Consider the following 286,427-nt stretch of genomic DNA (forward strand, 5'->3'; position numbering starts at 1 on the left):
ACCACCCCTGCCTGGGGGAGGTGGGGAGAGATAAGCTAATGGGACTCCATTCCAGGCAGAAGTGTAGCAAGCATGCTGGTCAGGAGCAGGTGAACTCTCCATACTAGCACTGGGATGGAAGGGAATCTCCTCACCCAGCCATTAAGGGGATACACAGGAGAGGGCGCCTATGCATTCCTGGGGGCAGAAAGACAGGATCTTAGTGGGTCTGACAGGAGAGAGGCAGTGTGGCTTGGTGGAAGTGCAAGAGCATGGCCTTAGTTTGACTTTTTGCCCTACCGCAGCTGGCTCGGGAGATTTTTATCTAAAATGAAAAAACAGCAGAATCCAGACTAAAGAACGGGGCCAAACACAGCGGCACTAATATAGAGATTTTATTTCAAATGTATTGAGTCTTACAGCACATTGTTCGTCACAACGCTACTGAACTGACTTGGAGGTTTTGGCCAGCATATTGTGACACTGACACCCGCAAGAGCTGAAAGCAGTTTAGATTAACCATGTCTGAATCCAAATGTCCAGGAATATGGGCCCTGACTCTCTGCTGCCTTATTGCTTGCAGTCACTTCCACTTGTGGAAAGTGAGGCCAAATTGGAATTGTGCCCTCACCAGAGGATCAGTGCCTTACACCCACTCTCCTCCACAAGGGGAAATAATGCAAGGTACAAGGCAGGGGAGAATCAGAAGTATGACATCTCTCTCTCTCCCCCTTGTTGTTTGCTCCCAGTATGGAACAGCAAAACAGTCTGAGCAGATACAGTCTCTTAAGATGATGCTAGCTTTGTTTTCACTATTGGAAACCAGGGAGGCTGAAATGTAAAAGTGCAGAAAATGAATTTGTTTTTTTTACTTCTTCCACTGAAATTTCAAAACCACTGGGTTTTGCAAATAGAACTGGGAGGTCAGAATATGGTTTGAATAGCCTAGTGTTTGTCCGGTTATTTACTAGATAGGGAGGACTCATATCCCCCCACCCTCCCAATGTGGAGTCTTAAGTAGGGTATCTGTGGTCTATTTATTTGGAGAAAAAAAAATTTACCCAGCTATAAAAAATGCCCATGGTTCCACACTCTTTCCTTTGCACCCACCAGCTCTCCAGATTTCTCAGGAACCAAGTATCAAATACGGCTCACAAGGATCCAAGAAAAGAGCAGAAGCTTAATCTTGTAACTCACGTCTTCCTAAGCTTGTACCCTAGTGAGCGCTCCTTAAAATGAGCTGGGATGCTTGGTATGTAGCATATGGAAGCAACAGAGAGGCAATAACTACAGATTTCAAAATGGGTGACTCTAGAAGTTATGGCTTCTGTACGGCAGACAGAAAAGGAAGTCAAGTCCAAGAGGAACTTTTAAGTGGTGTTGGAATGAACCAGAGACTGTTTCTGTTGTGTAGTAGGGGCAGATGCTGCACGTCATGCCCATCACTGTATCTTTTGGTTAAGTGCCACATTAGAGTGAAAAAAACAGACTGTAGAGTCTCTGTTGGCCAGCTTTCTCCCCACCCCCAATTTGGTATCTCTGCTTCATTCTCCCTTCTTCGGGTTACATTAAGTGCACAGAAATATATATAGCAGCATTTGGACTGAAACCTTCACGCACAGCAGACAGCATGTTCCAGGAGGTCAAACGACACCCTGCGGCCGACCCTCAAGGTGCCCAGTTCTCAGGATAAAGAGCAACAGGAAAAGGAGGAGATGGAAGCAGCGAGGGGGAGAAGGAGCAGCACAGGAACACGAGTTACGTTTCCATCCCGGGGCAGAATCAGGGCCATTCCTGTGCTAGCACCAGGCTGTGACACTGCGAGAAACTAGAAGTAGACAGGCAGAGCAAGAAGAGAACAAACCATTCTCCCCTCTCCCCACACAGTACTGCAGGCGATAGTCTAGTCTAGTGCATTCACCACTCTCTGCAGGACCTGGACATTGGCAGAGATCTGCTTGGCCTCGCAGAGAAGCCCCATCTTGTCTTCAGAGAGAAGGAATTCCTTTTCCGCATCCAAGAGAAGGTTAACCCAGGGATTGCTAATAAGGTCAGACCCCTCATCCACAAAGCCAGCCTGCATATCAAACTCCATGGAGAGAGAAGCAGCGGCACCTCTAGGCTGAGCCTTTCTGAAGGGACACAGAGGACAGAGGTACCATTCAGAATCCACCCTCTTCATTCTTGTACAATGCAAACTGCCTTTCGAAGGGTGGAAAGAAGAGCTTGATTCTAAACATACCTTTCTATTGCTTTGGGGGTACTTGTACAGGCAGTCTCTGTGAAAGCGTCACTTTCCAATCCACAGGAGAAAGAGATTGTAGTCTCCTATTTAGCCCTAGGTTGTCAGACCAGCATATAAGTACACTGGTACCAAGATGGGCCCACTGTATTGTCTTATCTCAATTCCTCTGCTTCAGACGGATATGGGATCAAGGAGGATTGCTGAAGACACTGCATTTGAGTTTGGTGTTCAAATGCTGCACCAAAGACCTTCACGATTCCAGTGGAGGCAGAGCTGTCCTTCAAATCTGTGAGCAAAAAGGCTTGGCATGGACAGCGTCCCTGTCTGGCATTCAACTGGAAGCTGTGGCGATGGGTTTCTTCAGGTGTTGGCTCATGAGCTCCCTAGCACGAGACACCTGGATGTGATCGTAACACGAGTTGCAGACAAGGACTGGGTCGTAGAGCTGCTGATCAGGAATGGGCAGCTTCAGATGGCAGCAGCCAGCACAGAACACATTCCCACAATTCCTGTTAAGGGGTAATAAAAACAGAGAGCAGTGACACAGTGACAACTCCATAAAGAAGGCGGCCTTGTCTAGACTGGGGGAGTCTAGGGCCAAACACAACCAGCGTGTTCTTGAAGACGTTCAGTCCTGTCTGCACTGATGTTCGACTACGTGGGAGTTGAGATGTTAGCTGACATGTTTTTAAACGTCATCTGCATTTCTAATGTTGACACGGCCAGAGGGAGGGTCAGAGACCCCAGGACAACAGCAATAACAAAGACAGAGGGTCAGGGACTCCAGAGGGAGCGTGTGCAAGGGTGGCTGGATGGAGAAAGGGAGGCTCAGTGATCCTGCACTGGGGGCCTACGGAGACAGAGCAGGAAGAGCAGAGACTCGGCTGGTGGGAGAGGAGATGGGAAAGAACAGGGGAGATGTGCAGGAGGCGGCTGAGTTTTACCTGCAGTGATGCCTCCGCTTGGCTATCCAGAATTCACAGTCACAGTGAAAGCAGTGGGAGGCCATGTGGTCTGGAACCCAGCGTGTGACCTGCGGAAAATAAGAGTCTTCATCAGCACCTCACCCCAGGAGCCTGTAACAGCTTGCGAAGCAATACCATTGAGACTGGACCGTGGGTCACAGTGCGAGACTGGGCCGTAAAACACTGACCCATGCGGTTGGTCTGCAGAGCAGCTGGCCGCTTTGCTTCCCGGCCACCAGGTCAACCGGCTGCCTGTATGGGGTTGACAAGGCATGGAGCCATAGCCTAGCGAGCCCGCATCTCACCTAGCACCAACGGACACGGAACTGCTCCCAGGAAAGCCTGCAGTCCATCCTGAGACAGCCTCCCTCGCCAAGAAAGCACAGAGCCAATCCTGCCATGTGTCACCACCTTGCACAACCGGAACGGCTGCTCTGAGCCTAGATCCCACCCTGCCTGGTAGCATCTATCACCTTCAGACAGACAAAGCCCACCTTGCTACATATGTAGCTGTACACGGATGTACCTCAGTCTCCTTCTTATCAACAGGCTCCCAGCTTGCTTCAGACAGGCAGTCCTCACTGTGATCAGAGTAGAAGTCCTCAGTGTCACTGCTGTCCGATTCCTTTAGACAGGTCTGCAGAGAGAAAGCCAAAGTCACAAAAGTCATCAGCTCCTTCCAGCACGGACTCAACGTGTAGTGTCCCCTCCCACCCCACCCAGAATGGCTCCTGAAGGAGCAAGTGTCACTGGTGCTCCCAGCTCAGGAAGCAAAGGGCAGGGAAATAAAGGGAGATTGGATGAAGGAATCTTTGGGTACTAGGAGAGTGAAGGCCAGGAGGAGGCGGTGTCTAGATGAGAGAAGGAACTCTGTTGCCTCCTGGGAAGCACAGGCTAGGAGAACCTAGAACCCCTGGGTGGGGGAGAGGAGCAGGGGAGGGGAGGAATGAATCATTATCCTAATGAGCATCAAACTTGCACCAACAGGAAGTGAGGGGTAAGAGAACATGTGAGCCTGGCATCACATGCTCACCCTGGAGTCAGGGGAGAGCAGGAACACGAAGGGCAGGATGTCACGGTTCATGGCTGGGTCAGACTCTGTGGGAGATGGCACTTTATAGGCCATTACTTACAAAGTCATCTTCATAGTCCACCTGTGGCTCAGCCGGGGGGGTGCAGCAGTGACGTGTATCCAGCCTTAGCTGGAGCTCTCGCACCTGCCTGCGCAGCTGCTCCACTTCCTGCTTGTAGCTGGCTTCGATCTGCCGCAGCCTGTGCTGAATCACATCCGTGGGGAAGGGGAGCCCGTCATCATCCAGGTAAAGAGGAGGCAGAGGGGAAGAGCAGCTTGGTGGCACATGCTTGCAGCCAGACACCTGCCTCAGGTGGCAGGGTAGCCATGGCCGGCTAGGCTTCCCTTCAGGGCCTGCACAATGTGCATTGGGATGGCCAGCGCATACTGGTGGTTTCACACCTTCTCTTGGAGGCCACTGGCTACTGAGGTAGAGCCCTGGCACCCACAACTGTTTGCTGCTCAATCTCTTCTTACAGCACCCATAGGAAAGTAGCCGCCTGGTTATTGCCTCCCCACCGGGAAGCGACGTCACCATCCCCTGGAAACTGTCCCAGTTGGAACCCAGGAGGGAGAACTCGCTGGTCTGGCTCTGGAAAACGGGCCTTTGCCACAGCTCCGGTGGCACCATCCCCACCTGGACCATTTCCTCACAGTGCCCGCTCCTGCTGCTCCCACTTTTGCCAGTGTCTTTATGTTGATGAGGGACGCCTGGTATGGGGCCTGGGTTGTTCTGAGGAGAGACACTTGGTGCAGGGGTGTCCTGGCTGGGAATGCCCACTGCAGGATTTAGGCTGTCTTGCTTGGGGGGTTTCACAAGATTCCAGTTTCCATCAGATTCCAGGCCAGTTGCTTTTGGAGGATTATAGGGACATGTTTCAAGCTGCTCCACAGCTCTGACACAAGTCCTGCAGACGTTCTCCTGTCCAGGATGGTTTGGAGCGGGGCCAATGCCATCTACACCCTCCAGATTCACCCTGTGACCCATTTCTGTCTCTGGAAAGATGATGCTTGCTGGTGAAGGCACCCAGCCACTAACCAGCTTGTCGTGCGCTTGGTGATCAGTGTGGCTGCTTTGCAGGGGGTGAGTTTTCTCCTGCTCCACTGGCACCACGCTGCCTTCCTCAGGGTGCAGCTCGGTGCCCTCTGTGCTGGCATGTCTGGGCTCCAAGCCCATCCTGACCTCCTGACAGTGGCTGTTCAGATTGGGATCACTAGAAGTACGGGTCAGTGGGCTGCTGGAGTCACCGGCTGAAAGCAAGTCATCCATAGATCTTGTCTTTGGTAACCTGGAACCAAGAAACACAGCCTGAATCTCTGGAGAAGGAACTTTTACTACAAAAATCCCAGTACCTGCTGCTCTGTGCCACAGGGGCCCTTGCGGGAGGGGAAGGGAACTGCCCAGCACACAGGACTAGGTCTCTGAATAGCGGTAGGATGCTTCGAAGTGCGACGAGAGAGCATAGTTAATAGGGTTGCATCATTACATCACCTTGGGATTTAGACTTACAGCCAACAAGTTAAAAGTGGGTACTGATTCTGGGTTCCTCGCCAGCCATTTCTTGGTTTACTCACTTCACAGCTGGGACATCACCTCGGAGGCCTAACCAGCCACAAGAACCTCCGCTAATCTCTAGATTCCTCATCAGGCTGGGGTGGGGGTGGAGGTAGGGGTGGGGTCTACGTAGCACCAGGCAGCCGGAGGAGCTTCCCTTTGGATCCCCCAAGGTGTTACTCTCCACTGACCAGGAGGAGATGGAAGTGCCCAGGGCACTGTGGTGAACTGCCTACGTGTGAAGGTGAAGGCAGTATCAGCGTTAGGCTGAGAATGCACAAGGCAGCTAGTTGGGAGAGGCATGGACAAGTGTCACACAAACTTCCTCTTTCACACACTGCTTCCTAGGGCGAGAAATAGACACTCCCAGTGCAGCCAGCACCACATCTGGGCACCAGTCTCCCTCCCCCTAGGCCTCACTTCTATTGCTCCCTAGGACATGTTGCTGCTCGCACCACTAGAAGGTGGCCTCAGGGCAGCTCCATGAAATCTCCCCATATGGTGCTCCTAGTATGGCGGGGAGCTGTGTACTCTCTCTTCCAGGTGTCCCGAGGCTACCCTCTAGAGAGGGTGACAGGCATGTTCAGGACACTCCTGTCTTTTCAGGACAATGGTGCTGGTGCATCTCATGGCAGATGTGCATGTGTAATGTCAGCCAGAGGGGAGAGAGCAAGTGAGCAGGAAAGAAACCCAGGGAAAGGGAACCCAAATTGGTACTCCTTTCTCCCTACCTATCCAGAGATCTGCCACTGAACTCCTGGCTTTGGGATCCTGGGGGCAGGTAGCGGTCCATACCCTCCTCCCCTAGAGGACAGGGGGATGATGCTGGAAGGTACACGGCTGTCCAAAGATGTAGCGCTCGCACGTGGCACACTGGGTGCAGCACCTGCAGGAGGAATTATACTGAGGGACTGGACAAAAGGGAAACCCCTCCCCATCCAAGGCAAACCAGCCTCCCTTCCCGCCAACCCAATTACCCTTCCCAGAGAGTTTTGGCTGCTAGCCACAAGCCCATACAGCTGGGTTGTGGGCTGCCACTCACCTGCTCGGTGCCAGGCATGTAGAGGAGATTGTGGAAGTTCTTGTTGCCAGCTCTTAGGAGGGACCACACTGAGCAGGTGCGTTTGTAAATGTTGTGCATCTCTCGCTCATATGGATTGTTGCCCAGGAAGGTCCCATACAGGCAGGAGTATGTGTGCTGCACCAGCTTCACCTGCACCGCCAACAGAAAAGAGCAATTGCCAGGGCCCTTGGAAAGCAACTCTCCCTCACACCCACATAACACAAATCCCACCCCACCTAAAACAGCTCACCCCAAAGCACACACTCCAGCCCCCTGCCACAGCTCTCCTTCCATTCTGTAGGAGAGTGTTACCCAAGGATCCCTTGATGTCAACTGGCAGAGGCTACAGGGGATGCATAGGGTTTTACAGGAATCCTCTGGGTTGGATATTTGCATAATAGTTCATCGAAGAGGGGCGTATGAGATCTCTACTGAGAGCCAGCAACCTACTGGTTGTTCTAACCATTGCAAAATGTATGTGTGGATAATATTTAAAGGAGTTATGTACTATATTAAAAATCATGTTTTTAAGGTCTTGGAGTTAAGGCAGGTCATCAGGAGGTGCCATATCTTGGAAATGTTCCTTCAGGCAGGAGATAACTGACACTTATCTCCCTGTCTGGCCATTTGTGCATTGCATGCCTCGCAACATATGCCTATTTGCATACTGAGCCAAGTGCACGCTGAGAGATTAAAAAATCTACAAGAGAGGAAATCTTCAAGAATAAACAAACAGCCGGAGGTGTCCAGTTTATTAATACAAACACAGAATTGGTGTGGGATATCTTGGAGAGCTAAGAAACACACTGAAGTCTTCACCAAAGAGGCAAACTGACAGCGTACATGTCTCATGAAAGGAGGGTCATAACCAGCCTGGCTGTTAAGCTGCAAGGATTTTGGTTGAGCAACATTCTGCAAGACATGAAGGTATCTTCTTAATTAAGTCTAGGTTCTAGAATGTAAGTTATGATTTTATTTTATATGAAACCATTTGTTTCCAATACTTCTACTTGCTACTACTTGAATCTCTGGGCTTTGTTAAATAAACTTATACTTGATTTCACTATAAACATATCTAAGTGCTGTATGTTAAGCAGAGTGGTGATCAGAGGTGAAACTGGTAAACTGGGGTACACTGTTTCTTTCAAAGCAGCAAATCTGTAAATACTGCGAGTGTCCAGTGGATCAGGGCCTGGACACTCCCAGGAGACATTTGGAGGGCTTGAGAGTTGGAAAGCAGCAATCGCTGACCTGTAGAAGGACAGTGGGGGCTATGTAGGCGTAGAGAGCAGCGCTTGTGTTGTCCGCGGCGGTAGAGTTGGAAGCTAACCCACAGCAGCACAGACAAGGCTTCCTCACAGAAAAGGCAGGTAGTAGTGAGGTGCCTCGCAGCTCTGGGTACCCCCGGAAGCGTCAAAGAGAGCGTTGAGATGGGGGTTGGAGATGGCTACTGATCCTGCCATATAACAGGGGGTCAACCTTTTAAAACCCTGACCTATGTCATGTGACCGGCCAGAAAACAACAACATTTAGTTTTTTCCTAGTATTCCCTGTGCCTCAGACCCTTATTATCTGGTGTCAGAAATAAATTAAGTCTTTGGCATACATGGAACAAATGAAGCCACCTGAATCCCTCAGTCTGGAAGGGAATCTGGCAGAGAATTGGAGGAGGCAGCTGCAGTGCTTCCAAGTTCTCTTGGAAACAAGTGGGATTACAGAGAAACTGGGGAGGAGGAGATCCTTCTCTCTGCTCCACGTGGCAGGCACAGAGGCCCTGGAGATCTACAGTACATCCCAGTGGGACCATGAGGAAAGCTGCAAACTGCTAGACAAAATCATTCAGCAGTGTTAAGTACACTGTGATTCAGGTCAGAATGTCACTGGGAAAAGACACATTCTTCACAAGAAACTAGCACTTTCAGACCTATGTAATTCAGTCTCGTCAATTTGAGCAATTAACAGATGGACTAACTAGAGACCACTTTATGAAGTAACTGATGAAAAGGTTAAAGTAAGGATATTGCAAGAAGCAGACTTGACTTTGCATGGGACAGCAGACATTTGCAGGGCTAGTTAAAGCTGTGCTGCCCAAAGGAAAGTGTTAACAAGCTGTGAAGAACTGAAACGAATCTACTCAAAAAGAAGCATCAGTACAAGTGTCAATCAAGTACAGAGACCAGATTTGTTTTTAACATGGTGGAAACTGAACACAACCGAAGGGTGTCCAAGCACAAGGGGGACAATGTCGTGCAAGCAAATCAACCATTTTTCAAAAGTATGTCACTTTCAGCACAAAATACAAACAAAAAAGCAAACTACATTAATTAATTCATAGTTAGAGGACAAAATGTCAAGAGAGCACTTTGTTGGGTCTTTTATTAAGTTTGCCGCTATTCTTCACCACGATGTGGGACATTGGAAATCAATGAACAAAACATTACTTTTAAAACTGATGTTGGGAATTGTGTGAAACTTATTCACAGAAAATATATACAGAGTAACCATCCATTACAATAAAAAAAATGAAGCTCTTTTCATATAGAAGGCAGAAAATGAGCCCACGCAAAACTGAACTATTCTATTCTATTCTGTCTATAGCACAGATACCAACCAAAGTTTGAAATAGGAAGGTGTGTGTGTATTTGGGTCGAAGAGAAGTCTGCAAACACAGATGATCAAATGTGTAACAGGATGGAAAACATTTAAAAATATGATGAGGTGTTTAACAGTCTGGAATGCATTAGAGGGTTAAAATTCCCAGTGACAGAGTGTGTGTGAACAAGAGCACGGGCACCATGTAAAGTTCCTTTAGCACTGGGAAATAAGTAAAAACTGAACTAGATTGGACAGTGCATGTAAGCAAATAGCGACATCAACTGACAGCATTAACAGTGCAGTCACCATAATCAAACTAAATAGGAAAGGATTTGTACTGATACAAAAGCTTTGAATGAGGCCAAATATGAGTGCTCTCCACTCCAGCCTCACTGGCTGAATTATATGCATTTTCACTCGCCTTCTCCCTCAGCCACATCATTAGAAAACCCAATCCATAATAAAACATCTTTCACTTTTACCCAAGTCCACTTTGCTTTTCCTCAAATACAACTGCTCTGAAACGCTCAGCTGTCCTTCTGCCCTAGCTCATATTTAGCAAGAAATAAAGACGCATTTGCTTGCACAGCTCTTACCAGGAAAGCTTCGTTAAATTCAAACAGGCAGGGGAACTGCTTGAGCAGCTGGTGAACAGAATCTAACCACTGAAGAAACACAGGACACTGCTCATTCTGGTCTTCCACATTCTCATGGTGCCCACAGCGATCACCAAATTTGTGACCAAAATCCAGCCAGTCTGATTCAATTAGCACCTGAAACCCCTGTTAAAAAAAGAAGAATGTTAACTGCAGCGCCAGGTACCCAAGCAGGGCAAGGCAGCTCCAGTGAGCTTCTTGGAGGGCTAGAGAGAAGCTTGCACTTGTGCTAGGGTTAGAAGCAAAGCATAATGAAAGCTGGTGTTACTCTGGCTTCATGCAAGGACAAGGCCTTTTCTATAGCACTGAACTGAGACTTTCAGAACCTATAATCCAAATATGAAGCAGTGGCTACTAAATCCACATAACAAATCCCTTTGGGTGCCATGCAGAGACAACAGTGGGAAAGCTGTAAGCCCTGAACGCAAGTGGTCATTCCTGAAGCAGAGGCTCATGAGAGCCTGATGCATCACAATTCAGTGGCATACAGATCCCTGAAGAATATGCGGGAAAACCCCTCCCCAGCACAGCAGCGCTTGAAAATGTTGTGAGACAGATATGGCAATTTCCTACAATATCACTGGGAGACCTTCCGGAATTAAGTTAAAATATCTTTGGGATGAATGGTCCATGTATTATTATGGACCAGCAACTTCTCAGGAGGAGAAGGAAGGTGGGGAGATGTGACAGATGTGAGACCTGGAGGTTCAAAGGACTTTGTTTAACAATGTGCCAAACAAGAATGGGCTTTTGGAACAAAAAGTGGTGAGTGGTTTTCCTGGGAAATATCTAGTGGGGACTGAATGCAAATTCCCCACCTCTGATTATGCAAAAACCCAGCCTTTTGAAGCTATGCCCCGAAGAGTGAGCCATTGTCTGCTGATCAATTGTTATAAGAGGCCAAGATCAAAGGTCCAAGCTATATAAAGGAAAGACTGAACTATTCATGGTGGGTCTGAATCTGAGACAGATAAGAACTGGTAACCACGATGAAAATCCAGTTGTGGGTTTTGAAGGACTGCAACCTGCCAGAGCTCAGGTTGGAGTTGGGGTGACCTCTGGTAAGTTTTTTGGCATGCATGTAGTTTCTTATTGTTTTTAATATATTTTTTCCTGTAATGCTTTCACTTTAAGAATAAATATGCTTGCTTATAAAGAGCTGCATAGTAACTTATAACTGCAACCCATTACATTGGTCATAGACTCTAGAAAAAAAGCGAAGTGCAGAAGCTGTCCTTTTAGAAGGCATGGCTTTCTAGAGATATCACAGTTTAGGCAGGGAACTGAGCAGCCTGGACAATCCCAGTCAGGAGGGAGACAGACCAACGTCTCTGCCCAAGAGAGGTGACTGCTGAGGAGCCGGGTCCCTAGCGTGGGTCTCCTTGAAGGATCACAGAGGGGGAATATATACAGGGTACAGTTACCCTGCATTGTGACATTTTGCAAAGCAGCTTTACTGTGTAATACAATTCCACTCCACGCTCTTTTTTCTACTTCTGTCTGATGCTCATCCAGGCACAAGCAACTTCTTAACAGAAGCTGAACTAACAGAACAGCACTACTGTATGGTACCTCCATGGTCCTGTAATAGGGGTCCAGAAGAATCTTTGCCAGTGCTACAATCTGCGGGGTTCTGTCCCAGCCATCCGAGCAGTGAACCAGCACTGGGCGCCCCTCTCGGTCAACTGCATTTGAGACCAGAACTGCTGTCTTCAACATGACTGAGAGGTGCTGCAGCCACTTGGTGCTCTCCAGGGCTGAAAGCCAGCTAGAGTGCACGTAAAAGGAAAGAAAATGGCTTGTTAGATCTCTGTTAGAGGACATGTCTATCCCAAGACTCTTTGGAGCCCTCAGTAAATGCTGCTGCCTTTCCCCCACCAGCTCCCACAGAGGGGAACCAGCCAACTCAGGAAGAAGAACAGAATCCAGCCCCCAAATCCTACTTTTTCTGGACACAAAAGCCACAAGGTCTCTTCTGAAGCCCACAGGAGAGTGGTGTGTTCACGGTATCCCCAAGTACAGGGAAACAATGTCCCAATAGTAAATACGGATCACAGGAAACACAATGCTCAAGCTCTGTAAACACGCCCAGGAGAAAACCTCTCTGATTCCTGAGCTGGCAACCTGGCTCAGGGGATTGGATGGGAATGAGGAGATAAGAATTTCCAGAGGGTGAGGAAGACAAAAAGGCAGGGAGAGTGGTATTAGAGCAAGCTGGCACTTACTTGCTGGGATCTGGCATCTGGCTGCAGACAGCACGCAGGTACTGGAAGCTGTTCCTGATGGAGTGGATATTGGCCATGCCCATGAACACTACCTCGCAGTTGGGGTAATACTCTAAACACAACAGACAGAAAAGGTTGGATGGGATCTGCTGCAATCAGAGCATCTCACTGCAGGTGCTCTGATCCAGCCCACAGAACAGAAGCTGCTGCCCCTCACTCCCACACTGCATTCCTGATCCCTGGGAGCTATATGTGCAGCAGGTGGGCAGCCTGTCCTAACAAAGTGAAGCAGGCAGCCTTGCAGTAATCAAGGAGCTGGCCCTCAACATTAGCAAGAAGAAGAAGGGGCAGTACGAATCTTGCCACTGCTCCCCAGAGAGACCTGTGTACTGGAAACACTACACAAAGACAGCCCCAGTCCAAACTGTGTGTTCAAGGGGTCCAACAAGAAAGAGTCCAAGCAGGGAGATGCCATGAGACCAGCTATTAAGCAGCCTGTGTGCAGTTTTATACCTTCACATTCACAGCCCCCTCCCTTTGCCCTGTTGGCTACAGCCGCAGTGTAGGATCTGGCATCCAAGATCAGCAGCTTCTGAGGAGCTCCTGCATTCTCCACACTCGAACATGCCGTCAGCGAGGAATCTGCAGACACAGGACAGACTGAACTTCCCCACATCCAGACAACTCCTCCCATCTGGGCCTTGGCCTTTCACAGGTGGTGCTAGGCCAGTGCAGCCAGACACTGACAAAACACATGTTTAAAGCCCTGCCCAGCACAGTGCAGTCAGGGCCTGAAAGGGCCTAAACAGTTAATCTGGGTGTCATTTAAATCTCACCCCACAACACCAACTTCCCCAGCCACCAGGAAACAGCTGCCAAGCATTTGAGTGCATCCCTGGGGTGGGACCCAGCTCTGGAGAGCCTTACCCAGACCAATTTGGGAAGCAAGCAAAAGGGAGAGACCCATCTTACCGAAGTCTGTGTCGCAGGCCTCAGTGCCTTCGCTGGTGCTGTTGTGGGGAGTTCCACTGGCTGTCTTTGCTCCAGGGTTCAAGGCACAGGCCTTGGCGATGGAGGTGACAAGATACTCGTCATCAGCGTTGCGCCAGCCCCACCAGCTGATTTCCGGCTGGCTGCAGCGTGCGATTGCAGCTCCGTTGGGCTGGTGCCTGAGGAAGAGGAGAGTTTCACTTGCTATCCCATTGCAGACACACCACACAGCATGCCAGCAAAAGACGAGGTTCCCCTCCTCAGAGGCAAGCGTCCTGCTTTGAGGACCCAGCGTTGTTCAAAGCAGATTCATTGTGAGGGGCCAATGTCTCAACTCATGCATTATGTGCGCCGAGATCATGCCTACAAAAGAAAGTATGATGGCCTGACTTCCTCAGCTCCGACCTCTGACAGCAAAGAGCAGCACAGCTTCCATGAAGCACACAGCAAATAGCTAATAGGTATAATGGGGTGTGAACTTGGCAGCCAGATGGCCTAAGGCCCTGGAGTTCACTCAAAGGCCTTGTCTACACTACCAAGTTTTGTCGCCAAAACTGCCATTTTTCAACCCAAACAGTGAGTGCGTACACACTGCGAGGCGACTTCTGTTGGGCAGAATGCCTGGTTTTGGCGACAAAATACACTCACCCGCACGAGAGATTGACGTCTTTTTTCCCCTCTACATTTGTTAACAAACTGCAAGTGTAGACACCATGCTTAATGTCATCGCTTTAATTGGCCTCCAGTTGTCCCACAATGCCCATCCTGACTGCTCTGGTCAGCGGTTTGAACTCCACTGCCCTGCAGTCAGGTAAACAACCATCCGCCCCTCCCCCTTAGAAGCCCTGGGAATTTTTGAAATTCCATTTCCTGTTTGCTCAGTGTGGAGAGGTCTCATCGCATCTTCCCAGGTGACCATGGTTGGGTTATTGCAGCAAACGCTCTCCTGCTTTGACCTCTGCAAAGCTGTTGGATCTGCTCAGTATATGGGAGGAGGAGGCTGTGCAGTCCCAGATGTGCTTGAGCATAGGAACTGGGATACCTACAGGACACATTTCTCGAGGCTTGTGTGAAAAGGGCTGTGATTGGCACACGGTGCAGTGCAGAACGAATATAAAGGAGCTGAGGCAGGGTACCATAAGGCGACGGAGGCAAACAGTCGCTCTAGTGCTTCATCTAAGACCTGCTGGTTCTGTAAGGAGCTGGACGCTATCTTTGGTGCGACCCATCGCCAAGAGCTCCATGGATACTTTGGAGGGAATGGAGGCAGCGGAAAGAGGACTTAACTCAGAGGTGGAGTTAGATGAGGATGTGCAGCTCCCAGCGGGGTCGCTCGATGGGGAAGGCAGCCAGGAACTGTTCTCCGCTCCTGAGGTGTCTAGCCAGTCTCAGCAGTCGCTCTCCGGGGAGCAAGCAGCAGGAGGTGAGACTCCTGGTAAGTGGCTAGGGCTTGTGTGGCGCGGAGGTGGGTTCAGGGCATAGAAACGTGGGAGGCTGGCTGTGTCTCGTCTGTGAGCTGGACGTTTCCCTGTGTAGCTAATCAGTACAGTGGAACAGGGTGTCGATGCACATCGAAATATGCAAAACTGCAGCTGCCTCCCACTCTAAGGCCTTGTCTACACTACCAAGTTTCGTCGCCAAAAACTGCCTTTGTCGACCAAACAGTGAGTGCGTACACACTGCGACGTGACTTTTGTCAGGAAAAATGCCCAGTTTTGGTGACTAAATACATCCACCCCAATGAGAGACTGACAACTTTTTCCTCGACAAACTGCCAGGGTAGACACTACACTTCATTTCATTGCTTTAATTGGCCTCAAGGGAGATGTCCCACAATGCCCATCCTGACCGCTCTGGTCAGCAGTTTGAACTCCACTGCCCTGCAGCCAGGGGAAAAAGCCATCTTCCCCTCCCCCTTAGAAGCCCCGGGAATTTTTGAAATTCCATTTCCTGCTGGTTCCACATGGAGAGGTCTCTTTGCATCTTCCAGGTGACCATGGTGGGTCATCACAGCAAACACTCTCCCACTTGGACCACTGCCGAGCTGTTGCATCTGATCAGTATATGGGGAGAGGAGGCTGTGCAGTCTCAGCCGCGCTTGAGCCACAGAAATTGGGATACCTACGGACACATTTCTCGAGGCTTGTGCGAAAAGGGCTATGATTGGGACACACTGCAGTGCAGAGAGAAGATAAAGGAGCCAAGACAGGGGTACCATAAGGCAAGGGAGGCAAAGAGTCGCTCAAGTGCTTCACCTAACTCCTGCCGGTTCTATAAGAAGCTGGACGCTATCCGCGGTGGCGACCCCACCTCCTCTGCCAAGAGCCCCGTGGACACTTTGGAGGGAACGACGGCGGCAGAAAGAGGACCTAACCCAGAGGATGACCTTATTGATGAAGAGGTGGAGTTAGATGAGGATGTGCAGCTCCCAGCGGGGTCACTCGATGGGGCAGGCAGCCAGGAACTGTTCTCCACTCCAGAGGTGTCTAGCCAATCTCAGCAGTCGCTCTCTGGGGAGCAAGCAGCAGGAGGTGAGACTCCTGGTAAGTGGCTGTGGCTTGTGTGGTGCGGAGGTGGGTTCAGGGCATAGAAACGTGGGAGGCTGGCTGTGTCTCGTCTGTGAGCTGGACATTTCCCTGTGTAGCTAATCAGTACAGTGGAACAGGGTGTTGATGCACATCGAGATCTCACGGGAATCCTCCAAATTCGGGAATTTCCCGGAGGTACTCGACAATCCTCTGCCGAGGGTTCCATGGCAGAGCAGCTCTGTTCCTTCCCCCATTGTAGGAAACTTTCCCGCGCCATTAGGCAATCACTTGTGCAGGGACCAAAGTGGCACATCAGCGAGAAGCACAGGGAGCAGGGTGGAAGCCACAAGCATGGGGTAGATGTACCCTCATTTCCCTGCTTACCCCTAGCAGTGAGATGTCTGCTAGAATTACCCACGCCTATGGAAAAGTGTGAGAGAATTTTAGAATTTGTTCCCTAGAATGCTGCACCACGACCCTTGCAAAGAGCGTATGCTCTTTTCCCCATGTGGAGCTCCCCCCCTCCACCAGCCAACACTCACCATGCTTTGGGTGTTTGCAGAGATGTGTGCCTAGCTAGGGTCAGTGAGAAAGTGATGGCAATGTTGCAAAAGGTGTGTTTAATAGAAATGTTTCAATGCTGTGCGTGAATTTAACAATCCCGCTTCTGTGCATTGTCCCCTGTGCTTCACCAGATGTGACCTTCATGAACACTCCAGGCACCCCGTCCGAGTGTCTCCACCAGATAAGAAAGCGCCCACGATGCAGCAAAGACGCCATGTTTCGGAAGGTCCTGCAGTGCTCCAATGCAGAAAAAAGGGAACGAAAGGAGTGCCCGAACAGCAGGACAGAAAAGAGAACTAGGAGTTTGTTAAGGACACTACTGAATAGATGCTTAAAGTAATGGAGGAGCAAACGCAGACACTGAAGTCCTTAATAATGCTGCAGACTGAGCAGATCAGTGCTCGACCTCCCCTGCAGCTTATTCAGAACTCTTTTCCATGGCCCCCCCAACTCCACCCGCACATTTCTTTCCACCTTCTGGGACTTCTCGGTTTCCCCTTTACTCCACCCCCTTGGACAACTTTCACAATGATAGCTGGACCTAACACAGCTGTGAGAGTCTGCCCTTCCCTGCCAAGCATCTGTGTGTTTGCATGTGCTGTTTCTTGTGCAATAAAAGCAAAACTTTTATACTGATAAATCATCTTTTTTTCCTACAAGGTGAGATTGTAGGCACTGCCAATACATGCACAGGCATTTTAATCACTTTATTACAGGAATTTAAGGCCGCAAATGTCACCATTGCCCCTTAGGAAAACTACATGTCATGCAACATTGAAGCAACTCAGACAGAGATATATGTTACTGGTGGTCATTGTCAATGTGCTGCCTCAAAGCCTCCCTGATTCGAATAGACCCCCTGTGGGCTCTGACAGCCCTGGTATCTAGGTGCTCAAAATCAGTGGCCAAGTAGTCTGCCTCAGCACTCTGCCCGAGAAAACCTTTCACCCTTAGCTTCACCGAGATTATGCAACATATAGCATGCAGCTATGACCATAGGAATATTATCCTCAGTGAGGTCCAACCTGCCATAAAGGCATCACCAGTGTGCCTTTAATCTGCCAAAGGCATATTCAACTGTCATCCGGCACCTACCTAGCCTGTTGTTGAATCGATCCTTATTGCTGTCCAGGTGTCCCGTGTAAGGTTTCATGAGCCACGGCTACAAAGAGGTACGCAGTGTCCCCCAGGATCACTATGGGCATTTCAACACCCCCCACTATAATCTTCTGGTTAGGAAAGGAAGTCCCCGCTTGCAGCTTTATGTACAGGCTGGTGTTCCAGAAGATGCCTGCATCATGCACCCTCCTAGAGCACCATGCAATGATGTCAGTGAAATGCCCATGATGATCCACAAGCACCTACAGCACCATGGAGAAGTTCCCCTTCCTATTGATGTACTCCATTGCAAGGTGGTCTGGTCCCAAAATTGGCATGTGTGTGCCATCTATTGCCCCTCCACAGTTAGGGAAACCCATTTCTGCAAAGCCGTCAACTATTTCACGCACATTTCCCAGAGTCACGGTCCTTTGTAGCAGGATGTGATATATTGTCCTGCACACTTGCATTAACGCAGTTGACTTCCCCACTCCAAATTGATTTGCCACCGACCCATAGCAGTCTGGAGTTGCCAGCTTCCACTCAGCGATTGCCATGCGCTTCTCTACCAAGAGGGCAGCTTTCATTCTGGTGTCTTTGTACTGCAGGTCTGGGGAGAGCTCTGCACACAGTTCCAGGAAGGGGCTTTCTGCATCCGAAAGTTCTGTAGCCACTGCTACATCTCACACCTGCATGACGATATGATCCCACCATTCAGTGTTTGTTTCCTGAACCCAAAAGCGACGGTCTACCCTATGCACCTGTTCTGTGAATGCTAAAAACAATCTGAAGTTGATCCTATCCATATCATGCAGAATGTTGGGCGACTGCAAGTCTTCTTCCGTTGGGAACTTCATGATTAACTGCACTGCCATCTGTGATGTCCTCATGAAGGTTAACAGAGCATAGGAGAGCAGTGTGGGATCCATCCCTTCTCACAAAGATGCCGGGGTGCACAGCAAACAAGGGCCGTTGAAAAAATGACACGAAAGAAAGCCCATGGATTGCCGGGACAGAAAGCAATGCATCATGGGACATTTAGCACTGTCCCAAGATGAGCCGCGATCCGCTCCATCGTCCCACAACACCTAGTGACAGAAGGACTGTGGGATAGGTACCCACAGTGCATTGCTCACACTGTCAATGATGGTGCCCCCACTGTGGATGTGACCTGGCAACAGAGGGAGCAAGTGTGAACACGAAACTGCGATTTTTATTATGTTGACTTTTGGGTGTTGACATCACTTTTGTTGACACACATTGGTAGTGCAGACATGGCCAAATGTTTGGCCAGTAAGATCACCACAGGGAATGCAACTTTCGTGAATGTCACCACAGACTTCTGTGCAAGAAGCTGTAGGAAAAAGGCATAGGGGCCAAATACTCTGACTTCATGCCTACCAGGGATTCCCCCCCACTGCCTCCAGGGGAATTCCAGCAGGGGACTTGCGGGTTGTTTCACTCCCTTTGGTGTGAAGGGAGCAGAACAGAGCAGAGAAGCTGCCCTGAACTACTGATTGGGATCCTTTGATCTTTCTGAAATAGTAGGCTTGGCCTTCAGGAGACAGAAGTCAGACAATAGTGCCCTAGAAAATGAAGCCAGCACCTACAGATATTACACGTTGGCTACTGTCCAAGGCAACAGTGGTAAAGAATGTTCACAAAGAGAACCTGATCACATGGCAATGAACAGTGAAAAAATCTGTGTGCACACAAATGGGGTAAGTGGAGGGAGAAACACCTGCTCTCAGCACCAACTGAAGATATGCCCAAATCTCAGTAAGCTTCAGCTACACTGGGTACTGCTCCAGACAGGAAAGCTTGGTAGTCACCAGGGCCCTACTAGTGAGGAATGGGACAGATCTCGTCTCAGTGCTGAGAACATGGGATTTGGGGGTACTCTCCAGTATATGTAGGGTCTTGGTGCCAAGTCCAATAGGCTGCTGGAGCTGCAGCTATCAGCACTGATGTGATTGAGGCCAGAGCTGGTTCAATTGGTGCCAAAGCAGACTGCCACAGAATGATTCTGAGACATCTCTGTCCCAAGGGAGATGAGCATGAATAAGATCCATAAGCCTGCATCAAATGGCTCTGTACCAAACACAGGAGGCACAGCGGAGGTTAAGCTATGACGGCCATTTGTATCAACAATGTAAACCCTGGTCAGGAGATCCTCAGTTAGACACATTAAAGAAACGTTAAGGGCTAGGAAAATGCATAACGAGCATCTCATTTTCAAACCTTGATACAAACCTGCAAAGAGTCACAACTATGGGCTGTAAATTACTAGCAACTAAGGGGAGGCATAGAATTCTACACAAAAACTGTTATAACAATGGCAAGGTTGCACAGCTGAACACTCAGTCAAAAAAGGCAAAAGTTCAGGTCATATCCCCGCCTTAGCTCTGTTCTCTGGTGCGGGTGTATGGTTAGAACAGTCTTCGGGTCACATACCATTTTTCAAATAAAACATGCACCAAGGTAGCATAGGTGTGCTCAGCTGCATGTTGCTGCTTTTCTTCAATGCAGGAAGCTCTGCAGGGTGCCGGGGCTCTGGGCTTTGGCTGCTGGGCGAGAGGACCCTCAGGCACAGGCGTAGTTTGACTTCTATTTGGGGGGGAGGGGGGGGGAGGATGCAGGGCCCAGGCTAGCGTCACACTTTCAGGCAGGGAGCACCACACTGACCCTCTATATAGTATCCGTAAGTATAGCGTGTAGCTGCACACCCCAGAACGGCACTATTTCTGCATAACAGACTTATAACAGCTATATGAGCCAGTAGCACTGGGGCTTCGCCTATGTAGGCTTCTACAGGGATCTCAAATCGCCTTCAAGCTCTAACAGCACCAATGAGGAGCAAGGTGGTACACACAACCTGATTTATAAGTGCTTCAGTAATACCGAGTTAAACCAGGCACGTGCAGAGTTCAGCTTGCTGCCCTCCCCAGGGAGTTGCCATGATTGCTCACTGGAACATGGACATCACACTCATCCTCTCTAATTCCTCAGCTAGCACCACGGGTTGGGTTCATGATATTGTGTACAATGGACTATGAGCAACAGGGCAGCTATTGTAGATTTTTTTTTACCTGTACACAACTACAGGAATCCTTTTCCAAGACCTGAAGGAAGCCACATTCTCCAGCTCCTTGTCAGTGATCCAGACAGGAACTAGCAGCTTCTGAGGGTAACTGGTACAGAGTCTAGAAATAAAGTGACAAGGTGTCAATCAGAGCCCAGCCATGGAATATGCACCTCACTATATTTATGAGGCGAGAACAGAGGAGACCTTCAGGTTTGTCTGAACTTGACTAACAAGAACACAGGCTATGGGTGGTTCTTCCCATCCAGAATTAGGGGTGCCTGGGAGAAAGAGACAAAGGTGGCCCTTAAAACTGGGCTGTGTACAGGGTCTAAACCGTGGAACATGGAACCCCCATACAAGGGATTGTAAGCTAATTTACTATCCAAAAGAGGTACATTTGAACAGGCAAAAGCATATTTTACTCTACATAACATTATAATATCTGAATGTTGCAAATTCAGGGAGAATGCAGAAGGCTAATCAATCCAATGACTCATGTAAACATGCTAAGGATATTAACCAAGTCTTGCGATTTTGGTACATCTGAATCAGACATGACTAGAAATCAACTCACGCAGAAGGGTGTATGCGATGGCCATCATCTTGGCCAAACCACCAGGGACTGAAGCTCCGTAGCTAAAAGCATGAGCTGCTACAGTTTGAGCTAGAGCTCCCTCACTGGGGCTGTTACAGGCTCTCACTCTCTGTAGCCAAGACACACAGCAGGACCTGTAATTAACTAGTGGGTTACATGTGCACAAAACAGTGCATGAAAGATTCTTTCAACAAGCGGGTTTAATCCTAAAAAAGGCAGTTCCAATAGCACAACTATCAACAGAGGCAAAACTCAGAACTCTTTGCTAGGCCTGCAGCTGTGACACTTACAGAGCACTCTCACTTTACACGTCAGTCAGAAAGATGATGCTTCAGCAGATGCACAAAATATGGATTTTGCCACTGTAAACGGTAAGTCTCTGCAATCGTTGGGGACTGTCCGCACACACACAAGGCAAATGCTAAAGTCAGCATTGTAAGGGAGTGAGGCCCTGAGCTAGAGTTTGCTGAAAGCCACGAATGCAAAAACCGGACACCGAAATTCTAAACTAAAGCAGCCTCAGAAGGGAGCAGGAGCGTGCAAGCTGTCTGAGATAGTGTGCTTGACTCAGGAGGCAGAAGAGATTATTCTGTGCACTCAGAAGTAAGGGAAAGTGAGACTGTAAATAGACTCAAGGTGGTAATGGACACAGAGAGTGAAAGAAAACAATTACTGGTTTCAGAGTAGCAGCCATGTTAGTCTGTATTCGCAAAAAGAAAAGGAGGACTTGTGGCACCTTAGAGACTAACCAATTTATTTGAGCATAAGCTTTCGAGAGCTACAGCTCACTTCATCGGATGCATACTGTGGAAAGTACAGAAGATCTTTTTATACACACAAACCATGAAAATCTTTTTATACACACAAACCATGAAAAAATGGGTGTTACCCATTTTTTCATGGTTTGTGTGTATAAAAAGATCTTCTGTACTTTCCACAGTATGCATCCGATGAAGTGAGCTGTAGCTCACAAAAGCTTATGCTCAAATAAATTGGTTAGTCTCTAAGGTGCCACAAGTCAAACAATTACTGTAACTGGTTCTTTGAGATGCAATGCAGACATGTATTCCACTTTGGCGTGTGCATGCCCAGCGCATCGGAGCTGAAGAATTTTGCCTAGCAGTACCCATGGAGGGGCAGCACTCACGCCTTGTAACCATAGCCCCTCCCCTGCGCCCTGACCCCCCTCAGTTCCTTTGCACCTACCTCCAGACTATTCTCTGATGCAGAGTGGATGGAGGGTGGTTGTGGAATACACATTTGCATGATGTCTCAGAACCACAGTTTCAGCAAATAACTGTTGTTTCTTCTTCTGCTTCAAGCGGATGCAGTCATGTATTCCACTTAAGTGACTGACTAGTACCACCCCTCAACCAGGAGGCAGGGTTCGGAGTCCAACTAACCAAGGACTGCAGAACCACCCTACCGACATGTGCATCTGCCCTGGAAGATGCAGTTATGACGTAATGGTTCGTAAATGGACGGACAGATGACAATGTACCAGCCTTGCAAATGCCCACCATTGAGATATCACTGAGGAATGCTATTGACACTGCTTTCGCTCTTGTAGGATGAGCTCGCAATGACGGACGGGGTGTAGCCAAAGCTATTTCATATGTGGTCTTGATACAGGATATTATCAAAGAATCGTAGAGAATATCAGGGTTGGAAGGGAAGAAAGTTCTTTTCAATCTTCCTAGGTCACTCTGGACCCTATCCCTACCCTCCAGCGTATCTACCTCTCCCCCAAGCTTAGTGTCATCTGCGAGCTTTTTGAAGCTGCAATCCATCCAATCATCCAGATCATTAATGAAGATGTTGAATAAAACCCCTGAGGCACTCCACTTGATACCAGCTGCCAACTAGACATCGAGCCGTTGATTGCTACCCATCAATCCCGACAATCTAGCCAGCTTTCTGTCCACCTTACAATCCATTCATCCTATCCATACTTTTTCAACTTGCTGGCAAGAATACTGTGGGAGACCGTATCAAAAGTTTTGCTAAAGTCAAGAGATATCACATCCACCACTTTCCCCATATCCACAGAGCCAGTTATCTCATCATAGAAGGCAATCAGATTGGTCAAGCATGACTTGCCCTTGGTGAATCCATGTTGACTGTTCCTGATCATCTTCCTCTCCTCCAAGTGCTTCATGGAGCAGGTCCTCAGGAGTCCATTTTGATTTTTCCAGGGACTGAGATGAGGCTGACCAGTCTAGTTCCCAGATTCCCCTTCTTCCCTTTTTTAAAGATGGGCACTATATTTGCCTTTTTCCAATCATCCGAGACCTCCCCGATCGCCGGGAGTTTTCAAAGATAATGACCAATGGCTCTGCAATCACATCAGCCAACTCCCTCAGCACCCTCAGATGCATTGCATCTGGCCTCATGGACTTGTGCATGTCCAGCTTTTTCTAAATAGTCCTTAACCTGTTCTTTCACCACTGAGGGCTGCTCACCTTCTCCCCATGCTGTGCTGCCCAGTCAAGCAATCTGGGAGCTGACCCTGTCTGTGAAGACAGAGGCAAAAAAAGCATTGAGTACATTAGCTTTTTCCACATCCTCTGTCACCAGGTTGCCTCCCTCATTCAATAAGGGGCCCACACTTTCCTTGACTTTCTTCTTGTTGCTAACAAACCTGAAGAAACCCTTCTTGTTACTCTTAACATCCCCCGCTAGCTGCAACTCCAGGTGTGATTTGCACTTCCTGATTTCACTCCTGCATGCCCGAGCAATATTTTTATACTCTTCCTTCGTCATCTGTCCAGTCTTCCACTTCTTGTAAGCTTCTTTTTTGTGTTTAAGATAATGAAGGATTTCACTGTGAAGCCAAGCTGGTTGCCTGCCATATTTACTATTCTTTCTACACATCGGGATGGTTTGTCCCTATAACCTCAATAAGGATTCTTTAAAATACAGCCAGCTCTCCTGGACTCCTTTCCCCCTCTTGTTATTCTCCCAGGGTATCCTGCCCATCAGTTCCCTGAGGGAGTCAAAGTTTGCTTTTCTGAAGTCCAGGGTCCGTATTCTGCTGCTCTCCTTCCTTCCTTTTGTCAGGATCCTGAACTCAACCATCTCATGGTCACTGCTGTCCAGGTTCCTACCCATTTCTACTTCTACCAATTCTTTCCTGTTTGTGAGCAGCAGGTCAAGAGGACCACGGCACCTAGTTGGTTCCTCCAGCACTTGCACCAGGAAGTTGTCCCTCAACTCTTTCCAAAAACTTCCTGGACTGTCTGTGTACTGCTGTATTGCTCTCCCAGAAGATATCAGGATGATTGAAGTCCCCCATGAGAACCAGGGACTGTGATCTGGAAACTTATCTGAAGAAAGCCTCGTCTACCTCATCCTCCAGGTCTGGTGGTCTATAGCAGACGCCCACCATGACATCACCCTTGTTGCTCTTGCCTCTAAACTTAATCCAAAGACTCTCAACAGGCTTTTCTCCAGTTTCATACTGGAGCTCTGAGCAATCATACTGCTCTCTTACATACAGTGCAACTCGTCCACCTTTCTCCCCCCGCCTGTCCTTCCTGAACAGTTTATACCCATCCATGACAGTGCTGCAGTCATGTGAGTTACCCCACCAAGTCTCTGTTATTCCAATCATATCATAGTTCCTTGACTGTGCCAGAACTTCCAATTCTTCCTGCTTGTTTCCCAGGCTTCTTGTGTTCATGTACAGGCACCTAAAATAATTAGCTGATTGCCCTGCTTTCTCAGAGTGAATCAGGAGGCCTCCCCTGTTGCACCCTTCTCCTTGTGTTTCCTCCCGGTTTCTCACTTCCCCACTTACCTCAGGGCTTAGGTCTCCATCACCCGGCAAACCTAGTTTAAAGCCCTCCTCACTAGGTTAGCAAGCCTTCCTGCGAAGATGCTCTTCCCTCTTTTAGTCAAGTGGATCCCATCTCTTTCTGGCAATCTTTCTTCCTGGAACAACATCCCATGGTTGAAGAATCCAAAGCCTTCTCTCTGATATCACCTGTGCAACCACGCATTTACCTCCACAATTCGATGGCCCCTACCTTGGCCTTTTCCTTCAACAGGGAGTATGGACGAGATCATGACTTGTGCCTCGAACTCCTTTATCCTTCTTCCCAGAGCCACATAGTCTGCAGGGACCCACTCAAGGTGATTCTTGGCAGTATCATGGGTGCCCACATGGAGAAATAGGAAGGGGTAGCAGTCTGAGGGCTTGATCAGTCTTGGCAGACTCTCTGTCACATCCTGAATTTTAGCTCCTGGCAAGCAACACACTTCTCAAGTCTCACGGTCTGGTCCGCAGATGGATGACTCTGTCCCCCTTCGGAGGGAGTCCCCAACCACCACCACCCGTCTCCTTCTCTTGGGAGTTTTGGTCATGGAGCCTCTACCCCTAGGGCAATGCATCCCATGCCTCCCTTGATGGGGTCTTCTGATCCCTTCCCTCAGATAGCTCTTCCAAACCATTCTCCGCCGTAGTATCTGTGCAGAGAGCTTGAAAATGGTTTCTTACCTCTATCTGCATTGGGGGTACATGCGTTCTCGTCTTTCTTCTTCTGGAGGTCACATGCTGCCAATTTTCTTCCCTGTTCTGCACCGCCCTCTCTGATTCTTCAGCACACTGTGCCTGCAATACCAAATGCTGACTTCTATCCAGATAGATTTTCAGAGAAAATGAAGACTAACATCCACCATATGGAGACGCTGCTCCTACGGAGATGAATGCAGCTTCGGAAAGAACACAGTTAAGTAGTCAGCCTAGTTCAAATGAACAGACACAACAACACTTTAGATAAAAATTTGGGGTGTGGTCGTAAAGTTACTTTGGTCCTTGGAGAACTGCACATAAGGAGGCTCTGCCATCAGAGCCTGCAACCCACAGACTCCTTGTGGATGTTATTGCTACCAGGGACTCAAAAGCGGAAAGGGACAAGATGCCAGGAGTTCGAACGGAAGTCCCATTAAAGCTACTAGAACTGTGTTAACGTCCCATATAGGAATTGGCTCTCGGACCAGAGATGGAGATGAAGAAGCCCTTTTAAGAATCTTGCCACCATGAGATTGGAGAAGACGGGATATTCCTGGAATAGGGGGACGAAACGCTGATATCACCACCAGATGCACTCTCAATAGGCTACGTGAAAGGCCTGATGACTGAAGGTGCTGCAGGTATTCCAAGATGTCCTGGATAGAAGCCAGTGTTGGCTGAATTCTGCAGGCCAATGGCCACACCGAAAACCGCTTCCATTTAGTTGAACAGGCCATTCCAGTAGAGAGCTTTCTACTGCTGAGTAGGACTTATTGAACAACTGCTGCACACCACTTTTCCTCCTCATTTACGCATGAAGCAGCCACACTGTGAGATGTAGGGAGCTGAGCCTGGTCCATAAAGTGTGACTGTGGTTCTGTGTGAGTAGGTTGGGATGGAGAGGAAGCAGTACGTGAGGCGGAACTGACAGTGCGAGAAGGTTGGAAAACCAGCACTGCCTTAGCCACACCAGGGCAATGAGAATGAGCTTGGCCCAATCCATCTTCAGCTGGATGATAACCTGTGGGATGATTGGGCAAAAGCATACAGGAGAGTGAACTGCCAGCTGAGATGTAAAGCATTGGACAGGGAGCCTGGAGAGAGCAGAACATATGACATTTCTTGTTGTCCCTTGTAGCAAACAGGTTGATTGTTGGAATGCCCCAAGCTGCGGAGATTACCCAGACATTTGTTTTCAGAGACCACTCATGGTTTGGGGGAAAAATTCCTGCTGAGACAGTCTATGAGCTGATTCTGGACCCCGTGCAAGTGGTCGGCTATCCGAATGCTCCTCTTCTTGATGCAAAACTGCCGCAACCTGATTGCCTCTTGGCAGAGCATCCTGGAGCATGTTCCCCCTTGCCAGTTCACATAATGCATTGCAGTGGTATTGTCGGTATGTATGTGAACCACTGAGCCCCGATAAGGTGCAGAGAAGTGTGAGGGGAAAGCCGTGGAGGTGTTATTTCTTGACTTTAGCAAAGCTTTTGATATGGTCTCCCACAGTATTCTTGCCAGCAAGTTAACTAAGTATAGGCTGGATGAATGGACTGTAAGGTGGGTAGAAAGCTGCCTAGATTGTCAGGCTCAACAGGTAGCGATCAATGGCTCCATGTCTAGTTGGCAGCCGGTATCAAACGGAGTGCCCCAAAGGTCGGTCCTGGGGCCGGTTTTGTTCAATATCTTCATAAATGCTCTGGAGGATGGTGTGGACTGCACCCTCAGCAAGTTTGCAGATGACACTAAACTGGGAGGAATGGCAGATACACTGGAGCGATAGGATACAGAGGGCCCTAGACAAATTAGAGGATTGGCCAAAAGAAGGCTGATGAGGTTCAACAAGGACAAGTGCAGAGTCCTGCACTTAGGACGGAAGAATCCCATACACTGCTACAGACTAGGGACCAAATGGCTAGGCAGCAGTTCTGCAGAAAAGGACCTAGGGGTTACAGTGGACGAGAAGCTGGATATGAGTCAACAGTGTGCCCTTGATGCCAAGAAGGCCAATGGCATTTTGGGATGTATAAGTAGGGGCATTGCCAGCAGATGGAGGGACGTGATCGTTCCCCTCTATTAGACATTGGTGAGGCCTCATCTGGAGTACAATGTCCAGTTTTGGGCCCCACACTACAAGAAGGATGTGGAAAAACTGGAAAGCATCCAGCAGAGGGCAACAAAAATGATTAGGGGACTGGAACACATGACTTATGAGGAGAGGCTGAGGGAACTGGGATTGTTTAGTCTGTAGAAAAGAAGAATGAGGGGGGATTTGATAGTTGCTTTCAACTACCTGAAAGGGGGTTCCAAAGAGGATGGATCTAGACTGTTCTCAGTGGTGGCAGATGACAGAACAAGGAGTAATGGTCTCAAGTTGCAGTGGGGTAGGTTTACGTTGGATATTAGGAAAAACTTTTTCACTAGGAGGGTGGTGAAGCACTGGAATGCGTTACCTAGGGAGGTGGTGGAATCTCCTTCCTTTGAGGTTTTTAAGGTCAGGCTTGACAAAGCCCTGGCTGGGATGATTTCGTTGGGGATTGGTCCTGCTTTGAGGAGGGGGTTGGACTAGATGACCTCCTGAGGTCCCTTCCAACCCTGATATTCTATGATTCTATGACACATATTGTAAATGGCCTGAAGATCCAACACTTCAATATGTAGTGAGGACTGCTACTCCAACCACTGACCTTGAACTTTCAGCGATCCCAGTCCATTAGGGATGTGTTGGTGACAACAGACCTGGTTGGTAAGGACCAGAAGAAGGGAACACCCTGACAAACATTCTCCAGAAGTTTCCACCACTGCAAGGATTCCAAAACCAGTGGAGGGAGATGGACCAATCTGTCCAAGGAGTAAAGAGTTGGACACTAAAGCGTGCTGAGCCACATTTGAAGGGAGCAAAGATGCAACCTTGCAAACTGGACCACCTGTGTGCAAGCGGATGTGTGGCCAAAAAGCCTAAGGCACATCAGAACTGTCATGGAGGGCTGAGATTGCAGACTGAAACAGAGGTGGTGAATTGCCTGAAAATGGTTTGTTGGCACAAACGCTCTTAAACTCAGAGTCTGTTAGGGCCCCAATGAACTTGATTTTCTGATTAGGAACAAAAACGTCTAGTGTTTAGGATGAGACCCGGATGGTTGAGCAAGCATAGTATAGTGTCAACATGGGAAAGGACTTCATCTCTGGACCTGGCCCTCAGTAATCAGTCGTCTAGGTATGGGAAGATGTGGATCCCTTTCTTCTTGAGGTATGCCATCACCACAAGCATGCATTTGTTAAAAACCCGAGGAGCAGAAGAGAGGCCATACGGAAGCACTGTATACTGGAAATGGCGCTCCGCTACGACAATTCTAAGGGATTTTCTGTGGCTCAGCAAAACTGCCACGTGAAAGTAGTAGGCATCCTGATGGTCCAGGGCAGCAAATCAGTTGTTCTGAGAGAACGCAGGGAGGATTGTTGATCAAGTGACCATTCAGAACCCCATGTACCCGATATAGGTGTTGAGGCTGCGAAGGTTGAGAATGGGTTTTAGTCTTCCACCCCTCCCCCTGATTTGGGCAGCAGAAAGTAGCAGGAATTGAAACCCTGACCCTGGTGTTCTGGTGGATCCACCTCCACCGCCCCCAGCACCATCAGAGAGCACACCTGCTTGAGGAGCAGTATCTTGCGAGAGGGGTCCCTGAAGGAGGATGGGGAGGGATGGAGAAGAACTGGATGGCACTGCTCGATCAGATGGTGCTTAGGACCCAGCTGTTGGTGGTGATTGAGCCCCAAGCCTTGTAAAAGCAAGCCAACCTGTCCCTAAACAGGGACAGGGAAAAAAGAGAGACAAATGGAACACTCCTCCAGGTCAAGGAGTCAAAATGAGTGCTGGGACATGTGGGAGAGGTTTCAAAGTAGCAGACGTGTTAGTCTGTATCCGCAAAAAGAACAGGAGTACTTGTGGCACCATAGAGACTAACATTTATTACAGCCCACTTCATCGGATGCATAGAATGGAACATATAGTAAGAAGATATATATATACACATACAGAGAAGGTGAAAGTTGCCATACAAACTGTAAGAGGCTAATTAATTAAGATGAGCTATTATCAGCAGGAGAAAAAAAACTTTTGTAGTGATAATCAAGATGGCCCAAACCGGACAGTCTCTATGCAAAAGAATAAATGGACACAAATCTGACATCGGGAATCGTAACATTCAAAAACCAGTCGGAGAACTTCAACCAACACTTTGGTCAATGTACATTGACCAAACAGTTTTCCTATCCCTTGAAACTTTGAGATTTCAAGATTTCTCCCTTTCGAAGGAGAAAGAGCCCAGAATAGCCAGTAGCCTAGTAGTCAGGGCACTCACCTGGAATGCGGGAGACTACAACCTAGGGGAGCGTCCTGACCACCAGACTGCTTGTTATTCTGGGCACTTGCTCTCCCTCCCTCCCCATTCCCATAAAAAAAACCTTTGTTCTGATTAACTGACATTTTCCCTTTTTAACATTGTATTTATTAACAGATCCATTCTTTTATAACAAATCATATTTAATTTGCTTTACAGATTAAACAGCGATAAGCTTAGTATAAACACAAAGATATCAACTGGCCCATGGGAAGTCCCTGAAGCCGTACTGATGAGACCTGCTACTAGTCACTTTCTTCTACTTTACGGTATTGATCACATATTGTGACTGATGCTTTTCTATTCTGTCTTTCTCTTCTGCCATGTCAGTTGACTGTGTTGGTTCAAGTCTTTCATTATCTCATGTTTAGGTCCAAATTTCTGATTTTCTTACATTTAGATGCATAACCTGTTTGTTAGTTGTCCTATCATAACTTTTACACAATATTTAGCTTTGTTCCTATTTCCTTATCTATTTTCCTTATTTTAATATCTTAATTCTAAGTTTAATTGTGACTGTTGTTGAAGGGGTTTCTCCCTTTCTCAGTATTCAAACAGAAGTTCTCAAACTCCTGGTTTGGTGGCCAGTGATGACCCTCTTCCAGCAAACTCCAAAAACTTCCACCATCCTTCTTAGTCCTTATCTTTTTGTTTTCTCCCCGGAAGAACTTTGACTTAATCAGTTAGCTTTTCTAGTATCAGAATTTCCCCCACCTTTTGATACCAGCCAATAGTTTTAAGAGAATCACTCCTCTTCTATCACCTTGCTATGGTAATTCCAGCAGCAACTACAAAAATAATGATCAATTCTTTATGGCTTTCATAAGACAGAGTTTTCAGGACAATTGAATACAAATACTAAGGGGGTTATATGACAGCTGACACCCTGTTATTTCCCTTATGGAGCCTCCAATGGCTTTCCAAAAGGTCTTAATTTTGGAGCACATCCACCATATATGGAGAAATCCTCCCGTTTCATATGTTCTCCCATTCCTCAATTTTTGTGCCTATGCCTACTTTAACTTTCCAATTTCTCATGAAATATAGTTATTTCCTCCAAGTAAGTTAGAAATTACTTTGTAGTGGAAAGTAAGCATTTATGTTTCATGGATGTAGTGAGTAGTTTTTCAAATTCTGTCAATTTTCTGCATAGGTTTTCTTTTTTGTGGGGACTGAAAAATCTCAGTTGTAGTTACTGATGTACTGCAATTTTGGGGTCTTTTGAGAGTTGTTTTATTTCACCAAGTGATCTAAATGTATGGTCTCTGAACAGTTGGCTGAATTCTGATATACCTGTAAGTTCTCAAATGTCAAAACTTTCCAGGCTGTTATTGGGGTTAAATTCTATATTATCTACTATGGACATTGGATGTGATGGGTATGGGTTCTGCTTTCTAAATAAATTATCCCAAATTTCTACTGTTGCTGTCATAAAAAAAAAGAGTGGTTATATATTGATTTTGACCTACAGGTTTTCTTTATCCAGGGGATCACGTGGCGTTTGACTGCACAACAAGAAACTTGTTCTATCTCTACCCAGTGCTTATTAGGGTTTGGTGTTATCCAGTTCATCAGGTTTCTGATCTGACTAGCTTGGTAATACCGCTTGATGTTTGGTAAAGCCAAGCCTCCATTTTGCAATGGCCTTTGTAAAGTAGGTTGCTTAACGCTGGATTTATCATCTTCTCAAATGAACTTATTTATCATAAATTGCCATTGACCTATGAGGCTTTCTGGAACTGAAATGGGAAGTGTTTGGAAGTTAATTCAGTGCAAGACATTAATTTACCTATTACAATTTTGACTAACATGAAATTTCATATTTTGACCAATTTCCAGATGTTTTGATTTTCTTAACGAAAGGACTATAATTAATATTACATAACTTACAATCTTTTAGAAATGTGTATTCCCAGGCATCTAACTGAAGTCATTACCCATTTATATTTAGTTTTTATTTCTTTCTGTAGATCTGAGCTCACACATACATCCAGAAGTGCTGACGTGTGGTCGTTTATTTTAAATTCTGACTCTTCACCAAATTTTAAGATTTCTATTTGCAATTTTAGTAGTGTGTGAGCTGGATTCGTAACAAACGCCATGACGTTGTCCACATATAAGGCTAATTTGTGGTCCTTGTTTCCTACTGTAACTCCATTTATATTAAGATTATTTCTGACCGACTGAACAAATGACCCCATTACTATGTCCAAAAGGAAGCATCTTTCTAATAGATACCCATTTGCATTTATAGTACCATATAGGTTGGAAGAGAAAACAAAAATCCAACTTTGAAATTTAGGGCCTAAAGAATTGACATTTTCCAACAAAAACATTTTGTAGTAAAATTCCCAATCAGGTTTAGTGTTGGGGTGTCTATAAGAAGCTTAGACTTACCAGGATCCCATGGGGAAGATGGATAGACACCTGGTAAGCTCGACATGCACACAGTCTGCTTATTGTTTTAAGACCTCTTTTCTCTTAAATGCTTTGGATTTAAATAAATGATACTTGGCTTTAAGGAGGCCATCTGGTCAATGTGCACCCTGTCATCTCCCGGAGGGAACGGAACAGGCAGGTACTGAAACCAAGTCAGGCCTGTGAGGTGATCAAAGTTAGCGACAGGGCACTGCAGCCCCACAGCCTGGTCTTAGAGCAGGAGACGTGCGATTCCACCCTAGAGAGGTGATAGCCTCAGACCTGGGGGGTGTGCTCACACAGACTGGGGCGGGGCCAGATAGTCTTTTAGAACAGTTATTGTGACAGAAGGGAGCACCAAAGCCCTGCAAAGCAATTCTGATTTACACATGCACCAGTGAGGAGATGGGTGAAACAAACAGTAAATTCCAGAGAACGATGCCATACAAATTGTATTCCTGTACTAATCTAATTCAAAGGTCTTGGGCAAAGTCATGGATATTGTCACAAGGTGACAGCAGACGACAAAGTCACACCAGTAGTCCACAAGCTATGGCACTGTCCATACCCAGGACACAAGTTGTGAACCAGGGACTGGCTAAGATGCTGGCTGACAAAATTACTGAGAAGCAAATAAAGGTGTGAGTAGAGTGCCTCACCCTGTACCTAGAGTGGATTAATAGTCTCAAAAGTTTTTGCCAAACTCGATGCTAAGAAAGACTTCTGGCATTATCCCCTGAATTCACAAAGCTGCACTGTGGTGGTTACACATACTGTAGACAGGTTTCAGAGTAACAGCTGTGTTAGCCTGTATTCGCAAAAAGAAAAGGAGTACTTGTGGCACCTTAGAGACTAACCAATTTATTTGAGCATAAGCTTTCGTGAGCTACAGCTCGCTTCATTGGATGCATACTGTATGCATCTGATGAAGTGAGCTGTAGCTCACGAAAGCTTATGCTCAAATAAAATGGTTAGTCTCTAAGGTGCCAAAAGTACTCCTTTTCTTTTTGCATATACCGTAGAGTTCCTCTGGGACTTCCCAAGGCTCTGGGCTTACCAAAAGGCCATGGATTCAGTATTGGGTCATTTACCTGGAGCTGTTTGGTCCATGGATGAGGAGGATATCTTTACTGACCATGAGAAACAGCTGGAGGAAAGATGGAGGGAAGTGTGTGTTTGGTTTCAAGAAAGGGGACTTCGGCTCACTAGAAATACATGTTGGTTTGAGTTTAAGGAAATACAGCTGTTAGTTGCAGCAGATGGCATGAAGCCTGGCACAAAGAAAGCAGAAGTTCTTCTTAAAGCTCCAAGACTATTATTATTGTTATTTATTATTTGTATTATGGGAGCGCTCCAGAGCCCTAGCCATGGACTGGACCCTATTCTGCTAGGCACTGTACAAATACAGAACAAAGACAATCTGTGACCCCTGACCAGGGGGGCTGGAACAATTTGTACAGTGGGGGTGCTGAGAGCCGTTGAACCAAACTGTAAACCCTGCATATAATGGAAACCACTCCAAGCCAGGGGGTGTGGCAGCAACCCCAGCACACCGAGTTGCAGCACCTATGACCCTGATACCCAAATATTTACCACTGTCATATAATTAGGATATGTCTTATACAAAGTAAGCCTTGTGAGGTGTCATTCTGAAAGTCTTGATCTGCTAAACAGTAATATCTTGTTGGATTGTATGTGCTATTGTCATATGTGAAGTTTTGAAGTTTGGCTACGTATGTGTTACTGAAACATGTCCTGAGGTAGAAAACACCCACAAATAGCCTTTCAGGTACAACAGTAAAAAGGACAAACAATGTTAATGGTTTATTGAGGAAATGCACACAATCACAAGGATTACCCGAGGAACTGTGTACAATAGAAACCTCTCAGAGATAGCACTACACAATGGGAACTGTTTGACCCACGTCACAGCAAGAGAGCTTTCCAGAAAGTAGGGAGAAGATATAAAAGGGGGGAAATGACATTATGGGGAACCTCACTCTCCCTACAACATAATGCCTGGAAACACCAGAGGGGCAAGGACTGAACTATGGGACGTGACGGTCCTAGGCTAGAAAGATCTTTAGCCTGTGTATGAAAACCTGGGGAAGCCAAGGCAACTTGTGCCTTAAGAGTCTGCCAGCCTGTTTATCACTCAGGGTGAGAATCTGCTAATTTATATCCTATGTATCTAGTGTGTTAAGCTCAGTTTGCATTTTTTGTTTACTAAGGTAATCTGCTTTGATCTGTTTGCTATCACTTACAGTCACTTAAAATAATACTTAATAAACTTGTTTTTGTTTTAAACCCAGTTTGTGGAATTCATAACTGGCGGGGGGGAGGGAGGGGAAGAGAAAAAAGCTGTGCGTATCACTCTCCATATTGAGGGAGAGGGAGAATTTCAATTAGCTTACGCTGTAAGTTCTCTGTGCAGCGCAAGACAATACAATTTTGGGTTTACTCTCCAGAGGGGGAGTGCACTTGAATGCTGGGCAATTCCTTAGCTGAAAGTCTTCCCATGTAGAGCTGATTTCAGTGTCAGTGTCTTTCTGCAGCTGCGTGTGTCCCTACCGGTGTGTGTGCTAGAGGAGGCTTGAGGGCCTGGCTCAGCAGGACAGGGTGAGGGAGCCCAGGCTGGTGGAACAGGCGGGCGCAGTGGTACCCCAGTACAACAGGTGGCGCCTCGGAAGGGGGAGCAACCCACCACACAATCGCTGCCCCAAAAGGGGGCCAATCTAAGCATAAGACATGAGACACCAGATGGATGATTTAGTTGGGGACTGGTCCTGTTTTGAGGAGGGGGTTGGACTAGATGACCTCCTGAGGTCCCTTCCAACCCTGATATTCTACGATACAGACAGACTGATGGGGGAGTACAAAGAAACTGTGAGACATAGAAAATGAGACTAAAGAATGCAGGAGAGTTGTGCATTCTTTTATGGGAATCTGGGACTTTTTTATTCCAAATGATCTGAACACTTCAGAGCCAATGACTGATCAAAAAAGGAGCAGTATGGATGGGGAATTCTCAAACAGAAACAGCTTTGCAAGACTCCAAAATGCTTTAATGGAAGAACCATGCCTACCACCTTTTAAACTGAATACATCAGCATTTGCTGCAACTTACGCTACCCCTGTTAGCTTAGGTGCAGTGCCGCTCCAATTCCATAACCCAGGGTGAAGAGTGACATATGGCTGATACGCTGTGGGTTATTAACCAGGGTGAGGAAAGGGGTGGGGAGATGTCTGGCTGTTACACTGCCCTGCCAGGGAGTTATATGGGGTGAGGTCTGACTGGTATGTTACTCACTTGTAATTGCTGTTGATGTCAGAAACTCGCCAGACATTCTGCAAGTCAAAGTCCATCCTCACAACTTCCATCTCAAACCGGTACTTCACGTGGTCTCCTGGAACAGCACAGGCAGAGCAGTTACTGGCAGCTGGACACAGCCAAGGGAAACCTAAACCTGGCAGCTGCAACATTACAGGACTGGATGAGCAAGAGGCCAGATGGTGTCTGAACACTGTGGGATGGGTGCTTTTCCAAATGTCATACTCACTTGCTTAGGATATAAATCTCCTCACTGTATTTTCCACTGAATGCATCCAATGAAGTGAGCTGTAGCTCACGAAAGCTTATGCTCAAATAAATTGGTTAGTCTCCAAGATGCCACTAGTACTCCTTTTCTTTTTAGGATAAGGGGTGACTTGATTACAGTCTATAAATACCTACACATGGGGAACAAATATCTGATAATGAGCTCCTCAATCGAGCAGACAGAGCTATAACATGATCAAATGGCTGGAAGTTGAAAGTAGACAAATTCAGACTGGAAATAAGGCGCACATTTTTAGCGATGAGATAATAATTAACCATTGGAACAATTTACCAAGGGTCACGGTGGATTGGATGTTTTTCTAGAAGATGTGCTCAGGGAATTATTATGGGGAAGTTCTCCGTCCTGCATTATACAGGAGGTGAGACTAGATCACAGTGGTCCCTTCCGGTTTGGAATCTATGAATACCTGGTAAACAAAAAAGCAAGGGACTGGATGTTAATGAATCAAACTTGACAAATCGGAAGTTAGGCCTAAATAGCGAACACAGTAATGAGAGGATGGACTATTCCAACCAACAGCCACTTTGGGGGCTAGGACGTGTGGCCTCATGGAGGAATTTCTGGAGGAGGGGGAATGCCAGTCAGGACTCCACTCCACTTGAGGGACTCTGTACTTCGCCCATGGACCCCAAAGGTCTAATCATCATCATCATGCAGTTCAGACCTCAGAACATCAGCAGGGACACCCTGTCAACAGTGCCGCACCAGCAAAGACACCAGCTGGAGACATGTGAGATCCTGCTGTCTCCCCTTCCCTTGTGTGTTCCTTTCTGCACTGCTATTTTTTCTCCTGTTCTACCTCCCTGTCTCTCTTGGTTTTCATCTGATCCTGAGGTCAATTGTACCACACAAGATCAGCACAATGAGACAAGACAGCCCATCCAGCTTTGCCCAGCCTGAGAGAGATTGTTAAAGGAGAGGGTCCAGCCAGACGATCTCAGATCCCAGATGGGAAAATAAGCCAGAGCTCAGTGCAACTACTGTAGTGGCTAATCTGCCAACCCATAGCATCTGTCTGAGACTGACCTGACACCCAAAGTCCTGAAAACATTAACCATATTAAAAAGCCATATTTCCCCCACCGGTAGTATACTCTCTCTTCTCCCCCTTGGGTCTGCCTGTTAAAAGCAGGAAAGCGACTATCCTTCATATCTTAGAGCTGAGCAACAAAACTCTTTCCTTGCTACCAAGAAAAGTTATCCCACAAAATGAGAGAGCACCTGATCCATCAATTTTAAAGACAGGTTTCAGAGTAGCAGCCGTGTTAGTCTGTATTCGCAAAAAGAACAGGAGGACTTGTGGCACCTTAGAGACTAACAAATTTATTTGAGCATAAGTTTTCGTGAGCTACAGCATCATCAGTTGCATCCGATGAAGTGAGCTGTAGCTCACGAAAGCTTATGCTCAAATAAATTTGTTAGTCTCTAAGGTGCCACAAGTACTCTTTTTCTTTTTATCAATTTTAAAGGGGTTCTGATTACTTTTTTATCATATAATACAACTGCTGTTTTAAAGTGCTATATAAATTGTTTGACTTATTTTTCTCTTGTGTATTCTAATTAATAAATCTCTAAACTACAGCGTGAATTTCCTAGCATGTTTGCCATGGTACGAAGTAGGCTGAAGTCTCTGTATGGCAAACCCCAAATCTTATTTCATAGAATTATAGAATCATAGAATATCAGTGTTGGAAGGGACCTCAGGAGGTCATCTAGTCCAACCCCCTGCTCAAAAGCAGGACCAATCCCCAATTAAATCATCCCAGCCAGGGCTTTGTCAAGCCTGACCTTAAAAACTTCTAAGGAAGGAGATTCTACCACCTCCCTAGGTAACGCATTCCAGTGTTTCACCACCCTCCTAGTGAAAAAGTTTTTCCTAATATCCAACCTAAACCTCCCCCACTGCAACTTGAGACCATTACTCCTTGTCCTGCCCTCTTCTACCACTGAGAATAGTCTAGAACCATCCTCTCTGGAACCACCTCTCAGGTAGTTGAAAGCAGCTATCAAATCCCCCCTCATTCTTCTCTTCTGCAGACTAAACAATCCCAGTTCCCTCAGCCTCTCCTCATAAGTCATGTGTTCCAGTCCCCTAATCATTTTTGTTGCCCTTCGCTGGATTCTTTCCAATTTATCCACATCCTTCTTGTAGTGTGGGGCCCAAAACTGGACATAGTACTCCAGATGAGGCCTCACCAATGTCGAATAGAGGGGGACGATCACGTTCCTCGATCTGCTCGCTATGCCCCTACTTATACATCCCAAAATGCCATTGGCCTTCTTGGCAACAAGGGCACACTGCTGACTCATATCCAGCTTCTCGTCCACTGTCACCCCTAGGTCCTTTTCCGCAGAACTGCTCCCTAGCCATTCGGTCCCTAGTCTGTAGCTGTGCATTGGGTTCTTCCGTCATAAGTGCAGGACCCTGCACTTGTCCTTATTGAACCTCATCAGATTTCTTTTGGCCCAATCCTCCAATTTGTCTAGGTCCCTCTGGATCCTATCCCTGCCCTCTAGCGTATCTACCACTCCTCTCAGTTTAGTATGATCCGCAAATTTGCTGAGAGTGCAATCCACACCATCCTCCAGATCATTTATGAAAATTTTGAACAAAACTGGCCCCAGGACCGACCCCTGGGGCACTCCACTTGACACCGGCTGCCAACTAGACATGGAACCATTGATCACTACCCGTTGAGCCCGACCATCTAGCCAACTTTCTACCCACCTTATAGTGCATTCATCCAGCCCATACTTCTTTAACTTGCTGACAAGAATATTGTGGGAGACCGTGTCAAAAGCTTTGCTAAAGTCAAGAAACAATACATCTACTGTTTTCCCTTCATCCACAGAACCAGTAATCTCATCATAGAAGGAGATTAGATTAGTCAGGCATGACTTGCCCTTGGTGAATCCATGCTGACTGTTCCTGATCACTTTCCTCTCATGTAAGTGCTTCAGGATTCATTCTTTGAGGATCTGCTCCATGATTTTTCCAGGGACTGAGGTGAGGCTGACTGGCCTGTAGTTCCCAGGATCCTCCTTCTTCCCTTTTTTAAAGATTGGCACTACATTAGCCTTTTTCCAGTCATCCAGGACTTCCCCCGTTCGCCACGAGTTTTCAAAGATAATGGCCAATGGCTCTGCAATCACAGCCGCCAATTCCTTTAGCACTCTCGGATGCAACTTGTCCGGCCCCATGGACTTGTGCACGTCCAGCTTTTCTAAATAGTCCCTAACCACCTCTTTCTCCACAGACGGCTGGCCATCTATTCCCCATGTTGTGATGCCCAGTGCAGTAGTCTGGGAGCTGACCTTGTTCGTGAAGACAGAGGCAAAAAAAGCATTGAGTACATTAGCTTTTTCCACATCCTCTGTCACTAGGTTGCCTCCCTCATTCAGTAAGGGGCCCACACTTTCCTTGGCTTTCTTCTTGTTGCCAACATACCTGAAGAAACCCTTCTTGTTATTCTTAACATCTCTTGCTAGCTGCAGCTCCAGGTGCGATTTGGCCCTCCTGATTTCATTCCTACATGCCCGAGCAATATTTTTATACTCTTCCCTGGTCATATGTCCAACCTTCCACTTCTTGTAAGCTTCTTTTTTATGTTTAAGATCCGCTAGGATTTCACCGTTAAGCCAAGCTGGTCGCCTGCCATATTTACTATTCTTTCGACACATCGGGATGGTTTGTCCCTGTAACCTCAACAGGGATTCCTTGAAATTTAAAACTGTTTAATGTTGGAAGTAATAAGGTCACGGTAAAACCTTTCACTCTTTGGGCCCATTTATTTTATCTAAATTAATACAGCAATTCCTCCAGGCCCCAAACTCCTCTAATCAGCCCCTGAGGCCGAATCAATTGGGTAGACATATTCTAGAATCGAGGGCCTGGCACTGGGAACATCCTATCCTCAGCCTAGATTTGGGATTGTCAGCTCAAGTGCCTCCAGCCCTGGAATAGAAGGAGGCACAATCCAGAAAGAGGGTTTTATCCCCACTGTTGGGTGCTGCATGTGTCTGTCTGTGAGAGGTTAAGAATTTAGGTTTAATCACCCTGCCATATTTGTTGCTCAGTGGCCTGAACACTTTTGGGAGAGGAGATGTAAACAGAATTATTAATGACATACAACCTTTCAAGAAAGCCATGAACATTTACCAGTCCAGAGACAAGATCTACTCATCCTCTGTCAGAACCCAAGGCTGAAGTTTGGGTGACCTCTGGTGAGCTTTTTAGCATGTATGTAGGTTTTTCTATTGCTTAAATGTTTTCTCTGCAATGCTTTTACCTTAAGAATAAATTTGCTTGCTTAGAAAGAGCTGGGTGGTAACTTATAACTGTGGGCAATATGAAGGTCACAGCCCTAGGAGAGAAAGCAAAGCATAGAGGCTGGCCTGTTAGACAGTCTGGTTCACTGGGGAGGGAGGGAAGGGAACTGTGCAGCCTTAAAAATCCCCCGGTCAGTAAGGAATGAGACAGGAGCCTCAGCCCAAGAGAGGTGATGGCTAGGAGCCGGGAACCTGAAGTGTGTGTCCTTGGTGGACCACGGAGGGGGAATACAAGTGCAGTTGCCCTGAAACTGTGAAGCCAGGTAGGAGATATTTCCTGAGTGACATGCTGCTAGCCAAGCAGTGAGCCCGCTCTGCACCAGCTAAAGCTTCCAGGGGATGGCCAGGTGCAGCACCTGGATCTCCAGGTTAGGTCTGGTTGTGGCCCTGGACACAGCAATCGACCAGGAGACAATGCCACTCCCTAGCCAGAGGAAGATGGACAAAGCACACCTGGCTATAGCTACTCTTTGTGCAGCAAAGGACTTAACAGGACCATCCAGAGGGATTTAGGAGATGGTTGCAGCAGAACACAGAAACACAGCATGATATGGGTGTGTGGTTTCCCTCCTCCTGGACATACCATGAGGGCTGCACTAAGAAAGGGGCTGGTTGGGAGCTCACCTGGGTGACACAGATGTGCATGCTGATCCTCCTCATCGGCACAGACCCCCAAGCACCAAGCATGGTAGGCGAATGCAAACAGGTCTTCAGGCTTTGCAGGGCGGGTAATGGCTCGGCTCAGCCTCTTCAGCCACTCCTGGCACTGCTTAAAGGTGGAGAAATGGCACCTGCAGGATACACAGACTCAGTAGGGCCAGTCAGGATTGACTGACAGGGAATTCCACAGCCTTGCAGTTCAACCAGGGGAGGAGAGGGAGATCCAACCTCCCTGGGAGGAACGAGGGGCTCTGAACTTCCCAGAGGAAGGCTGGGCCACACCCACCCACATATGTGAGAGCACCCTCCAGGATAGCAGGGCTTGACTCAGCAGCACAGACTAGGGCAGGGATTCCACAAGGCTGCTGGCCACACCTGTGGCTGGAGAAACCTTAAACTGAGGCAATAGGAGGGAACTACGCAGCTACCTGACCACTTTGGAGTCCTTGCAGATGATGTGAAGCTGGAACATGTCCCGACTCTCCACACTTTCCATCATCCTCAAAGGCACCTGAAACAGAAAGACGCAGAGCATCACTTGACAGCCTGCGATGTCCCACACTAGCAGGGACCCCAGCCTGACACTCTCTCATTGTGCATCCCAGCTGAGGCTCTCTGAGCAGCAAAGAGGATCCCACATTTACATAGCTTCATGATCCACAATTTAGAGTTTCCCCTTCAACTCCCACCCTGTCCTCCTCTCTCATTGTCAGGGAGGAACTGACTAGGGAGGGCAGAACAACAGGGGTACCTGGAACCACTGGATACAGCCTAGCGAGCAACAGGGGATCACAGATGCAGAAGAGACAAGGGCACCAGGAAAACAGGGGACTGAAGAAACTTGAGAGTAAGGCACTGTGGGAGGAGGCCTCACACTTCAGCAGCATGGGCCATAGGTCCTGGCACCAGTGACAGAGCTGCACTTACATTGACCACGGAGTCTTTCAATTTGATATGAAGTCGGTAGTTGGAAATGGCGATCACGGCATCATTAGCATGGCCCAAATACTCCACACCCTCACCCTGCAGCACAGTGAATGGGACCTGCAAGGGGGGAGAGACAGTCAGAGCAGCTGTCAGACAAACACACCCAGAACTCCTTGTGCAACGGGGAGTGAGAAGAGCCAGCTCTGCTAGTGCCTTCTCCATGCAATTTCCACATGAAATCAGTAGGACACAGCAATCCCAGTGGGACCTGAGTGCAGGCAGCAGGGCCCAGTGCACCCCTCCTACCCCCCATGAATTCACCTCCGAAAGCTCTTCAGTGTGAAACGTGGGGCTGACTCAGCAATGCTTGGGCCCTCAAATTCACCTTTCCAGGAACATTTGGTTGTGTTCATACAACTGCAGGGGGAGCTATTTGTACCACAAGCCCTGGTGCTCCTGCCCTGTGCACACTGTGAGTGGCAAGGAGAGGGATTTAAAGTCACTGGCTTTCTCACAGTGATACAACACTAGCATAAGCAGCAGGTGGAAGGGGAGGGATCTCAAAGAAGGATCACTTGTTTGGAGGCACTTTGCATGTGTCCTAGAACAGGGAGCAAGGTACCTGTGTTTCCCAAATTGAACCACCTGCCCAGAGAGCACCGAGCCATGCATATGGTCCTGCAGTGTCGTGTATATGTAACTGCAACAATTAGCTGCAGCGTGAGACCCACTGGCCACAGCCCAAGCAACTAGAAGAACAAGACAAGGAATCTGGCCACAATCTCTGCAGACGGGACTGTACACGAACCACACAATCACTTCTGTGGCCGACGATAGAAATGAAAGTGCAAAATTGATGGACAGGCCATATACTAGGCTTCTCTCTCTCTCTTCCTCAGTCAGGAAGTGACCTAGCTATTTTAAAACCTGGAGGCCATGTACACAGACAGGTATAATGTTCATCTTGTGCAAAAGAGGGGAGGGAAAGATCCAGAATAACCTAAAATTGGCCAAGGTTGTGCTCTCTCTGCGATTCAAAGCCCATAGGTTTGTTAAGGGAGGCTCTCTCTTTATAAAGCTAGGACATCCAATCATAGAACAGATACCACAACATGAGATTTAGACGAGCAAATCTCACAAAAATATCAAGTAGCCATAATGGCCAAATCACAGGCTGTAATGTGTCCACACAAGGATTTGATTACATTATTCCTTACAAAAAGAAAAGGAGTATTGTGGCACCTTAGAGACTAACAAGTACTCCTTTTCTTTTTGCAAAGACAGACTAACACGGCTGTTACTCTGAAACCTGTCATTATTCCTTACAAATATTTTAATCAGCTCCAATTCCCATGTTTTAAAACGAACAGTCTATACTGTTTAATTTCATATACTTTTATGGCCTAAACACTGAATTTCCTGGCTCTCCAAATTTTTTTAAGTTATCAAGGATTTCTCCCCTCAAGTTATTTATAGGGCAGTCAATTAATTGCAGTTAACTCACACAATTAACTCAAAAAAATTAATCACGATTAATCACATTGTTAAACAACAGAATACCAATTGAAATTTATTCAATATTTTGGATGTTTTTCTACATTTTCAAATATATTGATTTCAATTACAACACAAAATACAAAGTGTAGAGTGCTCACTTGATATTTTTTATTACAAATATTTGCACTGTAAAAATTAAAACAAAAGAAACAGTATTTTTCAATTCACCTCATACAAGTACTGTAGTGCAATTTCTTTATGGTAAAAGTGCAACTTACAAATGTAGATTTTTTTTTTTTGTTACATAACTGCACTCAAAAACAAAACAATGCAAAACTTTAGAGCCTACAAGTGCACTCAGTCCTACTTCTCATTCAGCCAATCGCTAAGACAAACAAGTTCGTTTACATTTACGGGAGATAATGCTGACCACTTCTTATTTATGTTACCAGAAAGTGAGAACAGGCATTCAACATGGGACTTTTGTAGCCAGCATTGCAAGGTATTTACTTGCCAGATATGCTAAACATGCCCCTTCATTCTTTGGACACCATTCCAGAGGACATGCTTCCACACTTATGACACTCGTTAAAAAAATAATCCGTTAATTAAATTTGTGACTGAACTCCTTGGGGGATAATTGTATGTCCCCTGCTCCATTTTACCTGCATTCTGCCATATATTTCATGTTATAGTAGTCTTGGATGATGGTCACTGCAGATTTGACAAAACGCAAAGCAAGTACCAATGTGAGATTTCTAAAGTTAGCTACAGCACTCAACCCATGGTTTAAGAATCTGAAGTGCCTTCCACAATCTGAGAGGGACGAGCTGTGGAGCATGCTTTCAGACGTCTTAAAAGAGCAACACTCCAATGTGGAAACTACACAACCCGAACAATCAAAAAAGAAAATCAACCTTCTGCTGGTGGCATCTGACTTAGATGATGAAAATGAACATGCATCGATCAGTCCACACTGCTTTGGACAGTTATCAAGCAGAATCCATCATCAGCATGGACGCATGTCCTCTAGAATGGTGGTTGAAGCATGAAGGGACATATGAATCTTTAGTGCATCTAGCATGTAAATATCTTGTAACGCTGGCTACAACATTGCCATGAGAACACCTGTTCTCACTTTCAGGTGACATTGTGAACAAGAAGCAGGCAGCATTATCTCCTGCAAATGTAAACAAACTTGTTTGTCTGAGTGATTGGCTGAACAAGAAGTAGGACTGAATGGACTTGTAGGCTCTGAAGTTTTACATTGTTTTACTTTTGAATGCAGTTATTTTTTGTACATAATTCAACATTTGTAAGTTCAACTTTCATGATAAAGAGATTGCATGACAGTACTTGTATTGAATTGAAAAATACTATTTCTTTTGTTTTTTACAGTGCAAATATTTGTAACAAAAAATATAAAGTGAGCACTGTACACTTTGTATTCTGTTATAATTGAAATCAATATACTTGAAAATGTAGAAAACATCCAAAAATATTTAAATAAATGGTATTCTATTATTGTATAACAGAGCAATTAATTTTTTAATCACACAATTAATTTTTTTAAATCACTTGACAGCCCTAGTTATTTATAAATGTTAACAACCTTAAAGGGCACCATCAACTTAAAAACCACTTCTGCCTGAAATTTGTGTTCTTAAGAGTTTTATGCAATACCGAAGCTTTTACCTGACAGAGATTGGGGAAAACTATTCTTTTTTTGCAGTTTATGTCTGCTTTTGGCAGCACTTTCTGTCTAGTCAGTCGCTGCTTCCCAGGTTAGTGTGGCTCTTTCACATGGCAAATAAGCAGCAAGAACCTTTTTAACAATAGGTTTGTAAAGTTATAACAATTGGAAGGGGGTAATCATGGAACAAACTGACAGGTGGAGCAAGTGTCACAATTTCTAACTCATTGTTCAAAGTCAACTTGATCTCAAATTGATGGTGCCCTTTGAATCATACTTTAACTTAAGAGAACAGTACGAATTTGTGTATGTGAATTACTCCTTTGATGCTGAACTGTAAGGTCTGTCAGCAGAAAGCTACTGTTGCAGTGCGCCCGGCTATATACAGTTCTGTTCAGGATTTGGTTTAGAGGATGTCTCTCACAGAATGGTGACATGACAGATCAGTCATCCTACGCCAATTCTTCGGTGAACTTCCTTGTAATCTGACCCCATGCCGTCCCTCTCACAACCTAGGGTCTTCCGCTTCCCATGACCCTCAATTTTCAACCCCTTATTCATTCCTCAGCCTAGGGCCTATGAATGTAGCTCAGCACAGCCCTGCCATCTGGACCAATGACCTTGGGAACAGTAGAGCACCAAGTGCAAGTCTGGTACAGGAGGAGATGTAAGGGAGACATGTAAGGGAGTGGTCTGCGCTGAGGCAGCAGGAGAATCAAGCAGCTTTGGTCAAAGCATCAATCTGTGACACTCTCCTTGCTCGCATAGGTGCTTCCATAGCATCTATCTATCTATCTATATATGTCATCCCAAAGCCCCTTCAGGGATCTCTCTCCTTCCAGCCGCTCTGGTCTGTGCCTCCACAGTACGACAAAGCCACATCACCACACAATGGACCAGATTTGTTGCCGGATGCTTAGTGCCACACTATGAGACAGTCTGGCCCTACAACCAGCCTAAGTGGCCCAGGAAGGTCTTCCATCAGCAGAGAGTCAGCGTAGAGCCTGTTGCAACACTCACCCCCCTCTTGCTGACAGCACAGCAGGAGAAGGGAGCACACCCAGGACAACTCTGCACTATGTCATTCCTCAGTTACGTTCCCATCCCCTTGTGGCTATGGCAGCACAGTGTAAATCAGAACATCTTGGTGTGGAGGAAGAGGAGGGTCAGGAGGAGCACACAGCAGCTGCAAGTCAGCAGCCTGCAAGCTCAGGGAAGAAGCCTGTTCTCTGAAGGTAACCTCTACCACTCATGAGCATGTGGCCTGCGATTTACACAGTGTTCTTCAGTGGATGGTTTCCTGGGTTCTTACATCCTTACCTGTAGAGACTCTTCCTCCTTAACCAGCTCTTTTGGGGGGAACAAGTCCTTGGCCTGGATGTACTCCAAACTGGGAGGGCCTTCTTCACCCTGCATTCCAAACAAAACACACACTCAGGCAAGAAAAGTCTGGGAGCAGTTTGAGGTTAATTGGACAAGCTACTCCCAGGTTACGGATCTGGAAAAACAGTTTGTTTTTTCACTTTTGAAAAGTAACTTTTTTAACCTAAATTATCTCACAGACATCATGGATTAATTCCCACTTTGCTACAGGCATTACCGCTCAATCAGAATACAGCACTAGATCATTTTTATTAAGTCAAGTGGAAACCTAGGGAATTAGATGATAAAAGATGGACACTTTGAAGCTCCATGAAAGTCTCTGAACATTTAAACTCCATCAGTGGTCTTGTGGCGCTTATAAACATGAAGTCCCATAAAACAAATATCGAGGATAAGACCGTGAGAATTTCCATTATGAGTCTAAAACAAGATTTCCAGAAGTGACTAGAGATTTTGGGGACCTCCATTTTTGGTGCCCACTTGAGACTCTGTAAAGAGATCTGATTCTCAGAGGCCCTGTTAGGATACCTCAAACCGGGAACCCAAAATCACTAGCACGTATGGAAATCTAACCTTAATTTTCACCCACTTCTAAATTGTGCAAAAAGGCAATTTTTTCCTCTCATTTAAGGACTTGTTTCCTTTCTTAGAAGAAGATTTTTTAAAAGTGGATATTAACTGGACAGGGTAAGACTTTGGGAGAAAAGCAGTTTAGAAGTCTAACTTTCATTGAAAGATCTCTTAAACTAATTTTCTTCTAGAGTTTCTCAAACTGGTTTTATTCACTGGTCACGAGTGAGGTCTAGGCTTGGAGAAAACACACACACTTTCACAATCATCAAAAAAACAAAAGCTTGTGATTTTAAAATAAAAAAACCTTTGTGCCCGAGCCTTTTGGGGAAGAAACTTGAAATCTGACACAAGGCTAGTCTCCATAACAGACCATGGTGGCCTAGTTATTTGGCTAAGTTATAAGGGTTTAAATATACACATCACACCAGCACAGTAATTTCATACCAGACTTTTAAAATGAAGATGTCAGCATTCTCTAGCATTGAATATAAAACTCAGAGGCAAAGTGCACACGGACTCATCCTCATTACTCCTGGGGGAATTCTGTGCTACTGCGCAATGCAAAATGTTGCAGAAACTGCTGGTTTTTGCACAGAATTTCCTTTCTCCCACAGAAATGGGCTGCAATGCTGCTAGCCACCATTAGGGGCCACAGGACCTGGCAAAGCCCAGCTCACTCATAGAACACACTGCCAGGGGGAGTGGGAGAGAGTTAGAGGGTTCCCAGCAGCTGCCGTTCCCGGCATGCCCTGAGGGAAGCTCCACACACGGGTGCACGGGAAACTCCACACAAGCTTGGGACCGAGCATCAGATGGCTTCTCCCACTGGATCCCTGGGCTCTGAGTGGGAGGTGGAGCACGGTTGGGCTCTGGGAGGTAAGGCAGCAGGTGTCTGGGCTGGGGGGGCCCCGCAGCTGGACTTTGAGGGGAGAGGGTGCGGGTGTCTGGCTGGGGGGTGGGGGGGGGCACAGCTGGGCTCTGGGTGTCTGGTCCCCCAGCTGGGCTCAGGGGCGGGGGCAGGGGGAGATGGAGAAACAGGATCAGAGAAACAGGCACTGGACTGACATAGGGGTTTCTTTAACACTCTGCTCCTGGGGGAATTTGTGTATGTGTCTATATTGTTACAGACATACTTGCTGATAGGTATTTTGAAATAAATTATCAAAATAATTGAAACTGGTGTGATTATGTAGTGTTATTTTGACAAATAAAATGTGCAGATTTTTAATTTTTTGGCGTAGAATTCCCCCAAGAGTATCCCATGGAACACAGAGTGCAGGCCCAGCCCCCTCCACACAAATATCGTGGGTCTAATACTTCTCTCATTCCCCCCCACCACCGTGTGCCTCTCCACAGTACACAAAACATAGGGCTAACACTTCACACACCTCCCCCCGCAGGGCACAATGTATCAGCTAGCACCTCACACATACACGTGTGCTAGGGTGACCAGATGTCCTGATTTTATAGGGACAGTCCCAATATTTGGGGCTGTCTCACATATAGGTTCCTATTATCCCCCACCAGATTTTTCACACTTGCTGTCTGGTCACCCTCATATACACACAATGCACACACGCCCATGCCCTATCCCTCTGCCCGGTGCTAGAACAGTGTACAATCAACTCACACACACAGGCCTTGCGGTTCTCCCGAGGGCAGCCTAAAGACACACCCACCTGGCATGGAGTGAATAGTACTTCTATCACTATGTGTTCTAGCTTATGTCTAAATAATCTATGGCCATAGGGTCATCAGACCTCCATCCTGGCTTTCACTAAGTGCCAGAACTGCTAGCCACAAAGGGAGCAAAGGAGCTCAACTAGTATTTGGGTAGCACAATAGGGATGTGAAGCAAGCTACAGCCTACCGCACAAGGGGCTCTCCTAAGGAGCCGGCTCAGTATAGGTATGACGCCAGTTCTGAGAACCATCTTCTTTCCATCACTTACAGGAGATGCTTTAATCCAACTTCAAGAAGTTCTGCAGCCTGTGTGCATAGGGGTTGGGCTGAGCAGTTATTGTGGCCCCTGCTGGGCCTTGCAATGTGTGGATCTGCGGGTCCCCCTGCTCATCCCCTTTCTTCCTGGGCCTTGGGGCGAATGGGATTGCCTGCTTTGTCCTCAATATGCTCGTAACACTACAGCTCCGCATTAAGATAATGACTAATCCAGTGTCATGCTTCAAGGTTTCAGCCAGCCACTTGCCTGCAGGGATCAGGAAGGCATTGTTTTTCCAATGCATAACTGGCTACATATAATCTGGGATTTTTTTTGCCTTCCTCTGAAGCATCAGTGATTCTCCATAGCTGGAGACAGGACACCGAGCAGGCTAGACCAGTGCTCTGAGGTGATACAGGAAATCCTTTCTAGCTGCCTGGCTAGTGTGTCTTGGTCACGTGCCGAGAGTCCAACTGATCGCCAGACTTGGGTTGGAAAGTCCCTTACGTCCCACATCAGATTAGCAGGGATCTTGAGGGGTTTTTCACCTTCTTCTGCAGCATGGGGTCGGCTCACCTTCTGGGATCAGCTAGGCACATCTCACCTAATCAGCTCTCTGTCATTGCAGGGGTTGTGGCCATCAGTGGCAACTCAGTCTCTCCTATTCTCCACCTGTGTGCACAGTTTAATCTCCTGGGGACTGAAATGCTTTGGTCTATTTTAAGACTTTGGGCTCCATACAGAGGTCACTAGATGAAACTTCATGGCCTACTAGATGATACAATTGCCCCCTCTGGTCTTAAAGTTTATGAAACTTCCCTTTCAGTCACTATAAAAACACGGCACCACTCCCAGCTGGAAGCCAACTCACTGTAATTCCCTAGTGACCAGCCACGTTGCAGGTGCGTGTGTGTAGACATCAGGGAGACATCCACATGCTTCTGCCCCTACTGGTCACCAGTAATGAAGAGGGGCAGGCTCCCTGGAGAGTCTCCAGGGGAACAGCAATGGCTTGGAGCAAGAGCCCTGCAAGCCAGCAGTCAGCTCCCACCCAGCTTCACTCACTGCTAGCCAAGTAGTGATGAAGCAGGAAAGCACGAAGGCAAGGAAGTAGCAGTGTCTCTCCAGGGGAGACAGTGAGCAAGGCCTGTGGCCAGGTGGCTGCAGCGTACCAACCCCCAGAAGTGTACCTGCCACACCAGACATCACTATGCAGCCCACTCAGTAACGCGGCGGGGGGGGGGGGTGCGTGTGAGAGAAGCAGCCCCTGGAACAGAACTAAACAGGACTTCAGCCAGCCGTGTCTCCTCATTTCCTTCCTAGCCAGCATCATGCAACGGGGCCAGGGCTCCTCTGGCCCCATGTCCTCTTTGCAGGGCATGTCAATGGGGTGGGAGCTCTGGGATCCCCTCCCTATTTGTCCCCTTCCCAAGCAGCATCAGGCAGGGTGGGTACTCAGGGATTCCCCCTAGGTGCCTGCTGCTGTCATACTGTAATTTTGCAGCTGCAGACAGGGGCTGGGTAGGATTCTGCGCAGCACACCACACTCACTCTGGCCTCTCTGGCCAATTCACAGCCATGGGCTAGTTAGAACTGTGGCCCCGGGAAACTGTAGGCAATCGCTGCAGGACGAGTAGGGTACAGGGCTTCTCCCAGGACCACGTGGAATCAGTGGGATGGAAGTCGGGGGAGGGAAGATTCCTTTCCACAAGAAAAAGCAGCTGGGGCAGAGCAAGAGCAGCTGTCAAGCCCAGGCAGGTCCAGAGCAGGGAGGGGAGCGAGGATCTGCAGGATGCCCAACTCAAGGACAGGCTGAATCTGGGATGGCTGCCCCTTCCCTGCCTCAGGACAGGAGACGGAGAGGGAACCTGGCCTGCAGCCCTGCATGCAGACACTTAGACAACAGGGAGGAGAAGAGAAGGCACTTACAAAGCAGTTGAGCATGGAGCAGGAACTACGGCCCGGCAGACTCATGTTCATTTCCAGGGGTGGCGGCGGGGTTGGGCACACACAAGCAGCATCGCCCTTCTCTGGTCCTTTGCTGCTGCCGGCAGCGACTCTCTCACAATCACACCCGATTAATGCAGCCTTCCCATCCCTCAAAGGCGGGCAGGAGCATTCCTGCTGCAAGCAACTACAGCAGGTGTGTCTGCTGGTGCCGCCGCTGACAATGGAGGCGAGGGAGGGAGGATGGAGAGACTCCACCTATCTCCTAAGGAAGCCATCTGAGTGCCTCCTTGACAGACTGCATGGAAAATGGAGACACCAGCAAACCGGCCATAAGGATTCACCCCCTCCCCACCCCCACACGCAGAGCCGGGATTCTGCTGACACATCCCCCCTTCAAACTAAGCTGCAAGCTGAGTGAGAAGAGCCTGCTGGGAAATGCAGTCCTGGCCTGCAGCACGCCCCCAGAGGCACCTGCCACACAGCCTTCACTACCCAGATAGCATGTGCAGGAATGTGCAGGAACAATAGCAAGCAGCTCGCTTTGTGCGCTCACCCTGAGCCCCTCCTCCTGCTCCCACAGGGGCTCCCGCTCCAAGCTTGCTGCTTTGGGATACTCAGTTCCACAGAACCACAGCAATGAGGTCCCAAACCTCCCTGGACTGCAACTCACCCGTGCTCACAGCCTTCACCACCCAGCAGATAAACATTGCCTGATCAGGTGGAGGGGACAAGGGGGCTGTCCTCTCCCACCCTACAGCTTCCTCTTGCTAGGGAGCTCACAAGTACACACCTCTATGTCCACTGCCCTGCCCAGGCAGAGCACTGATCACTTAGGGGGCACTGCCCCATGGGCATTATCGAAACATTTCCAAATGTAGCTAACCCAGGGGCAACTGCCCTGGTGTTAGCACAGCTGGAAGCCCTAGTGCAGACAAGGCTCCCGTGGCTGCCAGCACTTTTCACGCTGTATCCATCAGTCTGAACAGTTTTAAACTGACTGTTTAAAATGGCTATAGGAGCCCTGTGTATGCCAGGGCTCTTAGTGCTGCCAACTCCAATGCAACTGCACTGGGTAAGTAATAGCAACAGTGGGAACTGTTCAGAAAATATCGCCAGTGCAGACATGCCTGCAGAACAGAAGCCTCTTTACCCTCTCAGGCCCGAGCATCACCTCTACCATCACCTCAAGAGCTAAAGAAAGGCAGGAATCTTCCCGAAGTCCAAATTAAAAATCCAGAGTTAGTGCCTGCCAAAAGCCACACTGAGAACATTTACAAGATAAAAGGAAAGGAGTACTTGTGGCACCTTAGAGACTAACCAATTTATTTGAGCATAAACTTTTTTATTTGAGCATAAGCTTTCGTGAGCTACAGCTCACTTCATCGGATGCATACTGTTTTCCACAGTATGCATCCGATGAAGTGAGCTGTAGCTCACGAAAGCTTATGCTCAAATAAATTGGTTAGTCTCTAAGGTGCCACAAGTACTCCTTTTCTTTTTGCGAATACAGACTAACACGGCTGTTACTCTGAAACCATTTACAAGATAAACTCTCAACTGGATTTCCATCACCAGCTGCTCTCCACTGCCCAGACAACAGCCTGACCTTTTCAACACCTTGTTCTGTTCAGGTATCAACAGCTCCCTAACAAGCTAGAGAACATCCAGGGCTTTGGACCAGCAGGAATGAAGTAGCAGGCTAAGGCCCTCAGACCTTCTCTGTTCAAAGCAAACATGCTTATGGCTGCACCCTGAGCTAATGGTCAGGGACCATTCCTCCGAGGTAACTGGCATATGGCGAGATGAATGATGGGGTATAGAAACCCAGACACAACTGAAGAAGGAATCCTCTGTTCAGAGAGAAAAAGTGGAAACCTAGTCAACCAAGAGGTGGTGTTTGAATGACACTCCACGAGCCCAGGCCAATCACAATATACTACCTCAGGCAAACTTCCAGCACAGAAGAGCCCTTTCACTGTCAGGATTAGACACTTGGGTCTATCTGTACTACAAACATGTCCACAGCAGTGCATCTGCTTACACTTCACAGCTGTTCATTCCCAAGGCTATTACAAAACACTTCCAACTGGTAACAGAGAGAGACTCAATGGTTTTCTGTAGCCAGACTAAAGTCTTGGGCGTGTTTCCATGGAGGTTTAAGGGCCACGCTACACTAGACTGTAACCGGATCAAGGGGCAGCTGTGTTGGGACCAGATTTGCGAACTCTGTTGTAACTGTGCTACAGGCCCTACCCTAACGTTACTAAATGAGCCACCTGTCAAGAGTTTTTAAAAAAGACTATGTCCAAAAGTGTGTACATCATTCAGGAGGTTTACATGCAGATGTCAGAGGGATAAAACTTTTAGAAAGTAACGACAGGTTTCAGAGTAACAGCCGTGTTAGTCTGTATTCGCAAAAAGAAAAGGAGTACTTGTGGCACCTTAGAGACTAACCAATTGATTTGAGCATAAGCTTTCGTGAGCTACAGCTCACTTCATCGGATGCATACTGTGGAAAGTGTAGAAGATCTTTTTATACACACAAAGCATGAAAAAATACCTCCCCCCACTCCACTCTCCTGCTGGTAATAGCTTATCTAAAGTGATCACTCTCCTTACAATGTGTATGATAATCAAGCTGGCTCATTTCCAGCACAAATCCAGGGTTTAACAAGAACATCGGGGGGGGGGGGGGGGGGGGTAGGTGGGTAGGAAAAAATAAGGGGAAATAGGTTACCTTGCATAATGACTTAGCCACTCCCAGTCTCTATTCAAGCCTAAGTTAATTGTATCCAATTTGCAAATGAATTCCAATTCAGCACTCTCTCACTGGAGTCTGGATTTGAAGTTTTTTTGTTGTAATATCACAACTTTCATGTCTGTAATCGTGTGACAAGAGAGAGTGAAGTGTTCTCCGACTGGTTTATGAATGTTATAATTCTTGACATCTGATTTGTGTCCATTTATTCTGTTACGTAGAGACTGTACAGTTTGACCAATGTACATGGCAGAGGGGCATTGTTGGCACATATCACATTGGTGGATGTGCAGGTGAACGAGTCTCTGATAGTGTGGCTGATGTTATTAGGCCCTGTGATGGTGTCCCCTGAATAGATATGTGGGCACAGTTGGCAACGGGCTTTGTTGCAAGGATAGGTTCCTGGGTTAGTGGTTCTGTTGTGTGGTATGTGGTTGCTGGTGAGTATTTGCTTCAGGTTGGGGGGCTGTCTGTAGGCAAGGACAGGCCTGTCTCCCAAGATTTGTGAGAGTGTTGGGTCATCCTTCAGGATAGATTGTAGATCCTTAATAATGCGTTGGAGGGGTTTTCGTTGGGGGCTGAAGGTGACGGCTAGTGGTGTTCTGTTATTTTCTTTGTTAGGCCTGTCCTGTAGTAGGTGACTTCTGGGTACTCTTCTGGCTCTATCAATCTGTTTCTTCACTTCCGCAGGTGGGTACTGTAGTTGTAAGAATGCTTGATAGAGATCTTGTAGGTGTTTGTCTGTGTCTGAGGGGTTGGAGCAAATGCGGTTGTATCACAGAGCTTGGCTGTAGACAATGGATCGTGTAGCGTGGTCAGGGTGAAAGCTGGAGGCATGTAGGTAGGAATAGCAGTCAGTAGGTTTCCGGTATAGGGTGGTGTTTGTGTGACCATCGTTTATTAGCACTCTAGTGTCCTTACCCATAACTATTTTACATTCGGGGACAATGTATGCCTTCAAATCAGCGGCGCTGCTATGGGTACCCGCATGGCCCCACAGTATGGCAACACTTTTATGGCTGACTTAGAACAACACTTCCTCAGCTCTCATCCCCTAACGCCCCTACTCTACTTGTGCTATATTGATGAAGATGAAGAAGGCTAATGTAGTGCCAATCTTTAAAAAAGGGAAGAAGGAGGATCCTGGGAACTACAGGCCAGTCAGCCTCACCTCAGTCCCTGGAAAAATCATGGAGCAGGTCCTCAAAGAATCAATCTTGAAGTACTTGCATGAGAGGAAAGTGATCAGGAACAGCCAGCATGGATTCACCAAGGGAAGGTCATGCCTGACTAATCTAATCGCCTTTTATCATGAGATTACTGGTTCTGTGGATGAAGGGAAAGCAGTGGATGTATTGTTTCTTGACTTTAGCAAAGCTTTTGACACGGTCTCCCACAGTATTCTTGTCAGCAAGTTAAAGAAGTATGGGCTGGATGAATGCACTATAGGGTGGGTAGAAAGCTGGCTAGATTGTCGGGCTCAACGGGTAGTGATCAATGGCTCCATGTCTAGTTGGCAGCCGGTGTCAAGTGGAGTGCCCCAGGGGTCGGTCCTGGGGCCGGTTTTGTTCAATATCTTCATAAATGATCTGGAGGATGGTGTGGATTGCACTCTCAGCAAATTTGCGGACGATACTAAACTGGGAGGAGTGGTAGATACGCTGGAGGGGAGGGATAGGATACAGAAGGACCTAGACAAATTGGAGGATTGGGCCAAAAGAAATCTGATGAGGTTCAATAAGGATAAGTGCAGGGTCCTGCACTTAGGACGGAAGAATCCAATGCACCGCTACAGACTAGGGACCGAATGGCTAGGCAGCAGTTCTGCGGAAAAGGACCTAGGGGTGACAGTGGACGAGAAGCTGGATATGAGTCAGCAGTGTGCCCTTGTTGCCAAGAAGGCCAATGGCATTTTGGGATGTATACGTAGGGGCATAGCGAGCAGATCGAGGGACGTGATCGTCCCCCTCTATTCGACATTGGTGAGGCCTCATCTGGAGTACTGTGTCCAGTTTTGGGCCCCACACTACAAGAAGGATGTGGATAAATTGGAGAGAGTCCAGCGAAGGGCAACAAAAATGATTAGGGGTCTAGAACACATGACTTATGAGGAGAGGCTGAGGGAGCTCGGATTGTTTAGCCTGCAGAAGAGAAGAATGAGGGGGGATTTGATAGCTGCTTTCAACTACCTGAGAGGGGGTTCCAAAGAGGATGGCTCTAGACTGTTCTCAATGGTAGCAGATGACAGAACGAGGAGTAATGGCCTCAAGTTGCAGTGGGGGAGGTTTAGATTGGATATTAGGAAAAACTTTTTCACTAAGAGGGTGGTGAAACACTGGAATGCGTTGCCTAGGGAGGTGGTGGAATCTCCTTCCTTGGAAGTTTTTAAGGTCAGGCTTGACAAAGCCCTGGCTGGGATGATTTAACTGGGAATTGGTCCTGCTTCGAGCAGGGGGTTGGACTAGATGACCTTCAGGGGTCCCTTCCAACCCTGATATTCTATGATTCTATGATACATGCCTCCAGCTTTCACCCTGACCACACCACACGATCCATTGTCTACAGCCAAGCTCTGCGATACAACCGCATTTGCTCCAACCCCTCAGACACAGACAAACACCTACAAGATCTCTATCAAGCATTCTTACAACTACAGTACCCACCTGCGGAAGTGAAGAAACAGATTGATAGAGCCAGAAGAGTACCCAGAAGTCACCTACTACAGGACAGGCCTAACAAAGAAAATAACAGAACGCCACTAGCCGTTACCTTCAGCCCCCAACTAAAACCCCTCCAACGCATTATTAAGGATCTACAACCTATACACACTGTAAGGAGAGTGATCACTTAAGATAAGCTATTACCAGTAGGAGAGTGGGGGGTGGGGGGTGGGGAGAAAACCTTTTGTAGTGATAATCAAGGTGGGCCGTTTCCAGCAGTTAGCAGGACCGTCCGAGGAGCAGTGGGGGGTGGGGGTGGGGAAATAAATATGGGGAAACGTTTATTTCCCCTCCCCACCGCTCCTCGGACATTCCTGTTAACTGCTGGAAATGGCCCACCTTGATTATCACCACAAAAAGGTCCCCCTCACCCCGCTCTCCTGCTGGTAATAGCTCATCTTAAGTGATCACTCTCCTTACAATGTGTATAACACCCATTTTTTCATGTTGTGCGTGTATATAAATCTCCTCACTGTATTTTCCACTTAATGCATCCGATGAAGTGAGCTATAGCTCACGAAAGCTTATGCTCAAATAAATTGGTTAGTCTCTAAGGTGCCACTAGTACTCCTTTTCTTTTTACTCACTTAACTCACTCTCACAGATCTTGGGAGACACACCAGTCCTTGCCTACAGACAGCCCCCGAACCTGAAGCAAATACTGACATCAGAAATCATAACATTCAAAAACCGGTAGGAGAACACTTCAACCTCTCTGGCCACTCAGTAAAAGATTTAAGGGTGGCAATTTTGCAACAGAAAAGCTTCAAAAACAGACTCCAACTAGAAACTGCTGAGCTTGAATTAATATGCAAACTAGATACCATTAACTTGGGTTTGAATGGAGACTGGGAGTGGCTGGGTCATTACACATATTGAATCTATTTCCCAATGTTACCTACCATCCTCACACCTTCTTGTCAACTGTCTAAATGGCCCATCTTGATCATCACTACAAAAGTTTTTTTTCTCCTGCTGATAATAGCTCATCTTAATTAGCCTCTTATTGTTTGCATGGCAACTTCCACCTTCTCTGTATGTATATATATCTTCTTACTATATGTTCCATTCTATGCATCCGATGAAGTGGGCTGTAGCCCATGAAAGCTTATGCTCTAATAAATTTGTTAGTCTCTAAGGTGCCACAAATACTCCCGTTCTTTTTGTGGATACAGACTGTCACGGAGTCCCTGGGTGATGCTCTGGAACTGCTCCCTACGAAGCCAGGAAGGACTCTGGTGAAGTCACCTCTCTGTGAGCAACCTGTCTGCAGGGCAAAAAGCTCACACGGCTTCCACCTTCCTGGGTCTGACCTCGGAGCATTCAGCATCCTCTGCCCCTCCGTGCGCTTCCCACAGCGAGTCTGCCCAGGCGGGGTCCTGGGGAAGCCAGAGGGCCCTGCACCCCAACTTCACAGTCAGACGTGACTCTTAGCCAGCCAGTAAAACAGAGGTTTATTAGATGACAGGAACATGGTCTAAAACAGAGCTTGTACGTACAGAGAACAGGACCCCTCAGCCGGGTCCATTTTGGGGAGCAGTGAGCCAGACAACCACGTCTGCACTTCACTCCTCGTTCCCAGCCAGCCCCAAAATGACCCCCCCTCAAGCCCCTCCTCCTCTGGGCTTTGTCCCTTTCCCAGGCCAGGAGGACACCTGATTCTGTTGTTCTCCAACCCTTTAGCTCTCACCGTGCAGGGGGGAAGGGCCCAGGCCATCAGACCCCTGAACATGAGTCTCCAGGAGCCTTGCCTACCTAGCTAACTGGAGATGTTTTCTAAATGCTCTCAAGTCAGGACAGTTCTTGGCTGGCAGTGTCAAGGAGCATTCTCCCCACCATCACTGCCTGGAGAGAGTAAAGAGTGGTGGAACATTACAATGCCGTTATCCACATGCCTCCCACAACTTCAGACAATGCTGCTTATTACTGTCCTTTGTTTAGTGCCCGAGTGTTAACCGTACACTTTGCATGTCAGATCCAGCTTCCAGCTCCCCCCACTGCAACTTCCCAAGGCACTGTGCCAGCCACAGCTCAGAGGGCCAAGGAGGGAGACGCAGCCAGAGACAGGGAGAAAAGACTCTCCCCTGGGGGTTAGGGGAAGGAAAGTACTGGAGGGGAAAGGATGCAGAAGAGAAAGAGAGTTATGGGGAAAGGATTCCACTATGGGTGTGGGGGAAGAGAACAGGGGAAATTCACAGAAATGTGGCAATGTAGGTACATGACTGGCCATGGCTGGGGGGCACACAAAGGAGCGTTTCAGGGATGGAGGGGGATGGCTGGTCATGGGCAAGAGGCATGAAGTTAGCAGAGGATGGGAGGCTTCACAAAGATATTTACTTTAATTCTGTCAATGGGACATTTAACTTGAGTAGCTGAACAGTCACGACTGCAAAATGAGCCTCACGTCAGTGACCGTTTACACCTGACCCACAGACCAGAACTGACCACTGAACTGCATGCGGTGCAGCTGCTCTGTGCCGACAGGAGAGAGCTCTTCCATCGGCATAATAAAACCGCCTCTGCCAGAGGCAGGGGCTGTGCTGGCTGGAGAAGCTCTCTTGACAACAAAGCGCTGTGCACACCAGAACTTAGGTCGATGTAACTTATGTCGCTCGGGGCGGGGCGCTTATTCACACCCCGAGCGATGTCAGTTACACCAAAGTAAGTGGCAGCGTAGCCCTATTAGTCAAATTTCAGACTCAGCAATTTCTGGAAGTGCCTCCTTTCCTCTGCTCAACCCCACCAGTCGAGGTTGGAATAAGTTAACCATATCTTAAAATTTACAAAAAAACAAAAAACAACCACCCACAAATAATTATTTGGTCACTTCATTTAGGGATCTGAAATGTCCCCAGGGATGACAAATGACCACTGACGTTTCTGGCTGCAGTGTGCACCCGATGTCACTCCTCCCAGCTTCTGGCTCAAGAGTGAGGCAGGCATACGTCTGTATCTGAGAAAGGGTGTTTTCAGTACTTATCTGAATGAGTTTACCACGAAAGACTCAACACGTGTCCCTAACATTTACTCCGAGCAGCAGCACCGCTCTGGTAGTGACTGTGCTCATTCACTGCAGATACTGGTCAGCACCATGAACGCTGGGTTCCACTCGACTTTTTCCTGTAATTTACATTGCTCTAATTCTACCACTTTCTGTAGTTAGAAAAAACACAAACATTTTGACTGATGAAAGGAAAGAACAGGCCATGTCAGGTGTCCCACTAAAAGTTCTCAAGGCACCAGGACATCATATGAAACCAAGACTATCCTATTAAAAGTGGGACATATGGTCTCCAGGCCTAGGGGCACTGCATCTATCTGGATGTTCCCCACAACTGGCCAAAAAGGCCCACACTTGGCAGGCTCTGGGCCACACTACCAGCCTTTAGGTTCAGTCAGGCTTTTCAATGAATATATGACATTTGCTTACTGGATGCTTTGGGTCAGGGAAGCTTTGTGAAAAGCAGGTTCTTTTACAGGAGTTACCGAAGACAAATGAAACACAAGGCGCCCAGACAACGTCCCAAGCCTTTTCATGCTCCCTGCGGCATCTCCAAGCCATGTGGGATGCTATCCAGAGTGATGCCCCTCCTAATGATAATGCTGTATGAGCATCGGAGAAAGGAACCAAGATTCACTCCAACCCCCTCCCCAATATACTGAGCATTGCCCCAGGACATTGAGAACATTCATTCATGCCATGCACTCCAGCAGGAAAAGCTTCTCTTCATGCAGAATCAATTAGTAACTTTGAGAAAATGGCGCATATTTATTCAAGCTTCAATTATTTTTGCCTCAATCTCATCTCTGCCCTAGTTTACAAAGCATGTTGGGTCTTTAGAGTTTGCAGCCTTGAAATCAGGCTGTTTCCCAGAAACGGGTACAAAAAAGTGTAAAATATTTATGAGTTTCTAACAAAGGTGTATTTTTACTTCTCTAGCTCCAAAATGCCTGGGTTCGTTTTCTTCAACCTTGGTAAGAAATTCTCCTCTGGCCTCACAAAGTGCACCGGTTTTCAGACCAGGGGAGGGTGCTTGGTAATGTTACAGCAGAGCACAATATAGGGTTTCTAATAGGACAATGGTTGCATGCATGACTATCAGAGCCACTAGCTAATTCAGCTCCATAATCAGAGAGATTACAGGCAGCAGACTTCTTAGATCCTTCTGTCTCTCAGGGCCAATGAAGGAGCATGCTCTATGTATGCTCTCCAAGCACCTGAGCCTGCAAGGCACTGAAATCATTGCCAATTTTGCGAGAGTACAGGCTACAGGATTGAGCCACTACTATCACTTCAATTTCAGGGTTTAATAGACCAACCGGGGGGGCTTCCTCCAATTTCCTTGGGAGAGTCTGCCATTTCTTTGATCTCATGGGTAGGAAAAAAGAAAAGGAGTACTTGTGGCACCTTAGAGACTAACCAATTGATTTGAGCATAAGCTTTCGAGAGCTACAGCTCACTTCATCGGATGCATACTGTGGAAAATACAGAAGATGTTTTTATACACACAAACCATGAAAAAATGGGTGTTTATCACTACAAAAGGTTTTCTCTCCCCACACCCCATTCTCCTGCTGGTAATAGCTTATCTAAAGTGATCTCTCTCCTTACAATGTGTATGATAATCAAGGTGGGCCATTTCCAGCACAAATCCAGGTTTTCTTCCTCCCCCCCCAACCCACAACCCCTCAGACAGAGACAAACACCTACAAGATCTCTATCAAGCATTCTTACAACTACAATACCCACCTGCGGAAGTGAAGAAACAGATTGATAGAGCCAGAAGAGTACATAGAAGTCACCTACTACAGGACAGGCCCGGCAAAGAAAATAACAGAACACCACTAGCCGTCACCTTCAGCCCCCAACTAAAACCCCTCCAACGCATTATCAAGGATCTACAACCTATCCTGAAGGATGACCCAACACTCTCACAAATCTTGGGAGACAGGCCTGTCCTTGCCTACAGACAGCCCCCCAACCTGAAGCAAATACTCACCAGCAACCCCATACCACACAACAGAATCACTAACCCAGGAACCTATCCTTGCAACAAAGCCCGTTGCTAACTGTGCCCACATATCTATTCAGGGGACACCATCACAGGGCCTAATAACATCAGCCACACTATCAAAGGCTCGTTCACCTGCACATCTACCAATGTGATATTCCCATCATGTGCCAGCAATGCCTCTCTGCCATGTACATTGGTCAAACTGGACAGTCTCTACGTAAAAGAATAAACGGACACAAATCAGATGTCAAGAATTATAACATTCATAAACCAGTCGGAGAACACTTCAATCTCTCCGGTCACGTGATTTCTGATCTCAAAGTGACTATCCTTCAACAAAAAAACTTCGAAAACAGACTCCAACGAGAGACTGCTGAATTGGAATTAATTTGCAAATTGGATACAATTAACTTAGGCTTGAATAGAGACTGGGAATGGTTCAGTCATTATAAAAAGTAACCTATTTCCCCTTGTTTATTCCCCCCCACCACTGTTCCTCAGACGTTCTTGTTAAACCCTGGATTTGTGCTGGAAATGGCCCACCTTGATTATCATACACATTGTAAGGAGAGTGATCACTTTAGATAAGCTATTACCAGCAGGAGAGTGGGGGGGGGAGAGAAAACCTTTTGTAGTGATAAACACCCATTTTTTCATGGTTTGTGTGTATAAAAACATCTTCTGTATTTTCCACAGTATGCATCCGATGAAGTGAGCTGTAGCTCACGAAAGCTTATGCTCAAATAAATTGGTTAGTGTCTAAGGTGCCACAAGTACTCCTTTTCTTTTTGCGAATACAGACTAACATGGCTGTTACTCTGAAACATGGGTAGGAAAGTTTTCCTGGTGTTCAACCAAAACTGTCCCTTTCTTAATTTCATCCCATTACTCCCATTGGACTAAATAATAATTCTCTCTCCCGTTTCACAGACTTTAGATATTTGTAAACTTGTGTCCTACTTCCTAATGGCTGCTTGGTTAAAACAGATAAAGTTAGCACTTTGAATTTGAAAGAGATTAAAACTCTCCAGCCCCTTGATCATTTTTGCTGCTCCTCTCTGAGCTCTCCTCATCATGTTAATACCCTTCTAGTAAAAATGAGCACAAAACTAAATACAATTGAATATAATGCTCCTGGTCCAGTGTCATTAGAACCATGCAAAGAGGGATTTGCCATCTACCTGCTCTGAGACATAATCACTCTGCAGGTACTCATAGAATATCAGGGTTGGAAAGGACCTCAGGAGGTCATCTAGTCCAACCCCTTCTCAAAGCAGACCAATCCCCAACTAAAATCATCCCAGCCAGGGCTTTGTCAAGCCTGACTTTGAAAACCTCAAAGGAAGGAGATTCTACCACCTCCCTAAGTAACCCATTCCAGTGCTTCACCACCCTCCTAGTGAAAAAAATCCAACCTAAACCTCCCCCACTGCAACTTAAGACCATTACTCCTTGTTCTGTCATCTGCTACCACTGAGAACAGTCTAGAGCCATCTTCTTTGGAACCCCCTTTCAGGTAGTTGAGAGCATCTATCAAATCCCCCCTCATTCTTCTCTTCTGCAGACTAAACAATCCCAGTTCCCTCAGCCTCTCCTCATAAGTCATGTGTTCCAGTCCCTTAATCATTTTTGTTGCCCTCCACTGGACGCTTTTCAATTTTTCCACATCCTTCTTGTAGTGTGGGGCCCAAAACTGGACACAGTACTCCAGATGAGGCCTCACCAATGTTGAATAGGGGAATGATCACGTCCCTCGATATGCTGGCAATGCCCCCTACTTATACAGCCCAAAATGCCGTTAGCCTTCTTGGCAACAAGGGCACACTGTTAACTCATATCCAGCTTCTCGTCAACTGTAACCCCTAGGTCCTTTTCTGAAGAACTGCTGCCGAGCCATTAGATCCCTAGTCTGTAGCAGTGCATGGGATTCTTCCGTCCTAAGTGCAGGACTCTGCACTTGTCCTTGTTGAACCTCATCAGCCTTCTTTTGGCCAATCCTCTAATTTGTCTAGGGCCCTCAGTAACCTATCCCTACCCTCCAGTGTATCTATCATTAGTCCCACTTTAGCGTCATCTGCAAACTTGCTGAGGGTGCAATCTACACCATCCTTCAGATAATTTATGAAGATATTGAATAAAACTGGCCCCAGGACCGACCCTTGGGGCACTCCGCTTGATACTGGCTGCAACTAGATATAGAGCCATTGATCTCCATGAACCCGTTGAGCCTGACGATCTAGCCAGCTTTCTATCCACCTTATAGTCCATTCATCCAGACCATACTTCTTTAACTTGCTGGTAAGAATACTGTAGGAGACCATATCAAAAGCTTTGCTAATGTCAAAGAATAACACGTCCACTGCTCTCCCCTCATCTACAGAGCCAGTTTTCTAGTCATAGAAGGCAATTAGGTTAGTCAGGCATGACTTGCCCCTGCTGACTGTTCCCGATCACTTTCCTCTCCTCTAAGTGCTTCAGTATTGATTCCTTCAGGACCTGCTCCATGATTTTTCCAGGGACTGAGGTGAGGCTGACTGTCCTGTAGTTCCCCAGATCCTCCTCCTTCCCTTTTTTTAAAGATGGGCACTACATTAGCCTTTTTCCAGTCTTCCGGGACCTCCCCTGATCGTTTTGAGTTTTCAAAGATAATAGCCAATGGTTCTGCAATCACATCTGCTAACTTCTTTAGCACCCTCGGATGCAATGCATCCAGTCCCAAGGACTTGTGCTCGTCCAGCTTTTCTAAATAGTCCTGACCCACTTCTATCTACACAGAGGGCTGGTCACCTCCTCCCCATGCTGTGCTGCCCTGTGCAGCAGTCTTGGAGCTGACCTTGTTTGTGAAGACAGAAGCAAAAAAAGCATTGAGTACATTAGCTTTTTCCACATCCTCTGTCACTAGGTTGCCTCCCTCATTCAGTAAGGGGCCCACACTTTCCTTGACTTTCTTCTTGTTGCTAACAAACCTGAAGAAACCCTTCTTGTTACTCTTAACATCTCTTGCTGGCTGCAACTCCAGGTGTGATTTGGCCTTCCTGATTTCACTCCTGCATGCCTGAGCAATATTTTTAAACTCTTCCCTGGTCATTTGTCCAATCTTCCACTTCTTGTAAGCTTCTTTTTTGTGTTTAAGATCAGCAAGGATTTCACTGTGAAGCCAAGCTGGTCGCCTGCCATATTTACTATTCTTTCTACACATCAGGATGGCTTGTTCCTACAGCCTCAGTAAGGATTCTTTAAAATACAGCCAGCTCTCCTGGACTCCTTTCCCCCTCATGTTATTCTCCCAGGGGATCCTGCCCATCAGTTCCCTGAGGGAGTCAAAGTCTGCTTTTCTGAAGTCCCGGGTCCATATTCTGCTGCTTTCCTTTCTTCCTTGTGTCAGGATCCTGAACTCTACCATCTCAAGGTCGCTGCCTCCCAGATTCCCATCCATTTTTGCTTCCCCTACTAATTCTTCTTGGTTTGTGAGCAGCGGGTCAAGAAGAGCTCCGCCCCTAGTTGGTTCCTCCAGCACTTGCACCTGGAAATTGTCCCCTATACTTTCCAAAATCTTCCTGGATTCTCTGTGCACTGCTGTATTGCTCTCCCAGCAGATATTAGGGTGATTGAAGTCTCCCATGAGAACCAGGGCCTGCGATCTAGTAACTTCCATGAGTTGCCGGAAGAAAGCTTCGTCCACCTCATCCCCCTGGTCTGGTGGTCTATAGCAGACTCCCACCACGACATCACCCTTTTTGCTCACGCTTCTAAGCTTAATCCAGAGACTCAGGTTTTTCTGCGGTTTCATACCGGAGCTCTGAGCAGTCATTCTGCTCCCTTACATACAATGCAACTCCCCCACCTTTTCTGCCCTGCCTGTCCTTCCTGAACAGGTTTATATCCATCCATGACAGTTCTCCAGTCATGTGAGTTATCCCACCAAGTCTCTCTTATTTCAATCACATCATAATTCCTTGACTGTGCCAGGACTTCCAGTTCTCCCTGCTTGTTTCCCAGGCTTCGTGCATTTGTGTATAGGCACCTAAGATAACTCGCTGATCGTCCTGCTTTCTCAGTATGAGGCAGGAGTCCTCCACTCTTCCGCTCTCCTATTCGTGCTTCCTCCTGGTATCCCACTTCCACACTGACCCCAGGGCTTTGGTCTCCTTCCCCCAGTTAACCTAGTTTAAAGCTCTCCTCACTAGGTTAGCCAGTCTGCTTACATTCAAACTCCTATCTGATTTACTATCCCTAATACCTCTACAGCTGGTTTCTTTCAGCATTACTGCTTTCTATCTTATTTCCCTCCCATTGATTTTGTATGGTTTGGATTATTTTTCCCTTAAAATTTTTTTTCCAATCTCATTTTGTTACTTTGTGGCCACATTCCTACTCCCTCCACATCCATTTGTATTTTTCTGTCCTCACTGCTGTTTGTAATTCCTCCCAATTTAGTCTCATCTGAGGATTCAAGAACATGCTGTTTACACGAGCCTAGATTGTTAAAGGAAGACTCTTTCATTCTTGCTATTCTAATGCTGACTTCAATATCCAATCTGCCAGCTACTCTAATGAGGCTTACCTTTACTATTATAATTTGTGTTGCTGCTAGCACTGTATGGGTCCAGGCATTTTCATTATAACCCACTTTCACCTGCTCATAATCTCCTTTTTTACTGAAACTCACCATGTGCAGGCACAGGACAAATGCCGAGTTTTAAAGTTAGAGATAAACCTATTCAGCTATTTTTCCAGTTATGAGAGTATACACAAAAATTTAGAGCAGGAAAAGCATGAGGGCCAGTGTTTGCACTTTAACAGGTCACAGTTCTTTGTTGGGGCCAGAACCTTCAACAGGAAAAGTCACCAGGCAGATTCAAAAATAGATTTAATCTTCCAAAGTTATAAGGGATGAAAATTCGATGCCCAGCTCTTGCAGATACGTAGCTGGCTGTCTGAAGTGCATAACCCTCTGGGCCCACACCAATATGTCTGCCACAGCCTTGCGGGGCTGTGACAGTATCATGTTAGGCTGCGTGGGTTGGCCATTGACCTGTGGAGTTCAGCACAGCCTCCTTGTGCAACAGGATTTATTTTCTGTGAAAAAGAAGAAAATTCACTGCAGAAACCTGAACTGATGCTACATTAACGCTGCAAATTAAAATATGTATAAATCAAAACATGATAAAGTTATCACAATTAAAATGCTCCTTAAATCTTAAGTGTTTTACTACACTGCAATGTAAAACTCCTAGCCAGGCTTCAGTCTCATGAGACAATGTCAGACCCTTTGGGTCTTGAACCCAGGTCTGTGAGGTTTCTGGGAGCCACCTCACTCCAATTCTCCAGCTGGCAGCTCACAATCAGCAGCTGGGACCAGAGTCCATGAAATCCAACTGGGACACAAGCCCTGGCCCATACACTCTGATTGGGAGAGCTCCATGGCTAATTGGGCCACAGCTCCTATTTAAGCCAGTGGAGGAAACAGGAAGTTGACCATACAACTGGGCCTCACCCTGCCTCGGACTACTGGTGTGGTGTTTACCTATTCTTGACTTTTGATCCTGACCTCCTGTTATCTTGACTCAGCCTGACTCTTGATCCCTGCCCTCCAATTTGTGTCTCTGTTCTGATCTCATGAAGTTCCAACCCAGCCTGATTTCCAGTCATTTGTTCCTGGCTCCAGTCCACACCAAATGCTAATCCCTTGGCCAGGTTGCCCACACTCTGGACCTGACAGCTAGTTACGGAGGGCCTGTGTGGCAAAGAGGACAGTGGGACTGGCACCAGGATTTTGGCAAAGACTCCATGCCCCCATTCCCATGCTGCTGGTCAAGGTTCCATAGGTCTGGTGGAACAAGCAGCGGAGAGCAAGGGACAGAGGAACAGGGATTGAGCCTGCTGCACAAATGAGGTGTGGAAATGTAGTCCACAGTTCAGGGAACTGGGCAGAGGTACAGAGCCTCTTTCAGTAGTCAAGTGGAAAGACTAAGCCCTGGGAAGTTCTTCAGCTGTCCCACACTCCCACCCACCAGACCAGCTTTCCCCAGGTGACCAGGCGAACAGGAAGCCCATGTTCCTGCATTTGTGCAAGCCAGGGGGCCAATGGCAAGTCATTTTTTACCTTTCTCTGAAAGCTTTTGGGGGCCCTGCTGGTTGCACTAATGGAGGAGGAAGTTTCTTTATCAGCAAGTTGCATGGGTGTTGGAGACCCTTCTGGTAAGCGGCAATATTCACAAAGATTTACCATTGATGCCTGAGTTGAGACTGGGGAAGAGATTATAAAAAATTTTTCTAAGTTAGCTGAGGTTCAAGGAAAAACTGAATTCTCTTCAGTCCTGCATGAAGGTCAAGGATGACATGAGGATTCAGCAGAAAACTTGGATATGATGAGCCAAAAAAAAAAAAAAACCCACAAAACCCCACACCCGATATAGAAAGTGAAAAACCTTTTAAGAAGCCTCCCCTCTCATATTGTTTAGAGCAGGGGTCGGCAACCTATGGCACGCATGCCAAACACGGCAGGTGAGCCAATTTTTAATGGCATGCTGCTGTCTTTACCGACCAGGGCAGATAGCAGCATGCCACTAAATCACAGAATATCAGGGTTGGAAGGGACCTCAGGAGGTCATCTAGTCCAACCTCCTGCTCAAAGCAGGACCAATCCCCAACTAAATCCTGCCCGGCCCGGCCTGATCTTTTCTACCCCCCCCGCTCTCTCCTTGCACGGCAGGCAAGCTTCCCCCTCCCGCCGCCTCTTCCCCCAGCTTGCTGGGTTCCTGCCCCTCCTTCTCTCCCTCCCTGCGGCCGATCAGCTGACGGCTCTTGCTACAAGTGGGAGAGGTAAAAGTGGAGCCGCAGCGCGCTCTCCGCTCCGGGGACCTTGGGGAAGGGGGTGGAATCAGGGCATATCCCCTCCAGCCCCCTGCCGTGAGCCACTCAGGGCAGAGGACTGGGAGCACCCCCACGTCCATAGCCCACACCCCCAACCCTCTGCCCTGACCCCTGCACCCCCCACACATACTCAGCCCCCCCACACCTCATGCCCTCAATCTTGCACCCCCCACATCACAATTCCCACCCTCAGCACCAAACAGGAGCTCCTGCACACACACCCCACATTAGCACCTGCACCTCTCACACCAAATGGGAGCTGCCCAGGTAAGTGCTCCACACCCAAACCTCCTGCCCCAACCCTGAGCCCCCTCCCTCATTCTAGCTCCTGGCCAGACCCTGCACCCCAACCTGCTCCCTCACCCCCAGCCCTGTGCTCAGCACACTCCCACCCTCATCTCAGTGCAGAGAGAGGAAGAGAATGGGCTAAAACCAGGCACCCTACTCTATGTGGACAGGGCGGAGACTCCAGACCGGCAGCGGGCTGAGCGGGGCCAGCAGCCGGGACCTTAGCTGGCAGGAGCCGGCAGACAGAACCCCAGACCGGCAGCGGGCTGAGTGGCAGCGGGCTGAGCCGCTCAGCCCACTGCCAGTCTGGGGTCCCGGCCACCAGCCCGGCTCAACCTGTTGCCAGCCTAGGTGAACGGAACCCCAGGCTGGCAACAGGCTGAGCGGACCGGCGGCGTAAGATCAGCATTTTAATTTAAATTTTAAATGAAGCTTCTTAAACATTCTGAAAACCTTGTTTACATACAACAATAGTTTAGTTATATAATATATAGACTTAGAGAGAGACCTTCTAAAAAACGTTAAAATGTATTATTGGCACGCAAAACCTTAAAGGGAATAAATGAAGACTCCGCACGCCACTTCTAAAAGGTTGCTGACTCCTGGTTTAGAGTCAAATTTTCCAGAAAAAATCCACCCTAACTTAAGATGACTTGTGAAAATTGAAGTGGCTTGGTTTAGTTTTGCTGATATTCGGAACAATATAGGTGCAAGTGTAAAAATCATACTTCTAATAGAAAGCTAGTGTCAATATTATCGATGGAGAACCTAGGTTCCCTGCAAGACTGTGGAATACACTTAACAGCCACATTAGGAACCCAAACTATTGCATAAGTGTAAAGCAGCAGTTACCATTGCTCCAAGAGAGCTTTACATTTTTCATTTCCTGACTTTAGTGACTTCAAATTTACAGCTCCTTTGTTGGCATCCTTTCGTCTGCAAGAGATGGTGGGCACTGCAGCCTATGATGTACCTGACTAGTCCAATCAGAGATTTGCATGATCTTTGGCAGTTATTGCAAATGTCTGTATTTTGGTTAGGAGCTGCTTGCTTCCTACGGGCTCCTCTTCAAGCTGTAGGAGCCAGCTTCTGCCATGGACTTTGATACCCTGATGGAGAGGATTGCGCCACTTGCCACGATCACTTGCCAAGTTTCCCCGTCAGTCAGGATCAATTCCAAATTCCTTCATATCTCGCTTGTATCTGTCTTTTTAGGGAAGCTTGGGACGACCCGTTGTTCTTGTTCCCTCTGATAGCTCCCCTTATAGCATGCCCTTAGGTATGCATCCGTCTTCCAACCTACTCAGATGGCCCAGCCAGCGCAGTTGTCTTCGCTTGAGCAGGGCTGTCACACTTGGTAAATCTGCCCTTCAAAGAACCTCTGCATTGGTGACTTTATCCTGCCATTTGGTGTTGAGTATGTGGCATAAACAAAGTAGGTGGAAACTGTTTAACCTTTTCTCCTGAAGAGCATAAGTTGTCCATGTGTCCCAACCATACATGAGAGTGCTGGGGACTCAAGCTTGGTATACTAACATTTTGGTCTTGATGGTAAGCTTTGAATTGTTTGAGTTAGTTAATGTGATAAACGTGGTGGCAGCCTTTCCAATGCAAACATTTAGTTCTTCATCCAGTGAGAGGTTGGTGGTCACTGTAGAACCTAAATAACAATGTTTGGACTACGTCTAACTGGTTTGCATTTAAGGTAATTGAAGGATCTTGTGGAATCCCCTGTCCTAATACAACTGTTTTCTTGATACTATGGTGAGAGCAAATGCCTGACAGGCACTGAAAGGCAGTACATGAGTTCTTGTAGTAGATCTTCATTGTGAGCTATGTGGGCAGCATCGTCAGCTAACAGAAGTTCCCTGATTAGCACCTGTTTTACTTTGGTCTTTGACTTAAGTCGGACAGGTTGAAGAATTTCCCCATCGGATATTGTGTGGAGATGGGCTCCATCTTTCGTGTCCTTAAATGCACAGCTCAAGAGTACTGAGAAGAAGATTCCAAAAGTGTAGGGGCAAGAACACATCCATGCTTCACTCCACTTTTCATCTCAAATCTGTCCGAAGTGGACCCATCAAACTGGACAGTTGCTCTCATGTTGTGGAATGAATGTATAAGACTTAACAGGGTTGGTGGGCATCCTATCTTTTCTAGTATTGCAAATAGACCTGCTCTGCTGACTGTGTCGAATGCTTTGGCTAGGTCCACAAAGGTGATGTACAATAGTTGGTTTTGCTCTCTGCACTTTTCTTGGAGTTGACGCAGAGAAATATCATGTTTATAGTTGCTCTTCTAGCCCTGAATCAGCACTGTGATTCAGGGTAGACACAATCTGCCAGCTGTTGTAGGTGCATTAAGATGACTTTTCTGAAACCTTTTCCTGCTACGCTGAGTAAAAAGATACCCTGTAGTTGTTGCAGTGGCAGTTTTCGCCTTTATTTTTATACAAAGTGATGATGTTTGCATCGTGCATCTCTCGTGGTACCTCTCTCTTTCCAGCATTTAAGTAGCGGCTGATGAACATATGGTAATAGGCTGTCTTTCCCGCTGTTGCGGGGTTTGTACCTCATTCACCCCTTTGATCTGGGGGGGGGGGAAGTGCGAGGGGTAACCCCGCCTTTCTGCGCCTACGTCTGTTCTACTACCCCTCCAGTAGTCTGTACGGTGTGTCTCAATGGCCAGAGTCCCCCTAAACTGTCTGACTGAGCAGCTCAGTGATCGCGTGGGGTGATATTCCCTTTCTACCTCTTGTGACAATACAGCTCCTATACCACTCCTGATGCGTCCGTCTGGAGAATGAAGAGCTTCGTAAAGTTGGGTTGGGTTAACACGGGCTCCTGGGTCAGCTGGTGTCAGAGTGCATGAAAAGTGTTCTCACATTCTTCCGTCCACTGGACCTTCTGGGGCTGTGTTTTCTTCGTTAGGTCTGTCAAGGGGGCGGCCAGTGTCGAGAAATTAGGGACAAACCGCCTATTATATCCTGCCAGCCATAAGAACTGCCGTACTTGTTTTTTGGACTTAGGGGTGGGGTAGTCCCTCAAAGCCTGTACCTTATCTACCATGGGGTGTAATTTTCCTCGCCCGACCATACAGCCTAAATAAGTCACTTCCCGTTGTCCTAGATGGTACTTGGCCGGATTTGCTGTGAGGCGCCGAATATGGTCTCTCCAGCTTGTGCTATAAATGACAATGTCATCAAGGTATGCTGCAGCATACGAACTATGGGGGCTCAGTAGAATCATAGAATCATAGAATCATAGAATATCAGGGTTGGAAGGGACCCCTGAAGGTCATCTAGTCCAACCCCCTGCTCGAAGCAGGACCAATTCCCAGTTAAATCATCCCAGCCAGGGCTTTGTCAAGCCTGACCTTAAAAACTTCCAAGGAAGGAGATTCCACCACCTCCCTAGGCAACGCATTCCAGTGTTTCACCACCCTCTTAGTGAAAAAGTTTTTCCTAATATCCAATCTAAACCTCCCCCACTGCAACTTGAAGCCATTACTCCTCGTTCTGTCATCTGCTACCATTGAGAACAGTCTAGAGCCATCCTCTTTGGAACCCCCTTTCAGGTAGTTGAAAGCAGCTATCAAATCCCCCCTCATTCTTCTCTTCTGCAGGCTAAACAATCCCAGCTCCCTCAGCCTCTCCTCATACCTGGCTTATGAGTCGCTGGAACGTAGCCGCAGCACCATGTGACCCGAAAGGCATCACTATAAATTGGAAAAGGCCGAACAGTGTGGGAAAGGCTGTCTTCACTCGTGAGGCAGGTGTCAGGGGAATCTGCCAACACCCTTGGTTAAATCCAGGGGGAGATAAATTCTGCGTGGCCTAGTCCCTCCAGCAACTCATCCGCCTGTAGCATGGGGGAGGTATCAAAGCGAGAGATAGCGTTCACTTTGCAAAAGTCGATGCAAAACCTCATCGAGCCGTCTGGCTTGGGGACCAGCACTATGGGACTCCTCCACTCACTCTTCGACTCTTCCACCACCCCCAGGATTAGCATTGATTCCAACTCCTTCCGCACGGTCGCCCACATTTCCTTGGGAAGCAGGTGGTGGTTCTCTCTCACCTTTTGGCCAAGGATAGTGGCGATGTGGTGACTGGTCACCGTCGTTCTTCCTGGACGAGCAGACAATACCGTGGAGAAAGCTGCTACCACTTGCCGCACCTGTTCTTGCTGGGTAAGGTTGAGTTCTCAGTCATTGGTTACTGTGCTTGACTCTTCGTACCCGCCGGCTAATGGCCCAAGTTCGGGTTCTGGGAAGTATGGGGCAATCATAAAACCCGCTCGGTCTTTCCATGCCTTCAGCAGGTTTACGTGGTATACCCGGGTGTCCCTTTGTCATCCGGACACCTGTATCTTGTAACCAAGGGGCCCCACCAGCCGGACCACCTCGAACGGCCCCTGCCACTTGGCTAATAGTTTAGACTCAGCGGAGGGCAGTAACAGCAGGACTCGGTCCCCTGGCTTGAAGTTCCTCATCTTCACCCTCCGATTGTACTGGATCTGCTGGTTGCGCTGTGCCTGTAACAGTTCTCCCTGGCCAGGGTGCCCAGTTCCCGAAGCCGCTCCCTCAAACGGAAGATATACTGGACTGAACTTCTGACGCGGGTCTCTTGCTCCTTCCAGGAGGTCTAAGATCCCCCAGGGTTGTCTCCCGTAGAGGAGCTCGAACGGGGAGAACCCGGTGGAAGCTTGTGGCACCTCAGGTATGGTGAAGACGAGCACTGGCAGGAACTTGTCCCACTGGCGGGGGTCATCCCCCACGAATTTCTGTAGCATCTCTTCAGGGTCCCATTAAAGTGTTCCACCAACCCGTCCATTTGGGGATGGTAGATGGAGGTCTTAAGGGCACGGATGTTCAATAATCGGTAGAGTTCTGCCATCAACTTGGAGGTTACATTGGTGCCCTGGTCTGTCAACATCTCTCATGGCAACCCCAAGTGGGAAAATATCTGCAATAGCTCGTTGATGATGATGGGGACCATGGCTGTTTGTGTAATGGTACTGCCTCAGGATACCGAGTTGCATAGTCTACTACAGCCAAGATGTATCTATGGCCTGAGCTACTTTTCTCCAGGGGCCCCACCAGGTTGAGGCCAATCCGCTCAAAAGGAGTGCCAATCACTGGTAAAGGTACAAGGGGGGCCCTTGGTACCCCTTCGGGCTGGCCTTCTGGCATTCCAGGAAAGAGGGACAGTAATCCCAGACCTCTTGGTGTATGCCTGGCCATAAAAATCATTGGGCTACTATTAGTAAGGTCTTTTCTCGCCCCAAATGTCTTGCCCAGGGGACTGAGTGAGCCAGACTGAGTAGTCCTCTTTGGAACCTCCGTGGGACCAACAATTGGCGCACCTTGACTTGTGTTTCTGGCTCCTGGGCCACCCGATAAAGTAAGTCTTTGTGGATTTCAAAATGGGGGCCTTGGGGCCGACACTGCCAAGGATGGGCCTCTCCAGCCCGGCTGGCTGCCTGCTCCCAGGTTTGGCTAAGGCTCGGGTCCCCTCTCTGTTCCTCCAGGAAATCTCCATCAATATCCAGCCAACTCATCCCTTCCCCTGTCGGACCGTCGGTCGGGGCCTGACTCCCTTCGTCTACTTTGGGACCTCTCGACGTCCCCTCTAAGGGGTCCTATGGCCCGGGTTGGCCTAATAAACCCTGCCTCCCACAGCGGGCTCTCTTCCTCTTCTCAGGCTTTCCGCTCCACCCCCATATAAGGTCAGCAAAACCCAACCAGTCGTGCCCCAACACCACGGGATACGCTAATCTAGCGGCCACCCCCACTAAGCAACGTGCCTCCTGTTGGGCGGCCTCCGGTTGCACCCAAATGGTGGGGTAAGACGTCACGTCCCCATGTATACATTGTAACTGTATCGGTGCCCCGAGGGGATGGGAGTACTCTACCAGTCCCATGCGGATGACGGTCTGGCTGTACTCCGAGTTCACCAGTGCTAAGGTTGGGGTTCCCTCCACTCGCACCGAGATCACAATCTTTGGTGGCCCATCCTTCCGGGCTCGTTGGTCCGCTGTCAGGACCTGTCCATAATTACAGTCCATGTAGGGGCACTCTCTCCTGAAGTGCCCCATTTGTCCGCACTGGTAGCATCTATTCTGATTCCCCTCCGTGGGTAGGGTGCCTTGCGGGAGACTTGATGCACCTGATGGTTCCTCTTGGCCCTGGGACAGGCGCGCCCCCAAGGGACCTTGGGCCTTGAGGGTTGTCGGAGAGCCCATCTGTTGGGAGGACAAAGAGGGACTTCCCCTGCTAGTCTTATGCACCGCCCCTTCTGGGGGTCAGTATCCCCCTCCTGAAGTCCTTGTCTTACGACCTGCTCACTCCTCTGGCTCTGCCGCCATGTAGTCTTCGGCAAGGGATGTAGCCTCCGCGAGGGCCCTCGGCCGGTGTCGCTGCACCCACTCCTTCCTCCCCAATGGGAAGGATCCGGAGGAACTGCTCCAACGCTACAGCCTCGGCCATCTGGCAACTAGTACGGCGCTCAGGCCCTAGCCACCTCCAACAGAGGTCGCGGACCTTCTGGCCTACTGCCCGCAGCCTGGCTCCTGGTGGATATTTCTCCCGATGTAGCCTCTGCCGGTACATCTCTGGATTGATGCCTGCCTGGTCTAGAATGGCGGCCTTAACCGTCTCATATTGCAGCGTCTCTGTGGGTCGAGATTGCGGTAAGCGGCCTGCACTGGTTCTGTTCAATACGGGCTATAATAGTGGCCCAATGCTCGGGGGGCCATTGAGTGGCAGTAGCTACCCATTCAAAAGTCACTAAGGCAGCCTCGGGTCGTCCCCTGGCCCCATCTTTGTCAGCCGCACTGACAGTCCCCCAAAGCCATCCCCAGGTGCTCCTCCGTCTGGGCTGTGGGGGGACTAGATGCCGTATTCAACAAGGTCGCCACCTGTTGACAGAGTCGATCTTGACTCACTTGCTGTTGGGCAGCCAACTTCTGCACCAGCTGTTGCTGTGATTCTTGTTGCTTTGTTGCCTACAGTTGTGGTTGGGTACCCAGTTGCTGTAACAACTGCGTCTGCTGTTGCTGTTGTTGTACAGCCTGTTGCTGCAGGTTTTCCAGCAGCCATTTCAGGAGCTTGTCAGTCTCCATTCTGTATATGTGGGTCCTTCTATCAGGCCCTGGTCGATGCCCACATTCTCCACCACATGTGGCGAGTTTTGTACATCATCCACCCCTTTGATCTGGGAGGGGGTGAGGGGTAACCCCACCTTTCTGCGCCTACGTCTGTTCTACTACCCCTCCGGTAGTCCGTACAGTGTCTCTCAATGGCCAGAGTCCCCCTAAACTCTCTCCCCCTAGTGGGATAGCGCGGCCCAGCAGCTGGAGTCCATATAGTACACTCCTAGAGCAGTATGGCCCAATGGCCTGGGTCCCTCTAAATCCTCTAAGGCAAGCAAGGGGTCAGGGAATTATGTCGTCTCAAGAAAAAAAAAGGGGGGGGGGCAGTGACTTCTGGTAGGGGAGCCCAGGCCCACCTGCCTTCACTGGGCTCCAACCCAGGGCCCTGTTGGGGCAGAGTGATCCACCACAGGGTCAGCGGGGAATCTGACCGAAACACGCTGACCTCATAGTAGTGGGAGGTACCACTCTTCTACCTTTCCTGGGTCTCTTCCTACCAGTCCTCCGGTCGCCGTAGTCCCTGTGGCATCAGGGTCTCCAGGGCTCTCAGCACCAGACGCTTCCTGGGGTTCCGATAGCTGCGAGCCTCCGGTCCAGGTTCTTGGCTCTTCAGCTCTCCCCGGTAAGGGCTGTAACGCTCCTGGGCTGGAGCCTCCGCTGAGCGTCCTTCCTCCTCGGCCGCCAGCCCTGACTGAGCAGCTCTGCAGGCTTTTATACCTGACCTCCAGTTGGAGCACGCCCAGCAGAGCCTCAGGGGGCGTGGCTTCCTCTGCTAGGAGGGAAGGGTTAACCCTCTTAGTCCCAGTGCGGGGACAGTCCGTCCCGTCGCACCTGCACTTGAGAATTTCCACTGGGATGCCATCTTTTCCAGGGGCCTTGCCACTTGATAGCAAATCAATCGTCTTGCTTAGCTCTTTTACAGTGGGCACCACATCTAGCTCTGGTATGACCTGTAGAATTGGTATTTGGTCCATTGATTTGCTGGCGATGTTTCTTGAGAGTATAGCTCTGAATAGTGTTCAGCCCAACAAGACAGCTCACTCTTGCATTAATGTAACATTTTATATTTATGTTTTGCAGTTCATACTTAAGGAGAGAGGATAATAGATTAAGACACATGTATAATAAGAAAAATAGGGGAAAAAAACACTACATATGTCAATTGCAATTTGCTGGAAATGTAATTTTGCATTTCCCGATTTCTTGCAATTGTGGAATCTTAGCACTGCAGTTTTTGCAGATTTTTCTAAAAAGGTTTTTAAAGGAGTAGAAATATCTGGTGTTATTCAGAACTCACTGCCACAGGTTTTGCCAACAAAGCTCATAAGCTAGTAGGTCTGCAGTTACTTGGGTTTTATTAACAACAAGGTCTACCTGCAAAGTTCAATCACCTTGATAGAAAGGTGATTCAGCTTTTGATTAACAAACTCTGCTGGATTCATCACCAGGAGTCAAACAATCAGTGGTAGTGCTCTGGAGCCTTACGGCTTGTGGAGTTTACCAGCACAACTTGTCAACTGCATTAAAAAGCAATTCGCTACTGCATTAAATAGCTATAAGTGCACACATATCCACGGCCTCTATAGTTCCATGAACACCTTACATGTTACTGACAACATTCCCTATGGTGTGGGCATAGAGCCACATGTTCAAATGTTAACCTTGATTTTAAAAAAGTTTTTTGAAATTTCAAAAGTTCAGTCCTTTTGTAACTAACTCCTCAAAATAATGGAATCCACTTTTCTTATGTAGGAAAAGTATCTGATACCTTGAAAATGACTGAGGGGATTTGGTGCAAACCTTCTTAAAATAAACCAAAGCAAAATAAATTAGACAATCTGGCTTTTGACAGAGACCAATCATTTTAGCACAAAAGCTACAAGTCTTGGAAAACATAAGGTCCATCTAGCCCAGTATCCTGTCTTCCAACAGTGCCCGATGCCAGTTGCTTCAGAGGGAATGAACAGAACAGGCAATCGAGTGATCCATTCCCTGTCGTCCATTCCCAGCTTCTGGCGAACAGAGACTACATATGCTCAGAGCACAGAGATGCATCCCTGATCATCTTAGCTAATAGTCATTGATGGACTTATCCTCCAGGAACTTATCTAATTCTACAGTATTTTGAATCCAGTATTACTTTTGGCCTTCACAACATGCCCAGCAATGAGTTCCACAGGTTGACTGTGTGTTGTGTGAAGAAGTGCTTCCTTTTGTTCGTTTTAAACTTGTTGCCTGTTAGTTTCATTGGGTGACCCCTGGTTCTTCTGTGAAGCGGTAAACAACACTTCCTGATTCACTTTCTCCACACCAGTCATGATTGTATAGACCTCTGTCGTATCCCCATTCAGTGATGTTTTTTCCAAGCTTCAGTGTCCCAGTCTTTTTAATCTCACCTTGTTTGGAAACTGTTCCATACCCAAAATCATTTTTGTTGCCCTTTTGTGTATCTTTTCCAATATCTTTTTTCAGATAGGGTGACCAGAACTGTACACAGTATTCAAGGTGTGAGCATATTATGGATTTAGATCAGTGTTTCCCAAACTTTTGCATTGGTGACCCCTTTCACACGGCAAACCTATGAGTGTGACACCCCCCCCCCCCCCCCCCATAAATTATAAACTTTTTTTTTTATTTAACACTATTATAAATTTTGGAGGCAAAGCAGGGTTTCGGGGTGGAAGTTGATAGCTTGTGACCCCCATGTAATAACCTTTTGACCCCCAGTTTAAGAACCCCTGATTTATATAGAGGCATTATGATTTTTTCTGTCTTATTTATCTCTTTCCTAACTTTGCTAGCTTTTTTGACTGCCACTCCACATTGAGCGGATGTTTTCAGAGAACTATCCGCAGTGACTCCAAGATCTCTTTCTTGAATGGTAACAGCTCATTTAGACCCCATCATTTTGTAAATATAGTTGGGATTATGTTTTCCAATGTGCATTACTTTGCATTTATCAACAATGATTTTCATGTGCCATTTTGTTGCCCAGTCACCCAGTTGAATGAGGTCCCGTTGTAAGGCTTGGCAGTCTGCTTTGGACTTAATTACCTTGAGTAGTTCCGTATCATCTGCAAATTTTGACATCTCACTGTTTACCCCTTTTTCCAGATCATGTATGAATATGTTGAACATCACTGGTCCTAGGACAGACCCGTGGGGGACACCACTATTTTGTAGAATCATAGAATCTCAGGGTTGGAAGGGACCTCAGGAGGTCATCTAGTCCACCCCCCTGCTCAAAGCAGGACCAATCCCCAATTTTTGCCCCAGATCCCTAAATGGACCCCTCAAGGAGTGAACTCACAACCCTGGGTTTAGCAGGCCAATGCTCAAACCACTGAGCTATCCCTCCCCCCTACTTACCACTCTCCATTCTGAAAACTGACTATGATTCTATGATCATTTATTTCTACCCTTTGTTTCCTATCTTTTAACCAGTTAGCAATCCAGGAGAGGACCTTCCCTCTAATGCCATGACAACTTACTTTGCTTAAGAGCCTTTGTTGAGGGACCTTGTCAAAGACTTTCTGAAAGTCTAAAGTACACTATATCCACTGGATCACACTTGTCCACATGTATGTTGACCCCCCCCTCAAAGAATTCTAATAGACTGGTGAGGCACAATTTCCCTTTACAAAAGCCATGTTGACTCTTCCCTAACAAATTGTGTTCATCTATGTGTCTGGTAATTCTATTCTTTACTCTAGTTTCAAACTGTTTGCCTGGTACTGAAGTTAGGCTTACTGGCCTGTAATTGCTGGGATCGCCTCTGGAGCCCGTTTTAAAAATTGGTGACATATTAGCTATCCTCCAATCATCTGGTACAGAAGCTGATTTAAATAATAGGTTACACACCACACTTCCTTATGATCACGTGAAAACTGGGAGCTCCAAAAGAAATCTTTTTTCTGTTTTAACTACAGCAGAAAATTCAGGTTCCACTGTTAGAATCCCTACCTAGAGCAGTGGTTCTCAAACTTTTGTACTGGTGATCCCTTTCACACAGCAAGCCTCTGAGTGCGACCCACCCCCCTTATAAATGAACAACACTTTTTAATATATTTAACACCATTATAAATGCTGGAGGCAAAAGCAGGGTTTGGGGTAGAATTGGTAGGGGAAGTAGAAGTGGGTGGCAACCTAGGCAGCAGTGAACATAAAATGGTTGAGTTCAGGATCCTCACAAAAGGAAGAAAGGAGAGTTGGAAAATACAGGCCCTGGACTTCAGAAAAGCAGACTTAGACTCCCTTAGGGAACTGATGGGCAGGATCCCTTGGGAAGCTAATATGAGGGGGCAAGGAGTCCAGGAGAGCTGGCTGTATTTTAAAGAAGCCTTACTGAGGGCACAGGAACAAACCATTCCGAAGTGCAGAAAGATAGCAAATATGGCAGGCGACAGCCTGGCTTAACAGTGAAATCTTCGGTGAGCTTAAACTCAAGAAGGAAGCTTACAAGAAGTAGAAATTTGGACAGGTGCCTAGGGAGGAGTATAAAAATATTGTTAGAGCATGCAGGGGTGTAATCAGGAAGGCCAAGGCACAATTGGAGTTGCAGCTAGAAAGGGATGTGAAGGGTAACAAGAAGGGTTTCTACAAGTATGTTAGCAACAAGGTGGTGGTCAGAGAAAGCGTGTGACCCTTACTGAATGGGGGAGGCAACATAGTGACAGATAATGTGGAAAAAGCTGAAGGACTCAATGCTTTTTTTGCCTCGCTCTTCACAGACAAGGTCAGCTCCTAGATTGCTTGACTTGGCAGCACAGTATGGGGAGGAGGTGAGCAGCCCTTAGTGGTGTAAGAACAGGTTAAGGACTGTTTAGAAAAGCTGGGCATGCACAAGACCATGGGTCCAGATCTAACGCATCCAAGCGTCCGGAGGGAGTTGGCTGATGTGATTGCAGAGCCACTGGCCATTATCTTTGAAAATTTGTGGTGATCGGGGGAGGTGCCAGACGATTGGAAAAAGGCAAATATAGTTCCCATATTTAAAAAAGGGAAGAAAGAGAACCCGGGGAACCACAGACAGGTCAGCCTCACTTCAGTCCCCGGCAAAATCAGGGAGCAGGTCCCCAAGGAATCCATTTTGAAGCACTTGGAGGAGAGGAAGGTGATCAGGAACAATCAACATGGATTCAACAAGAGCAAATCATGCCTGGCCAACCTGATTGCCATCTATGATGAGATAACTGGCTCTGTGGCTATGGGGAAAGCGGAGGATGTGATATCTCTTGACTTTAGCAAAACTTTTAATACGGTCTCCCACAGTACTCTTGCCAGCAAGTTATAAAGTATGGATTGGATGAATGGACTATAAGGTGGATAGAAAGCTGGCTAGATTGTCGGGCTCAATGGGCAGTGATCAACAGCTTGATGTCTAGTTGGCAGCTGGTATCAAGTAGCGTGCCCCAGGCATTGATGTTGAAAAAAACCAGCTCCAAGACCTTTATCAATGATCTGGATGATGGGATTAACTGCACCCTCAGCAAGTTCGCAGATGACACTAAGCTGTGGGGAGAGGTAGATACGCTGGAGAGTAGGGATAGGGTCCAGAGTAACCTAGAGAAATTGAGGATTGGGCCAAAAGAAATCTGATGAGGTTCAACAAGGACAAGTGCAGAGCCCTGCACTTTGGAAGGAAGAATCCCATGCACTGCTACAGGCTGGGGACCAACTGGCTAAGCAGCAGTTCTGCAGGAAAGGACCTGGGGTTTACAGTGAACGAGAAGCTGAATATGAGTCAGCAGTGTTCCCTCGTTGCCAAGAAGGCCAACAGCATATTGGGCTGTATTAATAGAGGCATTGCTAGCAGATCGAGGGAAATGATTATTCCCCTCTATTCAGCACTGGTGAGGCCACATCTGGAGTATTGCGTCCAGTTTTGGGCCCCCCACTACAGCAAGGATGTGTACAAATTGGAGAGAGTCCAGCAGAGGGCAACAAAAATGATCAGGGGGCTGGGGCAGATGACTTACAAGGAGAGGTTGAGGGAACTGGGGTTGAGGAAACCGGGGTTGGGGGAACCAGCTGAGCAGCGAACAGCGGAGAGGCTAACAGGGAGTTTGCCTGGGAGTTTGCCCGGGGAGAGCCCACTGAGGCTTACATTTTGCCGGCTTCTCTGAGTAGTTACTACAACTCCTGAGGAAGCTCGTAGAAGGAAAGTAATATGGATGGGGAGTGTTCCACTGTTGTGACCTGCACTGGATGTGCCATGTTTGTCTTTCTTCCACAGGACAGAAGCGACTTTGTCTGTACAAAGTGCAAGCTGGTCTCCATATTGGAAGAGAAGGTTCAAGGTCTGGAGCAACAGGTATTTGCGTTGCGTAAGAAAAACTGAAGATTTCCTGGACAGACGTCAGGATATGCTTCTACAGACAACATTCTGAAGATTCAGAGCAGGCTGCGCTGCGGGGATAGGAGGACGGTGAAGAAATTTGGCAGCATGTGACCTCCAGAAGAAGAAAGGGGAGCGTTCATGCACCGGCGCAGATACAGGTAAGCAACCGTTTTCATGTCCTCTCCATAGGTACTAATGCGGAGAGTGGACTAGATGATACATCTGAGGGAAGGGAAGGGAAGGGAACAAAAGGAGACTCTGCCGATTGGAAGGCATGAGATGCACTGTCCTAGGGTTGGGGGTTCCACGACCACCGCTCCCAAGAGAAGGAGGTGGGTGGTGGTGGTCGGGGACTCTCTCCTCAGGGGGACTGAGTCATCTATCTGCCTCCCTGACCGGGAAAACCGAGAAGTCTGCTGCTTGCCAGGAGCTAGGATTCACGATGTGATGGAGAGACTGCCGAGACTCATCAAGCCCTCGGATCACTACCCCTTCCTGCTTCTCCACGTGGACACCAATGATACTGCCAAGAATGACCTTGAGCAGATCACTGCAAACTCTGGGAAGAAGGATAAAGGAGTCTGAGGTGCAAGTGGTCTTCTCGTCCATCCTCCCCGTGGAAGGAAAAGGCCTGCGTAGAGACCACCGAATCGTGGAAGTCAACGAATGGCTACGCAGGTGGTGTCGGAGAGAAGGCTTTGGATTCTTTGACCATGGGACGGTGTTTCAAGAAGGAGAAGTGCTAGGCAGAGACTGACTCCACCTAACGAAGAGAAGGAAGAGCATCTTTGCAAGCAGGCTAGCTAACCTAGTGAGGAGGGCTTTAAACTAGGTTCACCGGAGGGAGGAGACCAAAGCCCTGAGGTAAGTGGGTACGTGGGATACCGGGAGGAAGCACGAGCAGGAGCGCGCGAGAGGGCAGGGCTCCTGCCTCATACTGAGAAAGAGGGATGATCAGGGAGTTCTCAAGTTCCTCTATACAAATGGAAGAAGCCTGGGAAACAAGCAGGGAGAACTGGACGTCCTGGCACAGTCAAGGAATTGTGATGTGATTGGAATAACAGAGACTTGGTGGGATAACTCACATGACTGGAGTACTGTCATGGATGGATATAAACTGTTCAGGAAGGACAGGCAGGGCAGAAAAGGTGGGGGAGTTGCGCTGTATGTAAGGGAGCAGTATGACTGCTCAGAGCTCTGGTATGAAACTGCAGAAAAACCTGAGAGCCTCTGGATTAAGTTTAGAAGTGTGAGCAACAAGGGTGATGTCGTGATGGGAGTCTGCTATAGACCACCAGACCAGGGGGATGAGGTGGACGAGACTTTCTTCCGGCAACTCACAGAAGTTACTAGATTGCAGGCCCTGGTTCTCATGGGAGACTTCAATCACTCTGATATCTGCTGGGAGAGCAATACAGCGGTGCACAGACAACCCAGGAAGTTTTTGGAAAGTGAAGGGGACAATTTCCTGGTGCAAGTGCTGGAGGAACCAACTCGGGGCGGAGCTCTTCTTGACCTGCTGCTCACAAACCAAGAAGAATTAGTAGGGGAAGCAAAAATGGATGGGAATCTGAAGGCAGTGACCATGAGATGGTCGAGTTCAGGATCCTGACACAAGGAAGAAAGGAAAGCAGCAGAATATGGACCCGGGACTTCAGAAAAGCAGACTTTGACTCCCTCAGGGAACTGATGGGCAGGATCCCCTGGGAGAAAAACGTGAGGGTGAAATAAGTGGTTCGGGACTATTTAGAAAAGCTGGAGGAGTACAAGTCCATGGGGCCGGATGCGCTGCACCCAAGAGTGCTAAAGGAGTTGGCGGATGTGATTGCAGAGCCATTGGCCATTATCTTTGAAAACTCATGGCAATCGGGGGAAGTCCTGGACAACTGGAAAAAGGCTACTGTAGTGCCCATCTTTAAAAGAGGGAAGAAGGAGGATCCTGGGAACAGGCCAGTCAGCCTCACCTCAGTCCCCGGAAAAATCATGGAGCAGGTCCTCAAGGAATCAATTCTGAAGCACTTAGAGGAGAGGAAAGCGATCAGGAACAGTCAGCATGGATTCAGCAAGGGCAAGTCATGCCTGACTAATCCAATTGCCTTCTATGACGAGATAACTGGCTCTGTGGATGAGGGGAAAGCAGTGGACGTGCTGTTCCTTAACTTTAGCAAAGCTTTTGACATGGTCTCCCACAGTATTCTTGCCAGCAAGTTAAAGAAGTATGGGCTGGATGAATGGACTATAAGGTGGATAGAAAGTTGGCTAGATCGTCGGGCTCAACGGGTAGTGATCAATGGCTCCATGTCTAGTTGGCAGCTGGTATCAAGTGGAGTGCCCCAAGGGTCAGTCCTGGGGCCGGTTTTCTTCAATATCTTCATAAATGATCTGGAGGATGGCGTGGATTGCACCCTCAGCAAGTTTGCAGATGACACTAAACTGAGAGGAGAGGTAGATATGCTGGAGGGTAGGGATAGGGTCAAGAGTAACCTAGAGAAATTGAGGATTGGGCCAAAAGAAATCTGATGAGGTTCAACAAGGACAAGTGCAGAGTCTGCACTTAGGATGGAAGAATCCCATGCACCGCTACAGACTAGGGACCAAATGGCTCGGCAGCAGTTCTGCAGAAAAGGACCTAGGGGTTACAGTGGGTGAGAAGCTGGATATGAGTCAACAGTGTACCCTTGTTGCCAAGAAGGCCAATGGCATTTTGGGCTGTATAAGTAGGGGCATTGCCAGCAGATCGAGGGACGTGATCATTCCCCTCTATTTGACATTGGTGAGGCCTCATCTGGAGTACTGTGTCCAGTTTTGGGCCCCACACTACAAGAATCGGTTTCATGGCAGCCATGTTAGTCTGTATTCGCAAAAAGAAAAGGAGTAGTTGTGGCACCTTAGAGACTAACAAATTTATTTGAGCATAAGCTTTCGTGAGCTGCAGCTCACTTCATCGGATGCATTCAGTGGAAAAGGCTACTACACTACAAGAAGGATGTGGAAAAATTGGAAAGAGTCCAGCGTAGGGCAACAAAAATGATTCGGGGACTGGAACACATGACTTATGAGGAGAGGCTGAGGGAACTGGGATTGTTTAATCTGCGGAAGAGAAGAATGAGCAGGGATTTCATAGCTGCTTTCAACTACCTGAAAGGGGGGTTCCAAAGAGGATGGCTCTAGACTGTTCTCAGTGGTAGCAGATGACAGAACAAGGAGTAATGGTCTCAAGTTGCACTGAGGGAGGTTTAGATTGGATATTAGGAAAAACTTTTTTACTAGGAGGGTGGTGAAGTACTGGAATGGGTTACCTACGGAGGTGGTGGAATCTCCATCCTTAGAGGTTTTTAAGGCCTGGCTTGACAAAGCCTTAGCTGGGATGATTTAGTTGGTGTTGGTCCCGCTTTAAGCAGGGGATTGGACTAGGTGACCTCCTGAGGTCTCTTCCAACCCTAATAGTCTATGATTCTATGATTGGGGTGGAGGCTGACAGCTCACGACCCCCCCATGTAATAACCTCGTGATCCTCTGCAGGGTCCCGACCCCCAGTTTGAGGACTCCTGACCTAGAGTAATATTTTCAAAAGCGACATTGGAGTCTCATTGAAAGTCAATGGGACTTAGGCGCCTTAGTGTCAAAGTTGCTTTTGAAAATGTTACCCCTACTAAAATAGTTCCTTACCTAGATAAGGGCCAGACTGAACAGCCTTATTCATATTTTGAGCAGTTACTCAGACAAGCAATCCCGTTGACTTCAGTGGGCCAACTCATGTGAGTAACTGCTCACCAGCTTGAGCAAGAGATCCATAACCACGCCCTAAACTGCTGGAATTAAAACTACATATTTCTTTTCATGAAAATTTTAACCGGACTAGACTGAACACCAACTACCATGGTGCCCACAGGGCATTGTTTACTTTCATGAGTCAGTTTTCAACACATGTGATGGTGCAAATTTCTAAGCAAACGAATCAGTGAGGTTTCCAAGAGGTGCTGTACCATATACTCTCCTAAAATCAATCTTACTATCTGCCCTTGAATAATTATTTTTCTCATTGATCAAAAACTGATCCGGTTCATCTGGAATGATATTTTCCTTTAAAATCAATATGCTGTCTCAAACACGGAGTATGGTTACTCAGCCCATGGCAAGAAACCTCCCAGACCAGGCTGACAGACTTGGGCTAGCAGGGCTCACTTTAGCTCTCTAAAAGTAGCTTTACAGACGGTGCTTTGTGCTGCAGCTTGGGCTCAGAATCCCACCTCTCTCCCTAGGCTATGAAGCCCAAGCCCCAGCCGAACCACAACTTCAAAGCACTGTCTACGCAGCTAGTCTTAGGGCACTAGTGTGAGCCCCGCAATCCCAAGTCTTTCAACCAAGGCTGGGAGGCTCGCTGTTGCAGGCTGTGTAGACAGTCTGAGAGCTCTCAGACTGACTCCCTACAGACACTTCTGCTCTGATACATGTCCAGCCTCTCTCACGGATGGGGGTGTACACACATACACACCCCTCTTTTTCCATATAAGCTTCCCTACAGTCTTGGTTTAGAGTTTGGATGCTCATTCATCTTTTTTTTTTTTTCTTTTTGAACTAAAAAAATCTAATCAACTCCTCCTTTGTTAGGGCTAACATCCTTCTTCGACCTGGAATCACATGGCAGGGAAGTCCTCCCACCATGATACAATCTCAAAATGATGAGGAAACCAACTTTTACCTTTTCTGGAGTAACATCATCACTTCTCAAAGCAACACAGCAACCTAAGCATCCACTCCCAGGTCTGTAATAAAAGCCAAGGGGCCTCTTGCATAATTCTTGGATCCCAGAGCCCTCCAGTGTCGAAGGTGGGAAAATTCTAGTGGCCAGAGGCCAGGGCTAGCACACAACTGCTGCCAGACAACACTATCTTCTCACTTAGGTGCCACCAAGCAATGGCACATACTTGTTCTGATCCCTTTCTTCTACTTAATTCATTCTCCATTCCCCAGCAGTTTGGGTTCTACTTCAGATGCTATTGCCACAGCTTGGAACATCTCAGATGCAACCACACTGGCTGTATCTAAGATGCAGAAGGTAGGTGCATGGACTCTGGAGTTTCCACCTACTGCAGGGAGAGAGGGTAAAGCTCGGAAGAGAGCAGAGAGAGATGAACAAAAGGCGCAGAGAGAGAGAGAGAGACTAGAGAAAGTACTCACCATCATCACAAGGCTTGGGTCCAGATCTCTCAATTCAAATCCAAACTGTTTTCTCCCTCTATCTTCCTCCAGACTCACCTATAGCAAAGAGAAAAACCAGTATAGAGGCTGTAGGCAGACAGTAAAGGTACTGCAGGGTGCGCACAACTCATGCCCAGAAAAGAATTAGCACATGTAAGGTTAACAAGAGCACAGCAACCTACACACCTGTGACCATTAACCTCGTTATCTGGCTTCATCTTCATCTCCGCAGGGTCACCACTAACACAAGTGCCCTCTGTCAGGGCAACCAGCCTCTCACTGTGGCACCCATCTCAAGGGCAAACTGCTTCTCCTGGGAACACTGGGAATAAATGGTCTCTCCCCAACATATTGGGCAGAAGAACTCTGTCCGTTCCCCAATGGAGAGATGGGCGGGGCAGGTCCCTACCTACTCCCTTTCTTTTCACTGACGGCTGCTCCAACTTCTGGGCAGCCAGCAGGAAAGAGGAGCAGCCTTGGTAGACAGGTTTATGAGCAGAAAATAATCAAAAGAACACTGAAATGTCCCAGCACGAACATCTTAAACACCCAGGCTATGATTTTCAAGAGTGATGTGTGATTTTTGGGTGCCAAACTTAAGACACCATAAAAGGGGCCTGAACTCTGGAAAGTGCCGAGCACCAGCATCTGAACACCAGGCCTCCTGGAGGTGTCTCATTAGGCAAGCAAAGTCCCCAGTCACTTAAAAGACTTGGCCTCTCTAACTTCAGGAACAGCAATAAACACTGAGGCCAGTGCTCAGTGCCTGAGGCTTTATCACTGAGACACTTTAATGCTGGCTTTCCAAAACCTTCAATGGAGAGACAGCATTATCCAGATAAATGGAAAGTCACCTTGGATCTGGAAAGGATGTTTTACTCTTCAAAGATTGGTTCAAGATCAGAGACCTAACTAAGCATGCAAGGTGACATGAGCAAGCACAAGCTAGTACTCAAGAGGTATGTCATCTCTGGTTGCCCAAGATGCCCAAAGGGAAGGCTCCAGACTTGGCAGAGCCTTTGCAGTGCAAGAGAAGTCATGAGAACAGTCCCAGCATAAAAACAGAGGGTCAAGCCTGCCTAGTCAGCCTGCAGACTCAGACTTTTTCCACCTGGCAGGGAGAACACGGGAAACAGTCTGCCAGGTATCACATGGAGAAATAAGAGCAAGCCAAATGGAGGGGGCATCCTGGAAGGGAAATAAAATGGTGATGGGCGGGGGGGGGGGGCAGGAAATCTACAGAACAGGACTACTCCAGTAGTCTTCCTGGTCCTCCCTAGGGAATCTGATTTCTTGGCCAGTCCATGAGAATGAGGTCTGGCTGGGCAAGGAGACTGGGAGCTGCAGGGGAGGAGAGACCGATCTGATAAGGAGACAGAGTGTGCAAGGAGAACTGGGAAAAGGGGCAGGGCAGGGCAAGAGACTGGGAGCCAGTGAGAAAAGGGAACAGGGGCAGGGGGAATGAGAGATCAGCTGTACAGAGGAGGGGAAAATCCAGAGGGAAAAAATAGGATGTGATCAAGTAGTTAAAAGGCTGTATCATACAAAGGAGCTCAATCAAAGTCACAAAGGGAACCTTAATTCTAGCATTTCTTAACTTGTGAGCCTTAACTTCACAACTTTAAAATGTTCTATTAACAGAGTTTTCTTGTGTGTAATATAGAATGAAAACAGCATACTGCATCATTTGAAGTTAGAGGACTTTTAGGAAAGGGTAACTGGAACTGGTGAGACAATGGGACTAACACTCATGGGGAAGTGACATGGCAGTGGTCACAATTCTCGGGTAACTGACCGACACCTCCTGCTGTCTGACCACCGCTAAACCAGGCCACACAAATAGGAGTCCCCTCAATACTACATTAAGCTAAACAGTCTGAGTTTAGGGGCAGGGGAAGGCCATGGCTCCCAATCTCCAAGTCCTTTTTAGCATAGTCCCGGACGCACCAAGCCTCTCCTGCTGTTGGTATATCATAGCATGCTGTCCCCTTGTGGGCACAGGGAATCAGTGAGTGGCCTTTTGGAGGGCTACTTCTCTGCAGCTCTCCTGGGGTTCCTCTTGGGAGCTGTAGCGCTAGCCTCTGTTTGCCCGAAGCTGGGCATGGGCGACGGGGGATGGGTCACTGGATGATTCCCTGTTCTGTTCATTCCCTCTGGGGCACCTGGCACTGGAAGACGGGATACTGGGCTAGATGGACCTTTGGTCTGACCCAGTATGGCCGTTCTTATGTCTGCTCTCCCGCAGGGCTGCCCACCAACTACCTGGAATTTCCTGATTTTCAAATCTTATTCCACCCCGAGATGACTAACAGGGATGGGGGGGGGGGCAGCCCTCCCCACAGTAGCTCTAGGTCACCAGTGCAGGTTTATATACCTGTCACACACTCTCTCCCTCAGGATTGGGGTAGGGGGTATCAGAGTACCCCATCGTGGGGGGAAAAACTGGCACTATGCTATGCTTTTCCGGCTCAGTGGTTGAGCTGGAACTTATAGGGAGATAGTTACACGTGCCAATGCATTATTCGAGTGCATTCAACTGGAGTGCTAAGTAGTCAGTAATTAACTAAAAGGCATTTCCCAATGGATAGTAGTGTAAAGAATCCACGGCCTGTCCCACAATCAAGATGAGCTGGTACAATTGGACTTTCCACCCAGTCTAGACACCTTGATTGACCTTGCATAAAGACTGACAAATGCCTGATGGAATGCTGCCAAGAAAGGTGGTCAGTTTCCTGACTCCCCCAGTCCTGTCATCTCTGGCCCACCAACCCTCACTGCCTTCCCCACAGCCTGACCCCCTGCAGCTTGACTTCTCCAATGCAGAGAGAAAGCTGCATTGGGGCTATGTCTATTACTGTGGAAGACCAGGACATTCCACATTGCGCTGCCCTGCTAAGGTCCAATCTGCACCGTTATCAGAGAATGGCAAACACCAGCCCCTGATAAGGGGGCCCGGGCTGGGGTGGTACTCTCCACCTCTCCCCAGTACCCAGCATCAGCACCTGTCTGCTGGCAACAACCGAGCAGGTCCCGACATCTCCAACTCCCCCTGCAAGTCCAACAGCTCTCCATCTCAGAGGTCCATCTGGAGGTATTGGTGGATTCAGGTACCTCAGACAATTTCATGAATCAGCACTTTGCACAAGTACATCAGATCCCCACCCAATGCAAGAACTCTCTGGTCTTGGTGGAGTCTATTGACAGCTTGTACCTTTCATCAAGCCCGGTTATCCATTAGATCGCACCACTGCTTAATTTGTAATGCAAGAGGTGCTGGGGCTCAAGCAAAGTTGCCCGGCAAATTAAGCACTGGATCGCATCCCTGAAGGTTGTGACTCTCCAGGATCACCAAGACACTCTCCAGCATGGATTTATTTGAGCACCACACCTTTCCAGTTGTTCTCAGCATGCTCTGGACTCACTACCTCCACATTTGTTGGTGGGCAGGCACAATACATTTTAGCTTCCCACATTGCTGACAATTCTGTCTCCTGAAAACCAACCGTAGGGACCTTAGACTGGGAACCCCTTATAGTTCAGCTTACCTCAGACTAGAGATTCTAAATCTGTCATTTAATCGACAGGGCGTCTCGCTACCCTCTGTGACCCCATCCATTGCCTCTATGTTACTGATTAAATACAAGAATTTGCTGTGTTCAACCAAAAGGAACACAAACATTTTGCCCTTCACAACTATGACTGTCCCATCAAGCTCCAGCCAGAGCAGAAGTCCCTTTTGGTTGCATCTACTCCCTTTCAGGGTCAGAACGTCAGGCTCTCCATGACTACTTCCAGGAAAATCTACAAAAGGAGTTTATCCATCCTTCTACGCCTCCGGCTGGGTACCAATTTTCTTGGTGGGGAAAAAAAAAACCCACCACAGGTTGTTAGGGCCTTGTGTTGACTATTGGGTGTGAAACAGCATCACAATTCCAATTAACAAATTTATTTGGGCATAAGCTTTTGTTGGCTAAAACCCACTTCATCGGATGCATGCAGTGGAAAATACAGTAGGAAGATATATATGCACAGAGAACATGAAACAATGGGTGTTGCCATACCAACTATAACGAGACTAATCAATTCAGGTGGGCTATTATCAGCAGGAGAAAAAAAACCTTTTGTAGTGATAATCAGGATGGCCCATTTCAAACAGTTGACAAGAAGGTGAGAACAATAGTAGAGGGTGGAAATAAACATGGGGAAATAGTTTTACTTTGTGTAATGACCCATCCACTCCCAGTCTTTATTCAAGCCTAATTTAATGGTGTATTACACACAGTAAAAACTATTTCCCCATGCTATGTTTTCCCCTACTGTTACTCACACCTTCTTGTCAACTGTTGGAAATGGGCCATCCTGATTATCACTACAAAAGGTTTTTTTCTCCTGCTGATAATAGCCCACCTGAATTGATTAGTCTCGTTATAGTTGGTATGGCAACACCCATTGTTTCATGTTCTCTGTGTGTATATATCTTCCTACTGTATTTTCCACTGCATGCATCCGATGAAGTGGGTTTTAGCCCACGAAAGCTTATGTCCGAATAAATGTGTTAGTCTCTAAGGTGCCACAAGTCCTCCTCGTTCTTTTTGCTGATACAGACTAATATGGCTACCACTCTGAAACCATTCAAATCGATACCCTTTCCTCCTCAATAAGCTTTTTGAATGGCTCCACTCCACAAAGGTTTTTACTAAACTGGACCTTTGTGGGGCCTGCAATTTGGTCTGGATTAGAGAAGAAGATTAATGGCAGACCACCTTCCGTACACAGTATGAGTACCTGGCCTGTGCAATGCCCCAGCAACATTCCAGCACTTCATAAACAATATCTTCAGGGATGTATTAGATCACCATGGAGTCATTTATCTGAACGACATCTTCATCTTTTCTGACAATCGAGCGTCTCATGATCCGCATCTACACAGCCCTAAAGACTTTGTCAACTCCATAAGAATGGCCATATTGGGTTAGACCAAAGGTCCATCCAGCCCAATATCCGGTCTACCAACAGTGGCCAATGCCAGTGGGAGTGAACCTAACAGGTAATGATCAAGTGATCTCGCTCCTGCCATCCACCTCCACCCTCTGACAAACAGAGGCTAGGGACATCATTCCTTACGCATCCTGGCTAATAGCCATTACTGGACTTAACCTCCATGAATTTATCCAGTTCTCTTCTAAACCCTGTTATAGTCTTAGCCTTCACAACCTCCTCAGGCAAGGAGTTCCACAGGTTGGCTGTGCACTGAGTGAAGAAGAACTTCCTTTTATTTGTTTTAAACCTGCTGCCCATTAATTTAATTTGGTGGCCCCTAGTTCTTATATTATGAGAACAAGTAAATAACTTTTCCTTATTCACTTTCTCCACATCACTCATGATTTTATAGACCTCGATCATATCCCCCCTTAGTCTCCTCTTTTCCAAGCTGAAAAGTCCTAGCCTCTTTAATCTCTCCTCATATGGGACCGTTCCAAACCCCTAACCATTTTAGTTGCTCTTCTCTGAACCTTTTCTAATGCCAGTATATCTTTTTTGAGATGAGGAGACCACATCTGTACGCAGTATTCAAGATGTGGGCACACCATGGATTTATATAAGGGCAATAAGATATTCTCCATCTTATTCTCTATCCCTTTTTTAATGATTCCTAACATCCCGTTTGCTTTTTTGACTGCTACTGCACACTGCCTGGAGAAGTCTATAATGAGAAGTCCAAAAAGTGTGAATTTGACCAGGATACAATAGAAGTTCTTAGTTAAATTATCTTCCCTACGGGACTAACAATGCACCCACATAAGGTGGCGGCCATCTCTGACTGGGCCACACCAACGGACAGCCACAGGGGCCAATGGTTCCTAGCTATTAATTTCTAGTCAGTTCATTGAGGGATTTTCCAGCCTTGTTGCTCCTGACTGCACTTCTGTGAAAAGGAGATCAGTTCACCTGGTTGTTGGAAGCCCAAACTTCCTTCCATCAGCTAAAAAAGAAGTTCACCACAGCACCCATCTTGGTTCATCCTGCAAAACCACTCATGGTGGAGGCCACCACATCTCATTTCATCCTGTGTGCAGCACTGTCCCAGCTGGCGGGTCCGTTGGTCAACTTCACCCATGTGTCTGTTATACTTGCAAGCTAGCCCCACAGAGAAGAAATATGATATATGGGATAAGGAACATTTAGCTATCAAGGCAGCATTTGAGGAATGGTGTCATCTACTGGAGGGGACCAAGTTCCCTGATCAAGTGTTCACAGATCACAAGAACCTGGAATATCTTTGAATGGCCAGACACATCAATGAACAAAAGGTCTGTTGGTCCCCCTTCTTTGCCCAGTTTGACTTCATAGTCATTTATCACCCAGGAACAAGAAATGGGAAAGCTGTCCGATAAGGCCGAGTATCTGGAGCCGGGTAAGAACATCCCCTCTATGATTTTAAAGGCATCCAACTTCATAAATGGCACAGCAGACAACAGCTTAATTGTGTCAATTTGTGCCTTGTTACCCGATGACCCCTTCCCTGCTCAGATCTACCAGACTCTGGAGAACATCAATGTCTCTCCAGCCTCCAGGTTCAGGTTCCAAGGTGGGGTCCTCTACCATAAAGACCATATCTACGTCCTGAATGGGCAACCTATTGATTCGGTCACTAAAAGGTCCAAGAGCTTCCCTATTTTAGGTTGATAGTCGAGCAGCACCAACCACAGGGGTCATCTTTCCAGGGACTTGCAGGTAGCTATTCACCTTTGTCAATCGGAGAAGGCTTGGGGGTCTTACATGGTGCTATGAAGGAGGCTAGCTTCTGGCTCTTCTTGATTTCCAGTTATAGGAAATGTTATGGCTAAGGGCCTCCTGAGGTACCTGCTGCAAGGCCCCACACGTTTTACCTGGGAGACTTCCAAATTCAGCATTCCTTCCCTGTTGAGTACAGCTGCTGCAATGGTGTAGAGAGAGAAAGCCTGTTCATTACTATCCCATTAAAGGCCTCAAAGACAAGCACCCAGATTGGGTTCAAGTCCTGAAGTAGATAGGGAGCACTCAGCACTAGGGTATGTACTTATATCAGCCTGTCCCTCTTACATGGGCTGCTGCATTCTGAACTAGCTTCCAGACCCAATTCTCAGTTACAGTGAGGCCCATTACACCGCACTAGCTGTACAAAGGGACTTTATACTCACTCTAAGTCTCCTTTGCACAGCTAGAGTAGCATAAAGGGGTTTAATTGAGAACTGGAAACTCCAGGTGGCCAGTTGACAAGGGTGCAGCAGTCCTGCCTAGAGGTTATAAAGTTGCATGTGTGACTATCCAAGAGGAAAGGGCATAGTTTCCTTCGTGCTTAGCCAGAATCCGAAGGTGGCATTTCTTCCTGCTGCAATGACCTCAAGTAATTTATAACTACTTTGTAGTTACCTCCCTGCCTGAAAGCAGACTACCACCACACAATCTGCACCAGTGGTAACCAAATCAGATATCCTACTGTGATTATAAAGAGGAGATTCAATGGGAGCCTGGAATAACTCCAAAAGAAGCCAGAAACCCCACACAGCAGGTCAGATGGTATGTACCAGGTATGGGTACATGCTGTGTTAGATTTAGGCTTGGAAGGATTAAATATTTATCACTTAATGTTGATAAATATCGATTTCACTGTACACACACAAACCATCAAACACAGAAATTTACAGACTGGCAAAAACGCTGATTGAGAAATTGGACTGATTTAAGTCTATTCACTTTGCACATTTTGACATGTGATGTTGACAATTTGTGTTTTAGCTGCTATAAAGCTTCAGCTTTCTGAATCTCAACATCATTAAATTATTGTCTGACCCCCCCATATTGTGAATAACTACTTTCTAATACTCCCTGTAATTTCCCACAATTGTAAAAATTTACATTGCTAAAAAATAAAAAAAAGCTTAAAACCCCTAATTTTGTGCAACTGTGAAAATTTACAATCAATAAACACTGATATTATCCAAAAAATCATCAAAAATAGATATCAAATTATGCCAATCCTAATTACAGTTACAAGGGACTGTATTGCCTACAAGGGAGCATGCCTAACTGATGGGTCTCAAAATGTAATGATCAACAGGGAAATAATTGAGTAGGTGTGTTTCTAGTCAGGTCTCCCACGGATAAGGTCTTAGCCCCACACTATTTAATATTTTTTATCAATGACCTGAAAAAAAACAGAAGTCATCATCACTGATAAAGCATGCAGATAACACAAAGACTGGGGGAGTTGTAAATAATGAACAGGAAAGGTTGCTGACAAAAAGCAATCTGGATCGCTTACAGGATGGGGGTCTCTATCCTGGGAAGCAGGGACTCAATTTTAGAGGTCTTGGTGAATAACCAGCTGAACATGAGATCCCAGTGTCACGCTGTGGCCAAAAGGGTTAATACGACCCTTGGATGCATAAACAGGAGAATCTTAACTAGGAGCAGAGAGGTTATTTGACAGTGGTGCGTTGCTGCTGGAATAGTGTGTCCAGTTCTGGTGTCCATAGTCAAGGATATTGATAAACTGGAGAGGGTTCAGAGAAGAGCCACGAGAATGATTAAAATATTGGAAAACCTGCCTTATAGCAATAGACTCAAGGAGCTCCATCTATTTAGCTTAAAAAAAAAAAAAAAGAGAAGGTTAAGGGGTGACTTGATCACAGTCTATAAATACCTACATGGGGAACAAATATTTGGCACTGGGCTCTTCAGTCTAGCAGAGACAGGTCTAACACGCTCCAATGGCTGGAAGTTATACTGGAGATAAGATGTATATTTTTAACAGTGAGGAGAATTAACCATTGGGACTATAGGTGGATTCTCTATCACTGGCAATTTTTAAATCAAGATTGGATTTTTTTTTTTTTTTAAAGAAATGTTACAGCCCAAAAGGAACTGTTGGGGACATTCTCTGCCCTGTGTTATGCAGGGGGTCAGACCAGATGATTACAGTGGTTCTTTTTGGCCTTGGAATTTATAAATCTATTAATCTAATTTACAGGCCAGGCCAGACACGTGACTGTTGCACAGCAGGTGGCATCAAGGATGGATTCCTTGTTCAGCTTTGCTTTTTAGAATCATAGAAGATTAGGGTTGGAAGAGACCTCAGGAGGTCTTTTTGACTAACTCCTACTGTTCTAGTCATTAGAAACGGGCTTGGGAATAGAGTCTGCTGCCTACTGCGTGCTCTGTAACACTGCCAAGCTTGCTGTCAGTGCAGTACAAATTACAGCATAGTCATGGCTTGGCAGTAACTGTGTCCTCTCAATCACAAGCAAGTCAGAGAGCTAAGACTTGAAGGAGACTCCTGCTCACTTCTACAGAGTAAGAAGGAAGCTCCAGCAACAGGCCACTCATGCAGTCAGACAGTATACACTGCCATATGCTGCTACAGATTCTGAATATGCAATACAACCCCTTGGTGCCATCACTCTCTGCTCTCCCATCACCACCAGGCTCTCAACTAGGGATTTACCCCATTTAACTCACCATCAAATCAGCAGCCATGGAAACGCCAGAGGATAACAGGAGTTCAAAACAGAGAGCAGCTTTAGAGTTACCAGCTTTGCAGGATTCTAGCCCTTCTGGCTGAGATCTGAACTGAGCTGGAACAGTGAAGAGCAGGGGTGGGCAAACTTTTTGGCCTGAGGGCCACATCTGGGTGGGGAAATTGCATGCAGGGCCACGAATGTAGGGCTGGGGCACAGGGCTGGGGTGCGGGAGAGAGTGCAGGGTGTGGGAACGGGTGCGGTGTGCGGGAAGGGACTCAGGGCAAGGGATTGGGGTGCAGGAGGGGTCTCAGGGCAGGGGGTTGGGGTGCAGGAGGAGTGTGGCAGGGGCTTAGGGGGCTCAGGGCAGGCGGTTGGGGTGCGGGCTCCAGACCAGCGCCGCTTACCTCAAGCGTCTCCAGGGTGGCAATGGTGCACGGCGGGGCTAAGCTCCCTGCCTGCCCTGGCCCTGCGCCGCTCCCAGAAGTGGCCAGCATGACCGGCAGTGGCTCCTGGCGGTGGGGTGGGGTGGGCCAGATGGTTCTGCCACGCGCTGCCCTCGCCTGTGGGTACCACCCCCGGAGCTCCCATTGGCCACGGTTCCCCATTCCTGGCCAATGGGAGCTGCGGGGGGCAGTGCCTGCAGGTGAGGACAGCAAACTGAGCCCTCTGCGCCCCCCCCATCCTTGGGGCCACAGGGACATTATGCCGGTCGCGGCAAGGGAGCCTACCTTAGTCCCGCTGCGCCGTAGGGCTGGCAATCCGGCGGGCCAGACTGAAAGCTTTGACAGGCTGGATCTGGCCTGCAGGCCATAGTTTGGCTCCCCTGGTCCATAAAATCATAGAATATCAGGGTTGGAAAGGACCTCAGGAGGTCATCTAGTCCAACCCCCTGCTCAAAGCAGGACCAATCCCCAATTAAATCATCCCAGCCAAGGCTTTGTCAAGCCTGACCACGAAAACTTCTAAGAAGATTCCACCACCTCCCAAGGTAACCCATTCCAGTGCTTCACCACCCTCCTAGTGAAAAAGTTTTTCCTAACATCCAACCTAAACCTTCCCCACTGCAACTTGAGACCATTACTCCTTGTTCTGTCATCTGCTACCACTGAGAACAGTCTAGAGCCATCCTCTTTGGAACCCCCACTCAGGTAGTTGAAAGCAGCTATCAAATCCCCCCTCATTCTTCTCTTCCGCAGACTAAACAATCCCAGTTCCCTCAGCCTCTCCTCATAAGTCATGTGTTCCAGTACCCTAATCATTTCTGTTGCCCTACGCTGGACTCTTTCCAATTTTTCCCACATCCATCTTGTAGTGTGGGGCCCAACACTGGACACTGTACTCCAGGTGAGGCCTCACCAATGCCGAATAGAGGGGAATGATCAAGTCCCTCAATCTGCTGGCAATGCCCCTACTTATACAGCCCAAAATGCCGTTTGCCTTCTTGACAACAAGTGCACAACGTTGACTCATATCCAGTTTCTCGTTCACTGTAACCCCTGGTCCTTTTCTGCAGAACTGCAGCCTAGCCACTCGGTCCCTAGTCTGTAGCAGTGCTTGGGATTCTTCCGTCCTAAGTGCAGGACTCTGCACTTGTCCTTGTTGAACCTCATCAGATTTCTTTTGGCCCAATCCTTCAATTTCTCTAGGTTACTCTGGACCCTATCCCTACCCTCCAGCATATCTACCTCTCCCCCCAGCTTAGTGTCGTCTGCGAACTTGCTGAGGGTGCAGTTAATCCCATCATCCAGATCATTGATAAAGATGTTGAACAAAAACAGCTCCAAGACTGACACCTGGGGCATTCTACTTGATACCAGCTGCCAACTAGACATCAAGCTGTTGATCACTGCCCATTGAGCCCGACAATCTAGTCAGCTTTCTATCCGCCTTATAGTCCATTCATCCAATCCATACTTTATAACTTGCTGGCAAGAGTACTGTGGGAGACCGTATCAAAAGCTTTGCTAAAGTCAAGAGAGATATCACATCCACCGCTTTCCCCATAGCCACAGAGCCAGTTATCTCATCATAGAAGGCAATCAGGTTGGTGAGGCAAGATTTGCCCTTGTTGAATCCATGTTGACTGTTCCTGATCACCTTCCTCTCCTCCAAGTGCTTCAGAATGGATTCCTTGGGGACTTGCTCCATGATTTTGCTAGGGACTGAGGTGAGGCTGACTGGTCTGTAGTTTCCCAGGTTCTCTTTCTTCCCTTTTTTAAACATGGACACTATATTTGCCTTTTTCCAGTCGTCTGGGACCTCCCCCGATCACCCTGAGTTTTCAAAGATAATGGCCAGTGACTCTGGAATCACATCCGCCAACTCCTTTAGCACCCTTGGATGCAGTGCATCTGGCCCCATGGACTTGTGCTTGTCCAGCTTTTTTAAATAGTCCTGAACCACTTCTTTCTTCAGAGAGCTGGTGACCTCCTCCCCATGCTGTGCTGCCCAGTGCAGCAGTCTGGGAACTGACCTCGTTCATGAAGACAAAGGCAAAAAAAACCAAAAACCCATTGAGTACATTAGCTTTTTCCACATCCTCTATCACTAGGTTGCCTCTTCCATTCAGTAAGGGGCTCACAGTTTCCCTGGCCACCTTCTTGTTAACATACCTGTAGAAACCCTTCTTAACATCCCTTGCTAGTTGCAACTCCAATTGTGATTTGGCCTTCCTGATTTCACTCCTGCATGCCTGAGCAATATTTTTATACTCCTCCCTAGTCAGCTGTCCAAGTTTCCACTTCTTGCAAGCTTCTTTTTTGTGTTTAAGATCTGCAAGGATTTCACTGTTAAGCCAAGCTCGTCGCCTGCCATATTTACTATTCTTTCTACACATCAAGATGGTTTGTTCCTGCAACCTCAATAACGATTCTTTAAAATGCAGCCATCTCTCCTGGACTCCTTTCCCCCTCATGTTATTCTCCCAGGGGATCCTGGCCATCAGTTCTCTGAGGGAGTCAAAGTCTGCTTTTCTGAAGTCCAGGGTCCAGAGCCACAGAAACCAAGGACAGATGCTGGATGTTTGAAAAGCAGGGAAAGGGTCCTCACATCAGGCTCATCCAACAGCCAAAACTTCCATCCTCCGGTAAAAAAAGGCCTAGCCATTCAGACTGCCCACTCCTTGAGGGAGGAATTGCATATATCTGGTCTAGCACTAAGCCATCATCATCTGCACCTCAACAGGAAGACATGAAAGTGTCCAGGACAATAAAAAGCGATATCATGGATTTAGGTCTACTTGGTTTCAGAGGAAGAACAATACTCCTTGCAAAGAACTTGCTTTCTCAGCCAGGCACTCCTCATACTTGATTTCTAGACAATCCTAGGTCTCCAGAGAACTCTACCCATGAAACGTTTCTAACGCTGTACTGACAAGCACTGATATCCACTTTTCAGACTTACAGAAACTAAGAGGCAAATCCTCTTGGCACTGTAATAATTTACTTACACAGTAGCCTTGGGTGTAAACACTCATGATTTATTATGAGTCTTGCAATATTTGGTGTTTTAATACAAACCCCGGCTCTTGACTTCCCGTGATGATGTGAGAATCGCAAGTTTTATTAAGTAGTACTGGTCCTTGTGGTTGCAGTAAAAAAAGCCTAAAAATGTGACCTGAGTGACCCTAAAGGTCCAGAAACCAGAAGGTAAAGAAAAAAACCTAAAAACAAAAAAAATAGTTTTTAAAATGTAATCATTTTTAGGGCCTGACTCATGAATTTTGGCTGGTAATACTGTGTAAAGCAGCGATACTGGATTCTTGGAAAAAATGTCTGTAAAACAAAAACAGTGGTGCAGTATCAGACCAGATTTTATGAGATTCTGTTAAGGTAATGTTGCATGGAAAGTTAATCCAACTTGTCTGAAAGAAAAATTACATCTCTACAATTTGTTCTGTGCTATAGCGTTCCTTAAACATTACTAGGTTTGGCTAACCTCAGAGAGGTACAGACTGAAAGCTGTTTGGGGCTGGGACCATCTTTTTGTTGTGTTTGTCACAGGGGTGCTGGAACAATTTGTACAGTGGGGGTGCTGAGAGCCACTGAACCAAACCCTATGTTTCATGGAAACCACTTCAAGCCAGGGGGTGAGGGAGCACCCCCAGCACCCTTAGTTTCAGCACCTATGGTTTCTGGAGTGCCTAGCACAACAGGGCCCTAGTCGATGACTGGAGCTCTGGTGCTACCACAAGTACAAAGGAATCTTAAATGAACAAATTCACTCAAAAATTTCTAAGAGCTATTTTTCTTTTGCAGCAACAAAGTGAACACACTGTTAGTTAATGGTGTAAATGTGCACAAAATGTGCAATTAATGCATGGCCGAAAGTACCCAAAGACCCCCAGAAGAGTTTTTACATATGATGGGTGGGTGTGTATGTATTTTACATATACAGATAGTTTTTTAAAAGGAGGTTTTAACTTCTTAACTTTGTGTTACTCTGACATACCAAGTCCTGAAAAATATAATGGCTTTCGTGGCCAAAATTAATATACCCAGATGTACTGATGAGGAAAGAGGTTCTGGAGTCACCTACTCCATTCTCTGAAATGCTGACACTGAAATCAAACAACCACAATTAATCCGGTGAGTAAGTCACAAATTTTTATAAAATCTTTGAACCCTGGCTTCCCTTATTACTATGGAGGTTCTAAGGAAGAGACTACATTACTCCCTGACACTACAGCAGTACAGTCACACCAGCGTTAGCCAAGTTGACACAGCTGACCGTTCCGATGGCTACACCTGGAAACTGGTTTTGGGATCAACCTCTCAGGATAGGAACAGGCACGATGTGATAAATCACAAGCCTTGGTACTGTTCTCTTGCTCTGTGACTTTTCATGGCATCACACTGTTGCCATTGCTGTCCATGCTAGCCACTGACCCAGACTGTAATGGATAACAGCCACATTAGAGTCTGAGAATTTATCCTAGTGTTCTTCTCTAACCCTAACCAATACTTGAAGAAAGCTCTGGGTATAAGGGGAACCTGTTAAGACACTCAGGTCACCCCCATTTCTGTATCTGAACCTCCAAGCCAGTTTTAACTAGCATCTGTTTGGAACGATTTCCATTGCTGTCTCCGCACACAGGTTTAATTTCATTAATAAACTCACTACTAATTTTATCTGAGCAAGGAAGGGGATTCAGATGAGCTTAAATTTGTTGCCTAAATGTTTTGAACGTTGTGGATTCTTTTTGCCAGATCTAAAAGTGTACTATCATGCTGCCCCTTAAAAAACAGGATCCTACTACGGCAATGTTACATCGAAAGTCCATACAAATTGTTTCTGAAAGAACACACACTCAGAGAGAAAAAGTAAAAAGAAAAAATAAAGTCTCTACAAGTGGATCATGTGCCCTATAGTGATCCCAAAACATTACTAGGTTTGGCTAACCTAAGAAGGGCATAGATTGTAAGCTAAAGACAGCAGGGACTATCTTTTTGTTCTGTGTTTTTACAGCGCCTTAGAAATCAGCCTGTTGTGGAGTGGAAACAGAATAAGTTTGGTTGATGCAGATCAGCAAGCAAGTTTGTATCAAGTGCCTGCTCCCTATCCACACCAGTGGTGTGACACAGGTTTAACCAGGATGGATGTGTGCCAAATTTAATGCTATAGGTAATCCATCCTCTTCATACTCGTCTAGTCTAATTCACATGTTGTCCTTTTTAACTTGGGTGATGGGAACAGAGGTGGAGTTTAATTTTTTTTTTTTTTTAATATGCTTGGCTGTTTTTGCAATAAAGACAAAAATCCATGTCTCTCCTAGAGCTAACACACTAATGAAACATGCCAGATCTTCTTTTGTTGTCAGATGAGGAGCTTCCTTACTCCACCTGAAGTTAAAGTTACAAGTTTGACAGAGTTCTCTCTCTCTGAGCAAACCCTCTTTAAGAAACAAACCTCAGAATAGTGCAATTTCTCCATCTTCTTTGTCTGATAAAGAAAACTTTATGATTAAATGGGAAAAGGAACTGTCACACCTTCTCCAGTCAGAGGCACTGATCTCCAGGGCTGAAATCCCAGGGCTCCTGAAGTTAATGTACTTTTCATCAACTTCAACAGGACAAGGATTTCTCCTTAAGTCTTTTATACAGTTTATTTCATTTTAACACATTCATTAAGGCTTAACATAAGATAATGACACCAGGTACTAGTACTAGTGAAAATAAGTAAGATGCAAGTTACATCTCTGACAGATATTAGAGTCACTTCATTCAATAGGACACCCTGCTTCACAAACTCTGTTATCTCAGCACTGATCACTTCTTCTGTGTTACGCTGGGGCGGAAAAGATAATTGTCTTTTTAGTACCAAGTACTTTGGAGTCTTGTATCTTGGGTATTTGAACTCTGAGGAACATAACAGATAATCAGATGCTCCTTCAGTTTTTGGGCCAGCTGCTCAATCAGTTATTTGAAGGAGAGGGTAAAATCTCCACTCTCCTTTGTTGTCCGAATGGGTTCAACAGGCCTGGAACCTTGCATCTCTGTACAAGACAAGGAAGACACACTCTGATAAGGGATACAAACTCACAGCATGCACTGTGCTTCTGCAGATTCCTTTAGCAAAAAGGTGAAGATAGTGAAATTTAATCCTCTACTCTCCTTTCTGCTTATTTTATTTCCATTTTTCTCCACTTCCTCCTGTCTCTCTCGTTATGTCTCTTCCTCTTCTCTAAATTCTGTGTTAGATTTAACAAATATGAAGTTCTGATCTAATTAAACAGACAAAAACCTTCTGCTGTATTTCACGTCTGACTTAGCAATGCAGGCCAGAACCCTGTGCAGTGTATTTGTAATGGGACTGACTTTGGGATCTGTGGATTGGATCATTTTATAACATTAAAAATATATTTAAAAATTAACCACCCTCCAGCCAGCTCCTACCATTCACTCTCCTCACCCAGGAAACAGCCACGCCCAGGATCACGCTTCATTGCTTTGCTCTTTCTGTATTCAGGGGCCCCTGAGATTACAGGCTAGAGCAGTGGTTTTAACACTGCGATACACAAGCTCTTGTCAGGGGTACGCAAGAAAAATCCTGTAATGCCAGACAACACATTTTATTTAGTAAGACTTGGCAATCTAACCACAGGTATATTATGACCCCATCTCAGATGGGGGTACATGGTAAACTACATTATTTGGAAAGGGGTACATAACTTAAAAAGTTTGAAAACCACTGGGCTAGAGCAAGAAGAGGGTCGTGCTGGGTAGCATTTCGGGGGCAGGCAGGTGGGGAGGAAACTTTCAACCTTTAAGCAGGGAGCAAAGTTGGCATCCCTATAACTTACACCTTCTGTTTTTAAAAGGAAGATGAGGAACTGGAGAAAGAGGATGAAGGGGGGAAAAACAGGGAACTGAGAGGGTGAGAAAACTGCTCATCCTCTCAGTTCCCTGTTTTTTGTTTTACTGGTGCCAACAGTCAACCTAGAGGAGAGGGAAAGAGTGATGGAAGAAGCAGCCTAAGGACACCAGCAAGGTAACCAGACCCCTAACAGCAAAGGGTAGGGGACAGAGGTCATTTGCATGCTGGCACATGTCTGTCTTTGGAAGCTAGTGCCTCTGGGTCCTTGTGTTCAGGTTGTGCTGCATTCTGGATAACATGGTGCTCCCCTCAGCAGCTGCCTGCCGATTTCCCTTCATATTCCTCAAGTCACCCTTGTAACATGCACAGTCCCATGTAAGTTGGGAGCCTCCGTCTCTCTGGGCAGTGAGACTGCCCTCTATTGTCAATGGGACAACAATAATCCTCCCAAGGGGAGACTAGGACAAGTACCAACTCTTCAGACAAAGGAGCAGATTAAATTCAACTCAGCGCACAACCCCTCAGCATTTATTCACTCATCCCCAATGACTGCAGGAAATCTCAGGAGTGCTTGCTCCCAATTCCAAACACCAGGTCCCTGTGCTCCCAAACACACCCTGCACTCTGTCCCCTCAGCCACGCAATCAGCGATCCTCCCTCCCATAACACTCAACCCTACAACTTGCTGACCAGCCCCCTCCTCTCTCTTCTACAGCAGAGAGTCATCAACGTAACTCCTTCTCTGGAGCTCACCCTGACATCCAGCTGGTCACAAGGTTACCTGCATCGTCCATCGAGATTTATGGAATATATCAACCAATCCAGTTCGAATTCCCACCTGCTTCCTCCCAGTGACCCAGTGCACACCATCTGCCTCCATGTATTCTCACCCCAACGCTGGACACTGCGAACATCAGTTCAAATTAGTCACCAATGTCCAGGTGCTGACCAAGACTGAAGATGCCACAAATGGCTGGGCTGACTTCACCTGTAGGACTGGAGCTTGCTGGAGTGAAGCTGTCACAGCGAGCAACTGCTGCTCAGGAACTCTGCTTCCACCTTGCCCTAAGGAACCGCCGGGGCTCGCACTCGACAGAGCCTCTGTTGGGACGTGCAATTTGGGCACTGCCAGGTCACAGGGAAACACTGGGCTTTCCACTAGACCCAATCCAGAATTTCTGCCTCCAACTCCTATGATTCTCCTATCAGAGCAAAGCAGTCAGAACTGCTGCATTACCACTTCCCTTGTCAGAGGGAATCCATCCAGAAGAAAAGCATCTCCAGTGGCAGAGGGAAAGTTTCTCTCTGGCTAGGCTCTTCAATGACCGCCATTGGAACGATGATGCATAACAAAAGGTGCAAAACCCCCAGAAAACAGGGACTTCACAGCTTAACAGATACTTCTGCTTTCAGGGCCAAGGGACTTTCCCTTCCCATGGGTGGCAACAAGCTGTTTTAGGCCTTGTCTACACTCCATACATTGCAGGTCCACGTGAGTTATTTTGCCTTACAGTGCCTGGCCTCCACACAATGTTTTTGTCGGGAACCATCTGGTATTTTAACCCCACTTTGGAAGTGGGTTCACTGAGCTGTGGGATGAGTTTACCCGCAGCAGAGTAGATGTGGATGCATCCCCATCCTGAACCCACTTGCCAAGGCCTCTTACTGCTATCCCTTGCTGCTTAGCTGGCTACTGGAGGTATCCTGTCTGTTTACCTCTGTGCCCTGTACTGCTCTGGAGCTATCCTGACCAAATGTCACCTCCTCATCCCACTGAAATGCTGGCAGGCAGACTGGTTCTAACTTTTGAGATTCCAACTTTTGTGGAGTTCACACATCCCTGTCATCCTCTTGACTACTGAGCAGTCCAGTCTCGTTCTTCACCCTGGTACCATACTGAGATCCAGGACTTCACGCCCCTCTTCCCAGAGGGCAGTGATCAGGCATATCTGAATGGCAGTCACTTAGCTCAGGGGTACAAGCTGCTATCGTAACAAATGCAGGCTAGGTGGCATGTCCAGGACAGCCTCTAGTACCATGGTAAGGCAAAGGCACTCTGGCTGGAATACAGACCTGGTAAATACTACAGAAAGTCTGAGAGAGCCAGAACATCCTGCTCGTACTGTGAGGAGCTGGACTGTGTGTTTGTGGGCTCCCTGATTGATCCTCCAGACTAGGATCTTGTCATCTCTTGATCCCTGGGGCAGAGACAATCGCAGAGATCCAGAACCCTCCAATCACAGCCAGAGAATCAACCCGAACCACGTGCAGAGACCCAAACTGTGGCAGGGACCAAGTCCAGTAAATATGAAATTACATGTTACATCAGAACTGAATGGGGAAAGGGGTAAGCAACTTAGTTCTGGGCACCATGAGGGCACTACCATATTGGTCTACCTTCTCTCTGCCTCCTGGGCTTTTAATCATAGAATATCAGAGTTGGAAGGGACCTCAGGAGGTCATCTAGTCCAACCCCCTGCTCAAAGCAGGACCAATCCCCAATTAAATCATCCCAGACAGGGCTTTGTCAAGCCACCGCCTCATACCACTGCTACCCAAACTGACAGCCATGCCAGACACTGTAAATTCTATTCCTTTATTTCTATAAATATGCAAACATAAAAACACCACTTAAGCTTGCTGTATACTGCCGAACTCCCCCTACTGAGGCACTTGCTAGTCTTCACCCACCTGATTGACCCCACCATCCCCATGCAAAATGGCAGTACTGTATGGACTAACCTGAAGAAAGGCACTTTTATTGCTGCAGAATATACAGAAAAGTATAAAAATCATATTTCTGGCTCCTAGTTTCATTAATGTCCTCAACTTAGCACAACCATGAGTTGTTATGCATTAAATCACTCAAATCATGCTACAGCCATTTCCCAAAAGAAAACTATTTTAAGGAATTTAAAGGAATTCATCCCTCTGAATTACTGCAGAATTCTATTAATTTGGCAGTGCACTGTCTGCTGATCTGCGAGTTAAAAAGGAGAACTTTCTGCACAAGCGGTGCTCTGATTCAGCAGAGAGCTGGGCAGCGCTGAGCGCTGTGGTTCCCCTTACACTCCTGCACCAGCTCTGCACCAAAAAGCAGCAGGGCACAACTTGCCCATTGGCGCAATGCCTTTTTGAACAGAAGGAACACACCTCAGGGTAATAGCCTCCATAGCAATGGCAGCCTGCAGAGGTGCCCGTAAAATTACTAGCCTGCATCTACTGCACCCTCTTTAGGTAGCTGCCAGTCATGCTGACAACTGCCAAAAAACACACTCACTCTTACAAGTGACACCTAGATTTGAGGTCTGAGCAAAATGCATCCCCTACTCTATGCCCCTGAGCAGCTATATTGTTTTGTAGTGGCCTCCCAACCTGGCCCCATCCATTAGCAAGGCCCTTCCCCTTGATCTCAAATAGGTTGTGCAAAACAAAGCACAGGGTGGATAAAAATCAATTGGGCAGGGGGAGAAGATAGATTTTTTTTTTTAATTTAAATTGGATTTTTTTTATTTTGCTCTTTAAGTTATAATACATTTTTCTTTCTAAAGATAAGCTATTTTGAGAAAAAAACAAACAAAATAAAGTCTAATTTAAATAAAAAAATCCTTTGTTTAAAAAAACCACATAGCTGTAAATGTGAAACATTTTGATAAGACAAGTTTGTGTGTCCAAAACACTTATAGGTGCTTTAATCAAAATACTTTTACATGCTGTTTTGTGTTTTAATTAAATGCCAGTTACCATCTTAATGCAGCTTGACCCAAGTCATGAGCAAAAAGTTAATTATCTAGTAAATAAGCAATATCATTCACCACTTTCTAACACGCTAAAAATGTATGATTAATAAGGATCTGAAAATATTAAGCTACATAATTGCTTAAACAAACATATATCATTATAGTGTACCCCCAGACACCAAAAAGATGTACCAAATCTAGCATAAAGGCCTTATTTAGTTGTAAATCAACATGTTTTAATGGTTACATGATCAACCAATGAGAACAAACCTCTCTTTAGAAAATAACCGAAGTCCAAATGAAAAAACTGATTAAAATTTGTGACTAACTGATTTCAATCAACCCAGCCTGACACAGCAAGCATCTATCCTAAGACAAAGATGCTCGTCATCAGCCTCAGTCCCAGGATCCTCCATCTACCTTTCAGCCTTCCAAATGCACATTCCACATTCATTCTACACCTACTCAGGGAATGGTTAAACAGTTCCTTTCTCCCTCCAAGCGTCCAGTAAAAGGCTTCGTAAAGCCAGGGCAGCAGAGGGTAAGCTGAATGACTGATGGATGGTGATACCAACAATGTCCATCAATACCACTGGTGCAGAAGTTCCATTTGTCATTGCAAAAAACCAGTCCAGGCTTTATAAAGATCCTAGTATCATGAACCTTTCCAGACCATCCCGCATAAATGAGGCTACGATTTAGTCATGGGTATTTTTAATAAAAGTCATGGACAGGTCATGGGCAATAAACAAAAATTCACAGCCTGTGACCCGACCATGATTTATACCGCTGACTAAATTTTGCAGGGGAGGGAGGGACGCACTGCTGGGGGGCACCTCTGGGACCAGCAGCACCAGGTACCGGGGGCCACTGAGCAGCAGCTGCTCTGGCCATTCCGCGATCAGCTGCTCAGGCAGTCCCTGGCACCAGCCACAACGGCCGCTGCTCAGGTGCTCCCCGGGGCCAGTTGCCTCAGCAGCTGACTGCAGAGCCACTCCAGCAGTGGCCAGTGGGGCTGACCCCAGGGCCGCATAAGCAGAAGTCCCGGAAAGTCATGGAATCTGTGACTTCCGCAACCTCTGTGACAGACACGGAGCCCTACCCATAAATATTGGTGAACTTTCCATGGTGATCAACCAGGCCTTGCAGCACCATGGAGAAATATCCTTTCCTATTGAACTCCAAGGCCTGGGGCCAGAGGTAAAAAATAGGCAGGTGGCCCCAATTTGGGAACTGTATCTGTGCAGACCTGTTAATAACCACCTGTGCAGTGCCCAGTCTTGTGACCTGGGGGTCAGAGTTTAGGACAGAAGGGACCACTAGATCATCTAGTCTGACCCTCTAGACGAACACCCCCACCTGTCACCGGCACAGTGAACCCAACCACCAAAATAAGAGCAGAGTATTACCACTCACAGGAGACTGAACTGTTATTATGTGCCACAGGCAAAGCATAGACAGGACTGAGGCATACCATCACTGGAGCCTCCCCTAATGGCAGGGAAACGATTGAGTGAAATATACCCAGAGAATCCTGCCAAGTGACCCACACCAACAAGCAGCAGACGAAGGTAAAAAATCCCTAAGGTCACTGTCAATCTGACCTGGGAAAACTCCTTCCCAACCCCACATAAGGTGATCAGTTAGACCCTGAGCCCATAATCAAGCCCAGGCAGCAGAGCCTTCTTGATAGTAGCACACATTTCCATGACAAAAGCTCCACCAGTTGATCTACCAACATCAAACTGGTTAGTTACTGATCAGTAACAATCTTGGGTGATAAGCTTCCAGATGGCAATCGCCACATGCTTCTCCACGCTGTGGGCAGCTCTCATATAGGTGTTCTGCTGCGGTAGTTCCAGGAAGAGCTCTGCACAGATCACTGGGAAAGTGGCTTTTGACATCTTGATATTCTGCCACCACGGCTGGTCATCCCAGTCTGCAGCACTGTCCTTTCCTACCAGCCAGTGCCAGTGGACTAAGCCCAAAAGTGGCGCTCCATGGAGTCAAGCTGCTGCAAGAAAAGACTGAGATAGTTCCACTTGATTTCAGCATCCACCTTCTCAGATGCCCTTATCACTCTGGTTCTAAATTTGTGCAATGATTTCAGACATGCTTGCAGCAGCCTGTTTATATTCATCACCATGAGGATTGCAGCAATTGCAAATATTTCCTCCATGCTGCCTGACAATGCTTTGAAAATGGCACTGGCTTGCAAACCCCAGGCGGAGGATGGAATGAAAGAAGAAGAATCATGGAAATTATTTAACCTCAAGTCCCAGAATTCCATTGTCTTCTGGTAGGTGTCCCACGATGCGCAGCACAAAAGTGCACATAACAGAACACACACAGCACAACAGCCGAGCAATGCACCATGGGCTGTCTGACCAGAATGCTGAGCACTTGTTTCAAAACATCACAGTGCTGTCTGGCTGCAACGATACCAGACTAAAGTATCTCAGTTGTGGGATACGGTAGTGCGCTGCTCTCACAACACTTGTTGCAGTTCACTAAATGTGGATACACAACCCCCCCGCCATGTTTCCAGAGTAGACGTGCCCTTATTCTATAGAGCTAATCCCTGCAGATGAAAAAGCACAGAGCGTCCCAGTAAGGTTAGACAACTCAGCATGCCTTCACCTTCAGCTAAGAAGCTGCTCTTGCCCACCCCTACAGCTAACTGACTGAGCTTGAGAGGGTTAAGTTCTTGTCTACATGGTGTGTTAAGCTGCACCTGAGGGTTGTAAATTCTAGTCCACACCAGCAACTCTCACACAGGAACTGGCCCTTGGGGACCCTGCTGGTGCACACTAGAAGTTTGCTAGTGCACATTAACGTAACCCCAGAACTACACTAAAGCACACTAAGGAATTTATAGTGCATGTCAGCAAGGTCCACATAGGCCACTTAGTGTGTGACAGTCACTGGTGCACAGTAATGCAGTGCAGACAAGCTCTAACACTCAATCTGCTGCCTTTTCTCCATTTGTCAGTAATGCAGTAACTTTTAAATGCTACATCAGATCAATTCCAAAGTTTCAGGAAATGTTCTAGGCACCAATGGACAGAATGCTAGTGATTTTGGTGAAAGTCGGCAAATCGGAAGGGAGGCACGGGAGACCCATGGAGCTTCCAGCATTTCATCAGGAGAGCCAACAGCTTCATCTGGGTTTTTAAGTATCTACAGAACAAAGATCCAGTTGATAGCAGCCGTTTTCCAGCATAACAACACCCCCAGCTCAGCTCTGCCCATAGTCCCAATACGGTTTAAAATGGGGGGGGGGGGGGGACGCACAGCTTACAGAGACACTGGCATGTCTGCTCAGCGGGGAAAGGGAGCAGGAGCGGCGGCAATGAGGGACCACAGAGTCCCTGGCACGGGGAGAGGACAATGGGGCAATGGTATAGAGGGAGGAGGACATGGGAAACATAGAATCCTTTGCATTCACAGAGCCCGTGGCAAGCAGAGGAAAGAAGCACTCTGGTATAGGAGATAGGGAAATGGGGGGGGCACAGAGATGCTGATGGAAGGTGGGCTTGCAGGGAGTCCCTGAAATATAGAGGAATGGAGGGCACTTGTGGGGGAGAATGAAAAGATGCAGGGAGCCCCCTGGTGAGCGCAGGGAGCTTGCAAAAGAAGTCTATGACACCCTAGTTTGAATAATGATCGTATCCCAGTTATTTAAGAGCTCTAGATAGCGAATACCTTCTCTGCACAACCCTCCCCTAGAGCACAGGGACTTCAGCGCTAGTGGCAGAGAAGCATACAGCACTTCCACTTCCTTTTTCCCCTGACAAGGGAGTGGGGAACGAGAGAAAGAAAAAGACCCTCTAGAAGCACAGTGCTGAGACACTGGTGAACGACGCCTCTGGGAAAGGCACCGCTTACTGAGCTCCCACATCTCTGCTTGCAGACAGGTGTCCTCAGGCTGAGGGTACATCTACACTGCAAAAAAACGCAGCAGCAAGTCTCAGAGCCCAGGTCAACTGACTCACGCTCGCGCTATGGGGCTAAAAATAGTAATGTAGACATTTCCGCTGGGGCTGGAGCCTGGGATCCAAGACCCTTGCTGGGTTTCAGAGCCTAGGTGCTAGCCAACGTGGGTATGTCTACACTGCTATTTTTAGCCCCACAGCACACATCAGTTTACCCAGGCTCTGGGAATTGCTGCTGCTGGGTTTTGTTTTGTTTTTTGCAGTGCAGACATACCCTAAGAGAAACCTAGATTTGCAAGGGAGGATCTGCTTGTATAAGCAGAGGATTTGAAAAGCCTCAGCAGGGCAGACTCAACCCTTCCTCCTTCTCTGGTATGGACCACAAATCCCATGTAGTTTCGTTGGTACTGGTAAGATGAGACTTTAAAAACCACAGTCCCACCCACTCTGCATGAACATAAATCCCCACACCACTGGGTGCAAGAGAAAGATTTGCCCACGAGTCCTTGGTCGAATTGTCTCTTCCTGGCATGAGCGTGCAGAGATGTCGTGCATTGGCAGTTACTCTCCAACTCACAAGTGGCTGACTTTGTCTGGGAGTGGATGTGTCATTACACAAAGTAAAACTATTTCCCCATGATTACTTCCTCCCCCTCCCACCCCCCATGTTTCCTCACACGTTCTTGTCAACTGCTGGAAATGGCCCACCTTGACACCGGGAAAAAGTTATTAAAACAACAATAAGGCTTTTAAAAGCATTTTTAGGAAACCTCTGCCAAACTTTCCATCACTCCCAGTTAGAGAGCAGAGTGGTGCTGAAAAGGTCCAGCACTTTTAAAAGATAATGATAGCAAAAGCATTAAGTCACTGAATCATTTTTGCTTAAACTGTCCAAACACAAAACAAAAGTAAGACTAACAAAGCCCCAAACCCTTGGCCAGACAACAGGCCTGAAAATTTTCAGCTCAAAAAGAGAAAGATTAACAACTGAACAAGAGCTTTAAAATGGAATGCTTAGGGTACTTTAACTGCAGCTGTCACTAAGTACTCCGATAACAATGAGTGAGTAATAGGTATACGTCAGTTTTGCTAGACTGACCAAGACAATTTCATCTTAGAATGCAGAAATGTACGCGCTCAAAAGGGAATAATGATTCTACTTCTGACTGAGCCAATTGCTCTCTACTATCTCCCAACTCACTTAACACCAGAGAACTGTGTGATTTGGAGCTTCTGATCAATTGTTTCACTCAGAGCTTGGATGCTTTTGGGGTAAAAAGGCTTAGAAGAGATTCTCAGACCCATCTTCATACCCAAAAAAAGTCATTAAGATGTAGTTAAGGTTGATGAGTATTCCATCATTTAAAGAAGATGCACAAGGAAACTATCAGAGTTTTAAAAAAAAAATCCAAAGTTTGGAAATTACTTAAGGGTGTATAGATCATAGTAAGAGATAATTACTTACCTTGTAACTCTGGTAGGGTTCTCACCACATAGCATAGGACTGGCACAATTCCCCTACTTTGGAAGTTTGTTTTGTTTTAACACAGAGGACAGCAGGAGCAGGGTAGAGCGTAAGCCAGGTCTGCAGTAGTGATCTGTGCCACACCTGATGAAAACACACACTGCCCTCCAAACATCCCAAACAGTTCCTCAGTCCCATGGGAGGAGACGTTCCCAGCAAGAAGAGTTAATTCTAGAGAATCAGAACCGTGATTTGGGAGAAAACTGAACAATAAGGTACCCAGGAACAAGCACCTTAGAAAAAGGACATCTCTAAGGGAGTGGCGAGTAACTTGACACCTTCAAAAATATAAATATACAGGTAAATAACTTTCTCACCTCTACAGATATGACCCCCTGCAGAGCAAGAAGCTTAAGGAATGTCCCCGAAGAAAAAGGAGAGAAAAGCTGCAGAAGAAAGCAATAACAAGGCCTATGACAACGATACGAGCAGGGAGGAATTGGTTTGGTTCTGCTTTTTCTGTATCACATTAACACCATTATCTCCCTTAAGAGGAGCCAGGTACCACTTTCAAGTCCAACACCAGACAAAACATTCAAGTCTGTAGAAAAAGATAATGAACAGCAAGAAAATCCCATGTAAAAAACAGTGCCCTGACAGTCAAATCCCAAAATAAAGCATAGCTTTTGCGGGGAATGGGACAGATTTTCCAACCCTACCTGGAAACAATCTCAGGAGCAGAGTACAAAGCGGGATTCCCTGCTTGAGACTGAATTCAAAGAATAACTATTGGAAAGACATGGGGAGGGGATCATTCATCTGCTTTGCAAATGTCTAAGATGGAAACAGCTCCAAGGCAGGCCGTGGTGCAATCTTGTCTCCAGTCAAGGCACCCTTCATCTGGCTTTTAGTTTCAAGCCAGCCAGGTAACATGGTCCTCTCAATAACAGCATGAGCCAGCAAACTAGTGTCAGATGAAAAAGAGCAGAGTGGACTTTCCTGGGGACTTAGTCCTCTCCAAACAGGGCTCCAAGAACCGTTGGACTCTGGGCGTATAGAGAAGAGCCTCCCTGGAATGGGCATGCAGTTGTGGAAAGAACATAGGCAGGACAATAGGCTCCAACATTGCCTTGGAAAGCAACCTCACATGAACCCACACTAACATCATGTTCTTGTAAAACCTGGTATAAGGCAGGTCAGTGTCTTGGGCCTGAAGCTCATGCTGTGAGGTAAAAATCACTGGCATCAGGACAGTAACCTTCCATATAGGAAATGTAAGCTCTCTGAAACCAAACAGTTCAGATGGAAAGTACACATTTCCCTCCTCGTTTCTGGTATCAAACATTAGTATTATACAGCCCAGCTGGGGCCAAGCAGTAGTACAAGAAAGGCTATAACAAGTAACAAGCAATCTAAGTAGCCCCGGACAGGCATCAAAATGCATTACTATTTATAAATCACTCATCTGATCCTCCTAAGAGAAATCCTATCCCTTTAGACTCTCCTGCAGAGGACTGGGAGGGGTGGGGAATGTTTCTCTAGATACATGTTATTTATTAACTCAGTAGAAGCCAAATCCAATCTTGCAAAAGATAACATACTTCAGCTATCAATGGACAGTCATGATAGCTCTCCCCCATATGGGGGAAAAGTGATTATTAGTTTAGCTCCTGGAGACGTTAAGTTGGAAAGCACAGGAAATAGGAAAGTCTGTCAACATACTGAAGGCTAGATTGTGCATTTGCTCCTAGCCCCTAATATGAAGCAGGGCATAAGCAGTGCTGTTCCAGGAATCTCTGAGAAAGAACTGTAAAGGAATAGGTGACGTCAGAGGGGAACAAATGAAAAACCTGCATAGATTTGTTTCTTGTTTGGTAATAGGCTGGGCTTCTTTCTGAAGCAAGTGTCAGGGGTCATAGGTATCTTTATTTATTAGGTTCATCTATTAGTGGAAAAGTAATAATATATAAAACAAATATTAAGCACTACCTTTTGAGACTTTGATTCTTCTGTGGTTGTAGATGTCTCTAAGCTTATTCTACGGAGGCTGACATTTTCCTGCAAAGAGAAATAAAAATCTTATAGTGAAAAACTATGCATTGAAATCCAGAGAAGCACTTTCAAAAAACACAATACCCATCCCTTTGACTTAGGGCATGGCTACACTTGCAAGTTAGAGCACATTAAAGCAGCCCCGGGTGCCCTAATTCATGACACATCCACACTGGCAAGGCACGCAGAGCGCCCGGACTGTGCAGCTGGAGCGCTCCTGGTAATCCACCTCGACGAGAAGCAGAATGCTTGCTACACCCCCGCTGGAGCACCATGGTGCCAGTGTGGATGCCCTGGTCTATTAATGCACTATGATTGGTCTCCAGAAGTGTCCCACAATGCCTATTCTAGCCACTCTGGTCATCACTTTGAACTCTACTGCCCTGCCCTCAGGTGACCAGCCATCAGACCCACCATTTAAATTCTTTCCAGGTGACCATGGCTCCACGCACCAGGCAATCCCCAGTATGGAGCAATAGCGAGGTGCGGGACCTCATCAGTGTTGGGGGCGGGGGAGGAAGCTGTCCAGTCCCAGCTGCGCTCCAGCCAAAGGAATTATGATACCTTTGGGCAGTTTTCAAGGGACATGATGGAAAGGGGCCATGACAGGGATGCACTGCAGTGCAGGATTAAAGTGAAGGAGCTGTGGAATGCCTACCGCAAAGCCCGAGAGGCAAACAGCCGCTCCAGTGCTGCCCCTGTGACCTGCCGTTTTTACAAAGAGCTGGATGCAATGCTTGGGGGCGACCCAACCTCCACTCCGAGGACCACCATGGACACTTCAGAGCCCAGTTCAACAAGGCAGGAGGAGGAGGAGGAAAATGGGAGCAAGGGTGCTGAGGAGGAGGAAGACAGCCCAGCATCCCTAGATGCATGCAGCCAGGAGCTGTTCTCAAGCCAGGAGGAAGGTAGCCAGCCGCCGCAGCCGGTGCTTGGGGAAGAACAAACACCAGAGGAGGTGCCCAGTAAGTGGCTTTTATTTTGGGAAGGAAGTTGTTCGGTGCGGGGTCTTGGGGGTGAGGAGCACAGCATTCCAGACAGGAAGGCTGAGTATGATAACAGGACTTACGCAAATCTGTGATTGAACCATTCTCCACCCCACCCCCTTGCCCTTTCTGTTTCCCAAGGAGTTGTGTTTCTTTTCAATAAATGCATTTTTTGACTTTGAAAACATTCTTTATTATTGCATTAAGTAAAAGATACCTTAGTCCAGGAAAGCAACAGGCACTGCAAGTCACTGTAGCAAACACAGATTCCTACTAACAGTGGAATCACTGCACTTCACTCCTGTGCAGGGCACCAAACATTACTGGTGGCTTTCAGCCTCAAATTGCTCCCTCAAGGCATCCCTAATCCTTGCAGCCCTGCACTGGGCCCCTCTAACAGCCCTGCTCTCTGATTGATCAAATTCAGCAGCCAGGTGTTGAACCATGAAGTTCCATGCCTGAGTGAATCTTTCACCCTTCCCTTCAAATATGTTATGGAGGGTACAGCACGTGGATATAACCGTGGGGATGTTGTCATCGGCCAGGTCCAGCTTCCCATACAGATGGCGCCAGTGGCTCTTTAAAAGGCCAAAAGCACACTCCAGTCATTCTGCACCAACTCAGCCTGTTGTTGAACCGCTCCTTCCTGCTGTCAAGGCTCCCTGTGTAGGGTTTCATGAGCCAGGGCATTAAAGGGTAAGCGGGGTCTCCAAGGATCACAATGGGCATTTTTATTTCCCCTACAGTGATCATCTGGTCTAGGAAGAAAGACCTGGCTTGCAGCTTCCTGAACAAGCCTGTGTTCCAAAAGATGCGTGCATCATGCACCTTTCCGGACCAGCCTGCGTTCATGTCAATGAAACGGTGATCCACAAGCACCTGGAGAACCAAAGAGAAATACCCCTTCTGATTAACGTACTCGGAGGCTAGGTGGGCTGGTGCCAGAATTGGAATATGCGTCCCATCCATCACCCCTCCGCAGTTAGAGAATTTGTGCAAAGCCAGCCACAATGTCATGCACGTTACCCAGAGTCATGGTTCTTCTGAGCAGGATGCAATTAATGGCCCTGGAAACTTCCATCAACACGATTCCAACAGTCGACTTTCACACTCCAAACTGGTTAGCGACCAATCAGTACCTGTCTGGAGTTGCCAGCTTCAAAACTGCAATAGCCACCCGCTTCTCCACAGGCAGGGAAGCTCTCAATCTTGTATTCTTGCGCCGCAGCGTGGGGGTGAGCTCAGCACACAGTCCCATGAAAGTGGATTTTCTCATCTGAAAGTTCTTCAGCCACTGCTTGTCATCCCAGACTTGCATGACGATGTGATCCCACCACTCAATGCTTGTTTCCCGAGCTCAAAAGTGGCGTTCCACTGCGGTGAGCATGACCATGAATGCCACAAGCAATCTCGTGTCGTATGCGAGTCGACATCATCGTCTGGCTCCTCACTGTCAGTTTGTAGCTTAAGAAGTAACTCGACTGCCATTTGTGACATGCTAGCGAGACCCATCAGCATATTCCTCAGCACTTCAGGATCCATTCCCACAGACTGAAAGGGAAGACAGTGCACGCAGTACAAAAAGCACTGAAAGATGGCGCCAAATGTGGACAGAAGAACAGGGATTGCTGGGATGCGAAGTGATGCATCATGGGGCGTTAGGACAGGACCCAGAATGCCCTGCACCCCCCTCCCCCCTTCCCACAAGCCACAGCACCAGAATGGGAAGAGGTGCTCTGTGGGATAGCTGCCCATAATGCACCACTCTCAATACCGCTGCAAGTACTGCAAATGTGGCCACTCCAGTGCATTTGCAGCTGACAGTGTAAACACACTGCAGCGCTTTCCCTACTGAGTTCTCTGACGGCAGCTTTAACTCACAGCACTCTACATCTGCAAGTGTAGCCATGCCCTTAGCTTCCCTCAATAACTACAAGCAGGGAAGGGAGAGAAGATTTTTGAAGATTTTTTTGTAATTATTTGTTACTTTTTAATTACCCGAGAGACACTCAGATACTACCAAGGTGAGCATCACATATGATTAGATAGAACAAAGATTTCATTTCCACTTGGTGCTGTAATTTTTTCCAGTTAAAAGTAATTGTGTGTTAACTTTCATTTCTCTACTTTCATGCAAGGAAGTGTCCATGAATTTCTAATGGAGACAAACTGCACACTCCCCTGAGAAATGGTGCCTCTGAGCTCTGGCATCTTTTTTCTGTATCTTCAGCCCAGTACTTGCAAGTGCTTTAGAGGATAGGATTAAAATTCAAAATGATCTGGACAAACTGGAGAAATGGTCTGAAGTAAATAGGATGAAATTCAATAAGGACAAATGCAAAGTACTCCACTTAGGAAGGAACAATCAGTTGCACACTTATAAAATGGGAAATGACTGTCTAGGAACGAGTACTGTGGAAAGAGATATGGGGGTCATAGTGGATCACAAGCTAAATATGAGTCAACGGTGTAACGCTGTTGCAAAAAAAGGAAACATCATTCTGGGATGTATTAGCAGGAGTATTGTAAGCAAGACACGAGAAGTAATTCTTCCACTCTACTCTGCGCTGATGAGGCCTCAACTGGAGTATTTGGTCCAGTTCTGGGTGCCACATTTCTGGAAAGATGTGGACAAACTGGAGAAAGTCCAGAGAAGAGCAACAAAAATGATTAAAGGTCTAGAAAACATGACCTATGAGGGAAGATTGAAAAAATTGGGTTTGATTAGTCTGGAGAAGAGAAGACAGAGAGGACATGATAATTTTCAAGGACATAAAAGGTTGTTACAAGAAGGAGGGAAAAAAATTATTCTTATTAACCTCTGATCAGGGGGCTGGTGCACATGACTTACGAGGAGAGGCTGAGGGAACTGGGCTTGTTTAGTCTGCAGAAGAGAAAAGTGAGAGGTATTTGATAGCAGCCTTCAATAACTTGAAGGGGGTTCCAAAGAGGGTGGAGCTCGGCTGTTCTCAGCAGTGGCAGATGACAGAACAAGGAGCAATGGTCTCAAGTTGCAGTGGGGGAGGTCTAGGTTGGATATTAGGAAACATTATTTCACTAGGAGGGTAGGGAAGCACTGGAATGGGTTACCTGGGGAGGTGGTGGAATCTCCATCCTTAGAGGTTTTTAAGGCCCGGCTTGACAAAGCCCTGGCTGGGATGATTTAGTTGGTGCTGGTCCTGCTTTGAGCAGGGGGTTGGACTAGATGATCTCCCGAGGTCTCTTCCAACCCTGATATTCTATGGTTCTAAGAAGCAATGGGCTTAAACTGCAGCAAGAGTGGTTTAGGTTGGAAATTAGAAAAAACCTCCTAATTGTCAGAGCGGTTAAGCACTGGAATAAATTGCCTAGGGAGGCTGTGGGATCGCCATCATTGGGGCTTTTTAAGAGCAGGTTGGACAAACACCTGTCAGGGATGGTCTAGATCAGTGCTACTCACAGTGGTGGTCTGTGGAACGTTATCGGCTGCCAGTCTGCGCGCACATTGGAAAAAAAAAATTGCCGGTCCCCCACATCAGATAGCTTGAGAAGCACTGGTCTAGAAAATACTTAGTCCTGCCTTAAGTGCAGGGGACTGGACTAGATGACCTCTTGAGTTCCCTTCCAGTTCTATGATTCTACTCCACTCCCCTGTAGGGCATGGGAATATAAAGTTGAGGTCAGGATGGTCTTGCCTTAAGGGGGAGAGACCAGAGACACACTCAGGAAGAAGCTGTCCCAAGAAGAGAGACTCATTGTGCTCATAATAATGGAGACAGTGTTATAACCTACATGATCACTCCGTGCATGGGATACACACACAATGGGTCTGGATGCTAGCCCAGTGAATCACAAACCATTTTGTTGGAAGTCCCTGAACGCAGCCATACCAATCCACCCTCCACAAAAGCCAGGGATAAGGAGACATTCTCTGAAGAGCCCCCCAGGTAGTAACCTTCACCCGGGCACTACCACCTGCTGCAGCTGTGATGCAACAGCACAGAATGCTGTCCTGGGGAGGGAGAGAGACAGCCAACGAGAGGGCAGCTTGAGCTGGGGAGGGGGCTCGGGATCCACCCGAAGGGGCAGTTGGGGAAAAACAGCTGTTAGAAAAGGAGAAGAATCTCAATGCTGAGCTAGCAGATGAACGGGAGCCTGGGCAGGAGGTGAGGTGATGAGAGAACAGGACAATAAAAGCAGAAGATTGGGAAGGGAGAAAAAGGAAAATAGGAATGGTTTCAGGTCAGGAGAAGCAGGTACTACTGGCGAAAGGCAGCAGAGGGAAATAAAATCTACAGACTTACCAGAGACAGAGAGTCAGGGGGAAAAACTGAAAGGAAATATCATTGGTGAAAAAGGGAATTGAACAGAAAGCTGTGTTAGATGAAAACAGATCCTGAAAACAGTAAATGAAAAGCCCACCCACAAAGGACCTAAAGTGAGTGAGCAGAGAAAATGACTGTTCAAACACCTGTTGAAGGAATACAGTTCAAAGGTGCCTAATGGACAAGTGAGGGCCCACAAGGCAAAGAAACCCCACTTGTGGATAAACTTGGTAGAAAGAGGTACAGCCACAGGAACATCGAATCCAAGGAGCACTTCAAGCCAAAGAGAGGAAAAGAACAGGACAGCAAGCGTGGAGCTGGACTGAGAGTCAAGGAGAGGAAGAGTTTCTTCTCTGAAGTGACAGTCTATTGTAATCTCTTGTTCTTGTTAACAACAATGCATTTGGTACTAACTGCACAGCATGTCCAATCACACAAAAGGTTAACGAGTTGGTAACCTGTAGTTTAATATCATAAGTAGTAAGCCTTTGGTAATGTTCTATATTATCTATGCTCCTGATACAAGTTTGGGGTCTTGCCTTAGAAAGTTATAAAAATTTCAAGTTATCCCTTTTGTTGTGGTTTGCCTCTCCTCACAGTTAACATAGCCTAGCCAAGCTGGGTCACCACACACACATTTATTGGTTCTACAAAATGCACCTGGGGGGAAACAAAACGAGGGGAGTGTTTTGGGGGACAGAGGCAACAATGTAAGCTGGAGTCCCTTTGACCTCAGAAGCAACATTCTGAGGTCTGAACACCATCCCGACAGACTCCTGTCTGGTACCGGCTGGAGTTGCTGCTCCTAACATATTGCTCAAATTCCGCCCTGAGAGATGGGCCAGAGACTTCAGCTTGTTGGAGGGTTTCACTACACATGCTAACAAAAAGACCTCCTCCCAGCTAGGGTACAAAGCTGCAGGAAAACATGAGATTTGGAAGATGTGGCTAAACACCACCAGCAATGGGGTGACACAGCTCTGGAAACTTACTTGCCCACCCTGCCCTCCTCAGAACATTAAATAAATTTTCATTTTTATCAGTGAAAGTTACAGTGCCCATTACTGCAAACTAACACTGATTTACAAACCCCTTTAATTAGATGTATCGAACTAGTGCCTGAACAAGTTAGTTTTCAGATAGCTCCCTAACTTTATACAAACCTCCTTACTCTCCCCCATGAATGCCCTGAAAGCTATCTGAACAATGAGAAGACTAGTAATTAAGCAGACTTCAAATCAGAATGACCAAAAAGCACCCTTACCACTTAGGGCTTCACATGCCTCGATATAAACCAAGCAAATACATTATAAGGTAATAAACTAGGAAGCCACACCAACTCAAAACACCCAACAGCCATTCAAGAACACCTGAAGTATCAGATAAACTGGCAAAAAAGGTGTCTTCAAAACAAATCCCCAGCCTCGGATGTTAGCCACAAGCTACTCCAAACCATCCCCCCATGTAGGGGAGTTTGTGGCCAGGCATCCCCAGCAGCCATATACTTCTAGTCAAGAGGGAGAATGACTTCAGATACTTAGTCAATTAAACAGATGGACTCAGGCCAATGATGGCATAGGGAATCCACTAACACCTTGACAAACCCATGAGGTCAACAGATGTCACTGCCAGAATCATCTACTGCAGCAGGTTGGTACAGCAAGTGCACATCATGGACCTCCCCAGAGAGGCAGTAGCAAGTGGCTTCCAAGAGGGGCTTGCACACAAGAGATGGTAACCAGCCAGTACACTTAAAGAAACTTCCCAATAGAGGTAGGAAGAGGAGGGATGTTTTACCCATTGTATTACTTTGGGAAGGAAGGAGGTAAGGGAAGAGACAAATATGTCCCTGCTATACGATTCTTCAAACACCACAGGAGTATGTAAAGAGAGAGCAACAGTGCCAAAGTCAACCAGGCCTTTACAGCAACTGTGCAATGGCCAACATGCTGCTTTCCTTAAACTGGGCTGACTACATTAGATTGATCAAACCTGTCATTGTCAAAGAACAGCATCCCAAGGGGTCTGAAAGGCTGCCAATCAATATAAATGACAGTCACCTGCACCGGTTCAGATCATCATTTCAATTTAGAAATCCTACACAACTGAAATGAAAGAAGTTACCTTATTAGCATGACAAACTCTACAGATGGTTTCAGAGTGGTTGCCATGTTAGTCTGTATCAGCAAAAACAATGAGGAGTACTTGTGGCACCTTAGAGACTAACAAATTTATTTGGTCATAAGCTTTCATGGGCTAAAACCCACTTCATCAGATGCATGGAGTGGAAAATACAGTAGGCAGGTATAAATACACAGCATATGAAAAGATGGGAGTTGCCTTACCAAGTGGGGGGTCAGTTCTAACGAGACAATTCAATTAAAGTGGAAGAGGGCAATTATCAACAGGAGGAAAAATCACTTCTGTAGTGGTAATCAGGGTGGTCCATTTCAAACAGTTGACAAGAAGGTGTGAGTAATAGTAGAGGGTTCCTACTGACCCCACACTTGGTAAGGAAACTCCCATCTTTTCATATGCTGTTTATTTAGACCTGCCTACTGTGTTTTCCACTCCATGCATCTGATGAAGTAGGTTTTAGCTCACGAAAGCTTATGCCCAAATACATCTGTTAGTCTCTAAGGTCCCACAAGTACTCCTCGTTGTTTCTACAGATGGTGGTGCCCAGACACTATATATAACAGGAGTGGCCAAAATTACTGAATCTCCTAGCCGCATACAATAATCTTCAGAACGTCGAAAGCCGCAAGACACACACAACCTGCCCTGCGGAGCAGTACCTGCTGGAGTGCGGGGCTTCTGCCTTGATGCTCCCCCCCAGGGCAAAAGTCCTTAAACCCCCCCTTCCTGCAGAGTAGAAGCCTCTAGTCTCCCACCACGCCGCCACAGGGCAGAAGCCCTGAGCTCCTCCCTGCCCAGTCTTGTAGACAGAGAATGGGTGGGGTGCTTTGGAGGCTCCAGGAGCTGCACTTTTAACTATAAAAGAGCTGCATGTGGCTCACAAGCCACAGTTGGCCACACCTGACATATAAGAACGACGCCCATATTGGGTCAGATCAAAGGTCCATCTAGCCCAGTAACTGGTCTTCTGATAGGGGCCAATGCCAGGTGCTTCAGAGGGAATGGAAGGATGTGGAAAAATTGGAGAGTCTCCAGCGAAGGGCAACAAAAATGATTAGGGGTTTGGAACACATGACTTATGAGGAGAGGCTGAGGGAACTGGGATTGTTTAGTCTGCAGAAGAGAAGAATGAGGGGAGATTTGATAGCTGCTTTCAACTACCTGAGAGGTGGTTCCAAAGAGGATGGTTCTAGACTATTCTCAGTGGTAGAAGATGACAGGACAAGGACTAATGGTCTCAAGTTGCAGTGGGGGAGGTTTAGGTTGGATATTAGGAAAAACTTTTTCACTAGGAGGGTGGTGAAACACTGGAATGCGTTACCTAGGGAGGTGGTAGAATCTCCTTCCTTAGAAGTTTTTAAGGTCAGGCTTGACAAAGCCCTGGCTGGGATGATTTAATTGGGGATCGGTCCTGCTTTGAGCAGGGGGTTGGACTAGATGACCTCCTGAGGTCCCTTCCAACCCTGATATTCTATGATTCTATGAATGAACAGAACAGGTAATCATCCAGTGATCCATCCCCTGTCGCCCATTCCCAGCTTCTGGCAAACAGAGGCTAAGGACATCACCTTTGCCCATTGTGGCAAATAGCCACTGATGGACCTATCCTCCATGAACTTATCTAGTTCTTTTTTGAATTGTGTTATAGTCTTGGCTTTCACAAAATCCTCTGGAAAAGAGTTCCACAGGTTGACTGTACATTGTGTGAAGAAATACTTCCTTTTGTTTGTTTTAAACCTGCTGCCTATTAATTTCATTTCGTGACTCCTAGTTTGTGTGTTATGAGTAAATAACACTTCCTTATTCACTTTCTCCACACCAGTCATGATTTTAAAGACCTCTATCATATCCCCCCTTCGTCATCTCTTTTCCAAGCTGAAAAGTCCCAGTCTTATTAATCTCTCCTCACATGGAAGCTGTCCTATACCTCCAATCTTTTTTGTTGCCCTTTTATGTACCTTTTCCAATTGTAATATATCTTTTCTGAGCTGGGGCGACCAGATCTGCATGCAGCATTCAAGATGTGAGCATACCGTGGATTTCTATAGAGGCAATATGATATTTTCTGTCTTTTTACCTATCCCTTTCTTAATGATGTCCAACATTCCGTTAGCTTTTTTTAACTGTCGCTGCACACTGAGTGGATGTTTTTGGAGAACTATCCACAGTGACTCTAAGATCACTTTCTTGAGTGGTAACAGATAAGTTAGACCCCATCATTTTACATGTATAGTTGGGATTATGTTTTCCAATGTGCTTTACTTTGCATTTATCAAAATTGAATTTCATCTGCCATTTTGTAGCCCAGACACCCAGTTTTGTGAGATCCTTTTGTAGCTCTTCGCAGTCTGCTTTGGACTTAATTATCTTAATTATCTCAATTATCTTAGTTTTGTATCATCTACAAATTTTGCCACCTCACCATTTACCCCTTTTTCCAGATCATTTATGAACATGTTGAACAGCATCAGTCCCACTACAGACCCCTGGGGGAAAACACTATTTCCCTCTCTCCGTTCTGAAAATTGACCACTACCCTTTGTTTCCTATCTTTTAACCCATTACTGATCCATGAGAGGACCTTCTCTCACATTCCATGACTGCTTACTTTGCTTAAGAGCCTTTGGTGTGGGACCCTGTCAAAGGCTTTCTGAAAGTCTAAAGTATACTATATCCACTGGATCCCCCTTCTCCACATGCTTATTGACCCTCTCAAAGAATTCTAGCAGATTGGTGAGGTATGATTTCTCTTTACAAAAATGGGACTCTTCCCCAACAAATTGTGTTCATCTAGGTGTCTGATAATTCTGTTCTTTACTATAGTTTCAACCAATTTGCCTGAAGTTAGGTTTACTGGCCTGTAATAGCTGGGATCGTCCCTGGAGCCTTTCAAAAATTGGCATCGCATTAGCTATCCTCCAGTTATCTGGTACTGAAGCTGATTTAAATGATAGGTTACATACCACAGTTAGTAGTTCTGCAATTTCACATTTGAGTTCCTTCAGAACTCTTGGGTGAATACCATCTGGTCCTGGTGCTTTATTACTGTTTAGTTTATCAATTTGTTTCAAAACCTCCTCAAATGACCTCAATCTGGGATAGTTCCTCAGATCTGTCACCTAAAAAGAATGGCTCATATTGGGGAATCTCCTTCACATCCTCAGCCGTGAAGACCGATGCAAAGAATTCTTTTAGTTTCTCACAATGGCCTTATTGTCCCTGAGTGCTCCGTTAGCATCTCGATCATACAGTGGCCCGACTGGCTGTTTAGCAGGCTTACTGCTTCTGATGTACTTTTAAAAAAAAGAAAATTGCTATTACTTTTTGAGTCTTTGGCTAGCTGTTCTTCAAATTCTTTTTTGGCCTTCCTAATTATATGTTTACACTTCATTTGCCAGAGTTTATGCTCCTTTCTACTTTCCTCACTAAGATTTAACTTCCACTTTTTGCAGGATGCCTTTTTGCCTCTAACTGCTTCTTTTATTTAGTTGTTTAGCCACAGTGGCACTTTTTTGGTCCTCTTACTATGTTTTTTAATTTGCGGTATACATTTAAGTTGAGCCTCTATTATGGTGTCTTTAAAAAGTTTCCATGCAGTTTGCAGGGATTTCACTTTTGGCACTGTACCTTTTAATTTCTCTTTAACTAACTTCCTCATTCTGTGTAGTTCCCCTTTCTAAACTTAAATGCTACCATGCTGGGCTGTTTTGGTGTTTTCCCCACCACAGGGATGTTAAATGTTATGGTCACTATTACCAAGCAGTTCAGCTATTTTCACCTCTTGGACCAGATCCTGTGCTTCACTTAGGACTATATCAAGAACTGCCTCTCCTCTTGTGGGTTCCAGGACTAGCTTCTCCAAGAAGCAGCCATTTAAGGTGTCAAACTTTGTCTCTGCATCCTGTCCTGAGGTGACATGTACCCAGTCAATATAGGGATAGCTGAAATCCCCCATTATTATGGAGTTCGTTTTATTTTTGTAGCCTCTCTAATCTCTCTGAGCATTTCACAGTCATCATAACCATCCTGGTCAGTAGTATATCCCTATTGCTATATTCTTATTATTCAAGCATGGAATTACTATCCATAGAGATTCTATGGTACAGTTTGGTTCATTAAGATTTTTACTTCATTTGACTCTACGCTTTCTTTCACATATAATGCCACTCCCCCACCAGCACAACTTATTCTGTCCTTTCAATATATTTTGTACCCTGGTATTACTGTGTCCCATTGATTATCTTCATTCCACCAAGTTTCTGTGATACCTATTTTATCAATATTCTCATTTAATACAAGGTACTCTAGGTCACCTATCTTATTATTTAGACTTCTAGCACTTGTATATAAGCACTTAAAAATGATCACTTTTTAGCTGCCTACCATGATGTGACATAAGAGAGTGCAAGGAAGGGATACAGCCCCTCAATGCACCTTCCAATCTCCCACTCTTTGGTCCTGGGCTACTGAAATCAATGGAAGCATTGCCATTGAACTCAGTGAATGCAGGATATGACCATCAGGAAACAAGCTTCTGCTTTTCAAACATGACACACTTTCTGAGCTAACAGCACAAAAATATCAGGGCAGGGCAGTGAATAGACACTGGGACACAGAAAATTATACACGCACTAAACTAGACATACCTGGGCCTCCTGACTAATGTGTCAGGGAGTTCTGGACTGGCAGAAAAACCACTAGAAGTCCTGCAGACCCATTCCACTGAAATAGACCACTGAATAGTTCAAATCCAACAGTCTACAGACAGAAATGTCACTTTCAGGGGAAACTGCACCTTTGAACATCCCTCCCCACAACATTCCTTGAGGGCATCCACTTAAAGTTTTAAGGTTCAGCCATCACCTCTCTTGGGGTGGAGACCTGCATCTCTCCCTCTCCAAATCAGGGGGTTAGACTGCAAGCCCTGTGCAACTCACTGCAATTTCTCAGCAGGTCTGACTTGGGTAAAGCATCTGTGGTTAACTCTTTGTCCAGAGGCTACAGCAGTGTACGCTAATTACCAACCAGCCTTCACAAAGCAAATTGCATTTATTCTTAGGTGGAAAGCATTACAGAGAAAAAAACACCATAAAACACAATAAAAGTTCCTACATACATGATAATAGCTTACCAGAGGTCACCCATCAGCCTTACTGGGCCCGAGCAGGCCAAAGTCTTTCCAGCCCTTCCACAAGAGTTGGGGGCCCCCTTTAGACAGAGGGTCTGTCTGTTTGCTGGATCAGATATAAGCCTTTGAGTCAGTTTAAAAGCAGCCTTTTTCATAGAATCACAGACTATCAGAGTTGGAAGGGACCTCAGGAGATCATCTAGTCCAACCCCCTGCTCAAAGCAGGCACAATTCCCATTTTTTTTTTTTTTTTGCCCCAGATCCCTAAATGGCCCCCTCAAGGATTGAACTCACAACCCTGGGTTTAGCAGACCATTGCTCAAACCACTGAGCCCTTTCTTTGGCTGTTAGTCTTTGGAAAACCCAGCTTACACCAGTGTATGCAACTGTCCCCTGATGAGGCAGGGGGATAACAACCTAAGTAATTCTTCTTAATCACCCCCCACTGTTCTCCGTTCCTGGCAGAGTGGTGGCAACTCTCCCCCACTACAGTTCCATATAAGCCCTGGCCCACAGTGCTACATAAACCATTCATACACTTAATAGAATAATATGGTCCTCAGAGATATTGCATGTGGTTGCAGTATCTGTCACAAATAATGCTACTGACATTGATAGAATTATTCAACCCATGTCGCTGTCTGGATTGGAAGTGCATGACTTTAACTGTTGTGACAATGGGGCCTACAAATTAACCCTGACTGTGAGCTCAACTGTGAAAAGGCATGAAAGTCATAAAACGTCACTATAACTTACAATAACAAATGTTGATGGGAAAAGTTGCAAAGGGGAGACAGATTGAACTCGTCCAAACAGAAAGACCTTCTAATATAATTCAAGGACTGTGTTAAGATCACACTGGGTAAACAAGAGAAGCTACTCCATCCATTGTTCCCTTTTGGGGTCCTTACAGAAGGGAACTTTGGGAGAAAAACTGGCTCTTGGAGCAAGCTTTACCATTATGGCTGCCACACTCAGCATTTCCTGGGACCCCAGGCCTTTGTCATCCTGATCCTGAGAGGTTTCAGAGTAGCAGCCGTGTTAGTCTGTATCCACAAAAAGAAAAGGAGGACTTGTGGCACCTTAGAGACTAACCAATTTATTTGAGCATAAGCTTTTGTGAGCTACAGCTCACTTCATCGGATGCATCCTGAGAGATGTTCTGACCAAACTGGGCCAGAAAGAGGGATCCAGATGATATTGTCACTTCTACCAACTCCAGAGAAATCCCACCTGGAATGTGAAACTCTGTCACAAAACCTCTCCTTGCCCCGGTGTCTTCTTTACCTTCCCCACCTGATTTCTTCGCTTTCTTACTCTCCTTTTTCCTTCTGTCTAATAGGAGTCTGGCTTAGCCAGCCAAGGCTGCTGTAAATCCTTGACCAGAAAGAGGCAGCTAAAAGCAATGCCCTAAATTGCCCAACACTGGTATGAGTCTGTCAGGTCTTGGGGTGGCTGATAAGACCATGCACTGTGCCTGTGTTTTTCCAGCAGCGAGGGTACAAGTGAAAGTCAGAGAAAGGAAGCTGCATTTTTTGTCTGCGCTGTTCTTTTCTCTCCCCATTTTGTGCATCTTTGTCGTGTTCTTTCTTCTTAGGAAATTGGATTGAACAATAACAGCAATGACAACTGCTCCAGCCATCTTTGAATCCATCTAAGGGTATGTCTACATAGCAATGTAAGCCATGGGATAGTGGGACTCAAGTCAGCTGACCCATGTCAGGGAACCCTGGGTTTGAGTGTTTACACTGTATTTTGACCCCAGGTTAAGGATTTTCTGACCCACCCTCAAACCTAGGGCTCTGGCATCCACACTGCAGTGCACAGACATGAGTGAAAGTAACCCTATCCCATAGTGGTTGGCACCCCCCCGTCATAAATATAAAGGGAAGGGTAAACCCCTTTAAAATCCCTCCTGGCCAGAGAAAAAATCCTCTCACCTGTAAAGGGTTAAGAAGCTAAAGGTAACCTCACTGGCACCTGACCAAAATGATCAATGAGGAGACAAGATACTTTCAAAAGCTGGGAGGAGGGAGAGAAACAAAGGGTCTGTGTCTGTCTGTATGCTGCTTTTGCCGGGGATAGAACAGGAATGGAGTCTTAGAACTTTTAGTAAGTAATCTAGTATGTGTTAGATTATGATTTCTTTAAATGGCTGAGAAAAGAGTTGAGCTGAATAGAACGACTATTCTTGTCTGTGTGTCTTTTTTGTAACTTAAGGTTTTGCCTAGAGGGATTCTCTGTTTTGAATCTAATTACCCTGTAAGGTATCTACCATCCTGATTTTACAGAGGGGATTCCTTTACTTCTATTAAAAGTCTTCTTGTAAGAAAACTGAATGCTTTTTCATTGTTCTAAGATCCAAGGGTTTGGGTCTGTGGTCACCTATGCAAATTGGTGAGGATTTTTACCAAACTTTCCCCAGGAAGCGGGGTGCAAGGGTTGGGAGGATTCTGGGGGGAAAGATGTGTCCAAACTACGTTTCCCAGTAAACCCAGTTAAAGTCTGGTGGTGGCAGTGGAAATCCAGGGTCAAAGGATAAAATTAATTTGTACCTTGGGGAAGTTTTAACCTAAGCTGGTGAAAGTAAGCTTAGGAGGTTTTCATGCAGGTCCCCACATCTCTACCCTAGAGTTCAGAGTGGGGGAGGAACCTTGACACCCCCACACACGCACACTGCATGTTGACACTCTAACCCTATGAATGGGTTACACTGTGGGAAAACTCTACTGCCCACCCTGCTTCCTAACTCTGAGGGCGCTACTGATGGGACTCAGGAGCAGAGGAGTAGATAACTGCATAATTAGCTCCTTTGGTGGCTGTCTCAGTAGAATGACTGCAGTTTTAGAAGGCTTTATGCTGAACTACCATCGAACCTGAGAACAGGGCTCTCCACCTTTAGGCTGAGTCAGATTGGCAGGAAAATGCCCATGTGCACCTGTGAAGATAATTAGGGCATCAGTCTCCAGGGCTGTCAAACTATTAAAATGAAACTTTGCAATTCTTAAAAATGGGACATTCAGTGACAGTGTTGTTGTTTGGTTGGGTTTTTTTTATATATTTTTGTCTGTTTGTTTTGAAGTTTGACATAAAAATGTAGGTTTCAGAGGAAAAACACACACAGAGCCTGCAGAGCGGTGAAGGGCATCCCCAGCACTTGGGATGCAGCGTGCTCCAGCACCTCACCACCCCAGGATCCCTTATTCCTGCCCTTATCCCACACCCCAAGAGGCAGGGATAAGGGATCCCTGGGAGGCTGTGGGTAAGTTTTGGGGCTAGCTCCCACTCACTGCCCTCAAACTGCACACTGCCTGGGCACCCCTACACATGCAGTCAGAGGGAGCTAGGGGGAAGCACCTGGGAGCAAGAAACAGAGAGCAGAGACCAAGCAGCTGACCTCCACCAAAATCTGGCTGTGCTCTTGTGACCAGGAAATAGCTCTTTTTGCAAAAAGCATCTTCTGATTCGTCTCCACTGAAAACCCTGCAGGCTCTCTGATAGCATGCATGCAGACTGGTGTCCAACAGACAACGGGTTAATGCTGATCATCTGAGCTGCCATGGTTTGCAAAGGGAGGTGTGGCTTATGTTTGCAAGAGTGTAATAGACTGCACCACAGATTTTTGGCATAGAGAGGACTAAGTAAGTTGCCCCAAGGAACAGTGGGATACATTCAGAGGACTTCCAGGATCGAGACAAGAGGGGGCCAAGACACATGTAGAGGAAAGCAATAAGACTTGGATTCTAGGTCCCAGCTTAACATGGGCTTGTACCCTTCAGCCCTGCAGGGTCCTCTGGGACCCTAGGGTCAAGCCCTAGATTAACACCGTTGTTCTGTGGACGCAAGGGAGGTTAGGCTTGTCACTTAAACCGTACTTACATTGCTGTGTAGACATACCCTAAGCAATTAAAAGAGCTAGGTTACAAAAAATGGGGGAAACACAGACACTCCACTCCCTACTGGCTGAGCCTGGGGACAGGAAAGCAGGACATGGGCTCCAGGGAGTGGATGACTAAGTTGAAATCTCTTTATGAAAGCTAGAGCTGTAAAGACATTCTTTGTCACCTTCTGGTTGAGGTAATTTCCTACCATTTTTTAATGCATGGGCCACTCTTATTTCAAGTGGCCCAAGTGATGGAGTTGTAATCCACACACCTCCTAGGTGTGGTGTTCTGTCCCAATCTAGTGGCACCAAGACCACTTAGAGATTAATGAGTCTGCTCTACACCCTTCGCTAAGAGCTATATAGCTTTTAGCTCATGCATTTAGCTCCAGAGGTCCCAGGTTTGATCCTGCCCTGACCACCAGGGTCTATTGGCGTTACACAGTCACCACCATTTTCTGAGTGAGACTAGTACCACACAGTGGCAGATTTTCCCTGGCTTAGTTTTGTCCTGCTACTCCTACTTATAAACCCATCTATCATCCTAAATCCCTCTCCAGCCTTGCTTGTCACCCACTTGACACAGTTGTAGGTTTATGGCCCCTCTTCTCAAGCTATATATAAAAAACAGCTTGCGTTAATGACTGTTCCTCTACTTTTCCCACCCCTTGCAAGCTTAAATGAACTGAAAGTTACCATAGTTGCTCATGCACATATGTTCGACCTAAATAAATTTCACACCTGCAGTTCTGCAAACAGGTGCTACATGATCAGAGGAACTCCAGCAATTATGGCTGCTCAGCAATCAATATGTAGAAAAGGGTACTCAGCTTTTGATAGGTTTCAGAGCAGCAGCCGTGTTAGTCCGTATTCACAAAAGGAAGAGGAGTACTAGTGGCACCTTAGAGACTAACCAATTTATTTGAGCATAAGCTTTCATAAGCTACAGCTCACTTCATCGGATGCATAAAGTGGACTGTATGAAGTGAGCTGTAGCTCACGAAAGCTTATGCTCAAATAAATTGGTTAGTCTCGAAGGTGCCACCAGTATTCCTTTTCTTTCAGCTTTTGATGACACTTCAACCAAAGCAGGAAACTAAAACCAAATAAACACATCATCCACTGCTATGTGATATCATTCCCAAGTCTCAGCAACATAAACCTCTTAGCCAACAGAGCAAACAATCTCACCTAAAAATGTAAACAATGCTGCAGACACTAGATAGAGATCTAGAAGAACAGATCCAAAACAGGTTAGACTTGCAAGATCTACACAGAATGGCAGATATTTTATCATGGTGATAGGTGGACAGACTTCTTTGCAAAGACAGAAGTAGCAAGTATATTAAACTGGAATTGGAAACTGGGAGATAAATTGCACAGTACAATCCTAGAAAGATCAAGCATACAGCCAACATGATTAAGAAGAAATTGAACCAGGGAGAGGGGAGCACTTTTCACTTCAATGTCTAAAATATGAGAAACAGCAAGACAGACAGAACCTCAAATTATCAGAAGTGATAGAAGACTTCACTTGTCAAGTGAATTCAAACCCCATCTGTGAGTGAACCTTGGAAACACAAAGAGAAAGCACTGCCCATCAGCCATAAATTCATAGCCGCCAAGGCCAGAAGGGACCACGAACCATCTCCTCTGACCTCCTGTGTCACAGGCCGGAGACCTGACCCAAGCCATTCCTTTAAAAAGGAACAGAAGAGCTAACCGCATTTCAACGGGCCAGCGCTGGACCGGGAGAGCCCGTCGCGGGGACAGGGGCTGCCCAGGGGCACACAGAGCATCGTGGGGAAAGGGGGCAGCCGGGCAGGTCTGGGGGGAGAAGAGGACGCTCGGGGAGGGGAGAAAGGGACAGGCCTGGGGGCGGCCGGGCCTGCCTCAAGCAAGGGGCGGAGGGAAGAGGGCGGGCTCGGCTCGGCAGAGATGTGGGGGCGGCCAGGGGACCGCAGGCTGGGCTCGACGGCGGGGCGGGCGGCCCGTGGGGCGAAGGGTGAAGCCGAGGGGCGGGCACAAGGGATGGGGGGGGCGTAACGGGGACGCGCACCGGGGCACGCGCACGGCTCCGCCCGGCGGGAGTACGGGCCTGCACGCAGGGCTCGCCCCCGGAGAGATTGGGGGCGGGAGACCCCGCGCGCAAGGAGCGGAGGCGCGCTAGGCCCGGACGTCGGGGCCGGGCCGCGGGGGGCCTGTACCCAACACGGGGGTCTCACCTCGGTCCGTCTCCGCCACTCCCGCCCTGCCGCGTACACCTCCACGCACAGACCCTGCCACTGCAACCAATCAGCGCCCGCCCCGCCGCGGGCCAATCCGAGAACGGAATCTCCTCCCGCCCCGCGGCACTGCCCAGCCTGGGCCCGCGCAGATCGAACAGCCCCGCACTGCCAGCCTATCGGGGGCGGGCGAGGGGCGGGACCACACAGCGAACTGTCCAGTGACAAATCACAGCGCGTCCCGGCGAGCCCTATTGGGATCCAGGAATACCGCCTCCCCCCGGGGGCGAACCCGCAAGTATTGGTGGCTCAGAAAGGTGGGTCCCTGCGTCACAGGAATTGGAAAGGGGCACTTCCGGGCCTCTGGGGCCTGGCGAATTGAGATAGCGGGGAGGGTCCCCCTGTCACTCAGAGCGCGAGCCCCGCCCCCTAGCTCGGCCGGCTGCGGCTGTGCCCGCTGGCGCGGTGGGGGCGGGGCGGAGCGGGGATTGTCCAATGGCAGCGGGGTGCGGGCGCTGATGACTAACCCGGGCTCGCCCAGCCGGGGGCGCTGCGGGGCAGGAGTGTCGGTTGGGGCGGGGGCGCTTGGAGCATGGCTTCGCCAAGGGCACGTCATGCCTGACCCGCCCGTGACGGGACAACGGGCTCTGTGCGCGCGGGATGAGCCGTGCCCGCCCCCGCCCGCCCCGCGCCTCTTCCCCGCCCCCGAGCCGCCGGGCGCCGAGGTGGAGCGGCCCAGCCCCCACCCGCTCCACTCCGCCGGCTCGTGCTGGGGGCGGTTCCCCGGCCCCCCCGACCGAGGGTGCAGCCCCCGCGGAGGCCTGGGCCGGACCCGCGGGGGGGCTGCGTCGGGCACCCCAGTGTCCAGGGGCGGCCCGGAGCCCTTGCCCGCATCGCAGCTGGTGAAGCAGGCGGCGAAGGGCGCCGCTGAGGAGGCCGCCCCGGCGCGCAGCCGCTTCCCAAGCGGCGGCGCGCACCCCGGGTGCGGTAATAGCCGCTGTTGGGCTCGCCGCTGCTGGCGGGCGAGGCGAGCCTGTGAGCCACGCAGAGCTCTTCCCCAGGCCCGGGACCGGGGCTCCCGGCCGCACAGCTTGGTGCACAGGGGAGCAGCTCCTTCAGCCCAGGTGGTTGCCCACGCTGTAAGGGAGCATTCAAGGTGAAGTGGTCCCGTCGCATCTCTCCAGGCACAGGGCAAAAAGAGGGAGTTAGGGCTTTGCCGAGTCTTATAATAAACCATAAATCCAGTGTCTCTGCTCAGGCCATGATTTTAAACGTCTGGCAGAGTGATGAGTTTAAGCTCCCAGACTCATCTTTTGAAAGTGTTGGGCAGGTTTCCTTTGAGAATGAGGACTGATTGGCCAGACGTAGAGTGATCGCTTTGGAAAAGTGTGCACCCACAGGTGACAGGGTGTTTGTGTCTTTTATCATTTTCCTGTGAGAGTTCATTTGGGGTGTAGTGATTGTCTGGTTTCACTCACAAAGCTGTTATTGGGACATTTAGTGCACTGGATGAAGTGCACCACTTGTGATAGGTGTGTGTAGGAGCATGGATCTTGAAAGGTGTGATGTGAGGGGTGCTGATCATTGTGGAAGTGGAGCTATGTCTGCAGTTTTCGCATCTGTTCTGGCAGGGTCTGGGGCATCTTTAAGTTGGTGTGTCCTGGTCTCTGGGGAACTTGCTTCTGATGATGAGGTTGAGGGATTGTGGAAGGCCAGAAGTGGGGATTCAGGAAAGATTTCTTTCAAGATGGGGTCCTCATTGAGTATGGGTTGTAGTTGTTTGATACCACCCAATACTGGAGCCCACGCAGGGTAAGTGACAACTAGGGGTGTGCAGTCAGAAGTTGGGTTTTTCTCCCCCTGTATTGAAGCAGGTTCTCTCAGGGTATTTCGTTGGCCTGTTCGATGACGTGGCCTACTTCCCTGGTAGAGTGTCCTTGTTTGGTGAAGGCACTTTCAAGCGTGTTAAGGTGTATATCCTAGACTTGATCCTCAGAGCATATTCATAGCATCATAGAATATCAGAGTTGGAAGGGACCTCTGGAGTCCAACCCCCTGCCCAGAGCAGGACCAATTCCCAACTAAATCATCCCAGCCAGGGCTTTCTCAAGCCTGACCTTAAAAACGTCTAAGGAAGGGGATTCCACCACCTCCCTAGGTAACGCATTCCAGTATTTCACCACCTTCCTAGTGAAAAAGTTTTTCCTAATATCCAACCTAAATCTCCCCAACTGCAACTTGAGACCATTACTCCTTGTCCTGTCATCTGCTATCACTGAGAATAATCTAGATCCATCCTCTTTGGATCCACCTTTCATGTAGTTAAAAGCAGCTATCAAATCCCCGCTCATTCTTCTCTTCCGTAGACTAAACAATCCCAGTTTCCTCAGCCTCTCCTCATAAGTCATGTGTTCCAGTCCCCTAATCATTTTTGTTGCCCTTCACTGGACTCTCTCCAATTTTTCCACATTCTTCTTGTAGTGTGGGGCCCAAAACTGGATACAGTACTCCAGATGAGGCCTCACCAATGTCGAATAGAGGGGAATGATCACGTCCCTCGATCTGCTGGCAGTGCCCCTACTTATACACCCCAAAATGCCATTGGCCTTCTTGGCAACAAGGGCACACTGTTGACTCATATCCAGCCCCTCCCACAGGAGCAATGGCTGGGGCGGGAGCAGCTGCAAGCCCGGGCAGCGCTCTGTTCCCCCCCCTCCCCCCAGCCCCTAGAGTATTTTTAGTACAAGCCAGAGACAGGTCATGGGCTTCCTTGAATTTTTGTTTATTGCCCATGACCTGTCCCCTGGTTTTTACTAAAAATACCCGTGACAGAATTTTAACCTTAACTATTATGTATGCGCCTCACTTAATTAATCCTAGATCAAAGGTAGTACTGAGAGGAGAATTTACTTGATGTGTAAACTTCATGAAAACCAATGAATGTTACCTGTATTGTTTTCACTTATCCATCCCTATTATAATGAATAGCCAGCAATTGCGTTGTGTATATCACTGTAACTGGATTACTTGTGTATACATAGGAAGTAGAATGTTAATTTCAAAGCAAGCGGTCCTTGATGTGGTGACCTGAGGTCAAAGACTCAAAATGCATGTTGTGCAGGTGAGTGCTGTGTTGTGAGTGTAAGCATTTGCCTGGCTGCTTTTCAGGGAAGACAGACACAGGCTCCGGTTTCCTCCGGGCCGCAGAGGTGCTCAACCCCCGGCCCCACCCTGCCTCTTCCCATCCCTGCTCCACCCTGCCTCTTCCTGCCCAGTTCCACCCCCTCTTCTGAATGGGAATGATACTTCATCTCTGGACTGATGAATTCTGATGCGGGGAATTCAGAGCAACTGGACAGAGATCCCTAGAGCCATTCTAGGTAACACTGAGAGACTTACTAGCAAATTACTACATCTCTGCTATCATATTGGACTTAAAAACTTTGCAAGTAAATCAATGTATTTTATCTGCTTTAACCTCTTAATAACTGTCATTTCTTTTTCTTCATTAATAAATCTTTAGTTAGTTTACTAGAGAAATTGGGTTCAGCATTGTCTTTGGTGAGATCTGGAGTATACCTGTGTGACAGTTTGGATCACAGAAACCGCCTTGGGACTGCCACCTGATCTGCTGAGACTACCTCTAAGCCCGTTTTCCCTGGCAGCTTGGGACTTCAGAACCCTGCCTGGTTGTGCCAGACACGCTGGCCTGCTACAAACGCAGACCCAGGTCTGAACCACATCCTGCAAAAATTGCAGGCTTAACTGAAAACAGCTTAAGAAGTGTTCCTGCCTCCAACACCCAGATACCCAACTTCCAATGGGGTCCAAACCCCAAATAAATCCGTTTTGCCCTGTATAAAGCTTATACAGGGTAAACTCATAAATTGTTCGCCCTCTATAACCCTGATAGAGAGATATACACAGCTGTTTGCCCCCTCCCCCGGTATTAATACTTACTCTGGGTTAATTGATAAGTAAAAAGTGATTTTTTATTAAATACAAAAAGTAGGATTTAAGTGGTTCCAAGTAATAACAGACAGAACAAAGTGAATTACCAAGCAAAATAAAATAGAACATGCAATTCTAAGCCTAATACAGTAAGAAAACTGACTACAGATAAAATGTCACCCTCAGAGATGTTTCAATAAGCTTCTTTCACAGACTGGGCCCAATCCTTTCCCCTGGTACAGCCCTTGTTCCAGCTCAGGTGGTAGTTAGGGGATTTCTCATGACTGAGAGCCCCCTTTGTTCTGTTCCACCCCCTTATATATCTTTTGCACAAAGCGGGAATCCTCTGTCCCTCTATGGGTTCCCACCCCTCCTTCTAAATGAAAAAGCACCAGGTTAAAGATGGATTCCAGTTCAGGTGACATGATCACATGTCACTGTAAGACTTCATTACCCACTTGCCAGCCCACAGATATACAGGAAGACTTACAAGTAAACAGAGCCATCTACAGTCAATTGTCCTGGTTAATGGGAGCCATCAAGATTCCAAACCACCATTAATGGCCCATACTTTGCATAATTACAATAGGCTAGGGGTGGCCAATCTGAGCCTGAGAAGGAGCCAGAATTTACCAATGAACATTGCCAAAGAGCCACAGTAATATGTCAGTAGCCCCCCATCCGCTACCCCCTTCCAGCCCCCAGTGCCTCCTGCCCACCGGCAGCCCCACCAATCAGCACCTCACCCTTCCTCCCCACGCCTCCCACCCTCCGCAATCAGCTGTTTTGCAGTGTGCAGGAAGCTCTGGTGGGGATGGGGAAGGAGCGAGGGCATGGCAGGCTCGGGGGCAGGGGTCTTGGGGCAGAGCAGGGGGTTGAGCAGTGAGCACCCCACAGCACAATGGAAAGTTAACATCTGTAGCTCCAGCCTCGGAGTCAGCACCTATGCAAGGAGTCGCATATTAACCTCCAAAGAGCTGCATGCAGCTCCGGAGCTGCAGGTTGGCCACCCCTGCAATAGCCCCTCAGTTATATTTCGTATTTCTAGTTTCAGATACAAGAATGATACATACATACAAATAGGATGACCACACTCAGTAGATTATAAGCTTTGTAATGATACCTTACAAAAGACCTTTTACATGAAGCATATTCCAGTTACATTATATTCACACTCACTAGCATATTTTCATAAAATCATATAGAGTGCAACGTCACAACCTGGACTTGGAGTAAATGACTGGCCCTTTGGGACTGGAAGAACCTAATACATTGTGCTTTTTGGTTTATGTGACCAATATCAGTAAGTCCAGTTTGTCCAGGTGGTAAGTTTGGCTGGACACCTAAGGGGACTGACTGCCTGTGGCTCCATGGTGAGACTAATACAGTAATCCAGGAGCACACATTTGTTACTGGCTTGGTGAAATCTAGTTATAGAACATACCACCAGTCTGGGCTGTCCCCCCTGTTTTCACTGACCGGAGACTGGCACTCTCAGGTGTGAGCCATTCCAGACACCATGACATATGGTTGTCTGTACAGTTCCATTGTTGAAGCTGATTGTGGTGTCAAGGAAGTTGATGCTAGTGTGGAAGTATTCCAGGGAGAGTTTAATGGACAGGTGGTGGTTGTTGTGGTGGAAATCTACAACTACACTGCAATACAAATTCAGAGCAGTCACCCCTGGAGCACACTGATCCTCTGCCTTTTTGCAAACAACAGATGCGCACGCTGGATTTCAGAGGAGGGCAACAACAATGAGAAAAAGGGCTAGGAGGTAAGGCCTATGGAGAAAGGTAAAGAAAACTGGGCATTTGGGATCTTGAGCATTGGTTACTCCTGGGGTAATATTGTGCCACTGCACATGTGCAGAACATATATTCCCCCCTCCCCCACTTTTCTTTGCTTCCCCGCAGAAAAATGACTTTCTCACAGGGAAGCAAAGGGAAGCCACAAAAGCGGTCAGCCAGCAGAGAGGTAAATCAGTGTGGGGCAGAGGCAGACCCAGCAGGTGGCTCCTACCCTGTGCCGGGTTCAGCTGCTAGTCCTGGCTGGACTGGGGAGGGCTGGACTTCGTCTTCCCCTGCACGGCATCCGGGGTGGGTCAGACCCACCCCCAGATTTCTCCCCCAGCTGCAGGAAGCTCTGCAGACTCCCTCACTTCCTGCACCTATCATTCTTTAACTGCAGGGAGAGGGATCCTGTACAGGAAGCTGCTCCCCTTCCACCCAACCCCCATGAATCCAGACCCCCTCATACCCAGACACTCCTGCTGAGCCTCACCCGTGCACTCAGAACCCCCCCGCTGAGCCCTACTCCCCCTGCACCACCCCAACAAGCCACCCACACCTGGATCCCACCCCACCAAGTCCCACTCCCTCAGCATCTGGACCTCCCCATTAAGCCCCACACACCCACACCCCCCTCCCAAGCTCTATCCCCCACATACCCAGACACCCCCTGCTGAGCCCCAACTACCTTCACCTGGACCCCCCTGCAGAGTCCCATTACCATTGCACCCAGAACCACCCAACAAGCCCCTGTGCCTCTTGACTTCCCCCCTCCCCCCCCACATCTGGATCCCCCATTGAGCTGGCTGCACCCAAATTGTCCCACACAGAACCTTCTCAACCCACACATGGATCCCCCCACACTAAGCTCCTCTACACTTGGAACCTGCCTTGCTGAGCCACCCTGCCCACACCTGGTGCACCTGGCATGGAGAGGCAAGACCCTGGGGTGTTTCTGGGGCAGGCCTGGTCCTTGCGCTGTGTCAGGGTTGAGTGCAGCCTCACTGCTGAGTCCATGTTGGGGGGAGGAGGGGGAGCAGCACAGTGATCTCCCACCCCTGTGCAGCCAGTGGCCTTTGGTCCCCAATGCCATGTTGGAGCCTCCACATTTATTTGACAAATGAAATGTGCTGAATTTTGCAGAATTTTTAATTTTTTGGAGCAGAATTTGTATTTATTTATTTATTGGTGCAAAATGCCCTCAGGAGTAATTGGTGTCTGTCCTTTGTAGCTCTAGTGCCAAACATGTCAGAAAGATCAGGCAGCCACAATCAATACTTTAGGGTAGATTCTCTGCTTTGTTCCCCTCCCTTCCCTCTTCTGATGTGGAGCAAAGGAAAGGAAACCACCCCCAACCCCTGCTGGGAATGCTACTGGTGTGGGAGAAGCCCCCAGCACTGGTGTATAGCTTTATAGCCAACTCTTACACCGCTGGTGGAAAGGGGTGCCCTCGGGTGAGATGGAAGTGGCTGGAGTGTTCTACACTCTGGCTGTCCCCAGTTGGTGTATGGTCCCTTGTGGACTGTTGCCAGCTGGCATAAGTTAGAGCAGCATCTCCCAAACTGTTCTGTGCCAGGGCTGGGGCGGAGACTGGGAGAGCTGTAACTGGTTTTTGGTTCTTGGCTTCCCCTGCACTTTCCCTCACCTGGGCTGTCCCTGTAGAAGAGGGGAGCCATCTTTTAACAGGCACTGCTCTAGCCTCAGGCAGAGTCAGCTGAGTTCCGCCCCTGCCGCTAGCAGTGGTTTATTGTTAGCTATCACAATGTCACTCCCACCACTGCTTATTTATTGCAGCCCAGCAGGGATGCCAGTGATGGAGCACCCAGCACTCCCTTCTCCCCTTCCCCTGTGATGCAGACAAGAGACAGCAGCTTCTCAGAGCTCTGCCAGCTCACACCCACTGCAACCCCCAGTGCAGCTCTGAAGTGGTGGGAGGCTGCTGGGGGGACACAGCAATGCAGTTGATTCAGGCTACGTCTTCACTACTGCCTATGTCGGCAAAACTTATGTCACTCAGGGGTGTGAATATTCCATCCCCGTGAGTGACATAAGTGCTAGTGTGCACGGCGCTAGGTCGGAGGGAGAGCTTCTCCCGCTGACATCACTTATGTTGCTCAGGGAGGTCTTTCTCCTGTCGGCACAGAGCGTCTTCACCAGACGCACTGCAGTGCTGCATGTGTAGACCTGCGCTTAGACACTTCCATTTAAAAATGGAGGGTCTGGCTCAGCTCGTAATCAAATACGTATTATCTACTTTGCACCCTCAAGGGCCACAGGTTGGACATTCCTGGCCAAAGATGCAAGAGGCCAAAGGGGGAAGGAGAAAGAGAGCAGAGAACGGGTTAACTCAACACCGCAGCTAGCAAGCTCAGTCCAACGATAAGATGCTGGCCCCAGCCCAAGGACGCTGCTCACAGCTGAGACTTGGCTGACAGCTGAGGAAGATGGGGGCATGAATGTGCCCGAGCAGCTGTGAGAAAGAAAAACCCAACTGCACAGACCTGCAAGGCCGTGAGGCCAGCAAAGAAGAAAACAAGATCTAAGACTGCAGAGATTGAAAACACCAGCGAGACGGCAAGAGGGGGATCCGAGCCTTGTGTCCCTGGAGCCGGGGTGTTTTGAGAAAGCTGAAGACACAATGGAAAGCCGGTTTGGACTGGCACAGAGGGGACCAGGAGCAGACGTCCCTGAACGAAGCACCCCCCCACCCCAAAGGAGCCTGGGACTTAAAACCCTCCTGAGAGCTGGAGCAATTTGGAGATCACAGCGGACCATGGACGACCCGTGCACGGGACAAGAACTCCCGTCCACCCCTCCCCCTCTTCTTCTCACCCAGGCTTGGCCAGCCTCAGGTAGTGCAGGTGTGAGTATGAAAGTGGGTTAGGGCTTGGGGCACTAACGCTTTCTTCCTTCCTCTGAGTGATGCGGGGAGCACCCATCACTCTCCGCTGTTATTTTATTATTTTATCAATAAAGCTTTAAAATGTAGACACGTGGTGTGTTACCTCATCTCCTCCCTTAACAATCCTGTGGCCTCAGACTGATCACCTGATGCTTCAGGCAGATTGGTAACAAAAATCTGTCACGCTTTCTCCTCATGTTCAGTATCAATCACCTTTTGTTTAATTTTTCTAATTTGAAATGCAAAGTATCATAATAAGAAACAAATCACGTGATTGGGGAAATCATTTATCATAATGGTGTCCAGGTTTTGCCAGAACAGTGAAACGTCTTGGGAGGAAAGAAGGATGAAAATGAAAAAAACTGTAGGTCACCTTAAATAAATACAGGCATAGCATAAAAGCATTGATTTCATGGCTTTAGAACCAAGGATAAACACGTCAATTGCTGGCTGTGAGCTCACTTTAAAAAACTGGTATGAGGAAAACAGAACCCTATTTCAGAACCACCTTCCTTTTCTCTAGCCAGGGAAGATGAAAATGCTTTCCCAGTGTTTAACACCACAATATTTAGTGACTGTCAGCAACTTCTGCTCAGGGAGGGGGGGCAAACTGAGGCAGAGAATCCTATAGTAATAAAATCAGAGCCGAGCACTAATTGCTTTTTCGTCCTGTCTGTGTGGCTTCTGGAATGTCTGGAGAAATATGAACTCCAGCATGATTAAAGAAAGCATGTTCCTTTTCTTTGAGACAAGTTACAAGGAGATGCAAATAGAGTCAAGGTGACAAGCACCCAGCTGTGGGATGCAACCAGCCTGCTTGGTGGCTTTAAAGCAGGCGAGGAGGCATTCACATTCTGGAATTGACTGTCAGTGAAACACAAAAGTGAGTCTCTAGCCTTCCTGTGCCTGCTAAAATCTTCCAAATGTGAACCAAGTGTAACTGAAGCAGCAGGAGCTTCTCACGTCTGGGACTCAGATTCTGAGAGATGTGATCTTCCCTGCCCCCGTTCCCTGCCAACTGCATGGACACTCTTTAAAAGCACCATTATAGAGGCTCAAACTAAATGTACCCCCACTCCCAAAAAATACCACCATGGCTTAACAACAGAGTAAAAGAAGTGGTTAGAGGCAAAAAGGCATCCTTCAAAAACTGGAAGTCAAATCTTACTGAAAAATAAATAGAAAGGAACAGAAGTTCTGGCAAGTCAGTGGGAAAGTATGCTAAGGCAGGCCAAGAAAGAATTCGAAGAACAACTAGCTAACGACACTAACAGCAACATTTTGGGTAAGTATACCCACCAAACAGGCAGTGGGGCCACTGGACAATTGAGGTACTAAACGAGCACTGAAGAAAGACAAGGCTGTTGCAGAGAAGATAAATACATTCTTTGGATTGGTTTTCACTGTAGAGGATACAGGGGAGATCCCCACCCCTGAGCCATCTGTCCTAGCTTGAGGTGTCAATAGAGGAGGCTTTGTCACAAGTTAATAAATTAAACAGTAATAAGTCACCAGGACCAGACGGTATCACCCAAGGGTTCTGAAGGAACTCAGATGTGAAATTGCAGAACTACTAACGGTGGTATTTAACCTATTGCTTAAATCAGCCTCTCTGTCAGATGACTGGAAGGTAGCTAATGCAACCCTGATTTTTTAAAAATGCTCCAGAGGCAGTCCTGGCAATCACAGCCTAACTTCCATACCAGGCAAATTGGTTGAAAGTACCGTAAAGAAGAGAATTCTCAGACACCTAGATAAACACGATATGTTGAGGAAGAGTCAGTCAACCTGGCTTTTGTAAAGGGCAATCATGCCTCACCAATCTCTTAGAATTCCTTGAGATCTACAAACATGGATAAGGATGATCCAGTGGATAGAGTGTACTTGGACTTTCAGAAAGCCTTTGACAAGGTCGCTCATCCAAAGCTCTTCAGCAAACTAATCCCATAATCAGTCATGGGATAAGATGGATCAGTAACTGGTTAAAAGACAAGAAACAAAAAACAAAAAAAGTAGGAATAAATGGCTAGTTTTCACAACAGAAAGAGGTAAATAGCAGATGCACCCAATGATTTGTACTGGGACATGCTACTCAACATATTCATAAATGATCCAGAAAAGGGAGTGAGGTGGCAAAATGTGCAGACAATACTAAATTACTCAAGATAAGTAAGTCCAAAGCAAACTGTGAAGAGTTACAAAGGGACCTCACTAAACTGGGTGATTGGGCAACAAAATGGCAGATGAAATTCAGTGTTGATAAATGCAAAGTAATGCACACTGGGAAAAATAATCCCAACTATATGTACAAAATGATGGGGTCTAAATGAGCTGTTACCACTCAAGAAATAGATCTTGGAGTCACTGTGGATAGTTCTCTGAAAACATCTCCTCAATATGCAGTGGCAGTCAAAAAAGCTAACTAAGTTAGGAATGGTTTCAGAGTAACAGCCGTGTTAGTCTGTATTCGCAAAAAGAAAAGGAGTACTTGTGGCACCTTAGAGACTAACCAATTTATTTGAGCATGAGCTTTCGTGAGCTACAGTTCACTTCATCGGATGCAGTGAGCTGTAGCTCACAAAAGCTCATGCTCAAATAAATTGATTAGTCTCTAAGGTGCCACAAGTACTCCTTTTCTTTTTAAGTTAGGAATCATTAGGAGAGGGATAGATAAAGAGAAAATATTACAGTGCTACTATATAAATCCATGGTACGCCCACACCTGGAATACTGTGTGCAGTTTTGGTTACCCTATCTCAAAAAAGGTATAATTGGAACAGGTGCAGCGAAGAGCAACAAAAATGATGAGGGGGACGGAACAGCTTCCATAGAAGGAGAGATTAAAAAGACTGGGACTGTTCATTTTAGAAAAGAGATGACTGAGGGGGTAAAAATAGAAGTCTATAAAATCAGGAACATATGAAGAAAGAGAATAGGGAAGTGTTATTTACGCCTTGACATAACACACAAACTAGGGGTCACCCAATAAAATTAATAGGCAGCAGATTTAAGACAAACAAAAGGAAGTATTTCTTCACACAACGCATAGTCAACCTGCCATCAGATGTTGTGAAGACCAAAAGCATACCTGGATTCAAAAAATAATTAGGTAAGTTCATAGAGGATGAACAATCAATGGCTATTAACCAAGATGTTCAGGAACGCAACCCCATGTACCAGGGTATCCTTAAACCAACAACTTCCAGAAGCTGGGACTATTAGGGTGTGGGGAGCAGGTGGGGAGGAGCAGGAGTTGCTCTAGGGAAGGAAATGTAGAGCGGAGAAAGGTTAAAGATAATGGTGGTCCTGAGAGAGAGCCTGTTTCCTAGTGAGTGATGCTGAATGTGACAGGCTTCTGAACCAACCCTTAATAATGAGTGGGATTCTGCCGTGGATCGAGCAGTATGGAGTCCTAAACTTAGACCATGGGCCATCATGAAATTGGAATTGTTCCTTTCCACAGAATGAGCCTGACCCACTGAAATACAGTAATCAAGGTGGAGAGGTTTGTGGGAACCCTAAAATCATTCCTGGTATTGTCCAACGCCAAGCATTCAAAAGTCCTGCATCAGACACCCCAAATTCCTGAGACTGGCTGCAATATACTGGGGTTCTGTTCACTGGTCTCCTAGGATTTGAGCTTTTGGCGGGGGGTCACACTGAGATTTCCTCTGCACCCAAGAGAGCTAGAAACTTCCACCTCGTTTTCAAATGGAAGCTGAGATCCGATGAAGTGAGCTGTAGCTCATGAAAGCTCATGCTCAAATAAATTGGTTAGTCTCTAAGGTGCCACAAGTACTCCTTTTCTTTTTGCGAATACAGACTAACACGGCTGTTACTCTGAAACTCACATAATCACCTAACCCTAGGAGCTGGGGATTTGAGAAACAGCCCAGCGATTGTGAGATTAACAACATCTGAAGAGAGGGTCAGAGGATGCAGACACAAAGCATAAAGGAATAAAAGGCACTTCCCCCTTCCGCTCTCAAAGACAAAGCCAGAACATGAATGTTGGACCCTTTGGCAGAACGTTGTGAAAGGCCCACTTTCAATGTACAAAGGAATTCTGTGGGCGAGACACCTGCAGACGCTATTATACCTCGGTCCTCAGGTTCAGACACAGTTGCTCCCTTCCCCATCTCTTCCCTTTTTTTCTGCCACCTTAGTCCTACACTGTAGCCGTTGGCTTAGCAGGCACTGAATTGAGTTTGATTAGTAATCAAGTGTTCCTTGCAGCCCCTCAATGGCAGAAAGAGGGATTGTGATAATTCTTTAGGTGTTGCAGCAGAAGTGGGTTAAGACAGCTGGGGATTTATCTGCCAGTTTAGGGCTTCTGATGCCATAGCACCAATCGGGGCTGCGATGGAGCCTGCATTGCAGAGGATGATGTCCTTGCACCACTTCATGGCCTCTTAGGGCTGGTGTTTCAGATAGAAATACTCCTTATAGAGCCCTACGGTTCTCCTAGCTCTGCTTTGGGAATACAATCAGACCAGTCTGGGAGGCATCAAGAGCTTGATTTCTAGGAGGGCTGAGCACCCACAGCTGAACGTGGAACAATTTACCAAGAGTCCTGGTGGATTCTTTATCGCTGACAATTTTTCAGCCAAGATGGGATGTTTCTCTCAAAGCTCTGCTCTAGGAATTAAGTTCGGGCAGGTCTCTTACCTGTGCTCTACAGGAGGTCACACTAGAAGGTCACAATGGTCCTTTTTTCCCTTGGAATGTATGAAATCGATGAACTGGAGCTAAAGGGAATTGCTGGTTCTTGGCATCTCTGGAAATGAGGGTACAAATGGCCAGAAACAATCCATCGGAAGAGGTGCTCACAAGCACAGAAAAGTATTTTTTAAAATGGCCCCGAGATGAGTTCTAATGTCTCTAAAACCACCCAAACTGCCGTTCCCGTCCCTACACTCATCACTTTTCAAGAAAATGGTAAAACCACCCATAAAAGTAACCACAGGCAATGAGACAGGGAAACCAGAGAGAGTGTGCCCAGAAAGCAGCACAACGGCGGAGAGGGGCAAGGACACCTCTGGTCCCAGGAGTTGCTTACTCCCTTGCCCCAGCCATAGGAATAGCCCAGAAAGCAACAAAGCTAAATTCTCCTTTCATCACTTCACCCCATTAGTCCTAGTTCTACCCCCCATGTATCATGCCAAAGAACCCTGCTCCCTTCCTGATGTTCTTGCCTTGCAGTGGTGTAGATGGGTGTCTCTCGCTCATCATTAAGGACAAAAAGGGCTGCTCTAGAGGGAGAGGGATCTGTTCTTAGCACTGGTGCCAAGGACAGAAGTGATGGGCTTAGGTTTAATAGAGAAAGGTGGGTTAAGCACTAAGCCAAATGTCATGGACCACTTGCAGCCTCAGCTCTCTGAAGTCTGGAGTTGACACTGGGCAGAATGTGGCCCTATAATTACGGAGAATGAGAACAAGATAGCGAACAGCTCAGTGAGGTTGGGAAATCACCACTGCAACTATTCAAGGCTCAGCCTGGCTGCCATCTAGTGGGGATGACTTGGAGTGAGCTCAGTTAACCCAGCCTCGCTGTAAGGGGAACGGACACAGGCCCCTTCCATTCCAGGGGGTCTGTGAATCGCTGGTAGCGAGAGAAGACAGCTGCTGCTGGCTAACCTCCATGTTCCCCTCAGAGTTCAGCAGAATTAGCCCGGGTGATCAGCACCGGGTGTGAGCACTGGGTTAGTCTAACCTGGCTGTGAGCAGCCACACTGCAAAGCCCTGCCCGAATTACTGCGTCCCCACGGGTGCTGCGATCCCCTGTGGGTCGCTAGCACCTTTGGGGCATAGCCCATGGTTCTTTGTGCTGCTGTAAGGTGAGCCGCTGTATGACTCTTTCCCAGTGCATTTGTGGAACACGCCTGTCCTGGGCACCTGGGGGGGATTGTGGGAAGGCAGAGGTGGACAGTCAGCACTCGAGTGATTTAGCCTGCATCCTCGCGGCAAAGTGAGCAGGCTCCCAGCCGCAGTGAAAGCAGCACCATGCTCTAACCCACCCTCAGCTGGGGCAGCTAGCCCGGGTGGAAAGCCCAGGAGAGAGGGTTTTATATGCGGAGGGGAGGGGACAAGAGCCTAGGCTAACTACAGTGAAGACGCCCCTGGTGTTGATATCCCTAATGGGAGACTCCAGCTTTTTACCAAGAAGGATGTGGCTGAGACTCACTTATCTGACTGTCCTGGGGACTCAAAGTCTGGCTACCAGAGGGAATGATCAGAGTGTGTACTGGATCTCAGGGATGGGGCCCTCTAGGATGTCAGTGCTGTAGGATCTAGATAGCTGGAGGGTGCTGCTGTCTCGCTAGGAAAAGCCATTTTATAGAGATGTGGCAGCAGGAGCTTCAAGGCTGATGCTATGGTTGTCCTGTCACAAAGAGAAGGCACTTCCCCAGGGGAAGGGGCTGGTGAGAAGCTGAAGGCACTTCTGGCAGTTCAGAGGAAAGCTACAGGTGGAAAGTGTGCAGGCAGCCGGAGGAGAGACCTTGAGCTTTGTGCCAGTGTTGAATGTGCAGACGCTGTCCTTCAGGAAGGTGCCGACGCTGACTGTGGCAGGGCCCCCATGGGACATGCCCTGTCTTATCTGGAGAGGAGAGAGAAGAGCAACAGTTCACCAGTGCAGCCTGGCAGCACAGGCCACACAGTGGCTCTTTCTCCCCAGGAGGGACTTTGCATTCGCTAAGGATGCCATGTGTGTGGGAGTCTCATTTCTAGGCCGGAGCTCCTTCAGGCAAGCCTGGGGAACTCCCTTAGTACTTAGGGATATCATACCCTTGAAGGCAGCAGGAGCAGGGTAGAGCACATGGCTGGTCCCTGCTGAATATAAATGCAGCTCTCTGAACGTCCTGTCACTTCCTTCCTCAGCAAAGACGGTCACTGCAAGAGAGACACTGGCTCTTCCACCAGTGATTCTGCATCCCAGTGGTGCTCATCAATATCCCTTCCTCTGCCTCCTAGTCTGATCCAGTAAATGGGCCATTGCCTCTGATCTCCAGGGTCAGGGGTTTTGGGGAAGGGGATGGGGAGAGACTGAATTTGGGGAGCTTGAGAGAGGTTTTTACTTGTGCACATCTGTCCACTCTGCAGGGGTTTTACAACTGGTTTACACATGTGCCCGGAACTCAGGGTGCCCTCCATCATAACAAACAGTCTTTTGCTCTTCTGTGACTCCCTCCAATCGGTCAGTGCCTTGCTGGTGATGCTGTGCCCAGAACAGTCAACTCGCCCTTGCTCCATAATTTGCTGTCTCTGTGTTTAACGCAAATCACTGGCTTATTACACTACAACTTGTGGCTACCAAAGCCCCAAGCTCCCGCTCAGCAGCGCTGCTTCCTGGCTGGGGGTTTGTTTTGGGTGTTTTTTTCACAAAAGGAATTTTCTGCATTTCTCCATCATGAATCTCATTTTGTTATTTCCTGCCCACGTTTCTACACTCATGGATTGGCCATGTCCCTGTTAATGGTCCCAACCCCGCCAACTTACTCCCCTCTCTTCCTTCACAATGACAGATATTTGATAAAAGCAGGTCTAACACTGTTCTTCCCACAGGATACATTGCTGCAGATCATTTCCTTTCTTTCCTGAGCCTCCTGCCGGTTTTCCATCCCAAGAGTATCACATCCAGCCCAGTGGGAGATCATTTCAGCTAAGAGTGTAATAAACTCAGGGGTGAAAGTAAGGCAGTACAGGCCGGTGTGGTGTACCGGTAAAAAGTAGCCACCAGTACCGGCCCTACCGTTTTAATGTCGCTGCCCCTTTTGCGCCCCCCCCATCGGCAGCCCTGCCGGGTCCCTACCAGCAGGGCCACTGATGGGGGGGCACAAAAGGGGCAGCAACGTTAAAGCCCCGGGCCCTTTAAATCACCGCTGGAGCCCTGGGCGGCGCAGGCCAGGGAGCGCAGATGGACTGGCTGGGGGGATGCTGACTCCCAGCCCCACCTCTTCCGCCCGAGGCCCTGCCCCTTCTGGGGGGGCCAGAGCGGCTCCGTGCTGGTAAGAGCTCCATTTTACACTCACCCCTGAATAAACTTCTGCTTTACTAATATCCAGCTATTGTAGCTGCTGCATTCCCATTCTCCACTACCTTTATGGTTCAGTCTCAGAGAAGCTATTGTTTGGCTGAGATGATTTGCCCCTTCTCCCCATGCTGCTTCCTGCTCAGAGTTCCAATGCCCTGGAGAGGGTTACAGAGTTTTCTGTTTATTACATTGCTTCACTAGGGCTTGAAATTGCACTCCCCGGATGCCGAGTTTCCCTCCCCTTTTGCTTCTTTCCTCTTCCTTCCTGGAGAGGTGTAAATCTTGTGGCTTCCCCTGTGTTTCCCTAGAATTAAAAGTCCTTTTCTGTGATACATGTCACTCATTTCTTCCAGCACAAAGCTGCTCTAAGAAGAGAGGATTAGCCACAGAAAGTTTTGACTACTAGAACTTGTCTGTCCAGGCCTTTTCCTTCAAACAGCCAGTGTCTACGGAGAGATTTTAGTTCAGTTCAGAGGATGGAGAGATCTAAGTCGCCTGAACCCTAACGTAAGGGGAGAAGCTGCCATCGAAGTAGAATCTAGATCTGCCAGACCCTGGTCAATCTGGAATCAGGAATGGAAGGTGAATTTACATGCTACATCTGGAACGAGAGCCCTGTCCCTTCAAAACATGTGCAGTTACTGGTCATAGTAGAAATGTTTGTTGAGAGACTCCAGAAGAAGATACTTACTGTGGGGCTGGTTCTAATGGCCTGGGAACAGATAGAACTTTTTTATCATGGTAGTTCTTTCCTTCGTGGGCATCTGACGAGGAAAATTTTGAAAAGAGAGCTGGACCTGAGATTGGGAGGAGAGGTCAGATCAGTCACAATTCCAGGGGACCGGCAGCACTTTAAACACAAAACAATCTGCTGCTAGAAAGCATGGACCTTGAATAACGTTGGGGAGAACAGGGAGAATCAGGAGCAGAAATTCCCCTGGGAATCTGCATGATGATCATGACAGCCAGGCTGCACCTCTGCCTCCACTAGAACACCTGCGTGCTCGAGCCACCTCTGGTACAAACACCTCACATGCTATGCATGTCACAGTGCGTGCCTGCCACAGCAGCCATGCTCAGGCTGCTCCTGTCGGACCCAAGAACACAAGGAACGCTGCTGCGGTCACCAAAACCCTTTCTGAACGAACTCTCCAGGGCAGTGGCTCTTTGAGAGCTGGATGGCAGGGTGGAGCTGGAAGGTTCCATGGCAGCTGGTGAGAGAGACAAAGAAAAAGGGGCTGGATGGGGAAAGGCAAGCTCAGGATGGGGGAGGTAACAGTGTGGAGGAACCAGGGTCCCAGGCGGGAGAAGAAATGGACAAAAACCTGCCCCCACCAGAAGGCTTGGAGAGAAGACGGGGAGAGGGTCTGGGCTTGATGCAGAAATTATTGGGTGAGGTTCCCTGACCTGCGTTATGCAGGAGGTCAGATTAGATCATTGCAATGGTTCCTTCTGGCCTTAAACAATGTGATTTGTGTGAGTCAGATTGACACAGAGAATGTCCCCACGGTCACTTCCCAGCAGAGCTGCAGGGTCTGCACTTACCAGCTGTGTAGTGGAGGAAAGTAAGTAAATTGTTTGTTTCTGAAATGAACATTACTGGACCATCTTTGGAACAACAGCTTGAGTGGGTATGGATGGAGGGAAGTTTCACAGCAGAACCCCATCCCAGGGCTGGACCCAGGCCCACAAAGGGATTTAGGCACCTGCAGCCCAATTTTAGGCACCATTGTGGCCCACAAAACTGCTGCTCAGCAGTAGGCCCATAAACTCTATACTTCTACTGGAAACGTCTCCTAGACGCCTATATTCCTGCCGCTGGCCATGCACTCAAAGGCCCATCTCCCACCTAACTCTCAGCACAATCCTCAAGCTAGGTGGAGACAGACATTCCCCCTAGGGTGACCAGACAGCAAGCGTGAAAAATCAGGACAGGGGTTGGGGGGTAATAGGCGCCTATATAAGACAAAGCCCCGAATATCAGGACTGTCCCTATAAAATCGGGACATCTGGTCACCCTAGTTCCCCCACCTATCTTGCCTGTGGGGTCAGTCCAGTAGGTGTGCTCTGAGCACGCCTAACTCCAAACAAAACATCGGGGGATGAGGAGAGGACAGGAAGATGTGTCCTCTATCCCCCTGCTTAGGGCAGTCACCTGGGATGTGGGAGACCCCCGTTCAATTCCCTGCTCTGCCTGATGAGGAGGTGGGATTAGAACAGGATGAGCACTCTGACCACTGGACTGTAGGGTCACTCACACTCTGTCTCCAGCCCAGTTAACTATTTATCCACGGAGGAATGGCTGCAACAGGAGTGACCAGGGAGCCCCACAACAGACTATCCTAGAGCCCAGTGGTTAGTGTCCTCTCCTGAGACAGGAGTCCCCTACTCCTATCAAGCAGATGAGGGACTTGAAGCTGGGTCTCTCTCATCCCAGGGGAGCCCTGACCACTAGACTAAGGTTTTGAGGGAGGATACGATTTTGTCACGGATTCTGTGACTTTAACAAACCTCTGTGAGTTCTTTGGCTTCAGCTCCAGCCTCTGCCATAGGGGCTGGAATCCCCCCCACCCACCACCCCACTTGGGTTGTCAGTGTCCCCACACAGGGCTCGAGCTTCACTCCCCCAGGTGGTCAGACCCCACTGTTATTTTTAGGAAAAGTCAGGGACGGGTCACGAGCTTCTGTGAATTTTTGTTCGTTGCCCGCGCCCTGTCTGTGATTTTTACTAAAAATACCCGTGACAGAATGTTAGCCTTAGTTATGACGGAGGACGCCCCCACCCCGGTCATATGGGGTGGAGCTGGGGTGCACCACCGCTGTTCCTGCAAGAAACAGCTCACACAGAGGGGTTCCTGTGGAGCACAAGGGGAGACAGGCACCTCCCTGCAGCCCGGGCTTAGGTGCCTAACGCTCTGCGAGGGATGGGGCTTAGCACACATCCCTCTCATTGGCATCTCCCATTGGCCAGCTTAGGTGGCTCCCCACCTACCACGCTGGCTTTTGTGGATGCCATCCTTTGGGCCTGTCTCCCCCCATGCACCTCACAGGGAGGTGGAATCCGCTAGGTGGCAGGTTGCTTCCAATTCGGCACTGCAAGGCCTACGTCCCTTTGTGGATCCGGCCAGGCCATTGCCTCTCCACTCAGATTCCCCTGAAGACGTGCGCTGTGAACTCTGCTAAGATTCCCCTGGTCAAACAGACACGGAGCACGTTTTTAATATACTGTGGATGCCTGTAGGGGATGATCTGCATGAGCAGCCAGAGCTCCTCATGGGGCTGGGGACAGGTCCCTGCTGTGGTACTGCTGATGGTTAGCAGGGGAGCGTGTTCCCAGTCACCCAGCAGGAAGGACAGAGTCACCTTTCGGAAGATCTCCTCCAAGGGGAAGCGCCAGGCATTGGTTCGGAGCTGCTCTATCAGGTAGGTGATGAAGACGGAGCCAGTTTTTGGAGATCTCCAGGACAAAGTGTCTGTGGAGAAAAAGGGCTGTTACACAACTTGGAGCAGGGCTGCTTCTCCCTCTAGACTATAACAGACACGGGAGATGTGGGGGCTGGGGCTGGCGAAGGGATTTCACCCTTCACAGAGCAGCTGGGAGTGCTCAATGAGGCTGAAGATAAGGGAAGAGAAAAGGAATTACTAGGAGGGCAAAGCTGAGCGGTTCTGGCCAGTCGCTGCGGGGTGAGGGAGAGGAACAGGCGGGTCAGGCTGGTAAGGCTGTTCATTGGCGATCGAGGGCTGCGAGGGATTGCCACAGACACAGCACTATGGCAAGCAGACCCATTCATAGCTGAGGCCAGAAGGGGCCTGTACCAGGGTGGCTTCCCCATGGGCTGGAGAGCTGAAGGCCAAGCCAGCCCTGTTGACAAGGATGAGCCACGCCTCGGGAGAACCAAGTGGTCCCATGGTAAAAGGCAGCCAGAAGCTGCAGGCTGAGGGTGGCTGAGCCTGCCAGAAGCAGGAGAAAGCTCTCCAGGCAGGGAGAGACGGACAGACCCTCAGGGCGGAGGGGCTGGGCCCAGCGGTAGCTGTAGCTCATGAAAGCTTACGCTCAAATCAATGGGTCAGTCTCTAAGGTGCCACAAGTCCCCCTGTTCTTTTTGCGACTACAGACTAACAGGGCTGCTGCTCTGAAACCTGCCTCAGGCTGTGGTTTGTTTTGAAAGCCTTTGTGTTAGATGCTGGGAGAGGGAGCCTAAAATACAGTCAGGGGACCAGTGTGCACCGGAGGCTCAATACACAGGATCCTTTGTGTCTGAATTACTCTGTGAACTGTGACGTCTCCACGGGCTGCAGAAGAGACGAGATAGCCACAGAGAGGCTGGAGAGCAACCTCCAACCACGAGAAGGTGCTTGGGAGGCAATAGGTGGCCACACAGCTTCAGGGCCATTACAATGATCTAAGCCAGGGGTTTCCAAACTTTGCTCCCCCAAGGACTCCTTTGGCATTTTACTAAGTGTCCTGGACCCCTTTCATTCCCAGTCCTAGCAGAACGCCCTGCCAGTGCGACCCCCACACAGTGCGGTCACACTGCACGGGGGATGCCGTTTTGGTCTAAAAAGGGCTCCTCCATGCAGCAAAAGTGCCAGAACATTGTTCCGGCATATTCTGGCCCTGGCTCAAGGGACGGACCCTCATGTGACCCATGGTGGACCCCACTTTGGGAACTATTGATCTCCTGTACAGCACAGGCCAGAGAACAAATGGAAAGGGCAAAAGCAGAACAGATCTGAGTCTCTGGTTATCCCAGAGAGGGACTGTCACCTGCAAGGCTTTCTGGAAAGCTCGCTAGCTAGAGGGCTTCCCATTCCAAGTCTCTGGGTCACAGATCTCCTGCAGGAAATCCAGGGCTGTTGGGCCCTGATTGTACTACAGTACCATACCCTGTTACCCCCACTCTTTGTCTTCACCCATAACTATTTTACATCTGGGGACAATGTAGACCTTCAGATCAGCGGCACTGCTATGGGTACCCGCATGGCCCCACAGGATGCCAACATTTTTATGGCTGACTTAGAACAACACATCCTCAGCTCTCGTCCCCTAACGCCCCTACTCTACTTGCGCTACATTGATGACATCTTCATCATCTGGACCCATGGAAAAGAAGCCCTTGAGGAATTCCACCATGATTTCAACAATTTCCATCCCACCATCAACCTCAGCCTGGTCCAGTCCACACAAGAGATCCACTTCCTGGACACTACAGTGATAATAAACGACGGTCACATAAACACCACCCTATACCGGAAACCTACTGACCACTATACCTACCTACATGCCTCCAGCTTTCACCCTGACCACACCACACGATCCATCGTCTACAGCCAAGCTCTGCGATACAACCGCATTTGCTCCAACCCCTCAGACACAGACAAACACCTACAAGATCTCTATCAAGCATTCTTACAACTACAATACCCACCTGCTGAAGTGAAGAAACAGATTGATAGAGCCAGAAGAGTTCCCAGAAGTCACCTACTACAGGACAGGCCCAACAAAGAAAATAACAGAACGCCACTAGCCGTCACCTTCAGCCCCCAACTAAAACCCCTCCTACACATTATTAAGGATCTACAACCTATCCTGAAGGATGACCCAACGCTCTCACAAATCTTGGGAGACAGGCCAGTCCTTGCCTACAGACAGCCCCCCAACCTGAAGCAAATACTCACCAGCAACCACACACCACACAACAGAACTACTAACCCAGGAACCTATCCTTGCAACAAAGCCCGTTGCCAACTATGCCCACATATCTATTCAGAGGTCACCATCACAAGGCCTAATAACATCAGCCACACCATCAGAGGCTCGTTCACCTGCACATCCACTAATGTGATATATGCCATCATGGATTCACCAAGGGAAGGTCATGCCTGACTAATCTAATCGCCTTCTATGATGAGATTACTGGTTCTGTGGATGAAGGGAAAGCAGTGGATGTATTGTTTCTTGACTTTAGCAAAGCTTTTGACACAGTCTCCCACAGTATTCTTGTCAGCAAGTTAAAGAAGTACGGGCTGGATGAATGCACTATAAGGTGGGTAGAAAGTTGGCTAGATTGTCGGGCTCAACGGGTAGTGATCAATGGCTCCATGTCTAGTTGGCAGCCGGTGTCAAGTGGAGTGCCCCAGGGGTCGGTCCTGGGGCCGGTTTTGTTCAATATCTTCATAAAGGATCTGGAGGATGGTGTGGATTGCACTCTCAGCAAATTTGCGGATGATACTAAACTGGGAGGAGTGGTAGATACGCTGGAGGGCAGGGATAGGATCCAGAGGGACCTAGACAAATTGGAGGATTGGGCCAAAAGAAATCTGATGAGGTTCAATAAGGATAAGTGCAGGGTCCTGCACTTAGGACGGAAGAACCCAATGCACAGCTACAGACTAGGGACCGAATGGCTCGGCAGCAGTTCTGCGGAAAAGGACCTAGAGGTGACAGTGGACGAGAAGCTGGATATGAGTCAGCAGTGTGCCCTTGTTGCCAAGAAGGCCAATGGCATTTTGGGATGTATAAGTAGGGGCATAGCGAGCAGATCAAGGGACGTGATCGTCCCGCTCTATTCGACATTGGTGAGGCCTCATCTGGAGTACTGTGTCCAGTTTTGGGCCCCACACTACAAGAAGGATGTGGATAAATTGGAAAGAGTCCAGCGAAGGGCAACAAAAATGATTAGGGGTCTGGAGCACATGACTGATGAGGAGAGGCTGAGGGAACTGGGATTGTTTAGTCTGCAGAAGAGAAGAATGAGGGGGGATTTGATAGCTACTTTCAACTACCTGAGAGGTGGTTCCAGAGAGGATGGTTCTAGACTATTCTCAGTGGTAGAAGAGGACAGGACAAGGAGTAATGGTCTCAAGTTGCAGTGGGGGAGGTTTAGGTTGGATATTAGGAAAAACTTTTTCACTAGGAGGGTGGTGAAACACTGGAATGCGTTGCCTAGGGAGGTGGTGGAATCTCCTTCCTTAGAAGTTTTTAAAGTCAGGCTTGACAAAGCCCTGGCTGGGATGATTTAATTGGGGATTGGTCCTGCTTTTGAGCAGGGGGTTGGGCTAGATGACCTCCTGAGGTCCCTTCCAACCCTGATATTCTATGATTCTATGTGCCAGCAATGCCCCTCTGCCATGTACATTGGTCAAACTGGACAGTCTCTACGTAAAAGAATAAATGGACACAAATCAGATGTCAAGGATTATAACATTCATAAACCAGTCGGAGAACATTTCAATCTCTCTGGTCACGCGATTACAGACATGAAAGTTGCTATATTACAACAAAAAAACTTCAAATCCAGACTCCAGCGAGAAACTGTTGAATTGGAATTCATTTGCAAATTGGATACAATTAACTTAGGCTTGAATAGAGACTGGGAGTGGCTAAGTCATTATGCAAGGTAACCTATTTCCCCTTGTTTTTTCCTACCCCGCCCCCCACCCCCCAGACGTTCTTGTTAAACCCTGGATTTGTGCTGGAAATGGCCCACCTTGATTATCATACACATTGTAAGGAGAGCGGTCACTTTAGATAAGCTATTACCAGCAGGAGAGTGGGTTTGTGGGGGGGGGGTGAGAAAACCTGGATTTGTGCTGGAAATGGCCCAACTTGAATATCATACACATTGTAAGGAGAGTGATCACTTTAGATAAGCTATTACCAGCAGGAGAGTGGGGTGGGGGGAGGTATTTTTTCATGCTTTGTGTGTATATAAAAAGATCTTCTACACTTTCCACAGCATGCATCCGATGAAGTGAGCTGTAGCTCACGAAAGCTTATGCTCAAATAAATTGGTTAGTCTCTAAGGTGTCACAAGTCCTCCTTTCCTTTTTGAGAATACAGACTAACACGGCTGTTACTCTGAAATTTGTCAAGCCAGGCTCTGCTCAATTCAGTTTAGTGAGTCCCCTCTGCAGAGCTAGATACACAGCACTGGCCGGGGGCCAAGAGGCTACTAGAAACTGTGAGTGCAGCCTCCCGGCTCTAGGCACAGTCAGGAATGAGCCTCTGGACTTCCTGGCACACGGGCTGGCCTGGGAGGACTCCAGGCAGTTGGGTGGGTGGCTTGTGCTCCAGCATCTAAACTTTGCTTTCAAAAGTGTTCTCTCTAGTTTTTTATGTCCATGTGTGGAATGAATTTTGTTATGTGCATCAATATGGAGGTGATGTGTGGTGGGGATGGGGCCAAGGGGTTTGGAGTGTGGGAGGGGGCTCAGGGCTGGGGCAGAGGGTTGGGGTGTGCCGGGAAGAGGGCTCTGGCTGGGGGTGCGGGCTCTAGGGTGGTCTCGGGGATGAGGGGTTTGGGGTGCAGGCTGTCCCGGGGCTGCGGCAGGGAGAGAGGACTCTCCCCAACCCTCTCTCCCGCAGCAGCATCTGGGCTGCGGGGGAGAGGCCCCTCTCCCCACCGCAGCAACTCCAGGGCTGGGGGAGAGCGTCTCTCCCCATCGCGGCAGGTCCGGGGCTGGGGCCAGGGGAGAGGCACCTCTCCCCGCTGCAGCCCTAAGCACCTGTGTGGCCCTTGATAGGCTGCTGTGCAACGCGCAGCTTAGAGGGAACTTAGACACCCGAAGGGAGATGTCAGAGAGCCAGGTCGAGAGACAGGATTGAACGGCAGGAGACAGGCGAGGCATGGAGAGAGCTGTGTGAGCCATCAGCATAGAGATGAGAGCTGAGTCCTGTGAAACTGTCCAGAGGGTGAAGGGAGATGAACCAAGGGCAGAGCCCCTGGGAATTCCCTGAGAGTGGCAGGGGGCAGCCCCACTAAAAGGGCTCATGTTCAGAGGGGTAGGAGAGGACAGTGTCTCAGTGCCCAGCGAGTGGCTGGGAGGTCGAGACTGGAGTAGAGGCCCTAAGGGCTGGCCAGGAGGAGGCTACTGGAGGCCGTGGTGGGAGCAGATCAGCAGAGCAGAGAGAGCAGATCGGGGCTGGGAGGGACCCCAGGCAGAGCTGGATGCATGGGCTCAGCCAATTTAGAGCCAATGCTCTCGGTGCATGTCACAGCCCCATCCCCCACAGTCCCAGGCCAGCTCCTGGCAGCCAGTTACCTGGCGTTGTAGCTTGGAAACAGATGAAATCACTCTCCACGTGGATTTGGTGACTTGCATCATCTTCTAACCCTTCAGGGGGCAGCGGAGCAAGGCTGGAGCCATCTCCCGGGAGCTCTGCAGAGTCACTCACCCACACCTGTCCGTGGTTCTCTGGGAAACATGGGCACCAGTTACAGCCAAGATCAGGCCATGTTTTCCCGTTCCCACATCCCCGTTCCAGTGGGTGCCCTTCCCCTGGTGGCAGGCCACCAGCCCCGTCCCAGAGTGCAGGCTCACCCCCACGGCAGGCCTGAATGATGATCACTTTGGGTTTTTCCACCAGTGCCTGGCAGTTCCTGTTGTTGAAGGTGCTGTAGATGGTGTCAATGGGAAGGATGTCTGTGGACTCGTCTTGGCAATTTGTCCCGCACAGGCCAGCCCTGACGCCATGAGACATGAGCACAAGGAAGGTGCTATCCGAGGTCCGGTGCTCGTTCCGAGCAGCAAACTGCTTCAGGGTCTCCACCATGGCCTGAAAGCAACGCAGGGACAGCAGTGTCAGTGAACAGCAGCCAGAAGAATGACTGCTACTCCTGCGAGCACCATTGAGGGGTGGCGGGGCAAGACCTCCAGCAGCAGCAGCCAGTGCTCTCTTGGATGGAGCATTCCATGGAGAGAGTGTTCCCATCCCAGAGAGGGCTTTGGGAGAGATCTGACATCCCCCTACTGGCAGCTCCTAGGAGGAACCAGCCCCAGGACCCTTGCCAAGGGGGGACTGAGCCAGGAATGAACCAAGCAAAGGTCACAGCATCTTCCCCAGGGGCCTGAGATAGTCACTGGTGTCTTGGGGAGATCCTGTACCTGGGCATTTAAGTTGCAGTGGATTTCCACCTTGTATCCCAGCCCTTCTAGAAGCCTCTTCATCCCTTTCATGTCCACGTCAGCCCCGTCCCTCCTGCGGAGATGGTCAAACTCAACATTACAGATGATGAGGGCCAGGCGGGTTCGCGTCGCCTTGTCCCGGATGGAATAGATCTGTAAGAAAGGAAAACTCACGCTGGGCCGGTCACGACGCAACCCTCACTTTAGCGGCCCAGTGCACGTGGCAGGATGGAGCCACGACCCATAGGGAGGTTGTTACCCACATCTCTAGATACCACTCCTCAAATTACCAAGGAGCCCCTTCTGCTCCATGCCCCTTAGCATTCCTACAAGGAGACTGTCACATGGCTTCTGGGCAGTAGGGTCTCTGTGGAGGAAGAGTGGCCCCCCCAAGTACCCTCTCATGGGGGCTGTTGTTGAAGGGGAAAGGGTCTATGTCATCCTGGTGGATGCAGCCAAACTTAGCCCAGTACGATACACACAGCCAGAAACATAGCTGGGGCCACTACAGCCAAACACCCCGGCACAGCTGGGCCAGAGGCTGAGTGGGGAGAGCTAGGATCCAGCCTGATCCCAACGTCTGCATAGCCAGGAGGTGGAGCATGGGGTGGTCTCTGACTGGGGTTCGTGTCGGCTGGTGGAGGGCTACTGTAGTTTGAGCGTGTGCGGTGGTTTCTAATGGGGTCTGCTAGCAAAAATGAGTCTGTGAGGCTGCGCAAAACCCCAGGAAAGCACTGCCTTGGGCCGGAGCTCCTGCCTTCAGAGCGTTTTTAAGGGGCCAATGGAGCATGAGGATGATCTTGGTCTTTGGCGTATAAAGCAAACCTGCCTGTGATTAGTCCCTCCTGCCCGCATCGCATGGGGCTGGCTGGGCATGGCCTCCACAGAGGAGCCTGCAGCACCTTCACAAGCATCATGGAGAAGCTTCGCTTCCTCTTGGTGACTGGTCCCCAACGGCTCGGGTGACCTAGGGAGGGCTCGGAAAGGTCTTGCTGCTTCCAAGGCTTCCCCCTCCCTGACACCACACAGCTGGTCTGGCGCTGGGCGCAGCGACCAAGGGATCGGATCAGCTGCCCCAGGCCATCACGCTGCTGTCAGTGCTTCAACGGGATCTAGCAGGAAGGGGCAACTTGCAGCCTCCGTGCAGCTAAAATCAAACACTGTCAAACCGCCGAGACCAACCACTTCTCTGGCTCCACATGGCACAGACAGAGGTGTAGGGCTTGGGGGGCAAAATTGTCAAGGGTGCTTTCCACACCCCCTGCACCCCAGTCCCTGAGGCCCCATCGGGGAGTGCAATGGCACTCATGCTGTACACGTTCACAGTGATGCTGGAGGTAAAATCTGGCTGTAGCCAGCAGGCTGTGCCTGAGCTCTGGGGTCTCTGCCACACACACACGACAGGGGAGGAGCCCAAAGGGAGCAGCACAGAGCACCTCCTTTGCTTCCTCCTTCTGGATCCGCTGGACGAATTCCTGGGGGCAGGGACAGATCCATTCCTGAGATGGCTCTGGCTGGGTTTCTGCAGCAGACCCTGGGATCATAAACCCCACATTAGCTGAGAGGAGGCAGTTAGTAGCTGGGAGCCACACGTGCTGTCCTGAAATCCCCACTGGGAAAGGCAGAGGGAGAAATGCAGAACAGCCCACGTCTCCTCCTGAGACAGGGAGCAGCAAGGCGAGGTGGCTCACCCTCCACACTGGCTAGTGCGATGGGTTGGGTCTGCGAGGGCACAAGCCACTGCCTGCTGGGGGGCTGGGATAGGCAGGGCCATGACTGTCCAACTTGGGGGAGTATCCCCCATTCAGCAGAGACAGCCTGAGTTGTCCCTCTCCATCACCATGTCTGCATAGCCCCTCGACTGCCACTATGCACCTGGGAGTGACAGGATCATGGAACGTGGTGAGTGGACTCAGGGCATCCCTGCCCCATTGTGCCACGGGTTCCCTGCTCTGGAAAGAGGGCAGCATCTCCACACTCTGAGCAGCATCTGGGGCCTGGCTCAGCTGCTGCCAAGCCCTTGCACCAAGGGGAGATCACAGTGTGAGGAACCCCACCCCCAGCAGGACGCTCATGGGCGAGCACCTCTGCCGCTCAGGGCAGGAAGCTGCTCTGTCCTTTGCTGATGCCCAGCCCGGAGGTGTGGGTCAGCCTGGCCTCTCTTGCTGCCCTGTTGTTGGGAATCAGGGGCCTGGGGAATCCCAGTGCAGACAAAGCCTGTGTTTGGAAAGAGCAGGGCACGTCTGTGACATTGGCTCTGCCATTGCGTGGCTAGTGGGAAACATAGGCCCAGGCAGCAGCACCCAGGCCTTTGCAGCTCATTTAATAACCAGCATGCACATGTCACACACCCTGGAGGGGGAGAGAACCCTGCACGGAGAGGGGCTCCCAAAGGCCAGCGCCCATGGGAGACCCCCTGCACAGCCCAGCCTCCTGCCCAGCTGCCCATGCATGCAGCCCCACAGAGACTGGAGAATCGGCCATTGTGGCACCACTCACCCGAGGGGGGTCTGAGCCCCAGCTCCGAGGCCAGGTGGACATCTCTGAAGCAGAGGCGCTCGATGAATATTTCACTGGCTCTGGCACCCTTTTTCCTCACCCCATCAATCAGACACCTGGCTTGGTCACTCTTCTTACTGCAGCTCTCCCTCACCTCCTCCACTTCCTCCTCGTTCAGCACCCGTCTCTCCAGCAGGTCGTCCAGGAGGGTGCTGATCACAGCCTTGCTCACACTCTCCACAAACCTGATCCGCACGTTGCTTAACTTCCGGTCTGTAAGAGCAGCCACGTGAGCCCCTGGGGCCGCCCCTGGGGCCTCCCCTCGGGGCCCCGCCAGCCCCCGGGGTGTTTGCACCTTCCCATGGCAGCGCCAGGCCCTGTGTGCAGGTACCGTGCTATACCTGGCAGCTCCTTCGTATGGGGGTTGCACTAGTGGAGCTCCCGTAGGGACCAGCTGATACAGCCATGGCCCACCCCACAGCCTTCCACGTACACCCCACACATTCCTTCACACACAACCCCCCGATCTCCCACTCACTCCACCAGCCTCCAGCGCCTGACAAGCACTCACACACACTGGGCTGGCTCGCTAGCCCGGGACTTTTTTATGAGGATTCCATTTCGTTTTCCAGACTCGCAGCCTTCATTACAGTGAGTCCCTCGCTGTTCCTGGCATGACAAGACCCTGCAGTTAGCCCTGCCTGTGGCTGCACTGCTCGGCACGGGGAGGCCTGTCCCAGCCCTCAGTGAGGAGTTAGCTCAGACCTCCGATGGCAATGTCGGTAACTGTTTCACGTGCGAGTAAATGGTCAGGTTAAACGCTGTTGGTGGCCGTGACAGCTGCTTGCAGTCAGGGTAAAGAAGCAATTAAGCTCCCTTGTGGAACCAGAGAGCTGACACAAGAGGAGCGCCCGCCCATGCCAGCCCATAAGGAAGCCAGCTACGGCTGTGGAGGGATTTCACTGAGTGAGGGTTGGGGCGGGGTGTGTCTGAGAGACACGGCAGACGCACCAGAGGAGCAGCAAGGAAGCACCAGACACAGCCATGTTTCCATGGGTCGTGCAACCCTGAGAAAAGCGCAGAGCTCCAGGAGCTGCGAGGCCAGAGCCTGGTGACCCAGAATGCCCAGCTGCTCGGCTCTGCGCTGAACGGGCAGGAAGTGGCAGAGCTAAAAGGGCTAATGAGTAGTCTTAACTCTGCCCCTCCCCAGAGTGACACTGTCTGGCTTCTCTTTCGCAATGGGGACATGGCTCCCTTTGTGTTACAGCCTGCCTGCAATGGGGGAGCGGGAGGGGAATATCATAGGGAACTTAGGGCTGGGCTACACTGAAAATTCACATCGGGCCTAGCTATGTCTCCCAGGTGCAAAACAATCCACGCCCTCGAGAGAGAGACGCAGGGCAAGTCTACGCTTAAAAGGCTGCATCAGCACAGCTGCACCCGTCTTCACAGCGCTTAAGTGAAGACGCCCCTACACCGGCGGGAGAGTTTCTCCCATTGGCGTGATTAATCCACCTCCGCCCGAAGCAGTAGCTGTGTCCACGGGACAAGCTCTCACTGACACAGTGCTGTCTGCCCAGGCTAGGTGGGTGTAACTACAGCGCTCAGGGGCATGGATTTTTCACACACCCAAGCATCTAAGTCTGTAGTGTAGCTCTGGCTGTATGCCTGTATCTATCCAACCCATCTCCTGGTGGAGGAAGTGCTAGGTCAGTGGAAGAATTCTGCCATCGATTTAGCTGCCTCCTCTTGGGGAGGTGGATAAACGACAGTGATGGGAAACCCCTCTGCTCGCTGCAGGGAATGGCCCCACTGCCACGTCTGAAGTGCAGACATCCCCTAAGGCCTGGACTACACTAGGAAATTTGGTCAGCAGAACTCCACTCCCCAGAGCAACGCAGTTAAACCGGCCTAAGCCCTGGTGTACACAGGGCTAGCGCTCTTGGGAGGTGGCGTGCATGTGCCGATGGGAGAACCCCTCCTAGCAGGGTAGGAGGGATTCACTGACCCGCTCCAGCCGCACCCCTGTGGCGTTAAGCCCTGAGTGTGTAAACGTAACGCCGCCACTGGTGCTGAAAGCTTGGAACTGTTTTTCCTAAAGCTCCCAGGTTGTCTATAGTCCAGGGCTTGCCCTTGGGGAAGCAGGGAGGGCACCAGATCACTTCTTGACTGGGGGCAGTGCTGCCAAGGCCAACGGTGATGGACTAGGCCCAGAGCAAGCTCCTGCCCAGCCCAGGAGGAGAGTCAGCTCCAGCTAGACACCTAAACCCAGATCGAGGCACCCAAGTGCGAATAGCCTGCAATAGTCAGGCCACGTATTTCGGGATCTAAATCCCCAGGCGAACATGGTTGGCCTTAACCTTCGCCCTCGTTCCCCCTTCTGTAAATGGGGCCAGGGAATAGCCTGTCACGGGCAGGGTGGGGTATGGATGAAGCGCTAACAATCCCCAGACGGCATGTTCAGCCCCGAGCAGCCAGGGAGCTAGTGGCCCCGACACCCAGCTTCTTTGCAAAAATCTTTCTATTGCAGGCAGCCGGGCCTGGCCCCAGCTCACACTGACGGGCTCTGCACCTGTGGCAGGAGGCTCCCTGCTTGTGCAGGTTCGGCCACATCGCAAAGGATCCTTGGACTGGCTCTACCTGAGCTCCTGCCATTGACTGGCCAGGTGGGGGAGCAGGGGAACGGGCCAGCTCTGTGTGGGGCACAGGTGGGGGATGCTGTGGCACTGGTCTGGGGCTGCTGGCCAGCTCTCCCTAGCCCAGGCTGGATTCAATACCTTGGGGCCCTCCCTCAGGGTATGCTTTATTCCTTCAAACAAAACCCACCCAAAGTAACACAAAACAGGCTGCAGGAGCCCCGCCTGCCCCCTCTAGGGCCAGTCCACCCCCCCCGCCCCTCCCCCTCCTGGAGCTCTGCTCCAGCTGAGCTCCCTCAGCCCTCCACAAACCCCTGGCCCCTTCCCAGCTGGGGCTGAAAACTGAACAGGGCTGGCTGGCCTCATGCCCTTAAAGGGGCAAAACATCCCCTGTGACACGTCCCTTGTGGGGGGAGTGAGGAACGAGAGGGCGCTGGCCCCGTCTGAGCAGAAGGTGGCAAGGAAGGCGGGATACCATGGAACAGTCCTCATCGGGGCGGGGAGCAGAGTGGGTAGAGGGTGGGAGGGGGGCTGGCGCCATCCAGAGGGAGTGGGCAGGGATTGGGAAGTTGGAGGGGGGGCTTGCCCCATCCGGAGGGGAGGAAGGAAGGAGGGGAAGAGCACAGCACCAGCCCCCCCCCGGAGGAGCAGGAAGGAGCATTTACTCAAGCCCAGAGGCCTGGCCTCGTGTCTGGCAGGAGCAGAGGCTGCCCACGCCTGCAGCTGCCAGGCCCCAGGCAGGGTGTGCACCAGGGCCTGAGGAGGGGGGACAAAACAGAGCCCAGCCTCCCTCCTGTCTCTACCTGAGGCTGCCCAGGCCCCTTCACTCACCAGCCATCGCCTCCAGGCTGAGGCCCCGCTCAACTTGCACCGTTCACCAAGAAGTCTCCGTAACAGAAAGTGAAAGTGATGCCTGGTCCCCTCCTCTTCCTGCCGCTCCCAAAGCCTGCACTGGTGTAAGGGGAGCGGGGCTCCGCACACAGGCAGGGTGGGGATGGCCAGGAGTCAGGGGGAGAATAGGTGTCTACATAAGAAAAAAGCCCAAATCTTGGGACTGTCCCTATAAAATCAGGACATCTGGTCACCCTATGCAGCCCTCGCCCTAGGGAGGCTGGTGAGCTGGAGAACAGTGCGGCAGCTGAGGCCTGGCACACATGGGGGATTTCTGAGCCAGGCCCCAGATCAGCATCCAGGCCCAGGGCAGGGTGTGCAGCAAAGGCACAATTCTCTGTGATAATCAGCCCTTCCTTTCACAGCAATGAGCACTGGGAACAGAGGACCCAGGGAATAAATGACACCTGGCAACCCCTGTGATTTTATTGCAAGTCTCAGATGCAAGACCCTAGCTCCCATAGGCAGGAAACCCAGCATCATTACTAGGCGGCTACTGCCACCTGCTGGTTGGCCAGGGGAGGTCAGTCTTGGAGCTTTGCCAAGGAACAAAACAAAGCTTCAGAGTATTCGCAAAAAGAAAAGGAGTACTTGTTGGGGCTCCTTTAGGGGGAGTATTGCCACACGGCCTGTCGCAGGCTTGCTGTCCTTCTCGTAGCCTCACTGCTTGGGCCCTGGTTATTTGTCTGCTTCGCCATCTCCTTCCTGCCCAAGGCTGGAGCACAGCACACACAGCCTGAGCTCCAGGGTGCACTGGAGAACAAACAAGTCAGCCAAATCCAAGGGAAATTCCTGTCTAACTCCCTCTTGGGGTACTGAAAGGAAGGAGGTCCTACCTTGATGGAAAACCCACCCCCACTTCAGTCACTGTGTTAGGATATAGATGTTCAGGCCTGTCTGTAAAGGCCTAGACTCTAAGAATTTAGGTGTATTCTTATCACTTGGCTAGTTAGAGGTATAAAAGAAAGAATCAAAATCACTGTCTGCCGGTGTAAGGGCCTTCTCTTACTGTGACAGTCTGAGGCCCTGTGCTTAGGCTAAGGCCTTTGGCCAAGCAATAGAGGCAGCCATAAGCTGGGAAGCGACCGGTCACCCCTTCACGTTCCAACCTAGTCCCATTGAAATCAGGTGCTATTGGGCTGTTAGGAATATACTCCTGTCCTGATAACGCCTGTCACCTCCAGAGAAAGGGAAGTGCCTAGAAGATGTAAAAGGAAACTTAGTTTGATAGCATCCTGTCCGGCAAGAACTCACTTATCAATACTGGGATGTGAAATCCTCACTTCTGTATTGTTTTGTCATTATAGTTCCCGCTTTGCTATTGTTTATTGGCATGGTCTCTGTCTGGTTCTGTGATTGTTTCTGTCTGCTGTATAATTAATTTTGCTGGGTGTAAACTAATTAAGGTGGTGGGATATAATTGGTTACCTAATCATGTTACAATATGTTAGGATTGGTTAGTTAAATTTCAGTAGAATGATTGGTTAAGGTATAGCTAAGAATATTACTATATAAATTAGGGGCAAACAGGAAGTAAGTTGGGATTTGAAAATAAGGAAAAAGGAACTTGTATTTAAGCTTGCTGGAAGTTCACCCCAATAAACATCGAATTGTTTGCACCTTCGGACTTCGGGTATTGTTGCTCTCTGTTCATGCGAGAAGGACCAGGGAAGGAAGCGGGTGAAGGAATAAGCCCCCTAACACCTTGGTGCTGGGACTTGGATACATCGCACTGGATAGGTGAGTGGCAGCCTGTAAGTCCCCCTCCCCAACAGTCCGCGCAGCTGCTTGGAGGGGGTATGGCAAACTCTCGTGATGGTAGTTGTGGGTTCTGGCAAGCTGGGGTAATGGATTTTTTGAACAAATGGATAAGGAAGAATCAGGGCCCATACCAGGTTCAGGAGTCCACCTGGGATGAGATTGAGAAGGAGATGGGAGAGGTTTGGGGAGACCCTAAGGGAAAGGAGTGTAGGAAAAAGGGAATGGTATTACAAGGTTTGTGTGCTGGGATGGCATACTGGGTAAAAAGGGAAGCTGATCTCCTCCAGCACATTAAGGATTTGGAGGGGATTGTGGATCAGCAACGGATTTTAACAGAAAAATCCGTGTTAGCAGTAGAGGTAGCGGATTTGAAGGCAAGGGATGCTGCACGGACAGAGGAGTCTTGTGAGGCAATCCGGAGAGAGAGGGACGAACTGCTGGGGAGAGTAGGAGACTTAGAGGAGGAATTGTATCATTGTAAACATGGGGGCAATGGACTTGGGGACCCCAAACCATCCACCCCACTAATGGAACTGAAGGAGACACCTCCACCACCCTACCCTGAAAAAACACTGTACCCACCACTGCCAGGGGACGTTGTAAGCCGGCGATCCACAGTTACAGCCCCTGCGAGAGAGGCTACCCAGGAGGAACTGCAGGAGGCAGGAATAGTGGCCCCGGTTGCGGGGTGGGAGGACCATGCCCCATAAGTAGTAGAACAGGCAGAAATCCGCCCCTTGTCCCTGAAGGACCGGGAGGCAGTACTGGGCCGTTTGGGAAAGGTACCCTGGGATGATTGGGATCAGTTTGTGCTGTGGCTAGTGGAGGTGGGCAGGGAGGTGGAGGGTCTAACTCGGGAGGACCAGGTGATCATATGGCGTAGTCTTTTGGGACGAGGTACCTTGGGAATCGATGTGGCAGGAGTGACACACCCATTTCTAAGTGGCAAAACCCTTGTTTGGGGTGTACTCTCGTACTGCGGGGATGAATAAGATGAAGCGAATCCCTGGGGAAACAGGGCGGGATACACTTAATCGCATACAGGCATGGGCACGGTGCTGGGTGGATCCCCTGGACGGTCCATGGCTGATGCCCCAGGCAGGGCCACCGGGACCTGGTGGGGGTATGGAGCAGGGTAGGGGTTTGGAATTGCTGGAGAAATGGTTGGAGCTGAGCAATCCGCAGTTCGTGGGGCATTTAAGGTTGCAGCACCCTGAACTTGCTCCCAATCAGCTACCCCAGTTTCTGGAACAGGCAGATGTGTGGAGGCAGATGCATCGGGGGAAGAGCCAGTTCATGCTATTACTGCGGGGGATCAATACAAGGTGGAAAGGAGTGGGTCAGCCTGGAGAGGAGGAGGTAGAGGGAGAGTTCGTGGCTTTGGGAGGGTAGTCAGGGACGAGCGGGCAGTTATAGAGCAACAGATCCAGAGAGTGCAGGCTAAACCGACTACCCACGATCTTACCAGATCAGGGGGAAAGTGGTCCCGGAGGCCAAGGGACTGGGACTGCCTGAAATGCCAGACACACAATTTTGCATGGAGACAGGAATGTGTTTGGTGCCAGGACCCCTGGTCCCCCCATGAACCAGTGGGAGGGACAGAGGTGGGTGCTGCAACTTAGGGGTGCCCTGGGAGGCGTCCGGTCCATGTTCTCAGTTTAGGACAGATGCATCTGGTCGTCCCACGCTCCAGGGGGCAATCGAAAGGAGTCCCATGAGGGATTTTTTGATAGACACTGGAGCAGCCATCAGTTTAACCACACGGGGGCAGGGGAGACCCTCAGAAGGGACTGTGACAATTGTAGGGGCAACGGGAGGGGAGACACAATTAACCCTGAGGTGGGGACAAATCAAAGGAATCTGGGGGGAAGGGGAGATTATGTGGGGTTGTAATGATATGCTTAATCTGTTGGGGGCAGGAGATTTACACAAACTGGGACTCATACTGGATTTAGCGAATTGGGTGTGTTTACTGGGGCAAACGCAGGACAGTCAGGGCTATACCATTCCCATGGGGATAGCCACTATGACCATTAAGGCAGCACATACCCTCCCACCACCCCCGGCTGGGTGGGAACACATCCCTGTGTGGGCGAAGGATAACCTGGATTGTGGGAGGGGCAGCATGGAGGTACTGATGGAGGGAGGGGACCCTCCCCCACAGAAACAGTACCCCATTCCTCGGGAGGCGTTGGCAGAGGTGGGGGCAACTATTGGGGAGTTGGAACAGAGGGGACTGATTCGGGCAGTTGCATCCCCTTGTAATGCTGCTGTGTGGCCCGTGAGGAAGCCAAATGGTTCCTGGCGCCTCACTGTGGATTACAGGGCACTAAATGCTCTGGCCAATTCGCTAGCCTCAGTGGTGGCAGCGTACCCTGAAATGTTGGCCCGTATTGGACCCCAATTCCAAGTTTTCACTGTTTTGGACGTAGCTAATGGGTTTTGGTCTCTGCCACTAGCTACCTCGTGTCAGTATAAAACTGCATTCACATGGGACAGCAGACAATTCTGCTGGATAGTCCTACCCCAGGGATATAGGGACTCCCCTGCAATTCTTCACAAGTACATGAGACAGGCTCTGGAGGGGGTGGATTCAGCAAGGTGCACACAATATGTAGACGACCTGTTGCTAAAGTCAGGGACAGAGGAAGAAGACAGGGAATTAACTGAGCAGGTCCTGCAAGCAAGAGCAGGATAGAAGGTCAATGGGGAAAAAGGTTCAGATGGGACAGACAAGAGTGACCTACTTAGGAGTGGAAGTGTCTCAGGTGGGAAGGGAAATCGATAAGGGACGGGTGCAACTGATCCAGTCCCTGCCACTGCCTACGGATGTTAAAAGCTTGCAAAGTTTTCTGGGTCTAACTGGATTTTGCAGGGATTTTGTGGCTAATTATGCAGAAATAGCCCAGCCTCTATTTGACCTAACCCGAGTCTCAGCTTGGGAATGGTCAGAAAAGTGTACTGAGGCAGTAAGAGTGCTAAAGGAAAACCTGGCCAGTGCTCCAGTGCTGGCCTCCCCGGATGGGGAGAAACTCTCTTATCTGTACCCTTTGGTATCGGACACTACCGTTGGTTAACACAAGAATGGATTTTAACTTTAATCGAACATGTAAAACAAGTACAGCAGGCGGTGGCCTGGTGAGACGAGCAAGGAGCAGCAAGAGTCAAAGCATGGTACGACCTGCCTGGGGAGCGTGATCTATCCACGGTGGGAGATCTAGTGATGTACAAGATTCCAGGTCAGCACCATCCATTCCCAGCTCCTAAACTGAAGGGCCCCTGTCTTGTCCTTGACCAATTAGGGCCAAGTCTGCTATTACTGGGTACAGAGAATGGAGGATGGGAGTGGGTTCACTGAAAGCAAATAAAAAGGTACAAACAGGGGATTGGGAAAGGGGACATGTAAATTTTGTTATGTGTGTATTACAGGTTAATTCAAAAAGGATGAAAATTCCCTGGCCCTGGATGGAACAATTACTAGTGCTAATCACAATTGTCACATTTACAAATTCTATTCAGATCCCACGATGTGAAGTGTCAAAAGGAGGAAACACATGGACGGCTACACATGCAACCTGTGGTAATAAAGCTAGTGAAGACTATGAGAATCTCCCCATAGAAAGATGTACCACTAATACTCCAACAGGAATTTGGCAGTGTCGGTATATGGTTTATGGATTAGATGGGGGAATCCCAACCAGGTGGAGAATATCAAATTTATCAGGAAATATCGCATGGTACTCCCTGGGTGCTGCCATGATTAACGATAGTGGAAAACACAGTTACCCAGCTATGTGGTTTGTTACAGAGGGTCCAAAGAATATAACCCTCTGGTCCCCTGAAGCAAATGAACCCTCTTGGGAAAATAGGGCCCACATTTAGGGTGTGATGTTACCATATGTAACCACAGTGGTACTTCCATGGAAGGTAATCCCCGAAGGTGTGATTGTTATGTACATATTACATTAGGCGTAAAATCCCCTTTGGGACGCTGGGGGTACGATGAGTTAACCATTTTACAGACTGTAACCCTGCAGGTGATATGGATCCCAAGTTGGAAGAATCCAAATTTAAAGTGGCCACAGCCTGGAGCCGAGAATATTCCCCAACGAGCAAATGTATGGGAGCCATTGTGGGAGCAGGTGCAGCCAGCACTTTTTGATGTGTCCTTTCACTCTATTCCAGGGGTTGGACGCCCCAAGGAATGGTGGGTGGACCAAATTCATCCTAATTGTAGTATGTACATAAAAGGATTGAAACAACAATTCAATGCATGGGTGAGGGGACACACCTGGAATCGTCGTCGGAAAAGGGGATTGTGGGCAGCTGGGAACACTATGCTGGGTACATGGAATCTGGGGGATGAGTGGGTAACCAAAAAATTTGTGAGCCAAAATGTGAAATTTCAACAACAAATTAATGAATTAATGGCACAGCAACTATCAGCAGTTGCCACAGGGTGGAGGACAGCAGTAGAGGTAAACTTGCAGTTAACTCATTGGGCGGGGACCTGGTGACATGGGTAGAGGATGCCTTCAGAAGACTAACATGGGGAGAAGTGTGCGTAGGTATTCAAAATGCTCAGTTAATAATGTTAATGGATATTATGAGAGATGCTTGGTCAGAACAATGGCCTTCAGTATTAAATCGGGAGGCTAGCCCATATTTATCCACAATTGTAAAAACATACCCATCTACCAGGAAAATAACATCCCCGACCTGTGGGGACAGTTCTTGTGTAATTGTTACTATGATACCGTGGAAAGGAAATGCAAATAAGGTGGTTCCCTTGAACCCTATGGGAGTAAGTAGGGAAGGGGGAGCACATTGGGAGCCACTAGGGAATAGGTGGGGGGGATGGAATGGGGTAAATTGGACTGTCATCACATTAAGCAGTTGTATATCCAGAGGAGGAATATGGATGTGCCCCTCTCCTATGACTATGGAGGAGCAGGATCAATGGCCTATTGCAAGGGGGGGGCATTTAGGGGTAATGTATATGGGGTATGGTGTATTCTGTTGGGAATGTATGCAATCCTGCAATATAACACAAGGAGGCAAAATCCTTCCAGTGGCTGACCAAATTATGAACTTCTATACACCGCCACCTGGACTATGGTGCACCAATGGATCAGGGGACTTAATCGTTGTAAACAATCGAACCGGCACCTACTACCCCATGCCGTACCAAGTAGTTGAATTGGTTTGGACAATACCAAATTTCATCGTGGATATTCAATGGACACACAATATGGACAAAAGTACACAAAGATTACAAGAGCAACTTGCTGCAAGCGCCAACAGTTGGACACGCTTACAATACACACTACAGGATGGCACCGACAAAATTTTAACCCTAACGAAGGAGGAGAAGCAGTGTTTTTGGTGGTGGCCAGGATGGGGACCATACTGCAGTGGTCAGGACTCTCAGTGTTGTTGTGGATTATCATAGCAGCTGGTGTATTGTTAACTATATGTGTGTTACATTGCATATGGAAACGATCAAGGGGGGCACAACCCCCTAGAGAACAGCCACTAATTATAACCTATAAGTAATGTAGTAAGCCGCCCCCCAAGTGTACTAGACAACCCAGACCCAACCTTCTCGGGCCCACTATACTGGGAAGTCTGGATCACTAACTGGGACAGGTGTGGTATGCCCGTACGAGAGAAGGTGCAGGGCACCATACTACACAAGGGGCAGTGGGACAGATGGAGCAATGACACCTTCCACCTTGATGCCTGGCCCAAACAGGAAGTGTGTCGCCCTATGTCCTCTGCTTTTCCAGGGATACCTGGGCAGGAGGATCCCAAAAGAAAAAGAAAAAAAAGGGGTGCAGTGTTAGGATATAGATATTCAGACCTGTCTGTAAAGGCCTGTACTTTAAGAATTTAGATGTATTCTTATCACTTGGCTAGTTATAGGTATAAAAGAAAGAATCAAAATCACTGTCTGCCAGTGTAAGGTCCTTCTCTTACTGTGACAGTCTGAGGCCCTGTTCTTAGGCTAAGGCCTTTGGCTAAGCGACAGAGGCAGCCATAAGCTGGGAAGCGAACAGTCACATCCTCACATTCCAAACTAGTCACACTGAAATAAGGTGCTATTCAGCTGTTAGGATACACTCCTGTCCTGATAGTGCCTATCACCTCCAGAGAAAGGGAAGTGCCTAGGCCCTGGTCTACACTCGGACTTTAGGTCAAATTTAGCAGCGTTAAATCGATGTAAACCTGCACCCGTCCACATGATGAAGCCCTTTATTTCGACTTAAAGGGCTCTTAAAATCGATTTCCGTACTCCACCCCTGACAAGTGGATTAGCGCTTAAATCGGCCTTGCCGGGTCGAATTTGGGGTACTGTGGACACAATTCGACGGTATTGGCCTCCGGGAGCTATCCCAGAGTGCTCCATTGTGACCGCTCTGGACAGCACTCTCAATTCAGATGCACTGGCCAGGTAGACAGGAAAAGAACTGTGAACTTTTGAATCTCATTTCCTGTTTGGCCAGCGTGGCAAGCTGCAGGTGACCATGCAGAGCTCATCAGCAGAGGTGACCATGATGGAGTCCCAGAATCGCAAAAGAGCTCCAGCATGGACTGAATGGGAGGTACAGGATCTGATCGCTGTATGGGGAGAGGAATCCGTGCTATCAGAACTCCGTTCCAGTTTTCGAAATGCCAAAACCTTTGTCAAAATCTCCCAGGGCATGAAGGACAGAGGCCATAACAGGGATCCGAAGCAGTGCCGCATGAAACTTAAGGAGCTGAGGCAAGCCTACCAGAAAACCAGAGGGGCGAACGGCCGCTCCGGGTCAGAGCCCCAAACATGCTGCTTCTCTGATGAGCTGCATGCCATTTTAGGGGGTTCAGCCACCACTACCCCAGCCGTGTTGTTTGACTCCTTCAATGGAGATGGAGGCAACACGGAAGCAGGTTTTGGGGACGAAGAAGATGATGATGATGAGGTTGTAGATAGCTCACAGCAAGCAAGCGGAGAAAGCAGTTTTCCTGACAGCCAGGAACTGTTTCTCACCCTGGACCTGGAGCCAGTACCCCCCGAACCCACCCAAGGCTGCCTCCTGGACCCGGCAGGCGGAGAAGGGACCTCTGGTGAGTGTACCTTTTAAAATACTATACGTGGTTTAAAAGCAAGCATGTGAAAGGATTAATTTGCCCTGGCATTCGCAGCTCTCCTGGATGTACTCCCAAAGCCTTTGCAAAACGTTTCTGGGGAGGGCAGCCTTATTGCATCCTTCTTGGTAGGACACTTTACCACTCCAGGCCAGTAACACGTATTCGGGAATCATTGTACAACAAAGCATTGCAGTGTATGTTTTCTGGCGTTCAGACAACATCCGTTCTTTATCTCTCTGTGTTATCCTCAGGAGAGTGAGATATTATTCATGGTCATCTGGTTGAAATAGGGTGCTTTTCTTCAGGGGACACTCAGAGGAGCCCGTTCCTGCTGGGCTGTTTGCCTGCGGCTGAACAGAAATGTTCCTCGCTGTTAGCCACGGGGAGGGGGGAGGGTTGAGGGGCTAGCCACGCGGTGGGGGGAGGCAAAATGCAACCTTGTAACGAAAGCACATGTGCTATGTATGTAATGTTAACAGCAAGGTTTACCCTGAAAGACTGTAGCCACTGTTGTATAAAATGTGTCTTTTTAAATACCGCTGTCCCTTTTTTTTTCTCCACCAGCTGCATGTGTTTCAATGATCACAGGATCTTCTCCTTCCCAGAGGCTAGTGAAGATTAGAAAGAAAAAAAAAACGCACTCGTGATGAAATGTTCTCTGAGCTCATGCTGTCCTCCCACACTGACAGAGCACAGACGAATGTGTGGAGGCAAATAATGTCAGAGTGCAGGAAAGCACAAAATGACCGGGAGGAGAGGTGGCGGGCTGAAGAGAGTAAGTGGCGGGCTGAAGACAGGGCTGAAGCTCAAATGTGGCGGCAGCATGATGAGAGGAGGCAGGATTCAATGCTGAGGCTGCTGGAGGATCAAACCAGTATGCTCCAGTGTATGGCTGAGCTGCAGCAAAGGCAGCTGGAGCACAGACTGCCACTGCAGCCCCTGTGTAACCAACCGCCCTCCTCCCCAAGTTCCATAGCCTCCACACCCAGATGCCCAAGAACGCGGTGGGGGGGCCTCTGGCCAACCAGCCACTCCACCACAGAGGATTTCCCAAAAAAAGAAGGCTGGCATTCAATAAATTTTAAAGTTGTAAACTTTTAAAGTGCTGTGTGGCATTTTCCCTCCTCCTCCACCACCCCTCCTGGGCTACCTTGGTAGTCATCCCCCTATTTGTGTGGTGAATGAATAAAGAATGCATGAATGTGAAGCAACAATGACTTTATTGCCTCTGCAAGCGGTGATCAAAGGGAGGAAGGGAGGGTGGTTAGCTTACAGGGAAGTACAGTGAAACAAGGAGAGGGGGGTTTCATCAAGGAGAAACAAAGAGAACTTTCACACCGTAGCCTGGCCAGTCATGAAACTGGTTTTCAAAGCTTCTCTGATGCGTACTGCACCCTCCTTTCCTCTTCTAACCACCCTGGCGTCTGGCTGCGCATAACCAGCAGCCAGGCGATTTGCCTCAACCTCCCACCCCGCCATAAACGTCTCCCCCTTACTCTCACAGATATTGTGGAGCACACAGCAAGCAGTAATAACAGTGGGAATATTGGTTTTGCTGAGGTCTAAGCGAGTCAGTAAACTGCGTCAGCGCGCCTTAAACGTCCAAATGCACATTCTACCATCATTCTGCACTTGCTCAGCCTGTAGTTGAACAGCTCCTGACTACTGTCCAGGCTGCCTGTGTATGGCTTCATGAGCCATGGCAGTAAGGGTTAGGCTGGGTCCCCAAGGATACATATAGGCATTTCAACATCCCAACAGTTATTTTCTGGTCTGGGAATAAAGTCCCTTCCTGCAGCTTTTGAAACAGACCAGAGTTCCTGAACATGCGAGCGTCATGTACCTTTCCCAGCCATCCCACGTTGATGTTGGTGAAACATCCCTTGTGATCCACCGGAGCTTGCAGCACTATTGAAAAGTACCCCTTGCGGTCTATCTAGTCGGCGGCTTGGTGCTTTGGTGCTAAGATATGGGTTCCGTCTATGGCCCCACCACAGTTAGGGAATCCCATTGCAGCAAAGCTGTCCACTATGACCTGCACATTTCCCAGGGTCACTACCCTTGATATCAGCAGATCTTTGATTGCGTGGGCTACTTGCATCACAGCAGCCCCCACAGTAGATTTGCCCACTCCATATTGATTCCCAACTGACCGGTAGCTGTCTGGCTTTGCAAGCTTCCACAGGGCTATCGCCACTCGCTTCTCAACTGTGAGGGCTGCTCTCATCTTGGTATTCATGCGCCTCAGGGCAGGGGAAAGCAAGTCACAAAGTTCCATGAAAGTGCCCTTACGCATGCGAAAGTTTCGCAGCCACTGGGAATCGTCCCAGACCTGCAACACTATGTGGTCCCACCAGTCTGTGCTTGTTTCCCGAGCCCAGAATCGGCATTCCACAGCATGAACCTGCCCCATCAGCACCATGATGCATGCATTGGCAGGGCCCATGCTTTCAGAGAAATCTGTGTCCATATCCTGATCACTCACGCGACCGCGCTGACGTCGCCTACTCGCCCGGTATCGCTCTGCCAGGTTCTGGTGCCGCATATACTGAGGATAATGCGTGTGGTGTTTAATGTGCTCCTAATTGCCAAAGTGAGCTGAGCGGCCTCCATGCTTGCCTTGGTATGGCGTCCGCTCAGAAAAAAGGCGCGGAACGATTGTCTACTGTTGCTCTGACAGAGGGAGGGGCGACTGACAACATGGCTTACAGGGTTGGCTTCAGGGAGCTAAAATCAACAAAGAGGGTGGCTTTACATCAAAGAGTATTTCAGGCAGGACTTCACGGAGGGTTCCAATAAGAAATGGTGCACCTAAGTTATTGTTCTTATTGGAACAAGGAGGTTAGTCTGGCCTCTGATTGATACATGGCTAGATTTACCTCGCTGCACCTTCTCTGTGAGTGACTGCAGTGTGACCTAGAGGAATGAGTCCCCTAGACAGGGGAGGGGGGGAAGCAAATGAGTACAAAACAAATCTGGTCTATTTCTTGTTTTGATACACTCCATCTATCTTTTACATCTTTGGCTGGCAGCAGATGGTGCAGAAGGACTGCATGCCATCCACATCTCATGGCTGCCTGGCAGAAGATGATGCAATAGGACTGCTAGCAATCCGTATCACCTGCCTGCTCACCATAAGATGGTTCAATAGGACTGACTGCAGGACTAAAGAGAATGACCTGGTCAAGTCACTCCAAATTTAGTCCCTACGCCCATGTCTGCCCAGGCGTTCCTGGCCGATGTGGCCAGGAGCACCTTGGACATGACAATGACGGCTACCAGTCCTATTGCACCGTCTGCTGCCACAAGGCAATGGGTTGCTGCTACTGTGTAGCAATGCAGTACCACGTCTGCCAGCACCCAGGAGACATACGGTGACGGTTACCTGAGCGGGCTCCATGCCTGCCGTGGTATGGCATCTGCACAGGTAACTCAGGAAAAAAGGCATGAAACGATTGTCTGCCCTTGCTTTCACGGAGGGAGGGAGGGAACGGGGGCCTGAGGATATGTACCCAGAACCACCCGCGACAATGTTTTAGCCCCATCAGAGTGTTCCATTGTGACTGCTCTGGACAGCACTCTCAACTCAGATGCACGATTGTCTGCCGTTGCTCTGACACAGGGAGGGGCGGCTGACGACACGGCTTACAGGGTTGGCTTCAGGGAGCTAAAATCAACAAAGGGGGTGGCTTTACATCAAGGAGTATTTCAGGCAGGACTTCACAGAGGGTTCCAATAAGAAATCGTGCACCTAATTTATTGTTCTTATTGGAACAAGGAGGTTAGTCTGGCCTCTGATTGATACATGGCTAGATTTACCTCGCTGCACCTTCTCTGTGAGTGACTGCAGTGTGACCTAGAGAAATGAGTCCCCTAGACAGGGGAGGGGGGGAAGCAAATGAGTACAAAACAAATCTGGTCTATTTCTTGTTTTGATACACTCCATCTATCTTTTACATCTTTGGCTGGCAGCAGATGGTGCAGAAGGACTGCATGCCATCCACATCTCATGGCTGCTCGGCAGAATATGGTACAACACGACCGCTAGCCATCCTCATCTCTTGCCTGCCTGGCAGAAGATGGTACAATACGACTGCTAGCAATCCATATCACCTGCCTGTTCACCATAAGATGGGTCAATAGGACTGACTGCAGGACTAAAGAGAATGACCTGGTCAAGTCACTCCAAATTTAGTCCCTACGCCCATGTCTGCCCAGGCGTTCCTGGGCGATGTGGCCAGGAGCACCTCAGCCATGACGATGACGGCTACCAGTCCTATTGTACCATCTGTTGCCACAAGGCAATGGGTTGCTGCTACTGTGTAGCAATGCAGTACCATGTCTGCCAGCACCCAGGAGACATACGGTGACGGTGAGCTGAGCGGCTCCATGCTTGCCGTGGTATGGCGTCTGCACAGGTAACTCAGGAAAAAAGGCATGAAACGATTGTCTGCCCTTGCTTTCACGGAGGGAGGGAGGGAACGGGGGCCTGACGATATGTACCCAGAACCACTCGCGGCAATGTTTTAGCCCCATCAGGCACTGGGATCTCAACCCAGAATTCCAATGGGCAGCGGAGACTGCGGGAACTGTGGGATAGCTACCCACAGTGCAATGCTCCGGAAGTCGACTCTAGCCTCGGTACTGTGGAAGCGCTCCGCCGAGTTACTGCACTTAATGCACTTAGAGCATTTTCTGTGGGGACACACACACTCGAATATATAAAACCAATTTCTAAAAAACCGACTTCTATAAATTCGACCTAATTTCGTAGTGTAGACATACCCTAGAAGATGTAAAAGGAAACTTAGTTTGATAGCATCCTGTCTGGAAAGAACTCACTTATCAATACTGGGATGTGAAATCCTCACTTCTGTATTGTCTTGTCATTATAGTTCCCACTTTGCTATTGTTTATTGGCATGGTCTCTGTCTGGTTCTGTGATTGTTTCTGTCTGCTGTATAATTAATTTTGCTGGGTGTAAACTAATTAAGGTGGTGGGATATAATTGGTTAGCTAATCATGTTACAGTATGTTAGGATTGGTTAGTTAAATTTCAGTAGAATGATTGGTTAAGGTATAGTTAAGAATATTACTATATAAATTAGGGGCAAACAGGAAGTAAGTTGGGATTCGAAAATAAGGAAAATGGAACTTGTATTTAAGCTTACAGGAAGTTCACCGCAATAAACATTGAATTGTTTGCACCTTCGGACTTCGGGTATTGTTGCTCTCTGTTCACGCGAGAAGGACCAGGGAAGGAAGCGGGTGAAGGAATAAGCCCCCTAACACACTGTAGACCCTGTCTCCACTGAGGGACTTTGCTGGCCCAGCTGTAGTGCCATTAGGGTGACCAGCCAACAAATGTGAAAAATCGGGACGGGGGTGGGAGGTAATAGGAGCCTATATAAGAAAAATTTCAGAGTAACAGCCGTCTTAGTCTGTATTTGCAAAAAAAAAAAAAGGAGGACTTGTGGCACCTTAGAGACTAACCAATTTATTTGAGCATGAGCTTTCGTGAGCTACAGCTCACTTCATCGGATGCAAAAAAGAAAGAAAGAAATGCATAAGAAAAAGACCCCAAAATTGGGACTGTCCCTAAAAACTTGGGACATCTGGTCACCCTAAGTGCCATTGCCATGCCGCTCTAGTCCCCATGGCCTTAGTCTCACCCTTTCAGGCAGGTTTCAGAGTAGCAGCCGTGTTAGTCTGTATCCGCAAAAAGAAAAGGAGGACTTGTGGCACCTTAGAGACCAACAAATTTATTTGAGCATAAGCTTTCGTGAGCTACAGCTCTCTAAGGTGCCACAAGTACTCCTTTCCTTTCAGGCAGGTTTTCCAGACTTCAAATCATTCCTATGGCTCTTCTATGAACCATCCTAATTTGTCAGCACCTTTTTTGAAGTGTGGACACCACAACTGGTCTCACCAATGCCCCACACAGAGCTAATACCACCTCGCTGCTCCAACTCAAGATTCCCCTTGTACCTCCAAGGATCGCATTAGCCCTCTTAGCCACAGCATCACACTGGGAGCTCACGTTCCTTCAGGGACACTTCTCCTTTCCTGCTGCTTGGATACCTCCTTGCAGTCCCCTTCCCTCTTAGCTCAGGGGGTTGCATGAAGTCCCTATGACTGGACAGCCTGACACTGCTGCTCCTTGGAAATTAAAGCTTTCACTCCCATAATAAGCACAGGGCAATGAATAGCAGCAGAGAAGGAAAAGGCAACTAGGTCACCAGGAGACCAGCAAGCACTGCTGCACTGGCCCAACGCACTCACTGACACCAAGGGCTGCTTCTATCTTCCAGTGCTGAGGGAGAAACCTTCCCCTCCCACTGTGCCTGCCTACAGCCTGGGACTGAGAACTGAGTCTGGAGCGTTGGGACTGGGACAGACAGGGACCCAGGCACTCCTTAGTGGAGTCTCCAAGCCCGGCAGAAAAGGAATGGTCAGGCTGTGCTTCTGCCTTGGAGGATGCACACTGGACTGTTAACATGGATCATCAATAACCCCGGGAAAGTTCCAGAAGATGGGAAGAAAGCTAATGTTGGGCTAATATTCAAAAAGGGTAAACGGGATGATCCGGGTAATTACAGAGCCATCAGCCTGACATCAATCCCAGGCAAGAAAATGGAATGGCTGCTGTGGGACTCGATTAAATAAAGAATTAAAGGAGGATAATGTAATAAATGCTAATCAACAGGGGCTTATGGAAAACAGATCCTGCCAAGTTAACTGGATATCTATTTTGATGAGATTACAAATTTAGTTGATCAAGGTGACAAGTAGAAAAGGAGTACTTGTGGCACCTTAGAGACTAACCAATTTATTGTTGATGCAATAGACTTCTATAAGGCATTTGACTTGGTACCACCTGACATTTTGATTAATAAACTAGAACAATATAAAATGAACATGGCACATATTAAATGGATTAAAAGCTGGCTAACTGATAGGTTTCAAAATGTAACTACATGAACAATCATCATCAAGCAAGTGTTTTTAGTGGGGTCCTGCAGGAATCGGTTTTTGGCCCCATGCAATTTAACATTTTTATCAGTGATCTGGAAGAAAACATAAAAACCTCACGATAAACTTTACAGATGACAAAAAGACAGGGGAGTGGTAAATAACTAGAGCCCTGCGTGGATACAAAACTTGTATCTGCATCTGATCTTCAATCCGTAAAAATCATTCACAGATGCAGATATCTGGATATAAAGCAGATATCTGCAGATTTACAGGGTTCTATAAATAACAAAGACAACAAGTCACTGACACAGAGCAATCTGGATTGCTTAGTAAACTGTGCACAAGCAAGCAACATAGAACAATGGAGGTTGGGATCCTTTGTGGATCTGGGCCGAAGTACCTCCCTGGGGTTCAATAACCCAGCAGACAAAGCTATAATAAGATCCAATGGCTGAAAGCTGAAGGTAGAGAAATTCAGACTGGAGATAAGCTGCACATTTCTAACTGTGAGGGTAATTAACCATTGGAACAATTTACCAAAGGAATTAAAAAATCAATATTGGATGTTTTTCTAAAAGATCTGCGGTATTCAACCAGGAATTATTTCAGGGAAGTTCTCCGGCCAGTGGTATGCAGGTCAGACTAAATGTTTAAATGGTCCCTTCTGGTTTAGAATCTATAATCTATCCTAATGAGGCACTTGCCGCTCCTGCGGTGAGCATGTTCTACTCCAGCAATTTGGAACCAAAGAATCTATAGCTCTGGAGCCTGGGAAATAGCAAGGTCAGTGCACCCCTTGTTCCAGGCTGTGCGCATCCCAGTCCAATTCCCAGAAGGAGACTGCGTCCAGGAGCACAAGGAATAGGAACACAGGAATTGCCAGACTGGTCCATTTAGCCCGTACCTTGTCGGGCAGTGGCCATCATCAGATGCTTCAGGGCAGATGCAGGAACCCCGCAGTTAACCCTGGGATAATCTGTCCCGGTAAAGATCTCCTCCTAATCCAAAGATGGGCAAACTATGGCCCGCGGGCCACATCCAGCCCGCAGGACCATCCTACCCAGCCCTTGAGCTCCCAGCCGGGGAGGCTAGCCCCCGCCCCTCCCCCGCTGTCCCCCCTCCCCCGCAGTTATGCTGCTGCGCAGGCAGCACAGCTTCCACCCACCCACCTCCCAGGCTTTCCAATAAGCCTGTCCTGCCACTCTGAGTGGCATGGTAAGGGGGCGGGGGGTAGATAAGGGGCAGGAGGTCCCGGGGGGCAGTCAGGGGACAGAAAGTGGTTGGATGGGGAAGAGGTTCAGGAGCAGGGGGGCGGTCAGGAGACAGGGAGCGGTGAGGTTGGATAGGGGGTGGGGTCCCAGCAGTGGGTGGGTTGGATAGGGGATGGGGTCCTGGGGTGGCAGTTAGGGATGGGGATCCCGGGAGGGGGCAGTCAGGGGACAAGGGTGGGGGAGTTGGGGGTTCCGGGGGCCTGTCAGGGGCCAGGGGTGTGGATAGGGGTTGGGACAGTCAGGGGACAGGGAGGTTGGATATGGGGTGGGGTCCCGGGGGGGGGGGGGGGGGCGCGGATGGTTGGGGAGGGGGGTCCCGGGAGGGGGCGGTCAGGGGACAAGGAGCAGGGGGTGGTTGGATGGGTCAGGGGTTCTGAGGGGGGCTGTCAGGGGGTGGGAAGTGGGAGAAGGCGTATAAGGGGCAGGGGCCAGGCTGTTTGCAGAGGCACAGCCTTCCCTACCCGGCCCTCCATACCGTTCTGCAACCCCGATATGGCCCTCGGGCCAAAAAGTTTGCCCACCCCTGTCCTAATCCCTAATGATCAGAGAGCAGTTAAGCCTCAAAGCAGGAGGGTTTAATTTCCCTTCCCAAACTCCTCTTTTAACAATAATTGTTGAGTCTGGAAGTTTTTGTCATCCAGCTAAATGCCCAGTCCTTATTTGAGTCTTGATAAGCACGTGGCCTCAATGATGTCCGTGGAAGTGAGTTCCACAGTCTTATGTGTTGGGTGAAAAGGTATTTCCTTTGATCTGATCTGAGTTTCCTGACTTTTAATTTCATTGATGTCTCCTGATTCTTGTGTTGTGAGGCAAGGAGACACTCTGGACTCTCATTCTGCTAAGGCTGAGAGAACATGATGCCCAATTCACTGCTGCCCCACTCCCCTTGTCTTCCCTCTGGGAGAAGGCCTGTAGGTTTAGATGCCTCTGTGCTGATTTGGCTTTATTTTAAATACTGTACAGAGTCCCAGGAAGTTATACACAAAGGCAGTGCAAAAGTAGGCAGAGCTCTGGTTCCAGCCTCTGGTGGAGGATGGGAACCTCCAGCAAGGTTGGGGTTGCACGCTGGAATCTGGACAGATTGGACTCTGATCCCCACCCTAGAGCTCAGAGTCCCTGAGAAACGGACCAGTGAAGGGTCTGTGTGTGCCTGGAGGCAGCTGGGGAAGGCGGCTGGGAATGGGAATAACTTCAAGACCCCAAAGAAAGGATTCAAATAAGAGGGAAGAACAGGGCCAGGGAGCCCCTGGGCCACTGCCCCAACACACTGCGGATGCAAACAGACGGGCATGATAGCCTGTGGGGAGCCTCAACTCCAGATCTGCCCTGGCCCGCTGAAACAAGCACTGAGGCCAAATCATCTCCAGCTGCATGGGGTGAACAGAGATCCTAGCCCTGGCAGCGCAGCCCTGCCTCACTCTCCGCTCTAGCCTGCCACACAGATGGATGGGTCAGGTGCCGAGCCTTCCATCCCAGTGGCCCTGCTTGTGGACAGGGGCCACACCTCAGAACTGATCTGTCCCCAAAAGGATCCCCATGTCCTTCGTGTGGTGATCCAGGAGTAGGCAGCCCTGTGAATCACGCTGTCTCGGCCTGCACAGGAAGGAGCTCTATGGCAGCAGCAGAAAGTTGCAGATGGCAGTGATGAACTCTTGGGATTTATCTGCATGGACCCAGTGGCCAGCACCTGGGATATACTGGATCTCTGCCTCGGGAAAGAGCCGCTCGATCTCTGGGTAGTCCTCAGAGCTGCAGGGGGAAAGAACGTATTGGAGAGCTGGGGCATGGGGCTCACGCTGGGATCCCCCCGCAACACGGTCAGCCCAGGGCTCACGCTGGAATCGTGCCATACACACGCCTATCCATTTCAGGGAGCCCAGGGCTCACTCCACCCCTCAGTACCTGTGGCAACAGAGTGAGAGGGAACAAGCTGTGGGTCTCAGGGCCACAAGAGTCCCAGGACTCACCTGACATAGGGGGAGTCAGATCCTGCTAGAAAGAGTGTGGGTCCTGGGTAAGGCGCGTGGAACACAGGGAAGCCCATGATATTGGCCATATGGTGGGAAATGGCCTCCAGGTTCACCCGCCACACGTAACGGCCCTCGGCCTCCACCAGGTTGGTCAGCAGGAACTGCCTTACCGCCGACACCTGCAGCAAGGATAAAGCATGTCCATTTGTCACAGCGCATACACACATGCCAGCCAGGGATGCCCCAGGACGCTCCATCACACACCCGCACTAGCAGACTGTCACGCCAGATGTCATGTGTCTGCTCCAGCACCCCTTCCTATCACAACAGATGTGCTGGCCACGGTGCCAACTCCCAGTGCGGGCCCTGTTGAGGTTCAGACAGGCATTAGGGCCAGGACTAAGGGCATGGGGATGGAAAAGCACCGGCTGGGGCTGGCGACTCTGGGGCAGCATGCTCCCACTCTGGGAGAGGGGAGGGCTCCTTGTGGGCTACCCTACCTGGACGGCTGGACGTAGCTGATCCTCCGCCAGCCGGCGTGCTGTGGAGCGGGGGATTCCACTCGGGATGCTCACTTTCCTCATGGCAGAGATGTAGGCCAGGAAATTTGTCACAGCCACACTCTCTGTGGGACTGATGTCTACAGACACCAGGCGCTCCACGAGATCTGGCTGGGGACAAAAGCGAGTGTAGGGATCTCACTCCAGCAGAAACCCTGCTCAGGGCCACAAGCATCCCAAGGAATGGTCAGAGCGCCCCACATACAGATGCATCCCCAAGAAAGGCTAGCTCTGGGGAGGAGCTCCTACCCAAGGGCCTTCCAGTCTGACCTGCCTGTCATTCCCCAGCGAAGATTCCAGAACACACAATAGAGCGGACAGCAAAGGCAAAACAGGGCGTTCATATCCAGTTAACAGTTTATCCAGTTCACCCTGCCAAGTGAATGCTCCCAAGCCCTTTATAGACTGTACAGCAGGGAGCTGTCAGCTAGCCCTGAAATGCAGCCACCTCTGGGGTGGAACATGACACAATAACTCTGACTGTGAGAACGTAGATTAACTCCCCGGATGAAATGGCAGGGAGTCACAGGAGACAGAACCCAGCAACCTGACTTATGACAGTGGGTGTTGGAAAATGTGAGGGAATCTTTAAGTGCACAGGCAATGAATTCCTCATTGGAGAGAGAGCATCTGTAGGTGCACAGCAGCCCTAGGACTATGCTGGGAAGTTGCTTCTATGAACAGAAAGAGAGAAGAGCCCCTGGTACCGAACTGCCATTCCATTTCCTGCAGCACTGTGTGCTACCTGGGGTCTGCCATGAGAAGTGGTCAGACGGATCCCACTCAGGTTAGGTGTGAGAAGATCCTAGCTCCCCCTGAATGGATCCCTCCTTAAGGCAAGATCCATTAGCTTCATGCGAGCAGCACTCTGGAGCAGTCATACAGAGGGAGGCTGTCTCAGTGAGCTGTGCTGACTGTGAGCTGAGGGCACAGGCCAGGCCACTGTGCCAGGGGCCCAGAGAAAGGAACAAGCCCCTCCACCTTGCCTTCATTCAGCCTTGCCAAGACAGAACAGGCTGGGCTCTTATTCTTCACAGAAGAACAACTATGACACCACCCAGAGTGCCCTCCTGCACCCCCAGGGAAGGGGGTTTGGGCTCCTCGACAGGCCCTGTGGGGGAGAAACCCATGTGGTGGGGGAAGGGCAAACAGCAGCAATTGCCCCAAACCCTACATCCCGCCGGTTGTTCCCTGGCAGCCACACATGCAGGTACCTGCTGCAGCGCCAGTGTCATGGCGGTCTTGCCGCCCATGCTGTGGCCAACCAAGATGCACTTGGGGAGGCGCAGCTGGTGCAGGAGGCGCTGCACATCCAGGCTCATGGCCTCGTAGCTCATGGTGGGGCTGTGCGGGCTCTCGCCGTGGTTCCGCGCATCCACTGTCAGCACCTGGCAGGGAAGAGAAGCCACTGCAAGCTGGGCAGGGCAGGCCCAGCACTCGGGCCCTTGGCTGCCCCCGGCCCTGCCCTGACCCTCACGCTCACCTTGCGGCCACTCCGCTGCACTAGGGCCCGAGCGATGGCACGGAAGTTGCCCTTGCTACCCAGCAGGCCATGCAGGAAGACGAGTGGGGGCTGCGGTGCAGGCCCATCAAACACCATGTAGGAGAGGGGTAGTGGCCTGCAAAACATGGGCACAAAGCTGGGCTGGGAGCAGGACACTGCTGGGCTAAACACAGGACAGAGGCCAGGAGCAGGACACGGGCTGGGCAGGCTGGACCAGGGACATAGGATTACTATATGTCCGGGTTTTCCCAGACATGACCTCTTTTTTGGTAGTCTGCCCTCAGTTTGGGTGGATTTTTCAAAGAAGAAGAAATATCTGGGATTTTTCCTTATGGAGCAATTGTTGCAGCTCAGAAAGAGTCATCTCCATGCCCCAACTGGTCCCTCCCCTGCACCGCAGCTGACAGGTCCTGCCTGCCCCGGTCCGGCCAGCCAGGTAATCAGAGCTACCAAGTGCCTCTCCACAGGGATGCCTGCCTGCCCCTCCACGACCTCAGACCCTGGCTGGGAGGGTGACAGAGACAGGCCCTGGCTCCCCACCCAGCAGAGAAGAAAAAGACTCACAGGGAGGTGCTCACTGACAGGCTGGTGCCGCATCCCTGCCACCGTGACAGGGAGCGCCACACTGTCCCGCACCTCGAGTGTGAGGCCACAGGTCCCCCCTCCAGCGCCCCGTGAAATACCCCCTCGGCACCCCCCCAGGTCCCCCCTCCAGCACCCCCTGAAATACCCCCCCAGGTCCCCCCTCCAGCGCCCCGTGAAATACCCCCCCAGGTCCCCCCTCCAGCGCCCCGTGAAATACCCCCTCAGCACATACCCCAGGTCCCCCCTCCAGCACCCCCTGAAATACCCCCTCGGCACCCCCCCGGTCACCCATCCAGCACCCCCTGAAATACCCCCTCGGCACCCCCCCGGTCACCCATCCAGCACCCCCTGAAATACCCCCCCGGCACCCCCCCGGTCACCCATCCAGCACCCCCTGAAATACCCCCTCGGCACCCCCCCGGTCACCCATCCAGCACCCCCTGAAATACCCCCTCGGCACCCCCCCCGGTCCCCCCTCCAGCACCCCCTGAAATACCCCCTCGGCACCCCCCCGGTCACCCATCCAGCACCCCCTGAAATACCCCCTCGGCACCCCCCCAGGTCCCCCCTCCAGCACGGCCTGAAATACCCCCTCGGCACCCCCCCGGCAGTTACTCCCGGCCCCAGTGCCCTCTGTTTGGGCACTTGACGTGTCGGAGCCCCGGGCGGGCCGGCCGGGCGCTGGGCGGGGGGGCGGTCCGGGGGGGGCGGGGGGATGTATTGTGGGCGGGGCGGACCGCTTACGTCACCGAAGTGCGCCCGGGCGCGCTGGCGCTGGGGGAGGCGGCCGCGGCGCGGTCGGGCACCCAGGGCCCTGCCGGCAGCTGCGGGGCCCGGACGAAGCTGAGCCGGGGCCGGCCGAGCCAGCGGAGCATCCTGGGGCGAGGCGGCGCGCGGCGGCCACCAAGGTGACCGGCCGCGCGACGCCGCCGCGCGTAGGGGCGAGCCGGCGGGACTCACGGGGGGCGGGCCTTCCCCGGGCCCCGCCCCTCACGCTGAGGCCCCAGCCGCTGGCCGCCAGAGAGTCGCCCCGCCCGGCCCCGCCCACCGCGGGAGGGGTCATGACCTCGGCTGCCACGCGCCGGCCCCAGCGGGGTGGGGTCGAGACGGGCCCTCAGGGAGCGTTGCGAGTGCGCGCTCCCGGCCGGTATCGGTCACGTGAGGCGGTTTGCCCGGGGCGCGGCCGCACTGGGCTCCCTTTGTTCTCCTGAGCGAGCGGCGCCCGCGGGTTCGGGCAGCCCCCCCCGCTCCCCTGTGGGGGCCGGGCCCGGGGTGCAAGCGGCAGCCCCCCCCCCCGCCCCGCTTCCCCGTGGGGGCCGGGCCCGGGGTGCGGGCGGCAGCCCCCCCCCCCGCCCCGCTTCCCCGTGGGGGCCGGGCCCGGGGTGCGGGCGGCAGCCCCCCCCCCCCCGCCCCGCTTCCCCGTGGGGGCCGGGCCCGGGGTGCGGGCGGCAGCCCCCCCCCCCCGCCCCGCTTCCCCGTGGGGGCCGGGCCCGGGGTGCGGGCGGCAGCCCCCCCCCCCCGCCCCGCTTCCCCGTGGGGGCCGGGCCCGGGGTGCGGGCGGCAGCCCCCCCCCCCCCCGGCCCCGCTTCCCCGTGGGGGCCGGGCCCGGGGTGCGGGCGGCAGCCCCCCCCCCCCCGGCCCCGCTTCCCCGTGGGGGCCGGGCCCGGGGTGCGGGCGGCAGCCCCCCCCCCCCCGGCCCCGCTTCCCCGTGGGGGCCGGGCCCGGGGTGCGGGCGGCAGCCCCCCCCCCCCCCCGGCCCCGCTTCCCCGTGGGGGCCGGGCCCGGGGTGCGGGCGGCAGCCCCCCCCCCCCCCCCGGCCCCGCTTCCCCGTGGGGGCCGGGCCCGGGGTGCGGGCGGCAGCCCCCCCCCCCCCCCGGCCCCGCTTCCCCGTGGGGGCCGGGCCCGGGGTGCGGGCGGCAGCCCCCCCCCCCCGCCCCGCTTCCCCGTGGGGGCCGGGCCCGGGGTGTCCCTGCCCCATCCCTGGAGGGGCCAACACTGGTTCATGTTTCTCTGTGAATTATTGGGCAGCACTCCCCCAGCTGTCCTGCCTCTGCCCTGTTACCCTTCATGTGTAGGGGAAACAGCCACCCCACACCAGCCCGTCTCCTGTGGCTGCCCTGGCCAGGTGTCCTCCTCTCCCTCCCTGCCTTGGGGAAGGGGATGCCCTGCCCTGATCAGGAGCCCCCTTCTCCAGCCCTGCTGTGACAGGTGGTTGCCCCAGCCAGGGGCTCTTCTCCCCATCTCCTGCATCGCCCTGGGGAGTTGGCAGCTTGTGAATGGCATGGAGCTTTGGATTTGTGTGAAATGGTTCCTGCTGGTGCTCACTGAGCGTGCCTGGGGTGCTGTGCCACCTCTTCTGCCCACCGTCCTAGCTGGTGTGGGCCTGGCCCTCTGAGGGGGCTGGGGCCTGTGTTAATCATCTCCTAGGGTTTGATGATGAGAGCAGAGAGTGAGAAACCAGCTAAACAGGTGGAGTCTGGCAGGGTTTATGGGCTATCAAGCCATAAAACCACCTGGGACAAGGCCTCAGACCCTTCTGATAAGCCAGGCCATGTGAGGGAACTGGGCTGGGCTGGCTGTGCGTGTGTGACCAGCGCCATTCCAGACTAGCTCTGTGACCTTTGCCCAGGTACCCAGCCCATAGCTGTGGCTCTTGGCCCAGGGAATTTCCAGGGTGGGCAGTGCAGGAAGAAGTTGTCTAATTCTGAGGAGGGATTTGATCTGTGGATTTCTCATGTTGCATGGTATTGGACTTAGGCAGGCCTCTCCTCCGGTATTAAACTGGGCTGTCCTGTCCAACTTTTGTAGGGTTTGTTTCCCATCCAATACTGATACAGAACTGGATGTGGTTTTGTCCTGTATTGGACAAATGCCCTTTTGAAGAGCATGCTGTTCCACCCCTGCTAGGTACATGCAAGGTCATGGTGGGGAGGGGGTGAGGTCATGCCGGCAGGGGCATGCCCACACCATTCCCAGAAGTACTGTCATATCCGGTATCCAGGAATGCATGGGTGGCCACCCTAACTGGAGTGGAAGCAGGCTGTGAGTAATACAGTAGACGCTGCTACTGGGCTCACCAATATGTGAGGCCTCTCTATGGCAGCTGCCCATGGGAAGGCCAGAAGAGCCATTTCAGTCTAAATGTCTCTTCCTCTCCCCAAATTAAAATGTCATAGAATCATAGAATATAAGGGGTTGGAAGAGCCCTCGGGAGGTCATCTAGTCCAATCCCCTGCTCAAAGCAGGACCAACACCAACTAAATCATCCCAGTCAAGGCTTTGTCAAGCCGGGCCTTAAAAACCTCTAAGGAAGGAGATTCTACCACCTCCCTAGAAAACCCATCCCAGGGCTTCATCACCCTCCTAGTGAAATTGTGTTTCCTAATATCCAGCGTAGACCTCCTCCACTGCAACTTGAGACCATTGCTCCTTGTTCTGTCATCTGCCACCCTGAGAACAGCCTAGCTCCATCCTCTTTGTAACCCCCCTTCAGGTAGTTGAAGGCTATCAAATCTCCCCCTCACTCTTTTCTGCAGACTAAATAACCCCAGTTCCCTCAGCCTCTCCTCATAAATCATGTGCCCCAGCCCTCTAATAATGTTCGTTGCCCTCAGCTGGACTCTCTCCAATTTGTCCACATCCCTTCTGTAGTGGGGGGACCAAAACTGGATGCAATACTCCAGGTGTGGCCTCACTGGTGCCAAATAGAATGGAATAATCACTTCCCTCGATCTGCTGGCAATGATCCTACTAATACAGCCCAATATGCCATTGGCCTTCTTGGCAACAAGGGCAGAGGCAGCCTGATTGGATACAATGTTTGAAGACTAATCTTTAGTAGTCTTACATTTCACTTTTTTGTCTCCTAAGTCTGTAACAGTATTTGACAAAATAAAACCAGGAAATGAAAAAGAAAAAAAAACAAGGCACACTGCTGACTCATATCTAGCTTCTTGTCCACTGTAATCCCTAGGTCCTTTTCTGCAAAACGGCTGCTTAGCCAGTCAGTACCCACCCTGTAGCAGTGCATGGGATTCTTCCTTCCTAAGTGCAGGACTCTGCACTTGTCCTTGCAGAACCTCATCAGATTTCTTTTGGCCCAATCCTCCAATTTGTCTAGGTCACTCTGGACCCTATCCCTACTCTCCAGTGTATCTACCTCTCCCCCCAGTTTAGTGTCATCTGCGAACTTGCTGAGGGTGCAATTAATCCCATCATCCAGATCATTGATAAAGATGTTGAACAAAACCGGCTGCAGGACCGACCCTGGGGCACTCTGCTTGATACTGGCTGCCAAGTAGACATTGAGTCATTGATCACTACCTGTTGAGCCCGACAATCTAGCCAGCTTTCTATCTACCTTATAGTCCATTCACCCAATCCATACTTTTTAACTTGCTGGCAAGAATACTGTGGGAGATGGTATCAAAAGCTTTGCTAAAGTCAAGGAATAACACGTCCACTGCTTTCCCCTCATCTACAGAGCCAGTTTTCTAGTCATAGAAGGCAATGAGGTTAGTCAGGCATGACTTGCCCTTGGTGAATCCATGGTGACTACTCCTGATCACCTTCCTCTCCTCCAAGTGCTTCATGGATTCCTTGCGGACCTGCTCTGTGATTTTGCCAGGGACTGAAGTGAGGCTGAGCGGTCTGTAGTTCCCTGGGTTCTTTTTCTTCCCTTTTTTAAATATGGGGACTATATTTGCCTTTTTCCAATTATCTGGGACCTCCCCCGATCACCATGAATTTTCAAAGATAATGTCCTTCTGGCCTAAGTTGTCTCCTGCCCAGACTGGCTCCATGAGGTTGTTCTGGGAAGTTACAGTAGCAATAGCTGAGCGGTGGGGGTGGAGGGTTGCTGTTGGCTGGAGGAGATTCTTCCCTTTCTTGTTGTCAGAAGCCTCTGTTTGTGCTCATCTGGCCTGACATGGGATTGTGTGAGAGTGCAGGGAGCAGGGAGGAAGGAAGGATCTGGATCTGCAAAGAAAATGATGAATGGATGGAGGTGACCAGGGTGCAGCCCAGTGGTGGGGTCACGGCTCTCAGCATCCAGGGCCGAGACAAGACGTACCAACTGCATTACAAGCGTGCCTGTATGTCTGGGTGTGTGGGGTGAGCTGCTGTACACGGGGTGGAAGGGGTGTCGGGTGAGTGTGCACACGCACACTTCTGTGGAAGGACATAGACTAAGGGCTTGTCTGCACATTTTTGTATAGACAAATCCGCTCAACGCAGCCCCCTTGTGTGCCACACTTCTCCTGGTATTAAATTGCTTAGACTGGGAGAACTTATCCAACCCAAGCAACGCTGCTCCTGCTCTCAACACCTTTCTGCTGCTGTAACTGCAGACGCACAGGGGATTATATCAATTTATCTACACTGATTTTTCTACTATTGTAGTTGTCTGTGCAAAGCTGTGCTTGGACCAGCCCTGAAAGGGATCTCTGTCCCTCCATAACACCAGGGCTTTGCCTGTAATACACACTGAGGCTGCTTTCTGTCCAGCCCCTTCTCATTTCCTCCACCTCCTGCTTCTCATCACAGTGCTGATCACTGATGCCTCCTCTTGTGAGGGAGCTGTGCTGGTCCCTCAGGGCTTGGCTCTGCTTCAGCAAAACAAGTGCAAGCACAATGTGGTCAGCACTACACAGCAGTGTACATAAGTTCCGGACGGCTTTCTGTCCAGCTGGGGGCCAGGGTTTGATTCCTTATTCCCTCCTGTGAAATGTTGTGGGATTACCTGAGGTGTCTGGGGTGAATCACTGCCACTTGCTCACAGGATGCGGGGGAGTGGGGCGTCCGTCTGTGCTCACCATGGGAAACCCTCCCTATCCACTGGCTGCTGGCACCACAGGCAGTTACATGAGCCCCACACTTTTCTATGGGAACATAAAAATGGCCATACTGGGTGAGGCTAATGGTCCATCTAGCCCAGGAGCCTCTATTCCAATAGTGGCCAATGCCAGCTGCTACAGAGGATCTGAATAGAATAGGGCAATTATCCAGTGATTCATCCCCTGTTGTCCAGTCCAAGTTTCTGGCAGCCAGAGGCTTAGTGCCACCCAGAGCATGGGGTTGTATCCCTGACCATCTTGGCTAATAGCCATTGATTCACCTGTCCCCCATGAACTTACCTAAATATTCTTTGAACCTAGTTTTACTTTTGGCTTTCACAACATCCCCTGGCAGTGAGTTCCACAGGTTGACTGTGTCTTGTGTAAAGAACTCCCTTTTGTTTGTTTCAAACCTGCTGCCTATTAATTTCATTGGGTAACCCCTGGTTCATGTGTTATGTGATGGGGTAAATAACACTTCCTTATTCACTTTCTCCACACTGTTTATGATTTTATAGACCTCTATAGCAGGGGTTCTCAAACTGGGGCTCGGGACCCCTCAGGGGGATTGTGAGGTTACTACATGGGGGGGGTCATAAGCTGTCAGCCTCCACCCCAAACCCCGCTTTGCCTCCAGCATTTATAATGGTGTTAAATATATAAACAAGTGTTTTTAATTTATAAGGGCGGTTGCACTCAGAGGCTTGCTATGTGAAAGGGGTCACCAGTACAATAGTTTGAGAACCACTGCTCTATAGTGTCACTCCTCAGTCATCTCTTTTCCAAGCTGAACAGTCCCAGTCTCACTAATCTCTTCTCGCATGGAAACTGTTCCATACCCCTAATAATTTTTGTTGCCTTCTCTGTACCTTTTTCCAGTTCTAACATATCTTTTTTGAGATGGGTGACCAGAACAGTATACAATATTCACAATATATGCATGCTGTGGATTTATATAGTGCCATTCTGATATTTTCTGTCATATTATCTAAGCCTTTCCTAATGGTTTCTAACATTGTTAGCTTTTTTGACAGCTGCTGCATACTGAGCAGATGTTTTCAGGGAACTATCCACAGTGACTCCAAGATTTTTTTTCTTGAGCAGTAACAGCTAATTTAGATCCCATCATTTTATATATATAGTTGTGATTATGTTTTCCAATGTGCATTATTTTGCATTTATCAACACTGAATTTCATCTGCCATTTTCTTGGCCATTCACCCAGTTTAGTGATACCCCTTTGTAAACCATTGCAGTCTGCTGTAGATTTAACAATCTTGAGTAATTTAGTATCCTCTGCAAATTTTCCACCTCACTGTTCACTCCCTTTTCCAGAATCATCTACGGATATGTTGAACAGCACTGCTCCCAGTGCAGATACTTGGGTGACCCCCACTATTTACCTCTCTCCACTGTGAAAACTGACAGTTTATTCCCACCCTTTGTTTCCTATCTTTTAACCAGTTACTGATCCGTTGCAGGACCCTCTTATCCCAAGTCTGCTTACTTTGCTTGAGAGCCTTTGGTCAAGGACCTTGTCAAAGGCTTTCTGAAAGTCCAAGCACACTATAATCACTGGATCATCCCTGTCCACATGATTGTTGACCCCCTCAAAGAATTCTAATAGGTTGGCAATGCATGATTTCCCTTTACAAAAGCTACGTTGAATCTCCGTCAACATAATGTGTTATTCTATGTTTCTGGTAATTCCAACAGTACCAGTTTGCCTGGTACTGAAGTTAGGTTTACTGTCCTGTAATTGCCAGGATCACCTCTGGAGCCTTTTTAAAAAATTAGCATTACATTAGCTATCCTCCCATCATCTGGTACTGAGGCTGATTTAAGTGATAGGTTACATTCCACAGTTAGTAGCTCTGCAATTTCATATTTGAGTTCCTTCAGAACTCTTGGGTGATACCAACGGGTCCTGGCAACTTATTACTGCTTAATTTTTCAATTTGTTCCAAAACCACCTCTAATGACACCTCAAGCTGGCACAGTTTCTCAGATTTCTCACGTAAGAAGAATGGCCCTCATGTGGGAGTCTCCCTCACATCCTCTGCAGTGAAGACCAATGCAAGGAATTAATTTAGCTTCTCTCCAACAGCCTCGTCTTCTTTGAGTTCTCCTTTAGCATTTTGATCATCCAGTGGCCTCACTGACTGTTTGGCAGGCTTCTGATGTACTTAAAAATGTTTTTGCTGTTAGTTTTTAAGTCTTTTGCTAGTTGCTCCTCAAATTCTTTTTGGCCTGCATAATTATACTTTTACACTTGACTTCCCAGAGTTTATGCTCCTTTCTACTTTCCTCACTAGGATTTGACTTCCAGTTTTTATAGGCTGCCTTTTTGTCCCTAATCCCCTCAGTTGCTTTGTTGTTTAGCGATGGCGGCGAGGTTTTTTTCTCGTCCTCTTACTGTTTTTTTTTTTTTTTAAATTTGGGGGTACACATATAGTTTGAGCCTCTTTTATGGTGTTTTTAAAAGTTTCCATGCAACTTGCAGTCATTTCACCCTTGTGACTGTTCCTTTTAATTTCCATTTAACTAGCCACCTCAGTTTTGCGTATTCTCTTACAGGCAAGCAGTTTACAGACCCCACTTTGTGATAGTCAAGTGTTCAGTTCCTTGTATTTGGGGCACCCTTAATATGCACCCATCCGCTACCTCTGTGGAAGCAGTGCACCCAGTTTACTGGTTTCACCTCAGTTCAACACTGTCCTTTGCACATGGCACTTATACAGATCTATAATAAAGCCAAATTCAAGTTTAATTAACAGAGCTTGAAATAGAGGTTCAAATAAAAGAAGTGGCCAAAATAAAGGGTTTGGAAATGTTAGGTTCCAATTAAAATAAAACACACTCTACAGCCTATGCTTATTAACAAGTGACTTTCCTGTCTAACGAAGTATTTCTCACCTAATGGTCAGTCCTTGCAGCGCTTGCCCAGTTCAGAGAGCTGGAATCTAACTTTCATGAGGCATCCCTGCTGACTTTCTCCTTGGCGTAACAACTTGTGCCATTTCCTTTGCTCGTCTACAATTACAGGCTATTTGTGCTGTCTCCACAGATGTTCACCATTCCCAGTGGTGATCGAGCTAGCCCTGAGACCCCGCCTTGCCCCAGGTGCCAACAGTTCACTTCAACAGTTGTGCAGCCTAATCTACATTTGACATATCTGCTAAACTATTTTCCATACTACTATTGTGCAATAACCATGGCAAACACGTAATTCTTAGCTTTTGGCAGAGACTCCATTGTCAAGGGTCCTTCCCCACTCTGAACTCTAGGGTACAGATGTGGGGACCTGCATGAAAGACCCCCTAAACTTATTTCTATCATCTTAGGTTAAAACTTTCCCAAGGCACAAAGTCTTTGCTCTTGGATTAGGTAAAACGCTGCCACCACCAAGTGATTTAACAAACAATCAGGGAAAGGACCACTTGGAGTTCCTATTTCCCCAAAATATCCCCCCAAGCCCTTACACCCCCTTTCCTGGGGAGGCTTGAGAATAAACCAGATGAGCACAAACCAGCCTTGGATTTTTAAGACCCAAAAAACCCAATCAGATTTTTAAAAAAACAGAACTTTATTAGAAGAACAAAAAAAAGATAAGAGAACAACTCTGTAAAATCAGAATAAAAGATAATCTTACAGGCAGTCAGATTCAAAACATAGAGAATCCCTCTAGGCAAAACCTTAAGTTACAAAAAGACACAAAAACAGGAATACACATTTCCTCCAGCACAGCAAATTTACAAGCCAAAACAAAGAAAACCTAATACATTTTCTAGCTAGATTACTTACTAACTTTACAGGAGTTGGAGGGCTTGCATCCTTGATCTGTTCCCAGGCAAGGTATCACACAGACAGACAAAAGCCTTTTTCCCCCCCCCTCCAGATCTGAAAGTATCTTGTCCCCTCATTGGTCATTTTGGGTCAGGTGCCAGCAAGGTTACCTTAGCTTCTTAACCCTTTACAGGTGAAAGGATTTTGCCTCTGGCCAGGAGGGATGTTATAGCACTGTATACAGAAAGGTGGTTACCTTTCTCTTTATTTTTATGACACCCCATTTTTATGACTTTGATGACCGGTTGAGAAGTTGGTCGGACACAGGGGTAATAGATCTGCCTGGCATGTCTGAGTAACACCTCCATTTTGGGGACTGTGAGGGTTACTCAGGGTTTGTGTCGTTCATGGAGGAGCACGCACACGTTGTAGTATGTTGAACAGGAGATGCTCGTGGGCTCTCCCGGTGTACAACAGACACCAAGTGGAGTCCACCTTCTTCCTCAACTCCACCCCAGGTGGAGAGGGATTCTGGTGCCCAGTGCTGCACCTTGGGTCTCTGCACCTCCCCTCATTGGGCCTCGGTCTCTTGCCCTGGAGAGGTGCACTCATGTCTGTGTCCCTAGCCCTATGTGTGGGTCACTGGGGTCACGCACCCCAGAATCCCTGACCACAAATGGGGCATTAGGTGCCTATGTTCTTTTGTGGATCTGGGCCTGGGCCCCTCGCCTGGGGCTGAGGGTTCCACTGGCCAACAGGCTGCCTAGGGCTAGGTGTTGCAGTGCTGAGTGGAGCAGCACCTGTGCGCCTTTGAGGATCTGGGCCTCAGAAATTTAGGTGCCACTGAATACCTCAAACCCTGGTCCTGGAGGCACCTGAAATCCCTCAATGGCTACATTTCACTGTAAAAGTCCCCTGGTTTTGTTTCTGCTGTTGAGCACATGCATGCCTCACGCTAGGCCTCCGGACACCTGGCTCATGCTTAAGCCCCAGCAGGATCCTCAAACCAGGTGAAGATAGGTGTTCGTTCCCCTGTCTATCTCGCCTACCTGCCCGGGGCCCACACAAAACCAGCCTGAGGAGTCATGGTCACCCTTATCATAATCTTTAGCTCAGTGGCTAGGGCACTCCCGTGGGCTGTAGGAGACCCAGGTATAATTCTCCTGTGGGCTGTGGGAGACTCAGGTGTAATTCTCCCCTGACCTGATGCGGGGAGAGAATTTTAACAAGGGTCTCCTTTCTCCCCATCAGGCAAGGGGAGAATTACACCTGGGGCTCCCACCTCCCAGGAGAGGGCACCAACCACTGGACTTTGAGCTAGTCCAATGTAGGGTTCTCAGAATCTCTCCTATTGAAGCTGTTCTGCCAGGGATTTTCCTATACCCCTGCTGAATTTCCCCAATACCCACCCACCCCCAGTTTTGTAAACTAGTTACATGCAGTGTTGCCAATTGTTTGGACATTTGAATTTAAAAGCATATAAAGTGTATGATAAAATACATGTATCTGAAAAAGTGTAATAGATTTGAAAAGTATGAACACAGACTAGCTTCCTTATACAGCTGTTGTTTTTTATGACAATGTCAGTGCATTCATTTCTGTGATGTTGGCGAAACTAATAATTTCAAATTATGATTTGTAAGTAAAGTCTAAATGGACTCTCCCTGACAGCTAATGATGAGCTGGGGGGAAAGGCTTCAGGACCAGATTGTATTTACATTCACACCTAATCTACCTAGGTATCCAGGAAACAGAGCTGTGTTGCCCAAGTGGTGGATTTTGGCTGGGGCTGGGTTACAAATCACTTGTAGGGGTCGGGGGAGAGTAATGAAATGTTGTTGTTCTTATTGTATGAGTAAAGGACAGTAGAATTGTACTTAGCCTGTGCTGATTGAAGGCATCAAGAGAGAGGGTGGGGACGGGTGTTTTGCTTGATGGTCTCCCTGAGTCACAAGTACTATTTGACCTGCCCCTCTCCACTGTTTAAAGATGGAGCGGATTAGGCTCCATAGATAGTCTTTTGTTTTGTTAAGTGACTGCTACAGCTGAAATCACTGATCATCAGGTCTAAGTGCTTAGACGTGCTGTGGGACAGTGTTCCTGTGGAAGAGATGGCCCAGTCCGCACTAGTAGCGAGGTTCCCCCACTGAGAGCTGAAATCCCTGAGAGCTGGTGGAACCTCAAGAGACCAACTTGCAGAGGTCACAGTGGCAGGTGACAGCAGAAGGTGACGGTGCAGGGCCACTGGCAACAGAGTGATGGAGTGAACAGTGGCACAATGAAAAACAGTGGCCAGAGCGAACAGTGAGCAGCTGGAGGAATGAGCAAGGTGCCTTCTTGCCCCGACCTGGTAGGTGAACTTGTTAGAAAGAAGCTCTGAACTCTGAGTCTCCACTGACCAAGGACAACACCGGTGAGTGTTAATGAAGCTATTAAGAATGTTGGAGATACAACACAGTTCATGTGAACAAACATGGCTGTGGCATCATTCTTTCTATTTAAGCAAGAGATACCACACACTACAAACTGGAGGCCAATGTTAAGTGCATGGTCACTTGTTCATCCTGAAGTTGAACACTGGTTCTGAACAAGACCAGCAAATGCTCACTATCTTTCTGAAAGAAACTCAGCTGACTGGCTAGAAGCATGTGGTGCAACAGCGAAAGACTGAACAATTGAAAAAGTGAAGAACTCTCTCACCACATTCAAAAAATTTGCATACATGGCTGATGAATGCACCATTGCAAATGGGCATCAAGTATTAAGTCATTGCGTATGTTATCTTGATGTCAGCGGTAGGCCAGTAGACGCATTTCTAGATGTTCAAGTTATAGAAGACACATCTTAGAAGAGTTAAATTCTTGTCATTTGGACCCCAAACAGATGGCTGCTTGTGCATTTGATGGAGCTGCAAACTTCTCTGGAAGACATGGTGGAGTACAAGCTTGCTCAGAGAAAAGTGTAACCCTTATCTCTCTTATACACACTACAGAGGCCATCTACTCCAACTACCGCTGCAGACTCTTCAAAAGACATTTTAAAAGCTATACATTTAATGTCTTCATTATATTCTTTTTTCAGCAAGAGTCCAAAAAGACTGAATATCTTGGAAAATGTAGAAGATACACTGGGACTGAAGGTCAAATTAGTCCAACCTGGGAAAACCTTCTGACTTTCTCATGAGCGATCCTTGGCTGTTGTCTTAAAATTACTCCAGTCGTTCTTACTGGCGTTGGAAAGTATCTACCAAGATAGGATGGATCTAAGTAGTGAAGCTGATGGATTACTTTTGCTACTATGTTCAGAGAAGACTATTGCCATTCTCTCTCTTGTAAGTCTGCTGTTGAAACCACTTGGATCATTAAACAATGCCATCCAGGCATCTGTTACAACAGTAGTAGATCTTTGTCCAGCAATAGAAGCTACATTTGGATCAATCAGAGAGCTATCTATTGCAAAAGTACTGGAAGAAGCAAAACTTCAGTCCAGAAGTTGACTAATGAAGGCATTTATATTGAATCTTTAAGTGAAGAGGACCAGAAATGTTTGTGAAGACAACTGAAAAAGTACACAGACTTGGTTCTTAAAAATCTACAACAGCGACTTCTAGATTCTACTCAACCTCTACGTAGCTTTTACAGATCCCTGTCCTATAAAACACCAACAGTTGAGTGGAGTGAGGCACTACCAGCAATGGGGCTGCCATGTGCCCGGGACAGAATAGAGAATTTGAACACAGACGAATTGAATACGACGAATGAATGAAGATTTGACTTCAACTTCTTTTTCATCATCACTAGTGGCTCAACCTGATCTTTATGCTATGATTCCTGGGATGAAAGAAGTAGGAATTCATCTCTTGCTACTCCCAGTCACAACAGCTACAGCTGAGCGTTCTTTTTCACTATTGAATAGAATTTTGTGTTCTGAAAGAAGTCGCCTTCTGCCTGATTATGTGAATGAACTAATGAGCATATCAGTTGAAGGAATAGAAGTACTGGACACACGAGAAGCCACCAAAGATGAATGCATTGCATTCAAGAAGTTCATTAACAGAGTCGTGCAAAATTATAACAGGAAACCAAGAAGGATGTAGATGTAGTGCCTTATAAAAAGCTTGAGTAGCCAACTTTAATTTGTGTGATGATTTTAAAACATGAGTTAAATCTAATAAAATGGTCATGAAACATTTTTCAGTTTTTACTGTGGTGCCATACAGCCCACCTTCACCCTCACCCCTCATCGGCCCTGACACCCCCTCCCCCGTATATTCAAACACCACCACCCCGAAATTTCAATTCCTGGGGAAAACACTGTATTCTACTTTAGATAAACACTAACTAGCCATTGGGCCAGAGAGCAGTAGTGTGTCTACTTCCCTGCATTCAGAGATACGATTGCAACATGTGTAGATATACCCCAGCGGGCCTTGAGCAAAGCTAGCTCAAGTAAGCCACAGTGCCTAGAAAATCACAGTGATCCACAAAGCCTGGGTTAGGCCCAGACAGTGCATGGGGAGAGAGAGGCACCTGAGAATGGGATCCACAGAAGCCAGCACGTTAGGTAGGGAGCCGCCTAAGCTGTCCAATAGCAGATGCTGATGAGAGGGGCGTATCCTAAGCCCCGCTCCACTTAGGGAGTTGGGAGACCCCCTATCTCTACTAGCAATGCACAGCCATGAACCCCTTTCCTGGAGCTGGTGCCTCAGCTGATTTTCACAAGAGGGGGAGGAGGTGCTGCCGCCTCTTCCCTTATAGCTTGTGACCCAGTGGCTAGAGCGCTCCCCTGGGATATGGGAGACTCAAGTTCAAGTTCCCCCAGTGCCTGAAGAGGAGAAACAATGAACAGAGATTTCCCACCTCTCAGCAGCATGCTCTAACCACAGGGCTATGGGGCAGTCTGACATGGGCCTGCCTCAGTCTCTGCTGGTGAAGCTGTTCCACCGTGGATAAAATTATTGACTAGTCATTGGGCCAGTGAGTGAGAGAAGGACTCTGTAGCCTGGTGGTTTGGGCACCTTCCTGGGAGGCAGGAGACCAGGCTCCCCTCCCCCTGCTTCAGTGATTATTTACCAAAGTGGAAAAGCTCCAATAGGAGAGACTGCTGGAACCCCCCCATCCCAGTATGCCAGCCTGGTGGTTAGCGCACTCCCCTGAGGGGTAGGAGACCCAGGTTTCCCATTGGGTAGGGAGAGAATTGACACACTAGAGTGCTCTAAGCACTGGGCTAAACGTATTGGGGAAGGCAGCTCCTGTTCCTCCAGCTGGATTTTGAATGGGCCCTGACCACTAGGCGTGTTCAGAGCTGTGCTTGCTAGATTAAAGCTAGTTAATTTCTGCCTATGGGAGCTGAACCTCTGATTGCAGTGTAGCGTACCTACCTGATCAGGCCTTGCGGGCAAGATGGGCATCCATGCTCCTGCCTGTCTTCTCTGGTGAGGGTCCTGCTGCCTAGAGGGAGGCAGCAGTGTGCATACCCAGAGGCAGAAATGTAGGCATGAGGCAGCTTTCCCCTGAAAATGGAGGTGCCTCATGAGTTTAGGTGCTTGAGGACGGTTGGGGCAGCCAAGTGTAGGTTTGTGGATCACAGTGGTGCCTAAAAATAGGCACCTAAGCCCCAGATATAGATCCTAAGTTCCTTTATGGATCTGGACCTTAGCACTTTTCATGGCTTGTGCAGTGGGAACCAGTGCTGCTGCTTTTAATGCAGCTATGGAGTCCCGACAATCAATGTTGAAAGCAAACTATGGGTGTAACTCAGGGTTCATTTACAGTGCAGTCTGAGGTGTGATTGCAACTCATATAGGGGTACCTAAGCTAGCTTTCTTATAGCTAGCATGACTCAAAACAGCAGTGAAGATGCAGTGGTGCAGACCTGGAGCTGTACAAACCCACCTGGAACTCTCGTTACGCACACCAGGGGCTGTGCTGCCATGTCTACATTGCTGCCTGTCGCCATGCTAGCTAGATTAAAGCTAGCATGTACATGCCTACCTGGGTGTACTCACACAGCTGATTGCAATGTAGACATACCCTAAGGGTGTAAACAGACTTAATTTGCAACAGTTTCACCAGGAAGTCTGGGAATACCCAGGTAAGTTTCCATCTCTTAACCCTGCCTGTCTTTCACCTTTGCTGACGTGCCTCTTAATGGTGCAAGGCTGCTTCACTCTCTGTTGCACATGCAGCATGGATCACAATAGTCTGCACTTTTGCTCTACCCCTGTACTCTCCCTTCTAGCCTGTGTCAAGCCCCAGGAGCTCAGTCTCCTCTTGCAAGGATGTCTGCGATGCTGGGGCTCCGTGGTGTGTGTGGATGGATGGGTCTCTGGTGTCTGTCTGGATAGGGTCATCTCTGACATACCCCAAGGGTCTGTGTGGTCAGGAGGGGCACCAGCCCCCAGTGAGGTGGGGTCTGAGGGCAAGGTCTTGTATGCCCCATATGGGGGGTTAATATTTTTGGTGTCCAGGGCCCAGGTAGAGCCATGAGGTCAGGAGATGAGCAGGTGGGGTCCATGCTTTAGACGCAGGTGTCCTGAGCTTTCTCTGGGAGAGGACGTGTCCTGTGGCCCTCAGTGGAAAGTTAAAAGGGGCAGTGGTAGAGTTGTGGCTGGAGAGCTAGAGGGGCTGAGTCTGCCCTGCTGCCTGAATAGCCTCCTTTGTGTTCACTGCAAGGGCAAAGGTGGTGCTGGGCCCATGATTGCAGCAGCGTGGGTATGGAATGGCCCTGAGGGGTCAGGTGAAGAACACCGCCTCTCCTGGGCCCAGGACCCTGCTGGTTACTGACCCCACCCGGTCAGTGCTCAGCTCAAGCCAGCAAGTCACGTACCAGGTTAGTTTGGCCTAAACAATGAGCATTTTTGTTGCTGATTATCTAGGCGAATGAGCCGGTCAGGTGGGCAGACCTACCAGGTACTGTGGAGAGCAGAGCCAGGCGGGTGCCAGATCCATTAGAATATGGCAGTTCTCCAGGGTGGGCACCAGGGCTAGTCTCTGCCCAATCCCCAGAGAATGCTTCAGCGCCCCGTGAAGGGCTCTCTCTCATGACCATGCAAAGGAGGGTCAGTTCCTGGGTGGGACATCTGCTTGGTAACATGTGGTGAAGGACATAGCCAGTCAGGGTCTGATCTCCGCACCTGCCAAATAGTCTCTGCGGCTCCTAAGGTGTGGGGAGGTGGCAGGTGTAGGATGGGGGCGAGTCTCAATCCCATTCAGAAAGCTGCACTCACCCCCTGCAGCAGGGCCACTTCCCTAGCGACTAGTTCTCAGGTAGATTACAGAGCAGGACACCCTGGATGTCCTCAGGGAGGAAAGGGGATGGGGAGCAGGAACCCCTCAATCCTAGCCACTGTACTTGGCACTGTCACGCCTTGCGACATAGGAGCCCAGGCTGGGCCTTTGCAGAGCGCCATGCTCCCCGCACAGGCTGGGGAGCTCACCCTGGGTGTGTGCGTTTGCCTGTCTAGTGAAGTGTGGAGGGCAGGAGGGTGTGGCCTGTCCATCTCACACACACTGTGCTGGTGGCAACAGGCTAATGCAAATAACAGCTTGCTCAATCCTGCCCTTCCCCCAATACAGGGAAGAGACCTGTCCCCACTTAGGCAAGGCAAGAAATACACTTTGAACTATGCTTGGCAGGGAAAGTAAACAGAGCAGAACCTGAGCTGCTTCTCCAGTGTCTGTTAACCCATCAGTTCATGGTGGCAAGCTTGTCTGAGCATCTCCCTAGGGGAGACCTCCCCCTGCCTCTGAACATGGGGAAAGAACCCCCTCACTGGAATGGGACCCCACTCTGTCACTCACTGGGATGGTGGGACCTGGGGAAGGGTAAGCCCCTGGGCCCGCTGTCCAGCCCCAGCCTGGGGAGGTAGTGGAGAGGGAGTTTGCAGCATGAACCAATGGGAGAGGAGAGGGCTTACTGAAGAGTGACCTGACAAGTCACTTTCACCTGAGCTGTCTGGTTCACCCTTGCCCTTCCAGACCGAAGCCCGAGCCAGGGCTGCAGCCAGAGGAGGGAAAGCTGATTTCTAGCACATTGCTTCATGCGCCGGAGAAGGACACGTCACTCAGCTGTTACTGGAACTGGACAATTTTATTGAAAAATGTAACTCAGTACAAAGCAGCAGAAGCAGGACTGTCTAAGTGCGTGTAACAGGGGGCACAGCCTGTCCAGCGCAGGCAGGCAGGTGATCAGAGAGACGATAGCCCTGCACACCCCTGCCCCAGTGTCTGCTGGCCTCCTTTCCTACTATGGCAAGGGAGGGCTCTTCATTCCTCTCTTTCCCACAGAAGCCACCTCAGGGCCCCCAGAAGGATCAGCTACTGTTCCATGGCCCAGAATAAGTCCCATCAGCGCAGGTGGGTGCTAGGAGGCAACAGCTTCCTTCACAAATCAAATCATGGTGAAAAATCTCTCCTAGCTACAAGAAATCATCCATATTTACACAGCCATCAAACCCGCAGGCAGGCACATCCAGGGCTGGGAGGAGGGTAAATGGGGGGCGGGGTGCTCCCAGCAGTGCCTCAGAGAAAACTCCTGGGAGGTAGGGAAAAGGAGGGGTCCCAACACCCAGGGCACAGCCAGTGCCAGCTGGGAGAGGCTGCTGGCACGTTCAGTACAAATACCTCTTCACTCTTAGTTACCCATCCGCCCCCCACCCCCAGCCAGAGAATTCGCCAGGATGCCAGCTGAACCAGCTGGAGGAATCCGTCGGGTTTGAAGGAGGAACGGAGCCCAGTGGGGTTTCTCCAGCCGGCAGGGATGAGGGTGCCTCAGAGCCGGGGTGCAATAGATCAAAGACAAAGTATCTACAAACAGAAACGAGAGTCTTAGCCAGGGTCTTGCTTCCCCTCGCCAGCAGCCCTGAGGGAGACGGAGCAGTTCCTCCTCCACCCAGCCATTGGAATGACAGTCAAAGTCTGGTGAGCAACCAGCCAACCGTCGTCCTTGGGGCAGCAAGGGGTGGCCGTGTTGCCCTGGGGTCCTAAGGGCTACAGAGAGCAGCGGGGGGGCAGTGACTGTCAGAAGCAGCCTGATGAATGGATCAGGGCAGGCGGGAGGGGTGCTGGGCTGCCTCCCTCACACGTAGTTCCTCTTGTCGTAGCTGGGCCCGGTGGATCTGGGAGCGGAGTAAGCCACCTTGGCTGGAGCGTACTTCTCATCCTTGGGGGGGCAGGAGCAGCAGAGCAGAGCCCCCCCCAACAGCTGCAGTGCTGCAGCTGCCCAGCCCACGTAGAGGGAGGCTCCCAGCTCCCGCTTCTGTGACTCTATCACCACAGGATTGTAGAAGTCGCGGATGATGGTGTTGGCCGACCAGCACACGGGGATGAGGGTCATGATCCCAGCCAGCAAGAAGATCACCCCAGACATGATGGTGATCTTGGCCTTGGTTGTCTCATCTTCCACGCACCTGGTGCACTGCGCTCCGATGAGGGCAACCATGAGGCCCAGCACGGCCAGCACGATGGCGATCACCACCAGGGCGCGAGCCGCCTGCAGGTCCTGGGGCAACGCCAGCATGGAGTCGTAGATCTTGCACTGCATCTGGCCCGTGCTCTGCACCACGCAGTTCATCCACAGCCCCTCCCAGATGATCTGAGCTGTCACGATGTTGTACCCGATGAAGGCCGTCACCCTCCACATGGGCAGTGCACAGCACACGATGGTGCCCACCCAGCCCAACACCGACAGGGCCACCCCACCGATCTCCAGCCCCATCGACATGTTGCCACGCCCTAGATACTTTCAAGCCAACGGCAGAAAGGGAGCGGGACTCCTTAGCTGGCAGCACCTGCAGGCCCCTGTCGCTGTCTGTGTAGGCTCCAGAGGATCCGCTCACTCCTGAGTGTACCTGTGTCGGTGGCTGCCTTATATCAGTGAGTGGAGCCAGGGCTGGGCTGCATTACCTCAGTGCTACTCACTCACGCAGGGGTGGGGTTTCACCAACGGACTCTTTTCCTTTCGCTGACTCCTCTGCCACCACCCCAGCCCCACTCCCCCTTTGTTTATGGAGATGGCATTGGTGAGAGAGGAGAATGGGGGAGGAGGCAAGGAGTGGAGCTGGAACCCTTCCCCGCTGGGCCCTGAGTTCCAGCCTGCTGCTTTCATGGCCATCCCTGGTGACAGATGCTCGCTGGGCTGGTGCCAGGCAGACACAGTGCTAGGGATTAGGAGAAAGACTGGAGTGGATTCCTGTGCGTCCTGGAAAGGGCTGCCTGGGGGTGTCATCTCAGACTCCAGGGAGGATGCAGCAGACCCTGTAAAGGGCAGGAATGGAACACGCTGCTTATAGTAGCTGCTCGTGTTCCAGGGTCAGAGTGGAGGCCGTAAACCCAACTCTCTTTCCAGACTGGTGAGGCCCATGGACACATGCCCGAGAGTCCACTCCTCAGGCATCAGCTGGTGACAGGCAGCAGGAAAGCCACCAGCCTTACCAAGGAATCCCCCCAGCACCAAGCCATCAGCCTGCATACCTGCCAGAATCGACTGTCACAGACACACGCAATCAGTATAGACGCAGCAAAGTCCTGCCGTTAGGAGCCAGCCCTGGTGCAGTGACCTCCTGCTGCTCTGTCGGTGTGGGCAGTGGTCCCAAAGGTGTGGGAGAACACACCAGCCCCATCCCACCAGGCTGAGTGAAGTCACAGCTCTCCTTGCCTCTGGACGAGGGAGGAGTTCTCTATTCTCCACCCCATCCACTTTGTTTGGTTTGGGAGTTTGGGTGTTGGAGAGGGTACAGAGGGAGGGGCTGCAGACTCTGGGAGGGAGTTTGGGGGCAGGAGAGGGTGTGTAGGAAGGGGGTGGGTGTGCAGGAGGGGGTAAGGGGTGCAGGCTGAGGGATGGAGTTTGGGTGCAGGCTCTGGGCTGGGATGTAGGAGCAGGTGAGGGGTGCAGGCTCTGGGAGGGAGTTTGGGGATGAAGGGTGCGGAGGAAGGGGGTGCAGGGTGAGGGCTGTGGGGTGGGGCTGGGGATGAGGGGTTTGGGATGGGGCACAGGGCTAGGGCAGAGGGTTAGGTTGCCCGGGGGTGAAGGTTCTGACTGGGGCTGGGGAGGAGGGGTTTGGGGTGTTGGAGAGGCTCAGGATTAGGGCAGAGAGTTGGGGTGCAGGAGGGGGTGAGGGGTGCAGGCCCTGGGACAGAGTTTGGGTGCTAGCTCTGGGAGGGAGTGTGGAGGGCTGGGTGCAAGCTCTGGGAGGGAGTTTGGGGTGGGTGGGGGTGCTGGGGTAAAATGAAGCTACAATGTGTCAGCCCCACAAGATTACAAGGGTCAATTAAAAGTGGAAAGTCGGAAGCAGCACTTGTCTGCTTCAATATATTTTATTGTGTTGTACCCGTTGTGACGAAGTGGGAATGTTCTTAATGTTTTTTCTGAGTATTGTGTGGGTGCCTCAGTTTCTCCTATGCATTTCTTAAGGATCTAGGTGGTAGGATAAGGGTGTGTGGTTTCATTTGCCATTTTGTTGCCCAATCACTTAGTTTTGTGAGATCTTTTTGAAGTTCTTCACAGTCTGCTTTGGTCTTAACTATCTTGAGCAGTTTAGTATCTCCAGCCAGCTCCAAACTGACACTCCCTCCAGCCCCTCCTCTGGCCTTTGTCTCTTTTCTGGACAAGGAGGCCACCAGATCTCTTTGTCCTCCAACACCTTCAGTTGGCAACTTGCAGGGGAGGGGCCCAGGCCATCCGTTGCCAGGAGACAAGGTGTCGGCCATACTCTATGCAGACAGCATCACACTGGCCCTCTAGGGCTCTACAACAATCACACACCCTTATCCCACCACCTAGATCCTTAAGAAATGCAGAAGGGGAACTGAGGCACCCACACAGTATTCAGAGAAAACATTAAGAACATTCCCACTTCATAACACCTGTATACAACCAATTATATACTTTGAAGGGTGTAAAATAGACAAGTATTGTGCGAAACACGATCATACCCCAAACTGACTGCCAAATTTAAGCTGCGTGTTTTTCCCCTCAGGTGAGGGCTCTGGGGTGGGGCTGGGGATGAGCAGTTCACAGTGCAGGAGGGGGCTAGGGCTGGGGCTCAGGGTTGGGGTGCTGGGGGCGCAGGCTCTGGGGTCAGGTCGGGCCGGGGATGAGGAGCTTGGGGTGCAGACAGGCTTCCCCAGGGCTAGGGTCAGAGAGGACTCCCCTGTAGAACTGATTGATGAAATTGTTTTTAATTGTTCACTTTATTAATATAACTTCATAAGAAAAGTTTTATGAATGAAACTACAGTCAGTCATAAAACCAGGTACCCCAATAACTGGCTAATTGAGTTTCACTTTCAATCCAATTGCTGCTTAAATCGTTGAAACTTGCACTGTTTCAACATTGTAACTTCTGCTCACTGTTTGTCATTCATTGTACTTGTCTATATTGTAACTTCTGTTCTGGGTTTGCCATTCCTTACACTTGTCCATATTGTAACTCAAACTCCATTTTAACTTGTCCCAAACTCCATTTTGAAATGCTCACTCCATTTTGTAACAGCTTGCTGCAACCTTCATTTTTGCAAAACCCTGCTGTAACCCTATTAGTTTAGCTTAAATGTGGGAATGAGGCATGTACGGATAACGGAATCAACCTCCAGCGCCAGCCTGTCCTGATGAAATAAAGTTCAAACACCAAGGGCTGAAGATGCAGACAACAGCCCTAACCAAGTAAGAAGGAAAAGTACAATGGAAGGAAGATCAAAGTCAGGTCCCAGGCTGAAAGTCATGTCTGCAATTGACGGGGGATCAATCACACCCAACCCAGAGGCAGCGTGACACAGCAAGGCCTATAGACTTTGGATTCAAACTAAAAACCTATAAAAAAGATGGGTAAGAATGAAGATTTCAGGTAAGGTTCTGCTTCCAGCATCAAGGGGCATCGGTGGGCGCCTGACAGAGACCCAGCCCTTCCTCATGCCTGGCTTTCCTGGCCACTTAGCCACCACCAGCTACGATCCCAAGCTGAGATCCCAAGCCAGGAACTCAAGCTACATTCAGGACTGGTAACTATCTAGCAGATGCAGAACATTTGCTCTCTCTCTGTCTCTCTCTCTCTCTCTCTCTCTCTCTGTGTACATAGGTCTTAGATATTAGTTATTGGTCTTAAACCAGATTGTGTGATTATAATAAACACGAGGTCTTGTCTTGCCCCTGAAAGGGCCCGGTGCAGTTCTGTCCGTGTAGCATCCATGGTGGAGAATGCAGTGGGGGGAGCAAGTGCAGGAGCTACAGTTATTATAAAACGGGCCTGCACCCCGCCCCCGCTTTAGGGAGCCTGGCACTGTAGGGAAAAGATTGGAAACTTTCACTTAATTAACCAGAAACGCGGAAGGAAATAGGAGTTTGGGTCTGAATCTTATTAGCTGAATAATGTAAATTGCTCTCTCAGGAGTTGTAAGTTGCTCTTCCAGGAGTTAAAAGGGGAAATTGCCTGTTCAGGACTTGACTAGTAAAACTGCTGTGTTGAGAGTCAGGAGGTTACAGTGCTTGATATTTACCAATTTGGTTTTGTGCTGTGGGTGGTTGGTGCACAATTGTTGGGGACCATGTTTAAGAAGACAAGGTCTAAAGATCCCAAAAGAGAAAAACAGGGACCATGTCTGTTGTACAAGAACCCACACCCTTTAAGCAAGTACTACCGAGGTCTGGACACAGCCCCTGGACTGAAGCAGGGAGGGGAGATGTATGTACCATTTCTGATTTGGAGGACAGGCTTGCACGGTCTCTAATCCTGCACAAGCCTACTCCGACTAAAAGGGATTCAGCAGCAGTCTGCCTTCTGTGGGAGGCATGCAGGGACTTACACTCCCGCGTGGCATCTTGCCAGGAGGAGAATACCTCCCTGCATGAGAGACTCGCTCGTATGGAAAGAGAGGCGGAAAGATGGAAAGTGATAGCAAGGGGGGTGCAAAGCCAGCTAGACCCTCGCAGGGAGGCACTCAGGGAGGGCAAACAGAAAGAAAAAAGGGTAGAGGAAGCGTTTGGGGAAAAGGAAAGAATAGGAAAAGAAAATCAAGTGTTGCCGGGCATGGTAAAGAGGTTAACCACAGAAGGAAGTTTCGGAGGAGCAGCCGTGTTAGTCTGTATTCGCAAAAAGAAAGGGAGGACTTGTGGCACCTTAGAGACTAACCAATTCATTTGAGCATAAGCTTTCCTGATCTACAGCTCACTTCATGGGACGCATACAGTGGAAAATACAGGGAGGAGATTTATATTCACACAAAGTAAGAACAAAGTAAAGCTCTCCCCGCTGATCACAGCCGATGCGAATCTCTTATCCAGCACCTTAAACAAAGGCTTGGCTTCGCGAACCGCCAGGAGGCAGCGGTGAGGGCAGGAGGGTGGGACTTCCATCCCCAAGACGATGGCCCTGGGTGGGAGGCTGCCCGGTGGGAATCTAGCGAGGTCTGGGAAAGAGAGATCGGGAGCAGCAATCCTGAGCCCCGGGGGCGGGTTGCAGCCATTCCCAGCATTGCCGTGACAGACACAGACCCCGCTGCAGGGACGAGCACAGCCGCTCCACCCCCCGGGGTCAGCAGCGGATCTCCAAGCCAGGGCCGAACTGCTCGGCCCCTCGCCGGGAACGTTTCTCCGCCTGGACTCTGCGTGCGCGGCAGGCGGCGAGCGGAGAAAAGGGAACAGCCCCGGAGCTTGCGGGCCGCCCCCGAACTGCAGGGCGCCATGGCCGGAGGGGGCAGGGGAAACGACAGACGCTTCCCTACGACCCTGCTCGCGAGCCGTGGGGAACAAAGGGGTCGCCGCCCCCGAGGGATACAGGCGGCCAGCACGAGGCAGGAACCCAGTGAAGACCCCGGGGGGTGCCTATCCCGCTGGGGACTAGTGCAGGCCATGGCAGGCATCACCCGCCCTGAAAACGCCCGCGGAGCACCCGCAAATGACCCCGATGCAGTAGCATAGGGCACGAATGCCTTCAGGGACTGTGCCGGGCCTCTTCTCCCCCACTGCGCCCAGAAGCTCAGCGCCTGGGCGCCTCGCGTGGCGGGGCGCCGAGATCCGAGCCCGCAGAGCCCCGCAGCCCGGCCCCGCAGGCCCGGCCACAAAGGGGAGAGCTCCCTTCGGGGCTGCGCGCCAGCCAGTGAGAGCCGCGGTGCGGGAATGGGGGCTCCGGAGGTCGCTACCACGGGCGGGGGAATCACAAGCAACAGGGACATTATCCGTGTCCAGACCCCCGTCCGTCTCCAGATAATGATTCCCAGGGACATGAAAGTGAGGGGCAAAATTCCTACGACTCCCGGATCCGCCGACTGGCTTGAGGGGCGGTCACGCCACAGGGAGGTGACTGGGGACACTGGGATGGAGCCCCGACCCGAGATTTAGCCCAGGAAGCCCTGATAAGACGGGAGCCTCAGGGGCGTGTGAGGAGCACAGCCGCAAGTGCCCCTCGGAGCAGTCAGGACTAGGGGTGCCTGCTGGACAGGAGCACAATGCGGGTCCTAGGTAAACTTCCTGCGGTTCTGGAGGGGGCCGCTGCATTTCTGTCCCCTCCGCTAGCTCTCATGGACACGAGAGCCGCTCTCTCGTTGGTTAAAACCGCTCCCCAGGCAGGGGAGAGAGTGAAGCAAGTCCCTTTGAAATCTTTCCAAGGAAAGCCAAGGGGAGGCTGGGAATGGGCCCAGGTCCCATTTTCAACACAAGGATTTGAAAGAAAAGGGAACTGAATTCAGACCCCCGACATGGTTGACGAAATTATTTTCGGAGCCGATTGGCTGTACCATCAGAACATCATCATCGATTCACCTGGGGGCATCTTATGGCAACTAGAAATACCCGCTGACTGTCCTGGCCGGGGAAGCGGGACATCGCTGTAAGCAGAGGGGGAGGGAGACTTGGGGCGGCTCTCGCTACAGAGCAAGCCGAGGGGTGGCGCAGTCTGGACGCAAAGCAAAGCAGACGGGGGAAAGATCAGGACCTGTGTTAAAATGGTAGGTGAATCGGTGCCCCCTCAGAAACAAGAGCCCTACTCAGAGGAAGCAGAAGCGCAACGGATACAGACTGTACAGGACCTAGAACAAGAGGGAGTTATTAGAAAAAGGAGCTCCCCTTTTAACTCTCCCGCCTGGCCGGTTTGAAAGGCAGACGGGAGGTCCTGGCGGCTGACTAGAGGCTACAGAAGGATTAATGAAGGATCTGTACCCCTGGTTCCACTTGTATCAGACATGACACAGGTTAGACAGAAAGTACAAGCCGCCTCCAAATACTTCGCAGTGATCGATCTGGCTAGCCGACATTCTGCACACCGACATGTAGTAGATATGTTAGCTAATCCAAGTCAGCAGGCAAGACCGGTTGTCTTCTCCTAGGTAGAGGATATTCTGATTTGGGGGGAAACCAAGGAACAAGTACAGAAACTTACTGAAGATGTGTTGGCATTAACCCAAGAAACAGGGTTTCAGGTAAATGGGGAGAAAGCACAAGGGGGGCAGCCACCGGTGACCTGCTTAGGTATAGTGGCCAGGAAGGAGGGGAGGCCAGTGGATCAGCGCAAGGTGAAAGGGGTCCGCCCCTAGCCCTGTGCGCTCTTCACGAGTTCGCCTGGGTGGGTTCAATTTCCCACCGCCACATATTTATACATATGCAGAGATCACACTTCCCTTATGGAAGTTATTACAGAAAAAGACCCAGTGGGAATGGGGACCAGAACAAGAGTCCGCCTTAAATACCTTAAAGCGAAAGGCTGTCACAGCCCCGGCTCCACGAGGAGTCAAAGCCCTTCCTTATCAGACTAGCTGCAAATAAGATTGTCTTAGCAGCTACTCTCTTGCAAAACAATGAGGAAGGCAAACTAGTGCCAGGAGCATCTGATTCTAAAAAACTGCAAGGTGCTGAGTTCAATTTTGATCCTTGTGAGCGTGAATGTTTAGCAGCCCTTTGGGCAAGCCAGTCCTTTGAACCTCTCACGAGCACAGCGCCCGTCACCATTCAAAGTACTCACAGCCCCCTCAAATATATCTTACCTAGATAAGCTATTACCGGCAGGAGAGTGGGGGGGGGGGGGGAGGTATCTTTTTCATGCTTTGTGTGTGTATAAAAAGATCTTCTGCAGTTTCCACAGCATGCATGGGATGCAGTGAGCTGTAGCTCAGGAAAGCTCATGCTCAGATCAGTTGGTTAGTCCCTAAGGTGCCACAAGTCCCCCTTTTCTTTTTGGTAGGGAGTACGGTCTCCAATAGGCGCCTGGCTCAGTGGACCCGCTCCCTGGTCAATAGAGGGCTCGTTACCGAAACAGTACCGAAGGCTGATGTACGAGCTCACGCTGCAATTGACAAGGCGCCGAGCCGGCCTGTCCCGAGCGGCGGGCGGGACAAAGGCCGGCGCCGGCGGGGCTCCCTCCCGCAGGGACTCAGGCCCAGCAGCGCAGGAGAAGCAGGTCTGGCTCAGGGACCGCAGCTCGGAGTCAGTAAAAGGGGGAGCGGGCATCAAATATGCGGCCCCAGCCCGAGCGGCGGACGTGACCCCGGGGGATTCAGACCCGGCTCGGCGCCGCACGCGGAGCTCCAGGCCACGGGCGGCCGCGGAGGCCCCAGGCCGGCGGCGCTCCCGGCAGACGGGGATTTGGGCGTGAAGGGCGGACGCCGCTGGATGTCTGACCGGCAGCGCAGCCACCGGCAGGCGGCAGATGGGAAGGAGCCCGCGCACCGAGAAGCGTGGAAACGATCCGCCCGCGGGCGGCCCGGACCCCAGCCCCTTACACCCGGCCCGGGACAGCCCGGCGCGAGAGCGAAGCCTGGAGCCCGCGGAGCAGCCGAGCCCGGTTCGCCCGGCCGCCCGGCGCCGCCGCCCTGACCGGAGCCCATCTCCGAGACTCTGCTGCCCCCCAGCGACGGGAGCGGTCATTGCAGCCCCAGCAGCCGCCCCGGTGGGAGAGGGCTACTCCGGATGCTGGTGTCTGCCGGCAGCCCCCGCCGCGTCTCCTCCTGGGGGTGCCCGGGCCGGGGAGGGGAGGGCTGGCAAAAGCGCGTGTGCACCTCCTCCCCCTCCCCTCCCCTCGCCTCCCCCTCCCGAGGGGCCGCAGCAGCCCCCAGGCGGACAAGGGAGGGCCCTGCGCCGGGCCGCTCCAGGCAGGGCGGGGGGAGAGCCCCAGCTCCAAATATTGGTGGAGCAGGGCCCCCAGCCCTGACTATTCCTGGAGCCCCGGCACCCTCCCCGCCCAGGCCTCCTCCAGATCATTAATGAAGCTACTGAACAAAACCGCCCCAGGACCGACCCTTGGGGCACTCTGCTTGGTACCGGCTGCCAACTGGACAGGGAGCCCTTGATCACTACCCCTTGAGCCCTATGATCTAGCCGGCTTTGTATCCACCTTATCGTCCATTCATCCAGCCTAGACTTCTTTAACTTGCTGGCAAGGATACTGTGGGAGACCGTGTCAAAAGCTTTGCTAAGGTCAAGGAACAGCAGGTCCACCGCTTTCCCCTCATCCACAGAGCCAGTTATCGGGCAATTAGATTAGTCAGGCATGACTTGCCCTTGGTGAATCCAGGTGTGCAGGAAGGGGCTCAGGGCAAGGGGTGGGGTTGGGTTGGAGGAGGGGTGCGGGATGTATGAGGGGGCTCAAGGCAGGGGGTTGATCTGGCCACTCCTGATCTAATGGTTTCTTCTGGCCTTAAACTCTGTGGCTGTATGACTCCTTTTTGAACAGAAGCTCTTAGGTGCCCAAGAGTCTTAGAGACACCGTTGATTAGATAAGACTCGATTGGACTGCGTCTGTGTTGGTGCAGCGCCCAGCATCATGGGGGTTTGATCCTGACAGGTCCAAGGCAATAATGCCGTAAGGCAAACAGAGTGTGTGAGAGAGAGCAAGAGTGAGAGGTGTGTGGTGAGAGATGGACAAGCTGAGAGACCTGAAGAAGAGCTCTGGGTAAAAAAGACAGTTTGTCTCTCACCATCAGAGTTGGCCCAATAAAGGTTTAGTCCCTCCCCCACCTTGTCAGACACAGAGAGTCACTCGACCTCTGGGATGAGGATGAAGCACACACTCTAGGGTTTTGCAGGCCCTCAACATGTTGGGTGCCTGGTGGATGCTGACTCTGAGCAAATGAAAATCTGGCCCCTTCTGATATGGTTTCCTTGCCCATAAAGTACCTTTTGTCAAGGTGGTTTTCAGGATCCAGGGAGCAGCAGCCTGCGCAGGAGCCAGACAAAGCATGCAGACCCCCAGCTCAGTGTGCCCTCCCGTTTGCAGGTGTGGGAACGGTTACTGTGCCTAGATACGGTGGTGACTGGGACACTGGAAGTGCCTAGATAGACAGAACTGTGGGGGTCACCCACACAATGCAGGAGACGTCTCCAAAGAGTCTCAGCAGGTGGCCTTGCTCCTGAGCAGATGAGGAGCCGGAGTCAGTGGATGTGCAGAAGCCTGGCTGATAAACTCCTGCAAACTGTGGGTACAATGGGCACACTGTCCAGTGCTCACTGCCTGAGCCAGGGCATAAAGCTGAGTATGAACCTGGCAGTTCATCCAGCAGAGCAGATCTGCAGAGTTCTGGCCTAGGGAAGCCTGATTCCATCGCCTTCATGTTGGCAGGAGAGGGGGCCTGCAGTTCGTGCATATGCAGGTGAGGAACCAGACACGCACACACCCCGTGTTTGAGACTGGCAAACTCTGTGAATGAGGCAGTGAGTGGGGGTGGGGCAGTGAGTGGGGGTGGGGCAGTGAGTGGGGGTGGGGGCAGTGAGTGGGGGTTGCAGGGTTAGCTTCTCCTAGCTGCCCAGAATTTGGGCTGAGCCCACAAGTATCCTGGGTTTAACAGGTCACTTTGCTGTGGTCCTGCCATCTCTGGGGGGGGGAGCAAAGCAGCGTGCCTGGGACTGCAGGGCGAGCTAAGGGGGTTGGGGGCCTTTGCCTGTAGACCCTCTGGTGATGTTGCTGTGTGATTTCTGACATAAGAACGGCCAGACTGGGTCAGACCAAAGGTCCATCTAGCCCAGTGTCCTGTCTTCCGACAGTGGCCAATGCCGGGTGCCCCAGAGGGAATGAACAGAACAGGTCATCACAAAATGATCCATCTCCTGTCACCCAATCCCAGCTTCTGGCAACCAGGCTAGGGACACCATCCCTGCCCAGCCTGGCTAATAGCCATTGATGGACCTGTCCTCTGTGAACATATCTAGTCCACACTGGCAGTTGAACGATAAAACTTTTGTCTTTCAGAGGTGTTTCCCCCGCCCTCCCCCAAGACAAGTACCAATGTGAACAGCGCATTGTCGGAAGGAGCGCTCTCCTGACGACAACGCAAATGCCGCTGGTTGGGGGAGAAGCTTTCTGTCAGCAGGAGAGCCAGCAAACAGTGGCTACACTGCGCTATTTGTAGCAGCACGGCTGTGTCGACACAGCCATGTTGGTAAAAGCTGTGTCGTGTAGCCATAGCCTCAGCTCTGGCCTTTCGGACATTTGTATTCCTGCCACAGAGTTAGAGTTCTGGGGCTCACCAGGCAGTGCCTCTGGCTGTGGTGACACAGATTATCTGCATCTATTAAAGTCAAGGACAAAATAAAAACAAGGGGACCAGAATGGAAGCCTATTTATCTCCTGGATAAATCCCATTGCCCTGCAGTCTGTACAGCCAGCATGCACTGACTCACTGCAGGGCTGCCAGGAAGGAGCCTGCAGGCACAGAGGGAGTTGTGGGGCTAGTTGTCATTCAGGACAGGTTGTTGATCTCATTCATGGCAGGCTCTTTGCCCCTCTTCTGTGTCCCAGTGCTTTCTGGGGGGAGCGTGCCCCCGTGAAGCATGCCTGCACTTTGCACAGCCATGCAAAGGGAGTCAACTGCTCCCTGAGCACACTGGGCTGGTGGCAGATAAGAAACAATCTGCATGTATATAAGGTGATAGGGCTGTAATCTTAAATAAATGGCCTTAGTTTTGGACAGCATGTTAAATGTAGGATGTGATAAAGAACTCCAGAAATTAAATAAACTCCACTTCTGTGCAAAAAACAGTGCTTCTGCACCATTCAGTACAGCGCCTCCTGCTGGGGGAGGCTGGGACTGGAGTGGCTGGGAGCTCCCCACACAGCCAATGCTCCTGCCCCCTCCCCACGGCACCTCCTGTGAGTACAGACTGGAACTAAAATAGCTGTGGGCTCCCCAGGCTGCGTGTCCTACAGAGCTTCCAGCTGGGAGAAGTGGGGTCTGGAGTTTGGGCTGGAATTCCTGGTCTGCATGAAATTCCTAAATTATAAAAATATATATTCTGCATAGGAATGAAAACTCCCAGCTTCAGAATTTCCCGTGGAACGGGTGGGGAGGGCTGAAACTTTCATTTCGAAAAATCAAAATGACATTCCATTTCGACTTGTCAAATCAAAATTGACACGGCTGCCCAGAGCTCCAGCTGCCCACTTGGTGGTCTGTTAAGAAACTGGAAGCCCTGACAGCCCTGGCTTGAGCCTTTCCCCAGGCCATAGCTTCAAAAGGCTGGGTTTTTGCATAACTGGAGTTGGGTAGCTCGTGATAACCTCTCCCTAAGGATTCCCCAGGAAATCCACTTCACACTTCCTGTCCTGAAAGACCATACTCCTCTGGCACTTTGTCAATATAATTGCTGGAATTCCCAGGTCTCAGATCTAAAGAGGTTACCTACCCTCCTGTCCCACAATAATACACAAACAATAATGTCTTCAAGGATATTGCAGGAACTTGCCATATCTGTCACTTCTCCCTGGATTACGGTTTTGCTGGCGCAGTCTCTCCATCTTGAGTTGATACTGAAGTTCCCTGTCCTCTCTCTCCTCACGCTGCCGCTGCTGCTTCTCTGCTCTCTTGTTCTGCCACTGGCACTGGGTTTCCAGACACAGTCTGCCTCTCTCCAGCTGTATCCTCTCTTGATCTACCTGAAGATCTGGCCCTGATCTTTGTTGCAGTGGTACAGGTGATCTGGATGGAGCATGGGTGTTGACTCTGTTAGCCTCTTCCTTTTGCCTAGGGAGTTGGCTCCAAGATTTCCCCTGCCTGCTGGACCCTCTGGCAGTGGGCTGGATGCACCCTGCAAACCAGGACCATCTTTTGGTCACCAGAATGCCACAAGTCAACAATTGTTCAGTTTAACCCCCTCTTGACTCCTTTAGCCGTCCTGTCCCCATGGAGGTTGGTTCCCCTTCTACTGCGATGAAGGCTATCCAATCTATTTAGCCCCCTCTCCCCATAGAAGGCGGACCAACGTTCCACAAAACCAAAACCCTCCATTGCCAGTGGTTCACTTCCAGAATTCTTCTGCCTTCATTCATGGGACAGGAAGGATCTCAGAGAGGATAGCTTGGACTTTCTTCTTCTTCAGCACACTTCCGAGTTCCCTGGAGTCATCTACTCTCTGCAAGATATCCCGTAATGCAGTGCCATTAGTGTTGGGTCTCACATCTCCCCCCTAGGGGTTACATTCAGTCCCATCCCAAAATAACACAATACACTTAGTACAATAAGGTCTTCCAAGGATACTAGAGGGAATTGCCATATCTGTCACAATGCCTTCCCTGGAGAGCAGCCACCTGGCCGCTCCCAAGGGTGGATTGGGACAGAGGGGACTCGGCTGAGCAGCAACCTGATGACCTGCCCAGTGTCTCCTGAAGAGGATAACAGCTGGAGAGTGCAGCAGACTGCAGGGCCTTTCCCCCACAACAGTGACATCATATAGCTGGGATGGGTGGAAGCTCCTCCGAAGGTTTGAATAAACCTGGATTCTGTTCCAATACCAAGCTCTAAAGCCTGTGAGGATGCCTGCCACTAGTACTCCATCTCTCCCCTGTTATCTGGGAAGATTTTCCTGCAATGAACTAAAAGTTCAGTGCCCCCCATGGATGAGCAGGACCCCTAATGTTACTACATGTTCCCTCTCCACAAGGGCGCTGGAACCAGGGGTGCCAGGGGGTCATGACCCTCCCACTTTTTGAAAGTGGAGGGGCCTGGCCCATCCACTTTTCACCACATGCCTCCCTACCCCGGCCCTCCTCTTCCCCCTGAGGCCCCGCCTCTCCTGGCCAGGCTCTGCTAGGGCTGGAATTAGGATTGCCAACTTTCTCCTCACACACAAGGAGTACCCTTGCCCCGCCCCTCCTCCAAGGCCACGCCCATGCCCCACCCCTTCTCCAATGCCCCGCCCCCACCCACTCCATTCCCCCCCCCATCTCTCGCTCTCCCCTCCTCACTCACTTGCTCATTTTCACTGGGCTGGCTTAGGGGGCTGGGGTGCAGGAAGGGGTGAGGGCTCCAGCTGGGGGTGCGGGCTCTGGGGTGGGGCTGGGGATGAGGGGTTTGGGTTCAGGAGGGTGCTCCGGGTTGGGATTGAGGGGTTCAGAGGGCGGGAGGGGGATCAGGGTTGGGGCAGGGGGTTGGGCCTGGGAGGGGGTCAGGGGTGCAGGCTCCAGGTGGCGCTTACCTTAAGTATCTCCTAGAAGCAGCAGAATGTCCCCCCTCTGGCTCCTACATGGAGGTGTGGCCAGGCAGCTCTGCACGCTGCCCCATCCGCAGGTGCTGCCCCCGCAGCTCCCATTGGCCATGGATCCTAGCCAATGGGATCTTCAGTGGCGGTGCTTGGGAGAGCATACGGAGCCCCTTGGCTGCCCCTACGTGTAGGAGCTGGAGGAGGAACATGCCGGCTGCTTCCTGGGAGCCACGCGGTGCAGAGGCTATCAGGGAGCTTGCCAGCCCCGCTGTGAAGCACTGCCAACTGGACAGTCAATGGCCCAATCAGCAATCCTGACTGGAACCACCAGGATTCCTTTTTGACCAGGTGTTCCTGTCGAAAACCGGACAGCTAGTCACCCCGGCTGGAACCCCTTTTTCCTGCTAGTTTCAGAGCTCAGTAGGGCTCAGATCTTGCAACTCTGCCAGGGTTGCCACTTCTGGTTGGACATACTCCTGGAGGTTTCATCACATGGTATAAGAATCTTTAATCCTGAAGGCTTCAGGACAATCCTGGAGGGTTGGGAACCCTAGTATTTCCTGTATTATTGAAATATTTCTTATTATTTAGAGGCATTATGTCATTTTTGTTTTCTTACTGCTCTTGTTTCAGTGATATATCATTTCTTCTTTCAGCTTAGTCTAGTTTTGCAGGTAACAATTGCAAATGTCTTTGATTTTTGTCCATACACTTGATCATTATTAGTCATGACATAGAATCATAGAATATTCGGGTTGGAAGGGACCTCAGGAGGTCATCTAGACCAACCCCCTGCTCAAAGCAGGACCAATCCCCAACTAAATCATCCCAGCCAGAGCTTTGTCGAGCCTGACCTTAAAAACCTCTAAAGAAGGAGAGTCCACCACCTCCCTAGGTAATGCTAGGAGGGTGGTGAAAACTAGGAGGGTGGTGAAGCACTGGAATGCATTACCTAGGGAAGTGGTGGACTCTCCTTCTTTAGAGGTTTTTAAGGTCAGGCTCGACAAAGCTCTGGCTGGGTTGATTTAGTTGGGGATTGGTCCTGCTTTGAGCAGGGGGTTGGTCTAGATGACCTCCTGAAGTCCCTTCCAGCCCTGATATTCTATGATTCTATGTCATGACTAATAATGATCAAGTGTATGGACAAAAATCAAAGACATTTGCAATTGTTACCTGCAAAACTAGACTAAGCTGAAAGAAGAAATGATATATCACTGAAACAAGAGCAGATCACCTGTACCACTGCAACAAAGATCAGGGCCAGATCTTCAGGTAGATCAAGAGAGGATACAGCTGGAGAGAGGCAGACTGTGTCTGGAAACCCAGTGCCAGTGGCAGAACAAGAGAGCAGAGAAGCAGCAGCGGCAGCGTGAGGAGAGAGAGGACAGGGAACTTCAGTATCAACTCAAGATGGAGAGACTGCGCCAGCAAAACCGTAATCCAGGGAGAAGTGACAGATATGGCAAGTTCCTGCAATATCCTTGAAGACATTATTGTTTGTGTATTATTGTGGGACAGGAGGGTAGGTAACCTCTTTAGATCTGAGACCTGGGAATTCCAGCAATTATATTGACAAAGTGCCAGAGGAGTATGGTCTTTCAGGACAGGAAGTGTGAAGTGGATTTCCTGGGGAATCGTTAGGGAGAGGTTATCACAAGCTACCCAACTCCAGTTATGCAAAAACCCAGCCTTTTGAAGCTATGGCCTGGGGAAAGGCTCAAGCCAGGGCTGTCAGGGCTTCCAGTTTCTCAACAGACCACCAAGTGGGCAGCTGGAGCTCTGGGCAGCCGTGTCAATTTTGATTTGACAAGTCGAAATGGAATGTCATTTTGATTTTTCGAAATGAAAGTTTCAGCCCTCCCCACCCGTTCCACGGGAAATTCTGAAGCTGGGAGTTTTCATTCCTATGCAGAATATATATTTTTATAATTTAGGAATTTCATGCAGACCAGGAATTCCAGCCCAAACTCCAGACCCCACTTCTCCCAGCTGGAAGCTCTGTAGGACACGCAGCCTGGGGAGCCCACAGCTATTTTAGTTCCAGTCTGTACTCACAGGAGGTGCCGTGGGGAGGGGGCAGGAGCATTGGCTGTGTGGGGAGCTCCCAGCCACTCCAGTCCCAGCCTCCCCCAGCAGGAGGCGCTGTACTGAATGGTGCAGAAGCACTGTTTTTTGCACAGAAGTGGAGTTTATTTAATTTCTGGAGTTCTTTATCACATCCTACATTTAACATGCTGTCCAAAACTAAGGCCATTTATTTAAGATTACAGCCCTATCACCTTATATACATGCAGATTGTTTCTTATCTGCCACCAGCCCAGTGTGCTCAGGGAGCAGTTGACTCCCTTTGCATGGCTGTGCAAAGTGCAGGCATGCTTCACGGGGGCACGCTCCCCCCAGAAAGCACTGGGACACAGAAGAGGGGCAAAGAGCCTGCCATGAATGAGATCAACAACCTGTCCTGAATGACAACTAGCCCCACAACTCCCTCTGTGCCTGCAGGCTCCTTCCTGGCAGCCCTGCAGTGAGTCAGTGCATGCTGGCTGTACAGACTGCAGGGCAATGGGATTTATCCAGGAGATAAATAGGCTTCCATTCTGGTCCCCTTGTTTTTATTTTGTCCTTGACTTTAATAGATGCAGATAATCTGTGTCACCACAGCCAGAGGCACTGCCTGGTGAGCCCCAGAACTCTAACTCTGTGGCAGGAATACAAATGTCCGAAAGGCCAGAGCTGAGGCTATGGCTACACGACACAGCTTTTACCAACATGGCTGTGTCGACACAGCCGTGCTGCTACAAATAGCGCAGTGTAGCCACTGTTTGCTGGCTCTCCTGCTGACAGAAAGCTTCTCCCCCAACCAGCGGCATTTGCGTTGTCGTCAGGAGAGCGCTCCTTCCGACAATGCGCTGTTCACATTGGTACTTGTCTTGGGGGAGGGCGGGGGAAACACCTCTGAAAGACAAAAGTTTTATCGTTCAACTGCCAGTGTGGACTAGATATGTTCACGGAGGACAGGTCCATCAATGGCTATTAGCCAGGCTGGGCAGGGATGGTGTCCCTAGCCTGGTTGCCAGAAGCTGGGATTGGGTGACAGGAGATGGATCATTTTGTGATGACCTGTTCTGTTCATTCCCTCTGGGGCACCCGGCATTGGCCACTGTCGGAAGACAGGACACTGGGCTAGATGGACCTTTGGTTTGACCCAGTCTGGCCGTTCTTATGTCAGAAATCACACGGCAACATCACCAGAGGGTCTACAGGCAAAGGCCCCCAACCCCCTTAGCTCGCCCTGCAGTCCCAGGCACGCTGCTTTGCTCCCCCCCCCAGAGATGGCAGGACCACAGCAAAGTGACCTGTTAAACCCAGGATACTTGTGGGCTCAGCCCAAATTCTGGGCAGCTAGGAGAAGCTAACCCTGCAACCCCCACTCACTGCCCCCACCCCCACTCACTGCCCCCACCCCCACTCACTGCCCCACCCCCACTCACTGCCTCATTCACAGAGTTTGCCAGTCTCAAACACGGGGTGTGTGCGTGTCTGGTTCCTCACCTGCATATGCACGAACTGCAGGCCCCCTCTCCTGCCAACATGAAGGCGATGGAATCAGGCTTCCCTAGGCCAGAACTCTGCAGATCTGCTCTGCTGGATGAACTGCCAGGTTCATACTCAGCTTTATGCCCTGGCTCAGGCAGTGAGCACTGGACAGTGTGCCCATTGTACCCACAGTTTGCAGGAGTTTATCAGCCAGGCTTCTGCACATCCACTGACTCCGGCTCCTCATCTGCTCAGGAGCAAGGCCACCTGCTGAGACTCTTTGGAGACGTCTCCTGCATTGTGTGGGTGACCCCCACAGTTCTGTCTATCTAGGCACTTCCAGTGTCCCAGTCACCACCGTATCTAGGCACAGTAACCGTTCCCACATCTGCAAACGGGAGGGCACACTGAGCTGGGGGTCTGCATGCTTTGTCTGGCTCCTGCGCAGGCTGCTGCTCCCTGGATCCTGAAAACCACCTTGGCAAAAGGTACTTTATGGGCAAGGAAACCATATCAGAAGGGGCCAGATTTTCATTTGCTCAGAGTCAGCATCCACCAGGCACCCAACATGTTGAGGGCCTGCAAAACCCTAGAGTGTGTGCTTCATCCTCATCCCAGAGGTCGAGTGACTCTCTGTGTCTGACAAGGTGGGGGAGGGACTAAACCTTTATTGGGCCAACTCTGATGGTGAGAGACAAACTGTCTTTTTTACCCAGAGCTCTTCTTCAGGTCTCTCAGCTTGTCCATCTCTCACCACACACCTCTCACTCTTGCTCTCTCTCACACACACTGTTTGCCTTACGGCATTATTGCCTTGGACCTGTCAGGATCAAACCCCCATGATGCTGGGCGCTGCACCAACACAGACGCAGTCCAATCGAGTCTTATCTAATCAACGGTGTCTCTAAGACTCTTGGGCACCTAAGAGCTTCTGTTCAAAAAGGAGTCATACAGCCACAGAGTTTAAGGCCAGAAGAAACCATTAGATCAGGAGTGGCCAGATCAACCCCCTGCCTTGAGCCCCCTCATACATCCCGCACCCCTCCTCCAACCCAACCCCACCCCTTGCCCTGAGCCCCTTCCTGCACACCTGGATTCACCAAGGGCAAGTCATGCCTGACTAATCTAATTGCCCGATAACTGGCTCTGTGGATGAGGGGAAAGCGGTGGACCTGCTGTTCCTTGACCTTAGCAAAGCTTTTGACACGGTCTCCCACAGTATCCTTGCCAGCAAGTTAAAGAAGTCTAGGCTGGATGAATGGACGATAAGGTGGATACAAAGCTGGCTAGATCATAGGGCTCAAGGGGTAGTGATCAAGGGCTCCCTGTCCAGTTGGCAGCCGGTACCAAGCAGAGTGCCCCAAGGGTCGGTCCTGGGGCGGTTTTGTTCAGTAGCTTCATTAATGATCTGGAGGAGGCCTGGGCGGGGAGGGTGCCGGGGCTCCAGGAATAGTCAGGGCTGGGGGCCCTGCTCCACCAATATTTGGAGCTGGGGCTCTCCCCCCGCCCTGCCTGGAGCGGCCCGGCGCAGGGCCCTCCCTTGTCCGCCTGGGGGCTGCTGCGGCCCCTCGGGAGGGGGAGGCGAGGGGAGGGGAGGGGAGGGGGAGGAGGCGCACACGCGCTTTTGCCAGCCCTCCCCTCCCCGGCCCGGGCACCCCCAGGAGGAGACGCGGCGGGGGCTGCCGGCAGACACCAGCATCCGGAGTAGCCCTCTCCCACCGGGGCGGCTGCTGGGGCTGCAATGACCGCTCCCGTCGCTGGGGGGCAGCAGAGTCTCGGAGATGGGCTCCGGTCAGGGCGGCGGCGCCGGGCGGCCGGGCGAACCGGGCTCGGCTGCTCCGCGGGCTCCAGGCTTCGCTCTCGCGCCGGGCTGTCCCGGGCCGGGTGTAAGGGGCTGGGGTCCGGGCCGCCCGCGGGCGGATCGTTTCCACGCTTCTCGGTGCGCGGGCTCCTTCCCATCTGCCGCCGGCCGGTGGCTGCGCTGCCGGTCAGACATCCAGCGGCGTCCGCCCTTCACGCCCAAATCCCCGTCTGCCGGGAGCGCCGCCGGCCTGGGGCCTCCGCGGCCGCCCGTGGCCTGGAGCTCCGCGTGCGGCGCCGAGCCGGGTCTGAATCCCCCGGGGTCACGTCCGCCGCTCGGGCTGGGGCCGCATATTTGATGCCCGCTCCCCCTTTTACTGACTCCGAGCTGCGGTCCCTGAGCCAGACCTGCTTCTCCTGCGCTGCTGGGCCTGAGTCCCTGCGGGAGGGAGCCCCGCCGGCGCCGGCCTTTGTCCCGCCCGCCGCTCGGGACAGGCCGGCTCGGCGCCTTGTCAATTGCAGCGTGAGCTCGTACATCAGCCTTCGGTACTGTTTCGGTAACGAGCCCTCTATTGACCAGGGAGCGGGTCCACTGAGCCAGGCGCCTATTGGAGACCGTACTCCCTACCAAAAAGAAAAGGGGGACTTGTGGCACCTTAGGGACTAACCAACTGATCTGAGCATGAGCTTTCCTGAGCTACAGCTCACTGCATCCCATGCAGACTGTGGAAACTGCAGAAGATCTTTTTATACACACACAAAGCATGAAAAAGATACCTCCCCCCCCCCACTCTCCTGCCGGTAATAGCTTATCTAGGTAAGATATATTTGAGGGGGCTGTGAGTACTTTGAATGGTGACGGGCGCTGTGCTCGTGAGAGGTTCAAAGGACTGGCTTGCCCAAAGGGCTGCTAAACATTCACGCTCACAAGGATCAAAATTGAACTCAGCACCTTGCAGTTTTTTAGAATCAGATGCTCCTGGCACTAGTTTGCCTTCCTCATTGTTTTGCAAGAGAGTAGCTGCTAAGACAATCTTATTTGCAGCTAGTCTGATAAGGAAGGGCTTTGACTCCTCGTGGAGCCGGGGCTGTGACAGCCTTTCGCTTTAAGGTATTTAAGGCGGACTCTTGTTCTGGTCCCCATTCCCACTGGGTCTTTTTCTGCAATAACTTCCATAAGGGAAGTGTGATCTCTGCATATGTATAAATATGTGGCGGTGGGAAATTGAACCCACCCAGGCGAACTCGTGAAGAGCGCACAGGGCTAGGGGCGGACCCCTTTCACCTTGCGCTGATCCACTGGCCTCCCCTCCTTCCTGGCCACTATACCTAAGCAGGTCACCGGTGGCTGCCCCCCTTGTGCTTTCTCCCCATTTACCTGAAACCCTGTTTCTTGGGTTAATGCCAACACATCTTCAGTAAGTTTCTGTACTTGTTCCTTGGTTTCCCCCCAAATCAGAATATCCTCTACCTAGGAGAAGACAACCGGTCTTTCCTGCTGACTTGGATTAGCTAACATATCTACTACATGTCGGTGTGCAGAATGTCGGCTAGCCAGATCGATCACTGCGAAGTATTTGGAGGCGGCTTGTACTTTCTGTCTAACCTGTGTCATGTCTGATACAAGTGGAACCAGGGGTACAGATCCTTCATTAATCCTTCTGTAGCCTCTAGTCAGCCGCCAGGACCTCCCGTCTGCCTTTCAAACCGGCCAGGCGGGAGAGTTAAAAGGGGAGCTCCTTTTTCTAATAACTCCCTCTTGTTCTAGGTCCTGTACAGTCTGTATCCGTTGCGCTTCTGCTTCCTCTGAGTAGGGCTCTTGTTTCTGAGGGGGCACCGATTCACCTACCATTTTAACACAGGCCCTGATCTTTCCCCCGTCTGCTTTGCTTTGCGTCCAGACTGCGCCACCCCTCGGCTTGCTCTGTAGCGAGAGCCGCCCCAAGTCTCCCTCCCCCTCTGCTTACAGCGATGTCCCGCTTCCCCGGCCAGGACAGTCAGCGGGTATTTCTAGTTGCCATAAGATGCCCCCAGGTGAATCGATGATGATGTTCTGATGGTACAGCCAATCGGCTCCGAAAATAATTTCGTCAACCATGTCGGGGGTCTGAATTCAGTTCCCTTTTCTTTCAAATCCTTGTGTTGAAAATGGGACCTGGGCCCATTCCCAGCCTCCCCTTGGCTTTCCTTGGAAAGATTTCAAAGGGACTTGCTTCACTCTCTCCCCTGCCTGGGGAGCGGTTTTAACCAACGAGAGAGCGGCTCTCGTGTCCATGAGAGCTAGCGGAGGGGACAGAAATGCAGCGGCCCCCTCCAGAACCGCAGGAAGTTTACCTAGGACCCGCATTGTGCTCCTGTCCAGCAGGCACCCCTAGTCCTGACTGCTCCGAGGGGCACTTGCGGCTGTGCTCCTCACACGCCCCTGAGGCTCCCGTCTTATCAGGGCTTCCTGGGCTAAATCTCGGGTCGGGGCTCCATCCCAGTGTCCCCAGTCACCTCCCTGTGGCGTGACCGCCCCTCAAGCCAGTCGGCGGATCCGGGAGTCGTAGGAATTTTGCCCCTCACTTTCATGTCCCTGGGAATCATTATCTGGAGACGGACGGGGGTCTGGACACGGATAATGTCCCTGTTGCTTGTGATTCCCCCGCCCGTGGTAGCGACCTCGGGAGCCCCCATTCCCGCACCGCGGCTCTCACTGGCTGGCGCGCAGCCCCGAAGGGAGCTCTCCCCTTTGTGGCCGGGCCTGCGGGGCCGGGCTGCGGGGCTCTGCGGGCTCGGATCTCGGCGCCCCGCCACGCGAGGCGCCCAGCCGCTGAGCTTCTGGGCGCAGTGGGGGAGAAGAGGCCCGGCACAGTCCCTGAAGGCATTCGTGCCCTATGCTACTGCATCGGGCTCATTTGCGGGTGCTCCGCGGGCGTTTTCAGGGCGGGTGATGCCTGCCATGGCCTGCACTAGTCCCCAGCGGGATAGGCACCCCCCGGGGTCTTCACTGGGTTCCTGCCTCGTGCTGGCCGCCTGTATCCCTCGGGGGCGGCGACCCCTTTGTTCCCCACGGCTCGCGAGCAGGGTCGTAGGGAAGCGTCTGTCGTTTCCCCTGCCCCCTCCGGCCATGGCGCCCTGCAGTTCGGGGGCGGCCCGCAAGCTCCGGGGCTGTTCCCTTTTCTCCGCTCGCCGCCTGCCGCGCACGCAGAGTCCAGGCGGAGAAACGTTCCCGGCGAGGGGCCGAGCAGTTCGGCCCTGGCTTGGAGATCCGCTGCTGACCCCGGGGGGTGGAGCGGCTGTGCTCGTCCCTGCAGCGGGGTCTGTGTCTGTCACGGCAATGCTGGGAATGGCTGCAACCGGCCCCCGGGGCTCAGGATTGCTGCTCCCGATCTCTCTTTCCCAGACCTCGCTAGATTCCCACCGGGCAGCCTCCCACCCAGGGCCATCGTCTTGGGGATGGAAGTCCCACCCTCCTGCCCTCACCGCTGCCTCCTGGCGGTTCGCGAAGCCAAGCCTTTGTTTAAGGTGCTGGATAAGAGATTCCCATCGGCTGTGATCAGCGGGGAGAGCTTTACTTTGTTCTTACTTTGTGTGTATATAAATCTCCTCCCTGTATTTTCCACTGCATGCGTCCCATGAAGTGAGCTGTAGATCAGGAAAGCTTATGCTCAAATGAATTGGTTAGTCTCTAAGGTGCCACAAGTCCTCCCTTTCTTTTTGCGAATACAGACTAACAGGGCTGCTCCTCGGAAACTTCCTTCTGTGGTTAACCTCTTTACCATGCCCGGCAACACTTGATTTTCTTTTCCTATTCTTTCCTTTTCCCCAAACACTTCCTCTACCCTTTTTTCTTTCTGTTTGCCCTCCCTGATTGCCTCCCTGCGAGGGTCTAGCTGGCTTTGCACCCCCCTTGCTATCACTTTCCATCTTTCCGCCTCTCTTTCCATATGAGCGAGTCTCTCATGCAGGGAGGTATTCTCCTCCTGGCAAGATGCCACGCGGGAGTGTAAGTCCCTGCATGCCTCCCACAGAAGGCAGACTGCTGCTGAATCCCTTTTAGTCGGAGTAGGCTTGTGCAGGATTAGAGACCGTGCAAGCCTGTCCTCCAAATCAGAAATGGTACATACATCTCCCCTCCCTGCTTCAGTCCAGGGGCTGTGTCCAGACCTCGATAGTACTTGCTTAAAGGGTGTGGGTTCTTGTACAACAGACAATGGTCCCTGTTTTTCTCTTTTGGGATCTTTAGACCTTGTCTTCTTAAACATGGTCCCCAACAATTGTGCACCAACCACCCACAGCACAAAACCAAATTGGTAAATATCAAGCACTGTAACCTCCTGACTCTCAACACAGCAGTTTTACTAGTCAAGTCCTGAACAGGCAATTTCCCCTTTTAACTCCTGGAAGAGCAACTTACAACTCCTGAGAGAGCAATTTACACTATTCAGCTAATAAGATTCAGACCCAAACTCCTATTTCCTTCAGCGTTTCTGGTTAATTAAGTGAAAGTTTCCAATCTTTTCCCTACAGTGCCAGGCTCCCTAAAGCGGGGGCGGGGTGCAGGCCCGTTTTATAATAACTGTAGCTCCTGCACTTGCTCCCCCCACTGCATTCTCCACCATGGATGCTACACGGACAGAACTGCACCGGGCCCTTTCAGGGGCAAGACAAGACCTCGTGTTTATTATAATAACACAATCTGGTTTAAGACCAATAACTAATATCTAAGACCTATGTACACAGAGAGAGAGAGAGAGAGAGACAGAGAGAGAGCAAATGTTCTGCATCTGCTAGATAGTTACCAGTCCTGAATGTAGCTTGAGTTCCTGGCTTGGGATCTCAGCTTGGGATCGTAGCTGGTGGTGGCTAAGTGGCCAGGAAAGCCAGGCATGAGGAAGGGCTGGGTCTCTGTCAGGCGCCCTCCGATGCCCCTTGATGCTGGAAGCAGAACCTTACCCGAAGTCTTCATTCTTACCCATCTTTTTTATAGGTTTTTAGTTTGAATCCAAAGTCTATAGGCCTTGCTGTGTCACGCTGCCTCTGGGTTGGGTGTGATTGATCCCCCGTCAATTGCAGACATGACTTTCAGCCTGGGACCTGACTTTGATCTTCCTTCCATTGTACTTTTGTTGTTCTTTTCCTTTTAGGGTGAACCCCTCTTACTTGGTTAGGGCTGTTGTCTGCATCTTCAGCCCTTGGTGTTTGAACTTTATTTCATCAGGACAGGCTGGCGCTGGAGGTTGATTCCGTTATCCGTACATGCCTCATTCCCACATTTAAACTAAACTAATGGGGTTACAGCAGGGTTTTGCAAAAATGAAGGTTGCCGCAAGCTGTTACAAAATGGAGTGAGCATTTCAAAATGGAGTTTGGGACAAGTTAAAATGGAGTTTGAGTTACAATATGGACAAGTGTAAGGAATGGCAAACCCAGAACAGAAGTTACAATATAGACAAGTACAATGAATGACAAACAGTGAGCAGAAGTTACAATGTTGAAACAGTGCAAGTTTCAGCGATTTAAGCAGCAATTGGATTGAAAGTGAAACTCAATTAGCCAGTTATTGGGGTACCTGGTTTTATGACTGACTGTAGTTTCATTCATAAAACTTTTCTTATGAAGTTATATTAATAAAGTGAACAATTAAAGACAATTTCATCGATCAGTTCTACAGGGGAGTCCTCTCTGACCCTAGCCCTGGGGAAGCCTGTCTGCACCCCAAGCTCCTCATCCCCGGCCCGACCTGACCCCAGAGCCTGCGCCCCCAGCACCCCAACCCTGAGCCCCAGCCCTAGCCCCCTCCTGCACTGTGAACTGCTCATCCCCAGCCCCACCCCAGAGCCCTCACCTGAGGGGAAAAACACGCAGCTTAAATTTGGCAGTCAGTTTGGGGTATGATCGTGTTTCGCACAATACTTGTCTATTTTACACCCTTCAAAGTATATAATTGGTTGTATACAGGTGTTATGAAGTGGGAATGTTCTTAATGTTTTCTCTGAATACTGTGTGGGTGCCTCAGTTCCCCCTCTGCATTTCTTAAGGATCTAGGTGGTGGGATAAGGGTGTGTGATTGTTGTAGAGCCCTAGAGGGCCAGTGTGATGCTGTCTGCATAGAGTATGGCCGACACCTTGTCTCCTGGCAACGGATGGCCTGGGCCCCTCCCCTGCAAGTTGCCAGCTGAAGGTGTTGGAGGACAAAGAGATCTGGTGGCCTCCTTGTCCAGAAAAGAGACAAAGGCCAGAGGAGGGGCTGGAGGGAGTGTCAGTTTGGAGCTGGCTGGGGATACTAAACTGCTCAAGATAGTTAAGACCAAAGCAGACTGTGAAGAACTTCAAAAAGATCTCACAAAACTAAGTGATTGGGCAACAAAGTGGCAAATGAAATTTAATGTGGATAAATGTAAAGTAATGCACATTGGAAAAAATAACCCCAACTATCCATACAATACGATGGGGGCTAATTTAGCTACAACTAACCGGGAGAAAGATCTTGGAGTCATCGTGGAGAGTTCTCTGAAGACGTCCATGCAGTGTGCTGCGGCAGTCAAAAAAGCAAGTGGGATGTTAGGAATCCTTAAAAAAGGGATAGAGAATAAGATGGAGAATATGTTATTGCCCTTATATAAATCCATGGTGTGCCCACAACTTGAATACTGCGTACAGATGTGGTCTCCTCATCTTAAAAAAGATATACTGGCATGAGAAAAGGTTCAGAAAAGGGCAACTAAAATGATTAAGGGTTTGGAATGGGTCCCATATGAGGAGAGATTAAAGAGGCCAGGACTTTTCAGCTGGGAAAAGAGGAGACTAAGGGGGGATATGATTGAGGTCTATAAAATCATGAGTGGTGTGGAGAAAGTGAATAAGGAAAAGTTATTTACTTGTTCCAATAATATACGAACTAGGGGCCACCAAATGAAATTAATGGGCAGCAGGTTTAAAACAAATAAAAGGTTTCAGAGTAACAGCCGTGTTAGTCTGTATTTGCAAAAAGAAAAGGAGTACTTGTGGCACCTTAGAGACTAACCAATTTATTTGAGCATAAGCTTTCGTGTAGCTCACGAAAGCTTATGCTCAAATAAATTGGTTAGTCTCTAAGGTGCCACAGGTACTCCTTTTCTTTTCACAAATAAAAGGAAGTTCTTCTTCACTCAGCGCACAGTCAACCTGTGGAACTCCTTGCCTGAGGAGGTTGTGAAGGCTAGGACTATAACAGGGTTTAAAAGAGAACTAGATAAATTCATGGAGGTTAAGTCCATTAAGGGCTATTAGCCAGGATGGGTAAGGAATGGTGTCCCTAGCCTCTGTTTGTCAGAGGGTGGAGCTGGATGGCAGGAGAGAGATCACTTGATCATTACCTGTTAAGTTCACTCCCTCTGGGGCACCTGGCATTGGCCACTGTCGGCAGGCAGGATACTGGGGTGGATGGACCTTTGGTCTGGCCCAGTCTGGCCGTTCTGATGTTCTTATGTAACAGGGAGAGGCCCAGAACTTGGGTCTGGGCCGCCACCCTGCAAGATGGACTTAACTGAGGGGTCCTGTTTTCTGTACCTACAAGCTCTGTTTTAGACTGTGTTCCTTCTGTTTTGCCGGCCGGCCCCCGGTCTGACTGCGGAGTTGGGGTGCAGGGCCCTCTAGCTTCCACAGGCGCCCCGCCCGGGCAGACTTGCTGCGGGAAGTGCACGGTGTGGCAGACAGCATCATACTGACCCTCTGGGGCTCCACAACAACCACACACCCTTATCCTATCACCTAGATCCTTAATAAATGCATAGGAGAAACTGAGGCACCCACACAGTACTCAGAGAAAACATTAAGAACATTCCCACTTCGTCACAACGGGTACAACACAATATAATATATTGAAGCAGGCAAGTGCTGCTTCGGACTTTCCACTTTTAATTGACCCTTGTAATCTTGTGGGGCTGACACATTGTAGCTTCATTTTACCCCAGCACCCCCACCTCTTACCACCCCCCCACCCAAACTCCCTCCCAGAGCCTGCAGCCAGCCCTCCACACTCCCTCCCAGAGCTAGCACCCAAACTCTGTCCCAGGGCCTGCACCCCTCACCCCCTCCTGCACCCCAACTCTCTGCCCTAATCCTGAGCCTCTCCAACACCCCAAACCCCTCCTCCCCAGCCCCAGTCAGAACCTTCACCCCCGGGCAACCTAACCCTCTGCCCTAGCCCTGTGCCCCATCCCAAACCCCTCATCCCCAGCCCCACCCCACAGCCCTCACCCTGCACCCCCTTCCTCCGCACCCTTCATCCCCAAACTCCCTCCCAGAGCCTGCACTCTCTCCCTCTGCACCCCTTCCAACCCGCAAACTCCCTCCCAGAGCCTGCACCTCTCACCTGCTCCTACATCCCAGCCCAGAGCCTGCACCCAAACTCCATCCCTCAGCCTGCACCCCTTACCCCCTCCTGCACACCCACCCCCTTCCCACACACCCTCTCCTGCCCCCAAACTCCCTCCCAGAGCTTGCACCCTTCACCCCTTCCTGCCCCTCTACCCCCTGCCCCAGCCCGGAGCCTACACCCAGCACCCAAACTCTGTCCCAGAGCCTGTACCCCTCACCCCCTCCTGCACCTCCACCCCCTGCCCCAGCCCGGAGCCTGTACCCAGCACACAAACTCTCTCCCAGAGCCTGCACCCCTCCTGCACCCCAATCCCCTGCCCCAGCCCAGGGCCTGCATATCAGACCTCATCCCCCAACCAAACTCCCTCCCAGAGCCTTAGGCAGGTGGGGGGCAGAGTTTGGGGGTGTGGAGTTGGGGGGGGCGGGTTCTGGGCACCACCAAAATTTCTACAAACCTGCCACCCCTGGGAGGATGGCATGGGCTGCACCCTCAGCAAGTTCGCAGGTGACACTAAACTGGGAGGAGAGGTAGATACGCTGGAGGGTAGGGATAGGACACAGAGGGACCTAAACAAATTGGAGGATTGGGCCAAAAGAAATCTGATGAGGTTCAACAAGGACAAGTGCAGAGTCCTGCACTTAGGACGGAAGAATCCAATGCACCGCTACAGACTAGGGACCCAATGGCTCGGAAGCAGTTCTATAGAAAAGGACCTAGGGGTGACAGTGGACGAGAAGCTGGATATGAGTCAACAGTGTGCCCTTGTTGCCAAGAAGGCTAACGGCATTTTGAGCTGTACGAGTAGGGGCATTGCCAGCAGATGGAGGGACGTGATCGTTCCCCTCTATTCGACATTGGTGAGGCCTCATCTGGAGTGCTGTGTCCAGTTTTGGGCCACACTACAAGAAGGATGTGGAAAAATTGGAAAGTGTCCAGCAACAAAAATGATTAGGGGACTGGAACACATGACTTATGAGGAGAGGCTGGGGGAACTGGGATTGTTTAGTCTATGGAAAAGAAGAATGAGGCGGGATTTGATAGCTGCTTTCAACTTCCTGAAAGGGGGTTCCAAAGAGGATGGATCTAGACTGTTCTCAGTGGTAGCAGATGGCAGAACAAGGAGTTTTAGTCTCTAAGGTGCCACAAGTACTCCTTTTCTTCTTAGAACAAGGAGTAATGGTCTCAAGTTGCAGTGGGGGAGGGTTAGGATGGATATTAGGAAAAACTTTTTCACTAGGATGGTGGTGAAACACTGGAATGCGTTACCTAGGGAAGTGGTGGAATCTCCTTCCTTAGAAGTTTTTAAGGTCAGGCTTGACAAAGCCCTGGCTGGGATGATTTAGTTGGGGATTGGTCCTGCTTTGAGCAGGGGGTTAGATTAGATGCCCTGCTAAGGTCCCTTCCAACGCTGATAGTCTATGATTCTATGGTGCTTCCTTCCACATCTAGAACATTTTTTCATATGTTCATTTTTTTTACCTTTAATACTTTCACTCAGTTTTTCTCCATAGTCTTGTTGTTTCCTTTTCCTTATTAAGTCTATATTCACATCACTCTGTTTTCTTTTTAAAAAGTGCAATCGTTGTTGATTAAGTTTAGCAGTTTGGCAAATTCTCACTGCTCTTTCCAGATTTAGATCAGGCTCTTCTAACAGTCTTTTTCTTACACTGATATTTCGATGGCCATCACAATCTGATTTCCTGTCATTGACTCAGATTGACTCTGGAAATTACATGTCTGACGTCTTATCTTTACATCTGTTAAAATTACTCAAAAGTCTCTTCCTCCATTTGATTTCTCGAGTGAAACTGAAATCTTTCAAATGTTTCTTTTCTTTTTGGTAAACAGTATTTTTTTAAAGAAAAACTCATAGCCAGCTTGTTCTCTAAGATTAAGCTCAAATGAATTATGTAATGAAATTGCTTCAGTACCCACAATACTCAACAAGATGGCAATGTTTTGTTCATCTTCCTAGTGAGCAGATCCCAATGTCCTCAAAAATAAATCAAATTCTCATTTAAACCTTTTCCAGTTTTCTGCAGCATTTCTGAACTTTTTTTTAAAAATGTGGGTACGCTTAATTGATCCATCTTATTTCATTCAAACCTAAGGTGTTTGTGTGTTTTTTCATTCTTCCAGTTCCTTGTATCACTTACCCCACTCCTGGGACCATGAAACGTTTTATGTTCAAGCAATCCACTAGTCTTTATGATCATTCATTGCTAGTAACTTAACAGGAGTCATAGTCAACATATAGACAGAGCATCTCAACTCAGGCCAGCCTGACCGGCTAACCTCGAGCCAGCTGTTAGCTCCTGCTGCCTGGAGATTCTGTTCATTCTCATGTCTCTTCTCACAGGATCTTGGGCCAATACTGCCTCCCAGTCTGTAAACACTAAGGCCCACAGATCCACAAAGGTACGTAGGGGCCTCATCTAGGGTTTCAGTGCCCAAGTCCATTTTAGGCTCCACTGTGATCCACAATGCTCCCGTGCACTGATGCCTGGAGGTGACTAAACTCATGTGGTGGATTTCAGGGTATACATTCCCTCAGTGCCTAAGTTTCTGCCTCTGAGCATGTGCCTGATGCCTCCTCTAGGTGCCCAGACACCCACCCCCTGCCTAAGCCCCAGTGGGGGGAAGAAAGGCTTTCACTCACCTAGCTCAAGTGCAAGGTGCAATCCAGTAGGTGTGCCTGTAGGTCGCCTTCCAGATCAGCTCCCATTCAAAACCTGGCAGGAGGCAGTTCCTTTCAGCCCAGTGGTTAGAGCACTCACCTGGGATGTGGGAGACGGAGGTTCAAGTCCCACCTCTGCCAAAGTAGGGCACGGATTTGAACAGGCGTCTCCCACCTCCCAGGAGTGTGCGCTAGCCACTGAGCAATGGGATACTCTGAAATGGGGCTCCCACCATCTCTCCTATTGAAGCTGGTGGATTCAATAATTAACAAGTCTGTGGAGCGGGGAGACTGGTCCCTGCATCTCCCAGGTGGATGCCCTCTCCACCAGGCCAAGAGCCATCCTCATGCACTCACTCTCTCTCTGGCCAAGTGACCATTTATCCTGAGTAAGAGATAAGTCCCATGTCAGAGTATCCCAGAGCTTAGTGGTTACAGCTCATGTGCCCCTCCCCCCAAGACCTCTGTTCAAATCCCTTCTCCCCTCTGGCAGAAGGGGGACTGAACCTGAGTCATCCACGTCACAGGCCAGTGCTCTGAGCCCTGGGCTAAAAGTTGCAAGGTGGGCGGCAGCATCACCTCCTCCTCCTCCTCCTCCTCCTCCGGCCGTTTTGCAGTGAGGCAGGTACCGGTCTCATTCTCACAAGGAACCTCTTGGGCACACCAGCTGTCTGACTCCCTGTTCAGGGACTGCTAACCTCCCTGCAGCCCGGACTTAGGCACCCACCTCTGAGAAAGGGGCGTGGTTTAAGATACACATCTCCCATTGGCTATCCCCACCTAACATGCTGGCTTTTGTGGCTCGTGTCCCTCTCTTCCTTTGTGTTATATGGGGAGCCTGGGTGCGGGATGCAGGCTGAGTGGATGGCAATGTGTTCCAGGGATTTTCAAGGCACACACAGTTCAGCATGGCAATGCTTAGCAGCACTGCGCCTACATCTCTTTGTGGATCCAGGCCTGACAGCTATGTCCCTTAGGCTTGAATAGAGACTGGGAGTGGATGGGTCATTGCACAAAGTAAAACTATTTCCCCATGTTTATCCCCCACCCCCACCCCGCTCCTCAGACATTCTTGTCAACTGCTGGAAATGGCCCACCTTGATTATCACTACAAAAGGTTTCCCTCCTCCCCCCCCCACTTCTCCTGCTGGTAATAGCTCACCTTAAGTGATCACTCTCGTTACAGTGTGTATGGTAACACCCATCGTTTCATGTTCTCTGTGTATATAAATCTCCCCACTGTATTTTCAACTGAATGCATCTGATGAAGTGAGCTGTAGCTCACGAAAGCTTATGCTCAAATCAATTCGTTAGTCTCTAAGGTGCCACAAGTCCTTCTTTTCTCATGATGAAAAGGGCTTTGAAACATGAGTGGCTTCGACAGAAGCAGGCATAAGGGCCTGTTCCAGTGCTGTAAGTGCTACGGACTGGCCTCCCCTTGACATTTGTTGCAGGTCAGCTTGAGTTACTCCATATTCAAGTGTCTGTCCTCCAGCTTTGCTGAGAATCCAACAGCGTGTTAACACTTTGGAAGTGGGATCACTGTGGTGGGATGAGTTTACCCACAGCAAGAGAGCTATGGTTGCAGCCAATGAACCAATTGACATGTATCTGCCGCATCCTTGTACTGCTAACCCATGAGCCTGGCTGGCTCTGTGAGTCATCCTATGCTTTTACCAGCTGTGGGGGCATCCTGCCCACATCACCTTCCTGATTACATGCTGGTGTGAAGTCGGTTGTCTTTTGTGTTTCCAGCTCTTGTGTAGTTTGCACCCCTCTCTCGTGCTCCTGATTAATGAGCAGTCCTGCCTTGTGCTCCAGAGTGGTCCTGGTCTGAGATCCACTGCCCTGTGGAGAGAGCAGCTGTGATCAGGCCCATCTGAATGCTAGCCTCTGAGCCAGTGAAGGACAGGGCTCATGGCCAGGATCCTCGCCAGTACCCGCCACCCCCCCGGGACAGGAGCTTGGGTCGGTTATACAAATCGGTTGGGGGGCAGGGAGGCAGCAGGAATTGGGGGTGGGACAGGCGTGTTAATTGGCTGGTGTGTTTGGAGCAGCGGGAACATTAGGGACTCAGCCTGGGGTGTGACAGTCACATGTGGGCTTGTGGGATAGGTCCCCTTTGTGGAGAGCAGCTCTGCTAGCTTTGCCTGGGGGAGGATGGAGAGATTTCCCAGGGGGAAGAATAGGGAAATAATCTCCATCTGTCTCCAGCCCAGCAGGTCTTTTCCCCCTAAAATCCGCTCAGCCCAGCCCCTCTCCCCCTCCTCCCAATCTCGCTACTGTCTCTTTTTTCCTTTCACATTTTCCAGTTGGGAGGAGAAGGGGAAAGTGGATGGGGTGGAGAATAGAGAACTCCTCCCTCGTCCAGAGGCAAGGAGAACTGTGACTTCACTCAGCCTGGTGGGATGGGGCTGGTGTGTTCTCCCACACCTTTGGGACCACTGCCCACACCGACAGAGCAGCAGGAGGTCACTGCACCAGGGCTGGCTCCTTACGGCAGGACTTTGCTGCGTCTATACTGATTGCGTGTGTCTGTGACAGTCGATTCTGGCAGGTATGCAGGCTGATGGCTTGGTGCTGGGGGGATTCCTTGGTGAGGCTGGTTGCTTTCCTGTTGCCTGTCACCAGCTGATGCCTGAGGAGTGGATTCTTGGGCATGTGTCCATGGGCCTCACCAGTCTGGAAAGAGAGTTGGGTTTACGGCCTCCACTCTGACCCTGGAACACGAGCAGCTACTAAAAGCAGCGTGTTCCATTCCTGCCCTTTACAGGGTCTGCTGCATCCTCCCTGGAGTCTGAGATGACACCCCCAGGCAGCCCTTTCCAGGACGCACAGGAATCCACTCCAGTCTTTCTCCTAATCCCTAGCACTGTGTCTGCCTGGCACCAGCCCAGCGAGCATCTGTCACCAGGGATGGCCATGAAAGCAGCAGGCTGGAACTCAGGGCCCAGCGGGGAAGGGTTCCAGCTCCACTCCTTGCCTCCTCCCCCATTCTCCTCTCTCACCAATGCCATCTCCATAAACAAAGGGGGAGTGGGGCTGGGGTGGTGGCAGAGGAGTCAGCGAAAGGAAAAGAGTCCGTTGGTGAAACCCCACCCCTGCGTGAGTGAGTAGCACTGAGGTAATGCAGCCCAGCCCTGGCTCCACTCACTGATATAAGGCAGCCACCGACACAGGTACACTCAGGAGTGAGCGGATCCTCTGGAGCCTACACAGACAGCGACAGGGGCCTGCAGGTGCTGCCAGCTAAGGAGTCCCGCTCCCTTTCTGCCGTTGGCTTGAAAGTATCTAGGGCGTGGCAACATGTCGATGGGGCTGGAGATCAGTGGGGTGGCCCTGTCGGTGTTGGGCTGGGTGGGCACCATCGTGTGCTGTGCAATGCCCATGTGGAGGGTGACGGCCTTCGTCGGGGACAACATCGTGACAGCCCAGCTCATCTGGGAGGGGCTGTGGATGAACTGCGTGGTGCAGAGCACGGGCCAGATGCAGTTCAAGGTCTACGACTCCGTGCTGGCGTTGCCCCAGGACCTGCAGGCGGCTCGCGCCCTGGTGGTGATCGCCATCGTGCTGGCCGTGCTGGGCTTCATGGTTGCCCTCATCGGAGCGCAGTGCACCAGGTGCGTGGAAGATGAGACAACCAAGGCCAAGATCACCATCATGTCTGGGGTGATCTTCTTGCTGGCTGGGATCATGACCCTCATCCCCGTGTGCTGGTCGGCCAACATCATCATCCGCGACTTCTACAATCCTGTGGTGATAGAGTCACAGAAGCGGGACCTGGGAGCCTCCCTCTACGTGGGCTGGGCAGCTGCAGTACTGCAGCTGTTTGGGGGGGCTCTGCTCTGCTGCTCCTGCCCCCCCAAGGATGAGAAGTACGCTCCAGCCAAGGTGGCTTACTCCGTTTCCAGATCCACCGGGCCCAGCTACGACAAGAGGAACTACGTGTGAGGGAGGCAGCCCAGCACCCCTCCCGCCTGCCCTGATCCATTCATCAGGCTGCTTCTGACAGTCACTGCCCCCCCGCTGCTCTCTGTAGCCCTTAGGACCCCAGGGCAACACGGCCACCCCTTGCTGCCCCAAGGACGACGGTTGGCTGGCTGCTCACCAGACTTTGACTGTCATTCCAATGGCTGGGTGGAGGAGGAACTGCTCCGTCTCCCTCAGGGCTGCTGGCGAGGGGAAGCAAGACCCTGGCTAAGACTCTCGTTTCTGTTTGTAGATACTTTGTCTTTGATCTATTGCACCCTGGCTCTGAGGCACCCTCATCCCCGCCGGCTGGAGAAACCCCACTGGGCTCCGTTCCTCCTTCAAACCCAACGGATTCCTCCAGCTGGTTCAGCTGGCATCCTGGCGAATTCTCTGGCTGGGGGTGGGGGGCAGATGGGTAACTAAGAGTGAAGAGGTGTTTGTACTGAACGTGCCAGCAGCCTCTCCCAGCTGGCACTGGCTGTGCCCTGGGTGTTGGGACCCCTCCTTTTCCCTACCTCCCAGGAGTTTTCTCTGAGGCACTGCTGGGAGCACCCCCGTCCCCCACCGCCATTTACCCTTCCCTCCGGCCCTGAAAGGGAGACACTGGAGCTGATCGCTGTATGGGGAGAAGAATCTGTGCAAGCCGAACTCCAATCAAAAAGAAGAAATGCTGATATATATGCCAAAATCTCACAGGGCATGGTGGAGAGAGGCTACACCAGGGACACACAGCAGTGCTGCTTGAAAGTTAAGGAGCTCAGGCGAGCCTAACAAAAGACAAAGGAGGCAAACAGTCACTCCATCTCAGAGCCCCATACAAGCTGCTTCTATGATCAGCTTGCATGGCATTCTAGGGGGGACCCTACCATTATCCCACCACTGTCCGTGGACACCTGCAAGGGGGGAGTCTTACGCAACAGGGAGGAGGAGTTTATGGATGAAGAAGAGGAAGAGGAGGAGGAGAATGCGCAGCAGGCAAGCGGTGAATCCATTCTCCCCGGCAGCCAGGACCTTTTCAGCACCCTGGAGCCAATACCCACCCAAGGCAGGATCCCCAACGCTGAAACCGGAGAAGGCACCTCTGATGAGTGCACATTTGTAACTACAGGACAGGGTTTAAAAGCAATAGTGTTTAATGTTTGATTTGCCCTGAAGAATTGGGATGCATTCGCAGCCAGTTCAGCTACTGGAAAAGTCTGTTAACATGTCTGGGGTTGGAGCGGGAATCCTCTAGGGACATCTCCATGAAACTTTCTTGGAAAGCCTTTGCAGAAGGTTTCTGGGGAGTGCTGCCTTATTTCATCCTCCACTGAAGGACACTTTACCACGCCAAGCCAGTAGCAAGTAGTCTGGAATCACTGCAGCACAAAGCATGGCAGTGAATGGTCCTGGGTTTTGGTTGCATTCAAGCAACATTCAGTCTATATCTTTCTGTGTTCGCCTCAGGAGAATGATACCATTCATGGTTACCTGGTTGAAATAGGGGAATTTTTGTAAGGGAACAGTAAAACGACCCTGTTCATGCTGGGCTGTTTGCGCTTGGCTAAAAGGGATCATCCCAGAGAATAGCCATGTGGTGGGGTGGGAGGAGGTGTGTGCTGCACATCCACCTGAAAACTGCAGCTCCTCCTTTTAAATGTGAAACCCAACCGGCATTGCTTGCTATGGGAAAGGAGGGCGCTGTGGTTTGAAACCATTCCCACATATTATGAAGGTGGAAGAAGCCAACCCCATGTACCAAAAGGCTTACCATGGCTGCCTGGAAACTGAATTCTGTTGCCCAGCCATGTGTGTGTGTGATGTGTCACCATACCAGCGGGCGCTCAATATAAAAGAAAAAATGCGACCTTGTACCTAAAACACGTGCTGTCTGCTGTGAATTGCTTGATTCACTGTGAAAGAGATTCCCTTTTGTTCTCAGAAATGTATCATCTTAAATTTTACTCTCTCTTTTTATCTCCCCCCAGGTGCAAATGTTTCTATGCTCCCCTATCATCTCTGTCCCTGAGGTTATCGCAGATTAGAAGGCAAAAAAAATGCACTCGCGATGACATGTTTTCTGAGCTCATGCAGTCCTCCCACACTGATAGGGCACAGCTTAATGCATGGAGGTATTCAGTGGCAGAGGCCAGGAAAGCATTAAGTCAGCGCGAAGAGCAGAGGCAGGAGGCGATGCTGAGGCTAATGGGGGAGCAAACGGACATGATGAAGCATCCGTTGGAGTTGCAGAAAAGCCAACAAGAGCACAGACCCCCACTGCATCCATTGTATAACCGTCTGCCCTCCTCCCCAAGTTCCATATCCTCCTCACCCAGATGCCCAAGAACGCTGGCACGGGGGGGGGGGGGAGGTTCCGGGCACCCAGCCACTCCACTCCAGAGGATGGCCCAAGCAACAGAAGGCTGTCATTCAAACAGTTTTGATTTGTAGTGTGGCTACAATAAGCAATGTGACCTTTTCCTTCCCTCCTCCTGCACCCCACCCCACCTGGGCGACCTTGTCAGTTATCTCACTTTTTTTTAATTAATAAAGAAAGAATGCATGGTTTCAAAACAATAGCTACTTTATTTCCTTTGCCAGCTGTAATTGAAGGGGGGGAGGGTGGTTGGCTAACAGGAAATTAAAATCAACAAAGGAGATGGGTTTGCAGCAAGAAGAAACACACACAGCTGTCACACCGTAGCCTGGCCAGTCATGAAACTGGTTTTCAAAGCCTCTCTGATGTGCAGCACACCTAGCTGTGCTCTTCTAATTGCCCTCGTGTCTGGCTGCTCAGAATCAGCTGCCAGGTGATTTGCCTCAATCTCCCAACCCACCATAAATGTCTCCCCTTTACTCTCACAGATATTATGGAGCACACAGCAAGCAGCAATAATAATGGGAATGTTGGTTGTGCTGAGGTCTAACCTAGTCAGCAAACAGCACCAGCGAGCTTTTAAATGTCCAAAGGCACATTCTACCACCATTCTGCACTTGCTCAGCCTATAGTTGAACTGCTCCTTACTACTGTCCAGGCTGCTTGTGTACGGCTTCATGAGCCATGGGACCAAGGGGTAGGCTGGGTCCCGAAGGATAACTATTGGCATTTCAACATCCCCAATGGTAATTTTCTGGTCTGGGAAGTAAGTCCCTTCTTGCAACTGCTCGAACAGCCCTGAGTTCCGAAAGATGCGCGCATCATGCACCTTTCCCGGCCATCCCATGTTGATGTCGGTGAAACATCCCTTGTGATCCACCAGTGCTTGCAGCACCATTGAGAAGTACCCCTTGCGGTTTACATACTGGTTGGCAAGGTGGTCCAGTGCCAAGATAGGGATATGCGTTCCGTCTATAGACCCACCACAGTTATGGAACCTGATTGCAGCAAAGCCATCCAATATGACCTGCACATTTCCCAGAGTCACTACACTTGATAGCAGAACGTCAATGATTGCATTAGCTACTTGGATCACAGCAGTCCCCACAGTGGACTTGCCCACTGCAAATTGATTCCCGACTGACCAGTAGCAGTCAGGCATTGCAAGCTTCCACAGGGCTATCACCACTCACTTCTCAACTGTCAAGGCAGCTCTTATCTTGGTATTCCTGCACTTCAGGGTGGGGGAAAGCAACTCACAAAGTTCAAGGAAAGTGGCCTTACACATGCGAAAGTTTCGCAGCCACTGGGAATAATCCCATACCTGCAACACTCTGCGGTCCCACCAGTCTGTGCTTGTTTGCCGGGCCCAGAATCGGCATTCCACTGTATCAACCAGCCCCACTGCTGCCATGATGTCCCTATTGGAACAGCCCATGCTTTCAGGCATGTCTGTGTCCATGTCCTCATCACAATCGTCCTCGTGCTGGCGTCTCTTAGCCTGGTTCTGCACATACTCCAGGATAATGTGCGAGGTGTTTACAGTGCTCACAATAGCAGTGGTGAGCTAAGCGGGCTCCATGCTTGCCATGGTACGGCGTCTGCACAGGTAACCCAGGCAGGAAAAAAGGCGCAAAATGATTGTCTGCCGTTGCTTTCACGGAGGGAGGGAGGAAGGGGTGACTGACGACATGTACCCAGAACCACCCTCGACAATGTTTTTGCCCCATCAGGCATTGGGAGCGCAACCCAGAATTCCAATGGGCAGCGGAGACTGCGGGAACTGTGGGATAGCTACCCACAGTGCACCTCTCTGTAAGTTGATGCTAGCCACGGTATTGAGGACACACTCTGCCGACTTAATGCGCTTAGTGGAGACATACACAATTTACTGTATAAAATCAATTTCTAAAAATTGACTTCTATAAAATTGACCTAATTTCGTAGTGTAGACATACCCTTAGATAGTCCTGCTTCCACTGCTTTGTACTGAGTTACATTTTTCAATAAAATTGTCCAGTTCCAGTAACAGCTGAGTGACGTGTCCTTCTCCGGCGTATGAAGCAAAGTGCTAGAAATCAGTTTTCCCTCCTCTGGCTGCAGGCTGCAGCCCTGGCTCGGGCTTCGGTCTGGAAGGGCAAGGGTGAACCAGAGAGCTCAGGTGAAAGTGACTTGTCAGGTCACTTTTCAGTAAGCCCTCTCCTCTCCAATGGGTTCATGCTGCAAACTCCCTCTTCACTATCTCCCCAGGCTAGGTCTGGACAGCGGGCCCAGGAGCTTACCCTTCCCAGGTCCCACCATCCCAGTGAGTGACAGAGTGGAGTCCCATTCCAGTGAGGGGCAACCATGGAGACAAATATTTTACTGCTTTTTTGAACAGTCTCAAGGTAAAGACAGCACAGGTTAAGGCAGCTGTGTGGCAATAATTGTACTTGGTGGCTGAGTTGTTACAAACAAATTGCACTACCTTAAAGAACTAAATGTAGGAGTAAGTGATTTAAAGAAGTTCGTGAAAAGTTACAAATAGCTTTTGTAGAAATTGATAATACAGGGTTTGGAGGAAAGAAAACATTTGGGAGTTGTGGAAATAGTAGAAGGTAACTGTTGTGAAGATGTTAAAGAGTAACAGTTGTGGTGTTACAAAAAGGAAGTTTTTGGTTTAATGATAAAACCCAGTTATATAAATGTAACTGTATGTGCAACTCTGTGCAGTCACATTGGATGGAAGCTTGGTAATTAAATTATCCAAGGGGGTCGGGTAGAGTGGCTACTCCCACCACTATGCTTCTGTCCCCAGAAGTCTTTACAGCTATTCTGAGGGAAAATGGGCCCTTTTCCCACAGAAATGGTCTATAAGGGACTGCTGCAGGCAGCAGGCGGAGAGAGAATCTGATCAAAATTATTTGACTACATTGGGTAATGTAACCAAAATCACTAAAGGAATGTAAGGGGTTTCTATTGGAACTTAACTTGGCTGCCCATGGTTGTGTCTAGTTGTACAAGATGGGAGTGTAATCAGGGTACAGTTGTGTAAAAAAGCGTAATCACAGTGCAAGGGATGTTAGACAAAAGAGAATTTTGGGTGCACAGGTAAAAGAAAAGGAAAAGGGGAGGAATGATGGGAACACTGAGCCTTGGGGTGGCTCTGGGGGATCAGACTGTCGTTTTGGTGGAGGTGCCTGAAAACTCTGTGGGCATGCGGGAGGCAGTTACACCTTGTGTAAAATTAATATGGCTAATGTAATGTTATGGAGGTTAAACTATGGAAGGAATGTGCATTTTCCCAGGACATGTGCAGTGTATATTGGAGAAGGGGTAAAAGAAATACAAACAAAACATGGTACTTAGTTAAAATTAAATGTGCTTTCTTTTTCAGATCTCTGTTTTGGAGCAGGAGATGAAAGTGGAAAGTAATCAGAGCTCTGGTGGAAGTGGATTGTGTCCCTTTTAAGATAGTCTCTGAGCTGCTAATAGCTTTGGATCCAAAAGCAAGCCAACAAGCCTCTGTGTGGATGCAAATTACCTAGCTGATGGGGGAAGGAGAAAACTGCCCATAAGTAGCAGCACAAAGGAGCTGCAAATAATAAATACATCTGGTCAGCAAACAAGCTACTAGAAGACTCAAATTATGACCCTCCAGGAAAGGGAGGTGAAAAAACAAGTCAAACCTGAAAATAAGGGGGACAGGTTAACCCAAAGGGATGTGTGTGTGTGTGTACAGTGCAGAAATCTAAAGCTGTCTCTCAGCTATTACCTGAGAATAAACTTAAAGCTTGGTACAGCAGAGAAACTATTGCAAACCCGGTCTGTTGTACAAGAGGGGAAACTGAGGTACACCACCACATCAATTTCATAAATGACCAGTGAGTGGGGTAATTCACTAGCCTGACTATAGAACAAAATAAGGACAGCCTGGAGGTAATTCTTCTGTTTTTCCTGCATTTAGCAAGGAGATTTGTAAAAAGAAAGTGGTATTATTATTAAGCAATAATCTGTCCCCACAAGGGGGATGGAAATTGTTTCTTTCGTTTTTCAGACACTCTACAAGCAAGCTGGCGCCAGCAGAAGAATAATCCAGAATACCATGGATTTTTTTTGTGTTGTTTGTCTGTGGCGTTTGTCTTGTTGTGTTTCAATGAACAAAAAACCTCATGACATGGGTGAGGGATGGCTTCAAAAGGCTGACCTAGTGGGGAGATGTGTATGGGAATGCAAAATGCTCAACTAGGAGACCAGCACCTGTGTAATAGCTACCATGGCACCTGGAAATGGAACTGCAACTAAGGTGGTCCCCACAAGTCCTATGGGAATAATGAGAAGGGGAGGAGCTCACTGGGAATCAATGGAGGGGTGTGGGAAATGGTGCAAATGAAGAGATGTTTGGATGTGCCCCTCTGCTATGACTATGGAGGAGCACCCCCATTGGCCTATGGCAAGGGGTGGACAATTGGGTGCACTGTGTATGAGGTGTTTTGCTGGGAATGTACATATTACTGGGGGTACAATTACACTAGCCCATAACCAAACTACGCACATCTACATGCTGCTATCTGGACTTTGGTGCACAAATGGATCTGTGAATCTTATTGCTGTAAATAATCAAACCAGTTCATACTGCCTGATTCCGTACCAAGTGGTTAAGTTGGTTTGGACAATAACCCATTTCTCTGTGGACATTCAATGAACTTATAATATGGACAAAAACACGCAAAACATGCAGAGGCAGCTTGTTGCAACTGCCAGCAACTGGACACATGAAAATTTTGACCCTGTCGAAGGAGGAGAGGCAGTGTTTTGGGGGTGGCTCGGATGTTGGGGCATACTCCAGTTGTCAGAACTCTCAGTGTTGCTGTAAATTATCACAGCAGATGGTGTATTGTTAACTGTATTTGTGTTACACTGCATATGAAAGTGAACAAGGGGGGCACAACCCCCTAGAGAACAGCCACTAATCATAACCAACAAGTAATGTAGTAAGCCCTTCCCACCCCGCAGTGTGCTAGACAACCTGGACCCAACCTTCTCAGGCCCACTCTAATGGGAAGTCTGGGACACTAACTGGGACAGGTGTGGTATGCCCATACGAGAGAAGGGGCAGGGCACCGTACTACACAAGGGGCAGTGGGACAAATAGAATAGCGACACCTTCCACCTTGAGGCCTGGCCCTGTCAGGAAATGTGTCGCCATATGTCCTGTGCTTTTCCAGGGACACCTGGGCAGGAGGATCCCAAAAGAAAAAGAAAAAAACAAAAAGGGGTGGAGTGTTAGGATCTAGATATTCAGGCCTGTCTGCAAAGGCCCAGACTCTAAGAATTTAGGTGTATGTTTATCATTTATCTAGTTATAGAGGTATAAAAGAAAGAATCAAAATTGCTGTCTGCCTGTTGATAGGGCCTTTTCTCACTGTGACAGTCTGAGGCCCTGTGCTTAGGCTAAGGCCTTTGGCTAAGCAGCAGAGGCAGCCATAAGCTGGGAAGCGAACGGTCACATTCCAACCTAGTCCCATTGAAAGAAGGTGCTATTGGGCTGTTAGGAATACACTCCTGTCCTGATAATGCCTGTCGCCTCCAGAGAAAGGGAAGAGCCTAGAAGATGTAAATGGAAACTTAGTTTGATAGCATCCTGTCTGGCAAGAACTCACTTATCAATAGCTGGGAAGTGAAATCCTCATTTCTGTGTTCTATCACTGTAGTCCCCATTTCCCCATTGTTTGTCTGTATAATCTCTGTCTGGTTCTGTGATTGTTCCTGTCTGCTGTGTAATTAATTTTGTTGGGTGTAAACCAATTAAGGTGGTGGGATAGAATTGCTTAGATAATCATGTTACACTATGTCAGGATTGGTTAGTTAAATTTCAGAAAAATGATTGGTTAAGGTATAGCTAAGCAGAACTCAAGTTTTACTATATAGTCCATAGTCAATCAGGAAGTAAGGGTGGGAATGGGAACAGGGAATGGGGATGGGGGATTGGAATCATGTTTTGCTAAGGGTGGGGAATGGGAAAAGGGACACAGGTAAGGCTCTGTGGTGTCAGAGCTGGGAAGGGGGACACTAAGGAAGGAAACTGGAATCTTTGCTTGCTGGAAGTTCACCCCAATAAACATTGAATTGTTTGCACCTTTGGACTTCGGGTATTGTTGCTCTCTGTTTGTGCGAGAAGGACCAGGGAAGTGGGAGGGTGAAGGAATAAGCCCCTCACAGATAACAGAGCACAATCGGGTTTAATGGGACATTCCCAATCGACTAATTTTCTATTTCACTACCAAATGTTAAATGTGACCTGAATATCGGGACGAATGGTGTCCCGATTGTACGTCGCGCAGATGTCCGCCACCAGGTGCAATCCCTGCTTGCCAACGTGTGTAAGTGAGCTGGGCAGCAGCTTAGCAGTGCGCAGCCCCGGCCTGCCCTGGGGGGAATCGGCATGTGCAGAGGCAGGTGTCTCCATTCCTTCGCTCTGCCAGGAGCTAGGTGGACCAGTCTGCACACCCTGCTGGGCGGAGGATGCAGCTATTACCTCTGTGGGGCACCTACCCCCCATGCAAAAACAGGTGGTGAAAGAAAAGCTTTGAAATATCAACTCACTGATTCTAGCAGCCTTCCCTACTGAGCACAGAGCCACATCCCATTTCAGAGCCGGTAGTTTTAGCCCTTCCCCTGCATCCACGGAGCCGGCTGCAGGGGAACCCCTGCCCGGCTCTGCAAGTCAGGGCTCCCTGCGAGCTGACCTGCCCAGCCCTTCTTAGGGGCACCTCCAGTGCAGAGTGATTCTGCTCCAGGGCTGTCACTCAGCCCTGGGTGCCGAGAGCCATTGGAACACTCCAGCCTGGGGCTGGGCCGGAGAGGAGGTTAGCAACCACCTGGGCTCAATTGGTTGGGGTGGGTTTTCCTCTGTTGTTGCTGCAGAGGGAGTTTCCCAGATGGCAGAGCTTTCTGGGGGTGCTGCCCTGCCCCTTAAAATAAATGGGCAACTTCAGTTCACTTTGGATCGGTCGGATCCCAAGGCTTGCTCGCCAAGAGGAGGTTTGGAGCTGATGCAGCGCTAAGCCTGGTCACAAAGAGCTGGCAGGTGACAGCTGAATTGAAGTCTGACTTTTATTCCTAGCCTCAAGGAAAGGGCAGCCGGGTTTACACTGGTAACTCAGTGGCGCCAGGCCCACACTCAGAAGGGGCCCTGGCATGGCCTGCTCCATTTGTGCTGCACCCCCAGATCCCACCAAGCCTGCTGGCTCCTCTCCACCCTGTGCCCTGGCCAGACCCCAGTGCAGCTCCAGTTCTGGACAGTCTCGTGCCCACCACCTCTAGGGCCCTGCCTGTCTCCTCAGCGCTGAGCCACCATGAACGGGTGCAGAAGTGGGGCCAGACTCAGCCAGTGGGGGGAGGTGAGTGTGGCAGGTGGCTTGGCTGGGCCCCTCCAGGCAAGTGGGTCCTGAAGAAGCCTGGCAGGGGCAGGCCCTGGCCTGGCTGATCACACTGCTCCCAAGAGTGATTCCCTGCCCCGGGACTGGCCCATGCCATGTTGCTGGCTCAGCCCAGTTGACACTCACCTCAGGGACGTGCCGGCTGCTTCCCAGGAGCCGCCCCAGGTAAGCACTGCTGGGACCCACCCCTGCACCCGCTACCCCCGCCTTCAGATGAGGAGGTGAGCAGCGGGAAGGGTGGAGCCGGCCAGGGGCAATGGGGCATGGATGGCATGGTCAGAGGCACACTGGTCCGCCTGGCCCTGTGCTACCAGCGTGCCCCTTCCTGTTGGGGGTGGGCCCATGCTGCGCTACACAGCTCCCCTGCCCAGTGCCCCCTGGATCCACTATGCCCAGAGCCCCCCCCACAACCCTTCCACCACAAATGCACATTGCTGTGCACACCACCACCCCTGCCCAGCACCCCCGCCACCCACAGCCCCACCACAGCTGCCCAGCACCCCACACAGAACCCCCCACTTGCTAGTTTCCCAATACACACAGATTTCCCCTCCCTCCCAGTGCCCTTCCCCAGAGCCCCACCACCACAACTACACAATGCCCCTGTCATAAATGTAAAGGGAAGGGTAAACACCTTTAAAATCCCCCCTGGCCAGAGGAAAAACCCTTTCACCTGTAAAGGGTTAAGAAGCTAGGATAACCTCGCGGGTACCTGACCAAAATGACCAATGAGGAGACAAGATACTTTCAAAGCCAGAGGGGGGGACACAAAGGCTCTCTCTGTCTGTGTGATGCTTTTGCCGGAGACAGAACAGGAATGGAGTCTTAGAACTTAGTAAGTAATCTAGCTAGGTATGTGTTAGATTCTGTTTTCTTTAAATGGCTGAGAAAATAAGCTGTGCTGAATGGAACGTATATTCCTGTTTTTGTGTCTTTTTGTAACTTAAGGTTTTGCCTAGAGGGATTCTCTATGTTTTGAATCTAATTACCCTGTAAGGTATTTACCATCCTGATTTTACAGAGGTGATTCTTTTATTTTTTCTTCTATTAAAATTCTTCTTCTAAGAATCTGAATGCTTTTTTATTGTTCTTAAGATCCAAGGGTTTGGGTCTGTGTTCACCTATGCAAATTGGTGAGGATTTTTATCAAGCCTTCCCTAGGAAAGGGGGTGTAGGGTATGGGGAGGATTTTGGGGGGAATGACGTTTCCAAGCGGGCTCTTTCCCGGTTATTTATCTGTTAGACGTTTGGTGATGGCAGTAATAAGTCCAAGGGAAAAGGTAAAATAGTTTGTACCTTGGGGAAGTTTTAACCTAAGCTGGTAAAAATAAGCTTAGGAGGTTTTCTTGCAGGTCCCCACATCTGTACCCTAGAGTTCAGAGTGGGGAAGGAACCTTGACACCCACACAGACCCCCACTGCCCAGTGCCCTGGCACACACAGATCTCCCCCACTGCCCAGAGCCCTCCACACCCTCACAGCCCAGCACCCCCCACAGACCTCTCAGACGCTCACTCCATCATGCCCTGCCCCCTTCCCTGGCCGCAGTCATCAGCCCTGCTGGGAATTCTCTGGCTCCTAGGGTCAGAGCGGCAAGGGGGGGGTCTCCAGACTCTCCACATGCTGCGCCTGCCACAAGTGCAAGCTCCGTGGCTTCCATTGTAGGGAAAAGCACCAATGGGAGCTGCCGGAGCCATGGACCAGGCTTGCAGGCGGGAGCAGCCCACAGACTCCCCTGCCCCCCCCAACCCTAAGAGCCAGAGGGATCTGCCGGGGGTGGGGGATCCCAGCGGTGCCTACCTGGGGCGGCTCCCAGGAACTATCTGGCAGGTCCCTCTGGCTCCTAGGATCAGGGGCGGCCGAGGGGTCTCCACATGCTGCACCCGCCACAAGCACGAGCTCCGTGGCTCCCATTGACCGTGAAAAACACCAATGGGAGCTGCTGGAGCCACAGAGCAGGGCTTTTGCAGGCGCCAGCAGAGCGCAGAGAGCCCCCTGTCCTCCCGCCCCTGACCCCACCTAACCGGATTGGACCCGACCCGACCTTAAGAGCCAGAGGGACCTGCTGCGGGGCAAGGTGGGGAGTCCTGGGGAGTGCTGGGGCTGCTTACCTGGGGAGGCTCCCAGGAAGCATCTGGCAGATCCCTCTGTCTCCTAGGGTTGGGGTGGGCGCTAGGGTGGGGGAGCAGGGGGCTCTCTGTACGCTGCTGGCACCTGCTAGCCCCACCCCCGCAGCTCTGATTGGGCAGGATGGAGCCGGTGCAGCACACGGCGGCGAAGACCCTCTCGCAGCCTCTGCCTAGCTAGGGGCCACACTGCAGACTCCTGCTGGAGGCCGCTTCCCTGTTTGGAGGCAGGAGCTGCCCCACAGCTCCCACCCCCAGGTATGTGCGGTCCCAGACTGCAAACCAAAATATCAGGACAAAGGGCGTCCTGACCAATGTACGGTCAGGACGTGGGAAAATAACTTAAAATCGGGACTGTCCTGATATTATCAGGACGTCTGGTCACCCTAGAAATGACTGTCTAGGAAGGAGTACTGCAAAAAGGGATCTGGGGATCATAGGGAATCACAAGCTAAATATGAGTCAACAGTGTAACACTGTTGCAAAAACAGCAAACATCCTTCTGGGATGTATTAGCAGGAGTATTGTAAGCAAGACACAAAAAGTAATTCGTCCGCTCTACTCTGCGCTGATTAGGCCTCAACTGGAGTACTGTCTCCAGTTCTGGGCGCCACATTTCAGGAAAGATGTGGACAAATTGGAGAAAGTCCAGAGAAGAGCAACAAAAATGATTAAAGGTCTGGAAAACATGATTTATGAGGGAAGATTGAAAAAATTGGGTTTGTTAGTCTGGAGAAGAGAAGACTGAGAGGGGGCATGATAACAGTTTTCAAGTACATAAAAGGTTGTTACAAGAAGGAGGGAGAAAAATTGTTCTCTTTAACCTCTGAAGACAGGACAAGAAGCAATGGGCTTAAATTGCAGCAAGGGAGGTTTAGGTTGGACATTAGGAAAAACTTCCTAACTGTCAGGGTGGTTAAGCACTGAAATAAATTGCGACGGGAGGTTGTGGAATCTCCATCATTGGAGGTTTTTAAGAACAGGTTAGACAAACACCTGTCAGGGATGGTCTAGAAATAATATTTAGTCCTGCCATGAGTTCAGGGGACTGGACTAGATGACTTCTCAAGGTCCCTTCCAGTCCTATGATTCTATGTATTGTAACTGCAGAGTCATTTATCTGTCAATATAGTTATTAAAATGAGAAGAAGAAAAGTGAATGATTTTATGGTTTCACAGTAGCGAGGGTAAGTGGAGTCCTGCATGCGCAGCCAGGGAGTGACGTGTTTTGTGGGCATTAAAGATTGTCTTTTCAACCCGCAATTCTTAAATGCACACACTGGCAGAGGACTACAGGGGAGCTAAGGAGTCAAAAGACAGACTAAAAAGCATGATTTGGGGGCCCCGAGTCACGTTTTTTGGTGTCTTGAGGCTGACAGCCATGTGCCCATGTACCCCAGAAGGGCTGCAGGGGAAAGGTGGCTCAGGTCACCTGGATGAAATTTTTTCTGACATAGAATCCCAGAGAGGTAGAGCCGGAAGGGATCCTGAGACATGCCTGGCAGCTATTTGCCTTCTTAAAAACCTCCAGTGGGTAGGATTCCAGGACCCAGCTTGGAAGTCTGTTCCAGAGCTTGACTGGGGGGGAGGGGAGTGTAGTGGGAGATTGCGGGGAGCAGGGGTTACTGTTGCCAATTTTGATTGGATGTATTCCTGGGCGTTCATCGCATGACATAATCTTCAATTAAAGATTAATCTTTAATATTAATTCCTGTCAACTCCAGGACAATCCTGGTGGGTTGGCAACCTTGGCACGTGGATACTGGGAGCCCGGCGCTGGGGGATGCAGGGAGCGGGGGAATGGCTGCAGCCTGGCCGAACTCTCCAGGGCCTTGCGGGGAGGCTTGAGGCTGCCTGGCCCAGCCGAGATCCCGGAGGGACTTCCCCGCAGCGCACAGAACCTGCCGGGAAGGAAGCGGCTGCTCTCGGGTGCGGGTGACTCACCAGCCCTGGGAGTCCCCATGGCGGGACCCGTGTCCCCGTGAGTCAGGACCACGCACGGGAGCGAGTATCGGCTCCACAACCGAGAGCCCGGCCCGCGTCACACACACGCCCCCCCCGCCCTGCCCGCCCGGCCACCCCCCCGCTGCTGCCCCCAGTCCCCGCCCGGCACCCGCATCCCCGGCGCCGCGGCCCCCCACCGCCCGGCCACTTCCCGCATCGCCGGGCAGCCCCGCGCACACCGGGCCGGGGGCCGGTCGGGGTCGATCTGGTCCGGGGTCCCCGCTGGCGCCCCTGCCCGCTCCTCCCCGCCTCTCCTGGGCGCCCAATCCCGGCCGCGGAGGCCGCTCCCCTCCCAGCCGCACCTGCAGCCGGGAGCCCCTAAGCCCGCAGCCGCCGCACGGAGCGCTCGGCCGCTAGCCGCGGACCCAGGTCCCGGTGAGTGACCGGAGCGCGACCTGCCCCGGGGGGCTCCCAGCCCCAGCGCCTGCCCTGGGGCTCCCGGACTGGCTGGCTGGGGTGCCCGTCTGGGACCTCGGTGCCCCATGGGGGGCTGGGGAGGGGCTGGCTGTCCTTTCTGGGACCTCGGTGCCCCATGGGGGGCTAGGGAGGGGCTGGCTGTCCTTTCTGGGACCTCGGTGCCCCATGGGGGGCTAGGGAGGGGCTGGCTGTCCTTTCTGGGACCTCGGTGCCCCATGGGGGGCTAGGGAGGGGCTGGCTGTCCTTTCTGGGACCTCGGTGCCCCATGGGGGGCTAGGGAGGGGCTGGCTGTCCTTTCTGGGACCTCGGTGCCCCATGGGGCACCAGGGAGGGGCTGGCTGTCCTTTCTGGGACCTCGGTGCCCCATGGGGGGCTAGGGAGGGGCTGGCTGTCCTTTCTGGGACCTCGGTGCCCCATGGGGGGCTAGGGAGGGGCTGGCTGTCCCGACTGGGACCTCGGTGCCCCATGGGGGGCTAGGGAGGGGCTGGCTGTCCCGACTGGGACCTCGGTGCCCACATGGGAGGCTAGAGAGGGGCTGCCTGTCCCGACTGGGACCTCGGTGCCCCATGGGAGGCTAGAGAGGGGCTGCCTGTCCCGACTGGGACCTCGGTGCCCCATGGGAGGCTAGGGAGGGGCTGCCTGTCCCGACTGGGACCTCGGTGCCCCATGGGGGGCTAGGGAGGGGCTGCCTGTCCCGACTGGGACCTCGGTGCCCCATGGGGGGCTAGGGAGGGGCTGCCTGTCCCGACTGGGACCTCGGTGCCCCATGGGGGGCTAGGGAGGGGCTGCCTGTCCCGACTGGGACCTCGGTGCCCCATGGGGGGCTAGGGAGGGGCTGCCTGTCCCGACTGGGACCTCGGTGCCCCATGGGGGGCTAGGGAGGGGCTGCCTGTCCCGACTGGGACCTCGGTGCCCCATGGGGGGCTAGGGAGGGGCTGCCTGTCCCGACTGGGACCTCGGTGCCCCATGGGGGGCTAGGGAGGGGCTGCCTGTCCCGACTGGGACCTCGGTGCCCCATGGGGGGCTAGGGAGGGGCTGCCTGTCCCGACTGGGACCTCGGTGCCCCATGGGGGGCTAGGGAGGGGCTGCCTGTCCCGACTGGGACTCCCCCTCACATTGCTGTTGCAGTCCCCTGTCCCCAAACTCCTGAATTGCTCTTTGCCACGTTTGTTGGCTCCGTCCTGTTTGGGGTTGTGTTGCTTAGCTGCACGGCTGGCCCCGTCACCGGCAGGCCTGGGCGAGCGGGGAGACAGCTTGTTTTCTGGCTGTTGTTACCTGCAGTTGACCAATAGTATTTATCTGGCGCTATCCCATGGAGCCCCTCTGCCCAGGGCCCTGTGATGGGCAGTGGGAAGCTGTGTCAAACCCACCCATGGGAAGGTCAGAGAAGCCTAAAAGTCACTGGGCAAGATGTTCAAAATGGGTGTCTACACGCAGGCATCTTTGTCTCTGCAGCACCCCCCGATACACTTGGTCAGACCCAGTTCCGCTCCAAGACTGTCCCTTGACGTGAGTGGGAATTGCACCAGTTCCTTGAACTCACTTTAATTTCCTCTGTCTCTAGGATTTTATACTGTGCACATTGTCATGGGACCTGAGTGTCTGGGACTGAGGATAGGGATCAACCCCACAGGGGAGGTGGGAAGGCAAATTCATGCATGTCTGGAAAGCACCCAGAGATCCTGGGATGGAAGGTGTTGGCATTAATTCATTAGTGTAATTGTTATATGCGGAAAGAGGGACATCAAGTCAGTTAGGGCCTGAAGGGAAAGGAGGAGAATAAGATAATGGAGGCAGAGAGCTCGATTCACAAAGGGGTTTAGGCACGTAACTGCCACTTTGGGCACCGAAGTCCAAAATTCAGATCCTCAAACAGCTGCCACCTGATCTACAGGTGTCTAGGCCTCCCCAGTACAGCCCCTAACATCTCTGCCAGAGGCTGCCTGCTCGGCATCTAGATCCTCAAGCCAGGCATCCCCCTGCTTATCATGCCTGCCAGGCCCAATCCCGCAGGCATGCCCAGGGGCTGCCTGCCAGGCCCCTTGTGAAACAGCAAAGGAGGAGATGGTTGTGCCCCCGTAGACCCAAGAGGCCTGTGGTTAGAGCATTCACACAGGACATGGGAGAACCCAGTGCAAGTAAACTCAGGGCTCCCCACCCCAAGCCCTGAGCTACAGAATCATGCCCACTCTCTCTTTTTGGTCCAGTGAATATGTCAATATTTTAAACACAGTGAAACAGCTCCAGCCAGACCGATTAAGAGGTTGCTGTGCCTGGCGGTTCAGGCGCTCCCTGGGGAGATAGGCGAGCTGCTCCCAATCAGGCTGTGTGGGGATTTGAACTTGAGTCTCCTGTATTCTGGGTAAATGTTGTGGCACGGGACGAGGGGAAGGGGGAATGCTGCCTCCTTAGTTTTTCCTGAAAAAAGGCTGACCTGGTTCAGGCGCTAGACTCACAGCTGCCTAACTCCCCGCGAGGGCTGGAGTGCTGGCTCACTTAGGCAGCTCCTCACTCAGCTTTTGTGAATCCCTTTCTTAGTGGCTCACTTTCCCGTGCAGTGTATAGCAAGCCTGGGTGCCTACCTTGGGTCTTTGAATTCCAGTGGGTGCAGGGTGCCTAGACATTAAGTGCTGTAATGCGGAGCAGAGTCTCCTTGTGAATCTAGCCCAAATTCTCCAAGGAGCCCTTTGGGAGCTGCCACCACGAATATGGCTGAGAGGGAAGGCCTACCTTCCTGACTCCCCATGTGCCATGGGGAGGAGTAGGCTGGGCCCGGCTTCACGTTAGCGGGAGGTTATGCAACAACAGCACCCTGGGATGGGCTGGATACAGTGGTTAGAGGAAGGTCAGAACAGTCAGATTATAGTCACCTCCTGGGGTGGGGTCTGTTCCCCTGCCCCCTCCCAGTCCCCCAGAGGGCAAAGCACTGGGATAAACAGCCTGGGAAGAATCTGCTCCCGACTTCACATGGTCCCAGGCAACAGGGGCTCAGGAGCCACGAATCACAATGTTTGCGAGCAGCGGGGCCGTGCCACATGACTCCCATCCCACGGGAGCTGCACCATGGCAAGGCTTGAGAAGGGCTATGCTCCTGTCACTGAGGTGTAAAGGGGAAGGAAGTAGGTCTGGGGATCGGAGCCTCTTCCCCCCGAGCTGCCAGAGTGGTTTCCCCCTAACTATGGGCCCCTCAGTCTGACATCGAGCCCAGGCAAAATAATGGCTTGACTGATACAGGACTTGGTTCACAGAGAATTAAAGGAGGGTAATATAGTTCATGTCTATCAGCACAGGCTTATGGAAAATAGGTCGTGTCAGACTAATCTGATATCTTCTCTTGATGAGATTACAAGTTTGGTTGATAAAGGGAATAGTGTTGATGTAATAGACTGAGACTTATGTACGGCATTTGACACGGTACAGCATGCCATTTTGAGTATTAAATTAGAAGAATATAAAATTAACATGACACACATTAAATAGATTAAAAGCTGCCTAACTGTTGGTTGAAAAAAGTAATTGTAAATGGGGAATCACCATTGAGCAGGTGTGTTTCTAGTGGGGTTCCACAGGGAACCTTGGTCTAGTGCTATTTAAGATTTTCATCAATGACCTGGAAGAGAACAGAAAGTCATCATTGCTAAAGTTTGCAGATGACGCAACTGGGGGAGTGGTCAATAATGAAGAGGTCAGTGATACAGAGAGATCTGGATCTGTTGGTAAACTGGATGCAAGCAAACAATATGTGTTTTAATACAGCCCAGTGTAAAGTTATCCATGGAGGAACAAAGAATGCAGATCATACCTACAGGATGGGGGCTGTATTGTGGGAGCAGCGATTCTGAAAACATGTGGGGGTCGTGGTGACAATCTGCTGAACATGAGCTCTCAGTGTGATGCTGTGGCCAAAAGGGCTAAGGCAGGGGAATCTTGATTAGGAGTCGAGAGGTTATTTTACTTCTGTATCTGGCAGTGGTGCTGTTGGATCTTGTGTCCAGTGCTGTTCCCCCCTATGCAGGAAGAATGTTGATACATTGGAAAGGGTCCAGGGAAGAGCCACGAGAATTATTAAAGGATTGGAAAACGTGCCTCTGGGCAGGGGCTGTAAACACTTCCTGTCTGATTGTGTTTCAGGAGCTGGCCTGCTAGATCCTCTCCCATCCAGAACACAGACGCTCTGTTGTTGGGTATTTCATGAGGGCCCTTCTTCAACAGCAGGTAAATCAGCTCTTAGCATGAATGGCAGCTCCTGTCTTGGCTAGGAGAGCAGGAGGGGTAGGATACAAAGAACAACAGACTCCCTGTCTGGCATCTTGCACTAGGGTGTGTGTATGTGAGCCGGGGCCCCTCCCCGGAGCCCTGAAACTTGTGCTGTGCAGCACTAGGAGGCCAGCGCCTGCTTCCCCAGAGGGCCCCTTGAGCTGCCTCTGTAGGGGAAGAAGAAAAGGAGTACTTGTGGCACCTTAGAGACTAACCAATTTATTTGAGCATAAGCTTTCGTGAGCTACAGCTCTCTCTAAGGTGCCACAAGTACTCCTTTTCTTTTTGCAAATACAGATTAACACGGCTGTTACTCTGAAACCTGTAGGGGAAGGTTTGCTGTACTGAGAGGGATGTTGGGAAGGAAACTTTCCCTGCTGCTCAGAGCTCGCCTGGGGACCCTGCACAAGGGCCACGCTGCAAAGCAAGGGAGGCCTCTGACTGCTAGATGCGGGACAGTACCGGGGGGTGGGGAGCATGTTTCCATTGCACTAGAATGCTCCAGGCCAGGGGCCCACGCCAACCACAATGGTCCGTGCTAGAGAGCCGATACGGCTGGAGCACACATGCCAGTGGCCCTCTTCGCTACTGAGAGACAGAGAGTGCGGGCATATGTAATGCACATTGGTGAGATGGTTTAACTAACCAGTTCCCTCTACTAGGTTTCTCACTGTTCTTTGGATCTGTGTTCCTTAGCTAAAGTACAAGCAGGAGAATTTATATAAATCTTTGAGGCTTATTTGCTTTCAAAGTTGTGTTGGCTAATAAGAAATTACAGAAAGCAGAATACAGATGGTTGGCTGATCATGTTTATGATGTGAAAATGGAATTTAACATGAGAAGTTACAATTATCAAGAGATGATAAATCAGTTAAATGCATTTAAGGTCTTATCACAACCTTGTTACAAAGGTAACGTTGATCCTAGTTCTGTACTAGTCTAGTGCAAGTGATTGTGGTTCCAGCACAGAATTATGGATTCTTAATTACAGCTCCTTATTTACTTCTCATCAAGATTATATCCCAGTGGAATTATGGAACTGCTCTTGTCAGTTCCACCAAACAATTCTACAGCAGGATGTAGAATTTTAGATAAATTACTTAGTTATCAAAGAATGTCAGTTTTCAGTTCAGAATGACCTTGCCCATGACACAGAGCCATACTTTGCCACTTATACATGCACAAGACTATCATATGCTAAGCCCAAACTGTAATATGCACGGAATAATGTTGAAGCTGTTCTAGTTTCTCAGGAATTTCACCAGTGCTGTGGGTTCCTATGCCACTTTAACCAAAGGTTCAAATAGTGGTCAAATAATTTTTATTTATTTTTTTTGTAATCTTTCTTGTTTGTTTCTTCATAAAAAGATGAATTACTCACAGCAATAATGGGAAAATCTTTAGTTTACAAGCCAATTCAAAGTATCTTCCTCTTTTTGTCTAATTCTCTTGAAAGCTGTGCAATTTCTAGGTTGACCTCTTTAAAACACTCAGGATTTGACAAAATAAATTTTGCTGTAATGAAGCCCAGCTTTCAATTACATCATTATTAGGCTGACCTAGAGTGATGAGTTTCCCTTGTCCTAGCACTCTCAACTGACTTAATGAATCAGCATGACTTGTAAATAACTAAGACTAAACTTGTTAGTGAAATACAAGTATACATACATTTGAGTCATTCAGAGGGTTTTAATAAAGGTAAAGACTTTCTGAGAAGCATTTAGCCTAACATGACCAAGTCATCACATGAATAAAAGTTGTTCGGCTACTTATCAGTTGGAACTGGTATGAATGTGGGTTCTCCAGCTTAGCTTCACTGTTTCAATGACTGGTTCTTGAGTTAGATTAGAGTTCATTCAGGTGAGTCACTCAAGGCGTTATTCTTTTCCTGAATTTTGCAGTGGTCTCCCCAGATAGGACTTTAAAAAACAGAGGGACCACATTCAGAAAGGAACTTATGGCATTGCCACATCGAATCCTTAGGCGTCCCGCTGCCTAGTGGAATTCTGAGCCCTGATTTAAGCGAATGGCTCCATTGTACAGTGCATGGGGAGACCCAGGGATTTAAGACGGGTTCTCAGAAGCCAGCATGCGGAGTGGTGGGCTGCCTAAGAAAGCCGATAGGAAATGCCGAGGACTGGGGCAGGGCTTAGCTCTCAGATTCATAAAGGTACTTAGGTACCTAGCTCCCATTGATCCCAGCCTGTCAGGCCAGAGGCCTGTTTTTTATTAGGGTTCCCAGGCTGGCAGTCCCCACTTTGCCTGATTTTGAGCGAGGACATGAATTCAGCTCTCCCAGGTGAGTGCCCAAACTTCCAGGCTCTTGGCTAGTCTGGCATGTGTCTCTCTTAATCTGACCTGTTGAAGCCGTTCCATTTCGTATAACTATTAAAATATTCATTGGGTCAGAGTGAGTGTGTAAGTGAGTGACTCTGTTGCCCAGTGGTTAGCGAACTCACGTGGCATGTGGGAGAGTCAGGTTCAAGTCTCTGCTCCAAATCAGGAAGAGGAAGGATTCAAACGGGGTGTGCCCTAAATTGTTGGGCTACTGGCTGTCCTGGGTGTGGGTGCACATATGTGAGCCTGAAGAATGCCCAGCTTGCCTGCCCCTGACTGTTTTGTGCAGGACCTGATCCTGTAGGCATGGTCTGAGAACACCTACCGGATCAGGTCCTGCTGTGGAGACGGGTGGGGAATGTCTCATCTGAGTGTCCAGTTGATGTGTCATATGAGCAAGGGCTCAAAGCAGCTTGTTAGCTGTGGGGTGGCATCAGGATTTAGGCATCTTTGCCCATGCTTACCAGCAGAAAGTGAGGTGCTTGTGGGGTTAGGCCGGGGGTCTCAAACTCACATGACCATGAGGGCCACATGAGGACTAGTACATTGGCCTGAGGGCTGCACCACTGACCACCCCCCACCCACTGCCCTGGCCCCGCCCCCACTCCACCCCTTCTGTGAGGCCCCGCCCCTGCCCCGCCTCTTCCCACCCCTTCCCCCATTCCAACCCCTTCCCTGAAAGTGGTTTCATTCATGCTTCTGGGGAAAGTTTGAAATGTCAAACCAGAAGCTGAGTTTTGTCCCCTCTCCTCATTCTCCTTTATGGCTTCTTGCAACTTTGTCTCTGGATAATTCCTGTTTCTTTGTGCAAAATATCTTGTGCCATATCAGTTTGTATAGTACATGTTGGGCCATCCGCTGAATTCCCACTGGCTCATCTCCAGTCAGTAACCCGCTTCTGCAAGTTACCTTCCGTGGGCCCCTCTGTGGTGAGCTCCTTTGGCCAACTCTTCATTACTCCAACCTTCTTCCGCAAGTTACCTTCTGTGGGCCCCTTTGTGGTAAAGTTCTTTGGCCAGCTCTGTGCAACTCCATGTTCTTTTCATTAGCACTCTTTGCTGTCTGCAGACACGTCCATTTTGAAGTTAGTCTTTCTGGAAAGTCTCCTCACACTCCTGGATGGCTCTATCCTGCAGCAATGTCAAATCATTTGACTCATTTGCTTGGTCATCACCAACAGAAGAGAGCAATTAATGAAATAGCACAAAACAGTTGTTTGCATCTCTGGAGTATTCCCTGAAACTCGGTAATAAGGTTAATAGGAGCACCATATGCAACGGGCTCTCGGTGCAGCTGCCAGTCATACAGCTGGTCAGGACTTTTGGCCTGGCACCATTTTGGTTGGTGCACTGTGGGCTTCAGCATGACACAGGGCTGCGACAGCTCTTTTAATGCAAAATCAATACCTTATGAGATGTCGTTTTGTTAAAAATGAGTTCTCTTTCTTGTAGATGGCTGGTGTGTGTGCCAGGGTCTGCACAGGGTTTATGGGGTGCGCTGACAAGTAACCCCCAAATAAAGCAGCTCAGCATGGATCACAGCTTCTTTGCTTGACCCGCCTGCTCCTGGGCCTCTTCCCCAGCCTTGCAGCCCATCTGCTGAGGTGGGGGGAGCCCCAGGAGCCAGCCTGCTTCCTGTAGCTCCCCTTCTCACTCTAAGCCCTTCAGGGCCTAGATCCACACAGGTATTGTAGTGCCTGGTGTCCTGCCACCTAGCGGCCTTCACAGCTGGGAGTTAGGTACCAGGCCTGGATTCCCAAAGGGACGGGGGTGTTGCAATACTCAGCAATTTGGCATGTAGGAGATCACAGGAACAAACCACTGTTACCCGCAAAGCCTGGGTTAGGCACCTAGGCTCCCTCTACAAGGCACGAGGAGCAAGAGGCACCTCACAATGCGAGTCACCAAAGCCATCACACTGGGTGGGGAGCTGCCAGCGTTAGCCAATGAGAGATGGCGACAAGATGGATGTTTCCTAAGCCCTGCCCCTCCCGCGGAGTTTGGTACCTAAGTCCAAGCTTCAGGGAGGTGCCGATCTCTACTTGTGATCCACAGCGAGGAACTCCTCTGCTGGAGCCTGGTAGCGTAGGTGTCTAAGGGTACATCTAGGCCAGGGGTCGGCAACCTTTCAGAAGTGGTGTGCCGCGTCTTCATTTATTCACTCTCATTGAAAGTTTCACGTGCCAGTCATACATTTGGATGTTTTTAGAAGGTCTCTCTCTATAAGTCTATATATTCTATAACTAAACTATTGTCATATGTAAAGTAAACAAGGATTTCAAAATGTTTAAGAAGCTTCATTTAAAATTAAATTAAAATGCTGATCTTACGCCGCTGGCCTCCTCAGCCCGCTGCCAGCCTGGCCTTCCGTTCACCTAGGCCGGCAGAGGGCTGAGCGGGGCCTGCAGCTGGGACCCCGGCTGGCAAGGGGCTGGCAGCCGGGACCCCAGACCGGCAGTGGGCTAAGCGGCTCAGCCCGCTGCCACTCAGCCTGCTGCCGGTCTGGGGTTCAGTCCGCCGGCTCCTGCCAGCCAGGGTCCCGGCTGCTGGCCCCGCTCAGCCCGCTGCCGGTCTGGGATCCCGGCCCTGCCCACACAGAGTGGGTACCTACCTTCTCCCAGGTTCTAGCCCATTCTCTTCCTCTCTCTCTGCACTGAGCTGAGGGTGCGAGTGCACTGAGCACAGGGCTGGGCGTGAAGGAGCAGGCTGGGGGTTGGGGTGCAGGGTCTGGCCAGGAGCTAGAATGAGGAAGGGGGCTCAGGGTTGGGGCAAGAGGTTTGGGTGTGGAGTGCTTACCTGGGCAGCTCCCATTTGGTGCGAGGGGTGCAGGTAGGTTTGGGGGGGTGCAGGAGCTCCTGTTTGGTGCTCAGGGTGGGGGTGGGAATGTGGGGGGTGCAAGATTCAGGACATGGGGTGTGAGGGGGCTGGGTAGTGTGGGGGGTGCAGGAGTCAGGGCATGGGGCGTGGGGGAGGCTGGGTATGTGTGGGGGGGTACTGGAGTCAGGGCTGGGGTTGTGGGGGGGTGCAGGGGTCAGGGCAGGAGGCTGGGTGTGTGTGAGAGGTGCAGGGGTCAGGGCAGAGGGCTAGGTGTGTGTGAGAGGTGCAGGGCTCAGGGCGGGGGGCTGGGGTGTGCGGGGGGATGTAAGGTACAGGGATCAGGGCAGAGGGCTGGGGTGTGTGGGGGATGCGGGGATCAGGGCGGGGGGCTGGGGTGTGCGGGGGGATGTAAGGGTCATGGCAGGGGGCTGGAGGGGATATGCCCTGATTCCACCCCCCTTCCCCAAGGCCCCGTCCCCACCTCGTCTCCGCCTCCTCCCCGGAGCAGCCAGTGCCCGGTGCTCCCCTTCTCCCTCTCCCGCACAAGGGCCATCAGCTGATCGGGGGCAGGGAGGGAGGGGGGGAGGGGCAGGCACCCAGCGGGGCGGGGGAAGAGGCGGGGGAGGGGGGAGAGGGGCAGGCACCCAGCAGGGCGGGGGAAGAGGCGGGGGAGGGGGGAGAGGGGGAGGGGCAGGCACCCAGCAGGGCGGGGGAAGAGGCGGGGGAGGGGGGAGAGGGGGAGGGGCAGACACCCAGCAGGGTGGGGGAAGAGGCGGGGGAGGGGGGAGAGGAGGAGGGGCAGGCACCCAGCAGGGTGGAGGAAGAGGCGGGGGAGGGGGGAGAGGGGGAGGGGCAGGCACCCAGCAGGGCGGGGGAAGAGGCGGGGGAGGGGGGAGAGGAGGAGGGGCAGGCATCCAGCAGGGTGGAGGAAGAGGCGGGGGAGGGGGGAGAGGGGGAGGGGCAGACACCCAGCAGGGTGGAGGAAGAGGGGGGAGAGGGGGAGGGGCAGGCACCTAGCAGGGCGGGGAAGAGGCGGGGGAGGGGGGAGAGGGGCAGGCACCCAGCAGGGCGGGGGAAGAGGCGGGGGAGGGGGGAGAGGGGGAGGGGCAGGCACCCAGCAGGGTGGAGGAAGAGGGGGGAGAGGGGGAGGGGCAGGCACCTAGCAGGGCGGGGAAGAGGCGGGGGAGGGGGGAGAGGGGCAGGCACCCAGCAGGGCGGGGGAAGAGGCGGGGGAGGGGGGAGAGGGGGAGGGGCAGGCACCCAGCAGGGCGGGGGAAGAGGCGGGGGAGGGGGGAGAGGGGGAGGGGCAGGCACCCAGCAGGGTGGAGGAAGAGGCGGGGGAGGGGGGAGAGGGGGAGGGGCAGGCACCTAGCAGGGCGGGGGAAGAGGCGGGGGAGGGGGGAGCTTGCCTGCCCTGCAGCAGCAGCCGGCAGGACCAAGCTTCTTCACCCTGCCCCTGCGGGGGGGGGGACGGAGAAGAGCGGGCCGGGGCGGGCAGGATTTTCAATGGCACGCTGCTGCCTGCCGGGGGCCCGGCCTGGGTTCGGCAGCGGGCTGAGCAGGGCTGGTGGCTGGGACCCGACAGGCAGCAGCGTGCCATTAAACGTCGGCTCGCGTGCCGTCTTTGGCACGTGTGCCATAGGTTGCCGACCCCTGGGCTAGGCTGTAAAAAAACACTCGCAGCACCTAGTCTCAAAGGCCAGGTCAGCTGACTTGGGGTCATGGGGCTTGGGCGCAGGGCGAAAAATTGCAGTGGAGACATTCGGACTCAGGCTGGAGCCCGGGCTCCGAGACCCTCCCCCCGCACAGGGCTTCAGAACCTGGTCTCCAGCCAGAGCCCGCACCACTCTACTGCTATTTTATCGCGGAGCCCAAGCCCTGCGGGCCCGAGTCAGCTGTGGTCGTACCGTGGGGCTTTTATTGCAGTGACGACGTTCCCTCAGTCATTCCTTGCCAGAATGAGTTAGGTGTCTGCCTCGCTCCACAAGAAAGAGCTGGAGGAAGAGCCACCTGCCTGGTAGCTTTTCACCCAGTGGCTAGAGCACTCAGCTGGGATGTGGGAGACCCTGGTTCAAGTCCCGCTCTGCCAGAGGAGAGAAAGGATTTGAACAGCACTCCCAGGAGCGGGTGCTAACCACAGGGCTATGGGCTAGTCTGCTGCTGAAGCTGCTCCAGTTTGGATAAATAATTGAAGAGTCATTTGAGCAGGGGGACTAGACCTGGGCCTTCCACCTCCCAAGGAGGCTCCATGGCCACCAGGCTATAGGCTCAGTCTCCCTCTGGCCCTATGACTGTCCGTATTTATGCAAAGTGGAACAGCTTCCACAGAAAAGATTGAGGGACCCTTCCCCCGCCCCCATCATAACATCCCATAGGTCAGTGATTACAGCACTCTTTTGGGAGGTGGGAGACCCCTAGAATCATAGAATCATAGAATCTCAGGGGTGGAAGGGACCTCAGGAGGGCATCTAGTCCAACCCCTGCTCAAAGCAGGACCAATCCCCAATTAAATCATCCCAGCCAGGGCTTTGTCAAGCCTGACCTTAAAAACTTCTAAGGAAGGAGATTCTACCACCTCCCTAGGTAACGCATTCCAGTGTTTCACCACCCTCCTATGAAAAAATTTTTCCTAATACCAACCTAAACCTCCCCCACCGCAACTTGAGACCATTACTCCTTGTCCTGTCCTCTTCTACCACTGAGAATAGTCTAGAACCATCCTCTCTGGAACCACCTCTCAGGTAGTTGAAAGCAGCTATCAAATCCCCCTCATTCTTCTCTTCTGCAGACTAAACAATTCCAGTTCCCTCAGCCTCTCCTCATAAGTCATGTGTTCCAGACCCCTAATCATTTTTGTTGCCCTTCGCTGGACTCTCTCCAATTTATCCACATCCTTCTTGTAGAATGGGGCCCAAAACTAGACACAGTACTCCAGATGAGGCCTCACCAATGTCGAATAGAGGGGGACGATCACATCCCTCGATCTGCTCGCTGTGCCCCTACTTATACATCCCAAAATGCCATTTGCCTTCTTGGCAACAAGGGCACACTGCTGACTCATATCCAGCTTCTCGTCCACTGTCACCCCTAGGTCCTTTTCCGCAGAACTGCTGCCTAGTCATTCAGTCCCTAGTCTGTAGCGGTGCATTGGGTTCTTCCGTCCTAAGTGCAGGACTCTGCACTTATCCTTATTGAACCTCATCAGATTTCTTTTGGCCCAATCCTCCAATTTGTCTAGGTCCCTCTGTATCCTATCCCTGCCCTCCAGCGTATCTACCACTCCTCCTAGTTTAGTATCATCCGCAAATTTTCTGAGTGCAATCCACACCATCCTCCAGATCATTTATGAAGATATTGAACAAAACCGACCCCAGGACCGACCCCTGGGACACTCCACTTGACACCGGCTGCCAACTAGACATGGAGCCATTGATCACTACCCGTTGAGCCCGACAATCTAGCCAACTTTCTACCCGCCTTATAGTTCAAATCCTTTCTCCCTGTTCAAATCCTTTCTCCCCCCCTGGCAGAGGGGAATTGAACCTGAGTCTCCCACATCCCAGGCGAGGGCTCTAACCACTGGGCTAAAAGTTATAAGTTGGGCATGGCCTAGAGTCTGCAGGACTCCTCCATTCAGAGTCTGCATGGGACCTGATTCGGCAGGCATGTCTGTGGGATGGGCTCCATGGATGCGATGTGTGGAGGAGTGCCCCTCTTCTCCTGCTCTGTGGATCATGCTGGGGCTTGGGCAGCAGAGAGGCATCCAAACAGTGAACATGTCCAGAGGCAGACACATAGGCACTTAGGGAGCTCATAGCTTAGCGGGTGAGGCTGGAGCTTTGTGGATCCCAGCGGAGCCTAAGTCCGGGATTTGGCATTTGTGGATCTAGATCCTGGGGGTTTCAGGTTCCTAAAGGGTAGGCAGCTACTTAACCAGGGTTTTGAGGATCTAAAAATTGGGTTTAGGCATCTAAAGTGGCAGTTGGGCACCTAATTCCCCTTGTGGGTCCAGCTGTGGGTGCCTAGCTCCGGGCTGCAAATTCCACTGGGTGGCAGGGCACCAGAACACCTTCATTCCTATCCTATAGATATAATAGTGTATCCCAGTGGTGCTGGTGCAAGGGGGGGCTGCCGCACCCCCTGTCGTGAAGTCGTAATAACAAACACCAAATACATGGTTTCCATGGTTTCCGTCATCAGCATCCCCACTATAAAAATTATTCCAGCACCCCTGGTGTATCCAATATATAGTTTGATCTACTGAAGCTCTAGTACAAGTGGGTTGGTCCTGCTCTGAGCAGAGGGTTGGACTAGATGACCTCCTGAGGTCTCTTCCAACCCTGATCTTCTATGAGTCTATGATTCTTTCAGCATAAAGCATCTAAAATAGAAGAGGAGGTAAAACAGGAAGTTACTTCACAACCTTGCAAGAGTTTGTGGTTCAGCCTGGCTAGTTTGCTGTTATTTATCCTGCACCCCCAGTGTGGCACAGAAACAGCACTTGCTGGTTGACAGGTTCAAAGGCTTCGAAGGACCCTGGCCTGTGTGGCTGTCTAGAGCATCATTGTTTTTAGCAAGCGCCGTCATTTTTTCATCACTATGCCCCAAAATCCTCACTCAGTTTCTAAAGTACGGTGAAGATGGCATCTGGCTCCAGTCCAGATCCATCCTATTTTTGCTATTAGGGAGGTGCTGTGCTGGAGGGCTTGTGGGGAAGGAGGGACATACTTGCACACGGGGTGGTTGTGTCCCAGAATTAGAAGGTTTTGGGAGGAAATTATTAAAGAGATTCAACTTATGACAATATGCTTCCTAGAAATCCCCTGAACTGCTGACTTAATGCTCCAGCAAAGGAGCTACATTTTGAACAGAACAACAAATTAATTCTTTTTTATTGTTAGCTGCAAGATTTCGTAATGCACGTTATTGGAAAAATATCACTTCTCCTCCTATGGAATTGGGGTAAAGTAACATATGGACAGTCCTTGTAACGGAAAAGCTTTCACACCCAGCATGTAAACAAGAGAAGCACTGAAAAGAAGAAAGGTATTTAGAAATTTGGACACCCTTTTTAGTGTACTCGGAGGAAGAGGGCTCTGCAGCCAGAAAGCCAGAATTTTTAGCCAGGTTCTTTAAACATTAACCTGATTCTGACTAAGGAATAAGTCATGGACAGTGGAGTATGTGAACGTTTGTTGTAAGTTTGCCTTTTTAAAAAGAAAATCATGACGCAGCCCCCCAAAATCCTGAGATTAAAAATGTGTTTTTGGCCTGTCTTCTGACGTTTGCAATACCCTGCTTTGGCAGTATATGCAGTGTTGGCCGCTCTTCCACAGGTACCGCGGGGAAGATGCTTTTGGTCCCTGCTGTATGACCTCATGCTAGAGGACCAGCTGAGATCGGGGCCCCATTGTGCCAGGCACCGTAGAAACACACAGAGACCGCCCCTGCCCCAAAGAGCGAACAGTCTAGGGGACACTGCAGCTCTTCGCATTGCAGCACCAAATGCTTGGGCACCCTGCTGCCTGCTGCTATTCACCATGCTGAGCTGGGCACCCAGGCCCCACCCAGTGCATGGGGCGCCTAAGAACGGGAGGCACAAAACCCACAAGCCGTGTTGCCTAAGCTAGCCAGTAGGCATGCTGAGTCCCTCCAGGGGATTTAGATGCGTAGATCCAGGCCGCAGGGACTGGAACCGGTATTGATTTGGGTTCGGTTCACTGTCAGGTTCAGTTGCAGTCAGTGTGTTTGGATTCAGTTGTGGGTCAAGACACACACCCACACCCATACACCCCAGTTCAGCGACTGGCGCAAATCAAATTTCAATCTTAGTGGAAGTAAATTAAAAAAAAGAGACTTGAAGCTTAAAATGGAAACTATTTTGATTTTTGAACATTTATTGATTGTTTAACTTTAGCTTTCCATGAGTTTTCCTAGTGTTTTTGTGTCAAAATAAACAGGACTATTTTTTACGAGCAACTTGTTTGAGCGAACATCTTCTAGCATTTGCTCTATCACACTGGTCCTCGGGGGAGGGGAGAGAATACATTTGAGTTTGGGGCCTCCAGTGGGGCAGCTGGTGGGAGGAGCTGCCCAGGGGCTGGTGGGGGAGGCCTGGTTGGGGAGCCATTACGGTTCCCTTGGGCTTGAAGAGTTATTGTTACTTCTGAGACCAGGGAGCGTCCTACCTCTTCTCTCCCCAGAGGGGAATCTCAGAGACCATGGGGCCCTGGCTGCCTCACGTGGTGCAGCTTCCCCTCCCTGTCTGCTCGCATGTTCTCATTCTCCTCCTCAGACTGTGGCCGCTTTTTCTGATAGCGGCCACATGCCAATGTGGTATTTTGTTGGCGGGGCCATGGCCCCGTCACTTTTAAAAGTGCCCTCCCACTTTTTACTGTCCATAAGAGGGAGCGATGGGGGAGAGGAGGCAGAGAGGAGTGAGCAGGGGGTAGGGTCTTGGGGGGGAGGGGTGGCATAAGGCCAGGACCTTGGGGGAAGGGGACGACAGTTTGGGCACCAGTGGCCCCCCGCTCTTAGGAGTTTCCGCCCCTCCTGTTTTGTTGTCTTGTTTTATAATGAAAGAGGTCACGTTTTTTAAAAATATTGAGCTAAAAAATGTGTACCCCACACCCCTCCTGGGTGTGGTGCTCTGGCCTCTCTAGTGGCACCGAGAGATTAATTAGCCGGCCACAGCCTTAGGTAAGGGCCAGGTGGCTTTTAGCTCACAGGGTAGCTGCTCATGCAGTGAGCTCCAGAGGCCCCACGTTCGATCCTGGGGTCTGTCGGTGTTACAAATGCAAACCTTTTATTTTAACGGGGAACCCCCATTTTTTCAGTTCAGTTCTGGTTCAGGGCCAGTAGGTAGGACAAAGCTGGCGTTCAGGGTCAGTACGGGTTTGACTCTCTGACAGAGAGGTGTTTGGAGAGTAGCAATTAAGCACCTGAGTCCCCCTTGAGACTCCCACCCCTAGTGTAAAATAGTGAGTTTGTGATCTAGTGGCAGGAACTAGGATTCACCAAACTCACCTCATGTGGAGGCCACCAAACATCCATTACATGGGAACAGCATTTAACATTGCTGAGCAGGGCAGGATTCAGACAGGCTCCGTAGCTCATTAGCAATGTCCTGAGGCCATCAGTCCCCCATGAGCACCTATCTTCATGAATGAGACTGTTTTCAGGAAAGGTAAGTTCTGACCTTTTTGAGCTCACACAGGCCTAATCTCCCCTTTCCGGTCAAACAGGTAAAATCTGCCACACACTGCTGTCATTCTCAAACACAGTCTACAATAAAGTGCCCCACCCCTATTCTTAAAGGACAGTTCCCATTAACCACAATACAAACACTAACAATGCAACAGCAAAGCATGTATTAAGGCAACATCCAAATTCACTTCTATGTACAGAAATGTTACACTAATCCAACAATTTCTTCAGGTTTCTTTGTGCATATTTTTTCACCACTCTATGGGATATCCACAGGGTTTGAGCGTCTAACTTTCAGTTCTACAACCCAAGCTCCACCTCACTTCCAGGAGCACCTGGGTGACCAGAGAAGCCTGCTGTTAGCAACTATGTGAGCCAGTGGGTGCCCACAGTGGTCTCCTGGCTACAGCGAGTGTAGCCGCCTGCCTGCATGGAACTTGTCTGCATGCTAGTTGCAGCAGCTCTGTAAATAGCTCTCTTAAGAAAGAGCTAGGTTAGTTTTAAAAGCATGGTGCCCGCCCATGTTACTACCAAGCAGGCAGTACATGGCACAGACAACAGTCAGTTGCAGCATTGCCTTTGTCTGGGTCATCTGGCTGACTGACCCCCTAACTGTCTGCATGTACAAGCAGGAGCCTTATTACTTGAGCTGAAGAACCAGCAGTCTTAGCATGGAAGCAGTTGCATTCATAAACCTCTTTATGTTATCTAGTCACTAGGGGTTGGCACAGAGCCAGACTGGGTTAATGTGGGTTACAGAAACTCCTGTATTGACTGATACAGACCTTCTGAGTCGCAAAATGAACGTGCCCTGGTCTGTCGTGTTCAAGGCCTGGGTTCTGTCCCGAGCTGTGCCTGAAGTGACCTTCTCTCGGGCACCGTATCTATTAAACAGGTAAGTGACAGTTGCCCCCAAGGCAGCAGTACAGTGCAGAATAGCGGTTGTGAAGTGTCCAGCAATATTAATAGTCATCAGTAGATGATCAGGTATTAGAACTCATGATCTCTGGGCTTACACCATTGTGAATTTTCTGCTAGGCTACCAAAGAGGGTGAAATGCTCTTGCTCTGCTTATAAGAATTCCCCTCAATAGTCTGTGCTTCCCCTGCACCTGAGTCCCTAGCGTAGGCGACGAGTTATACAGGCCCGTGGTGCCCATGCTCCACCAATCTTTAGGAACGTGGGCCCGGCTCCACCAGTGTTTGGGCTTACCGCGCTTTGGGGGGCCCCGTGCTTCAGGGGGACGCAGGGTCCAGGGCAGCCGGGAGGGCTAGTGGGGGAACTGGTGCCGGCAGCAGCAAGAGATCTGGCCCCAGCCCACCCCTGCTCCACCCCTTCCCCCAAGCCTCCACCCCGCTTCTTTCTGGCTTCTGTCCCCTCCCCCAAGCGACGCCAGGAGCTGGTGGGGCGGAGCAGAGCGGGGTGGGCTGGGTCTGGGTCGCGGGTCCCCCGCTAACCTCCCAGTCCGCCCTGGACCCTGTGTCCCCCTGAAGCATGGGGCCCCCCCAAAGCGTGGGGCCCGGGGCAATTGGCCCGGTTCATCCTATGGACAGGATCGCTCTGCTTGAACCTGTTCTGGGCACCACAAAAATTATACAAACCTGGCGCCCATGGTCCCTAGATGCATGTCAGTCATCTGTATCCCAGGTGGTGATGTAAGGGGAGCATCCGGAGGATTGTGGTTGTGAAAGGATCACAGTGGAGGTGACAATAACCAAGGTGATTAAGCTGATGGGCTTTTGTTTGATTGTCTAGACGAGTCTCTGGTCTCTATGCTGGCACACTGCCCTAGCCTTGGGGCTTGAGGAGAAGCTGGAGCATACAGCTTGTTCCTTGGGATCTCCTCCCACACTCCAGGAGTCTGAGGCTTCCTCACAAGGTTACTCTGCTGTTTTCCTGCAGCATCTGTGATCCCCATTGCTCACTAGGCTGAATCCAGGGAGCTGGGGGCACTGGATCCTGTTCTGCCATTCCCAGACAGTCCCTCCCAGATGGTGAGATGCAGACCAGGGGGATGGGAGAGGTTCTCCTCAGTGGGTAGGCTCTGATTTCTGGATCAGATACTTGTCATGAGTGGCCACTGGCTGTGTGCCTGGGATGGTGTTGCGCTGCTCTCTGGGAAGAAGCAGGGGTTCAGGACCCTGTTCCTGGGGTTCTCCCAGGAACTGCCCATTTTCACTCTCTGGGTCTGGGCAGCAGTCATGGCTGCCTCAAAACCACAGCGATGGGTGTGCAGATATGCCTAGATAGCTAGAGGGGTTTGTCTGGAGCTGGATAGAGATTTAAGGGGGAGAGAGACCATTTCTCTGTTGTCTTCTATTTCCCCAAGAACCTGTGCCCTCTCCATTGCCAGCTGGTGGCTCTGCAGCTTGGGACCCAGCTGTCTCTTCTCACAGAATATCAGGGTTGGAAGGGACCTCAGGAGGTCATCTAGTCCCACCCCCTGCTCAAAGCAGGACCAATCCCCAATTTTTGCCCCAGATCCCTAAATGGCCCCCTCAAGGTTTGAACTCACAACCCTGAGTTTAGCAGGCCAGTGCTCAAACCACTGAGCTATCCCTCCCCCTGCAGTGGATTTCCCTTCAGAAGCAGCATAAGATCCCACTTGTGTCCCAGCCCAAGCTAAGGCCGTGAGTCAGCAGTAACTAGCTGTTCTCCCAATGAGCGCACCGAGGTGGGGAAGTAGATCTGTCTTGGGCTCCCCAACACCCCTCCTGGGCCAGGCCCATGACCTCCTGTGCCTTTGTCCTGATAGCAAGGGTTTCTCAGCCAGGTGTGGTGTGGTGTAGTTTCTCAGGCCCATGGGTGGTGGTAGCTGCCTGCAGACCTCAGGGGTTGCTACAGCCCAGCTATCAGCCCCAGCTGCCCCAGGGCAAAAGGCAGGTCTGCACCACTCCCTGCCCTGGTCTGTCTGTTCCTCCCCCAGCCTCTCTCTGGGCAGGGAGGGTGAGGAGCGTTCTGGGCTGAGTCAGCGATTGGGACAGCAGGGCAGTGTGGTGGCTGCAAGTGCTGTGTGACACTGCTGTGCTGGGGAGGAGGAAGGGAGGGATGCTGTGTAATGACAGTCCACAGAAAGCTCTTGTGTGCAGTGCTTGTTCACAGGGATCTGCCCCAGCCCTTCCTCTCTGCAGCAGCCAGCAGCTCAGACCGGTTTGGGGCTCTCAGACGCACTGGGGACACCGCATCCCTGAGGCCTGATTCACACTTGGATGCTGTCAACAACCAGCCTTGGTACAAACGAGGGCAGCAGCTTGTGCTCTGTCATAGAATCATAGAATATCAGGGTTGGAAGGGACCTCAGGAGGTCATCTAGTCCAACCCCCTGCTCAACCCCTGTCGGCTGGGGTTGGGTGGGATGAGGTGACAGGCTCCCAGCAGTGCACAGTGCCACTGTCCCCTCTAAGCTGGGTGTGCGCACACACGGATCCTAAACCCCGCGCACACAGCAAAACACCTCGCATACAGAAATTTGCACAGAACACATTTTTTGCGCACATGGCCTGTCAAAAATTAGAGGGAACATTGGGCTGTGCTAATAGTGGGGAGCGTCCCAGAAGTGACAGCTGTGGAGAGCACAACCCTATAACAGGAGTGACCCCCGGGAGCGCCATTCTACTGGGGGCAGAAACTGAGGCACAGATGGATCACATGTCATGGCCAAAATCACACAGTGGGTCAGTGGCAGAGCTGGGAATAGAGCCCAGAATCCTGCTCCAGCACTTAGACCCTCTCTTCAAGCTTCCTCCCCTCCGCCTGCAGAGCCTGCTCCCCCCACCATCGGAGGAGGCGGGGGGGTGCTCTTTCCAGATGGGACTTTAGCAAAGCTGGGAAAAATCCTAATTTAGGACAAATGGTGGGAGCTGTAAGGCAGCCCAGCTATGTGCCCCTGGGAGCAGCCTCCTTGGTAGGGCGTGAGAGCTGGTCCCTCTGTAATCTGCCCTGGGGCACCACTGCTGTGATGAGAATGCAGAGCCCAGGAATCCTGGGGAACTGGTTTTACACATTCTGTCTGTGCAAAGTGGATGGAGCAAGGGGGATGAAACTCCACCCCCTGCAAAGGTTTATAACTTCTCCAAATGGTCCAGCCGTGGAGCATTGCATCTCCACTTCCAAGGACACCAGTCAGCTCTGTCGGGGCTTGTGCGAGGCAGAGATCAGGGAGTGATGGCCTCTATGGGGCTTCAGGTGCTGGGCATGGCCCTCTCTGTCATTGGCTGGCTGGGCACCATCCTGTGCTGTGGGCTGCCCATGTGGAGGGTGACGGCCTTCATCGGGAACAACATTGTGGTGGCTCAGATCATCTGGGAGGGGCTGTGGATGAACTGCGTGGTGCAGAGCACGGGCCAGATGCAGTGCAAGGTCTACGACTCCATGCTGGCGTTGCCCCAGGACCTGCAGGCGGCTCGTGCCCTGGTGGTGATCGCCATCGTGCTGGCCGTGCTGGGCCTCCTCCTGGCCGTCATTGGAGGGAAATGCACCAACTGTGTGGAGGATGCTTCTGCGAAAGCCAAGGTCATGATCGTCTCTGGAATCATCTTCATCATCGCTGGCATCATGATCCTCATCCCCGTCTCCTGGTCAGCGAACAACATCATCCGGGATTTCTACAACCCCATGGTCACTGAGGCGCAGAAGAGAGAGCTGGGGGCCTCCCTGTACATTGGCTGGGCTGCATCTGCTCTCCTGCTCATCGGGGGGGCCCTGCTCTGCTGCAGCTGCCCCCCCCGGAATGAGAAACCCTACTCTGCCAAGTACACTACTGCTCGGTCGGTGCCGGCCAGCAACTACGTATAGGGACCATGCGTGCTCTGAGCCTCGGCCACCCCTCCCATCTGAGACAATCAAGGAGCTGCCATCCTGCTCAAATCCAGCCCGCTGCTCTGCTTGTACCTCTGCCTGAGCCCAGCTCTCCCCTCTGTGGCCCTGGACCTGATGGCTGAACACAGACAGAAGCTGGCAAGGAGCTTCCCGAAGGAGAAGACTGTGGCCTTTCCACGGGCTGGGGCCTTGGGAGAGCAGCTCGGCCTCCTGAGAGCAGAAGCCCCACGGTGCCAGGGCTGGCTGGCTGCTCAGACACACCCTCAGCACATCCCTGGCTGACGTGCACAGCTGGTGAGCGGCTGCACAGCCCCAGTGCTAAGAATCTGCCACTGCAGCTTGTTTGTGCCAGAGCACAGAGCTCTTGGAATTCCTCAAGGTCACCTGAGCGAAGCCAGCCTGGGCTTGGACCTAGCAGCCCATCAGGGCTCTGCTGGGCATCTCCACAAGGCGCGGCCAGCTCCGGCGCTGTCAGCCAGCCCCCTTGCAGCTCTGGCACCACCTGTGCCCACCTCGGAGGGGGAGGGGGAGGGGGAGGAGGGGTGCACTGGGCGATGTGTGCGGGGTCGGGGGTGGAGAGTAGTAAGAAAGTTTGCAGGTGCTTCTCTGTTTCCCTTGAGATTTCAGCTGGTTCTTTAATCCGAGTTAAAATGGAGAATAGATAGAAACAGTCCCTGACTGCTCTGGCAGCACCATGCTTCAGGGGGACAGAGAGATGACGCTGGGGCGGGGCAGGTCCTCCCTGGGAGCAGTGAGCCCAGCCCTTGCAGAGGAAGGAAAGCTGCAGCGAGGCCCAGGCGTTGCCATTCCTCCCCTGCAGCACCTGAGGGAAGGGTGGGGACCTCTAGGCCTCCTTCCAGTACCAGAGCTCTGGTCTCCAGCAGGTGCTGGCATTTCGGTCGGGCCCTTGCCCAGGGGTCAAAGCAGGAGCTTTTAGTCTGAGACTGCCTTATTAGAGTGAAACTGCAACAGGGCCCCTTTGTGTCTCCATGTGTCTGTCAGTGTCTCAGGCTGGGTGTGCGTCATGATGTCTTGGTGACTGCGTTTCTGTCTGTGTCTCTGTCTCTGGGTGTGTCTGAGTTTCTGTGTTTGCCTGTTGACTCACAGGGTTGTTGTTCAGTGGGTGTCTCTGTCTCACTCCAGGGGTCTGTCTTGCTCTTGGTGACTCTGGCCAGGTCTACACGAGAAACTTTTGCTGGTAGTGCAGTGTCACGTAGGGGATGTGATTTGTACCACATTTCTGTGCTGGCAAAAGCTGCAGAGAAGGTGCAGGAATGCCAGCAAAAAAGTCCTGTGCTGGCATAGCTTATTTCTCTCAGGGAGCCAGGATAAGCTGTATTGGCTACAGCACTCTTGCTGGGACAAGCTGCATCTCCCCTGGGAGGTTTGCCTCCGTGGCTGTACCTAGAGAGACACACTGGCCAACGCTCCGAGTGGAGACAGGGCTCTGGCCTGCTCTTAGCATCCACCAGAGACAGTGCTTGGTTCAGATGGTCCATCCTGAGGGGCTGGGCTGCTGAGCAGGGAGCTGTTTCCCGCCATCCCACCCCTGCCCTTGTACGGGGAGACTTTGGCAAACCAGTAAAGTGCCTGAAGCCTTGGGTTGAAAGAGCCCCGGGTAACACCCTGTGTTTCTGCTTTGACCCATTCTCAGGCCTGTATTTGTTTAGCTGCACCTGTGATTTCTTTGTCAGTGGCACCTGCGGGAGGGGCAGTGCTGGGGCCTGGATCTCAATGGCCCAGCTGGGCAAACCGGTTTGGGAGGTGGGAGCAGAGCCAGGCAGGCTGAGCAAGAGCAGAAAAGAAAGGTGCTTCCCCCGGTGGCACACACCCTCTCTGGGAGCCTGCTGCCGCACATGTCCAGCTCCGGCTGAGTCTGGAACAGGGGAGCTGCACCCGGACCACTGCAAACAGGAGCAGCCTGAAGGCTGCCCAGATTAATCAGCTGGCTACAGCTCCTGTGGGCTGCCAAACCTGGGGAGGGGCAAAGCCACTGTAACAGGCACCCAATGAGGCACCAGGCGCATCCTGTGGCCTGATGCTGGCTCCCACCTATGCAGACTAGACCAGGTGGCTCCAGGGTTCACCTCTGGGAAGGGGGCCCCCCGTCGGCATGGCTGATTTGCTTCCTCGGTGGTGACCCATAGGCCTCCCCCGAGAGCTGGAGCATGGGGCAGAGCTCCGCTCATGACAAGCAGAGTGGCTCTGGAGGCTGGAAGTGCCAGGCGCGGGAAGGGTGGAGCGAGCATGGGCGCTGGGATGCCAGGAGAGTGCTGGAAGGGGGCTGTGCCCCGGAGTGACCTGGGAGCCCCCTTCTGCAGACTGGGGGCCAGGCTGTGATCTTCCTGCCAATGTGAAATATTAATAAATTAGTGCCATTTTCTACATTAAACCGCAGCTGCTCCAAACCCGGCTGTGCCGTCTCTCGTTTCCCGTCGAACAACTGCGGGCTGAGCCTGGGCCCCCGCCTCCCGGCAGCTCGTTCACGGGCGCGTAGGCAGCTTTGGGGGACGGGGCAGGGATGGATTGGGGGGTTCCAGCATCAGGGAACTGCAGGACTGGTCTTGAACTACCTGCCCTGGGCCTGTGTTCCCCACACATCCCCCCAGAGCCCTGCCCCCAGCCTGTGCTCCCCACACATCCCCCCCAGAGCCACGCCCCCAGCCTGCTCTCCCCACACATCCCACATCCCCACTCCAGAGCCCCACCCTGCCCAGAGCCTGTGCTCCCCACACATTCCCCCGGAGCCTCGCCCCCAGCCTGTGCTCCCCACACATCCCCCCAGAGCCTCGCCCCCAGCCTGTGCTCCCCACACATCCCCCCAGAGCCTCGCCCCCAGCCTGTGCTCCCCACACATCCCCCCAGAGCCCTGCCCCCAGCCTGTGCTACCCACACATCCCCCCCAGAGCCACGCCCCCAGCCTGCTCTCCCCACACATCTCACATCCCCACTCCAGAGCCCCACCCTGCCCAGAGCCTGTGCTCCCCACACATTCCCCCGGAGCCCTGCCCCCAGCCTGTGCTCCCCACACATCCCCCCAGAGCCCTGCCCCCAGCCTGTGCTCCCCACACATCCCCCCCAGAGCCACGCCCCCAGCCTGCTCTCCCCACACATCTCACATCCCCACTCCAGAGCCCCACCCTGCCCAGAGCCTGTGCTCCCCACACATTCCCCCGGAGCCCCGCCTCCAGCCTGTGCTCCCCACACATCCCCCCAGAGCCCTGCCCCCAGCCTGTGCTCCCCACACATCCCCCCACAGCCCCGCCTCCAGCCTGTGCTCCCCACACATCCCCCCCAGAGCCCCGTCCCCAGCCTGTGCTCCCCACACATCCCCCCAGAGCCCCGCCTCCAGCCTGTGCTCCCCACACATCCCCCCAGAGCCCCGCCTCCAGCCTGTGCTCCCCACACATCCCCCCCAGAGCCCCGCCCCCAGCCTGTGCTCCCCACACATCCCCCCCAGAGCCCCGCCCCCAGCCTGTGCTCCCCACACATCCCCCCAGAGCCCTGCCCCCAGCCTGTGCTCCCCACACATCCCCCCCAGAGCCACGTCCCCAGCCTGCTCTCCCCACACATCTCACATCCCCACTCCAGAGCCCCACCCTGCCCAGAGCCTGTGCTCCCCACACATTCCCCCGGAGCCCCGCCTCCAGCCTGTGCTCCCCACACATCCCCCCAGAGCCCTGCCCCCAGCCTGTGCTCCCCACACATCCTCCCCAGAGCCACGTCCCCAGCCTGCTCTCCCCACACATCTCACATCCCCACTCCAGAGCCCCACCCTGCCCAGAGCCTGTGCTCCCCACACATTCCCCCGGAGCCCCGCCTCCAGCCTGTGCTCCCCACACATCCCCCCAGAGCCCCGCCTCCAGCCTGTGCTCCCCACACATCCCCCCCAGAGCCCCGCCCCCAGCCTGTGCTCCCCACACATCCCACATCCCCACTTCAGAGCCTCCCCAGCCTGTGGTCCCCACACATCCCCCCAGAGCCCCGCCTCCAGCCTGTGCTCCCCACACATCCCCCCAGAGCCCCGCCCCCAGCCTGTGCTCCCCACACATCCCCCCAGAGCCTCGCCCCCAGCCTGTGCTCCCCACACATCGCCCCAGAGCCTCGCCCCCAGCCTGTGCTCCCCACACATCCCCCAGAGCCCCGCCCCCAGCCTGTGCTCCCCACACATCCCCCCCAGAGCCCCGCCCCCAGCCTGCGCTCCCCACACATCCCCCAGAGCCCCGCCCCCAGCCTGCGCTCCCCACACATCCCCCCAGAGCCCCGCCCCCAGCCTGCGCTCCCCACACATCCCCCCAGAGTCCCGCCCCCAGCCTGTGCTCCCCACACATCCCCCCAGAGCCCCGCCCCCAGCCTGTGCTCCCCACACATCGCCCCAGAGCCTCGCCTCCAGCCTGTGCTCCCCACACATCCCCCCCAGAGCCACGCCCCCAGCCTGTGCTCCCCACACATCCCCCCAGAGTCCCGCCCCCAGCCTGTGCTCCCCACACATCCCCCCAGAGCCCCGCCCCCAGCCTATGCTCCCCACACATCCCCCCCAGAGTCCCGCCCCCAGCCTGTGCTCCCCACACATCCCCCCAGAGCCCCGCCCCCAGCCTGTGCTCCCCACACACCCCACATCCCCCCAGAGCCCTGCCCCCAGCCTGTGCTCCCCACACATCCCCCCAGAGCCCCCCCAGCCTGTGCTCCCCACACTTCCCCCCAGAGCCCCGCCCCCAGCCTGTGCTCCCCACACATCCCACATCCCCCCAGAGCCTCACCCTGCCCACAGCTTGTGCTCCCCATACATCCCACAGGCCCCTCTCCATCCAGAGTCTCACCGCCAGCATGTGCTCCCCACACACCCCACATTGCCCCCTCCAGAGCCCCGCCCCCAGCCTATGCACCCAATACATCCACGTCCTCCCTGCAGAGCCCCACCCTGCCTCCTGGCTTGTGCTCCCCACATCCCCCCTCCAGAGCCCCATCTTGCCCCCGGCCTGTGCTCCCCACACACCCATGTCCCCGCCTCCAGAGCCCCACCCTGACCTGTGGCCCCCCCACACCCCATGTCCCCCCCAGAGCCCCACCAAAGGCCTGTGCTCCCCACAGACCCCACATCTCCCCTTCCAGAACCCCAGCCTGTGCTCCCCACACACCCCATTTCCCCGCTCCAGAGCCCCACCCCACTCCTGGCCTGCACTCCCCACATACCCCACGTCCCCCACGTCCAGAGCCCCACCAAAGGCCTGTGCTCCCCACAGACCCCATGTCCCCCCTTCCAGAACCCCACCCCGCCCCCGGCCTGTGCTCCCCACTCATCCCAAGTCCCCCCCCTTCAAAGCCTGCCTCTACCCCCAGGGTTGGCTCCCCACACATCCCACATCCCCCTCCAGAGCCCTGCCCCCAGCCTGTGCTCCCCATACACCCCATGTCCCGCTCTCCAAAGCCCCACCCCCGGCCTGTGCTCCCCACATATACCACATCCCCCCCTCCAGAGCCTCACCTCCAGCATGTGTTCCCCACACACCCACATCCCCCCCTCCAGGAGGCTGAACTTTGTGACTGTCCTCACCCACAACTATTTCACATGTGGGGACAACGTATACACCTTCAGATCAGCGGCACTGCTATGGGAACCCGCACGGCCCCACAGTATGCCAACATTTTTATGGCTGACTTAGAACAACGCTTCCTCAGCTCTCGTCCCCTAACGCCCCTACTCTACTTGCGCTATACTGATGACATCTTCATCATCTGGACCCATGGAAAAGAAGCCCTTGAGGAATTCCACCATGATTTCAACAATTTCCATCCCACCTTCAACCTCAGCCTGGACCAGTCCACACAAGAGATCTACTTCCTGGACACTACGGTGGTCATAAGCGATGGTCACATAAACACCACCCTACGCCGGAAACCTACTGACCACTATACTTACCTACATGCCTCCAGCTTTCACCCTGACCACACCACACGATCCATTGTCTACAGCCAAGCTCTGCGATACAACCGCATTTGCTCCAACCCCTCAGACAGAGACAAACACCTACAAGATCTCTATCAAGCATTCTTACAACTACAGTACCCACCTGCTGAAGTGAAGAAACAGATTGACGGAGCCAGAAGAGTACCCAGAAGTTACCTACTACAGGACAGGCCCAACAAAGAAAATAACAGAATGCCACTAGCCATCACCTTCAGCCCCTAACTAAAACCTCTCCAGCGTATCATCAAGGATCTACAACTTATCCTGAAGGACAACCCATCGCTCTCACAAATCTTGGGAGACAGGCCAGTCCTTGCTTACAGACAGCCCCTCAACCTGAAGCAAATACTCACCAGCAACCACACACCACACAACAAAAACACTAACTCAGGAACCTATCCTTGCAACAAAGCCCGTTGCCAACTGTGCCCACATATCTATTCAGGGGACACCATCATAGGGCCTAATCACATCAGCCACTCTATCAGAGGCTCGTTCACCTACACATCTACCAATGTGATGTATGCCATCATGTGCCAGCAATGCCCCTCTGCCATGTACATTGGCCAAACCAGACAGTCTCTATGAAAAAGAATAAATGGACACAAATCAGACGTCAAGAATTATAACATTCAAAAACCAGTCAGAGAACACTTCAATCTCTTTGGTCACTCGATTACAGACCTAAAAGTCACAATTCTCCAACAACAAAAACTTCAGAAACAGACTTCAATGAGAAACTGCAGAACTGGAATTAATTTGCAAACTGGACACCATTAAATTAGACTTGAATAAAGACTGGGAGTGGATGGGTCATTACACAAAGTAAAAACTATTTCCTCATGCTAATTTTCCCCCCATTGTTACTCACACCTTCTTGTCAACTGTTTGAAATGGGCATCCTGATTATCACTACAAAAGTTTTTTTTCTCCTGCTGATAATAGCCCACCATAATTGATTAGTCTAGTTACAGTTGGTATGGCAACACCCATTGTTTCATGTTCTCTGTGTATAGATATCTTCCTACTGTATTTTCCGCTGCATGCATCCTTGAAGTGGGCTTTAGCCCACAAAAGCTTATGCCCAAATAAATTTGTTAGTCTGCAAGGTGCCACAAGTACTCCTCGTTTTTTTTATTGATGAAGCTCTTGAGCAAAAACCGCCCCAGGACCGACTCCTTCTTTTGTCCTTAATGCTAACATTGTTTGTTCCATCCTGACCCCAAGTGAGGAGGGCATGACACTTCCGTAACAGCTCTGGGAAGAGATGACCCCAGCATCTGACATGGGTCAGGTTGATGAACAGATGACACTTGTCACATGTCAGTTTCCAGTGTCTCCATGGGTTCCTGTTACAAAGGAGGGGCTCTGATGTGTTCCCAGGTTAGCAGGAACTTCTGATAGGTCAGGAGGATGGGATCCCACCCAGGGGCACCGGAACGGGGTGGGGGAGAGTGGGGTCAACAGGCCATGGCCCTCCCACTTTTCACCACAGGCCCAGCCCCCTGCCCCTCATCTTCCCCCCAAGGTTCCTTCCCTTCGCAAGGCCGGAAGCCGGAACCCGGCCCAGGTAAGAGCAGCCCAGGGAACCTGGGCAGCTGTGGGGAGCCGCAGACCTTCCACCTGCCCAGGGTGGGGGGCCCAAGAGCAGCCCCTGGCCCGTGTCCCCACCCCCTGGGCTCCCTGGCCAGGGCAGATGGAGGGTCCACAGCTCTTACCATGGCCTGGGTGTGGCTCTTCGGCCCCAAGGTCCCGCCCCCCAGCCAGGCTAGAAACCAGAGCCGGGTTGGGGTAACAGCTGTGCAGGCAGCTGTGGGGAGCCACAGATCCTACACCTGCCCTGGGAGGGGGGCCTGCAGGGCAGGGACATGGCCAGGGGCTGCTCTCAGGCCCCACCACCCCACACAGGTGGATGGGCCCAGGATCCCCAGCCCAGCTCCAGCTTTGGGGGAAGAGGAGGGGCAGGGGTGGGGCCACAGAGAAGGAATGGCTACGTGCCACTTTTAGGAGGAATCTGTTACCCCCACTTTTAGGAGGAATCTGTTACCCCTGAGCCCACCCCAGAGAAAGAGGGAAGAGGAAGAAGCAAGAGCAAAATGGAGGAGAGGGGAATGGGGAGCAGGGAAGTGAGACTAAAACCAAAGACAATGGAACAAGTGACACAAATGGCAGTGTCCTTTCTTTGGAGCAGTAACAGGGCGTGTCCACTCTGCAGGGCTTTGTGACACTTACCTAGTGATCCACAGCTGTGTCTGGTAATTAAACACTATCACTGATTCATATGCTGCTGTTCTTACTTCATTTCATTCTGTAATGAGAACTACACTTAATCAGCCAGCGAGTAACTTCAGAGTTACCAGCAATTGCTGAGCATTCTTCCACAGTCCCTGCACAATAACTTCTGTGGTTAATGACACCTTCCAGTCTGACAGCTGACAGCTGACCAGCCAACCACAGCAGGACAAGCTACAGCTCAACAGACACCCCTACCAAAAGATCAGCCTTCTACAAGCCACTCAGAGCTGGTATCCAGCAGTGAGAACCCTTCGACTGGCCAGCTCTTTGCTGAAATTGGTGCAAACCTTGCAGGAAGCACGTAACTAGGAGAATATGTTAGAATCCTGGAATTGCTTTCAGAACAGTCAGGGATCACATACAAGTGAAGCCCAGCACTAGGATCACCTAACTCTTTCCATTATAAAACCATGTTTTCAGTTGCTTATAACTTCGTCAAACTTCAAATCTTTGGTCTAATTTAGAAATTGGTCCAATAAAAGATATTATTTCAGCCATCTTGGCCTGGGACCAACACAGCTACAACAACACTGCAAGAATTAAAGTTGTCCATGCAACCT

At 50.2% G+C, this 286,427-nt stretch overlaps 6 protein-coding genes across 9 annotated transcripts; 2 read left to right on the top strand and 4 right to left on the bottom strand.

The window, feature by feature from the left end:
* Positions 1 to 358: 358 nt before the first annotated feature.
* Positions 359 to 128,059, bottom strand: MTMR4 (myotubularin related protein 4). Its single transcript, XM_077836511.1, has 20 exons — positions 128,033 to 128,059; positions 115,410 to 115,478; positions 87,443 to 87,520; positions 46,589 to 46,678; positions 42,079 to 42,195; positions 41,580 to 41,662; positions 41,116 to 41,282; positions 35,854 to 35,950; positions 20,625 to 20,738; positions 13,328 to 13,524; positions 12,869 to 12,997; positions 12,356 to 12,467; positions 11,703 to 11,898; positions 10,071 to 10,256; positions 6,859 to 7,029; positions 6,548 to 6,702; positions 4,323 to 5,550; positions 3,716 to 3,826; positions 3,169 to 3,257; positions 359 to 2,733 (listed from the first exon to the last, which is right to left on the bottom strand). The coding sequence occupies exons 3-20, from the start codon at positions 87,446 to 87,448 to the stop codon at positions 2,556 to 2,558; spliced, it is 3,426 nt and encodes a 1,141-aa protein (XP_077692637.1). The 5' UTR covers positions 87,449 to 87,520; positions 115,410 to 115,478; positions 128,033 to 128,059; the 3' UTR covers positions 359 to 2,555.
* A 17,324-nt stretch (positions 128,060 to 145,383) lies between these two features.
* LOC144276521 (caspase-1-like) lies at positions 145,384 to 166,796 on the bottom strand. Of its 3 annotated transcripts, XM_077836644.1 has the most exons (9): positions 166,688 to 166,796; positions 163,221 to 163,493; positions 162,158 to 162,255; positions 160,701 to 160,874; positions 160,137 to 160,371; positions 159,858 to 160,010; positions 154,176 to 154,285; positions 151,504 to 151,609; positions 149,241 to 149,378 (listed from the first exon to the last, which is right to left on the bottom strand). In XM_077836644.1, the coding sequence occupies exons 1-8, from the start codon at positions 166,692 to 166,694 to the stop codon at positions 151,517 to 151,519; spliced, it is 1,143 nt and encodes a 380-aa protein (XP_077692770.1). In that variant the 5' UTR covers positions 166,695 to 166,796; the 3' UTR covers positions 149,241 to 149,378; positions 151,504 to 151,516. The 3 variants fall into 3 exon arrangements, with proteins under 3 accessions (XP_077692769.1, XP_077692771.1, XP_077692770.1); XM_077836643.1 differs by lacking the exon at positions 151,504 to 151,609 and having other exon boundaries at positions 145,384 to 149,378; XM_077836645.1 differs by lacking the exons at positions 151,504 to 151,609; positions 162,158 to 162,255; positions 166,688 to 166,796 and having other exon boundaries at positions 145,384 to 149,378; positions 163,221 to 163,375.
* Positions 166,797 to 184,438: 17,642 nt separating this feature from the next.
* Positions 184,439 to 189,394, bottom strand: ABHD11 (abhydrolase domain containing 11). Of its 2 annotated transcripts, XM_077836750.1 has the most exons (6): positions 189,249 to 189,394; positions 187,899 to 188,034; positions 187,630 to 187,803; positions 186,356 to 186,526; positions 185,853 to 186,034; positions 184,439 to 185,634 (listed from the first exon to the last, which is right to left on the bottom strand). In XM_077836750.1, exons 1-6 carry the CDS (start codon positions 189,377 to 189,379, stop codon positions 185,496 to 185,498), a joined length of 933 nt encoding a protein of 310 aa, XP_077692876.1. In that variant the 5' UTR covers positions 189,380 to 189,394; the 3' UTR covers positions 184,439 to 185,495. The 2 variants fall into 2 exon arrangements, with proteins under 2 accessions (XP_077692876.1, XP_077692877.1); XM_077836751.1 differs by lacking the exon at positions 186,356 to 186,526.
* A 17,808-nt stretch (positions 189,395 to 207,202) lies between these two features.
* On the bottom strand, positions 207,203 to 207,847 carry LOC144276485 (claudin-3-like). The gene has a single exon (XM_077836584.1). The coding sequence runs from the start codon at positions 207,845 to 207,847 to the stop codon at positions 207,203 to 207,205; it is 645 nt and encodes a 214-aa protein (XP_077692710.1).
* Positions 207,848 to 241,181: 33,334 nt separating this feature from the next.
* On the top strand, positions 241,182 to 241,826 carry LOC144276469 (claudin-3-like). Its single transcript, XM_077836547.1, has one exon. It carries the CDS (start codon positions 241,182 to 241,184, stop codon positions 241,824 to 241,826), a length of 645 nt encoding a protein of 214 aa, XP_077692673.1.
* A 35,124-nt stretch (positions 241,827 to 276,950) lies between these two features.
* On the top strand, positions 276,951 to 277,580 carry LOC144276460 (claudin-4-like). Its single transcript, XM_077836538.1, has one exon. The coding sequence runs from the start codon at positions 276,951 to 276,953 to the stop codon at positions 277,578 to 277,580; it is 630 nt and encodes a 209-aa protein (XP_077692664.1).
* Positions 277,581 to 286,427: the final 8,847 nt, after the last annotated feature.

Source organism: Eretmochelys imbricata, chromosome 17, assembly GCF_965152235.1.
Source record: "Eretmochelys imbricata isolate rEreImb1 chromosome 17, rEreImb1.hap1, whole genome shotgun sequence".
Taxonomy (NCBI): Eukaryota; Metazoa; Chordata; order Testudines; family Cheloniidae; genus Eretmochelys; species Eretmochelys imbricata.

Excerpts from the sequence above, each read along its gene's own strand:
- LOC144276460 (XM_077836538.1), top strand. The coding sequence starts at position 276,951 with ATGGCCTCTATGGGGCTTCAGGTGCTGGGCATGGCCCTCTCTGTCATT.
- MTMR4 (XM_077836511.1), bottom strand. Across the intron at positions 11,899-12,355 it reads CAGATGCCAGATCCCAGCAA|CTGGCTTTCAGCCCTGGAGA; the intron begins GTAAGTGCCAGC and ends CGTGCACTCTAG. Across the intron at positions 10,257-11,702 it reads CCTATTACAGGACCATGGAG|GGGTTTCAGGTGCTAATTGA; the intron begins GTACCATACAGT and ends TTTTTTTAACAG.
- LOC144276469 (XM_077836547.1), top strand. The coding sequence starts at position 241,182 with ATGTCGATGGGGCTGGAGATCAGTGGGGTGGCCCTGTCGGTGTTGGGC.
- LOC144276485 (XM_077836584.1), bottom strand. The coding sequence starts at position 207,847 with ATGTCGATGGGGCTGGAGATCGGTGGGGTGGCCCTGTCGGTGTTGGGC.
- LOC144276521 (XM_077836643.1), bottom strand. Across the intron at positions 162,256-163,220 it reads GGGGCTCAGACCCCCCTCGG|GGTCTGCTGCAGAAACCCAG; the intron begins GTGAGTGGTGCC and ends TTATGATCCCAG. Across the intron at positions 160,011-160,136 it reads CATTCAGGCCTGCCGTGGGG|AGAACCACGGACAGGTGTGG; the intron begins GTGAGCCTGCAC and ends CATGTTTCCCAG.
- ABHD11 (XM_077836750.1), bottom strand. The coding sequence starts at position 189,379 with ATGCTCCGCTGGCTCGGCCGGCCCCGGCTCAGCTTCGTCCGGGCCCCG. Across the intron at positions 188,035-189,248 it reads CCCGGGCGCACTTCGGTGAC|GCCACTACCCCTCTCCTACA; the intron begins GTAAGCGGTCCG and ends CATGTTTTGCAG. Across the intron at positions 186,035-186,355 it reads AGCTACGTCCAGCCGTCCAG|GTGTCGGCGGTAAGGCAGTT; the intron begins GTAGGGTAGCCC and ends TCCTTGCTGCAG.